Raw genomic sequence first — 288,358 nt, 5'->3', positions numbered from 1 at the left:
CATACATACATACACGGGGGAGGTGCTCATCCATGCATGGGAGGAGATTATACCCAATCTTGTATTGTACTTGATTTCCTCAATTCTCTTCTCTCCTGCAAATTGTGTCCTCTTCAATTTTGAGTTAATAATTTTGTCCTAAGGTGAAATATCTCTAAAGAATCTATTTATGATGTGCAAGTAAGTGGATCAATTAGAAGGCAAGCTATGACATATAGTTCTTTATGATTGTGGTTGGGACCATGATAAGGTGGTGGTCACAATCTTGCTTATGGAACATGAGTGCTTGACAACTTGCTACATGAAATGGACTATATTTTCATAATGCTACATGACACACCTACTTAAAGTGTAACGCAAATATGATAATAATTTGTAAGTGCTTTTGTCATTGTTGAAGTGTGAAGTCAGTGTCTACTACTTGGTTTGAAGTGTAGTTTGACTTGGATGCCACAAATAGGTTGCTAAGGGTAATGATGGGAAACTATATCTACTCATGAACATGGTGAATATGCTCATCAATATGGCATATAACCACCAATATACCAATCATTATACATGAACATGTGATTGAGACGTGATTTGTAATTGGTGCCAATGGGGGGCTTTCAAACCCTAAACATCACATTATACTGTAGTAGGAATTCTGAAAAACAAGGGAAGTTCCATAAAAGATATCACATTTTTCCAATAGACTAGCAGACCAAATAACTTCTTACCCATTCAGCGAGCACCAAATTTCATGAAACACACTCACTCGTAATCAAATTTGATCTTCTCTAATTGGTGCTTCAATATAATAACTTCAATAATGGTGTGTTTATCCTAGTCTCTCATTGTCCAGAAGCCCTACATGCAGTAAGGTTCTAAGAGAACGTTCTAATGGCTCTCCTTAGTTTCCAAAGTCACGAAGGTTAACAAAGTGATGTTGTTGGTTGTGACATAAGTAAGAGCATTTCTAGATTTCTAGGTTCTCTTTTCATACCTAAAAGCTAGGACAAATGCATAACATAGTCCATATTAGCCCAATGTATTTAAAAGACTAATAAAAACTAGTTGATAAATGCAAATAATAAACTAAATGGTTGGTTGTGACATGGCAATTAATATGTTTGGATTGCGAAGTCGTTTTAGAGTTTTTTTTTTTGTTGCAATAATCACTCAATAGGATGGATGCAAACAATTGTTATATATAGAGGGCTTAACCATTTAATAGACTTCTTTATCTTCATCTTACTCTCTAGTCACATTCATGATTTGCCATGTTTCTTCTTCTACTAATATTTGCATGTTATTTCCTATGCCCAAAATTTAGAAGTATATTGTTTAGATGACATTCCTATAATGTATTTGAAGTTCTTAGTTCTTTACTCTTTTGTGTGTGTGTGTGTGTGTGTGTTTGGGGGGGGGGGGGGGGGGGCTTAGCCATTTAATACATTTCTTTATCTTCATCTTAATCTCCCATTACATCCATGATTTGCAAATGTTAGTTTTTTCCTAATATTTGCATGTTATTTATTGTGCCCAAAATTTAGAGAGATCAAATAGATTTTGGTTATGGCCCTTCCAAATATTATGAAAGAAGGGAATAAAGAGTAGCTTAATTTCATACAAAGAAAAGCTATAATGCATGGTAAAAAGCAATGTGTAAAAATATAAGCAAAAGCAACATGAATAAATAAATCACGTTAAAGGAAAAAAGAGATGAAAGATGATATATATTACTTCAAGTGTTATGTAGATAAGCCTTATGTATGAGCGGTCTTTTTTTTGGTGAACTTTAGGACAATGTGATTCCACTTAGGAAGTTTTTAGGGAACTGGCATTAAACCATAATATGTAAAGGTGTGTTGAAAGTGCCCTACTCTACATGCAAATCTTTCTCCTAAACCCCTCTCATTAGCCTATTTAGTATCATGATTTGGAAATTGAATCGTTCAATAACCTGATCAAGCACGAGGGTAAGAAGATATATGCAATCTTCTAGGACCAGAAAAGGCTACCATGGTTGTATATATGATAGAAGGTTGCATTTGGACAATCTTACATTCAACAACAATTGCATAAATATGAATTTTTTGACCCCAAAACACAGCTCAAAAGCCCCAAACAGAATATCATAAACATGACATGGTCAAGATTCAGAATTCCCTATAGGGGACCACTTTTTAGCAATAGGGATGGTGTATGTCCCCTATCTCTAAAAATTGGCAACCCATTATGGGCCCAACTTCTCCCTTGTGGGAGACCTCTCTCCCTCTCTCTCACAAATTCAACCATTAGATCCTCAGGGAAATTTCACTTAGATTGCAAATGAGCTTTTTTGACCCCCAAAATGATCTCAAAATGCCTAATATATGTAAAAGCATGATAATTGACCTTGGGTTTTGAGGTTGTAAATGGTTTAGTATCTCAAAACTTGGCCAACCAACGGGAGGCTTAGAATCTAAAATGTGTCACGTTTATAGCAGTTTTACAAATTTTTAGCATTTCTAGCTTATTTGGGGTTCAAAAAGGTCAAATCTACACTCTACTTAAAGTTTTGTGAAGCTTTGGGGACTTAATTTATTAGAGAGAGAGAGAGAGAGAGAGAGAGAGAGAGAGAGAGAGAGAGAGAGAGAGAGAGAGAGAGAGAGAGAGAGAGAGAGAGAGAGAGAGAGAGAGAGAGAGAGAGAGAGAGAGAGAGAGAGAGAGAGAGAGAGAGAGAGAGAGAGAGAGAGAGAGAGAGAGAGAGAGAGAGAGAGAGAGAGAGAGAGAGAGAGAGAGAGAGAGAGAGGCCTCTCCATGGCACTTCAAATCTAGACATGGGTTACAAGCTTTCGGAAAAAGTAAGAGTAGAGGTACGGGCCATTTTCAAGGTGTTGGTTTCATTGCTTCTACATGCTTTAATTTCATAACTTATTGGTTTCCCACTCTTGGCTCACCTTAACCACACACAACCAAAGAATATATATATATATATATGTAGGAAATTTTAAAAACTTCTATACCAATATTGTTTTTCTAACTTTCTACGGAGAAGTGTTTGAGACATTTTTTGGGATTGATCTCCAAAATTTGATTTTGCTTGTTCTCGTGCATAGGTGAGCATATATGCCCTTGGTGGGGCAACCTCTTGTATCATGTTCTTAGGAATGGAAACATAATGGACAATTGCGGAAAGTCCTTAGGAAGGGTATATCTACTTGCTTTGGCAAGCCTAAGGCTTGAGTAGAAAGCAAGGTAGCTCATTTCCTAAAAGCTTGCTTAAAAAATTTTGAGCATGAAATATTTACTATTTCTATGCCCATTGTTGTGGGCTTTTTCAAGGTTTGTGCTTGTATAATTTCTGTACACTATCATCACCAATACTGACAAGTGGCAGCCCAAGTGGTTGGGAGTGTGTGGGAGGTCAAAGGTGGAAAACCCACGATTGGGCGGCTTTGTGATGCTTACTTTTACTGGTGCTCTACGGTTGGGCGGCTCTGTGATGCTTACTATTATGGGTGCTCTACCCTCGGGTTAAAAAGATGGGTGGTATTCCCATTAATAAGCACGACCGAAGGGCATATATAACCCCATCATTTGACAAAAAGATGATAACCCAATCAAATACTCTCAAGTAGTCGCTTAAATATGTTCAGCATTGACATCTAACTAACCAAACATTTTAAACATTCTAAGATAACATTTTTTAAAGGTGCCAAGGCCCCCCATCCAATTAACCAATCATTACCATGTAAGAGGCCAAAAAACAATATTCCTTAGTCCGATGATTCACCCATTGGAAAGGGAAGGGGAAAGCTTCTGTGAGATGATGAAGGTTGAGTGTAAAGGGATCTCTTGATCAGACCGGTTTCTCCAAAAGAGAGAAGCTCTTGAAGCTCTGTTGTACGCCATTTCTGCATCGCAGCACCGCCCCATTGATTCTATCGTAAGGTATGCCTGCGCCCTTTCTGATCGCTCTAAATTTGAGAGAGCACGAAGTCATTCAACTGCAAGAACGAGTGGTCATTCTTGTGCGTTTTTGGACCGGAATCCTGCAACACATTGAGAAAAAATTGGCAGGGGTGATCTGTTTTTCCGGACATTGATGTCATGTTGCCAGGTTCCATTGCATTTCTTGAATGTCAAAGGAATGGGAGCCTATTACACGAGAATTTTAAGACAAATTCCCACTATGGTTCCCACATTGTGAATTATGACAACATCATGAGCTTCAACGAAGGAGGTTCCACATACCTAGCTAGGTGCGGTTGCAGGCAGGGGGCTGCCGGCATCGGGTTTAGGCTGGCAGCCCCCTGCCCCCAACCGCACCTGGCCAGGTATGCAGTGCCTCTTGAGGAGAGACTCATGATGTTGAACACTATAGGGGGAAATAAGAGAAAGAGCCCCTTTTCCCACATGGGAAAATGTAGAAAACTTCTTGTGCTAGCTTCACAACCAGAGATGAGAGGAATGTGAGTCCAGCTTAGCAATGAGACTATTTGCTTATTTTTGTGACTACACATTTCAAAAATATGGAAAAAATGAACCCTTGAGGCTGAATATTACAATCATTCAGAAATATTACAGCCATAGACGTATGAAAGAGATGGAGAAAAGTTGAGGGTTGAAGATGTGCAACCTTGTGGGGAGTTTAACAATGGAAATATTTGCTTAGTTTTGTTACTAAACATTTCAAAAACATGGAAAATAATGGGCACTTGAGGCTGAATATCACAATCATTCAGAAATGGATTACAGCTATAGATGCATGAAAGAGATGGAGACAAGTTGAGGGTTGAAGATGCACAACCCTGTGGGGAGTTTGATTTACAGACTGCAGTCTTATTAACCCTGATGCCTATGATCATGAGGTCACTCAGGTTTGTATTCCATACCACATTTTGAGGCTGAGTTGTGCTTTTGATTCATTTGCAGCAACCAACCATTTCGGCCATTTTCAATTTCTAGTAAGGTCTTGTTTATGAGAAAATGGGATAATCCCAAATGGGTGTTTGTGCATGGTGCATGTGTTATTCTTTTTTTCAGTTCTCTTTGAAAGCCCGACTTTTCATTCTGTTTTTGGGAAATCTCACAGTTTTTGCTAAAATCAAAACATTCCCTGCATTTTCATGAGAGGAGTACTCCAAGGGCTGCACTTTCAGAATCCATGTTGGTCACAACTGCACACAATGTCATGTGTACTCTGTGGGATTGTGCATCCCTGTACTAGTATCAGAAGTTTTCCTCATAAGCTCACTGGGATTGCTATCCCACAAAGTTCTTGATGTATGCTTGTCTAAAAGCATTTGGATATTTGGTGGACACATAGGTTTTTGTCACTCTCTTTGCATGGAAAAGACCTTGGACTTTGTGGAAGTTTGGGGTTGACCACAACCAAGTGGCTTACACTTTTACCGATTGTTGCATCAATCCTTAGATCATTGCCATTGATGATGTGAACGAAGTGAGACATTATTATTTGAATATGTACATCCCTCTTAAGTATGATCCACTTGAAAAGAGTTTCCAAACTTAGGAATTCTCAATCCACTCTATCGTCTATTCAAATTGATGGCTTTATTTTTGATTTCTCAGGTCAAATGCAAACATTGTGCATTTGAAAATATGCCCAAACGAAACAAAGCTTGCAGATATTCTACACTTTAAGCCCAAAATAGATGTTCTTCTACTAACTTTATCATGAGGGACAGCTTTATTTAGTCATCTTTGCACTTTCAACCAAAGTCTGTGCACATTCCTGCATTACCAAAAAACAGTTGATCGTATGCTTCATAAATGCTAAATAAGCTTTAGAACATTCCTTGACGTGGATTTTGTACAAGTTCCTTGTTAGCAAGCAAAGCAAAACATGCGACCCTATTGTGATTTCTCCTCTGCAAATATAGCATCCATGTCTTTTGCCAAGGTGAATTTTTGTCAGTTTCCTTGGGTATTCTATACCTCCCCTCTTTGCTTCTTTTTCTACTTGACAAAGTTTGACTGCCTACATGCATGAATATCATGCCTTTATTTGGGAGTGATGGGGTCACAGGGACCAATCTTGTATACATCAACCTAGTCAACGTACTCTTGTTTGAGAGAAAATATGGTTCTAATAGTTTTAGTGTCAAGCAAAGCGAGAGTTCCTAGTTTGAATCCTCTTGTGTAAGAGGATATGGTTTTAATAGTTTGTGCCAAGACAAGCCATATTTCTTGATCCCCTTTATCATTGCAAGTGTTGAGCCCCTTTCCATTGATCTTGGTGGATAGTTTGAGATTCGTAGAAATAGGGGAAATTGCTAGTGGTTATGTTTGTGTCATGGTTATGAGCCCTAGATTGTATTAATGGGGGCCATTAGGAGCTTGATCCTCCAGGTCTACTCATTTGGTCACTTTGTCCTTTGTCCTTGTTTTTGGGCCTTATCCATGGATGCTGTCCTAGACATTTTTTAGGTTAGTCTTGCCAATTTACATGTCTCACTGGTCAGTTGGTCGACATCACTTCAATCATTTACTTCTTATGTTTCCCACCTTCTCTATTCCAATGCCCTCACTACAATTGCATCTAAAGCATGTGTTGTGAAGATAAGCGAGGGTTTGCACAGAGAAAACATAGATCGTATGAACACAACTAAAACACAATAACTCAGACAATAATGCAAAAGCCCTAAATGCAAAATACAAAAACACAAACACAAACACAAATAGAGGAAGAAAGAGAACTCTGAAGCGAATGAATCAATGCTGTAAATGAAGGAAAGAGTGCATAGAATGCTCAAAGGCAAACAAATGAATATAGTTGGAGTGTGACATCCACCGGATATGGATCCCAAGTGCTATAACTGTGAGAGTGTGCAACGGAAGAGAAACACACACACACACACACACACACACACACACACACACACAGAGAGAGAGAGAGAGAGAGAGAGAGAGAGAGAGTAGAAGATGAAGGAAGAATATTGCATTGGCTGAAGAAGAATGCTGATACAATGGAAATGGACTGATTAGTGTGTGCGTGCAGCCCATAGTGCTAGTGAGTGCACCAGATCAGGCTGATGATGATGGTAGCACCAAGCACGGAGTGTTAGAGTGTGCACTTGCAAATGGAGGATTGAAGACTAAAGAGTGTGTGTCTGCCAAGTGAGGGGGACTGGCTATAAATAGCCCTAAATGCCCAAAACTAGCCGACTTGCACCAGTAGGTGCCAAAAAAGCTGGCCGACCAGCATTTAATGCTGGTCACTCTAAAGAAAAGGCTAGAAAAATAGGGAAGGACCACAAAAAAATCCCGGATGATAAGGACAATGTTCAACAGGTAGAGACAGATTGTAGAAAGCAGAAACTGGACTAGGAATGCACACAGAAAGCTAACAATTGAAGGAAATGCACCTAAAATTGCTAGATCTCCTATGTCTGCATGAGACTCTGATAGGAGCTCACAACTAGGAGATGACAGATTGACATGATTAACATAGGTAGATGGTCTTTAACTTGTGAACATGCACAAGGACAGAATCTTGCAAACTCATAAAGTTAAAGGATCTGACTCTAAGAGTTGAGCCGATCCCACAAGGTTGCATGGTCCATAGAAGCCCCATTTGCTGGATCCTCCTTAGAACGGGGGATAGAATTAGAAACAAGGTTCCAAAGATCTAAGGTGTCGAGTATGCACTCCACCTTACACCACCACAACAAATAGTTCGAACCATCCAATTTGTCTTCTTTGGGTAATGAAGGTAAGGCATGCACTTGCACTAAGGGTATCAAGGACGGCATCTTCACTTTGGATGGAGCCTTCTGTGGCAGATGAATAGAAGGGGGGTGGGTGCGAATGGGAGACTCCTCTCGCTGAAGATAATCGCGATAATTGCGTCTCCACTTAGAGGATGTCCTAAGAGAAGCTCCTCCTCTAAGTCATGAAAGCCTGTAAACTAATATGACATCTTCAATCGTGCAATCACCCAAAAATCTGTGTTTTGAGGAAAGCAATACGGTAAACAGAAGGTAGTCGGCTACAATGTCTGTAGATGTGCCGCTTGCACTTAAAAAAGGTGTTGCTTGCCACGAGAAGGAGATCGCCAATAGCAAAGAATTGTTGTCACCACCTGTTTGCTTGCATTTTCAGCAAAATGCAAGGAAGGAGGGGCTGCTTGGTGCCTGTATGTTGTCGCCTTGTCCTGTATGCTACTACCGCCTCTAGGGGATGTCGCCTAGCTGCCAAGATGATCGACGGGGCATAGGACCTCTAATAGGGGCTGCGTTTGTAGCAAATGCAGGTTGGAAATCTGCGTTTTGATATTTGTGCTGCTTCTCTACAAAGATCACTTGCTCCTTTGCGAGAAATCTCCAGATTGTGTCCTCACTTAGGCAATGATACCATGTGAGAGTGCTCAATGGAAGAGAAACACAAACACAGAGAGGAGAGAGAGAGAAAGGAGAGGAAGCAGAAGATGAAGGAAGAATATTGCATTGACTGAAGAAGAATGTTGATAGAATAGGGATGGACTAATTAGTCCTTGCACATAGGCCACAACATCAATGAGGGCACCAAATTAGGTTGATGATGATGGCAACACCAAGCATAGAGTATCTGAGTGTGCACTTGCGAACGTGAAGGGAAGAGTGTGCAATGGGAGTGCGAGTTAGAAGTGGAGTAGCAGTGTTGAGTGTAAGAGAGAGTGAATGCGAGGATGTACCAAATTGTATCGATACACAAAGAATAAAGAGTGTATTCATATGTTAGGGTACAAATAAGGGTGTGTTCACACCGTCTAACTTTACATGGAGACGAAGGGACTATACACCCAACAGCCTTCCACTTAAAGGCCCGAAGTGGTACCTTTAAGCTAACCAACTCCCACTAATCGCATGCAATGCTCATGTTGAGCCTTTGCAAAACTCTTAGTGAGAACATCTGTCGGGCTATCTTGGGTTTTGATCTTAGTGAGTGTATCAAGACCATCATCCAAGTCCTGTCGAATAAAGTGGTATCGAATATCTATGTGTTTGGTACATGCATGGAACATGGCATTCTTAGCTAGACATATTGCACTCTGGCTATCACAACCAAGCACTGGGGTACGTGAAGAAAGACCAAAATTCTTGACTGGACGGCCAAGACAAATAGCTTCCTTAGAAGCTTGTGTGGCTGAAATATATTTAGTCTTTGTAGTACTTAGTGCCACAATTTTTTGCAACCTTAAACACCAAGTGATAGCCCCACCAGCCAAGGTAAATACATACCCACTGGTAGATTTCCTAGTGTCAAGATCTCCTGCCATGTCCGAATCATAGAATCCCTGCAACTCTAGTGTACCCTTTCCATAGCATATACACTTCTCTTGTGTACCTTTTAAGTATCTGAAGATACTTTTCACCGCTTCCCATTGTGGCATGCCAGGATTAGACATGAATCTACTAACAACTCCCATTGCATGAACCATAGTTACCTGGAACGGGGAACAGGAAGGGGACCCCTTGGAATGGGGGGAACGTCCAAGGTCAAGGAACAGGAACAGGGGGAACGGCACATGTCTTAAGTGCCCCAAATATGCCTTGCATGACTCAAAATGCCCCAAATTGTCTCAATAGCCCCCCAATGCTACAAGTCGCCCAAATTGCCTTAAATGCCCCAATATTTCCCCAAATTGCTCTCAATGCTTCAAAAATGCCACAGATTCCAAAATGCTCCGAATGTCCCTTTAATTGCCCCAATACCCCTCAATGCTCCAAATAGACCCAAATGTCCCAAAATTGACTTGATTGACACAAGCAAAAAGAAAACACTAGAAAAAAGGTCAATTTTTGGTTAGCAAGCTTGGAATGGCTGTTCCAAACAGGGAATGGCAGGGAACGTTGCCTAGCCATTTCACCTCCTCAGAGGGTTTGGAACTCATTAGGCCGTTCGTACAGGCCGGAACAACTGTTCCGTGTTTCTATGGCATGAGCAATGTTAGGGCGAGTTGCAACCATAGCATACATCAAAGATCCACAAGGTGATGCATAAGGTATGCCCTTCATAGCACTAACAATTGTAGTATCCTTTGGGCAATCAGATTTGCTAAACTTTGTATGTGGCAATAAAGGCACACCAAGAAGCTTAGCATCAGCCATATTAAACTTGTCAAGTACTTTGCTAATGTACTTGTCTTGTGAGAGAAACAAGTGCTGCCCTCTATCTCTTTTAATGCGCAGGTGCAAAATGTATTCAACTGCCCCCAAATCTTTCATAGAGAAGGCTAAACCTAGCTGTCTTTTAAGAGCATTCGAAGTACTCTTATGCTTTCCTACAATCAGTATGTCATCCACATATAAGACCAGCACAATAAGACTTCCATCATTAGCCTTTTGAGTGTACAAGCAGTGATCTGCATGACTGCGTTTAAATTCATGGTTGAGCTTGAAGGTATCAAACTTTTTGTACCATTGTCTAGGGGCTTGTTTCAGCCCATATAAGCTGCGTTCAACTTACAAACTAAATGCTCTTTCCTTGGAATGGCAAAACCTTTTGGCTATTTCATGTACAGCTCTTCATCTAGGTCAAAACACAGAGCATAGTCATCTTGACCATTGGTGAAAAGACCTCTTGAAAGTCTATGCTTCCCTTTTGTGTATAGCCCTTAGTAACCACCCTTGCCTTGTACTTGGGCTTCCCATCAATACATTTCACTGTGTAAACCCATTTATTAGGGATAGCTTTCCTATCCTTGGGCAAAGGTGCAAGCTCCCAAGTGTTATTTGCATACAGAGACTTGATCTCTTCCTGCATATCAAGCTCCCATTTTCTCTTGTTTTCACATGACTGTACCTCTCTAAATGTCAGAGGCTCACCCTCATCAGTCAAACAAAATGCAATCCAAAGATGGCTGAAACCTCTGTGGTTGCCTTTTGACATGTGTAGACCTTCTTACCCAATGATCTGTATTGTCGGGCAATGGGCCTACATCCTCGGATAGGTGCATATCATCACGAGGTTGCTGATATTCAGCATTTTCATGCTGCTGTAACTTGTTTCCAGCATGTTCTTCTTTCTGTCCTATTCCATTCTGTGCATTTATTTGCTGTCCATTATCTTCTGGCTATAGCACAATGGGTTGCTGCTCATTTTCAGCATCAAAAGGGACAGTATCTTCAGCTAAGGGCTGTTGCATGGTTTGCTGTTCATGCTAAAATTTGACCTTCTTTTTGTCAAGGGCACCTTGTGTAGCATGTTTCAGTAACTTTGCCTCATTAAATACTATGTCTGGACTGTGTACTATCTTCGTGCCCTGAGGAAGCCAAACTCTATAACCCATCTCTCCCTCATCTCCATATCCCATGAAGATACCCTTGATGGATTTCATGTCTAGTTTGGTCCTTTGATCTACTGGTATATGCACAAAGGCATCACAACCAAAAACACGCAAATGGTCATATGAAGCAAGTTTGCCAGACCAAATCTCTTCAGGAACGCCATTTTCCAATGCATGATTTGGAGAGCGATTGCGTACGGGAACTGCAATTTTAAGCGCCTCTCCTCAGAACTATTGTGGGAGATTAGTTGTGGATAGCATGTATGTGACTCTCTCACAAAGTGTGTGATTATATCTCTTAGCCACGCCATTCAATGTAAGATTATAAGGGGCTGTCAACTCCCTCTTAATGCCATACATCTCACAAAACTTTTTGAACTTATTAGAAACATACTTACCCCCATTATTTCTTGTTCAGTCTAGCTCAATCCTCATTTGCCATAGCTGCAGGCTTAGTTTCCAAGAGAGCCAGTCTTTGAGAAACAAAATGCCTTGTAACCTGTCCTTCCATAGATCAAAGCCAATGCTATCAAACCTCTTGATTTCAAGGAGGGATTTAGTGTCACTGCTGCTAGAAGCATTAGTGGCCATTTGTCAACAAAGTACCAAGTACCAAGTACCAATGCTGTAATTTATGACAGCAAACAACAGGCTGAATATTCAGTTAATTTCAGCCCAAAATTTCAGGAAATAAGAGTAAGATTTAGTGTCACTGTATTATAGACAGTGCCCAAATACAAGTACAGCAGTAGAGGAAATGACTTTCAACAATATAACTGAAATTTTAGCATACATGTATATAGGTGACTCCCACTTCAGCAATGTCACCAAAAATTACATTTGCAACAATCCCAGATCTGCAAATGATCTCTAAGACTACAACACCATGAATATTCAGCAATACATCAACTCAATAGGAGCTGCCTGACATGTATATTTCATACATATGTGTCCAAATCAACTTCTGATACACAAAAAATACCCAAAAATTCTCTGCAATTTCTCCAAAATCGCACAAGTGTGAGATAAAAGACTCAAATTACAGTGCTTACATCACCAAGATCGCTTCAACAATGTCCCCAAAATACATTGCATGCATCAATTTTGCAAAAATCCACAAATTTTAGCAAAAGCCCCAAGATTTCATTGACCAATCTGCCCCAATTGCATTAATACGTGTTCGTGAGAGCATAAAACGAGCAAATTTAGCAAAATTTCACAAAATTTTCCAAAAGCCACAATTTCTCAGGTTCAAATGTGCACCAATGTCAATAAATTTAGCTCAGTTGAACAAAATTTCACTGATATATGAAAAGCCCCAAAAGATTTTTCCCCCTAGAGCCAATGCGCACTATGTTTGAAATTTCCGGGTCAAATGTCACTGTTATGCATAAACTGCATTAAATCTGGAAAAGGTCAGAAGTGGTGTAACAGTGGAAGCATAAACATGTGCTGAAATAAACTGCTAAACACAAGACAAAAGAAAAGAAAGAGAGAACACAATATAGATGAGAACTCAGATGTATGCTTGGGAAATGGAATCCATATACCAAAACATGAGACAGTATAGAAGCAATGTGAGTCACCGGCTGTGGAGGCACTAACACACCTGCTTTCTCTCCCCAAAAACTGTCAAGTGATAAATAAATGTGGAGGAGGGAGATTGACAATAAATAGGCCAAAATAAATGCCTAAAATATGACTGGTCGGCCAGCATTAAATGCTGGCCAACTGGCTGCAAATAATGCCAATCCAAAATTAAAAATGGCAAATAAAATGCCTAAATAATCTATGATGCCAACCTATTGAACCACAAGTCTAGACTCAACCATGAGCTGATTAATCTGTTAACACCCTCTCTCAGATCATGGGTGATCTGATACAATACAATATACAATGATAATGTCGCATCATAGTACACACAACAATGTCCATCATAGTAGAACCATGGATACCCAAGTAGTGGGTGCACAAGCCACTATGAAGGTGCCTTAGAGAGAACTTGATGTCGATGTTGATCATACCAACTCCTGAAGATAGAGAAGATCATAGCAGTTCTCAATGTCTGTCAACAATGCCTCTGATGTAGCATACGTGACCATCCTGTCACCAATGCCGCAGTGCAGAAATGACCATGGAGTCCCCTTCTTTGGCCAGACCGCCGAAGCGTCCCCTCATGTGAGCTCTAGACGAAAGCCACCCGCTCTCTGTCAAGTAACCATCCCATCATGAACTTGGATGTCAATGCTAGCTCAGGATTTGTACTTGCCAAACTTCAGCCGATGCTTTAGGTGTCCCTTTCTATAGAAACATAGATGAGGCACGGTTGCCCCATCTCGCCACCCTCTCTCTCTCCCTCTCTGGCACTAGAGAGTCGTGCGGGATGACTGCATCACCACCACTAGAAAGCAGCTGAGGAAGGGGCTACTAAGCCCTTCCCGCAATCCGGAGAAGAGGATCCCTTCCGTGCCTTGGGCGGAGGAGCGGAATCGGAATCTGAGGTAAAGGATGACTCGTCGGAAGAGTCTGCATCCCGCTTTGCCTTCTGCTCCTTTTTCTTCTTGGAAGCCGCTAACTCTTTGCAATCCTTTTTGAAATGACCCTTTTTGCCATAGTGGTAACACTAGGCCTTCGACTTCTTCATCTTCGAACCCCTCTTTGAAGTTGTAAGAGCCTCACTTGAACCTCCATAATATGACGGAAGCCTCCCTTGTAGTCCCAAAGTAGCTTCATGCTCAAGTAGCATCAAGGACATATGAAGAAAACTGACAAGAGTCCTAGATGTCTGCACCCGTAAAGCATTCGCCACTCCAGCAAACTTCGGAGGAAGCTTGTAGAGTACCGTATCAACAAGATGTGCCTGTGATAGGGCAAATTGCATAGTGCGAAGCTGATCCTGGAGTTGGGTAACTCGAAGTAGGAATGATTGAATCGTATCTTTGGGTTCAAACTTCAGTTGCTGGTGCTGGCCATAGGGAGTAATAGCCCTCATGGTGGAAGGAGCCTTGTACATCAACTGCAACTTTAACCATACGTTTGAAGTTGACATACAGGTGACCGCCGGTAGGACATCTTTGGAAATGCACCAAAGTAAGGCCGATTAAGCACATGCATCATCCGAATTTCATGTAAGCTCTGCCTCCTCATGGTTGTCTTCATTAAAATCAGATGGAACAGGAGAAGGTTGTTAAGGACTTGCCATAGCTTCGCCAACCACGTACCATAATTGCTTTTGGATAAACCAAGCCTTCATCACTGCACTCCACGTGTAATAATCAGGCCCATGGAGCTTGTCATCAGTGGATGTGCAGGGAGGAGCCATTTGGAGAGGATTTAGAAAAAAAGTAGAGAAAAGAAGGGATTGGGAGAGGAAACACAGCCAAACCACGAGCACAGATTGCAAAAAGCAAGAGTTCACATAGAGTACAACCCAAAATCTGATCAAAATAATACAAAAGCTGCGTTAAGAAGTCAAAAAATCAGTAAAAAACTGTCAAAAACAGCAAAAAACGGCCTAATAATGCAATCCCCCAGCCAGGAGGAGATGCTGAGACACCAAAACGCAGGCTGAAACGAATGCAGAGGCTGTACGGATGTTGACGTTAGCAAAAAACACAGGCAACTCGTTGGAGCAGCAACTGTCTGATTAGTAAGAGTAAAAATAGTTCTTAAATCAGCAAGAAAACACAGCAGAAACACAAATCCTGAAATTTGGTACCATGTTAGAAGTGGTGCAGCAGTGGCAGCATAAACATGTGCTGAAATAAATTGCTGAATCCTGTCACTAATGCCGCAGTGCAAAAATGACCATGGAGTCCCCTTCTTTGGCCAAATTGCCAAAGTGTCCCCTCATGTGAGCTCCAGACGAAAGCCACCCACTCTTTATCAAGTAACCATCCCATCATGAACCTGGATGTCAATCCTAGCTCAGGATTTGTACTTGCCAGACTTCGGTGGATGCGTCAGGGATGTCCCTTTCTAGAGCTTGTGCATTCGTATAGAAATATAGATGAGGCATGGCTGCCCCATCTCACCACCCTCTCACACTCCCTCTCTGGCACTGGAGAGTCGTGAGGGATGATTGCATCACCACCACTAGAAAGCAACTGAGGAAGGGGCCACTAAGCCCTTCCCACGATCCAAAGAAGAGGATCCCTTCCGCACCTTGGCCGGAGGAGCGGAATCAGAATCTAAAGCAAAGGATGACTCGTCAGAGGAGTCCGCATCCTGCTGTGAAGGAAACTGCTAGGGTTTACATTGAAGACACACAGAGTGTACGACCACTACAGAAACTCAAAGAGAGAGACAGACATAGATGGCAAAACTCAAACCCTAAACATAAAACTCAAAAACTCAAACCCTAAACACAAAACTTAAAACTCAAACACAAAAACTCAAATATAAACAGAAGAAGGGAGAGAGAGAACACAACTCTGAAGTGAATGAATGCTGTAAATGAATGTAAGAGTGTACAGTGTGCTCAAGGGCAGAGCAATGTCGGAGTGTGACGTCCACCAAAGACGGATCCCAAGTTTGTGACTACCTATCGGAGTGTAGGAGTGCTGAATAGTGAATGGCAGCAGGCTGGTCACCAAAATGCAGCAGTCTAGAGGCTGGAAACTGGTAAGCGCAGCAGTGTACCACTGATCGGAGGTTGGAAATTGTGCACAGTTTGCTGTAAACAGCAGGCTGAAACAGTGTCTGAGAGTTTCAGGGTCTGCAATGGTGAAAACGCAGGCTGGCTGACCTTGGAGATGATGGACAGCTGGCTGAACATGAGCTTGGAGCAGTCACCAGCAGCTGAGAGCTGTGGCCTACAGCAATGGACAGGCTGAAGATAATGTGGCTGTAGTCGATGATGGCTGGACAATAGATGGAGGCGGGCTGCAGGCTGGAAACTGGGCGCCAACAGCAGCAGAGGGTGTGTGCGCTAGTGTAACTTGGAAATAAGGGTAATGGCTGAATGGGGGCAGCCTGTCTATTTATAGATGTGGAAGGGTGTCCCAAAAATTAGGGTTTCCACTGAACTCTCTCGAACCGCTCCCTGTTTTAGGGTTTCCATTGAACTCTCTTGAACCGCTCCCCGTTTTAGGATTTTACTCTAAAAGAGCATTTTTAGTGTGTTTTGGGGGTGTTTAAGAGGCTAATCAGCAAGTAATACCTATTTTAGCTCAATAACCCCTCTCAAGCCCAAAACTAAGCTAAAAGGTTAGGCCAGCCATTGTGATGTTTATGTACCCCAAGGCGTCCCACCCCAAAGCAGCCAAGGCATTGGACAAAGGGTGCACGTCGGTTGCCCAGTGGCCTACCAAGACTACAGAGGCGATGGTTCTCTTACCAAGGGAATCCAAGTAGTCACCCGATAGAGGAAAGGGCATCGGACAAAGGGTGCCCGTCGGTTGCCCAGTGGCCTACCAAGCCCTACAAAGGCGGATGGAAGTACATGGAGATATATATATATATATATATATATATATATATATATATATGTATGTATGTATGTATGTATGTATGTATGTATGTATGAAGTAAATTTGATGGGATGTGGCCGATTGAGTAAAAGTGACCCAGAAGACGAGAGTAGGGAGGGTACACCCAACACATCACAAAATAGAACAAGCTAACCCATCCACTCAAGGTGTCGATGATGAGGAAAAATAGATAATGAGGTATCCATGTGATGAAGGAGGGTGATGTGGTAACAACAGCTGCTGGTGGAAACAGCTTAGGATCTGCGCAAGTGGTGCTCTGCACAATGAGATGCAAAGTATGCTATATGTTGAAGAATGCTCATGCAGCATGTGCCACTTGGATAGTGTCCCTGGTGGGAAAATTGTTCACTTGCCCAAGCGCCCTAGTACAAGGATGATGTAATCATGCAATGCAAAGGGTAAGGTACAACAGGGGGAAAAAGCCGATGTTGAAGACAAAGTGCTGAAGCCTGTAGAATACCAAGAAGGGTAGGAACCCCCTCTCAACCTGGATGTAGATGCCAAAGAAGGAAGAGGAGCCTGATGTCGGTCTTCATATGGTGCCGAGAACCATAAGGAATGAAAGAAGATGAAGTGGATGAAGCACCCTGCTAGAAGAGCAAGGTAGAAGTCACCGCCATGATAGCATCGAGAGAGATGCTGCACGATTCGCCTCGGGAGGGGAAACCGCCATGTTGGAAGAAGAGCAAGCACTCCTAGGATGATGAAATCATGAAAGGAACGGTGCGCATCTCCACGTCTCTAGCCCAGGTAGAACCAAAGCAATCTGCAAGTTAGCCCTACATTGAAAGACAAAACCCTGCAAAAGAGATGAGAATTTGCAAACACAGAGGCTAGTGGTGAGATGCTCCAAAGCAAAACAGAACATAAAGAAAATCTAACTCAAAATAAATGCAATGAATGTGTATGTGTGTGAGTAAATGTAGTGGAAGACAAAAAAATGAAAAAACTAAGGATAATGAATCCTATGGGCTCGACTCTAAGAGTGCGAAAAATGAATGCTAGACTAACCTAGGGTATCCCAAAGGACCTAGAGGCATGTGAGTCGAAGAAGGTGGCTACCATCGCGGATGTCCAGTAGCAGGGCTTTGTCAAGGGAACGCCTGACGAGGTGGAGAGGAAGGTGAGATGGATGCATGAAGTGCAACGGGATCGGAATCTGCAGACCAATCAGCCAATTCCTCAGGGGCAGTGAAAGAGATGGGCCGCTGAGGTTATACTCGAGCCACATGTCCAACAGCAACAACAATGGGTGCTGAAGAAGCAGATGAAGCAGGAGCGGAGGGTGTAGCCCCACTGGACTGTGCAGTCGTAGCGGTCTGCTGAGGCTTTTTAGGTGAAAGACCTTGGGCCTTGGAGCGACACTCCTTGTTCACATGGCCTGCTCTCTGGTAATGTGTGTAAAACCGGTTTTTCTTAGGGAGTTGCTGCCAAATAGGTCTAGATTCTTTGGTTCCATTGGAGGAAGAGGAGTCACCCTTTGGTTGGCTTGCCTTTGCATCTAGCGAGTTCTTGCCACTAGTGGTTGTCCCTCCCGAAGAAGAGGCAACCAACCCCCTCTGCTTTGAATAAGGGTGTGATGAGGATTTTTTGTGGACTTGATCATACAGCCTCGCGTAACGCAAGAACTGGCACTCAAACTCGTAGAAAGTTGGCAATCGAGGTTGGGAGATGATGTGTTGAATGAAATTGAAGTACTTGTCGGGCAACTTATTCAAGAAGAATGTAACCTGATCGTCATTTGACTTTGGAGAGCTAGTAGTGGCGAACTCGGCAAGTAACCGCCTATATTCAGCCAGCTTGACTTTCAGGTCATCCCCTTCCTTAATAGAGAACTCTTGAAGCTCAAAGTCGAGATTGATGCGTTGAGTACAATCATGAGCCGCATAGCGGTCGAGAAGGTGACTCCAACGCTCTGACGCAAGCGGGAAGTGCTGCAACTGAGAGTGAAACTCAGGAAGCAATCCTTGCGTCAGCTCAACGTTGACTGTGGCATTGCAGGCTCACCATTGATGGATGTAATCAAGGTGAGCTAGTCGAGGGTCCGGTAGAGGCTCTAGACTAATGACGAGGTCCCAAAGACCCTGAGACTCAAGTACTTGTTGCATGAAATTAGACCAAGTGGTGAAATTTGACCCGTTAAAACGTGTCTTATCCATGAAGGTATTCTTGGCCGTTGCAACAGGAATGATAGTGTTAGAGATGGATAGTGTGAAAAAGTGTAGTGTGGGTAGGATGGGGGAGTGGAGTACACTTGGGAATGGGCCCTAGAATGCCCACTAGGCATGCGTGTAGTGTACAAGGTGGATCCATAGGTAGGGATGGGTTGACTAGGCATGGGCACGGTAGCCACATGAGGAACCCATGGAAGCGGGACGGGAACACGGTGAGCAGAAGATGGGAATCCCTACGTAGGTGTAACCCAAGGAGAGTGTGAAGACGCATCATAAGTTGAGGATGGAAACCCTTGCGTATGAGTGGTCATGGGCGATGTGAAGTTGGGGATAGTGAGGGGGATGCCCATTACAGTTGTCCCAGGAGAAATGGTAGTAAAACTGGTAGGACGGGTGTAAACATCACCATACTTGTTGCGGTAGTACTCCTTAAAGTCCTTTGTCATGTTAGTGAAATCTGGTGAAGGTGGAGTGTCGTCCTCCTCACCAAGTCCATAATGCCGTCTCAGGGCCTCCAATGATGGAGAAGCCTGATAAGACATCATAGGAACTGGAGAAGAAGGTGTCTGGGACATTGTGATTCGGTTACGAGTCGTATTATGTGCCTTACACAAAGACTGGCTCTCCACAATATCTGCAGGATACTCTTTACAAGAGCACCGGCTTTGATACCATGTGAAGGAAACTGCTAGGGTTTGCACTAAGGACACACAAAGAGTACGACCACGATAGAAACACAAAGAGACAGACACAGACACAGAAGAAAAAACTCAAACCCTAAATGCAAAACTCAAAACTCAAACACAAAAACTCAAACACAAATTAGAAAAAGGGAGAGAGAGAACACAACTCTGAAGTGAATGAATGCTGTAAATGAATGTAAGAGTGTATAGTGTGCTCAAGGGCAGAGCAATGTCGGAGTGTGACGTCCACCGAAGACGGATCCCAAGTTTGTGACCACCAGTCGGAGTGTAGGAGTGCTGAATAGTGAATGGCAGCAGGCTGGTCACCAAAACGCAACAGTCTGGAGGCTGGAAACTGGTAAACGTAGCAGTGTACCACCAATCGGAGGCTGGAAATTGTGCATAGTCTGTTCTAAACAGCTAGCTGAAACAGTGTTTGAGAGTGTCAAGGCCTGCAATGCTGAAAATGCAGGCTGGCTGACCCTAGCGATGATGGACAGCAGGCTGAACAGCAGTTTGGGACAATCGATAGCAGTTGAGAGCTGTTGCCTACAGCAATGGACAGGCTCAAGATAATGTGGCTGTAGTCGATGATGGCTGGACAGCACATGGAGGTGGGCTGCAGGCTGGAAACTGGGCGCCAACAGCAGCAGAGTGTGTGTGGGTTGGTGTAACTTGCAAACAAGGATAATGGCTGAATGGGGGCAGCCTGTCTATTTATAGCTGTGGAAGGGCGGCCCAAAAATTAGGGTTTCCACTAAACTCTCTCAAACCACTCCCCGTTTTAGGGTTTTACTCTAAAAGAGCATTTTTAGTGTGTTTTGGGGGTGTTTAAGAGGCTAATCAGCAAGTAATGCATATTTTAGCTATCACCCGCTTCGTCTTCTGCTTCTTTTTCTTCCTGGAAGCCGCTAACTCTTTGCAGTCCTTCCTGAAATGACCCTTCTTGCCACAGTGGTAACATTGGGCCTTCCCCTTGTAGTTGCAAAGTAGCCTCATGCTCAAGTAGCATGGAGGACATATGAAGAAAACTAACAGGAGTTGTATATGTCTGCACCCGTAAAGCATTCGCTACTCCATCAAACTCCCGAGGAAGCTTGTAGAGTACCGTACCAACAAGATGTGCCTTTGATAGGGTAGATTGCACAGTGCGAAGCTGATCTTGGAATTGGATAACTCGAAGTAGGAATGATTGAATTGTATCTTTGGGTTCAAACTTCAGTTGCTGGAGCTGGCCATAGAGAGTAACCGCCCTCATGGTGGAAGGAGCCTCGTACATCAACTGCAACTTTGACCAAACGTTTGAAGCAGTCGTACAGGAGGTGACCGCCGGTAGGACTTCTTTGGAAATACACCGAAGTAAGGCCGAATAAGCACGGGCATCATCCGAATCCCATGTAAGCACTGCCTCCTCATGGTTGTCTTCTTCAAAATGAGATGGAACAGGAGAAGGTTGTTGAGGACGTGCCATAGCTTCGCCAACCACGTACCATAATCGCTTTTGGATAAACCAGGCCTTCATCACCGCACTCCAAGTGTAATAATCAGGTCTATGGAGCTTGTCATCAGTGGATGTGCAGGGAGGAGCCATCTGGAGAGGATTTAGAAAAGAAGTAGATAAAAGAAGGGATTGGGAGAGGGAACACAGCCAAACCACAAGCATAGACTGCAAAAAGCAAGAGTTCACACAGAGTATAACCCAAAATTTGATTAAAATAAGACAAAAGCTGCATTAAGAAGTCAAAAAATCAGTAAAAAACTGTCAAAAACAGCAAAAAACGGCTTGATAATGCAATTCCCAGCCAGGAGGAGATGCTGAGACACCAAAACGCAGGCTGAAATGAATGCACAGGCTGTACGGATGCTGACATCAGCAAAAAATGGAGGCAAAACAGGTCGCGTGGTTGGAGCAGCAACTGCCTGATCAGTAAGAGGGAAAACAGTCCTGAAATCAACAAGAAAACACAGCAGAAACACAAATCCCGAAATCTGGTACCATGTCAGAAGTGGTGCAGCAGTGGAAGCATAAACATGTGCTGAAATAAACTGCTGAACACAAGATAAAAGAAAAGAAAGAGAGAACACAATACTGATGAGAACTCAGATGTATGCTCAGGAAATGGAATCCATATACCAAAACATGAGACGGTATAGAAGCAATGTGAGTCATCGGTTGTGGAGGCACTGGCACCTACTCCCTCTCCCCAGAAACTATCAAGTGATGAATAAATGTGGAGGAGAGAGGCTGACAATAAATAGGCCAAAATAAATGCCTAAAATATGACTGGTCGGCTAGTATTAAATGCTGGCCGATTGGCTGCAAATAATGCCAATTCACAATAAACAATGGCAAATAAAATACCTAAATAATCTCTGATGCCAGCCTATTGAAGCACAAGTCCAGACTCAACCATGAGCTAACTAATCTGCTAACACCCTCTCTCAGATCATGGGTGATCTGATACAATACAATATACAATGATAATGTCGCATCATAGTACACACAACAATGTCCATCATAGTAGAACGATGGATACCCAAGTAGCGGGTACGCAAGCCGCCGCCAAGGCTCCTCAGAGAGAACTTGATTTCGTTGTTGATCATACCAGCTCCTGAAGATAGAGAATATCATAGCAACTCTCAATGTCTGTCAACAATGCCTCTGATGTAGCATACGTGACCATCTTGTCACCAATGCCGCAGTGCAAAAATGACCATGGAGTCCCCTTCTTTGGCCAAACCGCCAAAGTGTCCCCTCATGTGAGCTCTAGACGAAAGCCACTTGCTCTCTATCAAGTAACCAGCCCATCATGAACCTGGATGTCAATCCTAGCTCAGAATTTGTACCTGCCAGACTTCGGTTGATGCGCCAGGGATGTTCCTTTATGGAGCTTGTGCATTTGTATAGAAATATAGATGAGGCACGGTTGCGATATCTCACCATCCTCTCACACTCCCTCTGTGGCACTGGAGAGTTGTGAGGGATGACCGTATCACCACCACTAGAAAGTAGCTGAGGAAGGGGCCACTAAGCCCTTCCCACGATCCAAAGAAGAGGATTCCTTCCGGGCCTTGGCCGGAGGAGCGAAATCGGAATCTGAGGCAGAGGATGACTAGTCGGAGGAGTCTGGATCCCGCTTCGTCTTCTGCTCCTTTTTCTTCCCGGAAGCCACTTACTCTTTGAAATCCTTCTTGAAATGACCCTTCTTGCCACAGTGGTAACACTTGGCCTTTGAATTCTTCATCTTCAAACCTCTCTCTGAAGCTGCAAGAGCCTCACCTGAACCTCCATAATGTGACGGAAGCCTCCTCTGTAGTCGCAAAGTAGCCTCATGCTCAAGTAGCATTGAGGACATCTGAAGAAAATTGACAGGAGTCATAGATGTTTGCACCCATAAAGCATTCGCCACTCCATCAAACTCCCAAGGAAGCTTGTAGAGTACTGTTCCAACAAGATGTGCCTCTGATAGGGCAGATTGCACAGCGCGAAGCTGATCCTAGAGTTGGGTAACTCGAAGTAGAAATGATTGAATTGAATCTTTGGGTTCAAACTTTAGTTGTTGGAGCTGGCCATAGAGAGTAAGAGCGCTCATGGTGGAAGGAGCCTCGTACATCAACTGTAACTTTGACCATACGTCTGAAGTTGTCGTACAGGAGGTGACCGCCGGTAGGACTTCTTTGGAAATACACTGAAGTAAGGCAGAATAAGCAGGGGCATCATCTGAATCCCATGTAAGCATTGCCTCCTCATGGTTGTCTTCATCAAAATCAGATGGAACAGGAGAAGGTTGTTGAGGACCTGCCATAGCTTCACCAACCACGTACCATAATCGCTTCTGGATAAACCAGGCCTTCATCACCCCACTCCAAGTGTAATAATCAGGTCCATGTAGCTTGTCATTAGTGGTTGTGCAGGGAGGAGCCATCTGGAGAGAGGATTTAGAAAAGAAGTAGAGAAAAGAAGGGATTGGGAGAGGGAACACAACCAAACCACGAGCACAGACTGCAAAAAGCAAGAGTTCACATATAGAGGATAACGCAAAATCTGATCAAAATAAGACAAAAGCTGCGTTAAGAAGTCAAAAATTCAGTAAAAAACTGTCAAAAACAGCAAAAAACGGCCTAATAATGCAATCCCTGGCCAGGAGGAGATGCCGGGACACCAAAACGCAGGCTGAAACGAATGCAGAGGCTGTACAGATGCTGACGTAAGCAAAAAACGCCGGCAAAATAGGTTGCTTGGTTGGAGCAGCAGTTGCCTGATTAGTAAGAGTGAAAACAGTCCTGAAATCATCAAGAAAACACAGCAGAAACACAAATCTTGAAATCTAGTACCATGTCAGAAGTGGTGCAGTAGTGGAAGCATAAACATGTGCTGAAATAAACTGCTAAACATGACAAAAGAAAAGAAAGAGAGAGCACAATACAGATGAGAACTCAGATGTATGCTCGAGAAATGGAATCCATATACCAAAACACGAGACAGTACAGAAGCAATGTGAGTCACCGGTTGTGGAGGCACTGGCACCTGCTCCCCCTCCCTAGAAACTGTCAAGTGATGAATAAATGTGGAGGAGGGAGGTTGACAATAAATAGGCGAAAATAAATGCCTAAAATATGACTGGTTGGCCAATATGAAATTCTGGCCGATTGGCTGCAAATAACGCCAATCCACAATAAACAATGGCAAATAAAATGCCTAAATAATCTCCGATGCCAGCTACTGAACCACAAGTCCAGACTCAACCATGAGCTGACTAATTTGCTAACAGAAAAAGCCCCAAATTTTGGACATGAAATTATCAAAAAATCTTAACTGTGCTTTTGCGTGTGAACCGAGGCTTGTATAAATGTGCCAAGTCACACAAGATTGTCAAACAAATTGTCAATTGTCTGCCGTGACCTATCATGACCGGTCGTGAGCTGTCACTTGTGTCCCATTGGTCAAAATTGACTGCCACTTGATCACGTGAGCTGTCGCTTGGTCAGAGAGTTGTTGCCTGCACTCATGTTGACTTGGGAATTGTTGCTTGTGACCTGGGAGTTGTCTCATGCACTCGCCGGGTCAAAACTGACTGAAAAGATTGTTGCTTGCACAAAGTTAGGGTTTTTGACCTGGTTCTTGTTTGTCCAATACACACACGTGCTTGAAGCTGTTGTCTATACTCAACCTGGCATGAATTGACGTTTCTTCACGTGGACAAGTCGAAGCTAACATGCACAGACTTTGGGAAGTGCACACACCTTAGCCGTAGTTCTAATACTAGTTTGAAGGGAAGAGCGTACAATGGAAGTGCGAGTCAGAAGTGGAGCAATAGTGTTGAGAGTGAGAGAAAATGAATGCTAGAATGAGTGTACTAGATTGTGTTGGTATACAAATAATAAAGAGTGTATTTATATGTTAGGGTACAAATAAGGGCGTGTTCACACCCGTATATCTTGACATAGAGACGAAGGTACTTTACACCCAACAAAACTGACTGAAGAATGAAGAGTGTGTGTCTGTCAAGCGAGGGGGACTGGCTATAAATAGCTGTAAATGCCCAAAATTGGCCGACTTGCACCAGTAGGTGCCAAAAAAGTTGGCTGACCAGCGGTTAATGCTTGCCGGTCTCTTTGAAGAAAATGCTAGAAAGATAGGGGAAGTCTACAAAAAAAATCCCGGATGGCAAGGACAATGTCCAACAAGTAGAGGCAGACACTAGAAAGTAAAAAGTGGACTAGGAATTTACACAAAAAGCTGACAATTGAAGGAAATGCACCTAAAATTGCTAGAGCTCCTATGTTTGCGCTAGACTCTGACAGGAGCTCACAACCAGGAGATGACAGCAGATTGACATGATTAACATAGGCAGATGGTCTTAAACTTGCGAACATGCACAAGGACAGAATCTTGCAAACTCATAAAGATAAAGGATTTGACTCAAGAGTTGAGGTGATCCCACAAGGCTGCATGGTCCATAGAAGTCCAATCTGTTGGATCCTCCTTAGGATGGGGGATAGAATCAGAAACAAGGTCCCAAAGATTGAAAATGTGGAGTATGCACTCCACCTTACACCACTACACCACAACAAATAGTTCGAACCATCCAATTTATCTTCTTTGGGTAATGAAGGTAAGACATGCACTTGCATTGAGGTTATCAAGGACAACATCTTCACTTCGGATGGAGCCTTTTGTGGTAGATGAATAGAAGGGGGATGGGTGCGAATGGGAGACTCCTCCCGCTGATGATAATTGTGATAATTGCGTCTCCATTGAGAGGAGTGTCCTAAGAGAAGCTCCTCCTCGGAGTCTTGAAAGCTTGTAAACTGATAAGACATCTTCGATCTTGCAATCCACCAATAGTTTGCATTTTGATGGAAACAGTGTGGTAAACAGAAGACAATTAACTACAATGTCTGTAGATGTGCCGCCTACACTAAAAAATGTACCACGTGTCGAAGGCTGAAAACTAGTCATCAGATCTATAGACAGCACGGCGACAATAGGAGATTAAAGTGATGTGTGCTGATGCAAGGCAGTGTGCAAAACAACAAAATGTAGGCCGTTGACTGACGCCTGAATGTTGATGTGGTAGAACAGATAGGCTATAGCAAAATGTAGATATCTGGGTCTTGCTGTGGATATGGCTTGTGTCATGTCTCATGTGCAAGTTGGATCCTTGGGGGACATTTCACATTGGGCCTTGCATACCATGCATTGGCTCTTGCATACCACAGGGAATTGTATCATACATGTGCAGAACAACAAAATGCAGGCCATTGACTAACGCCTGAATGTTGATGTGGTGGAATGGATGGGCTATAGCAAAATGCAGATATCTGGGTCTTGTTGTGGATATGGCTTGTGTCATGTCTCATGTGCAAGTTGGATCCTTGGGGGATTTGACATTGGGCCTTGCATACCATGCATTGGTTGTTGCATACCATAAGGAATTGTATCATACATCCCCTTATGCAGTCCTTGACCCACCATAGCATGAAAAATGATGCCATCACCAAAGTATAGGTACCATTAGCTTTTGGTCATTATCAATCATTCTTTGAAGATGACATCTTTTTGCCCTCCGCTGTCCTTTTGGGAAGAATTCAAAAATCTCTAAAAGGATCTTTGGCCAATTGAACAAAAATATCAGCTTTTGCCTTCAACTGAGCCTTGAATTGGTCATCATATTCTTCACCTCCTTGCTGGTCATTAGTATCTTATGGCTTAGAATAACCCTTCTTGGTCAACAACCACATTCTCTCCTTGCTGTCCATGCTCATTCCAAGATAAGGCATTACATTTTCCCTTTCATTATGTGCATTTTCAGAATGAGATGCATCACTAGTTGATCCCATCTCACTATAAGAAGAGAGACTTGTTGTAAATGCTTAGCTGAACATAGTTTCAGCTACTATAGAGCAAAGCTTCTGACTGTTAATTAGGTGCCTTGGGCCCACCAGAAGTCAAGGGAAATGATGGCATCTTGGCAATGGAACCATGAAACTAGCCTTCCTTCTTAGAGAGGGTGCTAATTACCTAATCAATCAACAATTACAGCAAGTATAATTCACACAAACTGAAAATGCAAATGGTACCACTTATCTTGGACAATGGACAGCCTGTTGGCCCTAAAACTAGCGACCCTTGTAGTATTCTTTTTTCTTGAATTGCAATTTGGATGGGATATAATGAGATTCCTTGAATCTCTTCACTCTCCAATTGTCTCTTTCTGTCATAAATGACCAGCAAGCCTTCAAACCAATTTGTCCCTTGGTTTAGTCAGGGATTGGCCTTTAATTGTGCTCCTTGGGTGATGAATTTACCCCCAAATGTTTGCTGGCTGAATGATCACTTGAATCTCTTAAAATTGCCCCAATTTCAATGATTGAAATTCAAGTCTCTAGGCCTTCAATTTTTGAGCATGCTTCTTAAGGTAGTTGTCAAAACCTAATTTTTGCTATAAACTAGGGTTTATAGTAGAGATTAGTCAAAATCTCCACCTCCAATGGCTAATTTTGCTGGAAATTGCAAAGGAAGGATGAGAATAGGTTGGAGGATGAGAGTGTGCTGAAGAGAGAGAAAATTCAGACTTCCAAGGTTGATCAAAGCGTGTTAATGAAGAGTTGAGGACTATGGCATGCTTGGTATGGCCACCTCAACTACAAGTACCAGCTCATGACCAACTTGTGCATGGATTTCTAGATGTTGGGGTAAGCCATCCACCATGTGTATTTTGCATCCATTGTAAACGGTGTGGAGGCGTGATCTATAGCAAGGCTTCAAGACGGGCAAAGGAGCCCTTGGAGCTTGTTTCTATAGGTTCGTGTGGACTAATGTGTACGGAGTCCCTAAAGGGGAGTCTTTACTTTATCTTGATTGTGGATGATTACAATAGGATGACATGGGCATATTTTCAGGCATTAGAATTCTCACACTTTAAGGATTGGCTCATCTTTGATGAGAACCGTTTAGGCATGAAGCTTGAGATAGTGAGATCCGACAAGGGCAAAGAGTTTGTCTCCAATAAACTAGCTTGGTTTTATACTAATCGAGGGATTCATCAGAAGTTTGCTAACACTAACACTTCTCAAGAGAATGGCATTTCGGAGCGGAAGAACGGTAGTATGATTGAGATGGCTACGAACTTTTGACCACTTTTGAGATGCAGGAGTGTCAGACCATTTTTACTCCCAAGGATCCGAATTGGAAGGCGACAGCTCATACAAATTCACAGTTGGTGGATGCTTCCCACTATAGACAATTGATTGAGTTGTCGATTTGGCTTTTGAATACTCGAATTGATTTGTGCTTTCCAGTTGGTTTGGGTGTAGGTTGTATGAGTGAATCTAAGAAGGTTCATTGGCAAGTTGCCTTAGGGATATTGTGGTTCTTGAGAAGGATCTCAGACCTTGATCTATTTTGTCCAGTAGGTGTAGATGGTTCAGCTTTGGTGTTACGAGATTGGATGGACACAAACTGGGGAGCCGGAGATGTTGATCATAGTAGATTGACTACAGGCTATTGCTTTCTTTTAGGTATAGGTGCGATTTCTTGGAGCAGTAAGAAAGCAAATGCAAAGCATATAACCGGAATGAAAGAAAGAAGTGAACACGAAGATTGACTATAGGCTATCATTTTCTTCTAGGTACAAGTGCGATTTCTTGGAGCAGCAAGAAGCAGCTTAGAGTTGCCCTTTCATCTAGAGAGGCCAAGTATGGCTTGTACTACGACTTGTGAGACCGTTTGGCTTTAGAGACCATTTGGCTTTAGAGATTATTGGAGTAGCTTGATTATTCACAGATAGGAGCTACTATACTTTTGCAACAGTGAGAATTGCGTAGCCTTGGCATGGAATCTCGTTTTCCATGATAGGATGAAGCACATAGAGATCCAATATCACTACATTTGTGAGAAGATCTTGGATGGGACCATTGATGTGGAATATTGCAAGACATCGAATAATGTGGTAGACTTGTTCACCAAAGCACTTCCTCAGGCCATTCTTCGTCAGCATTCCAAATCGCTTAGCCTTATGCCGTGTCTAGGATGTGAGAGGGGATGTTAGAGATATGGTCATCCCTAGGATGGGTACATGCATGTACATGGCCATTCAGTGCAGTCCATGCAGTCGCATCATATTCTGGAGCAGGTCAGGCAGCAATTTATGCAGTCACTAGCAGATTGAGCATGATTTCAGGCAAGACATGCAGGCCGGATTGTCCTGACTTATTTTATTCATTTTCTTAGACTATTTATGGCTGGCTTGCCTGGATGTCACATCCACTTAAGTTTTTTTGCAGGTGAGAGAGAGCTCCAACTGGTGATACTTCTACAACCCGTTGAACATATCTCCTTCAGTATTCAGCATTTGTACTCTGCAGCCTTCAGCATTCTACTCTCTCTCTCTCTCTCTCTCTCTCTCTCCCCATATTTATGTATTTCTCAGTCCGGTCATATGCTTCCACATTTGTTGCACTTTGACAAAAATTGCAATAAAAAAGAGAGGAATCTTCAAACTCATGAATCACAGCCTTTGGTGTGTTTGATGATGAGGGAAGAATAGTTGGTAGTATTGAAGAAGGTACTTGAGGCTATGATGGAACAAAGGCCAGATAGCTCCTAGGACTTAAGGTGGCCTCTTGAAATTGAGTAGAAGTGGGATGGAAGGGAGGGATAGCAAGGATCCACTTAGAAAGTGAATGAGGGCTATCACAAATGATGATCTTGATACCCTAATCAGAGCCCATATCTTTAAGCTATATAAGGGAGGGAGAATGTACAGCTCCTGTGGAGCTAGTGGTGCCGGACAACAGTCTCCGTCTCCCAATGGAGGGGATTGTGAAGTCGAAGGTGGTGGCAAACATCCACTGTCTTGCAATGGAGTAGACTAATAAGCCGAAGGAGTTGAACAACCTTGGTCTCTTAGTGGAGGGGATTGCTGAAAAGGTGGTGGTTTACAACTTTGTCTCTTAGAGGAGCAGACTTTGAAGTTGAGGGTTGTGGAAACTACTGCACTTGAAAATATTATGGGGAAACCCTTGTATCTCATTGTGGTGGTTTGTTGGCCTATCACCTCTTGAGATTTGAGATCCTCCTTTTGCTCGCAAGGGCTTAGTGCATATTATATATGTCTTACCATCTTGAGTATAAAATACCGAGAGTTGATGCATAATGATCTTGGTTGTGTAGGATGATAATCACATGGCACCATAGTAACCAAAAAACCTGTTTTGCCGTGATGAAATATAAACCCTCAAACACATTGTACATAGAATGGGGTTGAAAAACTAATTTTTTATTGAAACATGATTTTTTGAAGAGAAAAAAAAGAGAATGTGCAGGTTGTTTTTCCTTTGCATCTCATGTTTTTTCCACACCCTCATTAATGCCATCACCTTCTCCTTGCACATCTCCTCCTCCTCCTCCTCCTCCTCTTCAACACACTTCTCCTTCATCTCCTCTTCCTCTACCTTGGGCCTCCACCTCCTTGAGTGAAATATGGTTTCCCATAAGGATTCCCTACAAGGATTTCACTCATGAAGCTCAATTTTCACTTTTACTTTGTATTATATATTATACATATGTTGTGTGTTGTGATTTCTTGTTGAGAAACCTAGTCATTCAATACCTTTCTTCTCCTCCATTCCTATTTTAGTTTCCATTTACAGCCCCAAAAAGGCTTTATTTGGATCATTAGCTAGTTTTTGGGCCTTATCCTAGAGTAAGGTGCCACCCGAGAGAGCCGTTGCACCACCTAAGAGACTTTAGTGGGCACCACTTTAGAGAGTTGGGGTGCCACTCGAGAGAGCATATGCCTATAAATATGGCACTGACTCCACCCATTTGACAATTCCACACATTCATTCCTTTTGACACTTTGTCACTCTCTTCCATATTCTTCTCTCCTTTCTCCATCCTCTTCGATGTGGTTCACACCCCAAGAGGAGTTATTATGGTTCATGGCTTTTGTATCCATCTTCACTTGGTGTTATCATGAGTCTTGTGTTTGTAGCATTCTTCCATTTGGCGTTAGACTCCTAGTATCTGGTGTCACCTATTGGGCTGCATTTAGCAGTTTGGTGGCGCCTTCATCCAGCGACTTTCCTCTCCATCAAGCATCAACTGTTTGGTTGTGTTTAGTAGTTTGGCATCCTTCCCAGCATCGACGATAGCTTGGTTGGCACGTAACAATCTCTATAGGCTGTATTTTGCGGCATCTGGCTCTTCTAAGGCTGCGTTTGAGCATTTGGTAGGCTGCACTATCCTTTTTCACCCTTTGGAGTTCATGTCAGCCCAATCGATGATCTTCTTCGTTGACTCTGGCGGCCTCAGAGGACTACGTTCCGCTCCCTTGATACCTGTCCTTCATCTAACATTACCTTCTATACCCTATTGCGTGGAGGATTACGTTTCGCTCCCTCTACAATACAAATTCCCTACATGTGTTGCTGCTTGATCAAACAAGACAATGCAGTCATCTTTAGAACTTCAGCTCCACTATATCAGCTTGGTTCACTTAGCATGATTTAGTGATTCATCAGTTATCTTCTTCTTCTTCTGTGTTTTCTTTGAGCTTCTTCTTCTCTCAGTGTTTGTCGTACACCTTGTGTCTCTTCTTGCAAACTCTATAGTCTCTTTGATATGGTATGAGTGCATATTATTCAGTCACACTATTTTGACATTTATAATTGAATGCTATTTTCTAAATGAGCAAGTGGAATGGATATTTTTGTTTTAGGCTTTAAACTTTTGACTCTAGGATCTAGGTGGAAGGAAAACTTTTATTTTATGGAAAACGCAAAGATCTTTGATGCCAAGATCAGCTATCTACCAAACACAACAGTAGGAGGGCTGCAAATCATCAAGTCTACAAAGGATGATGATGCAAGCTGTCAAGGGAGTCTCTAGGCTGCAAATGCAAGTGTAGATAGGTTGTGGAAGATCTTGGTTAGCTGGAGAGTAGGGGATGATGTCATCATCTGTTGCATTCACCTAGACATCAAATGCAGGTGTAAACTTGCAAACTAGCTGAAATTGGTTGCAATTTGCTTGATGAATCCACCAATCTAGCAAAATGCAAAGTTGTTGTAGTGAGGATGTGGTGGACAGTAGGGTGGCTTGCTAGGAACCCAAATGTAGTAAGAAGACTAGGTCACCAATTGAGTGGAGATGCCACTAGGGTTTGCAAAGAGATCATCTCGGTGGGACATTAGAAGTTAGTGTAGTTTGCTCATGTAAGCCATATGGCAGCCAATTTAGAGCGAAGAGTGACCATCAAGTCCTCCAATATTTCCTGACTCAGTTTACTTTGACTCCTAAGTAGAGGAGATGGTGGCAACTTTGCAAAATTATGATTTTGATATCTCTCACACTAGGGGCAAAGATAATATAGTGGCTGATTCACTCTCACGGATGTGGACATGCAAAGTGTCTTCGATTTCAAAGTTGCATAGTGATTGGATCTAGGAACTTCAGGAAGCCTATTTGTTGGATGAGGACTTCATCCACATACTTTAGAAATTACAGCATGGATAATGGATGAAAACTCCCAATATCAGCTTAAACATGGCCTTATTTGATCCCACGGCAAGGTTGTCATCCCCCACACTTCTCCCTTCACACAGAAGATCATGGAAGAGATGAATTCTTACCCCATTGTTGGTCATTTGGGTGTTTTCAAAACATATGATAGGATTACCAAGAGTTTTCACTAGAAGGGCCTATGGAGGGATGTCAAGGTTTTTGTGGCCAGTTGTGTTCCATGCCAATAGAACAAGGACATCACGCTTAGACCCGTTGGTTTCTTATAGTCTTTACCTATTCTTGAAGGAAAACACATATCACTATGGATTTCAATAATGACCTCTCCGTTACTGAGTATATATGTGGTAGTTGACCGCCTCACCAAGGCTGCCCACTTTATCCCAACTAAGACCCAATACACTTCCTCTTAGATGGCCACTTAGTTCATGGAGCATATATTTAAGCTGTGTGGGTTACTACAAGTCATAGTGCATGATTAGGATATCAAGCTGATGAGTAACTTTTGGCAGGCAATTTTCACATCTATTGGCTCCGAGCTTGGCTTAAGACCTACTTACGGCACTTTTGCCATGTTGTACAACACAATTGGGATATGTGGCTCCACTTGGTTTAAATTGCATATAACAACTCCATCCACTCTAGTATTGGGGTTTCTCCTTGAGGCCTTATACAGGTATAAGGTTCCCCTTCCTATGGTCTTGTTCAATGATAATATCAATTCCCAGAGTAAAGAGGAGTTGGAGCACATGCAGGCCCTACTTCAGCAATGCAAAGTGAATCTTTAGACGGCACAAGACCATATGAAGCTTTACATTGATGAGAAAAGAAGGCATTTGGAATTCCAAGAGGGAGAGCTGGTTCTTTTGAAAGTGCCTAAGTCCCATTACTCCACTCTCAAGGAGGGCAGCAGTAACAAGCTGGCCCACTTTTCTATGGCCCTGAATCCTCAAGAGAGTTGATGACTTGGCTTATTGATTAGAGCTTCCCCCCACCACCAAGATTCACAATGTGTTTCATGTTAGCTAGTTGAAGTCTTTCATTGGCACCTTAGTGGATTACGTGGAAGAGCTACCTCCCATAGACGAAGAAGGCATCATTCAGTATATCCTTGAGGCAATCGTTGGGCAATGAGATAAACGCTTGAGATCTCGATCCATCAAGGAATATTTCATCAAATGGCAAGGCCTACCCTTGGAAGAAGCCTCATGGCGCCCAGCCACTATTGTGGATGAGTTTTCTAATCTCCAAGAGGCCCAACAAGGTGAAGACTAGTTGGTTATGTCCCCTTTTGACCCCACACTACTTGTAGATTGCACACTATTTTAGAATAGTTTTGTATTTGCCTCAATTACAGCCACGTGTTTCCTACATCGGTTGAAAGTGCTTGTCATAAGCTCCATCTCGACATGCGGCACGCTCCATTTGGACTAGCCCATCAAAAGTTATGGCAGATTTACCTCACCAGGCCTGTAGTGGACAGCATGTTGTCCAGTCTTCACCGAATCTTCTATAATGTGGATTAGAGTAGTACTCTGTATCCCACTCCTAGCCACTCTGTCAAGTCCCTCCAATTGTCTTTTTTTTTTTAGGGCAAAAACTTTTGGGGTCAGGATGGGGACTGTAATGAGCGGGATACACGGGATCTAGGGTTAGATTGTCAGAGTGCAGCGGTGCGGAAGCGTAGGACTGAGAGAGAGAAAACGCAGAGAGAAGAGAGAGAAAGAGACAGTGGAAGATGAAGATCTGCTGTATAAAGTGTGCTGAATACAAAGATATGCAGATATATACACGGGCGCAGTGCGCTGGACTGCGTGTCTCCACCTCGACGATGCAACTTGCTGTTCACCTCGAAGTCCGCTGCAGTCTGCACTGTCTCCTGTCTGAAATCTGCGAACAGAGACGGAATCTGCGCGTGTCACCGGTTTGTAATCTGCGAGCAGAGAAGTGTGTAAGACTGCTGGGAATGTCGGCTATTTATAGCCAGAACCAGCCAGGAAATAGGGCGCCAGAAATGCCCAGTCGGTTTAATGCAGCCGACTGCCTGCAGTGGGTCGGACTGCCACGTGGCAGTCCGACTGTGCAGTCCGACTGCACCAGGCTGTAATCTCCTGCCTGGCTGTGATCTCTAACACCCCCTCTCAGAGCCGGGGCAGGGCAGAAGCCTGAGGAATCTGGAATGTCTCCGAAGTAGAGCCTGGGGAAGTGCCTTCGTAAACAAATCCGCAAGATTGTCCTCCGTCTTGCAATACTCCACAGTGATGGTCTCATCCAGAAGCTTCTCTCGGATGAAGTGGTACTGGATCTCTATGTGCTTCGTCCGGGCATGAAAAACAGGGTTCCGTGCCAAGGCAATGCAACTCTCATTGTCACATTGCAGCAAAGTAGGACGAGTCTGGGGGCACCCAAGCTCCTCCAATAATCTCCGAAGCCACACAGCCTCACATGTGGTGGAAGACGCAGCCCGATACTCCGCCTCAGCAGACGAAAGGGCTACCGTGGGCTGCTTCTTGCTACTCCATGAGATAACACCTGCACCCAAGGTAAAACAGTAACCTGTAGTAGACCGCCTGTCGTCCACATCACCGGCCCAATCCGAGTCGCTCCAACCTGCAAGTACAAGATCTGACCCATCTGTCCCTGCGGGGTAATGAATCCCTAAAGCAGATGTCCCCCTCAAATACCGAAGTATCCTCTGAGCAGCCTGCCAATGCACCGTCTTAGGTTTACTCATGAACCCGGCCAAGAGCCCAACAGCAAAACATAGATCAACCCTAGTGTTGAGAAGCCAAATCAAGGACCCAATCAACTGACGATAGCGGGAAGCATCCACCAAAGGAGAAGCTGAATGGGAAGTGGCCTTCCAGTTCGGATCCATAGGAGTAGAAAGGGCCCGACAATCCTCCATCTCAAAAGACACCAAGAGCTCCTGTACATATCTCTGTTGAGAGATGAAGATCCCCCTCTGAGACTGATAAATCTCATGGCCCAAAAAAAAATGGAGTAGACCCAAGTCCGTCATCTCGAACGTCCGATGTAAAGCTGACTTCGTCTCTTGGACCTGCTGTGCATCATCACCTGTGACAATCAAATCATCAACATATAAGACAAAAAGCACAATCCTCGGAAGTATGAACATAAAGCTGCGGTTCGGCCTTGGAACGCCGATATCCCAACTGAGACTGAAGAAACGAATCAATCTTCTCGTTCCATGCACGCGGAGCCTGCTTGACGCCATACAAGGCCTTCTTCAACCTGTAGACTTTCCCATCTGAAGATCCAAAGCCAGGAGGCTGCTCAACATAGATCTCCTCCTTCAAATCACCATTGAGGAAGGCCGACTTCACATCCAACTGGTAAACAGGCCATTGCCTATGACAAGCCAAAGCAAGAACAGCTCTAATGGTCGCCATACGAGCTGTGGGGGCAAAAGTATCATGACAGTCAATCCCTGGGCGCTGTGCAAAACCTTTAGCAACAAGGCGAGCCTTGTGCTTATCCAAAGAACCGTCGCTAAGGTATTTGGTCTTAAAGACCCACTTGACGCCAATCACCTTCTTATTCGGGGGGCGGGGCACGAGTGACCAAGTGCCATTCCTCTCAATAGCCTCCAACTCTGCTTCCATAGCTTTCATCCATGGTGTAGACTGTAAAGCCTCCTTCACGGAGGTGGGCTCTCAATCCTGCATAACACGGGTCATCAAACAATAGTTAGAGCAAACAAGCTCCGTAGAATGTGCCTGGTGCCGTCGTGACCGCCGCGGACCATCCTGCGGTCCCCACTCCTCAGGAACCCCCTCGATCCTTGAATCACGGAGTATGTCACGGGTCCAGCGAGGAGGAGGCCGAACCTCCCCTCGTCTCTCTCCATCAGCAGAAGACTCTGGAATATCCACCGGTGGTAACTCCTCTGAGGTGACCGGTGGAACAATAGACTCTGTGTCAGAAACAGAATCATAATCAAAAGGCACGGGCTCCAATGGAACTGTAGAAGGAGCCCAACTCTCCCCTGGATCTCCAAGAATGGGATGCTCCTCACCCGCTGAGATGGCCGGAACCTCCACAAACCGTACATCGCGGCTAGTGTTACGGACAAGGTCCGCATCTGTACCTCCAAAGAAACCCGCTTCATAAGGGTCATCCGATTGTACATCTGATCAAGCTCCAGCCATATCTCCCGAGCCACCGTCAAGTGCTCGATGTGAGCGATCATGGCTGTAGTACATGATAGAAAGAGAAAGGAACGAATCCTAGCATTCAGTTTGTCCCAATGAGACTGAGCCTTGGCCAACTCCGCACGAGCATCGGAAGAGAGTTTGGACTCATCTCTTACCGAGGGCCGGTCGATCTCCTCCTGTACCAGCTCCGCCAAATCATAGGACTCGAGGATGGCCAACATCATGACGCGCCAAATGCGGTAGTTGTTGCCGTCGAGCTTCTGATCTGCAGGAAGAGCCGGTAAGACAGGCACCTTCCGGTCCATAATCGACTGGAACTCCAAGTCAATCTCTGTAGACATCTTCACCTGTAATGCCTTCACAAATGCAAAAGCAGCCCCCTCTGACTGGGTAAACTCAGCCTGCTAAGGCTCTTCCGCGTCCTGAACCTTCTTCACCCGCCGGAGGCGATGAAAAAGCAAAACCTGCACTTGTAGGCTGAAAACTCAAACTTCCTCCGCGTCAAACAGCAGTAAACAGCAGCAAATCCACCACCTGGACTCCTTTCCTGCGCGCCCACACTCGTTTCAGCCTTGTTCCAAGGCGCAGCCCTCCTGTCTGCCCTTAAACGCAAAAAACACAAATTTGTGTCGCGATGGAAACTCCTCTTCAGGTTGATTCTGCGCTCAGTCAACCCTCTAACACTGCTCTGATACCATGTCAGAGTGCAGCGGTGCGGAAGCGTAGGACTGAGAGAGAGAGAACGCAGAGAGAGAAGAGAGAGAAAGAGATAGTGGAAGATGAAGATCTGCTGTATAAAGTGTGCTGAATACAAAGATATGCAGATATATACACGGGCGCAGTGCGCTGGACTGTGTGTCTCCACCTCGACGATGGAACCTGCTGTTCACCTCGAAGTCCACTGCAGTCTGCACTGTCTCCTGTCTGAAATCTGCGAACAGAGACGGAATCTGCGTGTGTCACCGGTCTGTAATCTGCGAGCAGAGAAGTGTGTAAGACTGTTGGGAATGTCGGCTATTTATAGCCAGAACCAGCCAGGAAATAGGGCGCTAGAAATGCCCAGTCGGCTGCCTGCAGTGGGTCGGACTGCCACGTGGCAGTCCGACCGTGCAGTCCGACTGCAGGCAGTCCGACTGCATACAGTCCGACTGCACCAGGCTGTAATCTCCTGCCTGGCTGTGATCTCTAACATAGATACCCAGCCACACTGACCGGGGTATAAAAGGTATAAGAGACCTAGTTTAGAGCATCAAGACATAATTAAGAATTGACTCTTAACCTTCTCCTTCAACTTCCATGGCTTTCTTCCTTCTTCTCCCCCTTTTCCTGTCTTTCTCTCTCTTTTGCTCATTCTCCTCTCTCTTCTTAGCCTCATTCATTACAATATTCGAAAATCTCTGTTGTAAACCCTAATTTACATAAAAAATTAGGATTTGACAGCTACCTCAAGATGTGTGCTCAAAATTGAGGGCCTAGGATTTGAATTCCAACGGATAAAACTAAAGAATATAAGGGAGATTCAAGAGGCTAGTTTGGGGCTAAATTTTGTCTAACAAGGCGCAGGGTGAAGGCCAATCCCCAAACAAACCAAGGGGCAAGTTGGTTTGAAGGCTTGCCGGTCAGTTTTGACAGTAATAGACACTTGGATTAGCCGAGAAGATCAGAGAATTTGAGTTATACTTCATCCATTTGCAATAAAAGCCAAATAAATACTGCAAGGGACGCTAGTTTTGGGGCCAACAGGTTATCCATTGTTCAAGATTAAAGTGGTAAAATGTGCATTTTCAGTTGATGTGAATTTTGTGTTTGCTAACATTAGTGTTAAATCAGGTTAGTACCACCCTATCCTAGGAGGAAGGCTGGTTTCAAGGTTCCATTGTTGGGGTACCATCAATTCCCTTGAACTGGTGGGCTCGAGATACCTGATTGAAGGTTGGAAGCTTTGCTCTAGTGCCGAAATTGTATTCAGTTGAGCATTATAGCAAGAATGTCTTCAAATAGTGAGATGGGATCAAGTAGGGATGATGCATTTCAATTTGAAAATTAGCAAAGTGTTGGGGAAAATGTAATGCTTGATCTTGGACAAGGCTCGTAGCATGGTTAGCAAGCTAATAATGTTTGTTTAGACCAAAATGTGGATTCTTATAGGTCTCTTAAAGATAATGACTAGCAAGAGGAAGAGAAATTTGATGGCCAGTTTTAAACATACAGTTGAGGATAGTAGTTGAAATGTTTTTTCCATTGCCAAACAATCCTCAATTCATGCACTTTTTGAACCCTTTAAAGGAGGATAGAAAAGGCAAGAAGACAAAACTGTCTTCAAGAGCTTTGGGACAACAAGATGCATTGAAGGAAAAGCCAATACTGTAGCATAATGTTCCAAATGTGGGTAACGAGCATAAGCAAATGATGCCAGTGGGGCAATTGATGCATATGCAAGACCAGCTTTGAAGTGCCAATCCAATGCTTTTTGGACAGTAGGGCATGCATGCAATGATGGGGCAGCCAAGGTACTTAGGTAGTGGTACTAGTTTTTTGACAGTAAGAGACACTTGGATTAGTGGAGAAGATCAAAGAATTTGAGTTATACTCCATCCATTTACAATAAAAGCTAAAGAAATACCACAAGGAGTGCTGATTTTGGGACCAACCGGTTGTCCATTGTCCAAGACTAAAGCGGTAAAGTGTGCATTTTCAATTTATGTGAATTTTATGTTTATTGTAGTTAGTGTTAAATCAGGTTAGTATCACCCTATCCGAGGAGGAAGGCCAGTTTCACTTGAGTAGTGCATTGCCAAAGGTTATATAGGAGCCCTAGAGTGATTAGGAGCAAATGCACTGTTGCGAGGATGTGGATTTTTAACTTAATGCTCTTGGGACACTAAACTTGTGCACATGTGAGATTAACTTGAATGTGTCAAAGTGGCAAACAATCCTAGCAACAATGGGGGACATTGGTAGAAGTAGTTGTGGACAGGTGCTAGGAGGTACCTAGGATAGGTCCTAGTTAGGGATATTAAATTTTCCCTTGGAATTAACTTTTAGTGTCACGGGGGTTAGAGATTTAAATGATTTAATGTTCTAAACTAAGGTTTGTAGAAAGTTTCAACACTCTCAAGTTCAAAGAGGTAGGGATTTAAAGTTGAGTGTTGACACCATTTAACGTTATCTTAATGAGGGCAAAGCCAAAGAACTAGGCAGCTCTTTTGTGCATGTGGTGGCCCTAGTGAAAATGGAAATTTGCCCAATGTCAAGTTTGGATCAGTTTTTGGCTGCATGCAAGTGTATTTTCCATGTCGGTCTATTTTTCTCCCATTCTGGGTTGTTTGAGGCCAATCTGAGAGTGGAGAATTGAGTGGTGTGTTGAGAGAGAATAATTGAGCCATTGGGGACAGCAAAGAGACCTAATCTACAGCCCTTTCAGGGTTGGAATAGCAGAAGCATTTTAAGTGAGAATTTTCTTGAATTTGTTGCTCATCTCTTCTTCCTCAGCAAATCTAATATTTATTAGCTCTAATTTGCTGATATAGCTCTAAATTCTTGCAAAAATTAGGGTGTCTCAGCCACCTCAGGAAACTTGCCCATTAACTGGACGCCCAATGGTCAGGGTAGTAGTTACAATTGAAGAAATTACAGCTGATCTGAAGGGGATTGCAGATCTACATTTGTATTGACCTTCATGGAAGTGTTCTTGATTCAACTTGTTCCAAAATTGTGTCAAAATCAAGGGGCAAATTGGATCCTGATGTTGTTGGTCATTTGTGACAACCCAAAGTATTAGAATGTGTAGAGAGATCAGCCTACATCTCAGTGTACTACAGATTCAAAGCAATGCAAGTTAAAAAAATACCTCAAGAGGTGCTAGTTTTGGGGGCAATCAAATGTTGGTTGTCCCAAGATTAACGCGCTCAAGTGTTATTTTTGACTTATCTTTTGTTTTATTTATTTATGCTTGCTGTAAATCAGTGCAGGTTAGGGTTCCACCACCCTTCTATAAAAAGGAATGTGGCCTCCTGAGAAGGAAACATAGCTGTAGGAGAAGTCTGGGATGTCGAGCAGCAGCAGATCTGATGACAATGACTGTCATTGATGATGAAATCAGCCAGGGTGGCTTGAGCAACAGCAAATGCAGCTATGTTGGGTGTTGGAAATGCTGGACAGACAGCTAAAAACTGGTCACCAGCTGATAGATAATAATGTGGCAGCTGGGTGGCAATAGGGCAGTTTGCTATGCAGAAAACACGTCAACCAGCAGTTTGGGTGATGTGGCAGCAGGGGGAGCTGCTGCGAGGAGGTGGAAAAGGTGCAGGAGAAAGGTGATTGTCAGCAACTGTGTGGATGCAGAGTGGCTGGACAAATCTCCTATTTATAGACACATGAGCCACTTGGGACATTGGCGCTTGGACACTTTAGGTGCATTTAATATTTGATTTTTGGGCATGTATAATGAGATGAAAAAGGGTGATTAGTGTTAATTAACCCTGTGTTGCTTAACACTTGGGAAGCCATGGGCCACATGTGTTGCACATACCTAGGAGGCATTGGCTTTGGATTGGGCTTATTTTGGGCCCTCTAAGACATGTTATTATGTCATCTTTTGTTTTGCAAAATGTAGTCCATTTTTCAAAAATTTTGTTTTGGAACTCAGCTTGCATTTTGGTGTCTGCTTGAGCTGATCTTTGGCTGTAAAAAATGTCATTTCTTCATCGTTATATCATAATAAAAGAGACAAGTGAACTCTTAACTACAACATCAGCTGGTGCATGTTCCTAATATTTAGCTGCTGTGCTGCCTTATAGACCTGCTACAGCATGTTATCTTCATCAACACTTGAAGATATTTGGTGTTTCTATTTGTCCATTGCTGGTTTAGACATCTTGAGGAGCTGCCTGTGTTTACGACAGTTGTTTACAGCAATTTTGGCAATATTTGTGTGACCATACCCCTCAACATTAGATATTGTATCATCTATTCTTAGCAATCTACAGTTAAGCCACTGCAAGGGTTGGTCTGATTCTGTTCATATTTTACTATGTAACTTCCATCGATTGCAGTTCGCCTTTCATTAGTTTTTCTCTCTTTTAGATTCTGAATTTAATTTCTGGTTCCTATGATAGGTTGCCTTTAAATAGTGCACCAATATGTGTGTTGATAGGTTGCCTTTAAATAGTGCACCAATATGTGTGTTTTATCCTATAAAAAGACAAACGTGCAGAGTCTACTCTACTTCACTTACTGCTTATTACATTAGTCTGGTAACTTAGCATTAATTATAAAACATAGGTGGCTCTACAAATACTCTTTTGATATGGAATATGAGCCACATGAATGTAATCTGGGTTATAAAACAGAAAATATGACAAACTCACAGAGTTTTTCAACTAAGGAGCTTGGAACAATAAATATGTTGGCCTAAGATGCACTCCGACTGTATGAAGTCTTCTCATTGTTTTTTGTTCCCTTGTTTTTTTGCAGCAGACTCAGGCAGGTAAGTGAATCAACGAAACTTTTGTGGACAGTCATGAGCAGCCAAACATTTTCAGAAACTGCAGTGGACTACCTTGACACACAACTGATTCCTGGCTTGCCAGATGACTTATCGATGCTGTGTCTTGTGAGGATTCCGCGGAGGCTCCATCATATACTTCAAGGTGTTTGTAAAAAGTGGAGAGCATTTTTGAAGAGTCAGTTATTTCTCACGCTTCGCAAGAACCTTGGGCTTTCAGAGGGCTGGGTGTATGTCTTAAGCAGGGACAACACAGAATGTCTACATTGGCATGTGCTAGATCCATCCCAACGAAGGTGGATGGCACTTCCAGGCATGCCAGCTGTTTGTTCAAGAAGATATGGCATGGCATGTGAAGTGCTCGATAGTCAGCTCTACCTTATTGGTGGCTGTGGAAAATTTGAGGATCCCACAGATGAAGTACAAGTTTTTGATGCTCTTCAAAACAATTGGAAAGCAGCAGCTTGTCTGGAATCGCCCAGGTGCTATTTTGTCAGTGGCGCCCTCAATGGCAGACAAAACAATTGGAAAGCAGCAGCTTGTCTGGAATCGCCCAGGTGCTATTTTGTCAGTGGCGCCCTCAATGGCAGATTGTATGCAATAGGCGGAACGGGAACGACTTCGGGCGCCCTTACATCATGGGAGATGTATGATCCTGAGACAAATCAGTGGACTTCTTATGATGATCCTAACATTGTCCCAGACCTGGGAGAGTCATTGGTAATGGATGGAAGGATTTATGTGAGGCACGTAAGTCCCATGAATGGGCTTTCTTTCTATGCAGCAGCCTATGATCCAGTTAAAAAGTTTTGGACAATGCTGGACGATGAAATGACAAGGAGATGGTATGGACCAGCAGTAGTTGTGGGGGATGAAACCTTCATGTTGGACCAGACTTTTGGAGTCAAACTGTTGGCTTTGGACAAGGCTAATAAGTGCTGGTGCCCAATAGGAAGAATCTCTCCTTTGTCTATACGAACACCTTGCAGAATAGCTGTTGTGGGAACAACCTTGTATGTTGTTGGAAGGGGTTTGAAAGCGCTGGTACTTGATATGGTAAAGGCTCGGAAATCCACAGGATTTCTGGTGACCTCATCTATTCTGGGGTTGCCTTGTTCAGATAACGTGATTGTTAGCTGTAATACTATTTATATTTGATCTTATTGTCACACTTTGGGCATGCTTACTTGTCTTGAGGCAGAGGAAGAGGCATATAGACTGTCAAGAGGTACTTTAGCTCTATGCTGGCTTGGCTTTCCAGGATGCTGCTTTAGAATGTGGGCATCTGCTCATCGTGTTTGTACATACTCTCACAGAAGTTAACTGAATGTGTTCAACTGTAACACTTAATTCTAAAATCAAAGTCAGTTCCCCCCTGTAGTAAACGATGTGAAGCAAGCATTAGTCTGTTTTTGGTCCTGCCACTAAAGGCAATTTCACACGCCTTATTTAGCCAAAGCCATGAAAGGTTAAGCTAAATTAGCACTTTGTGGGACTAATGATTGGTAACTGTTGCTTAATAATTTGTCTAAGCAATGGGTTGTTTGATCCTTTTCTCATGTATCTAAGGTTCTATGGAGCATTTTGTAGCTTCTATATGTGCTCTTTAATGCAAGAAAGTAATATCTTCAGTCCAAGATCCAGGCAGCTAAAAGATAAAATCTATTAGGAAGCCTACCCTCACTCTCTTTCTTGGGGCTACTGTCACTCTCTTTCTTGGGTGGCTTCTACAGTCTTGATTAATGGAGTGAGAGTTGATCAGGCTAAGTGCCCCTAGCCTCATGCTGCAAGAGGCACAGTAGCTCCAGCTTGCCCACACATCTGGTGTCCTGGAGAGGTGCACAGGCTGTGCTGTTGCAGGGCAGATTGTGTATGAAGAATAGGCTATGGGAGGCCTGGCAAGTAAGCGGTGGATGCTGTGATCCTATGTATTTTCCTCTCTCTTTTGTCAAGATGGTTGAATGGTCACGTATACTAGTGGCCTTGTGGCCAGCAAACCACCCACTTAAGAGGCCACTAGGGTTCTAAGAAAAGAAACACACATTACAGAGGCGGAATAGAAGTACAACAGATAAGGAACCTTTGGAAGCATAATCTAGCAAAAACCATAGAACCAACTTGCCACAACAATAATGCCTGCACATGACCAATTTGACCATGGATGCATGCAACTGAATTAAACATAGAAGGCATTTCGTGCTCTAGATATAACAAAGGCCAGTCAAATGTTAAAAGTAAAAGAGATAGGGATGTTCTGGCTATAAGCAGGAGGTCTATGGCATTCTACCCATGATCTACAAATGGCTGGTAGTGCACTAGCTTGTAATAGAAGTCCGCACTTAGAAAATGCAGCTCCGCACTAGCTTGGCCTTTGGGCAGGAATGAAACAATGAGCAAGAGTTTCATCACGTGTAAAAATCACATTTTTGATGGGAGATCTTGTGATGTGGCTTAATCTTATAAACCCACTTACATCCAATAGCTTTCTTGCCCTTCGGCAATGATACTAGATCCCAAGTCTTATTGGCCTCTAATGCAGCCATCTCCTTGTCCATTGCTGCATCCCAATGAGTATGACCAAAAAGTGAATATAAGTCTCTTGTTAGAAAACAATCAAGTGAGGCATTCAATGTTTATCAAATTCAAGATATCCCACCATGATAGTTAAATGCATCTCCATGGGGATGCCTAACCTCAATAAAAGCCTTGGCAATATCTACCAAAGAGTGATGCTCCACATGGAGGGCCTACATTCAAGCATTCATATGGTTGTCAGATATATCTAGTAAAGTCTTGTCCATGCACTTAAGTGAATGACATGTTGCCAAGAGATCCAAACCTAGCTTGTATAGTTTCCTTGTTTCTTTTATGGCTTGTATGTAGTATTTTGTACCAATTCATACAAAGACTTCCATGTCTACATGACAAATGCGAAAAAAAGAGATTATGTTGATAATCACTTTCTAGTTGACTTTGAGATGTATATGCAAAGACCAACCTTGAGATTCCTAATACATAAATATTCTCAAACGAGGGAGGACATCTGCTCCAATGAGATACCCCAAATGTGTCACACACGTGCGCATGCATGCGCCACGCACGCCTCTTATGATTTGTAACCTTGTATTCAAGTCTTTTTGTATAATGTCATCTCAAATCCATTGTATATATTACCCTCCCTTCAAGGGGTTGTGGATCTAATTGCCATTTAATGGAAATTTATGTAGAAGTTACCAAATGTTTTGCATGCTAGTAGTTTTGATTTTGATCACACACACACACACACACCCCTATTGTGTTTTGAGGTTGAGCTTGTTGGGAACATCAATGTAGCATTTTTAAAACAAGCTTTGAGTGACAATGCAACATTCTCAAAAGGAGCTTTAAGCTTGTCTAGAACAACCTCAAATGGGCTAATCAATGCATGTTGGAATTAACACTGCAACATTCACAAAAGAAACTTTGAGTTCTTGATTGAAGAGTTTTAAAAAATTAGGGTGCATCAATGGGTAGAAGAATATCACTTCTATTACTTATATTCACCAAGTCTTGTTGTTATTCAATGTATCAAGCAAAGTTAAGAGTAGCACCCTCTTGTTAGCCTCAATGAATCGATCTCTCTTGTATATCCTAGTATGCTGGCCTTTGGGCCCTTGTCCAGCTGACGTCTTTGGGTTGTCTAAATGTATATAACTCATGCTTCACATGGCTATTCATCCTTTTGTCTTGGTGAGGAGTTTGCATAGTCCTTAATCTCTTGTGACGATCAATGAGATGGTTCATGCCTATTTGGTTTGAAGTATAATAGCTCTTGTTCTCGTAATCCTCATACTACAATTGAATTCCACATTTTGTAAGTATTGCAATTCTTGTTCTTGTGAAATCTTTTCTCTTTAGTGAGAGAGAGAAAGAAAGTTGTAGTAACATCCTCTTAGATTCCTCAAAGGCATATAGGACAAAAATATATCAATGTTTTAGCTACAACCCACTTTGGGGTGCCACTAGCACAACAAAAAACCCACTTCATGGCACCACTAGCACAAAAGAAAACCAACTATGAAAACTATAATAGTTATTAAATACATCATGATTCCAAATTAACTTAGTGCTTAGGCTTTCTAAACTCCTTTATGATGGTTTTTCCACCTCGATAAACTACCCATTTGCCATCCTTTCTAGTTGCCTCCATCTTGGCAAATTCACTTGGTCATGCTTTGAGCTTAATGCTAGTGTAAGTTCATTTGTGATCCATATATTGGTTCCCTTGAAACATTTTGATTGCTTTAATACTTCAACTTTGTCTTCCATGCTTCCAAGCTCTAAGTTTGCTTGGTTCTTTCCTTGCTTGATGACTTTCCATGGTATCACCCATTTGAACCCTTTTTATTCCCAAATTGACCTTAGTTTGACCTTAGCATGTATATTTTTGGATATCCTTGTATGTCCTCATCATCTACTTTCTCGTGTGTTTCTTTGTGCCACCCATCAAAGAAATGTAATCTCCTTTTGCAATGGAGCTTCATTAACTAGTGAAAAGATAGTGTCTATCTTGCCTTGCTTATCTACCTCCTTCCTTGTTTTGATTCACTTTTGTACTTCCTCTTGCACTTTGTTTGTTATTTCCTCAACTTTATCTTCAACCTTCTTATTAGTTGTATCTACGCCTTTGTTGCTAGCATTCCCTCTACTCTGCCATGGGTGTAAGCACTTTGGCAATTGAGTCCTTTAAAACCAAATTATTTGCTTCCAAGTTGCAAACTTGTTGACGTAAGTATTCTTCCCATGGGTTCATCTCTTAATTTGGTTTGGGAAGTAATACTAAGAACAATGAGAAATTCTTTGGGTACATCTCATTGTTCACAAAGAGAGAGAGAGAGAGAGAGAGAGAGAGAGAGAGAGAGAGAGAGAGAGAGAGAGAGAGAGAGAGAGAGAGAGAGAGAGAGAGAGAGAGAGAGAGAGAGAGAGAGAGAGAGAGAGAGAGAGAGAGAGAGAGAGAGAGAGTTAACATCTCTAAAAGGCCAATGTGGCCTATGAGACTACATGAGTACATACAAAGAATTGTATCTCTCATCTTTTAAAAGACGAAAGGTAAAAGACATGCCTATGAGACTAGATATTAGGCAATATTATGTGTAAGAATATATCAATGGTGTATATGTAAGTGACACTACCAAGGAAGAGAAGCAGAAAAAGATAGAAATACTCTTTTCCTCATTGAAGTATCTTCCTTAGGTAAAAATGCAGCTCAATCTACTGGTTGAGATGCATTGGCATCTGTCTCCTATGGTGCTCAATGATAGCTCTAATTTTTCCACAATATGGGTATCTCAGCCTCCATCGGGGTGGATGTGGGTGTCTCATTCAACCAAGTGTGACAATGCACTATCCAAGTAGATATCCCTTGAATATGAAGCTCCTCTATGACATAGCCTTGTTGGTTGTCTATCTTAGCACTTGTGGTGGCCAATCCCATGCTCAACTATGTGGTAGGGATAAAGTCAATGACAACCCTCTATCTAATTGGGTTTGGCTATGGGGGACTTCTATTCCATAGATTAGCAACTCTGCACATTTGAAGCTCCGAAAGAAAAAAATTCAAACATCTCTCATCCTCAAATTGCATTACCTATATTGTAGATCCAAAGCCCTCTCGAAACGGATAATGATATTTGTCTCAAACATCATAATATATTGTATATTGATAGATGTAGTGCTCCTTGGTCTCTAGCTCCTTGCACAAAGTTGGCACATGCCACCCTTAGTTTCCATACCCTCCAATTTGCTTGTCTCAATCCTTAAAGTGATGCAATGAGATATGACTTTTCCCAATAATTGTACCTAACCCATGTGGTAGTAGCTCAATATCCATATAGCTCAATTGTTAGGTGATGAAACAATCCTCAAAGAGCTAAAGGGAAATAGATATGATAATGTGCCATCCTTGTGTCATATGGGAAAAGGGGTCTAATCCAAGCCCACTCTTTATCTAGTCTTAATATGTTTGCTCTGATCACATGGTTTAGCTTTGATAATCTAAGCTCGAGGTTAGGGAAATCGAGTGTAGGGAAATCTAGGTTGTAATCATAGGGGGGTCATATTGTAGACCATATAAACTCATCCATGTACCCATTTGAGCATATTGGCAATGTCTATTACCCTCTACTGCTAATTGTCTAGATGAAGCCAATACTAGTTATGGGTATCTATTTTGAGGTAGTTTCCATAGTCTATCTATCTACCTATATAAGAAAGTTGCTAGTTGGAGTAGGGCCTCGACCACCATAGGTGCTAGCCCCATCTTTGTTCTAATGATCTTGTGTGGGATTCTCTTTGCTTATGTCAAATGTGATATCACCATGACCAATGGTCACTCCATATGCTCCCATCCATCATAAAACTCTCTCTCTCTCTAGTCCATCATAGTTTGTTTTTATTCTTCTTATGTGATAGATTCTTGGGCCCTAAATGGCTATCATCTAGAGGAGTGTGGGTGTAACCAATGTATCAAAGAGCCACAATTTGGTGTGTGGTTCATGTTGCTTTACATGTGTACTCTCCAATACACCCAATTTGCATGTGCTTGTGCTAGTCAAGCATCTAATGTTGGCCCTTCAAAAGTGGTTCCCAAGTATACATTCTATCTAATAGACTCCATTGACTCTCCATCAAAAGTAAATTGATGCTCAAATCTTGTCTTCACCCAAGTGGCTAAGGCATTGAATACCATAACCTTGGTTTTCTCAAGGTTCGCCTGAATATCTCTACCTTTGCAAAAAGTTGATATTGCATCAAAATGGCTTTGTAGTCCCTCAAGTGAGTTGGATATAAGAACATTGTTACCTGCATAGAGAAATATTGACACCAAGATTCTAGCTAAACTACCTCTCCTTCTCTTTCAATATAGTCTAAGACCTCATCTATATAGAGTGTAAACAAAGTGGGTGAGAGTGAGCATCCATATTTCACTTCAATAGCATTATTGAATGAATCTAACATTCCTCTTGGTGCCCGTACTCTAACTACCATTGTCACATATAGAGCATAGATACTCCATTGTATCTCCTTGGGGAGGGTAATATCGTGTAGTCTTATGAGTCTAGCACAAGCTGTCATATCAAGTGCCTTAGAAAAATCCACAGAGCATTAAAATATTTTTTCTTGCATGCTCAACCCTTCTCAATAATAGCACTTAGTGTGAAAATATGGTCGAGTGTGGTATATCCCTATCTAAAAGTAGATTGACTTGCTAGTGTCATCACATGCATCTTAGCCCAAACACTCAAGGCTTGCTCCATAATAGATCCATATATCTTAGCTAGCATGAAGCCAATCATTTGTCATGTGTATCATATGTTCTCCACTCAACTAGTTGGAAGTCCCTCGCAAACTTCTCTATTGAAAAATAAGCCAACATTGATGCAAAGACATCACAAGCATGTGCATAGTGTTCAACCACTAAGAAATCATGATTATGAGTTGTCCTATTCTTTAACTTCTATGTGGTGTTTCACTCTTTTTTTTTGCAAATTAATATATCCATCTATTACCTCTAGATTCATTTGAATCTTAATGTCTGTTGCAATGGCGTGATTTTGTTAGTGTCAGATTGTTTGATCCCATCAGACCTTGAGGTCTCAATCTCAATGTTATTACATCCATACATCCATAGGGGCGTATGCCTCTCATAATCACTGTTCTCAAGAATCGACAAGATCCTATCATTGCAATACATGTATGCCAACTTCTCAACCCTGTCTACTAACAATTTGTTCTGAATTGTATTATGCACATATTTATATGTGCTCCAATTTTGACTCTGAGCTAGAGTTTCTAACACACTACACAAGCACTCACACAGCTAGGGGTCTCATATGTGGACAAGTATCCCTTGCATTCATAGTCCACCATTTCCATGTTGATTGCTCCTTAGGCATCGCTTGCACAAATGAATTTGAAAATGCACCTTCTCTTAGCATGAATCTAGAAATCTCCTTGACACATTCTTTACGTTCTATCTTGTCTTCATCATAGAACATGTTGATCATAGTATAGAAATTTGTAGTCATTTTGCTATCGCTCCATAAATCTAGTTCCCAATACTCATGATCTAATAGGTATGTAACACTAAGTAGTGGTGCACGAGCTACAATCCATCTCCTCTAAACATATTTTAACAATGCCTTTCTATGAGATGCCTTGAATGGTTTTTTCCACGGCTTTGCGCAACAGAGCCTTTAATTGCAACACACACTCACTTACTTTAGTATTGAAAGACTGGTATGAAAAAGAGGATAAATCTTGGTTTGCTAGCATTGTTGATGATTGCAGGAGAATTGTCAAGTCAGTTCTTATGAGGGTGCTCAATTATCCTTCTATATATACACTTGTCGAATGGAGCCCACTTGAACATATCACTCAACGTGTCATTGTTAAACAAGGAGAAAGCAGCAACCCAAGAAACAATGTATTGCACAATCAATGCATTAACCTTCTACATTACATGCTCTACTTTTGGTATTGTTGTAGCTTTGTATTGTCTGAGCCCTTGTACATATTGGCACAATACATTTTATTCGAAGGGAAGTAGGTGATGCCCTCCATGGTGACCTCGACACATTTTCGAAGGCACATTAACCTATGAGCTTTGGTGCTTGAGAGCATCATATGTGATATCGATGGTTGGAGCACATGGATGGTTCTGAAGAACACACATGATTGGACTTGCCATTAATACATCGATTGCTTATCCTTGGGACTTAAGAATGAACTACCACCTATGGAGACCTTGAGACACTTGGGGAGAGAGGTTGCCCTTGATAAGTCTTTTGCATGCTTAAAGTGTGCCTCTTTCACTTTCCACTTTGCATCCCAAAGAGCCAACTTCTCCCTTAAAACTAATGCTGGTGCCACCTCCTTGAGGTCCTCCAACATCTTGGATGCATTTCCTAAAAATGTGTGGCATAAATGCAAAATCTTCTCAATGTTCCTAATATCCTCATCAACCAAGTGATTGAGGCCACACTACTGCAATAGTGAGTGCATGCTTGCATATGCCCCATTGTAGAAGTTTATAAGTGCAATCTTGTAGCTATGGATGAATACCATATGGTCATCTCTACTTGAGAAGATATCTCACACTAAGAAAATGCATAGGGCTTTTGTTAGATTCAATGCCACCTTTGTGACTCCAAACTCTTGAGTTTCTACAATAAACAAGAATAAGTATGAAAACAATGTCTTATAATTATTATCATGTTGTATAGTACGATAAAAATTTCTTACAATGTTTACAACAAAATAAAATAAGTGCATGAAACGACAAATACAAATGTATGAAATGACCTTCTATAACTTTCAATTCTATTTTCAATTGATTTTGAATAAACCACAAAAATACCACATTGAGTTTAAAAACTTATTGAGAGAGAGAGAGAGAGAGAGAGCGAGCGAGAGCAAGAAAGAAGAGCATTATTTCTTTTTTTTATCAAATTAACTCAATTATATAACATTTATAAAAACATTTAATTTTACATAATAATGAACATTGATTGCATGTATAGTTGGTGTTCACATTTAAAAAAGTTGATATTCATGTTTAAAATGCAAGAGAGAGAGAGAGAGAGAGAGAGAGAGAGAGAGAGAGAGAGAGAGAGAGAGAGAGAGAGAGAGAGAGAGAGAGAGAGAGAGAGAGAGAGAGAGAGAGAGAGAGGAGAGAGATTGCCTAGAGAGAAAGAGTAGAATGAAGCCTCCGCGTTTCTTGGGCTCTAGTTTTATAGATTTTGAAGCTTGCTAAGCTATCTCATACTTCGAGTGGACCTACTAAGAAAATTAAAAAGCAAGTTGGGGTTTTGAGTGGCTTCTAGGTTACCTTTTACTTGCCCAAGAGTAATAAAAAATCAATATAAACATGCTAACTTATTGATGATGCACCCTAATTATAGAAAATTTTAAGTAACTATGTAAATATTTAATCCGTGAGTACGAGATTCACTATGTGACTATTTGCAAGACTTAGACTTACCTCTATCGGATTGTGAGTCTCTACCACGGCAATCATTATTCCATTTACCATTATGTTTGCCTCTAACTATAACTACATGAGAAGTGTCAAACACATCAAGGTTATTTCTCTTCACTTCTCCTATAAAGCAAGGTGCTCTCTACATCTGAGCATTTTAAGTCATCTTTAGCACTCATAATATTACAAAATATATCCCAAGACTCTAGTAATCTAACAACTTGTAAGAATAAAAACTTAATGTTATCCTCAAACTAAATGCCCTATGAGATAAGTTGGGTAAAAATGGAGTGGAACTCCTTGAAATAAGTGGACGTAGGAGTGCCCTTCTTTATACGAATGCCAACAAGCTTCTTCAGCACCAATACAATTGTGAAGTAGGACCTTGCTTGTCATAAGAATTATATATCTTTTTCTATAAATCATGAGCACTACCTTCAATCGCAATAACATTGAAGTAAACTTGCTTAGACAAAGACAAGCTAATGATAGACTTGCATACCTCATCAAGCTCTTTCCAATCATCTCTATTCCAATCTTCTAGCTTTATTCCCTTGGTTTTCTATGGCCTCACTCGTTTCTTTTACACCAATACTTGCCAAATCTAATTCTTCCAATATTGCAAGCTATTACCATTTAACTTCTCTATATTAAAGATAACACTATCATTGGAAGCATTTGAAACACCTACCATTATATCTACCAACCAAAGAGAATATGAATTGTTGTAATAAGAGTAAATCAGTCCCAAAACTGAACCAGGAAATGTACAATAAGAGGAAGACTGAGCCAATACATTATTATTCATAAGTAGGAAGCATTAGAGTACACAATACAACTGTCAGCTCTCAAAGGAACTACTCAAAATCGAATTTCTATATGGCTATCTATAAAACTATAGTAAATGAGTATATAACTATAGGCAAAAGAGCAAAATACAAAGCACCCAGTACCAAGCATGGTAGCAATCAAGATATACAATGCATCTAGTAGTGCAAAAAAACAAAGCATAGAACTACCAAGGTACCAAATGTGATTACAAACCGAAAAATGTCAAATACGTAGATGTAATCCTAAACAAAATAGTCGTATGTACATAAGCCAATTGTGCATAAGAGATCTTAAAAGGTGTTAACCCCAGTGCAAAGAAAGTGAAAGAAAATCAAAAAGACATATGACAAAGCAGAAAAAGGTGTCCCAATGGAGAAACAAGAGAAAAAGGTCCAAAAGCGCAAGGATCAAATTTAAAAGTCTAGGGCAAGTGCAAAAGGGGAGAAGGCACAACTTAAATATAAAAGAGCACCCTAAATCCTTGTAAAATAGCACCAGGCTCCCTACTGTGCAATTTATAAAGGTAGACGGGCATGGACGAAGGAACAATGTAAATAGGAAGGGAATAGGGAAAGAGGACCTAGGCTAAAATGGCTGGTTATATAAAAAGGGATGGGTGCCCAAAGAGGAGTAGGGCATTTATAAAAGGCAAAAAGTGAATGAAGAAGCTTATCCTTATGTGTGGCCAAAACTAGTTCTCTTCTTCTTCTTCTTCTTACTTGTGCTTGTATAAAGAGGGAAACATAAGAAGATTCAAAAGAGTGCATGAAATTCTTCAAGATGATTTTATAAAATTAGAAATTTGGCACCTCTATGAGAGCTTGTCCTTGAGAAAGGGAGTGTGAGGGAGTGAGTGTGTGAGGGTGAGGGACTATGGTGGAGAAGCTCCCCATCTTCTCCTCTCTTCTTCTTCTTCTTCTTCTCTTGTCTCACATGCAACAATGGAGCTAGTAGCTTGAAGCTTGAGAATTAAGCTTGCCTGAGCTTGCACCTTGGATTGTGGAGCTACCAGAGAGCTCGTGCGAGGAGGAACCTCGATTGGGCATGAAGGTAAGCTCACTAGACTCACGAGTGTGAGTGCGCATGGCTATGTAAGAGGTATCCATTACACTTGGCTTGAAACGCTTGGAATAATAAGCGGTTCGTGGGTCTTGGTGGTTGAGTGAGGGCTCTCACATTTTGGTTCCATTACAAAGACCAATGGATTCAAGCTTTGAATGCTTGCATACTCCAAAGTGAGCATTAAAGAAGGGTTTGCCTCAAACCAATGCTTAAGATAGGTAGGAAGTGAGGGAGTTGGAGGGCATTTGATCTCTTTTGCAAGTAAGTTTTTTGGTTTCTAAGGTTTAGGCATGTAGGTTGCATTAGCTTAAGTGTTTGCTTGTGATTTGCATGGATTTAAGTGGGAAAAACTAAGGAAAATAAACAATAGGATTATTGTTGTAAAATAGGATAAAATAGGGAGAAAAAGGAGCTTCAATGCATTAAGAGAGGAAAGAGAGGGGGGGGGGGGGAGTGGAAGACTGAAAGAGAAGGGGTTTAGAAGGCAGAGAGAGCAAGGGAGATCTCATTTCTATCCTTAGGGCTTGAGAGAGAAAGAGCTCGATAAGTGTATTACATGGCAGTAGGGAGGCAATGAGAGCTTCCATTTGTGCGACTGAGCTCATTCGCAAGCTACAAGTGAGTTGTTTTGTTGTTGACCCCTTGTTTTTTTAATCTTGGAGCTTGCCAGAGACTAAGAAGAAGCATTGACAGGGTTACACCGGATTCTGTGTACATTTTTACCATCGCAATTGGACTATTTGATTTCTAGAATCAAACTATCTGACTGTTAAAAGTCTGAAAGGGAAGTGGAACCCAGGAGGAAGAAGCTTGGTGGTGAGAGCTATGGTGGATGGAGAGCAAGAGCCAAGAGAGAGAGAGACTCAAAAGTGGGAACTCCAACAACCACAATGTGTGGCCGAGCCTTCCTTTATTCAAACTGTCACTAAAAGAATAAAGAATAAGTGAGTGTGACGGGCGTCCGTCTCTTGCAGTGTACAGTGGCGGGTACTATCAGTGTAGTACTACATGGGCGGCTAGGCAAAGGCGCCTTTACCCCCAACAACCTCCCACTTAAAGGCACATCTGCACCAATGAGAGAGAAAATAGAAAAGACAGTACAACATGTACACATGTACAATAGGATGAGGAAAAAGACATCATCTCATCCAATGCCTATCAATCTCCTAAGGAAAGCAAAGCGCTCGGTAGTGAGGCTTTTTGTGAGCAAGTGTGCAGGATTCTGCTCGTCAGAATCTTGACAAGATCAACAGACCTGTCCTCAACGACCTCGTGAATGAAGTGATACCTCACCTCAATATGTTTCGTCTTCGCACGGAAGACCGAATTCTTGGCCAACTGAATGGCACTCATAGAATTCAAATGCAGTGTAGGCATAGCATCCGTCATACCAAGGTCAGCAATCAAACGACCTAACCAGATAGCCTCCTTGCAAGCCTTTGTGGCTGCAATATACTCGGCCTCTGTAGTAGAAAGAGCCGTACACTTTTGCGCCCTGGATATCCAAGAGATAGCCCCTCCAGCATAAGTGAAGACATAGGCAGAAGTGGACTTCCTACTATCTGTGTGTCCTGCATAATCAGCATCAGTGTATCCCACAACTCCTGTATCCTAGCTGCCATAACAAAAACACATCTTTGCTGTGCCCTTCAGGTACCCCATGATACTCTTCACGGTATCCCAATGTTTCTTGCCAGGTGTAGCCACATAATGTGCCACAACCCCAACTGCAAAAGCTATGTCTAGATGGGTGGCTATCATGGCATACATGAGACTGCCCATGGCTGATGCATAGGGAATCTTGGCCATCTCCGCCCTCTGCTCATCTATCTGTGGACAATCGGCCGGTGAAACCTTCACATGAGAAGGTAATGGACAGCTTTAAGCCATAGAGACTCTTCTTTAGCTTGCACACTAGGTGTTCCCTGCAAAGGTCTGCAAAGCCCTTAGGCTGCTCCATGTAAATCTCATCATGCAAGTCCCCATGTAGAAAAGCCGTCTTGATATCCATCTGGTACAAGTCCAGGTCAAGCTGTGCAACCAAGGCCAAGACTAAGCGTAGGGTGGTCCTCTTGACCACAGGAGAAAAGACTTCATCAAAGTCAACACCATGCTCTTGCTTAAAACCCTTAGCAACCAATCGAGCCTTGTATGCCGGTTTGGGGTGCCCAGGGATACCTTTCAGCTTGTACACCCACTTGCATGGCAAAGCCTTCTTAACCTGAGACAAGGAAACCAAATCCCAAGTCTGATTCGTATGCAATGAGTCAAGCTCAAACTGCATAGCCCTCTCCTAAGAGTGACAATCACCCCTACGCATAGCCTCATCATAAGTGAGAGGCTCTCCTGTATCTGTAACCAGTACATAATCCATAGAGGGCGCAAAACGGTCAAGAGGTCGTCTATCTCTAGTAGAACGCCTCAATCCAAGCTCTGTTGCCTGACCAATATCCTGTCTAACATCAGCATGTCTAGCATCTGGGCCATGAGCATCAAGTGATGCTGCATGCTATCTAGTTGACCGTGGAGCGGGCTGAACGGGAGCAGGTGGCTCCTCTTGAAAGATAACTCTGCGTACCTCAACCACTTTCTCAGGCTACATATGCATTTTGTCCTCATGAAAGATGAGATCTTTGTTCTTGGGAACATGGCAGAATGCTTCACATCCAAAGACACACAAATGATCATAAGAGGGGGGCTTGCCTGCCCATACCTCCTCTGCAACCTGAAAGTCAATGCCATTGCTAAGCGACTTGTTAATGAGATGCACTACAGTAGTAACTGCCTCAGCCCAAAACTGCTGCTCTAAGCAAGCCTGGCTAAGCACGCTACGGACCCTTTCATGAATGGTCATATTCATGCATTCAGCCATACCATTCTGGGGTGGGGTATAACAGGCGGTCAACTAACACTTAATACCCCGCTCATCACAAAATTGCTCAAAAGCATGTGATACATACTCACCCCCATTATCTGACCTTAGGCATTTGAGCCTTTTCCCAGACTGGTTCTCTACCAATGCAAGCCAACGCTGAAATGTGTCTAAAACATCGGATTTTCTCTTTATGGGATAAGCCCAAACCTTACGTGAATAGTAATCATCTATGAAAGTAACAAAGTACTTTGCCCCACCAAGTGACTGACAAGCCATAGGCCAACATACATCTGAGTGCACAAGAGCCAAGGGCTCACTCGTGCGTTTCTTACTAGACTTTTTATGTGTATTTCTAGTCTTCCTGCCATACAAACAATGATCACAAGAATCAAAATGCGAAGAGTCAAAAGGCGGAATATATTGCAAAGCATGGAGCATTTTCATTACTTTAAGAGACATATGCCCCAAACAAGCATGCCATAGGGATACATAGGGAATAGAACCCACAAACAAAACATGATCCAATGTAGCTCCAGACACAAGTAAGGGATAGAGGCTGCCAGACTTTGCACCTCTTGCAAGTACAAGCCTACCACGAGTAATCTTCCATGCAGAGTCTCCAAAGGACACAAAATACCCTGCATCATCAAGCTATGCAGCTGACATAAGGCTGCGAGTCAACGCAGGTACATGGTGTACATCATGCAAAACAAAAGAACTACCAGAAAGAAACTGCAACCTAACATCTCCAATGCCCACAATGTCAAGAGACCTGTCATCACCAAGGCACATAGAACCAGACATGGTACAATAGGTATGAAACCAATCGCGAGAGGGTGTCACATGAAAGGACGCATCCGAATCCAAGAGCTAGCACTGCGCATACATAGAATGTATCTCAGAAGTCTGTAAGGCATCACATAAAGAAGCTGCAAGTATGCAATCATCATTTGAATCAGTGTCCTACATGACATTAACCTCTTTTATCTTCACACTGGACTTTGCAAATACAATACTATGCTCAGAAGACTTTTCCTGCACTTTTTCTTTTCCCTTTTCCTTGCGCTTATCATCGCATATTTTATGGCACTGCGGCCTAATATCTCATGCTTTCCCACAATAATGATAGGTGAGATCAGACTTCCGTCCATGAGACTTACAATGACCACATGACTTGGACTTGGACTTCTGAGAGTCCCTGCCCTTATGATCATTATCATGCCTGCCATTTCTGCCACCTCTAATGGTCAATGCATGTGAAGAGTGGGAAGCATCATTGTTTCTCCTGTTGATTTCCTCAGTCAATAAACCACTCTCAACATCTTTGATTTTTAGCCCATCAAGCTTGTTCGTGCATATGGCAGTACGGAATACATCCCATGATTCAGGCAAGGTGCCAAGCAGAAACAATAGGTGCAAGTTGTCTTTGAACTCAATACCCTGTGACAACAGACTCTTCATGATAGCATGAACCTGACTGAAATGAGATGAAAGGGAGATCCCCTTCTTCATGCGAAGGTCAATTAACTGCTTTAGCCAATACATTTGTGACATAAGACTCTACTGCGCATAGAGCTCCTGAATCTTCTTCCATAAATCCCATGCACTCTGATTCTCATCTTCAACAACATTATGATGAACCTCTTCTAAGAGTGATAAAATAATGGTAGACTTACATAGCTCATCAACTTCCATCCAAACATTATCATCCATATCCTTAGGTTTGACACCCTTGAAACGCAAGGGTTTAATCTACAACTTCTGCACCAAAACTTGTCATATTTGGGACTTCCAATACCCATAGTTGGTACCATCCAACTTGGGAATGTTAAAGAGAGCTGTGTCTTTCAGATGACCAACCATACTATCCCAAATCAATGCAAAAAAGCAAAATTGCAGGTTGCTGTAATTTGCAGAAAATGCACTAAAACCACTGCTAAAGCTGGCTGAAAGAGTGGATTTCACCAAGAGAAGCACCTGTCCAGCAATTATGACCAAGATAACATCAAATAGTAAGCATTACCCTCATAGAAGTGCTCAAAATCTATAGATTTTAGCTTGCTGCAATAAATGACAGCAGTGTGTAAAACTGTCCCAAAAAGAAGCAATCACTAATACAACTGTCAAACCAATAACCTATCAAGCAAGAGACATCTCATAGGTCCAGAAGTCATGCATGTAATGGGTCTCGGGATAAGAGAAGAGACCAAGCACAAGCATAACTGATAGAGCAAGAAGCTCAATACATAACCATCCAAGATGCATACAAAACTGACAAACTTGACACAGAGATAGGTGTCTACCCCAACTTGCATATCAAATCAGCCCACTACAGACAAACTGCATAAGCTCTCAAGAGAGCAAATGCATGTAACTGTCCCACAAGCTCAAGCTCGTCTGTAAATAAGACTTTGTGTACATCCGAATATATTAAGAGGCTCCCACTGGAAGTGAAGTTAGATGCAAAGAGAGCAAGCAACACTCTAATACATCAAATACATAGCATTAGACATGCCAAATCCGAGTAGGGTACATCCGGAGCATAAATCCCAAGCTATCTCACCTGTAAAGCATAAGCCTGAAAGCATTCAAACAGCATGTAACTGACAACCAAATGTAATGCCCAGTAGATTCAACATGCTCAAATACATCTGAAGATAAAGCTCTAAGTAATTGTCAAGCATGGGCAAACCAAGTGGCATCCATTTCTGACCAAGGCATAAATGCAATAAGCCTAAATGTCAAGCAGTGACAATAGGCATAGACCGGTCCAAAGCATGCCAACTGAAGCCAAATGCCAGTGAAGAACAACTAAGTCGGAGATTAATACAATCTCAAAAGCATTCCGGAACCAAGAAGAAGCATTTGACAACCTCCAAGTACATCAGTATGATCATTCAAACCTGTAAGAAGCACCCCGTATCCATGAACCAATGCATACACCAAGTAAATGAGCTTCAGCCCACTCTATTACATCAAGCAATTTACTGTTATATGAAGCTCAAACGATGCTCAAATCTGCTCCAAATAAGTCCCAAAGCATAGACATAGCATCCCATAACATCCACACATCAATAGGCATCAAACGGGCAATGCCAAGAAGCATTAAACAGTAAATGTCAAGTGCTGCCTTGTTTTGACAGTCCTGGGATTGTATATAGCAAAGGGCCAAAGGGGAAAGCACTCGAATCGATCATCGGGAGTCAAGCACCAGTACCGGGGAGTCAAGTGCGGGAAGGTTGATAAGAGTGCCGAGAAGCCGAGGAAGAGCAGGGAAATGCCGGGGAGCAGGTCAGCCTAGCCCCCTAAAAATGTGCCAAAAATTGCACTAGCTATTCCTGGGGGTTGGGGGATCTTCTTCAGCCCTCGGGGGCACTTGGCGATGTCAAGCTGGCTCCAATGCAGCCCAGGAAGAAGCCGATGAAGGTTCGGAAGCTTGGGGAGGAGGCGGGAGATCAAAATGTACCTGCAAATGAAGGTGCCATGGCTGCCATTGAAGCTCGGGTTGAAGCTCTTCAAATTTGGGCTGAAGAGAATGCCAGGCAAGCTCCAATGCATTTGCTCTGATACCAGTTGAAAGGGAAGTGGAACCTAGGAGGAAGAAGCTTGGCAATGAGAGCTATGACGAATGGAGAGCAAGAGCCAAGAGAGAGAGAGACTCAAAAGTGGGAACTCCAACAACCACAATGTGTGACCGGGCCTTCCTTTATTCAAACTGTCACTAAAAGAATAAAGAATAAGTGACTGTGACGGGCACCTGCGCCACCTGCAGTGTGTAGTGGTAGGTACTGTCGGTGTAGTAATACACGGGCGGCTAGGCGGAGGGGCCTTTACCCCCAATAGTACAGATTATTGTGTGTTCAGCCTAATAATGTGATTTTAGATGCAAACTATACTAGAATGTCCATAAGTGAAAAATGTGCTACTCATCTATGTCTTGGTTGCACAGGAATTAGTGAGGAGGCCCTAGCCACAACCTTGAAAAATTATTGCATGGATCTCTCACTTCTTGACATGTACCTTATTCATTAATTTGTTGCTTATTGAAGTACTTCTAGATTTGTAGGTCCTATGTAGATATCTCTCCACACCTTGGGGTAATGGACTATTGTAGCTTCCTAGCTAGCCCGTTGGATGTGCTTGTTATTGAGATGTCAAAAGCTCTACATGAGCAAACATCCACTATATGCTTGGTGATGTAGGTGAACTTTACTCATTGGCATGTTAGGTGACTAACATGGAGGATATGCTAGTGATTCTACAACTGGACTACACCCATACAGTCACTACACCCATGTAGTCCAAGTCTTGGTCGTGACACATTCATTATGCCAGCTCATCTATGCTTACCATATTTACACCTAGTAACCGCATGTACACTTATACCTTCATAATATATATTTTCATACCTTCATATATATATAATTATATTTTTACAATATATATATTAAATAAATATATAATTTTATATGTTTAATATGTGTGTGTATGCATATATGTATATATACATACATATACATGTGTGTGTGTGTGTGTGTGCACACACACACACACACACACACACACACACACATGTATATGTGTGTGTGTGTGTGTATGTATGCATGTATGATACATATGTGTGTGTGTGTGTGTATGCATGTGAGATGGGTTATCGTCTTTAGGATCTACAGGCTCAAAAGGTTATCAATAACCATGATGCTATCTTCCATGATAAAAAGATGTATATGAGACCAGAGTAAGTGATCGAGGTACATAAGGTGATATTTTAGGAGGAGCCCCTTGTTAAAGTACAACCAATCCCAATGAGATAGTTTGCTGCAGATGCCGATGATATAGTGGTCTAGGATCCCACTTGTTGTAAAGGATCATGATCTTGGACATAGAGGACATGCTGTATAGGCTCCTCATTCAGTTTTCAGATGCTCCACTAGAGCTTCACATTCTATTGATTGGATAGCTACCCTCCTTGAGGGGAATAGTATGCATAGCCAGACTATGAGGATTACCCCTTAGCTCATCTCACACACACCCACACACACACAAAATTGGCACTCTCATTATATGATATGTTCAATTGTTGTCAATGAAAACTAATAATAGTATACAATTGATGCGTGTGTTGTAATAATGTATTTTGGAAACCTGACATTATGTATGAAGTGTTTTGGTCATAGTTAATTCTTTGTAGGATCCTTTTAGAACTTATGCCTTAAGAAACATACCACACCAAACTCATATGTAGGCGTTGCACATAGGATACATGGCTACTCAGAAAAAGGTTCCTCCTTTGACTGATTTACTTGCACATGAAAATTCCATGTTTAACTTGGATATTTTCAACCACATAATTTGCATTCTCAACCCGACTTATGATTGTGGGTCAAAAGGTAGAGTTATCGTGTCACCAAAAGCAACGATAATATTTTACCACCCGGAGCGTGAGGGCAAGGCTTATAGGCACTCTACGTGCACAGCTTGTAATTATTATCAAATTGAATATATATATATCAGTCGTACGGCATGGCCAGGAGCTTGCTATGTACTTCACTGCGATGGCTGCTCGTCTACGTGCTGTTCCCCTCCTGTCTGTCGATTGCCTGCTACCACTTGTATCGTCAAAGCTTCTTCTCGCCTCAAGGCAAGTATTCTGGCTTTTCCTTCCAGTAATTGCTCCATCGATATTCAAAAAATAAGACTTCGCGCCTGCAGTTGGTGCAGATGTGATATTCAGTCGTGGTATAATATACACTGGCGATCCTGACGTTCCCCGAGCGGAAGCTATGGCCGTCAAGAGAGGACGAATCTTAGAAATCGGGCCCTCATCAAAAGTCGAGGTACGCACAGCTTTCATGTATAGTGCTCACAAAAAAGCCATCTTTTAGAACCGAAACAATATCCTTTCCAACCTTATAAGGACGTCAAGGGCACAGTGTGAGAAAAAGCTTTGTACTTATCCAAGGTCCCATTTGCTTTGACCTTTTTGTGAAAAATCCTCTTGGTTCCTAGGACTTTCTTGTGACTATGATGATCCACCAACGGCAAGTCCCATTATGGTGAATGCTATTGAGCTCCTTTTTCCTGGCAATATGCCAATCCGGATGCTTGAGACCTTCTTGCCAATTGCCAACTGTCGGCTCACATTGTGCTACATAATCTATCGTAGAGTCAATATAAATGATGGAGTAGGCACGAGTCTAGTAGAGCATCTAGGATCATTGTGGATAGAGTGTGGTAGAAGGGCCCCTAGTCTTGGGTGAGGTGTTGGTATTGGTACTGACGAGGCAATGGGTTTGGAGGAGGTGGGCTAAGAGCAAAAGACTCTATAGGTTGGGTTAGGGGGCCAGAAACCATATTTGTCTCAGTAGATATAGTAAAGGGAGAATTGTTGAAAATACTCTCGAGATTTTGCACATCATCGAATACCAAGATCTTGTGTGTACGAGAATTGAACAAAGGGTAAGCTTGGCTTTAGAGGAGTATGTGAAGATATGCTAGGGTTTACATTGAGAAAACATAAAATGTACGAATACACCTAAAACACAATAACTCAGAAAATAATGCAAAAACACATAACACAAAATTAAAACACAAAAATGCAACACAAATAGAAAAGAAAGAGAACTTTAAAGTGAATGAATCAATGCTGTAAATGATGGAAAGATTGTACAAAATGCTTAAAAGCAAAGCAATGAGAGTAGTCAGAGAGTGATGGAGTGTATGGCAAACACCGAGAGAAGAAAACTTAATGAAGAGTGAAGAATGATGAACACTGGATCATGGTGAATAAATCATGTGGATACAATGGAGCAAAGCTTTGAGATGACTGCACTATCCTTGCTGATTAGGTGGCGGCACCTATAGGGAATTTGCATAGTGGAGAGAGCAAAATGCAGTCCCTCAAGCATCCTCAGGTGCTGTCGGAGTGAAGAAAGATGATCAGTAGCAATCCGAATTTGGACCGAATGATTGCCATATAGTAGGGCGGCTTGCTGGGATGCAAAGTGCTAATGTGGTTGATGATGAGGACTTGCTGGCAGCAAAAGTGCAAATGCTGATGATGAAAACAGCAGCTCTAGGAGCAAGGTGGCCAATCTAGACAGCAAATGCAAATGTAGATTGCAGCAGAAGGTGCAAATGTAGATGCTGATGATGTAGATGTAGGTGGCCAGCAATCTTGGATAGTGTGCTAGGTCGGGTGACAACCATCCACCAAGCGTATTATAGATGGAGAAGGATTGATTGGAAGAGTCGATCTGATGGAGAGATGATTGAAAGTGTGTGAGAGAATGCATGAGATTAAGAGAGTCTATGCCCTATTTCTAGGCACTAGCTTGTCTCGGATGGTGCCCTAGAATGTGGGCACCCAGCCCTTTTTGGAGCTATAAGTGTAAAACCAAAATGAATTAAGAAAAATACATGAACTTAATGAATGAGTTTCTCAACAGCTTACCCGAGAGGCAACTTCACCGAATCCTCTAAGATTTGAAAGGCAGCCACTTTCTTGAAAGGAAATGCATTGCAGTGGTTGTCCACGCTTCCAACATGGTTATAATTTGAGCAAATGTTTACTTCAAATTGGTTGAAAAGTACTATTGATGTGGACATTATGATAGGTTGGAATAAGCTAGAATTTGGAGCAGTATAATAAGAAGTTTTGGAATGCCTCACTGTGCATGCCTTATTACCATCCAGTTCCCCTTCACGAGCAAGTTGAGAAGTATATTTGTGGGTTGCCAAAAGGAATTCGGGATTTTTGCATAAAGTTTGCCATGTCTAGCATGTTACAACTCATAGAAACAACTAGTACAATTGATGCTTTGCTGTGTGAGGAAGATTCAGGTTTTGAAAACATTGATGAGAAGCTGAATAAGAAGTTTTCAAAGGCTGAGAAAAGGGGCAGATCTAAAAATAAGGCTGAAAAGAAGCAAAAACAGCACGGTAGACCTTTGAAAAGTTTTGCTTGGCGTAGGGAAATCATGGGTGCAAATAAGTACTTTATTTGTGTATAGGATCAATGTATGGCAAATAGTTGTCCTACTAAATAGCAAGCAACTAAGGCTGAAAATGTCAGTTGGTTTGGTGCTTGAGGCGGTCAGTAATCAGCCAATGATGATGCTACCAAGCTTTATAGAGCATGGGGGAAAATTAAGGACCCGCATGCATTGATATTCTTTGATAATGGAGAAAGAGCCAAATTTATCTCCATGGACACGACATCTCATCTAGGTATCAAGGAGGATGAGATGGGACCCATGGGAGAGATTGGAATGGCTATATGGATAGTGAAGAGTTTTTCATTGCATTGCTTGAGGGTTGTGATATATTTCTTGGTATGGCTTGGTCCCATAGAGTGCATGTAATTATTGACTCCCATGACAAATGATTACTCTACAGCATAAGGGTGAGATCCACATCAGCATAAGGGTAAGATTCACATCCTTGATGTAAACCTGATGGGGGAATCCATCTCTATTGCATCCGCCTTGACTGTTTCACAAGTAATGAAAAATCATCTTTTCATGTACTTGGCTTTTGTTAAGGATAAAGATGATAATACACATGATGGGAGCGTGACTAAGATGGATTCGCATGTCATTCCTAGAAATGTATACTGATATCATGCAATAGATTTGGTCCCAGACAATAGTCCTCCAAATAAGCCACCTTATAGAGTAAGTGCAACCCAACACAAGAGATTAGGAGTTAGGTGAATGAGTTGTTAGAAATGTCAAAAGCGGGTGTAGTGATAGAAGTGTAGAAGATTGCTCTCTAGATTTCACAACACGAGAAAAAGAGAAAACAAAAAAAAAGAGGAAAACCGTAACGAGAGAACTCAGAGATATGCTCGAGAAATGAAATCCATTTACAAAACGCGAGATAGTTGTGTACTAAAATGAGTCGCATGTATGTGGGCACTGGCACTGACTCCCTCTCTCCAATAGAACTTGCATTGAAAGTCTACAAGTGAATGTTAATTGAGGGGATCCACAAATAAATAGGTATTAAAAAATGCCTAAGATGCATTAGATCGACCAACTCATAATGGCCTAGAAATATAGTTGGCCAGCGAAGAAATGTGAGAAACCATACAAAGAAGCACAAGAAAAATGCCTAAAATAAAGAGTTGTACCCAGACCACAAATGCACATGCATAGACTCACTTGAGTTGACTAATCTGCTAACACTCTCTCTTAGATCATGGGTGATTTGATACAATACAATGATGCAATGATCATAACTTGTCATAGTCCATATAACAAAGACCACTAGGATAGGACCTTGGATACCCAAGTAGTGGTGGGTGATCAAGCTATCACCATGGTGTTGAGCTAAGAAATGCATTACATGTTGATTAGCCTCTTAAACAACCCCAAAACATGCTTATTAAATGAAAAACGCAAAAATAATGCGCAGTTCGAGAGAGTTTCTGTGATATCCTAATTTGCGAGGGTCCTGTCAGAGTGCAGTGATGCAGAAGCGTGGGACCAAGACTGAGAGAGAGAGAACGCAGAGAGAAGAGAGACAGTGGAAGATGAAGATCTGCTGTATAAAGTGTGATGTATACAAAGATGTGTAGATATGTACACGGGCGCAGTGCGCGGGACTGCGTGTCTCCACCTCGACGATGCAACCTGCTAGCAGTTCACCTCAAAGTCCGCTGCAGTCTGCATGATCTCCAACCTGAAATCTGCAAACAGAGATGAAATCGGCACGAATCTCCAGCCAGAAACTTGCGATCAGAAGTGGGAGAAGACTGCTGGAATATTGGCTATAAATAGCCATAGAATAGGCGCCTAGTAAAAGCAGGTCGACTGCATTGAATGCAGCCGACTGTCCGGAAACAAGTCGGACTGCCACGTGGCAGTCCGACTGCACTCCGACAGGGTCTGATCGCTAACATCCCCTCTCAGAGCCTGGGCGGGGCAAAAGACTGAGGGATCTGGCATGTCTCCGAAGAAGAGCCTGGGGAAGTGCCTTCGTAAACAAATCTGCAAGATTGTCCTCCGTCTTGCAGTACTCCACAGCGATGGTCTCATCCAGAAGCTTCTCTCTGATGAAGTGGTACTGGATCTCTATGTGCTTCGTCCGGGCATGGAAAACATGATTCCGTGCCAAGGCAATGCAACTCTCATTGTCGCATTGCAACAAAGTAGGACGAGTTTGGGGGCAACCAAGCTCCTCCAACAATCTCCGAAGCCACACAGCCTCACACGTGGTGGAAGACGCGGCCCAATACTCTGCCTCAGTAGACGAAAGGGCTACCCTGGGCTGCTTCTTGCTACTCCATGAGATAACACCTGCACCCAAGGTAAAACAGTAACCTGTTGTAGACCGCCTGTGGTCCACATCACCAGCCCAATCCGAGTCGCTCCAACCTGCAAGTACAAGATCTGAACCACTTGTGCCTGTTGGATAATGAATCCCTAAACCAGATGTCCCCCTCAAATACCAAAGTATCCTCTGGGCAGCCTACCAATGCACCGTTTGAGGTTCACTCATGAACCCCGCCAAGAGCCCAACAACAAAACAAAGATCAACACGAGTGTTGAGGAGCCAAATCAATGATCCAATCAACTGACGGTAGCGGGAAGCATCCGCCATGGGAGAAGCTGAATGTGAAGTGGCCTTCCAGTTCGGATCCATAGGAGTAGAAATGGTCTGAGAATCCTCCATCGCAAAAGAAACCAAGAGCTCCTGTACATATTTCTACTGAGAGATGAAAATCCCCCTTTGAGATTAATAAATCTCATGGCCCAAGAAGAAATGGAGTAGACCCAAATCCGTCATCTCGAAAGTCTGATGTAAAGCTGCCTTCGTCTCGTTGATCTTCTGTGCATGATCACCTGTGACAATCAAATCATCAACATACAACACAAAAAGCACACAACCAGCCTTGGAAGTGTGGACATAAAGCTGCGGATCGGCCTTGGAACGCCGATATCCCAACTGTGACTGAAGGAACGAATCAATCTTCTCGTTCCATGCACGCGGAGTCTGCTTGAGGCCATACAAGGCCTTCTTTAACCTGTGGACTTTCCCATCTGAAGATCCAAAGCCAGGTGGCTGCTCTACATAGATCTCCTCCTTCAAATCACCATTGAGGAAGGCCGACTTCACATCCAACTGGTAGACAGGCCATCTCCTATGGCCAGCCAAGGCAAGAACAGCTCGAATAGTCGACATACGAGTAGTGGGGGCAAAAGTGTCATGACGATCAATCCCTGGGCGCTGTCCAAAACCTTTAGCAACAAGGCGAGCCTTGTGCTTGTCCAAAGAACCATCGCTAAGGTACTTGGTCTTGAAGACCCATTTGACGCCAATCACCTTCTTATTCAGGGGGCGAGGCACGAGATACCAAGTGCTATTCCTCTCAATAGCCTCCAACTCGGCTTCCATAGCTTTCTTCCATGGTGCGGATTGTAAAGCCTCCTTCACGGAGGTGGGCTCTCGATCCTGCATAACACGGGTCATCAAGCAATAGTTCGAGTAAACAAGCTCCGTAGAATGTGCCTGGTGCCTCTGTGACCGCCGCGGACCATCCTGCGGTCCCCACTCCTCAGGGACCCCCTCGATCGTTGAATCACGGAGTGTGTCACAGGTCCAAACAGGAGGAGGCCCCTCGTCTCTCTCCATCAGCTGAAGACTCTGGGATATCCACCGGTGGTAACTCCTCGGGGGTGACCGGTGGAACAGTAGACTCTGTATCGGAAATATGATCGGAATCAAAAGGCACGGGCTCCAAAGGAACTGTCTCGGGAGCCCAACTCTCCCCTGGATCTCCAAGAACGGGATGCTCCTCACCCGCTGCTATGGCCGGAACCTCCACGAACCGCACATCTCGACTGGTGTACACATCCCGCTTGACGGGATCATACAAACGATAGCCTTGGGACTGAGAGCTGTAGTCAACAAACACCTGTCTTCGGAAAGTTGCTTCAAATTTATCACGATGAGCCTTGGGAATGTGAACATAAGCATCACACCCAAAAACCCTAAAATAAGAAACATCGGGCTTAGTCCCAAAGTAAGCCTCAAAAGGTGTCATCCCATTAACGGCCGAAGTGGGGGATCGGTTAAGGATGTGGACTGCAGTAGCCACAGCCTCGGCCCACAGAAACTAAGGTGTCTGTCAGTGCTCCATCATGGTGCGCGCCATCTTGATCACACTTCCGTTCTTCCGTTCAAGAATGCCATTTTCTTGAGGAGTGTTGGTGTTAGCAAACTCCTGGTGAATACCTTTATCTGCACAGAAACGAGCAAACTCATTAGAAACAAATTCACCACCCTTGTCGGATCGCAAGGTCTTCAATCACCGGCCCGATCGGTTCTTCTCAAAGAGAAGCCAATCCTTGAAGTGGGAGAAGGCCTCCGATTTCAACGCCAAGAAATAGGCCCAAGTCATCCTGGTGTAGTCATCTACGATCAACATGAAGTACGAGCTGCCTCTTAAGGACTCGTTCCTCATAGGGCCACAAAGATCCGTAGATACAAGCTCCATCGGTGAAGAAGACCGCCCCGAAGCTTTGTTTGGGAATGGCATCCCTATGTTGTTTCCCACGAATGCAAGAGACGCATGGCTGCTGGCTCACCACTATGTCCGGCAACCCTCGAACAAGCTATCCACGTGACGCCCTCCGAAGATAATCATAGTTGATGTGACCAAACCGAGCATGCCATAGCTCTGACTGTGTCTGAGAGGTAAGAAGAAGAGTAGGAAGGGCGGTAGAAGACGTCAATTTGTAGATGCCGTTCTCCTCATATCCTGATGAGAGAACCTTCCTTGACCCACGATCAAGGACTCGCACCGAATCACTGTCAAACTCCACTAAAAGTCCAAGGGAACAAATCTTATGAACCAAAAGTAGATGATACCCTAAACCTGGCACATGCAAGACCTCTGAGGTATGGGTACTACCACGTCCATCTGGAATAAGTTGCATCTCACCCCGTCCTGCTATAGACACCGAAGAGCTATCTCCAATGAGAATCTGCCCACGCGAAGGTTGCAATTGGGCAACACCACAACTGATGAAGGAGTCATGTGCCGGGAGGCACCAGTGTCAACGATCCACTCTCGAGCCTGGGGAGCTGTCATCGCAGCATTAGAAGCATTCGGTGTAGAGTCCTCAATAATAGCTAGATAAAGAAACGCAGCTGATGAGGGTGCAGCCACCGCTCCAGAATCCTTCGTGTCCTTCTTGTTGGTGTCCTTCTTGTCTTTGTCAGGGCAATCCTTCTTTCAATGGCCAGTCTTTCCACAAATATGGCATGTGGATTCTTTGTCCTTGTCCTTCTTTGACTTGTTGTCCTCCTTCTTCTTCTTTTGGTCCTTCCCCTTCTTCTGAGAGGCTTGACCTGTCAAGGCTTCTGACTTGGAAGCATGCTGTCCCTTCAGTTGTTCCTCTTGGTCCAAGACCATAGGAACCAGCTGGCGGCAACTGGGACAAAAGTGTGATCGCCATGTCTTCGGAGGAAATCGGCTTCCCTGCATTCTGAACCTGCATCTGAAGCTGTCTAAGCTTATTGATGTGCTCCCATAATGAAGAAGACTTGTTCATGGACAAGGTCCGCATCTGCACCTCCAAAGAAACCCGCTTCATAAGGGTCATCCGGTTATACATCTGATCAAGTCCCAGCCATATCTCCCGAGCCACCGTCAAGTGCTCGATGTGGGCTATCACGGCTGTAGTACAAGACAGAAAAAGAAAAGAACGAATCCGGGCATTTAGTTTGTTCCAGTGAGATTGTGCCTTGGCCAACTCCGCACGAGCATCGGAAGAGAGTTTGGACTCATCTCTCACCGAGGGCTGGTCGATCTCCTCCTGTACAAGCTCCGCCAAATCGTAGGACTCAAGGATGGCCAACATCATCACGTGCCAAATGCGGTAATTGTCGCCATCGAGCTTTTGATCTGCGGGAAGAGCTGGTAAGTCCATGATCGTCTGGAACTCCAACTCAATCTCTGTAGACATCTTCACCTGTAATGCCTTCACAAACGCAAAAGCAGCCCCCTCTGACTGTGAAAACGCAGCTTGCTAGGGCTGTTTCTTCCGCGTCCCGAACCTTCTTCACCCGCCGCCAGAGGCGATGAAAAAGCAAAACCTGCACTTGAAGACTGAAAACTCAGCCTTCCTCCTCTTCAAACAGCAGCAAATAGCAGCAAATCCACCAACTGGACTCCTTTCCAGCGCGCCCACGCTCGCTTTAGCCTTGTTCCGAGGCGCAGCCCTCCTGCTCACCCTCAAACGCTAGAAACGCAGCCTTGTGTCACGATGGAAACTCTTCTTCAGGTTGGTTCTTCACTCAGTCAGCCCTTCTACACTGCTCTGATACCATGTCAGAGTGCAGCGATGCGGAAGCGTGGGACCAAGACTGAGAGAGAGAGAACGCAGAGAGAAGAGAGACAGTGGAAGATGAAGATCTGCTGTATACAAAGATATGCAGATATGTACACGGGCGCAGTGCGCGGGACTGCGTGTCTCCACCTCGATGATGCAACCTGCTGTTCACCTCGAAGTCCGCTGCAGTCTGCAAGATCTCCAACCTGAAATCTGCAAAAACAAAGATGAAATCTGCACGAATCTCCAGCCAGAAATCTGCAATCAAAAGTGGGAGAAGACTGCTGGAATATCAGCTATAAATAGCCACAGAATAGGCACCCAGTAAAAGCAGGTCAGCTGCATTAAATGCAGCCGATTGTCCAGAAACAGGTCGGACTGCCACGTGGCAGTTCGACTACACTCCGACAGGGTCTGATCGCTAACAGGTCCATCCACATCTATAAATAGCTAGGCTGCCTCCAGTCAGTCTTCATCCTTTTGTGCAAGTTTCTCACTCTATTGTGCAAATTTCAGCCATCAACCACCTACCATCTACTATCCAGTCATCTTCAACTGCAGCCATCACTCTCTAGCTCTAGGTGACTTGTTTCTAGCCATCACCTTGTTGTTTCGAGGACTCCATCTGTTGCATTATCTTAGCACTTGATCGGCTTGCATTTTTAGCATCTGGTGCCAAGCAACAGGCTGCTATTATCTCTCCCACTAAGTGTTTGTTGTAGTATCTACGTTTTTGCTATCCACCAGGCTGCCTACATCAACAAACATCTCTCCTATTGTTGCTTGACAATTCTTTGCTTTGGGTGATCGGTTTTTAGTATTCTTTGCTGGTACACTGCTATGTTTACCAGATTTCAGCCTTCGACTACTGTGTTTTGGTGATCAGCTTGTTGCTCTTCATTATTAAGCACTCTCTCATCTTTGACTGGTGGTTATAGTACTTGGGATCTCTCTGGTGGACATTACTCTATGATACTATTGCTTTGTGCTTGGGCACTCTGTACGCTCTTCATTCATTCACAGTTTTCATTCACTTTAGAGCTGTGTGTTGTGCTAAGAAATGCACTTAGCCACTTAAACAACCCCAAAACATGCTTGTTTTAGGCTTATTTTAGCCAAAACCCTAAAATGGGGAGTGGATCGAGAGAGTTAAGTGGAAGAGGATCTAGAACCCTAATTTTCTATAAATAGGCAGCTAGCCCTCCACTCTTCTCTAATCTCGTTTTTGTAGATTTCAGGTGTTTCAGCTTGCTGCCCACACCCCGTTCGCTGAGGATATCTTAGCCAAAGCTGTCCATTGCTGTCTCCATCAGTTGGCGTCTGATTTCTAGCCCTTTTTACACAGTTTGGAGCTGATTCCAGCCAGGTGACTGCTGTTCCTGTGTAGACCTGTTGTCGTACAGCCTGCCACGTCATCACAGTCCTGCTGCTTGCGTTTTTAGTCTTTCGCTCACCTGTTGCCTGTGTTTTTAGTCTTTCTCTCTCACTGTTGTCTGCATCAGATCCAACTTCTCATTGCTGCGTTTGTTGGTGTTCGACATCTGGATGTTGCCTTGCTGCGATTCGAGATCCGTTTAGAGTACGACACACTCTCTAGCTCATTACCCCTGCCTTGATCCTTGAAATACATGAGTTCGAGGTACAGTATTCATTCACTGCATAGTGTGTTTGCTACATGAGCATCGTATATTCAGTAATCATATCACTTCATTCATTTAGTGTGTTCATTGTCTCTGAGTTATCCTAACCCTAACTGTGTTCTTTTATTAGTCTATGCTTTGTGGTATGGTTTTCATTTATGTTTCTGTGTTAGGGCATTTCTTTACACGGTATCAAAGCCTAGTACTCTTTGAGAAACCTAGGCCTTTAATTTGAAAGTTCTACACAAGAAGCAAGAACTACAGTAGGTTCAAATGACTTCGAATACAACAACACCGATTCAGTCTCCAAAACCAACTATGCCGAGAATCAAGTGAGAATGGGCTGATCAGCTTGCTTCACAAAGTTCCGATATGGTGGAAGACACTTCTGATTACATGGAAGAAAAGCTAGGCAAGCTGACCTCTGAAGAATATAAACTGATCATAGCTTATAGACGAAATAAGATTGAGGAACTCGATCGAAGGATTGCCCTTCAAGAAAAGCTTCTAAATGAAGGTATGCATGAATTTCTCTCTGCAGATGTTGTGTGTAGGGCCATCGAGACCTCCACTAGGGATGGGCCCCCCTCTTGGAGAATCCTTTTTTTCATTCTCTTCCGTCCACTCCAGTGCAAGGTACTTCAAATTCGTCTTTTGTTCCTTCTTTTTTTTACCTCTTTTGCTTTGTAATATTCTGGTAGAGATCGTGTGGAAGAAAGAGTTCAGTCTGTTGACTATGGAAAAGGTCCTCTGGAGGACCAATTCTTGTATGTTAACACACGTCGTGGGGATTATAAGAAAAAGCCAGGTAGCTCTTCTTCTACCCTTTCTTCTTTTCCGTCTACTTCACAAAACCAGAATGAATTTGGTGTTCCTTTTTCTTCATTGTATGGTGCTTCATCATCTTCACATTTTCATTTCCAATCATTAAATGATAAAAATGAACAAAATGCATCTGCATCTCATACACCTCATTTTCAAAACCCACCCATCCCACCACATTCATCCGTTGCTTTTCCACTTCCATTCACACCATCCACTTTTCCATTTTAGACACCTTATGTCACACCACACATTACACGGGGGATTATGGAAACATAGGCACATCCTTTAGGACCTCATCCTTACCTCTGCTGGGTGGTGTTCCACAGTTTGCCTGGGTATCCCCCCAGTCTCTCTCGAGTGTGGATCAGTTGACACCACAGTTTGCCTCCATAGCTTTACCTAGTGGATCTTTTGGTCATACTGCTGTGTCCCAACCTCACTTTGGACCGGGATTCCATGTCCCAGTGCCTTCACCTAGACCGGCACCTTATGAAAACATTCATATTCCAGTGCCTCTGCCTCAATTGGCACTCATTGGACACTCATAGCCTACTTCTGCCTACCCTTCTTTTCTCTCTCCTCCTTATCAGACACATCCACCTCCACCATCTTATCCTCCACAATCTTATCCCCCATATCCATCTTACCCTACCTATTTAACACCTCATGGTTCTATCTCATCTTTTGCCAAGCATGCATTTACTGACAAGACTCGTTTTAATGGGTCAAACTTTACTACTTGGTCGAACTTGATGAGACATGTCATTGACTCCCAGAACATATGGGATCTTGTGCAGGGATTGGAACCCCAACCCGATTCCGCACTTGTTCCATATGAGGTTGTCCGCTCATGGAAGGCTAGGAATCCCTCCGCTATTGTCGAGCTGATGTAGGGCTTACTTTTTGAGTTTCATTCTCAGCTTTAGCATTTTGACTTAGCGTCAAAGTGATGGGCACACTTGATTGACCGCTTTGCGGCTCGGGATAGGACCCATCGTATTAATCTTGACCATGAGCTTCAACTTTTCAAAATCACTGACCGGGGTGACTTGAAAGTCAAGTTGGTTGAGTATTGGCATCTTCTCGCTGAATTCCCCACTATAGGGACTCCTAAGTCCTCTGATGATCAGGTCACATTGTTCCTAAACAAACTCCCCAGGAAATACTTCAATTTTATGGAAGGCATAGTTTCAAAAGCTACCATGCCTACATTCTATGAATTTAAGTGTCAGTTGTTGCGTTACGCACGGTTGTTCGATCTGTTTCATGTGAATTCTTCTTCAGAGGGGGCTCTTGTTGCTCATTCTCAGAAAGGGCAACAAGGGAAAGGCAAACAAAACCAAACCTCCACTTAAAATCAAAATTAAACTCAAAAGCAAAATCAATTCGGGGACTCACAAGGGACATCTCCATCCCTCAAACCTGGGTGGCAGAATGTTCCTAAGAAGAATAGGTATTGTTAACATTGTCAAAAGAATGGCCATTTTGACAATGAGTGTCGATCAAAGGCAAGAGGCACAACACCAAAACCTAAGTCTCAGACCCCCACCCCTTAGTCGGACAACCCCCAGTAGAGGAGGCAGGGTGATGGTAAGGGGTAGTTTAAAGGTCAGACTTACACTGCCACCGCACAGCCATCTCAGTCGACAACGTTTTCAACGCCAGAGAGCTTGTCTGACTAGTCTACAGAGGCCCACATCGTCTCTATAGAGACATTAGATGCGAGTCTCGTCCACATCTGTGAGTTGCCTCCTGATGAGGTTACCGCAGAGGCCTACTCGTCATAGCCGAGCACTTCAACTCTTATTTGGATTGTGGACAGTTGAGCTACACATCATATGACTCCTATAGCGGACATTTTCCGTTCTCGAGCTCTTGCAGCCGGACGGGTCTACATAGGAAACAACTCCTCGATAAAGATTCAGGCTCAAGGTTGCGTTAGTTTTGCCACTGACAAGGGTTTGGATCTGACTACGCTGGACAATGTATATCATGTCCCTTAGCTTGGGGTGAACTTGTTATCTGTTCAGTAGCTTTGCCGGTTGGGGCGAGCGGTTTTCTTTACAACGACTACAGTCAAGATGCTTGACTCTCAGGCTGGTTTAATGATTGCTCGCGGTGAGGCATAACCTAATGGCCTATACCACATGACACTTTCTAACCGAGTCAACAGCAGAGGGCTTCGTGTTCCATAGCTTCCAAGCCTTAGCCACATCTTGGGAGCCTACGAACAATGAGTGTCTTTGGCATTTTCGCTTAGGGCCTCTTGGTTATGACTCTCTTTATGAGTTGTCCCGCCGTGAGCTGGTTAAGGGCCTTCCACGCTTGAAGCTAGCTCGAGATGTCTGTAAAGCATGTCAGCTTGGGAAGTAGCACCGTATCCCATTCCCTCAGCAAACCTCTCATCGTGTTGAGTCGTCTCTTAGATTGATTCATGTTAATCTTTGTGGGCCGACATCCACTGCCGCCTTGAACGGCACACTGTACTTCTTTTTGATAGTGGATGATCATTCCAAATACATGTGGGTGTACTTTCTCAAGCATAAGTTAGATGCTTTCACATATTTTTCTGCTTGGGTGCTGCTGGTTCATAACCAGATTGGTCATCGTGTCGGTTGCATGAGGAGTGATATCGATGGTGAGTTCATCTCCCACGAGTTTTTCGAGTTTCTACAAAAGCATAGCATCTCCTGCCAGCTCACCTCTACCAACTCCCCCTCTTAGAATGGAGTCGTAGAGCGTAGGAACTGGACAGTCATGGAAATGGCACATGCACATACCCATCGCTCCGTTTTTTGGTTAATTCACACTAGGCCAGATTTAGCTTACTCAGTTAGCATACTCAGTCAGTATTTCACAACATCTAGAATGTCACATTGGATTGCATGTCTTCGTGTGTTGCGTTATGTACGGTGTACTTATTCTTATGGCCTCACATATGGTTCTGGTTTATGTTTGCAGGGGTACACTAATTCTGATTGGGCAGGAGATCCTGATACCCGGCGTTCTCATGGCGGCTATCTCTTTACCTTGGGTACGGCTCCTATTTCTTGGTCTAGTCGTAAGCAGGAAATGGTGGCGGCTTCCTCAGCCGAGGCTGAGTACCGGTCTCTCTTTGATGGCACCATCGAGGCCATCTATCTGAGGAGTTTACTGGCGGCACTTCATTTTCCTTGTCTCTCCCACGGTTGTCTACTGCAACAACCAGAGTGACATTGCCCTTGCCCTTGCGAGCATTCCGATCATCACACCACGGACGCGGCATGTGGGAGTCCACTTTCACTTTTCTCGAGAGCAGGTTGAGCTAGACACTATTCGCCTAGAGTTTGTGTCTTTATCAGATAATTTTACAGACATTTTGAACAAAGCGGCGGTCAACAGGCTGGTTCTTTTGTACCTGCTACCCAGGATCGGCTTGGGTACACCCTCCTCTACTTCTTTAGCTTGACGGGGAGAGGGTGCTTCCCTGTTGCTTTCCCTTCCAGTTTGAGAGGGGGCGGCTTCTACTCTTGATCGTGAGAGTGATGATGCTTACAGTTTTTAGACATTACATTCATTCATTCTTTTATATTGTATTATGGACATTTGTAACTTCATTCGCACTATCAGGATGACTTGATTGTAAAAGGACACTTGGACAAGTGAACAATCCCCCTGCGAGGGCACTGTCCAAGTGGCACTGTTATATAGCATATTGCATGAGTATGACATCTTGATTCTCCCTTTGCATTATCCCATGCATTGGCATTCTGTTCATGTAAACATGCATCTGTGCGCATTTATCCCTCTTCGGTCTTTTGGAGTGGTCGACTCTAGAATCCACCATATTCGTGGCATAACACATGGCAGTTCTCCTAAAGACAGTTTCCCTACCCTTGCTTGCTTGCTTTGCTTGTCTTGCTAAGCCCACCATCATCCTTTTTGCCTCTCCCCATATTCACCACATGATTGGCACACGCACACAATTTTATCATCCTTAGGTACTTATCCTAGTCAGTGTGAGGGATTGGCTTGCTAGTTTTATGAATGACTTGGGTTTAAAACTCTCTTTATCTTTTTCTATCTGTCACTTAATCGGCTGCTGTCCCTATATTACTTATATATTTTCAAAATACTTTCCAAAAAAAAAAAAAAAAAAAAAAACGAGTCCATTGTTGTTTCTATCCGCCTTTGTAGGACTTGGTAGGCCCTTGGGCAGCCATCGAGCACCCTTGGTCCGATGCTCTGGCCTCTCTGGGGTGATCACTTGGGCTCCCTTGGTAAGATAACCATCGCCTTTGTAGTCTTGGTAGGCCATTGGGCCGCCGACGTGCACCCTTTGTCCAATGCCCTGGTTGCTTTGGGGTGGGACGCCTTGGGGTAAATTAAAATTAAGGTTGGCCTACTTTTCTAGCCCTATTTTGGGCCTGAGAGGGGGTGTTGTGCTAAGAAATGCACTTAGCCACTTAAACAATCCCAAAACATGCTTATTTTAGGCTTATTTCAGCCAAAATCCTAAAATGGGAAGCGGATTGAGAGAGTTAAGTGGGAGAAGATCGAGAATCCTAATTTTCTATAAATAGGCAGCCAATCTTCCACTTTTCTCTAATCTTGTTTTTGCAGATTTCAGGTGTTTCAGCTTGCTGCCCACACCCTGTTTGTGGAGGACATCTCAGTCGAAGCTATCCATTGCTGTCTCCATCAGTTGGCGCCTGATTTCCAGCCCTCTTTACACAGTTGAGCTGATTCCAGCCAGGCGACTGCTATTCTTGTACAGACCTATTGCCGTACAGCTTGCCACGTCATCACAGTCCTGCTGCCTGCGTTTTGAGTATTTCTCTCACCTCACTGCTGTCTGTATTAGATCCAGCTTCTCACTGCTGCGTTTGTTGCTGTTCGACATCCGGAGGCTACCTTGCTGCGATTCGGGATCCGTTTAGAGTACGACACACTCTCCAGCTCATTACTCCTACCCTGATTCTTGAGATATAGGAGTGCGAGGTACAGTATTCATTCACTATATAGTGTGTTTGTTGCATGAGCATCGTATATTTAGTAATTATATCACTTCATTCATTCACTGTGTTCATTGTCTCTGAGTTACCCTAACCCTAAATGTGTTCTTTTATCAGTCTGTGCTTTGTCGTACGGTTTCTGTTTATGTTTCTGTGTTAGGGCATTTCTTTACATTGTGTTCTTTCTCTTTCCTTCTGCTTGTGTTTGTTTCTGTGTTTGAGTTTTGAGTTTTACTTTTAGGGTTTGCATTTTACACATCTGTGTTTGTTTTGTTGTGTTTTTGTCGTGGTCATACACTTTGTGTTTCCTCAATTCAAACCTAGTAGCTACTCGACAATTTTCTTTACATGGTATTAGAGGTAGTGCTCTTGTAAATAGTATTTTGCAGATATTGTGGAGGCTTGGTTTTGTGCGAGCCGTGCAAATGACTCATAACCGAATCACAATGTCTTAGATACATTTTTCTCGGGACCCAATGATGTCTTATTAGGTTTCTCCATTACTCACAGCCTTGAGGAGGCATTATGGACTCACAAAATAAGATGAAACCCTACGTTCACCTTCATCTTCTTTGTTTTGTCCTCTTCTAGATTTTAGTCTCATGCCAAAGGAAGAGTTTTAAGAGAACTTGCGCATAACATATAGTTAAACTTACACCCCTTCTACCAGCTTTGCTACTCCATTCGGACCGGTTGGTGACTAGCCACCTCTCCAATCATGGAGGACATACGACATTTGGGACAACTGGTGACCCATCTTCTTCATCTCAGCCAGACCTAGTGTCAGGTTCGTATAACCCATAGAAACATGAAACGGGGAACGGTAACGAGGAACGGGGACGGGGATGGGGACACCAAACCTAGGGAACAGGGACGTAGACAAATCATTTTAAGTTTTGACTTTAAGATACTATGCATCATTCTAAAAGTACTCATTAGAAATTGAATTGCAACTGGTAAGTATTCAATTATAAAATGCATAATACATATACCATAAATGATAAAACAATGAACAATGAACTAAACTTTAAAGTCTAAGCTGAAAGAACATGCATATGGTTCCATTGCCAAAAAACTTAAAAGATTACAAATATGAAGTCTAATCTTTGAAAGAACATGCTCATTGCACAAAAAAAAACTACAAATATAAAGTCGAATCTCTAGACTGAAGCAAAATGCGGCATGCCAAAATAGCTCAAAGGGCAACTGCAAGACTGCAAGTACAAATATAATATCGGCATGGCACAACAGTCCAAGTGTCACACTGTCATCAATGATCATAATATCATATACAATGTACATGTGTAATGTATCATGAGACTCATGATAAGTAAACTAAATCAAAGATCATGATCATGATCTGAGGCTGCTCTAGCTACTCTTGAAGTGCGAGCCTCATCATCATGTGTACCATGAATTGCTGCATCTCCCTCAACATCAACATGTGTCTCCTCTTCTTGCTGCATCTTCCACTCTGTGAATGGATCGGGCTTTGTTGTCATACTGTTATATAACATCCTCAAATTAGCACTAACGAATACTAGATCGTTTGTCCTCTCTATACCAAGATGGTTCCTCTTCTTTGAAGCAATGTAAGCGTATGTACTACACAATTGCTCCAAACAAGAGGAGCTAACTAACTGACTCAAAATACTGATGGCTAGTCTCTACAACTCAAGACCATCCGAACCATAGTCCTCCCACCACAAAGCTGCCCCAATCTTACAGCGATCCTCTTGTGCATCCCCACAACCAAAAAAGCCCTGAAAGATCCTATAACATGAAAGCTGATATCTGATCTTTCGTCTAGTGCCATGATCAGGAACTAGATGAGACAATATAAGTTTCCATGCATCCATAACCTCAGTGCCATTCTCCTGACCCTTGCCTTGGAACTCAGGATCCACAACAAATGTAGCTGCATGTATGGGTGAGCTATAGGAGTTCCACCTCGTCACAACTAAATGGCGTATCTCCTCATATGCCTCATCGTTTGGTGCCAACTCTTGCAACTTTTCATTCAGCCTATCCAGAGCCTCATATACCTTGCCAATGCAAGGTTGCATAGTATCCATAACCCTCAATAAATGCACAATAGGTGATACCATAGCATCTATCTGCTTTACATCATCCCAAAAAGTGGAGTTATTTACTTTCTCCAAGGATAAGATACCTGTAGGAGTATCTGCCAATGTTGATGAGGTAAACATATCACTAAGAAATAACTGCCTCAAGGCACCATTGCATTCTTTTAATCTGCCTAGTATCAAGAAGTTAAAGGCAAATCTGATATCAAAGTATTTTAAAAGTGTATTCTTCGACCGCAAAGAGAAGTGATGGCGAAGAAACTGGTGATTCAAAACAAAGCTAACCATTTGAGCTCCTTGCTCTATGACATGTGCAATCCATGACAGGTTACCAATATTCTTTAGTAGGTTGTTCAAGCAACGAGCCATATAATATGAAATTGTGATATGCGGATAATGTCCTTGGATAATAGCACGTGCTGCCCTATTTGTGGGCTCTCCATTTGCAATAAATCCCACAATATGCTCTGGGCTAATAAGCTCAATACCTGTAACCCACTCTGTTGCAAGTACATCTATTGACTTTCCTGTTCCCGATGCATCATGTAAAGATATGAAATACATTCTCCCATGAGAATAAGCAACCATACCATGAATGGATCGCTTGTATGTATCACGCCAACCATTAGCAATCAACGAAACTCCATTTTTAGCCCACAGGCTCTTTCTAATCACTATTGCTTGCTCAACAAGGTGCATTTCCTTGTCAAGCAAAGTGGTGCGTAAGGCCTCTGATGATGGAGATACATACGAAGGGCCATACTCACCAATCTTCTTGCACATCAATTTAAAATACTCTAACCTGGCTGCACGGAATTGAATGTGGTCATGATAAAAAAACGTGCCACTGATGTATACACCTCTTTCTTCTTCTTGGAATCCCAACTAGCATCAAGTGTGCTTTGTCTACGTGCAACATGTGGCGCTGATGATGCCATGGCCGATGCAATGCTTGTAGTAGGTGTGGAGATAGCACTTTCTGATATTGGCCCTGCTCTCGATACATTTGATGGGGATGGTGTCACAAAAGTTGTAGGATCAACTGCAACACGACGTGGTCTAGATGCAAGATAAGTTTGTTGACTTGCTACATGGTCACGAAGCTCCCTTTGCTTCTCCAAGGTCACATTCGGACAAAACTGTACCTCTGAATTTGGCTCATGTAGGAGATGAACTCGGACCTAATTATGCATAAAACGGAACAAGTGGCAATTGGTATTCCATATTCTAATATTTAAGTAATTTTGAAAAATTAAAATCAATAAAAATTCAAAATACAAATGCTTGGCTCAATGGATTACCTTTTTTTCTTCACTAGTTCGCTTGTATGGGTAAAGCTTGCAAGTCCATGGTCGAGATCCTCCACCACTCAATGGGCGGTTAGCATTTACTTCTTTCCACCATGACCAATCATCGGACCTTCATTCTCGACCACCAGCGCGACGAGTGGGGCGGGAAGATGAAGCCATTTCAAGTTGAAAATTAAAATAAAAATGACTGGAGAGAAGTGAGAACTCAAGTCTTGAGAGAAGAGAGAAGGCTCAAAAGTCAAGAGTCTAGAGAGAAGGGAAAAGGAGAGAAGGGAGAAGGGAAAAGGAGAAAAGAGGAGAAGAACGGAGAACTTGGAACTTGGAGAAGAAGGAAGACTCAAGAGAAGAGGAGAAGAAGGAAGAGAAGGGAGAAGGTCCAAGGAAGAAGAAAGAAGAGAAGGGAGAAGTGAAGAGAAGGAAGAAGGAAGAAGAGAAGGTAGAAGGAAGAAGAAAGAAGAGAGGTTGGAGGCAGGAGGAGACGGGGGGACTGGTGGTTGGCACATTGACGAGGCAATAGGGAACGGGTGCTGTGCGGATTGGTCACTGGGGGTGGGAATGGGCAGACAATCGGGCGGGAGCAGTAGGCAAGAGAGAAGCGGGCGGAAACGCATAGTTGCAGATGATCGGGCGGGAGTGGCAATCGGTCGAAGGTAAGTGGGTGCCACGTGGCATTCCCTGTCTCGTTTTAGACAGGGAGTGCAGCAGAGAACACGTTCATTGCTACGTTTCGTGTCTGAAACAGGACATGGAACGTTCCACCTATTGGAACGAATAATGAATATAGAGTGCTCATGCAACAAACACAATGTGGAGTAAATATTGAACCTTGAACTCTTGTATCTTTGGGATCAAGGCAGAGGTTATGAGTTGTAGTGTGTGTTGTACTTTGAACAAATCCCGAATCGTAACAAAGGTAGCCTTTGAGTGTCGAACACCAGCAAATGCAGCCAAGGAAGGTTGGATCGTGTTTCTTTTTAAAATAAGAGGTTTTCTTCATTAATTAAGCGTGTTTTGGGGCTGTTAAAGTCAGGCTAATGCATTTTTAGCTCGACAGGGCACCCACATTTTGGGGTGCCACTTGAGACTGCATGTACCTATAAATAGGGCACTCACTTTCTTCATTCTACACACTGTCATTCCTCATCCATTCACTCTTTCTATCACATCACTACATTATATCAGTCTTCTCTCTATTCCTTAGCCTTTCCACTGCTTTTTACACCCCCTATAGGAGGACAGCTCACTTCATGGACGATCCTTTGCAGCTATCTAATGCTTGGCGATGTGTTCCACCCATTGCAAGCTGCATTTACTGGCAAGATGCTGCCGCCCAGCTGGTTTACATATTTAGGTTGATTGGCAGACCTTGGATTGCTATAGATGTCATCTTTCTTAGCTTCTAGGATTTACGTTTTGCAGCTTAGCATCTTCCTAGCATCCGCTGTCTACTACCCTAGTATGCTGCATTTTGCTGCTGGGAGACTCGCTTCTGCTATGATTCAGTCATCAGAGGCAGGCTGCCCCCTACTGTCCTTGTGACTCTAGAGTGTGGTGGTTACTAGTGACGCTCTTCCCTCCCTCTTGATGGCATCCGAGGACTCCGTTCCACTCCCTCTATACCTCCCTTCACCATTCAGCATTTATCTTCGATACCCTATCACCTGAAGGATTGTGTTTTGCTCCCTTCACTATGCAGATTCCATGCAGGTACTGCTGCCTGATCAGCCAGGATAGTGTAATCATCTTAGAGCTTTGCCCCATTGTATCAGCATGATCTATTCAGCATAATTCAATGTTCATCATTCGTCACTCCTCTTCTGAGTTTTCTTCTTTTAGTGTTTGTCGTATAGTGTGTTTCTCCCAACAAACTCTACTGTCTCTTTGATATGATATAAGTACCTACCGTCTCATCACCTCTTCATCGAAGAAGGGAAACAAAGGTTGCGGGTTCAACATTACCTTGAGATTTTCCCTATTTCTAGTGCATCATCGGGAGATACCCTTATCTTCTTCTCCCTCCCACCCTCCCTAGCACCAATAATTGTCAACATTGACCTTTGCTCCCTAGCCCACCAAAGTATATGCATTGTCCCCCAAGCACTCCTTGTGCTATTTTACACTTCTGGGACACAGAGATCATTTTGCATCAGCTATTACATTTGTTTGCTCAGGGCAATAAGATGTACAGGATGCGCACTAAGCCCTTGTGAGCAAAAGGAGGCTTTAAGACGCTGCAAGGCGATTGCAATGCACTAAAAAGGTTTCCCATACCTATTTTCGGGTCCAATGGCTTTCATAGCTCGTAGTTTTATAGTTTGCTCCACTTAGAGATTGTGGCTATTGATTAGTGTCTCCTTGATAGTCTGCTTTTTCAAGAGAGAGAGTGGCTATTTAACTTCTTTCACTCCTTTGGCTTTGCAGTCCACTCCGTTGAGAGATGGTGGTTGTGGCCCGCCTGTGGCTCCATAGGAGCTCCCTATTTTCCCTCCTCCCTTGTATGACTCCATGGACATCGATTGTGATATGAGTATTGAGGAGGTTCTATGTGATCCCCCTCCCTCCACTTTCTCTTCTACTCAGTCTCAAGAGGCCACCTCAAGTTGTTGCTACCTAGCTTCCATTCCATTGGAGCCCTAGATACCTTCTTCGGTCCCAGTGACGTAGGGTTTCATTCCATTCGCGTTTCGTACGGTACGATACTGTACAAGTTTTGTGCATTCAAAGTGTATTTTAAAAGACTAACTAGAAAAATGACTTTTTCCTTGCTATTGTAAATTCAAACTTGTAAGTTGTCTCTTCTTTCAAAGCCCATCTACTCTTTCACACTTCTTCCTCATCTCTTCTCCCTCACCTCAACCCTTATAAAAGGGAAGTCCCCCCTACCACCACCCCCACCCCCCTTTCTCATCACACAAATGAACCTCCATGTTCTTTAAACTCCCTCTCATGAGCTCAAGCCTACATTTAAGCTTCATCACCCTCCTCTCCCTCTCCCTCTCCCTCTTCCTCTTCGTTTCCCTCCCCTTCTCTTCCTCTCTTCTCCCCCTCTCCCTCTCCCTCTTCCTCTTCCTCTCCCTCTCCTTATCCCTTTTCCTCACCTTCTCTCCCTATTCCTCTTCCTCTCACTTTCAAGTTACATCTATACATATTACACCCTCTCCCTCTCCCTCTCCCTCTCCCTCTCCCTCTCCCTCTTCCTCTTCCTCTCCTCCTTTCTCCTCATTCTTCACAATGCCTAGGCTGCTTCATTTCAAGAGCTTGAGTAGAGGATGCTTCAATTAGAGAGCTCGAGTATAATGATGACGGGAATGTCATCAGTGATGGTGCCTTAGGTGAGCCATCTGAGGCCTTTGATAGTGAGGGTGGCTCTCCACCTTTTCATGTATCTAGGCCTGATAACGAGGAGTCTGCATGAGTCACAAGTCATTTTGTATTGTGTCATTTTGAGTCCTTTTATGAGCACTGAGTGATAGCATGTGCCATGGTAGATGCCCCATTCCATCTTTTTGGAGTACTCAGTAGAACATGTTACATGACTCTAGTTTCAACTTTTATATAGCCTTGTAAAATTTTTTTAGATTCTTATTCATGAAACTTTGTGCTTTCTATGATCTATCTTTAAGTTGCACACTTTATATGTGCGTATGCTGATTTTATATATAATTTTAAACCTATTTTTTTAGTTGAGCATACGAAACAAGGTATTTTATTCTTAAATTTTTTGTGTATGCTCCATACCATACATATTCACGTATTTTCTTCATCATCAAATGTTTTGGAGGTTGTGATCCATGAGTTTTTAGATTCCGTCTCTCTCTCAGAGGGGGATACGGAGGGGGCTCATATTTCTTCTACTTCAGAAGGGGATCCCATTCCTCCAGTCCAGATGGGGTCCCTACTCATCTTGTGGTTCTTTACACACGGTGTTGACATTTACCTTCTTGGGGTGGTTGACATTTCTTTCTAGTTTGGGGCCTTGGATGTTTTCATTAATTCATTAAGTTTCACTCTTACAGTCCCAAAAAGGGCTAGGCGCCCACATTTTGGGGTGCCACTCAAGACTGTAAGTCCCTATAAATAGGGCAATAACTCCCTTCATTCCTCACATTGTCATTGATTCATCCATTCACTCTTTTTATCAGATCACTCCATTCTATCAGTCTTCTATCGTATTTCTTAGCCTCTCCACTGCTGTTTATACCCCTATCAGGAGGGAAACTCAGCTCCTGGACAATTCTTCGCAGGTGTTTGATGCTTGGCAACTTGTTCCACCCATTGCAGGGTGCGTTTACCAGCAAGGTGCTGTTGCCAAGCTGGTTTACACCTTCAGATTGGCTGGTGGACACTGGATTGTTGTAGACGTCATCTTTCTCAGCATTTAGGATTTGTGTTCTACAGCTTGGCATCTTCCTAACATTTGCATTGGCTCCTACAGGTTGTCTGCTGCCCTAGTATGCTGTGTTTTGCTGTTGGGAGGCTCTCTTTTGTTACAATTCAGTCAGATGCAGGTCATCCAGCTGTCCTTGTGACTCCAGAGTGTGGTGATTGCTGTGATCTTCTTCCCTTTCTCTAATGGCATCCGAGGACTGTGTTTTGGTCCCTCTATAGCTGTCCTTCACCATTTAGTATTTATCTTTGACACCCTACTGTCCAAGGGACTGCGTTTCTCTCCCTTCACTGCGCAGATTTCCTCTTGATACTGCTGCTTGATCAGCCAGGACAGTGCAGTCATGTTAGAGCTTTGCTCCATTGTATTGGCATGATTCCACTCTATTCAAGATGAATCAATCCAAGTGCTCTCTTAGTTGAATGGCTTGAATGTTGTGAATATAGGGTTTGGTGTTGCTTCCCCACATAGTTGCATTCGTACTACGTACGGACTAATTCGTTCCGTACAGTTCGTACTTTACCGTACGGTACGTATCGGTACCATTTTGTACAAAAAAACAGGGTATTTTTGGCCTTTGAAGACTAGACCTTACAATATCTTCCAACTCCTAAGCCTTATGTTTATTATCATAATTCCAAGTCACTGTCACTCACTCTCTCTCTCTCTCTCCCAACTTCCAAGACGAGTATGCAATCCTAGTTGCAATAAAAAATATAGCTCTCCTCAGTAGGAAAAGCTCATAGAAAGATAGGAGATTAACCCCTAGTTGGGGCATATAGTAAACATTGGGCATTGACTGAGAAACAGGCCACTCTGCACAGAAAACACTGAAAATACAAAAAATGCAGAGGCAGCCCTAAGTGATGTTGCTCAGTGTGGTGTTGTGTGGATAGATGCTTCTCTTCAGTCACCTCTGGCTCCCACCAAGGTGAATGATATCATGTGAGAGCACAAAAGAAAGGAAAGTGAACACGGAGCAAATAGAGAAGGAGATTGAAAGAAATACATGAGAAAGAAGGAAAAAAGTGACAAAAGACTGAATGATACAAGGCTGTAATAGTCAGCCCCAACACGCAGCTTGGAGTGTTAATGTGGGCGCTAGGTGGAGTAGAGTGAAGGGGCTTGCCTATAATAGGCAAAGTTCAAACTAATGCTACAACTGGCACATTAACTGAACCTGCCCAAAATATGGATGCCCAGATCAGCCCGCCCATTGAAAAATTGTCCACCATGCCAAAAATGAAATGCACTAGCGTCACCTCTACCTAAAGTGTCTACGACTGATAAAATGATAGACCAAACATATTGTTAGAGCTCCAAATGTCTTCATGTGACTAAGTTTAATGTGCTGATAGGCAGGAGATCATTAGACATGACACACATGACCACTAACAATAATATTGTACACCTCCCATCTCTTTACCGAACACTATTACACATTAGGATTTATGCTACTATATTAAAGCTAGGGTTTATATATAGATAGAGTGCAAAATCATAGTTCGCCATCACTGAAGCTTGTAACAAAATACCTCTTTATTGTAGCTTGAGTTTGAAGAGCACATGGAAGACATTTTAGTAGAGGTTTTGAGGCTTCGGAGACTTGATACTAGCAAGTCCAATAGCACTTAAGGGTAGTTTCTTTTTGACTAAGGACATAATTAAATATCTCAAACAATAGCTGGGCCTGGAAATACTTAAGAAGCATTAAGAAGCTTTGAAGGATGATGTAGGTAGCACGTTGGCCTGTTTAACTTTTCAGGTGCACATACTGTAAATGCTAGAAATGTCAGATGTAATGATGTGAATTATAACATGTATGCAATACTTCTACTGATCTATAGTTTAGTATGGTTTTCAAGTTAGATCTTTGTTATGTGGCGTTTATCTTCAATTGAATACTGACCCTTTCTTTTGGTAGGCAATGGCTGGACCAAAAACAGAGCTTGTGGATTTGCAAGGGAAAGTTTTAGTACCTGGGTTTATTGACTCACATCTTCACTTGATATCAGGTGGGCTGCAGGTGCGCAATCATGCTAGAAAATACTTGCCAGTTTATGTTGTGTGAAATCATTTCTTGCTTATGGCTTTCTGTGGAGCTGCTAATGTAAAATGGTAATAATTACCAAAGAGATGTGTGCCAATATAGTAATGGTGTTGGCAACGAAAGACATGAATCGTTAGAAGATAGAAATTTTGCAATTTCTCATATCTTTGGAACATGGAATCAGTCAAAGGACAAAAACAAGGTGTTCATCAATAAAAACTTTGGAGGGCAAGGCTTGTAGTTGCAGCATCTCGAGGTTTAATTTTATATTACTGCTGACTTTCATGGATATATTTTTGTTTCCAGTTGTTTATGTTTGATGGTGGCCTTGGGAATAATGGAAAGTAGATTGTACTTGTTTGATTATGCTTGTGACTGAACACAAAGTTTGCTTTGTTACAGATGGCACAGATTGAACTTCATGACATTGGCACCCAAGCTGAGTTTATAAGCAGGATACGACAGTTTGTACAAGGTGAACTCAAATACCGTGGTGAAAAAAGGTTGAAATGATTTTTTTGTGTGTGCTTTGGCAAGATTTCTTCTTTTAGTTACTGACTTTGATATCTGCTTTGTGGGCTAGTGGAAAGCTTTGCGGCGGCAAGCTTGTTCCATCAATACTTTCAATCAATATGTTTCAGCTGTTCAGTAAAATGTCAAGGCTTGTAGCTATAGACTAAGCATGAACGACACAAAATGGAAAAAACAACCATGAATGCTTTGTGTTTAGGGGTAAGTGATGCAATGAAGAAAGAATGGTATCGTGTAAAAGAGGTCTGCTCTCTCAACTTGAGGAAAAACATAGCATATGGGATAAACATGACAAAACTAGAGTGAACTGAATATGAACATTGAGGATATGAGCTCTAGTGCTGCAACTGAGAACTCTAGGCCAAAGAGTGCATAAAAATGTATGGACATGACTAACAAATGTATGTTGAGATAGATGAATGAAATGGTACAATAAATGAACAAGAAAGGGAATAAATACAAAATAAGGGGCTGTCTACAATGTAACTAAGTGGAGGCATATGTTTTTTTCTTTCTGAGAAAAGAAATTTCTATTTATGACACCTTGGAAGAAACTCCCAGCAATTAATGACACCTTCGATTATAGATGAACAAACTTTTTCGGAAACTCCTAGGATAATTGCATAGTTTCAGTTCTGCTTCGGATTCGTGCAGCTAATTAGATGTAATCAAAGTCGATGGGTTTCTTGATTTTATTACCAAATGCTGGTTGTGATCATCTTGTCTAGGAAGCTATGGATTTATTCATATTGAAAACCGCAAAGTGCGTACAAATGCCAGCTCATTGTTTTGATCTAAAGACACTGAAAAATTAAAAGGCAATGCAATTCAAACATTTAGAGTTATTGGCTTTGGCATTGCAATTAATTTTTAGAACTAGAGGATGTCCCCACTGTATAGACTTTTAGGAGGATTTGGACAAAGATTGTTTGCTCTCTTTGTAGGAGATAGGAGAGGCTTTAGAGTGGCTTTGAGAGGATGAGGAGGGATGCCAACCTACAGACCTAGGAATCCGGCGCTTCTTTTCATCTAGCCCCTCAGATGGTCTGGCATTATAACCCATCAGATTGGTTGCTCACAAAACCATTGTATTTAAGGTCTGTTAGCTACTCTCTACAATGTTCTTTGTACTTTGTATTTTACTTTGGGGGTTTTTCACTGAGGGGTTATTGGTAGAGAAAGAAAGATATATTAATGTCTACATAAGGCCAATGTGGCCTATGAGACAAAATCCAAAGTACATCCATGTCTAATGTCCTCTCATCAGTAAGGTTAAGATAGCATTAAAATAAGTACCTGGCCTATGATACAATGTTAAGAAATAACTTCATGATGGGACTATGCTAGAGTAAAACCATTTCTAGTATTGTCCCATCCGTAGAAAGAAAAAGAAACCCACATCTGATAGAACTATGTATAGAAAAATGTTGTGGGGACTGTAGGCTGTAGTTGATCTCAAGGTTTGCACACAATCTCAGGTCTGATGTAATCCCTAATTGCTCCACTGATATGCCTAGTAGTGAGTGTATGGTGTCTTGTGATGATGGCTCAGATTGGATTGTGATGTGGCTGCCGCAGACGTGAACATGGTAGACAGGACAGGATCAACGTGCTTGACGAAGTGAAATGATTCTATCCAATGTGATTCCACGGCGCGGAATGGAAGGTGTCTGGTGGAGTGGCTCTGTCTCTGCAAGGCTAGTAGTGTTAGTAGGGTTGGATTTGTGAAAAGAGTTTGCCATTGCTCTCTGTGTGGATCCCTCTGGGTGACCTCTTGTCTCGCAGTAGTGTTGTGTGGGACCTTTGGAGCTCTAAGAGGAAAAGACCTAGGCATCTCTAATCCTCGTATTTCATGACAGTACGAAGATGTTCAAAACCGTAATGGAAGAGGCAGTGGTACTGTATGTCATAGTATATTATATATTCCATGACACGACGAAGATGTTCAAAACCATAATGGAAGAGGCAGTGGTACTGTCCTTGTATGTCATAGTATATTATATATCTGCATATGTAATGTTTGTTTGTTTCAGGCTCTCGGCTACAAAGTGGGTGTCATGAGGACATGTATTTTTGAAACCTCACTTAACATGTGGATTAATTTTTAATCACATGATTAAGTAAATGTTACACATGTGAGATGCAATTGGGGTTAAAGTAAATTTACGAGCTCGGGACTTGAAGAAAACACGGGATGTCAAAGGCAAAAGTTGCTATAAGTTTTGCAGCACAGGTACTTGGTGGTATTAGGTGCCATTTGTTGGCCTAGGTCATCCATTTGGCCATAAGTGTCAGCTGTGGTGAAACTAGAGAAGTGGCATTTAATGATACCTAACGCCAATTTGATGGTCAAAGATGGCGTAGAGACACTTGGGAATGGAAGTTTCCTAGCCAATTTAATTATTGGCCAGTCAGATTATTTTTCAAGGCATTGAAATAATTATTAGATTAATTTTCAGTATTTAAAGACTGAAAATTAATATGCAATTATGAAAAATGCTTGAAAAACCATTTGGGAATGCTGCTACTTGTCAAAAATGCCCATCCAAGACTGAAAAATGTTTTTAGAGGCTGGAGAGAGGCATTTTTATAAATTCAGCCTGCAAGAGAGAGAGAGGAGAGGCTGTTGATATGATTTGCAGCCATTGGAGGATCTTCTGAGGTTGCCAAGGGTAGGAGACGACCAATCAATAGCAGGAGACAACATCTACAAGCTGTTGTGACAGGGGAGCAATAGTAAATGACTGATTTTCTTCAGTTTTTTGCATCTACGAGCTGTTGTGGCAAGACAGTAGCTTTATTTGACTGATTTTCAGTTATTCTTCGCGACAAAACTCTGAATTTTCTCTCTCTACAGCTTTCCCTTCCATCTCCTAGCCATTTCTCAGCCTTGCTTCGAAGATCTCTGCATTTGGTCTCCTGAGGCTGAGTAATTTCAGATTTCTTTGCTGTAAACCCTAATCTGTAGTAGAAATTAGGGTTTAGCAGAAGCCTCGGGAAGTGTGCCAGAAATTGGAAGCTCCAAGACTTGGATACAACAGTGTTGAAGCTGTTTTAGCCTATTCAAGTGGAGGGACCAGCAAATAATTGAATTTGGGGCATTTTCCATCTCCATCAAAGCGGGTGAAGGCCAATTGATTGCCCGAATCAAGGGACAAATCAGATTAAAGACTTGCTGGTGATTTTGAACAGTAAGGGGAGTTGGAATACCGAAAGGGATTGGGAGAATCCCATTGTAAATCAACTTCTTTTTCAATAAAGCTAAAGAAATATCGAAAGGGGCGCCAATTTTGGGGCCAATCGGGTGTGCCTTGTCCAAGATCAATAGGTAAATTTGTATTTTCAGATTTGCATTAACTGTTTGCTACTGTAATTAAGTTCTGTTCAGGGATTACCACCTATCCACGGAAGGAAGGTTGGTTGCATGGTTACATTGCCGGGATATTACTCAATCCCTTAATTTGGTGGGTGCAAGGCACCTGATTGCAAGCCAAAGCTTTGTGCTGTGCTAGTGCTTATTTTTACTCTCAACTGAGAAGTTACAAGCAATATGTCTTCATACAGTGAGATGGACTCATGCAATGATGATGCCTCTCAGTATGAACGTTCACATGGGAATGAAGGAAATGCAATGCTTGACCTTGAACAAGGCTCAGATTATGGACAACAAGCTGAACATGTTGCTCTTGGGCAAGATGCACGGTCTTCAGGGTATAAGGAGGCTGATGCCTAGCAAAGTGAAGAGGAATTTGATGACCAATTCAAGAATCGGATGAGGACAGCAGCAAATCTCTTTGCTGAATTGGCAAAGGATCCTCAATTTACCCGATTTTTGAACGCTCCAAAGAAGGACAACAAAGGCAAGAAGAAGAAGACGTCTTCTACACCTTTGGGACAACAAGATGCAGCGAAGATAATGCGAAACCCTTCATTTGAATCTCCCAAAGATGCTAATGAAATAAAACATTGATACCTACGGGGCAAGGAATGTAAATGCAAGTGCCAAGGCCATTACAGAAGTGCCAATCCAATGGATTTTAGATAGCCAGGCGTGCATGCTATGATGGGGCAGCCAAGATATTTTGGTGGAAGCATGATTTTTCATGCTATGGTTGGATAAGGACCGCATACGAGAATGCATGGCACAATTCCCTATGGTATGCAGCAACCAATGCATGGAGTGTAAGGCCCAATGTATTCAAGTATGGCTGGACATATGCAAAACCCTATGTATGGTAGCATTGGCTTGATGCCTGGGGCACAAAGTAGCATGTTTGGTATTGCATTTGCATCCCCGAATGCTTATGGGCCTCAAGAAATGAATGTTGGTCATGCAAATGCTCCGTTTGGTGTTGGTTTTGATGTAAATTCAGCAAATGCACTCTTTTTGCAGTAGCTAGTGTATGACAACTTGACACCCAAAGGGGCAGCAAAAGACTATGATGAGTGTGGAAAAGGAGTGGAGTTTGAGTCCTTCAGCGGTGTACAAGATAGGCTGAAAGCTTTGACTTTCATTCAGTAGTTTGATGCAGCCTATTCAGGGAGGAACTTCATGGAGTCATCAAAGATTCAAAAGGAAGCCACTTTCTTGAAAGGGAATGTATTACAGTGGTGGTCCACTCTTTTGATGCAAGGTGGAGCACCGTCAACGTGGATACAATTCAAGCAATTGTTTGCATCGAATTGGTTGACAAGTACCTTTGAGGTGGACATCATGACAACTTGGAATAAGTTGGATGCTAAGGAATGTAAAAATCTGGAGCAATATAATAAGAAGTTTTGGGATGCATTGCTGCCTATTACTTCTTATCGCCCTGTATCCCTTCATGAGCAAGTGGAAAAATATGTTTGTGGGCTGCCCAAAGGAATCAGGGATTTTTGCATTAAATCCACCGTGTCTAGCATGTCTCAACTTATAGAGATTGTTGCTACAGCCGATGCTTTGCTGTGTGGAAAGGATTCGGGCTTCCTAGAGAGTGGGGAGAAGTCGAATAAAAAGGTGTTTAAGGTTGAGAAAAGGGGTAGATCCGAAAATCGGCTTGAAAAGAGGCCAAAACAACAAAGAAAGGGCTAAAAAACATTGGCACAACGTAGGGAATTGATGTCTGCAAATAAATGTTTTAATTGTAAACAGGAGGGTAACATTGCTAGAGACTGTCCCAATAGGTTGCAAGCTGGAAAATCAGAAAATCAAGGAGATTCTAAAGGAAAGAAGCCTAGAACATCAGTGGGATTGGTGCCTGATGTTGTTAGTGATGATTAGCCCAATGATGATGCTACTGAGTTATGCAGAGCATGGGGCAAAATTAGAGATCAACATGCAGTGATTTTCTTTGATAATGGTGCATGAGCCAACTTTATCTCTGTTGACATTACCGCCTGTCTAGGGCATCAGAGAGGATGAGATGGGACCCATGGGGGAAGTTGGAATGGCGTATCAAGGCCATGCAAAGCTAGTCACACCGCTCATTGGAAAGCTTTGGTTGCACATACAAGGATATGTGGACAGTGAAGAGTTCTTCATTGCTCCACTTGAGGGTTGTGATGTATTGTTTGGTATGCCATGGTGTCACCGTATGCATGCAGTGATTGATTCTCGTGTAAAAAGATCACTATTCACCATAAGGGAAAGGTACTCACACTTGATTATGCCAAAGCCTCTGGCTAGTAGGTCATTATGATCCAGTTAGATATTGAAAAGGCTTTTGATCATGTCAGTTGGTCCTTCATGTGGCAATTGATGTCTACCATGGGCTTCGGTCCCCGCTTGAGTTCTTGTTGGGAATAATTTAATATGCTCGGGTGTGAACACACCCTTAGCACTTGTACTTTCATATATATATCTATCTAAAAACCTAAAGTGGTATACTTGTCATTGTACCCACACAAAACGTGCTCACTCTCTACTCTCTGACTCTCCCCGTGCTAACAACCACTAATTGTCTCGATCTTCGTGCTCCCAGTCACTACAAATTGGTATCAGAGTGGGCGAGGAGTGCACCTTCTCGAGATGTTAGAAGTGAGCCAGCTGACAGGCGAGCTCTTAGCGAGTAGTTGATCGATACTCGATGGGAGGGTTGACTGTGAGACATAGACCAGGTGGCGTGTGATAGGATACGTTTCATGTAGGCGACGGTGGTTGGTGCGCGACAGACGGGACCGGCAGGATGTGCCAAGGACGGGATGGGGCAACCACTGTGCAAATGTGACCAACGCGACTAGGCCAACACAACCATCGTACGCGACGGATGGGACCAGTGGGACATGCCAAGGACGGGACCAGCGGGGCTCATGGGCGCCAACTAACGGGTCAACAGATCCGTCACCCGTCATCCATTTTTTTTTCTTCAAAACTTTTTTTGAAATTCCTCTTCTCCTACCGAGGGTCACGTGTGGAGGCATAGCTTCAAATTTTCGTGCAATATAAGCCCATAAATTTGGGGCTTCCCTAGACTGAGCACTATTCATGCAAAATTGAGGCATCTGTGTCAGAAATTGCAAACATTGTGCGCATTTCAATTGGGGATTTCACCAAAATTATTGAAATTTTTCTCATCTGAGTGAAATTTCTCAACATTGGACCCATAAAATTTGGGGCTTTTACTGTATTGGTGAAATTCTGTTCAATTGAGTTAGATTGACTGAAATTGGTGCATAACTTGACTCGAAAGTTTTTGGGGCTTTTTCAAAATTTTGTGAAATTTTACTAAGTTTGCCCGTTTTACACTTTCAGAAACATGTATTAATGCAATTCGGATAGAGTGGTCAGTGAAATTTGGGGGTTTTGCTGAAATTGCTCTATTTTGGAAAAATTGGCCTATTCTATGCATGTTAGAGACAGCTTAGATGTATGGTTAATGCTTTGAGCACAAAATTTTGGGGTTTTTGACCGTGCGTGTCAAATTTTATGCCCATGGGTACATGTACAAAAAAAATTGCAGCTAACATTTGGGACTTCTCATGTAATGTGATGCATCTGCCCTTGGAACAGTTGTGTAATCAGTTGTGGAATGCTGTAGCACATGGTTTGATGCTTCTGAAAATTTACTTACAGATCTGAAATTTCTACTTCTACGTGGTCATTTATTGCTGGTTGGTACTTGTTTGTACCTTGGTCACTTGTGTGACAGTTTGGGCCTGCATTTGCTGAATTTTTGGTCACATTTGGGCTGGAAATCATGGCTGGCATCAGTGATAGCAGTAATCTCATGCACATAAAGAAGCTTGAAGGAGCACATAACTTTGCAGTTTGGCAAAAACAGTGCTACAATATCGTGTTGCAAAAGAAGAGGCAAAGCTGATTAAGACAAAAAGGGAAAAACCCGTAGATATGGAACAAGACGATTGGGATGAGTTAAATGAGCTTGCACGCTCAACCATCGAGCTATCGATTTCTGATGCCTTGTTGTTTAACATTGAAGGTTTGGATTCTGCATATGCTATTTGGACTCGATAAAAAAAACTGTATGCATAGAAAAGTGCCGCAAGCAAAGTGTAGTGGCTGAAAAAGCTTATGGATTTGTGTATGAAAGAGGGTACAACAATGTCTACTCACTTGAGTGAGTTTAACTCCATTTTCAGCTAGCTAATTGCCTTGAAGTTCTTGATTGATGAAGAATTTAAGGCTATGCTTTTGCTTTGCACTCTTCCAGAGAGTTGGGATACATTCAGGACTACTATGAGCAATTCTAATGCGATTCCTTTGTATGGTGATGTAGAGAGTGGTCTACTCATGGAAGAAATGAATTGCCAGAACAATGCATCTAGTAAGTCTTCCAATGCTTTGCATACTAGGAGCAGATCATAGCAGAGAGGCAAATCTAATAGCAAGGGACGCAGTAAATCACGTAGCAAAGATGTTGCATGCCATCATTGTGGCTAGAAGGGTCACTTTAAATGTGATTGTTACAAATGGAAGAAAGAGAAAGGAAATGGCAAGAAGATAGATGATAGCAAGGAAGAGAAGAAAGAGGGTCAACCTAAGAAGAGCAATGTCAAAATTGAAGAGGTGAATGTAGTCACTCATGACAGTGATAGTGGGAATGACGTACTCTTTGTCTCTTCACACTTTGGTGCACATGCTTTACTTGCAAATACAGATGATGACATGCATACCTGGATTCTCGATTTAGGTGCTTCCTTTCATGTCGCCCCTCATCGTGAGTGGTTCTTTGCCTATACAAGGGGTCGACATGGTGTTGTCCATCTTGGGGACAACTATACATGTGACATTGCAGGCATTGGCAATGTGTAGTTGCAGTTTGAGCATGGCTCTGTCTTCACACTTCAGCATGTACGATATGTACCTCAACTTAAGAAGAGCTTGATTAGTACAAGGTAGCTAGATGATGATGGATTTCATATCACCTTTGGTGATGGGAAATGGAAGATGTGTAAGGGATCTAAAGTGATTGCTAGAGGTTGTAAAAGTGATACCTTGTATCCTCTCCATGTATCTAGTGTGAGTGATTATGTTGTTGCCGTGACCAAGCAGCCAAGTGTTTCTTTGTGGCATGGCCGGTTGGGACACATGAGTGAAACTGGAATCAAAGTGCTCTCTCATTTGGGTTACTTGCCTTATCTTTGTTATGCTGATTTTGAGCATATTGTTCATTGTGTTTATGGTAAACATGCACAGACGTCTCATAAAAAGTCTCTTTTGTTGAAATCTTCTCCTCTAGAGTTAGTACATTTAGATGTATGTCAGATGCTAGGATTATCTTTAGGGGGAAAGAAATATTGTCACCTTTGTCGATGATACTACACGAAAGGTATGGGTTTACCCTATTCGTAGCAAGGATGAAGTGCTTGACAAGTTTAAAAAATTCTTGGCATTGGTTGAAAATCAGATTGATAAGACACTCAAGTATCTTTGCTCTGACAATTTGTGGGGAATATGTGTCCAAGGCCTTTCAGGCATTTTGTAACAGCAAAGGGATAAAGAGGGAGCTCATTGCCCCTCATAATCCACCTTAAAATGGCGTTGTAGAGTGAATGAATTGGACCATACAAGGTAAGGTCCGTAACATGCTATTTCATGTCGCATTACCCCATTGTTTTTGGGCAGAGGTTGTTATGACAGTCGTACACTTGATTAATCGGTCACCAAACAAGTCTTTGGGGGGAGGGGGGAGTTCCCCAAGAAGCGTGGTCGGGCAAGCCACCTTCATATGCTCACTTGAAAGTGTTTGGTTGCGAGGCTTTTATGCACATTCGTAAAGAAAAACACAACAAACTTGAGCCAAAGTCTTGTAAATGCATTTTCCTAGGATATGGTGACGAGGGTGAAGTGGGGTATAGATTATGGGGTCCCGAGAAAAGGAAAGTAGTACGCAGCAATGATGTTATCTTTCGGGAAGATTGCATGCATACATAGCCCGAAAAGACTGAGGAGGTCCGTAGGGTTGTATTCCGGGAAGATATAGCTTTTGGACAGCAAAATGTGCCTGCTGTACAGCAGCAAATACCTGCTGTAAATGAACCTGTAAATGCAGAAAATAATGTTGGAAATGATCAGCCAGCTATTGCCCATGATAATGAGCTACTATGTGTGCAGGAACATCCAGGACATCAAGCTGTTAATGCTGATTTGCAGGCTGAAATGCCAAGACAGTAAGCTGAAAATGCCCAACAGCCAGCAAACAGTGATCATTGGGTTAGGAGATCGTCTAGGGCTACTAGACAACGTGATAGATTCAATCGTGGTGCAATTAATGTGGCTGATTATGTCATGTTGACAGACTGTGGTGAACCGTCTTGCTTCAAAGAAGCAATGGACAGATAGGACAGCAAGAAATGGTATAAAGCCATGCTGTAAAAAATGGAATCCCTTGAAAAAAATGGCACTTGGGACTCAGTGTAGTTGCCTAAAGAGCAAAAAACAATTCCATGCAAATGGGTTTATAAGATGAAGGTCACTTCTGGTTCCTCACCAAAGTACAAAGTAAGATTGGTTGCGAAGGGTTACAAGCAGGAATATGGAATTAACTTTGATGAGATCTTCTCTCTTGTAGTCAAGATGACTACATTGAGAACCATTTTGGACTTGGTTGTGGCTGAAGATATGGAGCTCATATAGATGGATGTAAAGACTGCATTCTTACATGGTGATCTGTATGAAGACATATATATACAATAGCCTGAAGAGTTTGTTAAAAAAGGGAAAGAAAAGATGGTATGCAAACTCAAAAGGAGTTTGTATGGACTGAAACAAGCACCAAGAGAATGGTATCATAAGTTTGATACATTTATGCAATCTCAAGGTTTCTATCGAAGCTAAGTGGATCGTTGCTTGTACACCAAGGATGCAGCAGATGGTAGCTTGATTATCTTGGTTCTATATGTTGATGACATGCTAATTGCTGGCAGGGACACTGATGCCTTGGACTCACTGAAGCAAAGTCTTCATGGCATCTTTGACATGAAGGATCTTGGTGATGCAAATCACATTCCTGGCATGCGAATACTCAGAGATAGGTCGAAAGGATTTCTCTATCTATCTCAGGAGGAGTATATCTCTAAGGTTTTACAATGTTTCAATATGGAGGGGGGGAAAACAATCGGGGTTCCATTGCCTCCATATGTGAAACTTAGTGCAGAGGACAACCCTACATCTGATAATGAGACGGCTGAAATGGCCAAGATACCATATGCTTCAATTGTTGGTAGTTTGATGTATGTTATGGCTGCTACACGTCTTGACATTGCCTTTGTAGTGGGAGTGGTTAGCAGACACATGGCAAATCCTGGTAAAAAGCATTGGGAAGCAGTGAAAGGCATTATGAGATACCTCAAAGGCACAAAGGAGTTGTGTATCTGCTTTGGAAAGCAGAAGGCATCTGCTATTGGCTTTATGGATGCAGAGTATGGTGGTCATGTGGATTGTAGAAGGTCCACTTCTAGGTATGTGTTTACCTTCAAAGGAGGAGCAGTCTCTTGGATCTCCAGGCTACAAAAGTGTGTTGCATTGTCTACTACAGAGACAGATTATGTGGTTGCCAGTGAGGCATGCAAGGAGGCTTTATGGCTTTCACGTCTGATGGGAGAGCTTGGCATTACAGAGTTATGTGTTTTCCATTGTGACAGTCAGAGTGGTATCATGCTAGCACGGAATCTTGTCTTTCATGCAAAGACAAAGCACATATAGGTGAAGTATCACTTCGTTAGAGATGTACTTGATAGCAAGAGCATTGAGCTTGTCAAAGTGCATATAGGTGATAATCTTGCAAACCTTCTCACGAAGGGTCTTCTACCAGAGCAGTTTGCTCATTGCTGATAGATGATGGGAGTTGGATAGATATATGTATTTCAGCTTTGTAGATACCTAGACTTAGTTGATTCTTTTCTCCTCTTAAGGCACATTGCCTTTAGGTGGTAGGTTGTTGGGAATAAAGGCCCCCGTGCCTTTTAATGTGCTCGGGTGTGAACACACCCTTAGCACTTATACTTTCACACACACACACACACACACACACACACACACACACACACACACATATATATATATATATATATATATATATATATATATATAAACCTAAAGTGATACACTCGTCATTGTAGCCACACAAAACGTGCTCACTCTCTACTCTCTGACTCTCCCCTTGCTAACAGCCACCATCGACTATCTCGATCTTTGTGCTCCCAGTCACTACAGTTCTCTTATTGATGCTATTAGTTGGGATGGGGTGGCACGTGACACTTAATGGGGAAGTTAGAGAAGGGATTGCTATATCTTGTTCTCTTCGTCAAGGATGTCTTCTCAGCCCTTTATTGTTTGCATTGGTCACTCACCCCATGATTTCTTTGTTGGATTGGTTGGCTGAGGATGGGGAGATTGTTGGTTTATCTCTTCCTAGTGGTTCTCAACTTTTGGGTCAATCTTTGGTAGATGATTCCTTTATCTTTCTCAAGGTCGATTGAACTAATGTTAGTCACGTAATGGCAGTTTGGAGTCTGTTTGGTCTGGCCTTGGGCCTTCATATTAATACTCAAAAATCAAATTTCATCTCTTGTATGGAGATAGATTTGCAAGAATTTGTATAGTAGGGAGCTGTAGTCTGTAAAGGTGACATTACTTGGCACTTGGGATATCCCATTAGTGTGGATGTGCCTCCTCGAGTAGTGCTTGGTTGGAGGTTCTTCCGTATTCACAATAGGTTTATGTATTGGAAATCTTAGGGCTGGCCTCTTCATGTGCTGCTCAAAGTGGCTCAATCTATCATGCTTAGTATGGTTTCTTATTCTTTACTCTTGCTTTCTTGGACTAAGGAGTCTCTCTTGGAATTGGTATAGTCCATCCCCTTTATGTTGTAGAAAAAGAGAGGCAATCATTTGCATCAGGCATGGATATCATGGCAGCATGTTACTACTCCAAAACAGTTGGTTAAATTGGCCTTCCTCTGTGACATAGTTGCCAAGGGTTTCTAAAACAGATGGTATGAAATGGGTTTCATTCGAGATAGAAGAAAATATGAAAGTTTATATATATATGTGTGTGTATGTGTGTGTGTGTGTGTGTGTATAGATATATGTATATATATGTGTAAATGTACACACACACACACACACACACACACACACACACACACACACACACACACACATACATACATACATACATACATATATATATGAATGATATTACACACACACACACACACACACACACACACACACACACACACATATATATATATATATATATATATATATATATATATATATGAATGATATTACACACACACACACACACACACACACACACACACACACCCTTTATGTTGTAGAAAAAGACAGGCAATCATTTGCATCACGCGTGGATATCATGGCAGCATGTTACTACTCCAAAACAGTTGGTGAAATTGGCCTCCCTTTGTGACATAGTTGCCAAGGGTTTCTAAAACAGATGGTATGAAATGGGTTTCATTCGAGATATAAGAAAATATGAAAGTTTATATATATATGTGTGTGTGTGTGTAGATATATGTATATATATGTGCACACACACACACACACACACACACACACACACACACACACACATACATACATACATACATACATACATACATACATACATACATACATATATATATATATATATATATATATATATATATATATATATATATATATATATATATGATATTACACACACACACACATACACACGCACGTGTGTGTGTGTGTGTGTGACTTGTGCCGTAGAAAACATAGATTGGCATTAGTCATTGTTCTATACAATGCAAATGAACATTCAACATAGCTTCAATATTTGCATGCATCATGGTCCACTATCCATGCCCAACACCAACTTTAGTTGTAAAAGGAGCCATCCATATATGCAATCATCATGGATAACAACTCAATACAAAAATCTAGCAATTAATGTCAAAATCCATATCAACTTGTTAAGTAAATGCATGATAAACAATGATTACAAAAGTCCGAAGACATTTGGGACATGGCATTTGTGGAAGTTTAAAATAGGTGTTTCATACATTTATGAAACGCCTAGGTATGAAACGAGAGTTTTCTAACCTTATGAAATAGCCTGTTACATTTGGCGTACGCGTAATGCCTTTATTTTTGACTGAGCCTTGGGTATTAATGGTCATCTGGCCTATGTTTGTAGATTAATCTTATGGCAGTTTTCTTCCATGATTTCAGCAGATGTGGTACTCTCTAATGTTGCTGCTTCTTGGTTGGATATCGTTTGCTGTACTCTAGTTTTGTAGCCAGCATGATATTTGTGTATTATTTTATAGTTGCCTTTAGGCTTTGACTTGTGCTTGAGAGTATTTTCATAGTTGGCCAGTAGGCCTGATGTGACACTTGTATACCTTCTATCTGGATGACCTGAAGGCCGGATGTACATATTCCAACATTAATATACACTTATTCATGGAGAGAGAGAGAGAGAGAGAGAGAGAGAGAGAGGGAGGGAGGGAGGGAGGGAGGGAGGGAGGGAGGGAGGGAGGGAGGATAATATCACACAGACCTTTCAATGCAAGGGTAACGGATTCTACTCAACCTCAACCTCAATCATCTCATATGCCTGCTATTGGAGTGGTTAGTATAGGGGCCTTGGAATCTACTTTGAGGTTTGATGTATGTGGCAGGCTATTGCCTTCTCGAGATGCATTCTATGTTTAGCAGCATTTATTCATCACACAGACCTTTCAACGCAAGGGTAAAGGATTCTACTCAACCTCAACCTCAATCATCTCACATGCCTGCTATTGCAGTGGTTAGTATAGGTGCCTTGGATTCTTCTTTGAGGTTTGATGCACGTGATAGGCTATTGCCTTCTCGAGATGCATTCTGTGTTTAGCAGCATCTGTTCCCTCATGTTTCAAGTGCTAGATTGCAAAGGGTAGATCTTGTGGACGTGATTTGTAGTGAAATGTAGAGATTTTAGGCCACTAAATCTGCGGATTTTAAGGGAAAAGTGGTGATCCAGTAGTTCTTCCCATCTTTGTTTATCATGAATCTCGCTTTATGGAATTGTAAAGGGGTTTTGTCGTGTAGTAAGTAGTAAAGGTTGTGGAGGACTATTTTTGCGAGTGATTGGGATATTCTTTAGCATAGTGGAATACAAGCAACACTCATTCACCGGTTCCATCGATGTTTATAAGGGCATTATGTTATTTGTTAGTGGCTGGGTTCCTTAGAAATCTAGAGTTATGTTGAATGTTTGATCTTCGTTGTTGTCTTGATTGGTTAGGTAGGATGTTTGGGTTCGATTCTTGGTAGTGGAGATTATATATGAGGGGGAGGTTCTATGGTGTTGAGTAACCCTTCACCCGTAGTTTGTGTTTTGCATTTAGGGTTTGCAGCCCCAAAAAGGGGCGCCATCCTAGATTGACTATACCTATTTATAGGCCACTCTCTCATTCATTCCTTATAGTTGATTCATTCAGTCTGTCACCTCTTCTTTCTAGCCTCTCCACTACCCTCACACCCCTTTAGGAGGACATTGCGGTTGGTGGTTCGTGGCTGTCTTCATCATCTTCCTTGTGCTATGGCACCCTTATTCCCTTGTATCACATCCACTCCATGATTCAGATCTTCATCATTCCATTCATCAGAGTTTCTCCTCTCTTCTCTTCTCTTCTCTATGTTTGCCAAGTTCACTCCATGTTCCTCCCCGCAAACCCTACTGTCTTGCTGGTGTGTCATCTTTTGACATATGGGTGGTGGGTGTGTATGCCCGAAATACAACTCAAGACCCTCGTCAACTTTGGGAAGATCTACAGTCTCTTTCCATGGCCTTGTTATGGGTGACTTTAATGTTTGTGTGTCTATGGATCCGACGACTTCGCCTCACTTTGTTATGGATGGTTTGGAGCATCAAGCATGGGATGCTATGGCAGCCTTGGCTTTGAAACATGACGTGTGGTCATGGTTGCATCCTTACGAGTCTAGATTCACATATTGATCTCTTAAACATTTGGACCATTGGGCTAGGCTAGATAGGATGTACATTTTCCAGAGTGATTCCTTTCTTCCTATAGTAATTGACATGTGGGGGAGAGGCAGCACGTCCTTTTCGATCATTACCTCTTGGTTTTGGAAATGACTCATTGACCAGTACATGCCTTCAAGGCTTTGCTTGCCCACTTGCCTTTACGTTCTAATCAGTCGTTCCTATGGAATGATCAACTTTTCAAGGGCATGCAACAGTTGATTGTTGTGTCCTCCACATAGGTTCTGTTTGGGAGCATCGATGCATGGCATGTTTTTAGGGATGATAGATGTGCGTTGTTGTGACAATATGGTATTCAACATGCATATCCTTTTCATGCTGAATTGCAGTATTTGCGCTCTTTATTGGAACATTCAGTCACTATGCAAGAGGCTGGGGATACCTTTGATGATTTGATTGCATGCTTTGAATGATTGAAATGTGGAGTCCAAGCTCTCCCCAAGAGGAGGAATATGCAAAATTTAAATTGCTGGCTTGTTTGGATGCTTTACACAACAATAACTGTTAGACTCATCACTTCTTTGCTCGTCTATGTTAGAAATATGCCAAGGAGAATATTGTGCGATTGATAAATGATAGGGTAATATTGTTGTGGAGTCGACATCTATTATTTGGATGTTCCTTGAATAGTATAGATCTTTGTTGGGCCCATAGGAAGTTCTTTCTGATGTTGTTCATTCTGCTCGTTGATACATTTGTGATGTGGTTCAAAATCCGGTTAAGCCTGAAATGGTGGACTTGATGGAAGTGGATATTACTGAGGAAGAAGTGAAGGAAGTGCTATCCCATTTACCACGTAGGAAAAGCCCAAGTTGGGATGGCCTCCCCAATGAGCTATTTTCTGTCAATGTGGAGCAGCTTAAAGACCCACTAACTCACCTTCTCCGGCATTTATGGAAATCTGGATCGATGCCTTTGGATTGGAAGATTGCAATTATTCTTTTGCTGGCCTTGCCGAAGGTTCCTTCCTGATGTATTTTGAACAATGGAGACCCATTTTAGTTATGGTTTCCTTGTATAAATCTTTTCCAAAGTCATTGCCAATAGATTGTAGAAAGCGTTTCCACAGTTGATTTACCCACGTTAGTATGGTTTCATCAAGGGACGGAACATTATGCATAATATTTTGGATTTTCTTATGGGGATGGATTATGCCAAGGTCTTTGGCCAGCAGGTTGTTATGATCTAGGTATATATTGAAAAGGCTTTTGATGATGTCAGTTGGTCTTTCGTGCGACAATTGATGACTACCATGGGCTTTGGTCTTTGCATGAGTTCTCTTATTGACACTATTAGCTGGGACGCAGTGGCACATGTTGCGCTTAATGGGGGAGTCACATATGAGATTGCCTTATCTCGTTCTCTTCGTCAAGCATGTCCTCCCGGTCCTCTATTGTTTGCATTGGTCACTCGCTTGATGCTCTCTTTGCTAGATAGGATGGCTAATGATGGGGTGATTGTTGGTTTATCTCTTGCGAGTGGTCCTCAACTTCTAGGTCATTCGTTAGTAGATGACTCCTTTATGTTTTTTAAGGTTGACTGGGACCAATGTGAATTGGGCTATGACTATTTGGTGTCTATTTGGTTTAGTCTTGGGCCTTCATATAAATGCTCAAAAATATGCATTGATTTCTTATATGGATACTGATTGGCAAGTATCACGCAGGTAGGAAGCTGTTGTTTCTAAAGGTGATATTACCCAGCACTTGGGATATCCCATTGGTGTGGATATGCCTCCTAGAGCATTGCTTGATTGGATGTCCTTCCGTATTCATGATAGGTTTATGTATTGGAAATCTTAGGGCTGGCCTCTTCATGTGCGGCTTGAAGTGGCTCAATCTATCATGATTAGTATGGCCTTATTGTTTATCCTTGCTCTCTTGGACCAAGAAGTCTCTCTTGGAATTGGTGCAAGCCATTTGCTTTTTGTTATGGAAAAAGAAAGGCAATCGTTTGGGTCAGGTGTGGATATCTCGGTAGCATGTTACTACTCTAGTTGGGGGGAGCTGCTTTGTTGGATGTCAAGCTTCATATGACAGCTTTGAGAATGGCACTTTTGCAAGCTTTATGTGTGCAGAGTCATCCGTGGAGGGATGTTGCGAAATTTTTCATCGAGGAGATTGGTAGCACCCATGGTTGCACAGTTATTTGAGCATCTTGGTGGCATGTGCTGAATTCAACATGGCCTTTTAAAACTTTAGTCATTCATGTTTACTCATTTGATTGCCTCATGGCAAGAGATTCTTCATTTTACAAGCGTCCTCTTGATCTTTGATATGAGGCTAATTTGTTACAAGCAGAAGTGTTGGCGACTTCCAAGTTGCTTGGTTGGCCATATAAGGATTTATAGTGAGATAAATTCAACCGGATGGCTCACTTGGGGCTATTGATAGTAAGAGCTACTGTCATTCGTGGGTAGTCCTGTATTTATTCCTTTCGTCGCATATGCCAGTACTTTTGGGTGCCAAGAGGCTGTAGCCACACTTGGTTGACCTTGTAGGAACAACTCTAGCAATATAATCCAGTGTCTGCTTTTCAGCGTACTTCCCCTTGACAGGAGTGGATGTTTGTGAAACTAGATGACTTTTAGAAAAGGTCGGCTAATTAGATCTACCATAAGATGTTAGAGGCATAGAAACAGGGAACGGCCGTTCCCGCCTGTAGGAACGGCCTAACGCGTTCCAAACCCTCCAAGGAGGTGAAACGGCCAGGGAACGTTCCTTGCCGTTCCCAAGGCTGTTCCCTACCGTTCCCTGTCGTTCCCCTTGCTGTTCCTTGTTTGGAATGACCGTTCCGGGCCTGTTGGCTGAAAATTGACGTTTTTTCCCCTTTTTTTTTGCTTGGGTCACAATCCTTCTACCACATATTCACCCATCTCCATTGCCTAATGTGCACACACTAATCTCTCTCTCTCTCTCGGGTTGAAGATTCAAAGTGTCAAGACAACCCACAAGCTAATTAGGAGTCCATGCAAATTGCAAATTTGATGCATTATCAACTCTTGCAAATCAGAATCAAATTTCAGCCGATCCTCAATTCCAAGGTATTCATCCATTTATATTGTCTAATTTCAAGGGAAATTGGGATAATTGGGGCAACTCAAGGCAATTTGGAGCTCTGGGGGTAATTGAGTCAATTTTGGGACATTTGGGTCAATTTCAAGCATTGACGGGTATTGGGGCAATTAGAGGGACATTCTTTGGGGAAATTTCGGTCATGTAGGGCATATTTGGGGCACTTAAGACATGTGCCGTTCCCCCCGTTCCCGTTCTCCGACCTTGGACATTCCCCCCGTTTCAGGGGGCCCCGTTCCCGTTCCTCGTTCCAGGCAACTATGGTTAGAGGATATGTGATGGGTTATTGAGAAAGCCAATAAAATTTGGCATGCTCGGGATAGCAGAGTGAAGTGGCGGGAGAGGTTTATTCAATTATGGAGGTCCAACATTCCTTATCAAGGGAAAGTTTTTATGTGGAGATTGCTTATCGGAGATCTTCCGGTTAGCGATGTGCTACATCCCTGCAAGATCTCATGTGGTAGATGTATCTTTTGTACTACATGTGATGAGACTTGGCATCATCCTTCATCTCCTGCCCTCTAGTGAGACGAATTTGGAGCATTGTTTCCCATGTGTGGACCTCCATGACTTGGCAGCCGATGCCTATTCAATCTTGGGTCATGGCCAATAACCCTTCTTCCTCCATTTTGCAATGAGATCATCTGTGCCTCTTCCATTTTCTCAGATCGACAGCTCTTTGGCACATTTGGTGCACGTGTAATGCCTTCATTTTTTATTTGGCCTCCAACATTCATGGTCATGTGACCCGTGTTTGAGGATTAGTGTTATGGCGGATCTCTTCCATGGTTTTAGTGGACCTAGTCCTCTCTGATGTGGCTGCTCCTTGGCTGGATATTGTTTGCTCTACTTCTATTTTATTGCCAACATGATGTTTGTATGCTACATTTTGGTTGTCTCTTGGCTTGACATGTGAATTGTTAGGATTTTCCGGTTGGCTAGAAGGCGCGCTTCATGTGAGTTGTTACCATTTTGTTTGATTGGCTTGAAGACTTGATATAAATATTCCCATGCATTAATATACACTTATTCATATATATATATATATATATATATATATATATATATATATATATATATATATATATATATATATATAGAGAGAGAGAGAGAGAGAGAGAGAGAGAGAGAGAGAGAGAGAGAGAGAGAGAGAGAGAGAGATTGGCTGATCAAGGGGAGATAGTTGGTCTGACTCTTCCTAGTGGGGCCCAATTTTTGGGGCAATCTTTGGCAGATGATTCCTTCATGTTTCTTAAGGCCGATTGCTTGAATGTGAATCAAGCAATGGTTGCATGGAATATTTTTGCTCTCGCATCAGGACTTCATATTAACACTTAGAAATCTACACTGCTTTCGTGCACGGAGAATGATTTGCAAGCCCAGGGCTAGCATGGAATTGTGATCTCCAGGGGAAACATAACCAGACATTTGGGGGGTGATGTGTTGCGAGCCCGCATGATCTCTGCCGGTCATTGTGTGTTTTGTACTACATGCGATGAAACAATGCTTCATCTTTTTGTCTCCTACCCTATTGCTAGACAAATTTGGATTTTTGTTTCTTGTGTGTGGTCCGCGGCAACTCAGCACCGGATATCAATTCGCTCATGGATTATGGAAAACATGATTTCCTCGTCTTCTTTGCATGCAGATTATTCTTGCCTTTTCCATTTCCTTAGATGGACAGCCCTGTGGCATATTTGGTGTACTCGGAATGCCTTCATTTTTGATTCAGTATGGGTCATCCATGGTCATGTGGCCCGTGTTCGTGGTATAGTATTATGGCAGATCTCCTCTATGGTCTCAACTGATCTGGTTCTTCCTGACATTGCTGCTCCCTGGCTGGATATTTTTTGCTCTACTCCAGCTTTCTGAGTGACATTCTAGATTTAGAGTTGTGATAGACTTTTAGTTGTATCCGTGTGTTCTTTTCTATGCTAACTTGATGGTCTGATGCAAAAATGTGAGACTTGTCTCCTTGCTGTTTTGGTTGTCTTGAAGGCCAGATGCAAATATTCCAATATTAATGTACACTCATTCACGAAAAAAAGAGATCTTCGTTGGCAGCTAGACTTGATTCAGTTAATAGATATTCTTCCTAGACAAGATCTACTTGCTTGGCACACTGTAGTTTCTTCAACCCCCCTTTAGTCACTCTGCTTCCTTTGTACCTTCAATGTGATGTGTTAGATTTATGATGGCACTATACTGTATCTTATAACCTTGTAATCTTGTCCTTTTTTTGTAATTAATACAATTACCTTTTACGGGAAAAAAAGGGGGGGGGGGGTGGGCAGTTTGTACAGGCTGCACTGCCCTGCATAGACTGTTTGCAGGCTGTGCAGGCCTATCTTCAAGGGTCTTTTACATTTGGCAGTTAGATCTTATTCAGCATGCTGATCTTCTCCCTAGGGATGATCTAGTTCCTTGGCATATGGAAATCTCTTCTACTTCTTTGCCGCGATTTTGTATTTCTTCTATGATCTGACTTTTGTACTCATTCTGTGACTTGATATAATATAACTAGTCATTACATGAGAGAGAGAGAGAGAGAGAGAGAGAGAGAGAGAGAGAGAGAGAGAGAGCTCCATGCTTTGGCTGGATCCTCTTATGTTTATAAGGATTACGTTGTGTTCTTCAGTGGTCGAGCTTCGTATAAATCTGGTGTTATGTTGGCCGTCAAATCCTACTTGCAACCATAGCTGGTTTCTTAAGACCCTCAAGGCCGATTTGTGATTCTGGAGATTCTTTATGAGGGAGAGGTTTTGTGGTTAGTGGGTGTGTATGCTCCTTCTATGGCAAGGGAACATTGTCAACTTTGGGATTACCTGCACTGCTTTTCCATGGCTCGTCAAGGTTTTGTCATGGGCGACTTTAATGCATGTCTATCTGGGGATCAGGCTACTTCTCTGCATTCAGTTATGGATGGTCCTGAGCCACAGGCTTGGGATGCCCTTGCAGCTGGATCTTTGAAGCAAGACATGTGGTCCTAGATGTATCCATCACAATTTGGTTATACCTATCGATATTTGCAGCATCCTAACACCTGGGTCAGAGTGGATTGGATATATATTTGTCAGAGTGATTCCTTTTTTCCGGCAATTATTGACATGTGGGTGGAACGATAGCATGTCTTATTAGATCACTACCCTTTGGTCTTGGAAATGACCCATAAACCTGTTCATGTATTTCAGGCCCTTCTTGCTACAACAAAATCAGTTTTTGGAGTATATTCAGCAATTGATCACTTCTTTTAGCTTGAAGGTCCTATTTGGAGGAAGGGGCGCATGGGCCGTTTTTAGGGATAATGCCAGACAGTTATCTCATCAGTATGATATTCAACAAGCTTCCTCCTTACGTACTGAATTGCAGAATGCCCATGCCCAATCTTTATTGGTCCACTCCTTGTCTCTAAGTCAATCAGGGGATTCTAATGATGACTTGCTCACATGCATTGAATGGTTGAAAGGCATGGTTCATTTTCATCAGGAACAGGAATATGCAAAATACAAACTGCTGGCCAGAGCCGAAGCTTTATACGATAATAATTGTCAATCCCATTAATTCTTTGCTCTCCTGCATCAGAAATATGCCCGGGAGAATATTGTGCGCTTAATGGATGAACATGGTGTTATGGTGACTGACCCGGCCTCCATCATTCGTATGTGTGTCAACTTTTTTAAGTCCTTGCTGGGTCTGCAAGAGAATTTTTCTGATGCTGTACTCGCTGCTCGCGGATATATTTGCGAGTTGGTAAGCAACCAGGTCAAACCAGAATGGGTGGACTTACTGGAGGAAGATGAAGTGGAAGAAGTGCTATCTCACCTACCCGGAAGGAAAAGCCTTGGTTGGGATGGGCTTCCTAATGAGCTCTTTTCAGCTAATGTGCAACAGCTTAAAGACCCATTGACTCGCCTGTGTTAGCAAGTGTGGAATTCTGGTATTATGCCATTAGATTGGAAGATTGATGCCATTCGGTTGTTGCCCAAGGTTCCCTCTCCTCTTGCCTGCATGGTATTTGTGTGCTATTTTTTGGTAGCCTTTTTGAGTTTGACTTGTGATTGACAAGATTTGCATGGCTGGCCAGAAGGCATGATGTAAATACTTTTACTTAATTTGAATGCCATCGAGAGAGAGAGAGAGAGAGAGAGAGAGAGAGAGAGTTAGAGAGAGAGAGTTGTATGTATTTCTTTTATATTTCAGGTTTGGGGGGACAGGCTGGAAAATGGGTCTTGGGTGGAGGCTGGAATAATGAAAAGTGGGGTGGAGAACTGCCACAAACTTCTTGGATTGATCCTTTTACCGAAGAGTTTCCTGTAAGTTCATAGATTGAACTTCACTTTGAGAGGAATAAACTTTTGCATCTTTAAGATCTGTTTGAACTGTTGTTGTGATGAGTTAGGTATGGCTTTATCGAGTTGACGGTCACATGGGCTTTGCAAACTCATTGGCTATGAGGTTATCAGGTGTTGATGGAACTGTAGCAGATCCTGAAGGGGGAAGCATCATCAAGGATGAGTATGGTGGTAAGTATTTTTAAATCTGTTTCAGGACAGGTTTGATAAAGTTTATGGTAGAACAAAGACAGCCTCACATGATGATTACTTTCGTCTTTTGGAAGCCCTTTTCCCTTTTATCATCATTATGCAGGCTGAGATTTCTTTTAAGCATAATCTTTTCACTTGTCTGGTTGGTGCTGTACAACAAAGGATAATATTATACTGAAGAACTGATCCACGCTGAAGAATGAGCTTAGTGCAGTATAGAGTGGCAAATCTGCACTAGTAGAGCACTGGAACAAATATGCTAATGCATTGTGCAACCTAAATGTCCTGATACAGAATGCACTGGCCAACCTAGATTTTCCTGATACAGAAGTGGTAAAAACAATTTTATGTGAAAAAGTTTCTTGAGTAATCAACTTTGTATGAGTATAACATTTTTGAAGTTTGTGGTGATGCATTGGTCAAGCTAAAGCTCCGTACAACTTAATCCTTTTTTCTTGTGTTTGTGATATATGCCATTAGAACAGTTATTATTTTTGGCAATCTTTCCTGCAGTACCTACAGGGGTTTTAGCTGACTCAGCTATGAAACTGGTTGCCATGAACATACCTGGACCGTCTTTAGAAGAAAGGAGAGAAGCTCTAAGTAGAGCAAGTAGACATGCATTATCACAGGGAGTCACTGCTGTTGTAGATCTGGGAAGGTATTTCCCAGGATCTGAAGCAACAATGGTTTGGGATGATTTTCATGGTACTTTATTGCGTCCTACATGAGTTTGTTTTTAAAGTGCTTTTACTGGCCTGCCCAACATGATTTGAAGGCTAGTTCTTAATGCATTTTTTATGCACACCAGAAGTCTATAAATGGGTGGATCAACTGGGAGAATTAATTCTAAGAGTATCTGTTTTCTTTCCACTTGAATCGTGGCCTCGTGTCCTGGTAAGAAGTTCCCATCTTGCTGAACATACCATTTTGGATGATTGAGTTTGTGATGTGAGGCTCTTAAGTTTGTACATTGTTAACATCATCTGTCAAAGATGTTGAAGCTTGGAGGACTGTCATGAATCTTCTGGCTTCTAGCTCTTGATTTTTAGGGTATGTTGCAAAAAGAATGTATCAAGTTGCAAACTTTACACATTTTCCATGCGTTAGTCTGCTTTAGACATGGTTGGTGCAAGGCTTTGATTTTGAGCACCCAATCAGTATTGGGGTTACCCATTACAAACCTAGGACTGGCTGGTTATCTAGAAAGATATTCTTGCCAAGAGCAATTTCCTTGGTCTCATGGCATGCCTTTGCATACAAGAGTAACCGCACACAGCCAAATGCAATGTCTAATGATAGAGAATAGCTATTTCACCTCTAGATTCTAGGCTGATGGGGATGGAACAGTGGATGTTAATGTTCTCTTTTTTTTCTTTTTCAAGAAAAGAAAATTCTATTAACACCTCTGAGAAAAACCTGGGCCAAAATACAAAGGGCAAGGAACTCTATAAAGAGCAACTGAGTACATCCCAAATACAATGACTGTGTGAACAACCAATCTGGTGGGCTATAATGCCAAACAATCTGGGGGCTGGTATGGAAGAAAGTGCGGGAGTCCCATGTCTGCAAGAAGGCGTCTCTTCTCTTCCTCATCCTCTCAAAACTGTGGATGCATTGTGAAGGTAAAAAACATGACTGCATGTTGTGGTCCAGTTGCACCAGGCTATGATACTGGTTATCAGGTCCCGTCTGTGATAGTGTCCTTGGCTCCACTGCACCTGAGAGTAATTTGGAGTGGGGATCCTGCTTAGATGCTGTCTAGTGATGGAGAAAAGAAAAACTCCCTTGAACATCCTCATAGCCACATGCTGGGCCTCTTACTTGTGATCCTAGTACAATCTTTGTAGAGGCTTCCTTTGATAAGCCCAGTATCTCTATCCATCTACAACACAAGTGGTTGGGTTTGGATCAATACACCACTTCCTCTCGAAATGTACCACTACTCTTATCCTTTGTCTAGAGCATCTAGTGAATTCTGTCTTGTCAAAGTCCTCTCACTGGAGGCAACCATCCTCCTCAACCATAAAAGTGAATGTCCTATCTTTGCTAGTCGCAATGATGGCTAGAAGAATATCTCCTATTGAGAAGGGACAATCCAAGTCTTAGAAGTTCCTATATCTGTTTGCTAGTCTAGTAGTCCATCATGGCCTCAATTATAGCTTTGGCTCCCTTGAGACCCTGTAGTCTCTATCTTTGAGCCTCCTGTAGTAGCTCTTGGAGAGCAAACTAGTCTCCCACTAATGCAATGACTTATAGAGAGAATCTCCTCCATGATAAGTATGTGGTCTGTCCAAGAGTGTGACCCGACTTTGATCTCAAATAGTGATTAAAAAGAAAAGGTTGCCTCCTCTTCTCTTCGGCTTTGGTTGGGGGTAGTTAGTGAACCCCCCATGATATAGATCTCCATGCTCTGATAATGGAGTTGTGAATCTAACCTCAAAGCGCCTCCCTAATTCTCTAGTCTTGATCTCCTAAAAATCTACCGGATGCTAGGATGCCATGTTCCTCCATGTGAAGGTGTCATACCTTGAAGCCTCCCTATCAGAAGTTTCTTCTAGGGATGAACCATACGTGGCCCTAATTTTATCTTTAAAAACCTAAAAGATACAAGGTCATACACATTTTTAATCTTCAAAACTTGTGACTTCAAACTAGCATAGAAGACTAAACTTCCAAGTTGTAATAACAAATTACAATGTCACACAATTACACACTCATTGTTCACATATTTCATGAATACGTAAAGTCTCAACATTCAAAAGGTAATAACAAATTTTATGGGGGGGAAAAAGTCTAACTATGATATCCTCAGAATTTCCCACTCCCGTTTTTTCCATATCCCATGTGTGTTAATGAAATCAGCCTTTCTTCTCGGAGACGGTGGTAATTCCCTGAACAAGCACTTAATTACAGCAATCAGTAACTAAACATAAACTGAAATGTGCACTTTACCTTGATAATCTTGGACAGTAAACACCCTCTTGCAAAACTAATGGCCCTTTCAATATTTCTTTAACTTCATTGACTAATGGATTGGGTACAAGCCAAGGTTTAACAATCACCTCGGCTGATCTAAAAGTCCTTGTTTTAGATATAATCAGCATACAAATTGGGCCAATTGCCTCTTCAATTTCACCAAGGACTTGCTCTAATTGGGCCCCAACTAGCCAAATCTTGCCCCAAATTGACAATGAATGGGTTGGCCTGTGAATTCCCTGATAATTCCAAAAATTTCACCGTACTGAATTTAGTGTACAATGCCTTCTACTGATAGCACGGGTCCCAAGCCGACTACTAAACCCTGAGTACTGCTGTAAATTAGGGTTTACAGCAGAAATCCTCTGCTATCCACCAAATTTGACTGAAATGCGCTCCAAATGGTTGAGATAAGCTGAGATATTTTGAGAATGGGCTGGAAAAGGTGAGAGAATGCTAGAGAGAAAAAATTCGGAGATTCTCTGTGGGAAAATGGCTGAATTCTGTGTGCAACCTATCAAATTTGCCCCAAAGCTTCGTCTACTACCAACAAGGCCAAAAACTGCGGTTGCCAGCCTACTATGTTAGTCCATAGTGTCACCAGTAACAGTTAATGGTCAGAAGACTATCCTAAGGTCTAAACTGACACTAACTGACTACCAAAGGTGAGCTGGCATAACTTATCACAACTTTTGCCTTTGACACCCACTGCATCCTTAGGTTGTTTTCCTATTACCATCAAATAACTGCCATGTGCATCAGATGTGCTAAACAACCTTGCACATTTGATTAATAACCTAATCAAATGTTAGTAGCAAAATTAAAAGGCACCACCAAGACGGTAACAAGCCGGATTCCTATCCTCACCAAGATCTGCTCCTACTGACCTGTGTGCTCCTGCTCCACCCCCCTATCGTACGTGTTTTCTCCCGCTTTCTACTGTGCCTACTCCCCTACCTATCCCCCGCCTTCTGCTCCGCCTCCCTCTCGCCTTGTCCCTGGCACAACTTCTCTCCCCCCACCAGGGTTGACCTCGCCTCCTTCCGCACTATGTCCGCCCAGTGCTGTGTCCGCCCAGTGACCTCCCCCTAGCGTAACGCCCGTCGACTATTTCCTCTCCCCCCGCCTGAACTCGGCCTGGTCCCCCCTTAGTTGAGGGCTTGAACCCCCGCCTCCTCCGCCCTGACCTCCCCGCCTCCTTCGCCCTGGTCCTCTGCCTCTTTTGTACTGCAGCCTAGCTCCGTCCGACAGGCCCAACACCTGAAATGTGGCCATTGCGAGCCGGCTTACTTGGGTGCCCAATCTCCCCCCCCCCTCTCCCAGTTGCTCCCTTCTTCTGCAACAACTTTCCCTCCCTCTCCGGCAGCGCAACAACGTGTTTGGTAGGTTCTCAGTAGGGACGTGCAATGGAAACCTCAGATGCTGGTGCATTCTGCGAGTTTCCCCCCCAGTCAAACACCTTGCGCGTCGTCCTCTCTAAGGAACAGCTCTTAGCCATCCGTGCCACAAAGCTGGAGCTTAAAGAAACAACGATCTTTGGTTAGGTAGTAGGTCACTCTCCAACCAGGGCCCAGCTTCGGGATTCGCTTCACTCCACGTTGTGCATCGGCATAGTGCAGGTAGTGGAGGGGGTTCTAATGGGGCAAGGGATCTTCATGATTCGACTCACCTCGGTTGACGCAGCCCATGAGTTACTGGCCAGTTCACCCTATGCTTCCATGAAGGGGGTCATCCACATGGTCCCTTGGTACAGTGGCTTCATAGTGGAGGCATTTGTGCTCCACAACAAGTTCCTTAGACACTTGGTTACCCTTCTCTTGCTTGGATTGGCGATATAGTATCGCCAATTTGTGGGAGACTTTGGATGGCTCTTCGGCAATGTCCTTTCCACCTATTTTGCGGAGGCAGTGATAGCCGCAGGAATCCCAAAGGTACAAGTGGCAGTGAAAGAGACCAAGAATATTCCACAGTTCCTAGAGATTGAGGTAGGTCATTGTAACTGGGCAGCTAGGGCAGTGCCTGCGATGCCATGACTTTGGGCACCAGGCAGCAGAGTGCATGCGCTTCGGAGCTAGAGCGGCTTCGCCAATAGGCCCACAAGTGGATGCGGAAGGTTTCACATGAGTACAGAGACAATAGAGAGGGAGACGGCAGGGCAGACACAGCCATGGCAGGGAGCAAGAGGGCGAGCGTCACCCCCCCCGATAGAGCACCATGCGGCCCCCCCTCCTCGCGCTACCTCACAGGTCTACAGGTCTATACATCCACCCCCCATATAGGCGTCACAGGCCATATCACGCGAGGGGCCATAGCCCCCACCCCGGCCCCCCTCCTCCATACGGCTGCCTCCTCGACCCTAATCCACACTCCCCTTCACCTAGAGCTTTTGGCCCCCCTCCACACTCGTCGGGTCCCTCCGACCACCCTACTGTCCCTCGATCCTTCCTCTCCCCACCATCACCCCCGCTGACTAGCCAACCCCCCCGCTGACCAGCAAGATCCATCTACTAGCACCATCGGATGGACCAAACTGCACCTTCTTCCTTCAGACCTCTCACACAGGAGATTGGACAACGACTCAGATAGAGAAGGAGGTGAAGAGCCATGTGGCAAATCACATCTCCCAGTGGATGGGAGAAGGTGGAATGGCACTTTTCTCCCAGCAGTGGCCGGGTTGTATGATGGACATCAATTGGTGGGCTTGGGCCGAGGTCCCTCATCTGAGCATTATCTTTCGAGCCCCTCCGCAGAGTGGAGACTGCCGATGGATGTGATCGAGTGGTCCCTGGCACAGGCGGCACGTTTCTACTAGTGTATGGAGTCTCGCCTCTCAGCCTGGTTGATAGATGCCTTGGTGGTACCACTAGGCGTATCCATCACCCCCATGGTCCGCTAGAGGGCTACCATGGGGGAATGGAGTTCATCATCTAGGCCGGCAACAAAGCGTATACGTATGCCTCATAGTTCCTCTTCTTAATCAGCAGCTTTCACACCAAACAGATGCTTGTTCGGTCAGTCACAGGTCTCCCTATGAGTTTACACCTTGCATCTTGGAATGTGAATAGCCTCCACTATAAGTGGGGCAGGTGGTTTCAAGAAGTTGATTGTTCGCTAGGAGCTGAAGCGTGCCCTTGCCGGATGGATCGACATCTTACTTCTATAGGAGCACAAGCTTATTCCCACCTAGGCCCAGCGGGTAGGAAAGGTACTTTCGGGCAGCTCACACACTTATTGGGAGCACGCCATCGGTGCCCACGGCAGGAGTGGAGGCGTATGCACCTCTATTGGCTCGAGTCTCACTGCCTGTGTATGAGACCACATTACGATAGTGGCAGGGAGGGTTCTATGGATTAGATTGGATATTGGGGACTCATGCCTTGGAGTCCTCAATGTCTATTCCCCTACAGAGATTAGGGCATGCAACAGGTTTTGGGTGGAGATCACGGATGGACTCTCAGAGGTGGACTCTTGGATTGTTGGACGAGACTTCAACCACCTGGAGATTTTAGAGGACCAACAAGGCAAAGGCAGAAACTACTTGGAGATTTTAGAGGACTAGCATGGCTGGGGAGGAGCAAGAGGCATGGGAGGTCTTTCTACTGGCAGTAGGAGCACGCAATGCTTGGAGAGACCTTGCCTTCCAAAGGAGGGAGAGGTCACTGGACTTCTCTTGAGGATACAGGCAGCTAGGTGGAGTCTTGCTATAGTGGTTGGATAGGTTCTATGTGGGAGAGTGGGAAGGCTTTCGTGGAGGCCAGATTGGGCAGTTGGCGGGCACCACACTGTCCGATCATTGCTCGGTTTTCCTGGCACTTGATCCCCCAGCATCTGCCCTAGACACACGATCCTGTCGGATCCCTGACTCGATGTGTAGGAGGGAGAAGTTGAAGAGAGAGATTGAGTAGATTTGGACAAGGGAGTGGGGCAGGAGGGACCGGATCGCAGAGGCGGTTGTAGAGGTCCTAGCCGAGTTGACCAGTATCTGCCAAGAGGCAGCCATATAGGCCAGGCAGCAGAGCTGGGAGGAGGAGAGAGTACTCCGGCGGGACCTTGCAGCCACGCAAAGATTATTACAAGAGACACCAGGGGATCCCACCCTCCACGCACAAAAGGTGCGCGCGCGAGCAACCATCGCTGGCCTAGAGGACAGACGCTCGGAGTTCTCTTTCCACACCTCAACAACCTTCTGGGCGCGGAAGGGAGACGAGATGTGTAGGGAGTTTTTCTAGGTGCACCAGCCTTGCATCTTAGGAGAGCAGATACGTAGCCTTCAAGATTAGTGTGGGAGGATTCGTTCTAGCCCAGACGAGGTGATGGAGATTGCCACCGATTACTACAGACGCCTTTTGCAGCTAGAGATAGCCTTAACTAGAGGACAACGATATAGATAGCAGGTCTGGGATCACATCTCATCCCTCGTCACAGAGGAGATGGGACGCTCCCTTCTAGCCCCCTTCACAAAGAAGGAACTAGAGGAGGCTCTCCATACACAGGACGGGCATAAATGCTCGGGAGAGGATGGCCTCTCTTAGGCCTTCTTCACTATCTACTGGGAGGTGGTGAAGAAACCCCTACTGATGGCCTTCTAGGAGATTTTCACTTCAGGACATGCCACGGAGTCTTTCGGCAAGCCATATCAGTCTTCTCTCCTAAGGGAGAGACCGGTTGGAGCTTTCCCTTTGGAGACCGATCACCTTATTGTTAGTGGTCTTTAAGGCACTAGCAAAGATGATTGGTAGGTGACTACGCCATGTGCTTCCAGACATCGGTCATGACACATAGACATGCTTTGTCTAGGATAGGAGCATCCTAGACAATGTATTCACCTTCTTTGAGGGGACAGTGGGCTCAGCATAGTGGGTAGAGACTGACCGTACTACTCTTGGATTTCGAGAAAGCTTATGATAGGTGGACTGGGATTTCCTAGAGGGCACCATGGTGAGGTTGGGTTTCCCCCAGACGTGGATTCGCGGGATCTCCACACTTTATAGATTGGCCACCAATAGGATTCTCATAGGTGGTATGCGAGGGGAGGAGTTTTGACTAGAGAGATCGGTCTGGTAGGGCTGCCCCTTGGCCCCATACTTGTTTCTACTCTTTGCAAAGGCAATGCCTCACTTCCTCAGGTCACGTGTGAGTGGATTACGCGGCCTCCGACTTCCAGTGAGAGAGGAGACTGAGTTGTTAGACTCAGAGTATGTAGATGATACAACACTCTATATAGAGGACGATGAGTTCATGCTGGAGAGAGTGAGGCTAGCTCTTGAGGTACCCTGTTCTGCAGCGGGAGTGAAAATCAACTAGCGAAAGTCGGTTGGTTTCCTCACAGATCTGGACTCTAGCACGGAGTGGGGCGTCCACTTGGGATTTAGATGGGTGAGCAGAGAACAGATTGCATCCGTTACCTAGGGTTCCAAGTGGCACTCGACATCACTCTTGCCCAGGAGTTTCTTCCAGTCCTCGATTCTATTTGGAGAAAGCTGCCCACTAGAGCAGGGCTCGTCTCTTACTAGCAGGCCGAGCCTTGGTGGTTAACCAGACCCTCCTAGCGACGGCCTGGTATATCACCTCGTGTTGGTGCTTCTCCTCATCCTGCATTGTGCAGCTTTGTCGCCTAGTGCGGAATTTCCTTTGATCCGGGTCAGACGGCTCTAGGGATTCTAGGGCCAAGGTGGCGTGGGCGACCATCATACGGCATCGGTCAGAGGGAGGGCTTGGGATCATACACCAGGAGTATCAGAGTATGGCCCTCTTGGGTAAAGCTAGTTGTTCGCGGCCTTACACCAGGAGGGTAGACTTGGAGGTCCTATTGCAGGAGGGTCTTCAGGACTGTAGACCGAGGCTTAGTGGTGGGTGGAGGTCGTTCCTGAGATGGATCTTCACTTCAGCCCAGATCACCCCCCCAGATCGCGTTTCCTACGCAGCTTGCTCCGTGTGTGGTAGGGGCTCTGTAAGGCCCTAATCCAGAGCCCCCTAGGTTGGGAGGAGGAGATAGACCGTCAGCCAGTGATTTGGAACCCCTAAGTCAAAGATCGGGAAGGGGCACAGATTGGCAATCGCCCCCATATCTAGTGGGCTCTGGTTGGGAGGCCGGCCTGGCTCTTACCATCAGGACATGGCGGGAAGTATACAGGATGGTGGATGAGGAGATGCTGCAGCAAGTATTAGGCTGCCAAAGAGGAGTGGAGTTGAGGAGAAGGAAGATAGACGCAGCAATACCTCAGGAGTGGCTTGCTCCCCCGATACGAGAGCTGATAGAGCCCGGGAGATATGGGCCGCTAGGTTTTCGCTAGTAGGCATCCCCCTACAGGTAGCAGGTAAAGTGGGCGGCGCTCCACCTAGGACCTTCTCCACCATACAAGAGGGGGGCATTTGGCTCTTGACAGAGGGCAGCAGGATGAGGGGATAGCTGTCCTTTCATGGAGGAGGATCTGGGTGATTGGCCTTTAGGGGAAGACATGGTGGATGGACCCTTTTGTCTTTTGGGAAGAGCTCAAGGAGTGGCGCCTCTAGATCTGGGAGGGCAGGCCACTTGATGAGCTGGAGTGGGATCCAAGAGAGTGGCTATGGTCGGCCACTAAGGTTGCTAAGAAACCACCGAGGTTCCTGGAGTAGACGGCCAGGATTGGTAGACACATATTGATGCAGGAGGATATGGATTGGACGCCGTCACGTAGCAGGCACTGGGCGGAGGATAGCATTAGGGAGCCTTTCTGACGGACCTTCTGGCGTTGCCTATGGGATAGTTGGAGGGCGAGGAGGGTATCGTATTTCTTATGGCTTGTGGCACATGGAGGCTTGGTGATGCGAAGTTGGGTTGCCCAGATATAGAAGGAGGGAGGTTGTAAGCGTTGCACATAGTAGCCTCTGGAAACCCCAAAGCATTGCCTTTGGTCGTGTGAGGCAGTGTAGCTCGTGTGGATAGAAGTATGCTGCATCCTTCACCATATAGTACCCAACATTGGATGTATCTCATGGGGAGCTTTCTGCTGGCAGGCAGTCAACTAGGGCCGTCATCTTCTGTATGAGGCCCGGATGCAGGACATGATATTCATTATTGAGCTAGGGTCGTGCGCAGTGATCGGTTTGGAGGCTCTACCCATCCGCCAGGTATTGGAGCCCTTAGCGGACCTCTCTGAGGTATGGGAGATCATAGGGAGTTTTATTGGATGGCATATTTAGCAGGCGGGGTGTCAGGAGGCTTTTGGCAGAGAGAGACTTTCAGTACAAGCGAGCTCAGTAGAGCTATGGACCTCCATCATCCACTCCCTCCGCGGCTGATGGGATCAGGTGTAGGGCGAGTTGAGGGCTCGTGAGGAGCTCCGTTGTCATTTCATGCGCACTTGGGGCTGCCAAGACCTGTTTTTGATGATGTAGGCAGGTAGCTCCAGATGGTGATACACCCCCCTCCATGGCTTCTTGGTCCCATCCATTGAGTGATATAATCGGCCACGTTTTACTTGCCAAAAAAAAAAAAACTAGCAAGATTAAAGCATCTCAAAATTTGACGTTCCCGTGACAGACGTCCCCCTTGAAATCCTTGCAATCGTCCTCGATTGTGCTACATTGTGTCAAAGCAAAAGCATATTGCAATGGAATTTCCATTGCCACTACTGGAAATACATGTTGGCATCGTAGTCAAACAACATGTGCACCCATTGCTTAACCATGCTTGTGCCCTTTGTATGTGAAGTTTCAGTCACTAAAACCAGTTACAATGCATATAGATGAATCATAACTACTATTAGAACCATAAGGGATGCATCCACATGCCAAAATCCAACATTGTTCTGACCATCAAGGCATTGTAATGCATAAAGTGAGCATAAACAACACCTCGTAGCAATGATGTACCACACGATACTTTCGTAAAGCATGCATCAACTACAAACCACATGTAACTTACACAATTCTACTTGTTTTGCATGACTGGTAAATGTATATTGCATGCCATCCACGTGAAACCATCCTTCCTTCTTGGAGAATGTGGTAATTCGCTGATTAAGCACTTAATGACAGCAATCAATAAATAAACATAAATTGAAATGCACAATTTACCTTAAAAATTTTGGATAGTAGACACCCGGTCGGCTCCAAAACTAGTGTCCTTTTTGGTATTTCTTTAACTTTAATTGCTAATGGATTGAGTACAAGTTGAGATTCCACAATATCCTTTGCTGATCCAAAAGCCCCTTTCTGTACATGCAATTAGCGAGCAATTTGGACCAATTGCCCCTTGATTTTCCCCAAGGAATTGCACAAATGGAACCACAAACAACTAGCCAAATGTTACCCCAATTCACAATGGATGGCTTGACATCTGAAATCCTTGTTAATTTTATGAATTTGAGGTGCTGATTTCAATGTACAATGCCTTTTCTTGTTAGTACACGTCCCAAGGTGGCTGCTAAATCCTAATTTCTACAAAAATTTGGGTTTACACTTTGCTGTCCACCAAATTTGGTCGAGATCTACTCAAAATGGCTGAGATCTCTTGAGAATGGGCTGGAGAAGGTGAGAGAAAGCCAAGATGAGAGAGAAATTTGATTTTCTTTGTGAGAAACCCTAAATTATGCATGTTGCCTACTCCAGCTTGCAGTTAATGCAGTTACCTACTGCTAGACATAATGCTGTCACCTGATCAACAATGCTGTTGCTAGCCCTTGGAAGGTGATTCCCTATGGTCCCTTGCCTATTGAGGCCCCTAGATGGCTGTCTTCTACAGCAAATTGTTGTTCTCGAATCAGAAAATGGACCAACAACTCCCTCTCTCTCTCCCCCAAGCTGTAAACTAATTGAATGGTTGAGACCTAGCTCCCAAAAACGTTTTCTTAGTTTGCATGGGCATGTTTGCCAAGTGGCAGCCTTCTAAACACATTTTTCAGTATTACGAGATATTTAATTAATTTTTAGAATTAAGTAATATTGAAAATTAATTTCAACCCTTTTGATTGCCCATCCATAATTAAATTGGCTAGGCCAATTGTAACTTGGAGTAGTCCCCAACCTCTATTGATTTTTAGAGTGGCATTAATTAATTAATTAATGCTAGTCCCTAGTATTACTACTGACACTTATCGGCTAAATTATTGTCCTAGGGTCAAAATTGGCTTGTCATTTTGACTTAATTGACTTGCACGTTCTTGTGACACATTGCTAAATAGTGAGAGTCTCGCTGAGCTCCACTAAAGAAGTTTCTGTCTTATGGTCAAGAGGAGAGGTGCTAGCTATTGCTTTGAGGTAAGGTCAATCCCCACATGGCATCCAAGATATCTCACTATGGTGGCATGGGGAACCCATGTGAAATCCTCATGTGGTCACCACTTCAAATGCCTAAAGTCACATACCCCAAATCCAAAGGACTTGTGCCAATTAATTAAGGCACTTGCTACTCTACAAAATATCTCCATGGCCATTACAAAGGCCCTAACGCTACTCTTCTCCCTATCTAGATAGACTGCTGTGTCATCTACAAACTCCACATCAAGAAGGCCCTCAAACTCAAGGATGGGTAACCTATTGCCTCTGATGCCTTAGATCTGTATCTCAAGAAGGAGCTCATAGTCTCTGCTTCAAATGAGAAGAAGGGGGTAGTGAACAGCCCTATTCAATTGATATTTGAATGTTGAATGTGTCTCCTTGTGCCCCATTGGTCATAACTTGGCTATGTGCTGAGAAGTAAAGAGCGGTTATTCCCTTGACCTATTGGTGAGGATATCCTAGCCTATAAGCATCGTGCCCTCGAAGGACTCCCTATTGACGTGATCATATGCCTTTTCATAGTGAAGAAGGAGCACAATAAGGTCTTGGCTCCTAGATTGAGCCAATGTTGTCCTGGGAGGTTTTTCCCTTGTTCATTTGATGAGGAGTTTGTTGCGAGTTGGTGCTCGAAAGGGTGGGTAAGAGAGTGAGTTGAAACACCATGAGCTCGAAGAATACTATGTGAGTCGAGGCTAGTGCAAAGCTCAATTGAAGAAGCAGCTTTTTCATGTTTTTCAACGTCTTCACCACCTAAAAGGATTGCTGGTCTGATTTCCTTTTACCTTGAAAGAGGCCTTTGTTAGAGGCCTACGCAAGCTATTGGTGGAAATGCATTCTCTCTATCTGTGAGCAGCTTTGAGAGCTTCGCACTAATGTTTTTTGAAGTGGGGGGATGATGAGTAAAAGGCTAATCTTACATTTGATTAGCATACAGTAATGGATGGGAAAAAGGATGGGTCTAGTCCCGCAAGAGCTCAACACAACAAACCGCTACCCCAACACCCACCGCACACTCACACACACACAAACAACATAAAAGAAAAAGAAAAAAAATCACAAACCAGAAACAAAAAGCCAACAGTTGTCACTAATTTAGCTACTTGCAAAGACCTCCTTGCCATTGCTTTTGGCATAATGATAGGCTGGAAATTGTCCTTTTAGTCTAGTTTTTTGCAAAACCAGCAGAACATGGAAAGAAGCACTCTGTTTCTAGGGTGCATCTCCTCTACCATCATGCCTCACAAAGGTTTGGTCATAACCACCTTGGTCGACTTTTACATTCTCCATGGGTAGGAAATGAGAGGGAATAATGTAGAACCAAACATCCTCAAAACACAACTAGCTTAACCACGGCGCATGAGTAATGGATACGTGAAAAGTTCATTATGCTCACCACTTGCTTGCATGTGCTCCCTATGTCTACTTCTCCCACTATTAACATCCCATACATCCTATCGTGATTGGAGTAGATCTGTGGAGCATGGACCATCATGGTCCCATGAGCTTCCAATGAGTTAATACACATCGGCATGGCACTTGGTAGAGAGTATGGTGTGGCTTTGATATCAATTTAATGCCCACTTAGATCTCCAACTTGCAGACATGACATGGCATAAGCCATATAAGCATTGAAAGAAACATGATGAGATGGACATTAGACATGCACCTCCTAGTAGAGAGACTATTAGGCTAGCCCTCAAGCTTGGGGGCTTATATCAAATGGAACAAGCCTCTACTACTAGAGTTGGTGTCAGATACCATGAAACCATACCAATACACGTGCGGATAGAGCCACCTAGGGTCTTTAGTCCAAGTGTGGTGATTCTACAATAAAGTGTGTGAGTGGGCCCTAGGCTCTTACAAGGCCGTTTAGTCAAGTCTTTCTTGTTGTCTATGAGGACATCACATGGCTTGGGACCACCACACCTTGCAGGCCAATCGGGCATTGACCTTTGCATCTGCAATTTTCTCTATGGTTCCTTTGGTAGTCAGAAATTGTGTAACAATCGAACATTGTCATTCTTGACCAAGTTACTAGTATTTCTATTCTTGATAGTAAGGACGATTCACTGTTGACTAGTAAGGACGATTCACTGTTGACTATGGCAAATCTTCTTTCTAATTTCTATTCTTCTTTTTCTTCTTGCATACATGAAACCAAAAGAGGTATAAAAAGCATTTTCGAGAAATTTGATGATTTACTAGTGTGTTGACACTACATCGTTATGTTTAGTGAAGGTCTACCATAGCGATAGAATAGCAGCTCCTCTTGGTTTTGTTTCATAGATACAACTTGAGGAGATTGCATGCATCATTCTCTCTTTCACTAGTATTTTTCAGTGAGGACCAAATGTTTCGAGCATGAGCAAAGAATATCTCTCACTATCCACCACCTGTTTGCATGTGCTCCCTTGTCCACTTCTATCTCTAGTAGCATCTCATATTCTCCTAAGCGAGAGGAAGGTGGACATAAGAGGTGTGGACCAGCTTGGTCCCTTTTTCTTCTAGTGCTTTTGTACATGTCATTGTGTATATGTGTAAAAGAGAAATCTATTGTTTTGACATCATGAAATGCCCTCCTTTCACAAAATATAGTGTGGCTAATTATATTACTCAAATGAAAATACAACAAATTACAACTGTGCAATAGTCTAGCTAGAGCTGAATGCAGCCCAAAATAAATATAGAAAAAGCCTCTGTGGGTGGTTTGGGAGAATGGAGGAAAGAAACCATGGTGGGAGGTTATGACATCACTTGAAATAAGCATTCCTCAGATTTGAAAACAAGCTATGGTAACTCTAGGTTTGAAGAAACAATCCTAAATGGGTTGCCCTCAAGTTGCTCCCATTGGCCTTGGAGGTAGCAGGTAATATATAGAAGGGATCTCTCCATTGAATGTTAGGTGGTCGCGGGCCTTCTAAATGTGCCACCTTGTGAGGCTTCCAATAAGGTCCCACATCTCCGAAGTCTCTAAGACCTATCAGTTGGGCAATGCCTCTAGGGCCACCACTCCACACAAACCAATCTCAATGATCCGATCGTGTCATGCTTGTTTGCCTTATAAAGTAAATGGCATTCCTAGTTGACAGACTCACTAGAAAGCTCTCAAGCTAATGCATCGAGGCTATGCTCTACTCGACAGAGGATTCTACAAGCTCCTTCCCACACCCATGTCCTGCCCCACATGTCTACAAATAGTTTTTTGGGGTCTATAGACATTGCTGTGGGCAATGCAGACAAACTGGATCATGCTGCATCTAACCAACTAGCTACCTACTACTAGATGCTATAGGTCACTAACTAAAGAGAATACAGGACCCTCCTCAATCACTAGGTATCCCATAGGTGTCTCTAGAAGGTGTGTCTGAAGAGGTCCTTGATGTTTTTTCTATCGAGAGTCGAGTGTTGATGGTGGCATAATCACTGCCATCTTACAATAGTAGAAGTGGACCTATGCCATGTATGCAAAGAAACTCATGGCTGTTTGGGAGACTAAAGAAGCAGGCCAACTCCACTCCCTTGGGTCCCAATCCAGCTCTGGCCTTCCCAAATGCACAGTTATCAGTCCAAGAATGATAACCTAGGCCAAACAAGGTATGGGTGAAGGGTCCATGACTTCCCCTACAGCTCTATGAATCAAATTTTCGTCCAAGTCTTCAAGTAAGGTCAGGAGAGGCTAGGCCTGCTGATCTCTATCTAAGGCTAGATATTGTGTGATCTACATACCTTGCATCTAATACTTGTGTCTCTTTCCTCACAGGTAGCCTAAGACCCGCCAACCCACTCTGAGAAAATAAGACATTGCCTCCATGAAGAGTAGAGAGATATGGAACCAGTGGGCACACTTGTCCAATTGACTCTCTGGGAGAAACTCCTCTCTTCTCCATCCTGCTATGGTCACCTTGCTGCTGGTTGTCTTGTTATGTGTTGAGCACCCTGGATCTTCTGTTGCAGAAAGCCTAGCTAGTCCAATCTGGGAAGTCCCAATCAACCCTATCATAGGCTTTCTCAAAGTCCAGAAGAAGAGTGGCAATTTCCTACCAATTGTAATATGCCCACTCTGGGGCCTGAAAGAAGTGAAGACATCTAGCATGCTCTGATTGTGAATGAAACCTGTCTGAGTGTCATGAAGGATTACTGGTAAGAGGGGGAAGAGTCTGCTGCTAATCATCTTTACCAGGGTCTTATAGGTCAGTGGCCACTAATAATAGAGCGATGGGGTGCCATTAGGTGAGCTCTGATTTGGCCAGCTCATGAACTATCCTACATCCACATAGCATATGTCAGGGTGCTTCAAGAGTTTGCCTCCTCTCACCTATAGCCTTGAGAAAATTTCAGTGATCCATCTCTCCTGTGGAAGGTTAGATCTCCACATATCTGGCACCAACTATTAAAATAAAGACCTCTCAGGTCTCTTGCACTCCATCTGCAATGTGCTGGAACTCTGCACCTGTGCCTTAGTGATCCGCTAGAGTCTATAGCTTGTTAACATCTTCTCCAACAATCCCAGAATCAACCTTGGGTGAGCATGCCGCCACCTCAAAAGAGAATGTGGCCTGTGCTCTGACCTGTGTCCTGCAACAATGGTCCCATGATCTCTCACACAGACAACGTAATTGGGCCTATGAAAGTATGTACTCCTCCACTCTAGTCTCTGCCTATGGACTCTGATTGCCTACTCCGAATAGATGAATGATCCTCCTGGCAGTACTTTCCTGATCTGGCTAGCTTGGGTTGACGAGAGCTTATACTCCTGAAATAACAAAATGTCAAAGTGTCCAGCAAGGGTTGGCTGCAACTCCTGCTGAAAAATCCGCTTCCTGGGGCTCCATGCTTACTGAAGTGATGACTATTCATATTCTAGGATGCAAGCTGAATGCTCATGGTGAACTCTAGACTGTGGTAAATAGCTTCCTGTTTGGCGTAGTCGAAGATGAGGAAGAGGGAGAACTCTATGCCATGCAGGGACTCTGTAATGCTGGTTTCAAGAGCAACATACACTCCCCCATACTAGCCCATGGACATAGTACAGGTCTGATGTTTGCCCTTTGAACTGCAGAGTCTGCTTTCATTAGCCAAGGTGGATGATGCACCCATATTCTGAACGGGATTTACTTGCTCACCCGCTTTTGGCTGTTTGATTTGGTATTCCTTCAATTGTTGTAGAAAATAGTTGTCACAAAGAAAAAAACTAGTTTTCTGATTGTAGTCAAACTGCTGGTGGGAATTATTAGAGGAAAACCCATGATTTAACCCAAAAATAAAACATTCTTGTTAATTTGTTGGCCCGAAATGAGCTATTTTGTGACCCTTTGACTGTTGACAAAGTTGGAATTTGATAATGGCTAATCCTGTCAGAAATCCTAGGCATGCACAAGCAAACTTTTCTGGAGCCTTGTCATTGAGCTCATAATGAAGATTCCCTAGATTTAATGATAAGGTATTGGAAATTTTTGTGTGGATTGATCTAAATCTTGTAATGCACTGTGGAGAGTACTGATTGGATGAGGTTATACAGGATACTTTTAGTGAAACAGGATATAAACTCAGTGAGCATCTTCAAGTGGGTGGACTAAAGGCATTCGCTGATGGATCGCTTGGTTCAAGCACTGCCCTTTTCAATGAAGTAAGATGTTCTATTGTTGTTGCTTCGTAAGAGTAATCTTGAGCTTGCTTGTATGTGTCAACTTGATTACATTTTCTACCATGCTCTCTGTTTCTCGAAAGTAAGTAGTAGCTTTGTTCTCCTTGAAACAATGTTCATTTTGACTTTGTCAGTTTCATCATCATTATTGCTTTGTCTTGCTTGCACATTGGCACTGCTTGTTTCATTCTATTGTGAAGATGATGCATAGTTTCCTTGCTGCAATTTACCACTGCGAATATCATCCTTCTTAGCATAACAATGGGCCGCAATATGACCTGTTTTGCCACAATAATGGCAGACAATAGCAGAATTTCTAGAATCTCTGTTTTGCCATCCACCTCTTTCTCTAGAGCTCCCCTTGCCTCTAAAATTTCATTGGCTTCTTGAAACCTGCATTTCACCAAATTGCTGATTGAACTTGTTTTGTTGGTTATCACCAGCACATCCCATACCATGGCTTCTCGAAGTGGATCTACTACGTCCCCTTTTTGAACTTAAGTAAAATGCTTGGACTTGTTCACCATTTCTTTCAGACGAGTCACCCTGCATACATGTAATTGTATTAATTACAAAAGCTACAAGATTACATGATTACAAGATGCAAGATGGCTCTAGGGCTTTGTAGCTACGATGAAGGTCTTTTGTAGAGCCTCAGGAGCTCTTATTAATTGGCACAAATCTTATGGATTTCGGGTTTGCAATACTCAGCAGACAGAGTGGAAACCACATGAGAGTTTCACTTGGGTCTCTCGTGGCACTTCTATGAGATACGTGGGCTTCCATGTAGGCATTGATATTTTTTCAGAGTAGTGGTTAGCACCCTTATTACTTAGCATAAGACAAAAGCTACTACATTGGAGCATATAAAGACTATCACTAGCAGGAAGGGTGGTAGTTGCAAATCACGTTTTGTTAGCCACACTGTGGTACAATACTTCTTGTTGGGCCTTCTCTAGGTCATACATTCTCCAAGTGAAGCGACCCATTAGGAATTTCATTTGGTCAGGTGGAGATGGTAGTCTTGCTAGGGCCAAGGTAGCTTGGGATGCTATCATCTATAGTAGATTCAGGGGTGATTTGGGGGTTATTGACTCAGATAGTCAGAGTAGAGTATTGATGGAAAAGTTCGTTGTGAGGGGTCTTCTTCCGGGTGAGGAGCCATGGAAGAAGCTACTATTATGGAGATTAGAGACCAATGTTCCCACTTGTGGAGGGTGGTGGCAGCCTAGCACACACTAGCTATTTCAGTATATCCAAACTATAGGGCTTGGAAAGAGTCTCGAGGTTAGATTTGTTGCATCTATTGTGTGGGTGCGGAGATCAGTATCTATAGAACTTCATCAGATTGATCTAGAGAGTATTGCAGAGAAGGTGAGGTAGCCACTTCTTTTTAATCAGCTACTTGAGATAGAGAGGCTACACCATTAGAGAGGACCCTTCTATCTTGGGGGAGGTTCTCTGCACAAGTAGCTTCTACACTGGGGGAGTGGTTTGCCTTTCAGGAGTTGCTGGCCCATATACAAAGACAGAGACTTCGAGGTATTAGGGGGGTTAAATTCATAATGGAGAGCATTAGGGAGGTGGTACCCCTTGAATGGAGAAATGACATAGTGATAGATCAGATATGGATAGGGCTCTTTAATAGAGGAGAGATCCTTCTTGTTGCAATGGTAGCCACCAGTGGACAAAGTGTGTTTACTTTTTCAGTAGGGATAGATTGCAAACTTAGGCGAGAGGATTTGGATCAACTAGAGTTCACATGATGCTCTCAACAAAGGATTAGAGTTGTGACTCATTATGATAGGAGTTGATACTTAGACCAAAACCCTCAAACTTGTATGGAAGATGGATGGAGACATTGGGCATATAGGAGGAGGCCGCTATAGAGGCTTTAGTGGGATCTTGGGAAGTGGGTATGGAGAGATCCATTTGTAGAGACACCTTAGGATGTCTCCTTCTTTGGCTATACCACTAGGTTGGGGAGGAGAATACAGATGAGCAGGACTAGAGTGGTGCCAATTGTAGTTGAGCGCTGGACTATCCAGGGTATATCACAATCTTTCCTAGCAAACTTGTGGAGGAGATTAGAGGACAGCTTTAGAAAAAGAAAGATTTCACTCTTTCTTTGGTTACTAGTATACAAGAGTTTAGGAGTTGGTACATGGCTTGGCTATGGTAGAGACCTATTGCTTGCACTGGATGTGGGGAACATGAGAACTCAAGAGACTTAGAGGCATTGGTTATGGGATTGCCCACAGGCTCAGGAGGTTTGGAAGAGAGTCCTTAGGATGGTATTTGATGGTACTATAGATTCTATGATTGCTATGTGGGGGGTAGCTGCATGGGTCATTGATAGAGACCTAGCTTGTGGGTATGAGGATGTACAAGGGTGTTAGCCTTAACTCATCTTGGGGCAGCTTGTGAGTAGGACTTTCATGCAAGAATTCTCACAAATAATATGGACTTAGGGGCATTGTCATAGACAGGAACTCATAGCTAGCATTATTGCTTGGTACATATGGACAGCTAGATATATCTAGGCTATTGATTTTGTTGGACATATCTATTGCAAAGACTCTCTCTAGGATCTGACAGAGACTATGCATACTCTTCATGGGAGATGGGAGAGAATAAAGGGCAGCTTAGAGACTATGAGGAAGAGGAGAGATGCTTTTCTTAGGACTTGGAATTCTGACACCATTTTTCTCTTCCATACCCACATGGTTTGGTATTATAGACCTCCACTGACTAGCTATTCACTCTAGCATTGTAATAGACTTTCCCTTGTTATATAATTCTTGATATGGAAGTCCCTTACTGAGCTGGTTTGTACTTGTTTTTTGCCTTGGTATACTTTGTTCTGAGGTGTATTGGTAGAATTTTTACTTTTCTTTGAAAAAAAGAGAGAGTATAAAAGTCATGGCAAAGAAGCAACAGAGATTGCCATATGCCAAGAGGCCAAGTCCTCCTTGGAAAGGAGATCAGTGTGCTGAATAAAGTCAAGTTACCAATGTAGAAGACCTTTTAACTTGATGAGGTGAGTTTGTACCTTAGATGCAGAATAGAAAACAAAGCCATTTTGAATTGTACAATTATGCCCGTAACCCTAGAAACGGAGGAATGGAAACATGATCTTTATATGTGGTTGTGTCTGAGAAGGGTATTTGGGCCGTCAAAGGAGCGTAGTGACATGCCAACCACATCTTGCCAAAGCAAATGATAGAAACAAGATTTTCTGTGTCAAAGGACATGAAAGAAAACGGTGGTGAGAAGTTTCCACACTGGTGAGGTAGAACAAATGAGTACCATTGGAGATGCAGTGTTTTGCAAATGCCGTGGCGAGAGGCAGCCCACCAACCATGACATGCCAAAGGAAGACTTTACTTTTGTATGGTGTCTTATTGAACCAACCATCCATGATAGTCATTTTTCACCAATGCCGAGATTTGTGCACACCCCAGAAGGCCTTAGTGACCAGCCGATGGTGGTCCTTAATCATAAGATGGTATACTTGATTAGTTGAAGCCTTCTCTCGGAGTCAACTTGCAACATCCCAATCGTGCTAGGGTGGTTTAGGAATGATGACAAGGAAGGGCTCTCTAGTTGTAGCTCATCGAGAGGTGGTCCCACAAGTTCCTTAAACATGGAGGGATGTGAAAAAGCCTCCTAGCAGTGTGGAAAGACATCAACCCTTGGTGAGTCACTAGACTGGCATAAAAAATTGAAGATAAGTCTAGTTATGGCATGGGATTCAATTTAGGGTGAGCGTCTTGTTTCCCATCCCACAAAATCAACTTGGACACTCGCAGCTATTCCATCTAAAAAGAGTTAGTAGCCAAATGATCCTTTGCAAGTTGGGCCTTTTGAAGGACCAACTTCCATGAGTAGATGAGCTAGGTGTAACATCCCCCCCCCCCCCCCCCCCCCCCCCCCCCCCTTTAGAAATTTTTTTGCCCCTCTCCCTCTCCCCGCCGGGGAGAGGGAGGGGGAGTGAGGTGTCCAATGGAGGGGCATGCAGCCCCTTGAGATGGCGGGAGGCGCCGTCCTCCCCCCACCTTATAAGGGGCACAGCAGCAAGCCCTCCCGCCGGCCCCCAGCAGCAAGAGTGCCCCCCTCCTTCCTCAGACGGACAGCTTTCTTTCCCCCCCGGTTCGCCAATCAGCTACGGGCCCCATGAGGAGGAGAGAAGAAGAAGGAGAGGGAGAGAGAAGAGAAGAAGAGAAGAAGAGGGAGAGAAGGAGAAGGAGAGAAGAGGAAGGAGAGAAGGAGAAAAGGGAAAGAAGGAGAGGAAGAAGAGAGGGAGAGAAGAAGATAAGGAGAGGGAGAGAAAGAAGGGGAAGGAGAGAAGAAGAAGGAGAGGGAGTGAGAAGAGAAGGAGAAGAAAAGAAGGAGAAGAGAAAACGGAAGAGGAGAGGGAGAGAAGAAGAGAAGGAGAGGGAGAAGAAGAGAAGGAGAGAGCAAAGAGAGAATGAGGAGTAGAAGAAGAAGAAGAGGAAGGGAGAGAAGAAGGAGAGAAGAAGAAGGAGAGGGAGAGGGAGAGAGAAGAGAAGAAGAGAAGAAGAGGGAGAGAAGGAGAAGGAGAGAAGAGGAAGGAGGGAGAGAGAGGGAAGAAGAGGAGAGAAAGAGAGAAGGAGAGAAAGAGGGAGAGAGAGGGAAGAAGAAGAAGAAGAAGAAGAAGAAGAAGAGGAGGTAGTAAGAGGAGGAGAGAGTAGGAGAAAAAGAGAAAAGAAGAAGAAGAGGAAGAGGAGAGGGAGAGAAGAAGAGAAGGAGAGAGAGAGAGAGTAGGTGAAGAGGGAGAGAAGAAGAAGAAAAAGAAGAGAGAGAGTGGGAGAAGAAGAGAAGAAAAGAAGAAGAAGAGGGAGAGAGAGAGAGAGAGAGGGAGAGAGAGTTGATGAGAGGTGAAGGTTCGAGAAACCGCACTTAAACCACCCCCCCTCGGCGAAGGACCCCCATCTAACGATCTTCCCTACCCAAGCCTATCGTCCTGAAGGCCGTTAAGGTCCGGTCTACCCAAACTCTGCGTGGAAATGACTCCCGAAAAGAAAGTCACGGGAAGCGTAGGTGCCAAGGCTACCATTGGTACCGGTAACGCGGGAGAGATAAGCGGAGCGACCAACGTAACGAATGCCCCTACGATCACGAATCAAACCCAGGTTTTTAAAGCTTTATAATTAATTACATATTATTTCTCATGGAAGAAATGAAGGGGTTAGCTACGTGCATGGAATAAGGATGAGTCTTAGGATTTTTGCTTACTCTAAGCATTAGGTTGCATGCATGAAATGAAAGAGTACATTAAAGTAACAGTTAGATCATGCACATGTAACTTGTACACACAATGGGATTGCACGATAAACATTGTTAGAACAGTAGTTCTAAAAGAAATTCCGTTTAGAGATCCTTGTCGCCGAACTCTAGCCGATAGATGAAGATTGGATAACCTATGGCTAATTAGGTTGGAATCTCGTTAATGTACTCTTGGTGATGTACTAGCAATATGGATTAGCACTTGGTGATCTGTGATATTAGATAGCTACTTTAGGAATTGGGTTTATCTTCTACCCTAAATAGGTAGCCAAGATTAATGAAGGTCAAGATGAAATCACTTAGATTATTTAAAGGATCTAGAAGGGATCGGTTAAATTGTCCTTACGAAGCCCTAGCCCAAGGGGTAGAGCAGACTTTATGATAGTTGATTTATGCTAAGCATGTTGCTTGGAACTGTTGAAATGGTTTTAGCGAAGGCCTTTCTTGTTAAAGACGGATTGTTAATCCAAGTTATGCTTGGTTGTTTGAAAAGGTTGTAAAAGTGTTTTGATACATCCAAGTTAAATTCTGGTTGTGCATGCAATGGGATTGCGATGCCTTGAAGCAAGAGGTTGTGCATTCAACTGTTTGTTGATGTGGTTTTGGATGCTAATCCAAGTTGTTTGTGATTTGATGATTTCATGGCCGGGTCTGTGATGTCTGATTGCCATGGGAACAAAAGGGACGTTTTCCTTAGTAAATGTTACTAAGTTGGTTGCTTCAGCTGTGGTTGATTTCCTAAAGGGATAATTAAGAAAAGGTGGTGCTAGCTACCCCTTGCGAACCACCAAACCCTAACCAAGGGGGTTATGAATCCGTGTCGGGAATGTGGACCGAACTCACCGCGAGAGGTCTCTCTGTGGAAATTACTTGGCGTAGGAGGACGCTTGGGTGCCAGTGGGGGCTCTGGCCGTAAATCCCAATGCCTCCGGACCCTACACAAGAGTTCTACGTGACTCGAGATGGGATCTCAAGGCCTTGATACTAGTTACAAGGCGGAATCTTGGGAGGATAAACCTTCGGGTTTTGTTGCCGGGAGATGGAAGGATTTTTCTACGGAGGCAGAAAGGAACACTTAATCCTCTTGTATGAGCGGGAGACAAACATTAATTTGAAGATAGATTAAGGAAGTGTTTGATCTTGTTTTATCTTGTCTTAGTGTTTGTGCCCTAAATTACGTAAAGGAACCTGTGATTAACGGGTCAATTAAGGAAGCTGCTTTTATGTGTCAAACATAATGTGGTAGGTAATTAGATAAATAAAACAACCCCGAGGGAAGGGTGGTGGATGTGATTGTTGGGTCCATCCTATGGCAGGGTGGTCTCGGTTAGCCGAGAGCTTTCCTCAAAGGAAATGTTAACGAGGAATATTAGGAACAGTCCAGCGATGACCTTGGAGAATGTTGGTTAGAACCCTGGTTCATACCGTTTTAGGGGACCGGAATGGGACTATGCCAATGGGCAGAGAGGTCGAGCGATGCCTCCCTCTCGTTTCCCATTCTCTTTGAACCAAGTGCAGTATGAGTCTGCTTGGGTCTAGTTGTATCTACGCAAAGTGGAGCAGCTGTCGGCCGATGCTAGAAGGCTGTTAGAAAGACTTGACTGCTAGGAACCCGGACTTCAGGTCGATCCTAGTGGGAACGGCCGGATAAGTTCCTTTGCGTGGCAGACTCGAGAGACCCTAATTGGCAAACCTCGTGTCATTCCTTGGGAGTCCTGGGCGGCATCTTCTAGATTGATCTCTTGATGGGTTGCTAAGACGTGTCCCACAATTTGAGGGGCGGGCATGTTACACTAGGCGAGTAAGAAGGAAGAGGATAAGGAAAAGGGGGCGTCAACATTGAGAACTTGCTACCATGAATTGCAAATGGTCGTGTTACTATGAACCTCACCCCACTCTTCCAAAAAGAATTGACCAAGAAAGACCCAAGGGTGTCGATTAGTGCACATGGCACGAAAGAGAGACCATTGAAGAGCAACCATATGAGTGTGTGCATCCAAAATAGTCCCACTACCCATACTTTTAGGAGTGCAAGCATGGCTCCAAGAGATCCATGAGGTACATGCATGTAAACTGTTCTTTTTCCATAGCATAAAGTGAATATACCCGGTAAGAACCCTCAAGGTGGAGGCAATCTTAGCAAAAAGTGGCAAAAAATATGTGAGCGTGGGAAGCAGAATGGATTGTGCCACTTTAAGGCGATCATGGAAAGGCTAGGCCAGGGATTTCCAGTACAAAACTTTGTCTGCAATTTTAGAGAAATTTGAAGCAAAAATTGCTTGAGTTGAACATCAATGCCCAGGGGGTAACCTTGATGTTGCTGCATGACAATTCCATGGGGGAGCACCATTCCTTGCCATTGCAAAGATTGCAAATCTAGTTTACTACAATTGACGAGGGAGTATTTGGCTGCATTAATATGAAGAACAAAGGCTCGGCCAGAAAGTTTCCATATATCAAATGCCTTGTGGAGGTTCTCTCGTTGCACTTTGAGAATCATGAATGTGTCATCTGCTAGCAATTGGCCCACATGTTCTCCAAAGGGAAGAGAGAGAGAGAGACCAGCTAGTTGTCCTGTAGTTACCAAGTGAGAAAGCATGGAAAGGACGGGATGGGCCACCTAAACAAAGAACAAGGGTCTCAAAGGGCAAACCTGTCTGGCTAAGCGAGCAAGACTGAATGGCTCAGTGACCCCACCATTTAGCATGACTCCGGAAGAGGCATTTGTGCTGATTGTGTGTATTAAACGGGACATGCGTAAATTGAAACCCATAACATGCATGAGCTTTGCTAGAAAGGAGCAATTCAAATAGTCAAAAGCCTTTTCAAGATCTAATTGACTCAGCATGACTTCTTACTTGGAGTGCTTTGCATAGTCAATGTGAAACCGGTCTATGACTCACATAAAGTGATAGTTCCTTCAATTAACACTTGGTCTTTTCACACACACACACACACACACACACACACACACACACACACACACACAAAAATAGAGACCTCACTTCCTTGCTCAACACCACATTGGCCCTGAGGACTGGCGCCCCTCTCGGTATTTCTTTATCAATTAAAAGATGGAAAGTTACAAAAATGAAATGTTCCAAAATACATAACCTCTGAACAGTTGGCTTTCATCTTTTCTGAGTAATCCGAGCTGCAAAAGAACAATATAGCATGACCACAACAACATCCCTTTTAGGAAAGCATTTTGTGTGACCATAACTCAATGATTCATGTGTAGAATTGCAGTCTGCAGAACTCTGTATTTATTGTTCTTACTGTCTAGCATATCCAAAACAACATCCCTTTTAGGAAAGCATTTTCTATGACCATAACTCAATGATTTGTGTGCAGAATTGCAGTCTGCAGAACTCTGTATTTACTGTTCTTACTGTCCCGCATATCCAGAACAAAATTCCTTTTACCTTGGCATCATTCCAGTAGTAAAACAATCCCACAAACAATACTAAATCGGAGCTGAAAAACCGTGTTCCAGTGTGGCATGGTCATCACTTTCTTTAGTTCTTGCATTAGAGAAGCCAACAGTTGTTGTTGAACCTGGATAGTGGGGCTCTTGCCTCAGCAGAATTGCAAAGAAAACACAGAGCTGTATCTTCGATGGAATCAACCCATCATGCAGAGCATTTTCTCCGAGAATAGAGATAGAGAAAAATAAAATCCAAGCTTAATCCAACTTAATCCAAGAGAACTCTAGGGGGTAAAAATCAACAACCAAAGAAAATAAAAATAAAATATTTATATAAGTAAATAAGGAAAGCAATTGCAAAAAGTATCACCACCTGGTGACATACCCCCCTTTTGAAAGAAACAAGCGACCTCGATTGCATGCCATACATTCTAACGGATGACACAGGATGATAGCAAGATTCTCCATATTATTAGTGCCATCGCATGTATCACTTGCTAACAGAGGACACGGGGCAATGGTAGGAGTTTCCCCACTACCATTTGTGCCATTGCAAGTTCAAGTCTCACATAGTTAGAGGATCACATCTTGTATCCAACTATGATTACTAGGAGCCTTTCTAATATACATGTTTCGAGATGCAACAGAGGGCGATAGCACGTATTCCCAAACTATTAGTGTCACAACATGTATAATCATTCAACTGAAGTGTAGCAAATAGAACTTCAAAGCACTGAGATTTTATTCAATGATACACATGTTAATGCTAAGTGTAAACCATACATTGTGCATTATTCAATGAGATGCAGTATTCAACTGTACAATAGAGAATGTACATTGCTTCAAAAAGCATTCTAAGTCACTGTAGATTCCAATAAGAAAGCTTCTCTGTAAAGTTGCAATAATTGAGGCGAATCCACCTATTCAACCTCTTCCATCCATTTGGCATCCATTGGTGAATAGATCTTGAACTTCACCAAAAATCTTCTTATAACTCTACCTTTCACTTTCCTATCCCTATGTGCCAGGATGTGCTCAGGAACTAGAATCTCATCTAATTCATCTACTTTAAGCTGTTTCTCTTGAACCATATCTTCTGGCACTTCACCAATAAAAGGCCTCAATAGGCTCACATGAAATGCATTATGAATTTTCGAATTCTTTTGCAGTTTCAGCCTATATGCCACGTCATTGATCTTCTCTGAGATTTGAAAAGGGCCATAGTAACACATACTCAGCTTTGGAAACAAACGTTCCTTGCCCTTTTGTTTTCTCAAACGTGCCTTTTCAAAACGCAACAAGACCGAATCATCCTTTTTGAACAAGAGTTCCCAACTATGACTATCAACAACTCTTTTCTGTTTAGCTTGTGACTTTTCTAAGCCATACTTGACCCTTTTATATGCTTCTCCCAATCTTTTACATAACGATCTGCTTCAAAAATGTTATATTTTGTTTGCAAAATGGGAGATAGTTTCTTTCCATCTCTCACAATCTCAAAAGGTGCTTTGCTAGTAGATGAGTGCACTGTATTATTGTATGCATACTCAACCAATGGCAAGTAGCGTTCCCAAGAAGTCTTATGATCTGAAGCATAACACTTCAGTAGATCTAAAATAGTCGAATTTGCTTCTTCAGATTGTCCATCGGTTTGTGGATGGAAAGAAGATGAAAATTTCAGCGTAGTGCCCATGTTTTCAAACAATGCGTTCCAAAATAAGCTAGTCATTCTTGGGTCTCTATCACTCACAATTGACTGTGGCATTCCATGGTACTTGAAGATATTTTGCATAAATGTCTTTACCATGTGTTCTGACTTAACCTTTTTTCTTACAGGAATGAAATGTACCTGTTTGTTGAATCTGCAAATGATAGTCCAAATTCCATCATTTTCTGAAGAAGTTCTTGGAAGATAAAAAATGAAATCCATGGCAATACTTTCCGATGGCCTTTCTAGAATAGGCAGTGGTTGCAATAACCTTGGTGGCTTTTGTCTATCAAGTTTGACCTTTTGGCATACAAGGCAAGATTTGACATAAGCATCAATATTAGATCTCAAGGCTGGCCAATAGAAGAAAGTCTCTACTGCTTTGACTGTAGCATCAATACCACGATGTTTTGCATAGGGTGGAGCATGACTTTCTAATAAAACTTTTGGCCTTAGCTGTTTTGTAACGCATAGTCTTCCATGCATCATGAATATAACAAGTCATGGATCATACAAAAATAAGACGAAATCTACAAAAAAATAAGTAAAGAAAAAACATATTATTTTTATAGCGAGTTCAAATAAGATACCATAGCACCATTATTCATGTAGATATTGAAAGCATTTTATCATGGTTTGAGAGAAGTACTACCACTATAAGCATTGAACCTATCTTGTAAGGGTCTAGCCATTGCCACCAATAAAAGGTCTTTGGGAATTTGTGCCACATGGTATACATGTAATAATTTTCCCGTTTAAACCTTCCGGTCTGAAATTCTCCATGATCGGTGCAAAATTTGACCTTGGTACAGAACAAAGAATTAATCCTGCTGCAAAAATAAAGATAACGACGTGAACAAATTCTGGGATCCAAAAATAGTAACTCCCTAAATTTTAGGGATGGTAACCCCTGCATTCCTCAAGTTGTTTTGAGCAACTTTTATCACTGCAATCACATCAAAAAGTGTAATGTGGCTTAGTTACGGTGACTTTTATTCCGTGAGCATTCTCACATGCGCATCTTCTGTCTTGGCCAGGCTCATTGTCTTGCACCATCTCCAGTGGCTAAGCACACAGTCCCAGACCACTGGCATTCTATTCTTCAATGCCTATTCAATCTGGTCCCAAGGCTCAGACAAACCATTAGTCTAATTTGTCTGAGTGGCTACCTCTTCTGGCCATGCAAAGATCCTGGTTTAATCCGAGAGAACTCTAGGGGTAAAAAGCAACAACTAAAGAATTTTTTTTAAATATAAGTAAATAAGGAAAGCAATTGCAAAAAGTATCACCACCTGGTGACATAATGGGCCAATTGAACATTAAGTACATTATGCAAAATATTCTAGCGCTCGATAAATTCATATTGATTAGGGTGCACAAGGGAAGGGAGGTGCTTGTGGAGATGATTAGCCATGACTTTAGTGCAAATTTTGTGCACAGAATCTATTGAAGAAATTGGCTGCTAGTATCTTAGCATTGAGGGAGATGGCACTTTCGGAATTAGCTTAATAATCTCCATCTTCCACAAGGCAAGCATAATTCTAGTCTCCCAGATCTGCTGGCACATGGTTACCAAAGGTTTGGCAAGAGTGGTAGCATAGACTTCAAAGAACTCATTAGTCAAGCCATTCCATCGTGGACTTTTGTCCTTGGGTAGATGTAATAAAACATCTATGATCTCTCGCTCTGAAATATATCTCTTGTAATCATTATGCATTTCTAGCACTTGATCCATGACCAGTGCATAGAAAGCTGAATGAGCTTGGGTGGTCTGCTGAGTAGGAGAGGAAGTACCAAGAAGGTTAATATTCTATATACATTTGCACAATAGACTGTGGGTTTGTAAACCATCAAGTTGTGTGTATGCTAGAGCTGCACCTTATTTTCTTGAGCAAGAGAGGCACGAAAGCGTGGAAAAAATTTATGCAAATGACACGCAACATCTTGTAGATTCTCAATCAAGCTTTGTAACTTGGATTGCTAATAAGATCTCCATTGGAATTAGTGAATGAGATTTGCTAGCCTTGTGGCTAGTGGTAGCAGGAACAGATCATTTGGGGAATCAATTAGCAGGGAGCGGACCAATGCTAGCATTTCTTTAGAAACGTTCCAATGCTAGTTGCAAAGAGAAGCATGATGAATACCACAATGCATGGCAATCCTTTGCATGTTAGAGCAGTTGCTCAAAAGAATCATTGCCTCTTGCGGGGAAATCAAGTAGAAACCTGTCAACCACCTGCTCCATATAACCATTAAATATTGGGTGCTTTAGATAAGATAAATAAAAATGCATGGGAGCCTTCCCAAGAATTGTGCAAAAGGGGTGACAGGGTGGGCAAGCATGTTGAAGTGCAAAGGAAATGATTGGACAAAACATATTGTTGTAGCACCTGGATATCCAAAATCTCAAGTAGGAAAGTATCATTGTGCATAACATACATGTGGTCCAAGCGGGACCATGGGGCATAGTATTGTGCTTATTGAAAAGTAAAAGCCGAATTGGATGGGTGGAGCCAAGACCAAATACCCTACTTCAAAACGACCATCTCAAAATCATGCCATGCACAACTCTCACGTGCATCCATCACTCGGTGGTCGGAGGTAGGTTGTGAATGATGAATGCACATATTGAAATCTCGCATTAATACTCCTAGTCTACTAAGAGACAACCAAGCTACTAGCTGATCCCGCATATCCTATCAAGATGAAGAGTCATTTGGTGCATAGAGGCCTACCTCCCCTTCAAATAGAATTTCAACAGCTAGAAAGTGGCCATGGATGTCATTCTTGACAAGGACTGGCTGAAAATTTCCATTCACAACTATAAGCACACTTGAATAGCATTGAGCCAAGCCCCCTGCATAGAACAATAAGAATCCATGGCAATCCATGATTTTGTTGGCATTACTATAATTTATATGCTTAATAGCACATAACACATCCCATTGATTGTCATGCAGAAAGTGCCTCATATCATGTCGCTTGTTGTGCAAACAAATACCACATGCATTCTAAGTGGTGAGCCTGATGAGTCATATGTTACGACTAAAGGGTTTCAATGTTGAGGCTAATTCTGCCTCTCTTGGAGTTTCATAGCCAAAATATCAAGAGTGCCCTTGTTCGAAAATGTCAGTCAATATTGCAAATGACTTTAAGTCCCTACCCTCTGCTTTGGAAGTGGAGGGATTATATCCTTGTTTTGGAGCTGCCCTTGGGTATCGGTGATCCCAAGGGGTGATCACTTTACCATGGGGATCAAAAGCAAGTGACTTAGGAGGATCACGTAAACAATCGCCAGAGGGCTTTAGAGTAGAGGATTTTTTAGGGCCCATCGAGACTGTGGCATTAGCTATAGATGTTGGCGATGTCTTATATTTACGATGCACATGAGTGCGTAAGAGGTCTTGTGGATTGCTTGGTATAGATGGTGCCAAGCACACATGAGACTTTTTTCCTCTTTTGGCAGGGGCATCAACACAGTTGTGATAGGGGAATCCAAAGGCTACATAGGTTGTTTTCCTTTATCCAGGGATGTGAAATTTTGAGATGCTTTAATCTTATTGATAGCATTTGATTAAGTTATTTATCAAATGTGCAAGGTTGTTTAGCACATGATGCACACGGTAGTTATTTCATGGTAATAGGCTTAGCACCCTAAGGGTGCAATGGATATCCAAGGCAAAAGTTGTGATAAGTTATGCCAGTTGGGCTTTCAGGGTGACTCGGTGTTAGTTTTGACCCTAGGAGAGTTGTTTGGCTAATAATGTCAGTGGTGACACTAGGAACTAGTGTAAATTAATTAATTAATGTCTATTTAAGGGTCAACAGAGGTTGGGGACCACTCTAGGTTGCAAATGGCCTAGCCAATTTAATTATGGATGGGCACATTGAATTTTGGGTAGGGTCAGAAGGGTTGAAATTAATTTTTAGGATTACTTAAATTTGAAAATTAAGTAAATGGATGGATAATGTTGAAAAATGGATTTAGAAGGCTGCTACTTGGCAAAAATGTCCATGCGAATTGAGAAAACGTTTTTGGGGGCTGGGTCTCATCCATTTAGTCAGTTTATAGCGTGGGAGAGAGAGAGAGGGAGTTGCTAGTCCATTTTTTGATAAGAAAATAGTAATTCACTGTAGAAGACAGCCATCTAGGGGCCTTAACAAGCAGGGGAAAGTAGAGAGACACCTTCAAGGGGCTGGCAACGGCATTGCTGATAAGGTGATAACATTTTGGAGGTGGTTGGTAGTAGATGACTACATTAAATCAGATTTCTCTCTCATTTTGGCTTTCTCTGACCTTCTCCAACCCATTCTTAGGAAATCTTAGCATTTCTCAGTCATTTTGAGCAGATCTTAGTCAAATTTGGTGGACAATAGATGGATCTCTATTGTAAACCCTAAATTCCTCCAAAAATTAGGGTTTACTAGTCACCTTGGGACTTGTGCCAACAGATTAAGGCATCGTACATTGAAATCAATACCTGCAATTTGTTGTATTAACAAGGATTTTAGATGCCAGGTCATCTATTGTGAATTGGAGCAACATAAGGCTAGTTGGTGTTTCCATTTGTGTAAGTCGTGGGTAAAAATGAAGGGCAATTAGTCCAAAATACTCGGTGATTGTTTGTATAACAAGGGGCTTTTGGATTAGCCAAGGAGATCGTAGAATCTTAGTTTATAATTGATCCATCGTGTGAGGTGTCTCCTCCAACAGACATGGAGGAGTCCTCTTAGTAGTCGACTGAAATTCATATCCATGCACATCACCATCCCGTCTCCCCATGGGAAACCTTGGACTTAGTTGAACATGGGAATCTCAGTTCTTCTTTACAAGGAAAGTGTGGACAAGTGACTCCTAACAGCAATCTAATGCCTACCTAAGAAAGACCACTTTGTAATCAATCAAAGGTAGAAGTGAGATTAATATTGCACTTGGTTCAAAGAGAGTGAGAGATGGGGGAGAGTGTAACTCGATCCCCCTACCCATAAGGTAAAATCTCAGCTCCAGCCCCTTAAAACGGTGTTAAATCTGGTAACTAATCCTACTGATATTGGGAGGGTCACGATTTAATCAGCTCTATCTAATGCTGGAAAGTTACCCGACTTATTGGGTCCACCCAGCCATAGTGTTCGGTCGTCAGGATAGAAGCCTTCTACTTTCCTCAATAGGGTTTGCTTAGTTTTCTAATTAGCAAAGCATACTATCACAGTGTTTGGATATATAAAATCAGCTTTCTTTTATTACTCCGTTAAAGTGGGTTCGTTAAACTTAATCTTTAGCACATAACAAACAATTCGGAAAATTAGATGCTTTATTTCATAGTAACATCCAGAATTATCATTCCGCAAAGTGGTACAAAACCGTCTTTCCGCAAAAAGACACCGTCCAGCCTAGGATAAGGACCTTTCAATCCCTCGGGATTGGGCTGTATGTGATCGCACTCCGTTCGCGGTCAATAGGGAATTTACTGGCTCAGAGCCCCTCTAAGCTTCTCTGAGCCTCAGGAGCCGTCCTATATTATAGGAGCACTTACCACTTGGCTCTCTGCCCTCTTATGTGCTTGAGTGATCAAAAATAAAAAACACCTATCTCCCTTGGGAGCATAGGGCCCCCATCCGTCGCAGGTGAGTTTTTCCACACTCCGCAAAGTGATAAGGAGCATTTGGTTAGGGACCCCAACGTCCCAAACCACCGTAATCCATAACTTTCGTCTGTGCAAGTACTGAATCATAAGAGCCATAATTCATCATTCACAAATCCAAAAGTAGTCATAACCATAAGACATTTTTAACATACTTGTCAATGTATGCGATGCATGGAATCTATCCCCTCCATCAATTCCCGTGTTTCTTCCTAAATAGCAATTGATAATACTAACATGTTTTTATAAGTTTAAGTACACTCAAACCGATCACAATCTATGTAACGGACCAGCTTATCCCTTACTAGGAAATTGTAGAGTTAATAGCTTAAAAAGTAATCGTTTTCTTATGTACTAAACCTAATTATCTTCGTTCGGCCATCCATCGTGATTACGTGTTATCGTTGCAACCTCGATTTGTTGTGGGATGGTTGGTTCTTCAGTTTGAATGAATTCGGGGTTAACTTTCGTTTGCGCTTCAGTATTGTGTTGAGTTCCCTCAGTAGCGGCCACCTCCTCGTGTTGGGAAGCTCTCTGAGTGTGACCTCGCTCAGCATCTCGACATCTCTTGGGAGCCATGAAAGAAGCTAATGGATTCGAGCAGGGCTTTTGCGTAGGTGTGGAGAGAGATAGAGAGATCCGACTGATTGAAGCAGAGCTTCATCAACAGCAGAGAGACTTCTGCACGGGTCGCTATTGTGTCTGGCGTGATGCTCTACCCCTGTTTATATGGTAATGGGGAGGGAGGGTGGTGGGTAAAGAGAGAACACTTTCTTTTTAGAGTTTTGGATGACATCATAGATGATAAAGAAAAAACGTTTTTTTTAGCGTCTTTGATGACATCATCGATAACGTCAAAGAGGAACTTCATCTTTGTAGCGCGAAGATAAAAAAATTTATGAATATATGGGCAAGCACTACGCGTCTTGTTGTCGGGCAGGTGTCACTCAAAGGCTCACGACTAAGGCGGTGACTAAGGCATAGACCTTGGCATCTTGGCCTTGGCATACTTGGCAACAGGCTACGAAGGCTTCGTTGGTGGTGTTGGCTGCGCATGAGAAACTCCCACTAGCTTGTAGGAAAATCTTCCGGGGAGGTCACCCATTCCGGCAGTGTCGTTACCCAAGTGCACTTAACTACCAAGTGACTATCCACTAGGCTAGTTCTTTTTGTTGTTCTATACTACAAACATAGTTTTAATAAGCTAGTTTTGGGAGGGTTTCCCAAGTCTTTCTTCCATGAATTGGCATATAATACCTCATTAATAATAACGATTATCTTCATAATTAGAGCCAATTTCATAATTAGAACTAGTTTTTAAAAATGTGCAACATAAATCTTTTTTTAAAAATTTGGGAATGTATACGCACATTGTTTATTAAAATAAATTGAGTAATGGGGACATTACACATTGGCAATTGAAGTTAAAGAAATACCTAAAGGGACGCCAATTTTGGGGCCAACAGGGTGTCTATTGTACAAGATTATTAAGATAATGTATGCATTTTAGTTTATTCTCAATTATTAATTGCTGTAATTAAGTGTTTGATTAGGTTTTACCACCCTATTGGAAAAGGAAGACTGGTTTCATGGTTCCATTGCCAACATACCACTCAATCCCTTGATTTGGTGGGCCTGAGGCGCTTGATCACAAGCCAAAGGTTTGTGCTAGTGCTGATTTTTGCTCTTAGCTAAGAAATTATAGCAATATGTCTTCATACAGTGAGATGAAATCAAGCAGTGATGATGCCTCTCAATATGGACACTCACATGGGAAAGAAGGAAATGCAGTGCTTGATCCTCGACAAGGCTCAGACCAAGGACGGCAAGCTGAAAATGTTGTTGTTGGGCAAGATGTAGGGCCTTCTAGGCATAATGAGGCTGATGACCAGCAAAGTGCAGGAATCGGAAAACCATTTCAAGAATCAGATGAGAATAATAGCAAATCTCTTTACTGAATTGGCAAAGGATTCTCAGTCCACTCGATTTTTGAAGGCTTCGAAGAAGGACAGCAAGGGCAAGAAAAATAAGTTATCTTTTACACCTTCAAGATAGCAAGGTGCACAGAAGGTAATGCCAAAGTCTTCAATTGAAGTGTCCAAAGAGACCCATGAAGCAAAACAATTGGTACCTATGTGGCAAGGAATGCAAATGCAAGGCCATCATGGAAGTGCTAATCTAATGGATTTTAGACAGTCCGGCATGCATGCTATGATGGGGCAGCCAAGATACTTTGATGGTAGTACGATTTTTCATGCTATGGTTGGAGAGGGACCGCATATAGGAATGTATGGCACAAATCCCTATAGTATGTAGTGGCCAATGCATGGTGTGCAAGGCCCAATGGATTCAGGTATGGCTGGAAATATGCAAAACCCTATGTATGGTAGCATTGGCTTGATGATTGGGGCACAAAGTATCATGTTTGGTATTGCATCTGCACCATTGAATATTTATGGGACTCAAGGAATGAGTGTGGGTCATGCAAATGCTCTGTCAAATATACCCTTTTTGCAAGAGCCAGTATATGCAAGCTGACAACAAAGGGGTAGCCAAAGACTATGATGAGGGTGGAAAAGTAGTGAAGTTTGAGTCCTTTAGTGGTGCATATGATAGGCTAAAAGCTCATTCAATAGTTTGATGCATAGCAGCAAAGAAATGCGTTTCTTTGCTTTTGAAACTTATGAAATGTTTTCTAAAGTATGAAACGTTTCCTTGCATAAAAAACGTGGGAAGGGTGGACTCCAAAAAAGGAACGCGAGTTAGACAGGAAGGAAAACAAAGGTTAATGTTAGTCTATTGTGGAGGGGCAAAAAGAAAGCAAAAAAAATCAAGAGAAACGTACCTCTTTCGTGACCTGTTGTGTGCACAGCTTGTCCTGCCTCCTGTCTTGCTTGTTAGTCCCTCTCCGTTTGCGCCATCAACAGCTATCTTGCCCTGTCCGTCCTACACGAGGTCCTAGACTTGCTGTCCGCTCCTACTATATTGTTTCTGCAACCCCTACCTCTTGCTATCCAATCGACAATTGCCTTCTCAGCCGCCATCTTCCCTTTCCTCTTTCTTCTCTTCTACTCTCCTCTTCGCAGGAACCACAATGGGACGTCCTAATTTGCAGGATGGGCAAAGGTGGAGGTTATCATGGATGAAAGCAAAAATTGGGCCTCCGGTGGAACAAAGGTATAGAGGTGCAAGCATTGCAGCAATGTTTACAAAGGAAGTTCTCCATGGTTGAAGGCCCATCTCTTGAATATTCTGGGGCAAGGGTTTGCTGCTGGTATTGGTGACATCCTAGACGATGTGATTGTTGCGGTGGGTGGAGAGTTAGAGGCCTTCCATCGGGCAAAAAGATCTCGGTTGGGAATTCAAACAGAAGAGGAAAATGTTAATATGAGGCAGTCCCCCTTCTACTACAGATTCATATTTGAATATTGGGTCATCTAGAGCTACAACAACTCAGCTACATCCTACCTGCTGCACACAAGAGAGTTGAAGGCTGAAGTGTTAGATATTGAGAGGGAGTTGGAGCCTTTCAAAGTTGCATGGGTGAAGTATGGATGTACCATACTCTTTGATGGATGGTCTGATACCAAAGGACACTCTTATTAATATCTTGGTTTCTTGTTGTCTTGGCACTACCTTCTTGACGAGCATAGATGGCTTGGTGGAGGCTCACATGGCACAATATATCTATGAGCAGTTGAGAGCTGCAATTGTGGAGGCTGGCCTTGGAAATGTGGTGTCAGTGATAACAGATAATGCAGCCAATTGCAAACTAGCAGGGTCTTATGTAGAGAGGGACTTTGCACACATTTGTTGGGTACCATGTGCATCACACTCTCTTGATCTTCTTATTGAGGACATAGGGAAGCTTGGATGGGTGGCTGATGTGATAAAGAAGGTTAAATTTTTAGTGAATTTTGTATACCGCAAGCAACGTGCCCTTGGTATTTTTAGGGCCAATTGTGATATAGAGTTGGCAAAGCCTTGTAGTACAAGATTTGCCTATCTTTTCATTGTTCTATAGAAATTGGTGGTCAAATGTCGGATTGGATTTAGACGCATGATTGTTGATTCTAGGTGGCTTGCATGGCCTAAAAGGGAGACTCCCAAGGGAGTCTTGTTTGAGGATCTCATCCATGAGGCCAGCTTCTAGCATGGTGCAGAGGCGATTGTCGGGTTCATGGAGCCTCTCATTGTTGCCTTATGGCTTTATTTACACCCTAGGTGGAAATCTTTATTCGCAAGCTCTTCGTCCATTTTGTATATTAATTTCTGAGTGTCACTAATTCAAATTTAATTCAAATTTCAATGGGCTTTGTCGATAGCTTATTGCTTGGAGCTAATCTTTCTATCCACTAGTAGGATGGATGAAATCAAGGAGATATGGTAGGATAGATGGGATTGGCTTCATCACCCAATCCATGTTGTTGCTCACATCTTGCACCCTCATTGGAGGAGTGAGGGCAAAAGCATGATGCTGAGGTGGACTTCTTATCTTTGCAAAGTGGAGCAAAATCCTATGTTGCAAAACATAATTGAGGGGAACCTTGTGGCATATAGAGATTCTCTTGACCCTCATTTTGGGAGTGCACAGGCTAGCATTCAAGATTCACAACTGAAGCCCGTTACTAGGTGTGAGAAGAATGGTAACTCATGCCGCCAAATTAAGCATACTACCTTGAGGGTTCTCTCACAAGATTGTCCATTAGGATCTTGTGAGAGAAATTGGAGTTCATTTGCAGCCATACACACAAAGAAAAGAAATCGTTTATCTCCTAAGCAACCCAAGCGTGTAGTTTATGTTTAAAGCTTCTCCACAAGCGCCAAAATTGTAGGGGATCAAATGAGATTAACCCCAACTCCTTCAAGGTGGAAATTCTCCTAGAAGAATTGGTGCATCCTACACGAGGAGATGAGGTATGGGCCTTGCTTGCAGAAGAGAAAGCACAGCTTTGTCATTATACAAGATCTAGGACCAAGGGTGTTGATGCATCAATTCCAACAGAAGGTTCTAGTAGGATGGTAGCAGTTAGTGCTTGAGCTAGTGTCACAGATGACATAGAAGATGATTGGAGTGTGAGTGAGGAGGATGAGCATTGGGATGGTGATGGTGATAATGGTGATGATGATGAGTCTGAGTAGTGACTCATGAGGGTTCATGATTTTGGATTAGACTCTAGAGTCTTACCTTTTTGGGATTTTGTCACTCACTCAATGTAGTGTCCATGGAGCATTATTGTTTGGACAATTCATTATATGACTCTAGTTTCATTTATGAGTTATTCGTGATGTATCATGATTCATTTTGGATTTTGACATTTTGTCATTTTGTTTTGAAATGAGAATCATGATATTGCCACTTCACCCATTTTACATTGCTGTTTGCACAAGGGCTATGTAAAATGTCTATTCCAATTTTCTTCATATGGTGTACATGAATCGATGATCATGATATTTAAGGTTTGATTATAGTATAGCTTATTTAAAGATTAATCTTTGATAATAGTCCACAATGGATTATAGATCATGGATGTGTAAGGTGTTATTTTGAATTGATTGCAGTGTTTTATGTTTTATCACTTCTGCTCAATTCACTTGTTTTTGTTTAAGAGAAATTTCCATAGAGGTTTAAAACCTCTTTCCCTAGTTTAAGACTGTTAAAAAACCCTTTATAAAAAAATCTACCACCTCTTGAAAGAAACTTACGAAACACATTTCTAATATTTTGTTTCAAAACATTTGAGCCTTGGAAGATTCAAAAGGCAACCTTTGAGGTGGACATCATGATAGAGTGGAATAAGATAGATATGAAGAAATGTATGAATGTGGAGTAATATAATAAGAAGGTTTGGAATGCATTGCTGCCCGTTACTTCTTATTGCCCCATGTCTCTTTATGAGCAAGTGGAAAAATATGTTTGTGGCCTTCCTAAATGAATTAGGAATTTAGCATTAAATCCACCATCTCTAGTATGTCTCAGCTCATAGAGACTGCTCCTACAGTAGATGCTTTGTTGCATGGGAAGGATTCAGACTTCCTAGAGAGATAAAAAGTTCTTTAAGGTTGAGAAAAGGGATAGATCTGAAAATCAGCCTGAAAAGAGGCCAAAACAACAAAGAAAGGACTCGAAACATTGACGCAATGTAGGGAATTGATGGCTGTAAAGAAATGTTTTATTTGTGAACAGAAGGGTCATATTGCAAGGGATTGTCCCAATAGGTAGCAAGCTGGAAAATCGGAAAATCAGGGAGATACTAAGGGAAAGAAGCCTAAAACATTAGTGCGATTGGTGCCCAATGTTGTTAATGATCAACCCAATAATGATTGTATTGAGTTGTGCAAAGCATGGAGCAAAATTAGGGATGAACATGCATTGTTTTTTTATTATAATGGTGTACGAGCTAACTTCATCTCTATTGACATGGTAGCCAGTCTAGACATTTGAGAGGACGAGATGGGAGTCATGGGGGAAGTTGGAATGACACGTAAAGGCCATGCAAAGCTTGTCGCACTGCTCGTTCGAAAGATCCCATTGCAGATACAGGGATACGTGGACAATGAAGAGTTCTTCTGTGCTCCATTTGAGGATTGTAATGTATTTCTTAATATGCTTAGGTGTCACCATATGCATGCAGTGATTGATTCTCATGCAAAAGAGATCACTATTTAACATAAGGGATAGACATTTACACTTGATATAAAGTTTAAAGGGGAATTTATCCCTGTTGTATCTACACCTACTATTTCTAAAGTAATGAAAAATCATATTTCGTTGATCTTTGTTTTTCTTAAGGATAAAGATGATAGTGAGAATGATGGGAACATGTTTAAATTAGAGAAGGATCTCATATCATTTTTGAAAATGTATGCGGATTGCTTCTCTCAGTCACTTCTAGGATAGCAACCGCTTGAAAGGCTTGAAGATCATGTCATAATCTTATTCCTGGAAGTGGCTAACCTAATAAGCCACCCTATAGAGTCAATGTAGCCAAGCAAGAGGAGATTATGAGTGAGGTGGATGAGCTTTAGAAAAAGGGCTGATTTAGCCCATCACATCTCCTTTTTGTTCTCCAGTGCTTTTGGTGCAAATAAGGAATGGTTCATGGCGTAAATGCATTGAAAATCATGCTCTTAAGAAGATCACAATAACGAATCAATTTCCGATCCCTTGGATTGATAATATTATGGATAGATTGTAGGGGGCAGCCATATTCAGCCGTATAACTTGAAAAGTGGATATCATCAGATATGCATTAGATTGGAGGATGTGCCTAAGACAACTTTTAGGACATCCTTTGGGTTATATGAGTTTCTTTTTATGCCATTTGGGCTTAGGAATGCTCCTATCACTTTTAATTGAATAATAAATCACGTTTTCAAGCAACATAGAGGATTTGTGGTACTTTCTTTGATGACATGATTGTCTATTCAAAGAATGAGGAAGAGTATATAAAGCACTTGGACACTGTGCTCAATGAACTGCATAAGCGTAGGTTGGTTATCAATGACAAGAAGAGTGAATTATTTTTTCTTAAAATTCACTTTTTGGGGCATATTGTATGGGCTGATGGTATTCGCATGGAGTTGTTTGTCCATTTTCTAATCAAAGAACAACAATTTGCTGCAAAAGACAGCTATCTAGGTGCCTCACTAGGTAGAGGATAGCAGGGAGACACCTTCTAGGGACTGGCAACAACATTGTTGATCAGGTGACAACATTTTGGAGGTGCGTGATAGTAGGGCGACTCCATTAAATGTAGCTTGGAGATGGCAAGAAACAAATTTTAGGGTTTTCTCAAGAAGAAATTCAGACTTCTCTCTCATCTTGGCTTTCTCTCACCTTCTCCAATCGATTCTTAGGAGATCTTAGCATTTCTCAGCCATTTTGAGCAGATCTCAGCCAAATTTGATAGATAGTAGAGGGATCTCTGTTGTAAACCCTAACGAAATTAGGGTTTAGTAGCCATCTCTGGACTCGTGCCAATAGGATAAGGCATCGTATACTGAAATCAACACTTGCAATTTGTTGTATTGACAGGGATTTTGGATGCTAGGCCATCCATTGTGAATTGGGGTAGCATTTGGTTAGTTGGTGGTTCTATTTGTGCACATTCAGGGTAAAAATGAAGGGGCAATTGGCCCAAATTGCTTGCTACTTATTTGTATAGCAAGGGTCTTTTGGATTAGCCAAGGAGATAAGAGATTCTCAGCTTGTAATTGGTCCATTGGCAATTGAAGTTAAAGAAATACCAAAAGGGGCATCAGTTTTGGGGGAAACAGGGTGTCTATTGTCTAAGATTGTTGAGGTAATGTGTGCATTTTAGTTCATGCTCGATTATTAGTTGTTGTAATTAAGTGCTTAATCAGGTTTTACTGCTGTATTCGAGAAGGAAGGATGGTTTCATTTGCTTGACGGCTATCGACCATAGGAGCTTCATGGACTAGTAAAGCCAAACTTCTGTCCATGCCATGAAATGCCCTAGTTGTCCACATGAAAACCAATGCCATGCTAAGGTTCCTCACTTCAAACAATAGTGCAGCAAAGGCATTCTAGGATAATTCTAGGGCAACCAAGTGGGCAATTTACGCGTGGTATCCCACAATATGCACAGGCGGTTGCGATTGGCTGCCTGCAAGCTAGGGGGAACCGATATTGTACCAAATGCTTGCATAGCATTCTTAAGCAACGGCCAGTAGACTCGTGACAGCGTTCAACTGTTGTAACAACCATTGGAAGTTCGCCAATGGTCTCCAAGCCACTACATATACCAGGGATTTGTCAAAGAACAGTGGGACTATTGCAAGAAGATCATGCCAAGCACTTGTCGATTTGAGCAATATCTCATAGATGCTTCGTGGACCAACAGAAATTTCCTCTACACAATCGCCCTAAAAAATGGAGTTTAACCATTGGCGGATCTAGAGAGCGTGGGAATCTTGCTGGTGAAAAAGGGGATGACCCCTCTTTCATAGAAGGCTGAAAAAGAGGGCACTACAGTCTTAGTATCCATCGTAGCATCCAAAACATCCTCTTTATCTTGGACTAGAAAGGATTTGTGGTTGTGTTGAACGTACTCACCCAACAGCATATTTGCAAATTCTAATAGATGCTCCCAATCTAAGTCCTAGGACTCCTCAACCACGGAAGTAACTTGTGTGTAGGAACGAGTACCATGGTTGGATTGTGGAGGGGCTTGAGAATCAGTGATAATATCATCAGGGGTATGCTCACTGCATTCCATCACTGTATTGGAGACATGTTTACTGCATTTAACAGGGGGTTGCACATCAGAGCCGGGCTGGACATCGGAACAGTGGACAGCCATTTCCGTACAAGGAATCATTTTTTCCCGATCTTCATCGTCCGAATCAAGGCCCAAGGCATCGACCACCTGATGCTCGTTTTCTATATTTTGGCCTTCTCTTTTCTTTCTGCTATTACACCGGTTACCTATCTTCTGCCTTGTTGAACAGCTCTGCAATTATTGCATGTACTGAATCACATAGATAAGTGGATTTGTTTCTGATGGCTATCTATATTTTTGAGGGAATTGACTAAAAGTAATAATGCCACACAATCTCTTGAAAGAGAACATGAATAAGCTGATCATGTATACGATGTGCGAGAGATGGGAAAGGTTGCAGGGTGGTTCTGAGTGGATGAGGAAGAGCAGAGGTCCTTTTTGGTACCTTTCACCTAGCCCCTCACACGGTCTAACACTAAGCTGAACAAATTGGTTGTTAACACATTTATGTACTCTGTTGCTCTTTATAATGCCTTCTTTGTATTATGTATTTTTATGTCAGCAGGATTTTTGTCGGGTGCAACCCTTGATTTTCAGTCCATAAAGTGGGGGATGTATACACATAGGGGGAACAGATTTGCAGTGGAATACATAAACTTGAAGCTGTAAGGTATGCGCTTTGCTTATGCTCTATATGCCTTGTTTGTAGAAACGGGTGAGGGTGGATACTCTTTACCTTCTTCCTATGACAGGATGGGCTTGGAACACTGCCTCACTATGTCATTGGTTCATAGTACTGGTTTGACATATGAAGTTTTAGCAGACTTGGTCAGAGCTGTCATAGGCCCCTCAGTTCCATGCACAAGTATAGCCATGGACTTTATACGGTGTCAATTTACCATCTGAATGCAAATATGATAAGAGAGTAATGCAAATGATATTGGGATAGTGCTAGAATACAAATACAACAAGTTACATATCAGTTGGCAATGAGCAAGATGTTTTCCAGTATATAAGCTCAACTGATCAAGCTAATGCTCAATGTGTTAAGCAACATGGATTCTGACAAGGTTGTGAGGTACGAAAGGTACGATAAAACATGATACTAATTGGTACCTTAAGATTTTATAAGGTACCGTACGCTACTGGTACGAAATAAAAATTTGCCTTAGTTATTTTGGACTACTAATGATAGAGCACATGTTTAGAGCTAAAATAGCAATGTCACTTAAGTTAATAAGATGAATGCACAAGGGTAACAAGGCAAAACCTGATGTGCAACATGCGCAACGCGCTACAAGTAGACAGATGGGAGTGTATACATGATACATCATACATCATACAAAAAAGCAAAATGTAGGATGGATGGATAGAGAGGCTCTTTATGAGAGAGAGAGAGAGAGAGAGAGAGAGAGAGAGAGAGAGAGAGGATTGGCAGTTTGGGGGGGAAGGGGGGAGAGAAAGACAAAGAGAGGGAGAGAGAGAGGCTTGGAATTGTGTATTCATCTTGGAAGTTGGGAGATAGAGTGTCAGAGAGGCTTGAAATTATGATAATAAACACAAGTCTTGGAAGTTGGAAGATATTGTGTGGTCCACTCTTCATGGGCAAAAGGTAGTCTATTTTACTGGTATGAATTGGTATGGATACATACTGTACGGTATGGTACGAACTGTATGGAGTGAACCAGTCCGTACATAGTATGAATGCAACTATGGATTCTAAATAGAACATTGAACAATGAGACCCTTGAGCTTCACCACATTGCAAGCATGGTAGAAACTCTGCCAAAGCTACATCAATGGCCCACTACAAGACTTTTATATATGCCATGAGCCAAACGAATTGTGTAATCTTTCTTGGACTACATTCTCTGTAGCATCTCCTAAAATTTTTCCAAGAAAGGTTGAGCGATACCTTTTATGTAGGAGGATTCCTAACTGATGTACAAAGAGTGTCCCCATGCTAGAACAATCCTGCCAAAGTCGTGAAGTTTCCAAATCTCTCCTCTAGTCCTCAGGAATTTCTTCAAAAGAGGATTGCATTATTAGGGGTTTAAGGGGATGTGGACAGGTAGTACTGATGGGAGAAAATCAGGGATGTAGGCAGGCGGGAAGAGGGGAGATTGAGAAGAAGAGGATGGAATGAAAGGAAGAGGCAAATGGGCTAGGACAGGAAGAGGAGGTGGTGGCTGGTTTCTCAGGTGCAAGAAGAGTGGAGGGTTGAGAAGATGAGAGGATGAGTTGAGGAGGATTGATGGCTGACTGTAGGAGGCTGAAGCGGATGCTAGAAAGAAAAGAAGAGGCAAAGAGGCTAGTGAAGGGAAAAAAGGAGATGGTGGCTGCTTTCTCAGGTGCACGAAGAGTGGAATTTGAGAATATGAGAGGGAGGAGTATTGCAGGCGACTGCAGGAGGCCAAAGAAGAGGATGGTGAAGAATGCAAGAGGCAAAGAAACTTCTCAGCCTTGGGAAGTTCAATTACGATGACCAAGCATAGTTGTCAGGTATGAAAGGTACGATGCTCTACGGTATGATAAAATACGGTATTCAATGGTACCTTAAGATTTTATAAGGTACGGTATGATATTAGTATGATTAAAAAAATCATCTTGGGTATTTTGGACAAAAGATGATAGAATAAGTGTGTAAAGTAAAAATATGGCGAAGTATTTTGGCTACTTATATTCCTTGGAAGAAAAATATGGCGAAGTAAAAATGCTTAACACTCTAGCCAGAGCTTTCTACAAATAAAAAGCCACTCATTTATACAGGCCACTTAGGGAGGTCTAGGGGGGATGGGGGTAGAATCTATGGTGGAGTATAGCACCATTGAGGGTGGCCATCCTCTAGGTGAAGAAAAGGCTATGGCTGCCCCATGTGTGAAGATACTGTTGCCAAAGTTCCCACTGGTGTCGAGAGTCTCCCTGCAGTTGTTTCTTGCAACCATAGAGGATGTGGATGATGGATGATGAGAGCTTTGCCAAGGTTGTATTCATCGAGGGGTTTCACTCTCATCATTGTGTCATTTGGTAGCGTGCATGATAGATGTGCCACCTTGTGAAGTCTAATTGTGAGATGTATAAAGATGCCTTGGACAAGAATATGATTTCGTTTAAGGATGCGAAAATTCATCTATGTGAGATAGGATTACCACTCAATCAAAATTTTGGAAAGGCTGGAATGCAGGAGTTGGTAGATGAGATGGCTGTTGAAAACACATATGCTGCAGTTGAAGCTGCAACTGTATGACCATAGGTGACGCTTTGGAGTCTCTAGCTGCTGTAGTGGGTAGCACTTGTTTTTGTTTCATCAGGGCCAATCAGCTGCCAATTGCCAGATCCTCATGCGCCACAAGCCATAGGGAATAGGAGACTATCCTTGGCCATCGACTTTCCCAGAGGCATCACCAGAAGGTTTGGTGGAAAGCATCGGTAATGCTGTGCACTATCCAGTGTCTAGTACTGCATGATGTCCAATCCCTGTCATACTTCATCAAGTTGTGTCTACCAGTCTGGGCTGTGTAAGAAGAGAAGCTCATTGACTTCTCTTTGATTGCCGGTGTAGGCCAAAATCACACTTTTGGATTCATTATACCTTAGCAAGGGCCTGATCTCTTAGATGCAAGGTCTATGGTTATGGATGTCTGTGACCGGATCCAACTGCCATGACTTCCTTTGGAGGCGTATGACTTTGATCCTCCACCAAGGGATGTGGCGAAAGGCAAGTTCTTTCTGACCTTATCCATAGCAAACTGGTCACCCACCTGCAAGGAAAAGAAAGTGTCCAAGGAGACACTTGTGACTTTGCCTTCAACTTACATTGGGATGCCCATAGGTGAAAACTGTGCTGGATATGATGTCCTGGTTGCATAGGCTCTCAATGAGGATGGGCTAGCCAATTATGGGAAATTGGCGCATCAGTCTCCCACCTCCTTGCCTCTATCCCCCTTCACCAACCTGCTACATGTTGAAGTAACTCCAGATTCGTGCCCCTATAGATTTCTCTCTACACCTTGATGGACTGGGTAGGGTTCTCCTCTTGGGACATTGGGGTCCTCTGCTTTGGATCTGCTGCAAACTGCCAGACTTGTAGTGGGCTTTGAAGAAAGAATGATCTGTGCGTGTGATCAGTCCTGTGCTTAAGATCCACCTCAGAGATGGTTTGCACTTTTGTAGGTAGGTTGTCATTCTTGTAAATCTTCTAGAGGAGGGATTTCCAGGTTTGGCCACCTGGAGTGAGCTCTCAGACCATGAGCTTACCGAATAGGGCCTAGCTGTGGAACTATGGATCAATGATGCCCAAGTCCCCTTTTGAGTGGTGTCGGATGATGGTCTGCGAGGTGTCCCGTCTGAGTCAGAACACATGAAATTCTAGACTAAGCAGTGCAATCAAGAAACACATGATGGCGAGAAGCGCTAGCACCAGCAAGAGGCCATATGCTTGGGCTTGCCAATAGGACCTGGTTGACCACAAGAGCTTTGCCCACAAGAGAAAGGTGGGTCTGCTCCAGTAGGTCAACTTTCATCGGATGGAAGTCCAACACTGTATGAACTGCAGGGCTGCTGTGATGTCAAGTCCCTTCTGGAACCCAAGGTATCTGACTGTTTGTCCCTTGCTCACCCACTTTAAGTCCAATTGGCAATTATACTCCCAATGCAGTGCAGAAGTTAAGGTCTGTAAGAGAACCAAGCGACTTACTCAAGCTGTTTTTTGCACCTGCTACAGTACAAAATCCCTCTGATGCCAATCTCACTCTATCCAGTATCAACTTATCATCCTCAACGTAAAGGGCCATGCCATTAGCATACTCTGATCCAACATTTTTTGACTTTTTTCGCATTGGTGATATGAGGCCCTCAGGCCATTGACCATTTCCTGGAGAAAGTAGACATTGTTTCTGTGAAGAAAAAGAAGAGGTAGGTTGCAAGGGGCAAGCCTTGTATGAACGATTGCTCTAGGCAGAACTTAGCACCTTTCCTCCCCCCATAATCACTTTGACTAAAAGTGCTGAGACTGCATTGAATCAGTGCTGATGAAAGCCTAGCTGGGCCATGTGCCCTCCAAGAGTTGCAGTCCACTCTGTCATAGGCCTTCTCAAAGTCCAAAGAGCAATATGGCCAAGCAAACAATCATGACAGCTTTAGGAACGCAAAGAGATTCTGGATATACATGTGGTGCCGAACATAGGAAGCCGCTAGAATTTTGCATTTTTGGAGAAAGTCTATATGCTTCCCATCTCCATACATGTTCGCCTTGTGAGTAGGAGGAATATGGTCAAACAAACAGTGATGTTTGCACATGTAGCTGATAGAACCATTGTTCACCATCCAATCGTCCTTTGGAATAAGACAATATGTAGATGTGATGCAACATGCTATTTCCACTGGAGAGTAATGAAAGTTTGTTTTTTGTATCAAGCTCAACGATGTCAAGGATATGAGGAAATGAACACTAGAAGTGGAACTCATAGTAGTGTGGGTGAAACCCTGGTTAATTGAGTGCAGTGAATGTATGAAACATCATGACTAACCAAAGAATGCTTAGAGAATGCCAAAAAAATGATAATACACTAAATAAATGACAGAATAAACTCAGTGAACAAACTGAGTATATAAGGGGTGATACAACAGATGATCCTGAAGGTAGCAAACCAAAATCCATGTCGACACAGCTGATGTAGAAGGCCTGGTTGCAAAGATCACTACTACTTTTGTCAATGCAGCAGTTCAGGGGCAACAATAACCACTGATGGTGAGGAGGGCAATATATACCAAAATACAGTTGTCCGATGTTTGGAGTGTGCCAAGGCTGGGAATGCAGCAGCAGATGATAGCACAAGTGGCATGGCAGGGGCATAGAATAATATAGCTATCTGGGACACCTCTGGCAGCTGTGGAGTGTGATACCAAGCCTCGGGCACAAAAAACAGGTGCAATGATGATGACTGACAGCAAGGTGGCCTGATCTGTTGCGACAGTCAGTGAAATGATGGGGAATAGTGACAACAGTAGTAGCAGCCGCCCCTGATGGCGTACATAGAGATGAGCGATGATAGCCAATAGCAAGGCACAAATTTTTTCTGAACCCAAGGATGCTGATGGGATGGCAAATATGATGGCAAACAAGCTATGGAAGTGGTAGGAAAAGGGATTGATTCATGATGAAGAAATGGCCATCTGATGAACCCCTCTTATAGAAATTGAGTAGATAGTCCTAGGAGAATGAAGAGGAAACAGATACTTGGTGGCTAACAAGCAAATATGATGTTTTGAGGTACTTCAAATTTACTTGTTCTATTCAATCATATGGAGAGCTACACCTGACAAAAGCCATACATCAGTTTGGATGGAGATCTCCAATTAGCTGGAAGATCCACCTTTTTGAGCTAGTTTTCCTATGGAATCTTTTAGAATCTCGTTTTTAATCATTTTAAACGATCCATATTTTTCATTTAGGGATATACAAGGTTTGAGAGAAAACTAGGCCAAGTTTTGAAGGGAAAAATTTATTGGAGCTTAACACCCCCTCTTAGGCCCGAAACAGAAATCCAGAGTAACTAACAAGTTAAAACTCTACCTGTTTTTTTGTTTTTCTCATTTGTTTATTACCCAAAAGGTTTCATCCCAAGAGACCAAGGCACTGGACAAAGGGTGTTAGAACAAATTACTTTGAGTCGTATGGCTATGCTGATTTGTCTTGGGTAAGGAAGGAATGTGTGGTGGGGTTTTGTGTTGGTGGCTGAGGTATTTGTTGGTGGTTAAGGATAGGGGGAGAGGGAGGGACTTGATTAGGATATTGGCATGTGTGATCTTCCTTGCCTACTTTCAGGCATTTGTTTATTGCAGCTGTGTAAATATGAAGTACATAGTATAGCTGTATAAAAACCATGAGTAGTATTTAGATAGGACATTCTGTTATGAAATGTTTGGCAAGGGTTGTGAGGGAGGTAATTTTTGGACTTGGTTAGCAATTGTCATCCGTGAAGGTTGCTGCTAGATTGATGGATTATTTGTTTTTTACAGCCATATGAAAATGATCCCACTAACTATGGGCTGGAAGTATCTTCTCCGGATTCTATATTGGAGCATTCGGTAGAGGCTGATAAAAGGAAACTTCAAGTATAATATACATGGATTTCTCACCAATATTTTCAATCTTTCTGTATTACTGAAGTGCTTGGCTTCTAGTAACTTTTGACATACATCTCCCTTGATTTCATGTAGGTTGCTATTCATGCTATTGGGGATGCTGCGAATGATAAGGTCTTGAATACCTTCCAAAATCTCATTGTCATGAATGGAGAACGACCAAGAAGATTACGAGTATTACACTAACCTGTACCATTTCAAGACAGCCTTTCTTTAAATTGTTTTGTGCACACATTTATGGGACCTTGGGCATGTGCATGTGTGTGCACACGTCTTTTTGTTTTTTTGTAAATGTAAGTCATGGCTATGGTTCAACCAACTATGTATGCACATGCATGGGCTTGTTCATGTTCAGTGTCAAGTTTCGGTCACTCGTCCTTCCAGGTGGTAATCTGTGTCTTTTTCTTGAAAAAGGGCTTTCATGTGGGCTGAGATTCAGAAATATGTTTGGCTGTATAATGCCTTTGTTTTTGGAGATTTCAGTAATGCCCTGATGTCCTCTCTGATAACATATCTGAGCACTCCCATATGCTAGCTTTGGAAAGACATAAATGGGCTGAAATAGTTGCTCTGCTGAATGCATGTGAATTTTGCTCAACCAGGCTTTAATTTTTCATCATAATACTGGTAATCACATTTGTACACGCTGGATCAGATTGTTGGTATTTGCTTCATGTAAACAAATATATCGCTTGTGGCTGTAAAATACGGGTTAATTGTGCTGACTTACTATCTTATCGTGCTCCTTTATTCTTTTTCCTCTTCTTTGTCATGAAAATGGATGAGGCACCATTAATGTCATAGATGCCTTTTGTTAATAGATAATGGCTACATTGAGATGCTTCATGTAAACAAATATATCGCTTGTGGCTGTAAAATACGGGTTAATTGTGCTGACTTACTATCTTATCGTGCTCCTTTATTCTTTTTCCTCTTCTTTGTCATGAAAATGGATGAGGCACCATTAATGTCATAGATGCCTTTTGTTAATAGATAATGGCTACATTGAGATGCTTCATGTAAACAAATATATCGCTTGTGGCTGTAAAATACGGGTTAATTGTGCTGACTTACTATCTTATCGTGCTCCTTTATTCTTTTTCCTCTTCTTTGTCATGAAAATGGATGAGGCATCATTAATGTCATAGATGCCTTTTGTTAATAGATAATGGCTACATTGAGCATAATGCTTTTCATGCTATGTTTCAAGAAGTAGTGATTCCATTCTATTGGAGGTGGACATTGCTTGTTCTCATTCAGTGGTATGAAAATGCTCACTCCGGGCCAGCCTTCTTATTGTGCCCCTTGTGACCTCTTCTGGTCAATGTGGACCTCTTGTTATGGCGACAACACTAGTTTTCTAAGCAAATATTTGTTTTCCTGTCACTCCTTTGTCAGCCCTACTTTGAAATTGGAGGCTTGTATCTCTTTTGCATCCCCCATCAACAATGCACAACTGGCCCCTGAGGCAACTATAACTATATCTGGGGATTTGCCAACCAAGTCCCATTCAAATGGAATGCTAGACCTCCTTTCAGTCATAACTAAAATGAGGGAAATATTGTTGCTATGGATGCATTTGGATTCTTGTCGTCAACTTGCCAGATTCAAGCAGTCCCCACTCACACACTAGTGATGAACATTTTTGCCTGGTTCCCCTTGGAGAAAGGGTTCCTATTTTGCAACTTGGTATCTTTTTCGGAGACATACTCTTTGGCTTATAGAATTGTTGGAGATTGACAACCTCTGACTGAAACCGTGTAGGCAACTCTTGCAGATGGTGAACTTGAGTTTCTTCAAGGAAAGAAGATTATTAGAATCTAGTAGGATGATTCTCAGTGGATGTAGGAGGTCCTCAAAACAAGCCAGAAGGAGCTTTGTACTACAGTCTATTATAGCTTTTTCTAACAGTTGGACATAGGGAAGGAGAACACTAGCCTTGGAAATGGAGTGGAAATTGCCCTTTTTCCTCAGTCTTAACAAGTATTTTCTCTCTCTTGGATATAGGTAGTGTCTTGGGACGAGTAGTTAAAGAGAGTGATAGCATGTGGATGTTGTAGAGAAGGGAGTTTCTTTCTACCTTTTGATGAGGGTGACAATACCTTCATGCATGTCCCTTTGTCCATATTCTTTCCTTTTATTCATGAAGGGGAGATTGATGCAAGCTGCAGCCTTTTCAGTAGTTAGGCTTTTTCGATTAAGTTCTTGCTATTGCAGCCCAAGCAGTTGTGATGGATTTCTATGGAATTGGAGGTGAAGTTTCTATATTGGAAATCCTAGTCCTAGCCTTTTCATGTTCGCTTTAAAGTGGCATAGTCCATTATGCTTCCTACACACACATATTTTTCATTGCTTTTGCCTTGGATTGCCTCTAGCTTGAGGGCTCTTATTGGGCACATTTGCTTCATGCTATGGAAAAAGGACACTTTACATGCAGGTATCTCATGGATCTCTTGGAGCCATGCTTGCACTCGTAAAAGTATGGGTAGTGGGGCTATTTTGGACATGCACACCCACATGGTTGCTCTTTAGTGGTCTCTCTTTTGTGCAATGTGCATTGATCGACACCTCTGGGTCTTTGTTGCCCAGTTCTTTTTGAAAGAGCGGGTCATGGTTCATAATAACATGACCATTTGCGGTTCATGGTGGCAAGTTCTTAATACAAACTTCTTTTTTTTAATCCTTTTTCTTCTTGGTCACTGAACTCATTTGCTCGTGGAAGTTGGTCCTTCAAAAGGCCGAGTGGCACGTTGTAGAGGATCATTTGGCTGCTAACTCTTTTTAGATGGAATTCTAGTAGTGTCCAAGTTGATATTGTGGGATAGGAAATAAGAGGCTTGCCCTAAATTTTATTGCATGGCACGACTAGGCTTATCTTTGTTTCTAATGCCACTCTAGTGACTCGGCTGGGGTTGATGTCTTTTCACACCACGAGGAGGCTTTTTTGCATCCCTTGAGGTTATAGGGATTTGTGAGACCACATTTTGATGACATTGCAGCCTAGAGAGCGATTCCCTGCCCTCGTTCTTGATCGACCCTAGTAGGATTGGGACTTTGGAGATTGTTGACTCTAGCTAGGAAAGGCTTTGGCTAATCAAGATTATTATCTTATGATTAAGGACCACCATTGGCTGGTCACTAAGGCCAATACTATTGGAGTGTTCACAAATCTCGGCATTGGTGGAAAATGACTATCATGGAGAGTTGGTTCAATAAGACACAGTACAAAAGTTAGGTCTTCCTTTGGGGTGTCATGGTTGGTGGGGTGCCTCTTGCCGCATCACTTGCAAAACGCTGCATCTCAAATGGTGCTTGTTTCTTTTGCATCACCATTGCATAAACGTCTTGTGATTGTTTTTTTTCATGCTCTTTGGCATGGAAAATCCGAACCTTGTAATTTGCTATTTGGCAAGATATGGTCAGCACGCCGTTGCACCCCTTTGATTGGGTCTATCCTCGGCCCAAATACCCTTCTTCGGCACAACCACATATGAAGATTGTGTTTCTATTCCTTTGTTTTTAGGGTTGTTGGCATAATTGGACAACTTGGAATGCTCTTGTTTTTGATTCAACATTTGGGGTCCAAACTCACCTTGTCAAGTTGGAAGGTCTTCTACATTGGCATCTTGATCTTATTCAGCACATTGATCTCCTTTCTAGGGAGGAGTCGGTCCCTTGGCATATGACAATCTATGTTGCTTCTTTGCAGTGACTTTTGTACTCTTTTAGTTATTTGATCTTTTGTAAAGCAAGTTTATGCACTATGATCTAGAGCCGTCCTGCATCTTGTAATCATATAATCTTGTACTTTTCTCATATTTAATACAAATAACTATTGTGAGAGAGAGAGAGAGAGAGAGAGAGAGAGAGAGAGAGAGAGAGAGAGAGAGGGAGGGAGGGAGGGAGGGAGGGAGGGAGGGAGGGAGGGAGAGAGAGAGAGGCTTGGATTCTTTTAAAAAGATAGATTCTTAATGTGCAAAAGTGTCAAGGCAATATGAGATTTACCATGCTTCACTTACTAGGTAGCATTTGCATGCTGCGGAGGACATGCTAGCCTTGGTTTGTTTGCCATTGCTTGATTCTCTTTAGGATGTTTTTAGGTCTTATTATCCACAAAGCTGAGCGAAGAAATTCAAGGCTTTCAGTTGCAGTCTTATTAATAAGCTAAGCTCTGGGATCTGATGGTTTGCTAGACAATTCTTGTCAGACTTATAAAAATTTTTCAAGTTTTGCATGCACCCCCTATGCGGAAGAATGTGATGAGGTTGCAAAATGTAGATGGTCACATGATCATGGACCCTTGATCTATTGTTTGTGTTGGGATTGTTTTGCAAATCTTTTAGGTTTGCAGCAAGCATGTTCTCCTTAGGTTGCTCAAGCTTGTGCAACCTTTTGCACCTTGGTCAGACACTAGGCTCCCTAGGACATGCAAGAATTTGTGGATGTTGATATCCGAGGGTGAAGCTATGGATGTCTTGTTGCATTTTCCTTATGATAAAAGCCTTGGTTGGAATGGTATTACAAATGAATTCTTTGAAGCCTACACCTCTCTTTTAGCAAAATCTCTCATGCCCATGTGCTAGTTAGGTTTAGGTTTTGGGCACCATGTCTTTATTGTGCAAAGAAGGGGTGATTAGGTCAATTCTTGAAGTTTCCTTCTCCCCTTCCAAACTTATACAATGGAGATCGATTCCATTAATGAGGACTATGTATAAGATCTTTACGAAGGTGTTGGCAAATCACTCTACATAAACACCTAACTGGTAGTGTGCATTCATACCAATATTGGTTTATTAAGGGTAGAAACATTCTCTATAATATCTTGAATGCGTAGATGGCTATAGATTATGCATGACACACATAAGAGGAGGTTGTTCTAGCGCAATTGGATTTGGAGAAGGCATTCAATTTCTTAGAATGGTCTTTTCTTGCAGATCTCATGCAAGCCATGGGCTTTATGCCTCATATGTCCAGGGTAATCTACACCATCAATATGGGTGCTACTTCTCGTGTTATGCTAAATAGTCGAGTCACTGAGCCCTTTTCCCTTGTGTGCTCGGGTCGATAGGGCTGTTCCCTGAGCCCTCTCTTTTTTCGCTCACTACTCACCCCATTCTTTCAACGTTATCGTATCTTGTTGATACAGGTTAGCTAGCTGATTTATCTCTCCCTTGGCAATAACAACATTTTGATTGTCAAGGGTTGATTGATGATACGTTTATGGTTCTTTAAGCGATGCCTCTAATCTTCGCAAAGCTTTTGACATTTGGGAATTGTTTGGATGTTAGGTCTCTGTATCAATCTTGCCAAATCCTCCCTTATTGCTTGAACTGGCTAGAATTTGCTTAAATTGGGGTGGCAAGGTATTGTTGTTTAGTAGGGAGACATTGTTAGACATCTTGGTTATCCCTTGGGTGTTGATGTGTAGCCAAGACTCTTGTTGAAATGGATATCACAAAAATTGGAAACCAAGATTCTTAATTGGAAATCTCAAGTTTGGCCATTTCATGTGTCCTTGAAAGTGGTGCAGATAATTATGGTTCCCATGCCCACTTACTTTTTGCCATTGTTGCCTTGAACTAATGTTGCCTTGCAGGATCTCACCTAGCACTCCCGTTTCATGCTGTGGAAGATAGTTTCTGTGCATGCTAGCATATCATGGATATCTTGAACGCATGTTTGCACCTTGAAATGAATGGGCGGTGGGGCTGTTTTGGATTTTGAGACCCATATGGCAGCCCTTTGTTGGTCTCTTTTGCAGGCGATGCTAGCAACCTTGAACTATTATTGCTTGCACTTGTCTTGAGGTTCCGGGCCTTAGGCATGGTAATACGAAGATTCAAGGTTTGTGGTGGCATGTGCTTAATGTTGAGGTTCCATTCTCTGCACCTTCTTCAGTTCTTCTCAACTATTTGGTGTGCCTATGGAAAATGGTGATTTACAAAGTCTAATTGCATCCAACAGAGGATAGATTGATTGCCAATTCGTTGCAGATGGAAATTCTAGTGGTGTCTTGCCTGCTTTCTTAGGAGGAGAAATCGAAAGACAGACCTAAGTTTAGTTGTATAGCTCGTCTTGGTTATATTTTATTATATCATAGACAAAATAGAGAAGAAAACAAAAGTTAGGGCAGGGTCATTGAAGCATATTTGCGAAGGGTTTCTGAAATGGGAGAAATGAAATGGGTTTCATATGAGTTTCCTACAACATTAGAAAGGAGTTTCATTCAAGATGGAAGAAAACTATAATGAAACTTTATACGTGTAGAGTATGACTCATATGCTGTAATTTATCATAATTCATTATTCTATACAATACAAATGAAGATTTAACATAGCATCAACATATATATGCATCATGGTCCATTGTCCATGACAATATTAGCTTTAATCATAGAAGAAGCCATCAATATATACATGCATTATAGGCAACATCACATTTTTACAAACAATGTCAATGTCCATGTCAGTGTGTCAAATGAATTTGTGACAAATACTGATTATGAAAGTTCAAATGCATTTTTTAGGGTAGGGCTTTTTTCGAAATTTAAAATGGGTGTTTCATAGGTCTCTAAAATGTTTGGGTATGAAACGAGTCTCTTGGTAACTTTGCATTGAAGAGACTGCCCAATGCCAAGAAACTAAGTCATTTGTGACCAAGATATCAACATTCTATATACAATCAAGCTGTCATTGGAGAAATCCCTTAAGCTTCACAACATGATGTTGAATGTTTGAGGTGCCTTAAAAAATGAAGGCATTGCGAGTGACCCAAATGTGCTAGCAACCCCAAAATCTGGAAGAGTTAAAGACAATCTTCATATGAGGTTGCACCGACATGATGTTTAGCTTTACCAAATATCCTATTAAGAGGACACATTCTAGTCCCCATCACAACATGCGAAATGTTTGAGAGGGGGGCCCAAATCTTCCGAGAAAAAGGGTAGGGGATAAATCTGTGATGGAAAGACTCGACCATAGTGGTATAGAAGAATCAATCTCATTAGAAATTCCCTTGAGGTGAAGAGCTGACGCAAGGGGAAGGCCCCCCACAAACATTTTCCAAATAAAAATGATACATTTGAATGGCGTCTTGTTGACCCATCGCTCCCTTATTGTCAATTTCCACCAAGCTTTAGATTTGTGCAATCTTTAAAGTGCATTTGTTTTGATGGTCAACCATGTGTAATCTTGGATCATGAAATGATAAATCTGAGTAAGTGAAGAAGATTGAGGGTCGAACGCCTTGCAAGATCCCAGTCCTACCAAGGATAATTAGAATCTAGGATAGGAAACGGTTGCCGGGCATGTAAAAGATTGGAAACTTTGCCCCAAAGATCATCGTAGCCACCAAGCACGTGAAAGATCCGTGATAGTGTGAAAGGATATCATTGTGCCTCACAACAAGAGATTGGCATTAGTCACTAAGGTCAATCCAAGATGAGCCATGCAATTGGACATAGGTTTCCCTTTCGATTTACCCTCCTAAAAAAGAAGATGAGACAGTACTAGAATTTCCATTTGCAATGAATTGGCCGTCTGTTTGTCCTTTGTCGGATGCCATTGAGCCTTAGAAAGCACCATTTTCCATGAGCACACCAAATGATTAAGAAGAACCAAGGCAAATGTAGAAAAGTAAACCTTAGCATTGAACACATGCCACCATGAACCCTTAATCTTTTTATTAAGATGGCACGGAAGGAAAGCACGGGCAATAAAAGTCCAGGGTTGTTGACCAATGCATAGCACCTGAAATAGGGACCAATGAAGGGCTGTCATATGAGTCTCCACATCCCAAACAACCCTACCTCCCATGGATTTCGGGGTGCAAACATGTCTCGAGGATATCCAAGATATACCTGCTTGCACAGAATCTTACTTCCATAGCATGAAATGGAAGTGTCGATTGAGATCCATCGAGACAACATTGGTGCAAGGCAAGAGTGGCAAGATGTAGTTGAGCATGGGGAGCATAATAATTTGCAGCACTTTAAGACTTACATAGAATGGCCAAGCTTGAGATTTCCAATAAACAAACTTGGCTTCCAATTTTTGTGATATCAATTTCAGCGAAGGTCTTGGTTGCACATCAAGATCCAAGGAATAATCAAAGTGCCTTACAATGTCTCCTTGCTGAGCACGCACACCCTGTGACCTCGAAATCTGGTGAGTTTGAGCTCATGCAAGCAATAACGGAAGATTTGATAGCATTAATTTAGAGGCTTGATGCATGCCTAAATAATTCCTAAACACGTAATGCTTTTCGAAGATTAGAAGCATCTGCTTTTAGAACCATAAAAGAATCATTGACCAATGCTTGACTAGCAAAATGTTGCTGCAAAGGGAGAGAGAGACCAACTAGTTGTTTCATATTAACAAGGTGCGATAGCATTGAAAGAATGGGGTGAGTAGCAAGTGCAAAAAAGAGTGGGCTGAGAGGGCAGCCCTATTGAACTGAGTGCACAAGGGAAAAGCGCTCTATGACTCTTACCATTTAAGAAAACATGGGAAGTGACACCCATGCTGAAAGTGTAGATCAATCTAGACATATGAAGCCCAAAATCCATGACGTGCATGAGATATGTGAGAAAAGACCATTCCAAGAAGTCAAAGGCCTTTTCTAAATCCAAATGTGCCAAAACCACCCATGCTGCGTGTGTCACACTTAGTCTATGGCCATCTGTGCATTCAGGATATTATGAAGAATGTTTTTGCCCTTAATAAACCCATAATGGTGATGATGGACAAGATTAGGTGAGTGTTTATGGAGACAGTTTGCCAATACCTTCGCAAAGGTTCTTGGAAAAAAAGAACCTTCTCAACGATCTTATACATAGAGCCCATCAACAAGATTGGTCTCCACTACGTAAGTTTCAAAGCAGAGGGAACTTTAGAAATCAACTTAATCACCCCCTCTTTCCACGATAAAGGCATGTTGTTGGAAGCCCAAACCTGGTGGCAAAAGACAGCCAAAGGTTTTGCCAAAAGAGATGCATAGGTGCCAAAGAATTCATTGGTGATACCATCCTAGCGAGCGCTTTTATCATTAGGCAAGTGCAATAAGATCCTCACAGATATCAACGTCCAAGAAGTCTTGCATATCATGGGGAACGTAACCTCTGACCAAAGCTTAAAAAGGTGCACGGGCTTCAGCAACCCTAGAAGAACATACTTGCCTTGAACCCAAAAGATTTCTGAAATAGTCCTAGCACATACATACAATAGATCAGGGATTCATGCCCATGTAACCATCTGCATTTTCTAGTCTCATGACATTCTGCTGCATCAGGGATGCATGCAAGGCTCTAAAGGATTTATGAGTCTGACAAGAACTATCTCAAAGACCACGAATCTGATTCTTGAGCTTAGCTTGTAGTAAGACCACAGCTGAAAACCTTGAAGACCATAAATTTGATTCTTGAGCTTAGCTTGTTAGTAAGACCACAACTGAAAACCTTGAATAAGTTCACTTGGCCATGATGATAATGAGATCAGAACTTCATCATGCAGCAAATCAAGCAACAGTAGATGGACCAAGGCCATTATGTCTTCCGCAACATGCAAATGATGCTTAGTGAGTGAAGCATGATAAATCTCTTATTGTCATGACCCCTTTTGCACATTTGTAATCAATCTTTGAAAAGAGTCTAAACCATCTAGTTGGGTCATGAAGTCCTTGAAAACAACATGACTCAAAAAGAAAAGGTTGAATCTCAAAGGGCAGCCTATCCAAGAGAGTGGTAAAAGCGTCCACTGGTTGCGTAATCATGTCAAGCTGTCCAGGAACGTGATGAGATAAGACATATTGCTGCAAAATCCATATTTCTAAAATGTTTGGTAAAAAGGAGTCCTCATGCATGTCATAAATACAATCCAATGGAGACCGTGTGGCTTACTTAGTTGAGTGAAAGGTTAAATCCAAAGCTGATGGAGAAAGCCGAGACGAATGATATTGTTTAAGAACATCCATCACAAAAGCTTACCAAGGTTTGCTCTCAAGGAAATCCCTTAGAGAGTGCCTTGAAGTAGATTGGGGCATGCCAACATATCTATTATAATTGCTCATAAGTAAACTGAGCCCAGGGTCAAAGAATCCTAAAAATGGTGTTAGGATTGTTCGAGAAAACGACCATAAACCCCAACCTAAAGGTAAGGGGAGAACATCTAACAAGTAAGAGCAAGCTTTCCATAGCTAGGTTCTCTTTTCTTGCAAGGTTTTTTCATGACTTAGCTAGGACTAGGAATAATCTGCTTCTCGGATTTCTCTTATTTTAAGATGTGTGGTTAAGTAGTTTGGTTTAGGGAAATGGTTTTGCAGCAGCTAGAAGAAGTATTGAACTTGGAATAATTGGGTTTATTGAAACTAGCCTTCCTTCTATGGTGGGTGGTAATTTCCTCATTACAACCTAGTTACAATAGCAATATTTATTACAAAATTGAGAAATATAAATTAACTTACAATCTTGGACAATGGACACCCTGTTGGCCCCAAAATTGATGCCTCTTTCAGTATTTTTTAAAACTTAATTGAAGAAGAAGTTGATGTACAATGGAATTTTCCCAATCCCTTTTGGTATTCCAACTCCCCTTGCTATCCCAAATGATAAGAAAGTCTTGAATCTGATTTGCCCCTTGATTCGGGTAGTCAATTGGCCTTTACCTGCTTTGATGGAGATGGAAAATGTCCCGAATTCATTGATTTGCTGGTTCCTCCACGTGAATTTGAATGAAAATAGCTTCAGCCCCGTTGAATCTAAGTCTTGGATCTTGCAATTTTTGCCACGCTTCTCAAAGCTACTACTAAATCCTAATTTCTACTGCAGATTAGGGTTTATAGTAGAGAAATCTGAAATTTCTCAGTCTTTGGTGATCTCAATGCTGTAATCTTCGGAGCAAGGCTGTAGAAAGGCTGGGAGATGAGAGAGAATGCTTAAGAGAGAGAAAATTCAAGCTTTCTTCGTTAAAAATTGAAGAAAATAAGTTATTTAGTACTGTTGTCCTATCTCAACAGCCTATAGATGTTTTCACCTGTTGTTGATTGGTCTTCTCTTGGCCCTAGCTTCCTCAAAAGGTTCTCTAATGACTCTAGACCAAACCAACAGTATCTCCTCCCTCTCTCTTGTAGGCTAAATGCACTAAAAAATGCTTCTCCGTACGTTTTTCAGTCTTGCATGGGTATTTTTGACAAGTGGCAATCTTCCCAATGGTTTTTCCAGCATTATCCATTATTAAAGATTAATTTTCAGTCTTTAAATATAAAAAATTAATCTAATATTTTTTAAGTGTCCAAAAGAATAATTTGACAGACCAATAATTAAATTGGCTAGGTAACTTCCATTCCCGAGTGTCTGTGTGTCATCTTTGACCATCAGATTGGTGTTAGGTACCATTAGATACCACTTCTATGGTGTCAACTGACATTTATGGCCAAATGAATAACCTAGGCCAATAATTGGCACTAGATACCATCAAGTATTTGTGTGGCATAATTTATAGCAACTTTTGTCTTTGACATCCCGCGACTTCCTAGGGTCGCGGGCTCGTAAATTTACTCTAATCCCAGTTATACCTCGCATGTGCAACATCGATGTCCTCATGATAGCCCTCCCCCTCAAAATCCTTGCAATCGTCCTTGATTGCACTGCTAGATGCATCAAAAGAAAAATAGTGGGCTGGAATTTCCACAAGGTATCATAGTTAATACAACATTGCCCATTGCTTCTCAACCATTCCATATGCCCAATATATGCTGAAAATTACTAGTCAATCATAACATAACATAAGACTCATAAAGAATCTTAAAAACATTGCCAGATTATCATGTGGCATATCTATTTCTCATGAGCTCAACTCATTTAGCAAAATCAAATCATAGCATAGCATAACCAAGCATAAACTATGGCTAAAACATCAATGGCATCATAACATATACTGTTGTCTATGGAACTAGATGTAAACCATTGAAAACTAAGTATAATTTGATCATAATTTGATCACTTGCTGATCTGAGAACTGATCACAAACTACTGCAAATGTGACCTAAAGTGATCACAAACTCATTGTAAACATTGACCAGCTATCAATGCAAAAACTGATTCCAAAAGTGACCATAAATGGTTCTCAAGCTGATAAAAAATTGAATTGAAACTGATCATAGTTTTTGTCTCAAAATTGAGGCAAAATTCATATCAAATTGATCATAAACTGACGCAAAAGTATAGTTCTAGTGCTTGGGTGAAACTCATACTCATTTGCATACATCTCACAGTGACTAGTACTCTAAGTAGTGACCTCATGGCAAACATACTGTCAGCACACTATCTTGGATGCATGCTGAATACATCTGAGATCCACCACATATGAGAGCTATCCATAACTGGAGGAGTGGAAGTGCTACTTCCCCCTTGATCATTAGGCAATACTACAGACCCTTGCTTTACTGAACCTAATGGAGCTTGAACTAAAGTTGGCTCTAATTGAAAGGCATCTAGGTAAAGTTGCAACAACTAAGAATGGTGTGCCAAGTTATGCGCTTTGATCCATTTGGCATCCATTGATGAATGATTCTAAAATTTCATCAAGTATCTACTGGACATTTTATCTTTGACATTTCTTTCCTTATGTGCTGAAATCTGCTCGCGTACCGAAATCTCATGTAACTCCTCAACCTTAGGCTGAATTTCAGCAAACAAATCCTCTGGCACATCACCATGAAAAGGCCTCAACAAGTTGACATGAAAGGCATTGTGTATTTGCCAATGTGGAGGTAATTTTAGCGAATATGCTAGATCATTGATCTTCTCCAACACCTTGAAGGGCCCATAGTATCTCATATTCAACTTCAGATACAATCTTTCTCTTTCTTTTATCTTTTTAGCCTTGCGTTTTCAAAACGCAGCAATATATAATTGCCCTCTGGAAACTGCAAAGTACGTCTATGATGATCAACTGCCTTCATTTGCTTTTCCTGTGATCTCTGAAGTGCATACTTTATCTTTGCATGGGATGCATCCAAGTTTTCCACATAACGATCAGCCTCAAAGATCTTATCCTTAGTTTGCAGAATAGGTGGTACCTTCTTGTCACTCTCAATCACCTCAAATGGAGCTTTGCCCATGGAACTATGCACTGTGTTGTAGTAAGCAAACTCAACGAAGGGAAAATATTGCTTCCATTGTGTCTTCTGGTCTGAAACATAGCACCTTAAAAGATCTAACATTGTGGAATTTTCTTTCTTAGACTGACCATTTGTCTTGGGATGGAAGGATGATAAGAATTTCAGTGTGGTACCCATATTCTCAAATAACCCCTTCTTAAATAAATTGGTCATCTTGAGTCTTGATCACTAATGATCGATTGTGGCATACCGTGATACTTAAAGATATATTGCAAAAACAATCCTGCCATATAATCAGCCTTTGTTTTCTTCCTCACCATTGGAATAAAATGGGCTTGTTTGCTAAACCTGCAAATGATAGTTTATATCCCATCATTCTATGTAGGTGTCCTAGGAAGCTAAAAAATAAAGTCCATTGCAATGCTTTGCCAAGGCCTCTTTGGAATAGGTAAGGGCTGCAACAAACCCCGCATCTTTTGCCTATCATGCTTTACCTTTTAACCTATAAATCATGTCTTGATAAACTGTTTAACATCATGCCTTAAAGTTTGCCAATAAAAGAAATGCTCCACTGCCTTGACCGTAACATCAATACCTTTGTTTCTTAGATATGCAGGAGCATGACTTTCAATGATGACTTTGAGCCTTAATTGCTTTGTGACGCACTGTCGTCCATGTATAATCAGAAATCCATCTCTTAGTACTAAGTGTTCATGCCCTTGGCCATTGTAAAGTTGATCATAAACATTAGCAAAGGCTGAATCAATAACATATTGCTCTTTCATGGTATCCAACTCAATGTGATAAACTATGCCGATGGCTGAAATTTGTGGCTTACGTGATAGTGCATCAGCCACAACATTCTTTTTACCATCAATCTTAAGGTGAAACATAGAGAGAAAATTTTCCCATCTCATATGCTTCTTTGACAACTTTTTCTACTTCAGAATGTACCTCAAAGTTTGACGGTTTGTCTGCATTGTAAAATCAGCCCCCAACAAATAATGTTTCCATGTATAGGCAGTGCATGAATTACAGCCAAGTGTGCGTTCTCATGGACCTGCAAATTCTTTTCTACACCTTGGAGAATTCAGCTCTCATAACCCACAACTCGACCGTCTTGCATAAGAACAACCCCAATGCTATTACCACATGCATCACATTGAACTACGAATGGCTTCATTAGATCAGGCAACACAAGCACAGGATCCGAAGTCATCTTTTTATTCAACTTTTCAAATGCTGAAATTTCCATTGCTATCCATCTAAATGGCAGATCCTTCTTTTGCAAAGCATGTAATGGAGATGCAATTTCAATAAGCCCCTGTACATATTTCTTGTTGTAAGAACATAAACCCAAGTAGCTGCGGATCTCATGCACATTTCTCAAAGGTAGCCATGATCGTATTGCCTTAACCTTTGTAGGGTTCGTGCGAATATCAATAGCCGATACAATATGCTCTAAAAATTGGATTTCATGCAAGAAGAATTTACTTTTCTTGTCATTGATAATTAGCCTATGCTTACGCAATTCATGGAACACAATGTCCAAGTGTCTTGTATGTTGTGCCTCGTTCTTTGAATAGACAATCATGTCATCAAAGAAAGTGCCCACAAATTCTCTATGTGGCCTGAAGATGTGATCCGTCATCCGATTACAAGTGATAGGAGCATTTGTAAGTCCAAAAGGCATAACAAGAAACTTGTACAATCCAAAAGATGACTTGAAAGCTGTCTTAGGCACATCTTCTGGTCTAATGCATATTTGATGATACCTACTTTTCAAATCTATACGGCCCCTTACAATCTATCCATAACATCATTGATCCGAGGAATCGAGAAGCGATTCTTTATCATGATCTTGTTTAAAGCACGATAATCAATGCATATATGCCATGAACCATCCTTTTTCTACACCAAAAGCTTTGGAGAACAAAAATGAGATAAGGTGAGCTAAATCAGCCCTTTTTCTAGCAGCCCATTCAGTTGACTCATAATCTCCTCTCGTTGGGCTACATTGACTTTGTATGGTGGCTTATTAGGTGGGCTACTTCCAGGGATAAGATCTATACCATGACCTTTTGGCCTTTCAGGCAGTATAGTTGCCCTGGGGATAACTAAGAGAATGAATCAACATACATTTTCAGAAATGACATGCGATCCTTCTCTAACTTAAACATGTGCCCAACATTCTCACTATCATTTTTATCCTTAATAAAAACCAAGTATGTTGAAATATGATTTTTCATTACTTTAGAAATGGCAGATGCAAATATAAAAAGGAGAGATTTACCTTTTAACTTTACATCAAGTGTGAGTATCTTTCCCTTATGTTGAATAGTGATATTTTTTACAAGAGAATCAATCATCGCATGCATATAGTGACACCGTGGTATACCAAGCAATACATCACAACCCTCAAGCGGAGCAATGAAGAACTCTTTGTTGTCTACATATCCGTGTATATGCAACTAAATCTTTCCAATGAGCGGTGTGACGAGCTCTGTATGGCCTTTACATGCCATTCCAACTTTCCCCATGGATCTCATCTTATCCTCTCTCATGCCTAGATGTGCTGCCATATCAACAGAGACGAAGTTGGCTTTTGCATCGTTATCAAAGAAAATTAGTGCATGTTGATCCCTAATTTTGCCCCATGCTGTGCACAACTTAGTAGCATCATCATTGGGATAATCATTAAGAATATTGGGTACCAATCCCACTGATGTTTTGGGCTTCTTTCCTTTAGAATCTCCGTATTTTCTGATTTTACAGCTTGCTGTCTATTGGGATAGTCCCTTGCAATGTGGTCCTCTTGTTCACAAAGAAAACATTTATTTGCAGCCATCAATTCCCTATATTGTGCCAATGTTTTCGAGCCCTTTCTTTGGTGTTTTGGCCTCTTTTCAGGCTGCTTTTCAGATCTTCCCCTTTTCTTAGCCTAAAACAACTTTTTATTTGACTTCTCGCTTTTCTTTAGGAAGCGTGATTCCTTCCCATGCAGCAAAGCATCAGCTCTAGCAGTAGTCTCTATGAGCTAAGATATGCTAGATACGGTGGATTTAATGCAAAAATCCTTGATTCCTTTGGGTAGCCCACAAATATATTTTTCCACTTGCTCATGAAGGGGTACAAGGCAATAAGGAGTAATAGGTAGCAATGCATCCCAAAACTTCTTATTATATTGCTCCAAATTTTTACATTCCTTAGTATTTAGCTTATTTCAAGGTATCATGATGTGCACCTCAAAGGTACTCCTCAACCAATTCGATGCAAACATTTGCTTGAATTGTATCTACATTAACGGTGCTCTATCTTGCATCAAAAGAGTGGACCACCATTGTAATGCATTCCCTTTCAAGAAAGTGGTTGCCTTTTGAATCTTCAAGGACTCGATGAAGTTCCCTCTTGAATAGGCTGCATCAAATTGCTAAATGAAAGTTAAAAGGTTTCAGTCTATCTTGTGTACCACTAAAAGACTCAAACTTCAATGCTTTTCCACCCTCATCATAGTCTTTCGTTGCCCCTTTGGATGTCAAGTTGTCATACACTGGCTACTGCAAAAAGGATGCATTTGCTAAATTTACATAAAAACCAATGCCAAACGGAGCATTTGCATGACACTGCTACTGCTACATGTTCACCTATCTCCATTGCCTAATGTGCACACACTAATCTCTTTTTTTTTTCCGTAAAAGGCAATTGTATTAATTACGAGAAAAAAGTACAAGTTTTCATGATTACAAGATACACGAGGGCTCTACGCGGACGTGTAAGATCCCAGTACTAAGCCACACAAAAGTTACACAAGTGATGGCAAAGACCCAGAGGAAATTGCCATATGCCAAGTAAACAAGTCCTCCCGAGAGAGCAAGTCCGAGTGTCGAATGAGATCTATCTGCCAATGCAAGAGACCTTTAAGCCGGGCAATGTGTTTCGGTACATTAGAGGCGGAATCAAAAAGAAAGGCATTCCGAGTGGTCCAATTGTGCTAGCATCCCCAGAATCTGAAGAAGTGAAACAAGATCTTCATATGCAACCATGGCGGTGCGGGGTATTTTGGTCGCACAAAAACCCAATTGAACGGGGTGAGCGGGGACCCCACCACTGTACGCCAAACCTGTGACAAGAGCGACAAGATTCTCTTGGCCAGCGGGCAAGAAATAAATCGATGCCGGGCTGATTCCACAGTAATGGTACAGAAGAAACAATTGCCATTCGAGATTCGACGCTTGGAGAGGGCCGAGGCAAGAGGAAGACCACCAATCATCACCCGCCAAAGAAAGACCTTGCATTTGAACGGTGTCTTATTCAACCAACCCTCCATCACCGTTGCCTTCCACCATGACTGAGATTTCCGCAAACCCCATACAAAATTAGCTTTAACAGCCAGCCATTGATGATCTTTCATCAGAAGATGATACACCTGATTAGCAAAGGCCTTTTCCAGACTCAACCGGCTTGCAAGGTCCTAGTCCTGCCAAGGACGATCCACCGCAAGGGCAGGAAAAAGTTGCTTGGCCCGAAGTACCAGCAAAAGCTGCTCCCATAAGTCATGGTAGCCACGCAGGATTCTGAAAAGTCTCCTGGCCGTACGAAACGAGGCGAAGACATTACGACTGGCAAGGGTGGCGTCCGCAACTGAAGTCACCCCCAGACGGGCCATGCGGTTAAATTTTGGTCGAAGCTCATGTTTGTCTTCCCACGAAAGTAATCTTGAGACTGCCAACAATTTCAATTGAAAGGAGTTAGCATGCAAGCGGTCCTTCGCTGGATGCCAACTCGCCTTTTGAAGCACCGCTTTCCAGGAGCCGACCAAATGCAATAATAGAGAGGAGGCGGGGCTGGAAAACCGAGAGTTTGCATTAAGGACATGCCATCAGGAGGCCCGAATTTGTGTATTGCCATGTCGAAGCCCGTTGTCCTCCAGAAAATAACGGGCTATAATGGTCCACGGGTGATGATCCACGCACATAGCGCGAAAAAGTGACCAACGAAGGGCCAGCATATGAGTTTCAGCATCCAAAATTGCCCCACCATCCAAGTGTTTGGGGGTACATGTATGTGACCACGAAATCCACGAAATACCTGCGTGCAATGAATCCTTCTTCCATAACATGAAACGAATAGGGCGCGTGAGAGCCTTCAAAGTAGTAGGAGTCCAGGGCAGCAATGGCAAGAAATATGTGAGCATTGGCAGTTTAATTGTTTGCGCCACTTTGAGGCGGACATGAAAGGGCCACGCTTGCGACTTCCAATACATAAACTTAGCTGCCAGTTTCTGTGAAATCCACTCCGGTAGCTGCTTTGGCCGAACATCAACACCCAACGGGTACCCAAGATGCTTGACAATGGAGCCACGGGAAACAACTTGACCCTGCCAACCCAATGACTGTAAATCCGACTCCATGCAGCTGAGAATGGCTGATTTGAAGGCATTGATGCGAAGACCCGAAGCCTGACCAAAGAGTGTCCAAACATCTAATGCCTTGCGAATGTTGCCCTTGTTTGCACGCAAAATCATAAAGCTATCATCAGCCAAAGATTGGCTAATGAAGTGCTGTCCCAAAGGAAGAGACAAACCGGCCAGCTGATCAGAAGCTGCCATTGAAGATAACATTGAAAGAACCGGGTGAGTCGCTAGGGCAAAGAAGAGAGGACTCAAAGGGCAACCCTGTCTCACCGCGCGTGCAAGGACAAATGGCTCTGTAACCCCACCATTGAGCATAACACGCGAAGAAGCCTCAGCACTAATGGTGTAGATCAATCGGGACATCCGCGCACCAAAACCCATAGCGGATATAAGTTCAGCAATGAAAGACCAATCTAAATAGTCAAAGGCCTTTTCCAGATCCAACTGAATCATTACCACTTCCTGGCTAGAGTGCCTTGCATAGTCAATGGCCATTTGCACATTTAAGATATTATCCAGAATGTTGCATCCCTTAATGAAACCATATTGAAGAGGATGCACAATAGCTGGAAGGTGCTTGTGGAGCCTATTCGCCAGGGCTTTGGAAAAGATTTTATACATCGAGCCCATCAATGAAATTGGTCTCCATTGTTGCAACATTGACGGCGAAGGAACCTTTGGAAGCAATTTGATAAGGCCTTCTTTCCATGAGGAAGGCATGACTCCTGTTTCCCAAACCTGCTGAAACATAGCCACCAATGGCTTCACCAGTTGCGTAGCCGAGCACTCAAAGAATTCATTGGTGAGGCCATCCCATCCAGGGCTTTTATCCTTGGGCAGATGTAACAAAACATCCATAACCTCCTCCTCACAAATATCTGCCTCCAAGGTAGCTCGCATATCAAGTGGAACCTGATGGCGGACCAGATCATAGAAAACTGAACGTGCATACGTAACCTGGTTAGAAGGCGACGAAGATGAACCAAGAAGATCCCGAAAATAATTCTTGCACATATCGACAATGGTGTGCGGATCAGTAACCATGCGACCTTCTAAATCCTGAAGTCTGGTCATATTTTCTCGAGCAGGAGAAGCATGCAAGGCGCGAAAGAACTTATGAGTCTGGCAAGCATTATCTTGCAAATTGTCAGTCAAATTGTGTAATTTGGCCTGCTGATAGGATTTCAACTGAAATTCTTTAATAAGATTGGCCAATTGCTATGCCAATGATAATAGAAAATCATCATCTGGGGTATCCACCAGAAGCGAACGAACCAAAGCCAGTAAGCCTTCCGCTGCATGGCGACGCCGCCGACAAAGAGAGGCATGATGTATCCCATATTGGCGAGCGACCCGTTGCACATTAGAGACCAGTCGTTCAAAAGAAATTGTGCCCTCAGAGGCAAAGTCCAATAAAAATCTCTCAATCAATTGCTGCATATAGCCTTGAAAGATTGAATGCTTCAAATAAGAAGAGTTGAAACGTAAAGGGAGTCTATCCAACAATTGCATAAAAGGTGCAATGGGTTGTGCTAGTATCTCAAGTTGGAGAGGGAAATGGTCGGACAAGGCATATTGCTGCAATACTTTCATTTCCAGCATCTCAGGAAGAAAGTCATCATCCTGCATGATGTACATTCGGTCCAACCGCGACCATGTAGATGCATACTGTGCTGAATGAAAAGTAAACCCTGGAGAGGATGGTTGTAACCAAGACCATAGATCTTGCTTAAGAGCCGCAAGAGCAAAGGCATTCCACGCCCGACTTTCCGGAGCATCCATCACGGAATGCCCTGAAGTGGACTTGGAAGAGTCAACACACATATTAAAATCTCCCATCAAGAAACCCCTTCTGCCAAGTGACATGGAGCTCTGCAAAGTCTTCCAAAGATCCCGGCAAGATAAAGGGTCATTCGGAGCATAGAGGCCCAACAACCATAAGATCTCTCCTTTAAATAAAATTTCGATTACCACAAAGCGGCCTTGCACATCATTTTTAATAAGAATAGGCTGATATTTCTCATGGACAATCATAAGCACTCCAGAATAATGCACAGCATGTGTCCCTGCATAAAATAAGCGGAAACCATGGAAATCCACCACTTTTCCTGTATCATCGTGACTCTTGTGCTCCACCGCACACAAGGCATCCCACTGATTCTCATGCAAGACAGTCCACATGGCATATTGCTTATGGCGAGAACAAATGCCTCGCACATTCCACGTGGCTATCTTCATCTATCTGAAAAAAGAACAATCAGGAAGGAGGCACCGCTTGCCTCGATTTCACCTTGTCTGCTAGAATGTCAAGGACACTATCATCCAGAAAATCAGCTAAGACTGCAAAAGAATTTGGCCGGCCAGCTTTAGAAGTAGATGGGATATCCACAATCTTAGGGGTGGCGCGGGGATAACGACGATCCCAGGGTGTAATCACATTGCCTTTAGAATCAAATGCCAACTTAGTTGGCGGGCCCTTGGGCCCATCTGTATATGCTTTCCTCGTAGACTGATTACGGGGAGCAGAAGGAGCCATAGTACGCGCAACATGCTGTGAAGAGGACATTTCTTTCCTGCGCATATACGTGCGCATTGTATCCTATGACACAGCAGACCCAGAATCCGGCAAAGCAGCATCCAGCTTCTTTCTTTTTTTGGGACGTGCCTCTATCCATTCAGTGTTACGAGAATCCAAACCCAAAACCTGTTGTTTACCTTTATCCAAAACACTGGATGGTTGGGTTTCCTCCTGTGAGGGAGCATCAAGCACCATGTCATCCTTGGACGGCACAACATGCACATTATCTGAAGACGGTTGCCTCTCTGGGCATTCGGCCATAAAGTGTCCCAATTTACCACACGAAAAGCAGTGTCCCGCAAAGTTACCCCATTTCAAACGAAAATGTAAAGGATGCATACCCGAGCAATTAAGGCGCAGCCAGGCAGGCCTCTTCCTGGTAGTGTCCCATAACATACACAAATGGTTTCTATTCATTGCCCTTAGGCTTGGGGGGACCAGGACCGTTCCCACTACGGCCATGGCATCCTTTAACAATGGCCAATAAACAGCCGGGCAATTTTCCTCCTCAACCCACACCGGGCATTTACGTTGAAGCAGGCGCTGAAAGTCTGCCATAGGGCGCCATGGCATGACATGGACCAAGCGGCGATCAAAGAATAATGGTAGTTTGGACAGGAGCTCAGTCCGATGCTTGTTCGAGTTCAGCAGTACCTCATAGAAGCCTTGAGGGCCAACAAAAATCTCCTCAACACACTCCCCTTGCAGTAAATGGTGCAACCATTGGCGAATATGGGAAAGCACTGGGATCCTGCTAGCGAAGAAGAGTATAACTGCACGGTCATAAAACACTGAAAAAGAGCGCAAGACAGTTTTCGGATCCACGGTTGCCTCCAGGACCTCTTTAGTTCCCGCGTTAGAAAAAGCTTCATGATTATGCTGGACATAGTCGCCAAGCAACGTATTGGCAAACTCCAGCAAATGCTCCCAGTCAATCTCCTGGGAATCCATAGAATCAGAGGTCACCTGAGCATACAAACGATCCTGATGACCGATTATTTCTTCGGGCGTATGCTTGGAGCGTTTACCCACAGGCTGAAAGTCAGGAGCAGGCGGCATCTCCTCTGTACACGGCACCATATCCTCCGGTTCGTCTACATCAGAATACGGACCAAGAGCGGCTACCGTTTGTTCAATAAAAGCCATATCCAGGCCAGCCGTGCTTCTCTCTGATCAGAGGCGGGACTGCAAAATCAGTGCACCACCCGGATGTAGCAACCGGACTGCAACGGAGAACCAGACCGACACGCGTAGATGAACCGGGGTGCCGGGCAAGGGGTCAACCATAGGTGAGGCTTACACGCGGCTGCGGTAGGCCTACACTTTGACATAGAGCAGTCAACGGGGCAGGCGCCAAGGGATCAGGCACAGGCGGTGCAGAGTGTTAGGGGACTGCAGGTACCTGCGACCGTCTCTCTCTCTCGCTCTGTGCAGAATCCGCTGACCTGCAAAATCAGGGCACCGCAGGGCTGCAGCCACAGGGCCGCTACCGGGCACCGGTACAGAAGAGGACGGACTTGAGCCAGTGAGCCCTAGATCAACAGGGCGGGCGAAAGCCGTGGGAGTCCGTTGCGAGGCTCAGCTAAGCGAGTGGCTGACGTCGCGACGGGATGGTCCAGCAGTAGGCACAGGAGGCGAAGGCGGTTGTCTTGCGCAGGAAACGGGGCACCAGTGGACGGCGGGTCACGTTCAGCAAGCAGCAGGGGGTGACGGGGTATTGATGGGTAGGCAGAAGCGGGGCGCAGTGAGATGCCGGGGCAGAATGGACCCAGCACGAATCAGCGGGACGATGTCAGGCCGGGCGCAGGGCAGGAAAACACGTCTGCGCGTCAGAAGGCAGCTCTCTCTCTCTCTCTCTCTCTCTCTTGCCACACACACTAATCTCCCTCTCTCGGATTGAAGATTCAAAGTGACAAGACACATCATAAGCCAATCAAGAGTCCATGCAAAGTTCAAATTTGATACATTCTCAACTCTTTCAAATCACAATCAAATTTCAGCCTATCCTTAATTCCAAGGTAATCATCCATTTATATTGTCTAATTTCAAGGGAAATTGGGAGCCGGCATTCATTCCTTGAGCCCCATAAGCATTTGGGGATGCAGATACAGTACCGAACATGCGTCTTTGTGCCCTTGGCATAAAACCAATGCTGCTATACATAGGGTTTTGCATATTTCCAGCCATACTTGAATGCATTGGGCCTTGCACACCATGCATTGATTGCTACATACCATAGGGATTAATGCCATACATTCTTGTAGGCGGTCCCTGTCCAACCATAGCATGAAAAATCGTGCTTCCACCAAAATATCTTGGCTGCCCTATCATAGCATGCATGCCCGATTGCCCAAAATCCATTGGATTGGTACATGCGTGATGGCCTTGCATTTGCATTACTTGTTGTGTAGGTACCAACTCTTTCATTTCATTAGCATCTTTGGGAGTTTCAAATGAAGGGTTTGGCATTGTCTTTGGTGCACCTTGTTATTGTGAAGGTATAGAACACGTCTTCTTCTTCTTGCCTTTGCTATTGTGAGTCCATCGCACTGTATGAAGACATATTGTTGTTATTTGTCAATTGAGAGTAAAAATCAGCACTAGCACAAAGCTTTGGCTTGTAATCAGGTGCCTTGGGCCCATGAAATCAAGGGATTCAGTGGTATCGGAGCAATGGAACTATGAAACTAGCCTTCCTTCCATGGATGTGTGGCAATTCCCTGATTACAACCTATTTACAATCTTGGACGTTCATCACTAATGTGACTGAAACTTGGTGTTCAATAGTTTGTTTCTCAAATTGAAAACGTTCTTATGCTCTTAAGTAAAGGGTTGATTGTTGATTTGATCTATATGATATTTTTTGATCACATAAGCACAAGATTTTGAGGAATCACATAGATGTTTCTTTGTTCTTTTGGGTGGATGTTTTTCTATCATTTGAAAGTTGTAAGATTGGAGATTGAGATTTGTAAGTGAGATTGTAACATTGAAAGTCATGTATATGTGGAGAAGTTTTATGTGAGAAAGATGGGACAAATAACTACTAAGCTATCAAAGGTACAATAATTTTAACATTTTGAGAAGTTTTTCCGTTTGATTGCACCTTATTTGAACCCTTAACTATTCACTAGCCCTCCTTGCTCTCTCTATTGGGTCTTGGGTGTTGCGTTTCTCTCTAGTCCAAAACTTGACATTGCAATGACTGATTAGGCACATGAAGGCCAACTATGCCCCTTCAAACACAATTCCAATCGCTGGGAAGCATCTAAGAATATCATTCTTAATATGTACATGTTGGAATTTTTTATGTATAACCATAAGGATGCTCAAATTGTTGTGTCTTGCAGCCAACATAAAAAAGCAGAATCCATCATACAAAATACGAATAGCATAGGGTAGTTAGGTAGGATTAGTTTGATCCATCCAGTCCGTGGAATTAATACGGTACCGAACATACATAAAAAACTGCTAGATAAAATTTGCGGTTCGTACAATCATTGAAAAATATATAGAAAATTAATGGATAGTCTAGTAAAAATTACTTATTTTAACATGAGTCTTGGTTTTAACTTTTAAAAATCACAACTACACATGAGAGTTAAGTTTCAAGTTTCAATAATACTTCATGAACATAACAAGTGAATGAGACAAAATGTATTTTTAATTTCATTTATAACATGTGCAATAAATCAAAAAAGAGTCTTGGGTAAGTTACAAGTATCTTATGCAAGACTCAAGTATAAAAAAGTAGAAGATACAAATATCAATAAGCATCTAGAGGATGCAAAGGGTACTACTCAAATAAGTTCTTAGACTTGCTACTTAAATGAGATACATGGTTATCACTAGATGAGTTTGATATGTGTGAAAAAAAATCCCTATTGCTAATGAGATTGCCATGCTCATCATACTTTGGCTCTTTAGCAGGAGCATTCTTTGAAGTAGGAGCAATTTGAGCAGAAGAGCACACTTAAATTTTAATTACCTAAGCTAACACTCTTAAAGTCACCTTTTGCATGTTGGATAACTAATACCCAAATGACTCTCACTAAAATAGTAGCTTGACCAAAGAGTTCCTTTTCTAGCACACAGTGGTAGCAAAGCCCATTCTCCTTTGGTCTCCATAGTTTATTAACTCCTGTAGAAATTTACCATGCAAAGCGTTCGAGAGAAGCATCTCTATCTGAGGCTAGCTCCTGCCTGTAAAGAGGGAGTAACTATTGTAAGCAAGATGCAAGAGAGTTGCTAGATCTCTTCATCAATTTCCATCTCTTTTCAAAGAGAGAAAGGATATCATCTTGTTGTGGGTATCTTCCAAAACACCAACAACGCCACGATTATGAAAAAAACCTAGAGGCATAGAATTAGTTTAGCTTCCTTATTTAACAAAGATTGAATTTGCATTTTAAAAAATCCTAATTACAAATTATTACCGTAAAAAGCCTTATAGTGGCTCTCTCCATATTCATCATGCGAAGAATCCTATACAAGATGTGATCTCAATGACTAAGGCTCGCATGCCCGCTTAAAATGATTCTTTTAGGCAAAGTTGTTGAGTGGCTTTGCCCTCCTTTATGCTTGTTATAGGCTGCTCGCCCATCCATATTTTGAATACCTCGAATACCATACACTTTTGTAACTTTGCACATCATAGAGTCACTCAAGGACTAACCATGTGATGGCGAAGCGGGTATTTGATGGCATTTCAAATTCTAGATCACTATAAAATGCTAAAAGTGGTAAGCACTTTTACATTTTTTGTGATGAAATTGATGATTGCATTTTCATTCGTTGCTATTTTCTTCACCCACTCAAAGTTGCCTATATCCTCCATGCGAAGGGCAAGACAATGTGGCATAAGGTGTCCACACTATAGGGGGGAATCCCTCTTCAAGCAATCGTTCCATCCCTTCAACAATTTGAAGCAATATGACGACTTGGACAACATTGCTTGGTCCCACCTACATACACATAGAATATTGTATGGCTTAAAGATAGAGGTGGGTAATCAGGAAATATGTAGAGATAATGTCTCTACTAATGGAGGTGGAGATAGATGTAGAGAGAGAGATGAAGATATTTAAGATTCAAGAAGTATAAAAGTTTAAAACATAAAACATAAAGCATTAAAAATTATATCCAAGAAGAATAAAAAATGAAAGATAAATCATGATTTGTAAAACATAAAATGTTCAAGAATTTGGACTCACGTCTATAATGGTTGCCAGATGTACTTGTAGATGAATTGATTGATCGTCCTATTCCTCTTTACGCTTGTATGCATGGCAGGCAAGAAGTAAGTACGAAGAGGGCAAGAGACCAGTATATTAATAATATCTCTCTTCTTTCGATCGCTCCATCCATCAGAGAGGATGAAGTATCCATACTTTACTCAATTTGTTCAATCGGGCTCGATGGACTTATTGATTGCCTCCATCTTCTCATTTAGCTTCCTTGTGCACATGTCATTGTAGGTAACTCCATGCCACTCCTCACGTGGATCCATGATGGTGATAGCCTTCGCCATTCTTTTCCACCTATCTACTCTTGGAATGTGGAAAGAGAGATCGCACTTGATGATGGTTCATGCAATCTTGATTTCCGCATTTCTTTGTCTCTCTCGAATGAATGAAAGTGGACCTGAAACACATCTCATTGCTTTAATAAGCATATGGGTGGCCATGGTGACGGAGGCAGCTGAAACCTAAGGGAAATCTAAGGGATCTATGAATCCCTGTATAGTAGCCGTAAGTGTAGTTGAAGGGATGGTCGTGGGTATGCATGTGTTGGGGGAGAGTATCCTTGTCAAGCGGAGGCATCCTTGTGTCCACCACCACAAGCCAATGTCCGAGAGAAGGGCCCAAATCTTTCGAGTAAAAGGATAGGAAATGAATATATGACGAGAAGACTTTACCGCAGTGGTACAAACGAACAATTCCAATTACATATACCTCTACGGTGGAGGGTCGGCGCAAAAGGGAGGCGTCCGATCAACATTCTTCAAATGAATAAATTCCATTTAAATGAATACATTCCATTTGAATCACGTCTCATTAATTTATCCCTCCATTATTGTCAATTTCCACCAAGCTTTAGATTTATGCGATCCTCAAAGAGAATTGGCTTTGGTGGTGATCCATGTGCGATCTCAACCAATCCTTTTTTTGTCACCCTACCCACCATGTTTGTAGCTAGCCTTATTCTCTTCTCTCTCTCTCTCTCTCTCTCATACCATCTTGTGCCACCTTGCAAATTCCCCTCTCCCATTGGACAACATTGGACCTCCATCTTGTGAACTTACACGTCTGAAGCATTGCCTTCTTGTCCTTCTACACTACAAACAACTTCTACATGCATGCCAAGACCAACAATAGAACTGCAGCCCGTAGTTCACTCATATCACCATCACTAGTTTGGCTAGCCGTAACTTCTGCTCGTAGCTTTCACTCTTCCCTTTTGGATTGGCCGCACCTTTCTTGTTTGAGAGAGAGAGAAATGAAATGATATATATAACGTCTACAAAAGGCCAAAATGACCTATGAGACCATGAGTTACAATCATGTGTCTGATGGTACAACTGTCTGGGAAAAATATGTAGCACAAAGCAAAATAAGAAAGGAAACTAACTATGGCTATGTGTAAACATAGAGCTCTATCTAGTAACAATGAGCTCCAAATGGTACAATCTCATGTGGGTATGGAGGGCCTAGCTCTAACCCGAGCAATAATCCCCTGTATCCGCCTATGAAGGTGTTGTCGGTGTCTATGTCGAGGCCTAGGACGTCTGGATCGGCTAAGCTGAATGGCTCAATCAATCAATACTCCTTGTCTATGTGTGGACTGTGGTGATGGGAGAGGCTGTCGTGTGGACTGTGGCTGTAACTGTATTGAAGTCTTCTGAATCTCCTTTGCAAAGAAGTCAGTGAGCTGCCTCTGCGAACGGCCTCGGTGTCCTGGAGCAGCTATACTCCTAAGGCGCATGTCACGAAGCCATCGTATCTCAAGAAGAAAGAGGCCAAGGCATCACTGATCGGTAAAATCCATGACTCTGGATAGTGGTCCAAATCTGTCTCTAAAGAGACAGTGGAAACGACCACTATGCTGGGCAGCGGCATATATAATGCTCCTCTGTCTCTGGCTCTAATTCGCATATCTAGCATATGCACTCCTCTGGTGGGATGAATCTATATTTGCCAGTCTCAATCTCTAGCTGTTGTTAGGAGGTGCACAACTAGCCAATAGTACATTTGATCCCATGGAAAAGGTGGGTGTCCATGTATCTCGGGCGAACTATAAATCCATCGTCAGTAGTGTGAAGGAAATGCTCGCGGTAGAAAGCCATCTTTGTCCCTAGCTCCTGCCTTGGCATCAACCATGTCTGCCTGATATCCAACTGGGTAAGATCCATCCTGATGATGTTGCGAATCTCTAACCTGCTCGAATCAAGAGATGGTGCATCAAGGGAGTACTGGAAGGGGGGTAACTTGTCCATGCTAAAGCCATGCAGCTCAAACCAGTCTGACATCTATGCATACCAACATGAAGTATCACCCTCTCTAGCAAGTTTCTTGGAGGACTTAAGGGCCAACTGTGCATATCTGTGTCTGGTAAAGTCCCATAGGCTATGTATGTATGTGACCGATCGGGTGAGGGCTTCTACCACAATTGGTGTAGCTGCTAGCCCGGTTCTGATGATCTCATGTGGCACTGAGGCCTTACATCTGATTATCCTGGATATCATGGACACTAGGGGTTTCTCCATTGACCTCCATCCGTCATAAGTGCGCCTTGATTTGCTACGGTGGTCAAGACTGGGCCCCCATATTTGTACTCCATAAAGTAGTGTGGATGTGACCAGTGTATCGAAGAGCCATAGCTTGGTGCGGGGTTCTTGGAATTGCACCTATGAGCACATCCTCTCCAAACCACCTAGTGCCGTGTATTCGCGAGTTAGTCTAGTGTCTGCTACCTCTCGCATAGAAAAGGTGGGCCCTGTGAATAAGACTCCTAGGTATGTATAAGAATCCACATTCTCTAGTTCCTCAGATCCATATGTCCAAGAGAGAGAGAGAGAGAGAGAGAGACAGAGAGAGAGAGAGAGAGAGAGAGGGAGAGAAAGAGAGAGAGAGATTAATGTTAGGCAGATAGACATTTTACAAGGACAGATATGTGCCGAGGAGGCAGCAGATTATTGAAGAGCAGAGACTGTAGACAGTGCATCCTGCTGCTGCAGTGAGGGAGCGAGCGAAAGAGAGAAGACAGCGGTATGGCTGGCCTGGATATGGATTTTCTCGACCGGACGGTGGCAGCCCTTGGCCCTGATTCCGATACCGAGGAGCCGGAGGATATGGTGCCATGCACGGAGGAGCCGCCTCCGGGTTCTGAACTGCCGCCGGCAGGCAAACGCTCTAAGCACACTTCAGACGAGCCAATGGGTCCTCAGGACCGTTCCTATGCGCAGGTTGCCTCCGAACCTGTGGATTCGCAGGAAATAGACTGGGAGCATTTGCTGGACTTTGCCAATACTCTGCTTGGCGATTATGTCCAGCATAATAATGAAACTTTCTCTGCTGCGGCTGCGGATGATGTGCTGGAAGCGACAGTGGACCCAAAATCAGTCTTGCGGTCCTTCTCGGTGTTCTATGACCGTGCAGTTATACTTTTTTTCACCGGCAGGATCCCAGTGCTCTCACATATTCGCCAGTGGATGCACCACTTATTGCAAGGGGAGTATGTTGAGGAGATCTTCCTTGGCCCTCGCGGCTTTTATGAGGTGCTGTTGAAATCTGAATCGCATCGAGCTGAGCTACTGTCCAAGTTGCCACTATTCTTTGACCGCCGCTTGGTCCATGTGGTACCATGGCGCCCTATGGCTGACTTCCAGCGTCTGCTTCAACGCGAATGCCCGGTGTGGGTGGAAGTGGAAAATTGTCCAGCGGTATATTGGCCATTGTTGAAAGACGCGATGGCGGTTGTGGGCACAGTGCTGGTTCCCCCCAGCCTCAGGGCTATGAACCGAAACCGTCTATGCATGTTATGGGATACGGCCAGGAAAAGGCCTGCGTGGCTTCGCCTCAATTGCGCTGGCATGCATCCTTTGCATTTTCACCTGAAATGGGGCAATTTTGCCGGACACTGCTTTTCATGTGGTAAATTAGGGCATTTTGTAGCTGAATGCCCGGAACGGCAACTGTCTTCTGAGGAGGCGCAGGTTGTGCAGCCCAAGGATGACATGGTGCTTGATGCCCAGACACAGGAGACCCTTCAGCCCCCTACTGTCATGGAAAAAGGTAAACAATAGGTTCGAGCTTTGGATTCTCCTAGCTCTGATTGGATTGAGGCACGACAAAAAAAAGGTAAAAAGTTGGACGCAGGCCTGGCAGATCCTGGGCCTCATGTTTCCCCGGATTCCGTGCGCACGTACACGCGCAGGAAAGACATGGTCACCCCACAGCAGGTTGTGCGTACCATGGCCCCGTCAGCCCCCCGCAATCCGTCTTCAAGGAAAGTCTATTCCGAGGGCCCCAAGGGCCCACCTGCTAAGCTGGCGTTTGATGCGAAAGGCAATGTGATTACTCCTTGGGATAGGCATTATCCCCGCCCTGCTCCCAAGGTAGTGGATTTCCCTTCTACCTCTAAAGCAGGTCGCCCGAATTCATTTGCAGTATTGGCTGATTTTCTGGATGAGGGTGTCCTGGATGCCCTCGCGGAAAAGATGCAATCGAGGCAACAGGCGCCTCGTTCCTGACTTCCTTTGTTTGAAAATATATGAAGATTGCCACGTGGAACGTGCGAGGCATTTGCTCTCGCCATAAGCAGCATACCATGTGGTCTGTCTTGCATGAAAATCAGTGGGATGTATTATGTGCAGTGGAGCACAAAAGTCATGGTGAGGCAGGAAAGGTTGTGGATTGTCGTGGATTTCGTCTGTTTTATGCAGGGACACATGCTAAGCATTATTCGGGCGTGCTGATGATTGTTCATGAGAAATACCAGCCTGTTCTTGTTAAAAATGATGTGCACGGCCGCTTTCTGGTAATCGAAGTCCTATTTGAAGGTGAGATTTTATGGCTGCTGGGACTTTATGCTCCCAATGATCCCACATCCCGACGGGATCTATGGTTGACTTTGCAGGGCTCCATGGCACTTGGCCGCAGAGGGTTTTTGATGGGAGATTTCAATATGTGTGTTGACTCTTCGCAGTCCACCTCAGGGCATTCGGTAATGGATACGCCAGAAAGCCGGGTGTGGAACTCCTTTGCTTTGCACATACTTAAGCAAGATCTTTGGTCGTGGCTTCACCCTTCTGTTTCAGGTTTTACTTTTCATTCTGCGCAATATGCAACCACTTGGTCGCGATTGGACAGAATGTATATCATGCAGGGGGATGATTTTCTTCCCGAGATGCTGGAGATGAAGGTCTTGCAGCAATATGCGTTGTCGGATCATTTTCCCCTCCAGCTTGAGATGCGGGCACAATCTGTTGCACCTTTTATGCAGTTCCTGGATAAGCTCCCTTTACGCTTCAACTCCTCTTATTTGAAGCATTCAATTTTTCAGGATTATATCCAGCAACTGATTGAGAGGTTCTTATTGGACTTCGCCTCTGAGGGCTTGGCTTCGTTTGCACGCCTGCTCTCTAATGTGCAGCGGGTTGCTCGGCAGTATGGGATTCACACTGCCTCTCTTTGTCGCCGCCGTCGACTTGCAGCAGAGGACTTATTGGCCTTGGTCCGTTCCTTGCTTCTGGATTCCCCAGATGATGATTTTCTGCTGTCACTGGAGCGGCGTTTGGCCCATCTTATTCAAGTCTTTAGCTTGAAATCTTATCAGCAGGCCAAGCTGCATAACTTGACTGACACATTGCAAGATAATGCCTGCCAGTCTCATAAGTTCTTTCGCGCCTTGCATGCTTCTCCGGCTCGCGAAAATATGACTCGACTTCAGGACTCGGAAGGTCGCATGGTCACTGATCCGCAGACCATTATCAATATGTGCAGAAATTATTTTATGGATCTTTTTGGTTCTTCATCCTTGCCGTCTAGCCAGGTTACGCATGCCCGCTCGGTCTTCTATCAGCTGGTCCACCAGCAGGTTCCGCTTGATATGCAAGCTTCTTTGGAGGCGGATATTTGCGAAGAGGAGGTTATGGATGTGTTGTTGCACCTGCCTAAGGATAAAAGTCCTGGTTGGGATGGTCTCACTAATGAATTTTTTGAGCACTCAGCCACGCAGTTGGTAAAGCCTTTGGTGGTCATGTTCCAGCAGGTTTGGGAAACAGGGGTCATGCCTTCTTCATGGAAAGAAGGCCTCATCAAACTGATCCCCAAGGTCCCTTCGCCGTCAAAGCTGCAACACTGGAGACCAATTTCGTTGATGGGCGTGATGTATAAAATCTTTTCCTAAGTGCTGGCAAATCGGCTTCACAAGCACCTTCCAGCTCTTGTGCACCCCCTCCAATATGGTTTCATTAAGGGACGCAACATTTTGCACAATATCTTGAATGTGCAAATGGCTATTGATTATGCGAGGCACTCCAATCAGCAAGTGGTCTTGATTCAACTGGACCTGGAAAAGGCGTTTGACTGTGTGGACTGGTCTTTCCTTGCAGAGCTTATGTCTGCTATGGGCTTTGGGATCCGCATGTCCCGATTGATCTACACCATTAGTACTGAGGCTTCTTCAAGAGTTATGCTTAATGGTGGGGTCACAGAGCCATTTCTCCTTGCACGCTCGCTCAGACAAGGCTGCCCTTTGAGTCCTCTCTTCTTTGCCTTGGCGACTCACCCGGTCCTTTCAATGTTATCCTCCATGGCGGCTTCTGCCCAGCTGGCAGGGTTATCTCTTTCTTTGGGGCAGCACTTCATTAGCCAATCCTTGGCTGATGACTCCTTTATGATTTTGCAGGCGGACAGGGATAACATTCGCAAGGCATTAGATGTTTGGACGCTCTTTGGTCAAGCTTCTGGTCTTCGCATCAATGCCTTCAAGTCAGCCATTCTCAGTTGCACGGAGCCTGATTTAGAGTCATTAGGCTGGCAGGGCCAGGTGGTTTCTCGTGGCGCGATTGTCAGGCATCTTGGATACCCATTGGGGGTGGATGTACGGCCAAAGGCCCTGCTGGAGTGGATTTCACACAAACTGGCCGTGAAGTTTATGTATTGGAAGTCGCAAGCCTGGCCGTTCCATATCCGCCTCAAAGTGGCTCAGACAATTATGCTACCAATGCTGACGTATTTCCTGCCATTACTGCCATGGACGCCCAGTACTCTGAAGGCTCTTACTCATCCCATTCGTTTCATGCTATGGAAGAAAGATTCACTGCAGGCAGGCATTTCCTGGATTTCATGGTCACATGCATGTACCCCTAAGCGCATGGGTGGTGGAGCTATTTTGGATGCAGAAACTCATATGCTAGCTCTTCGTTGGTCTCTGTTTCGTGCCATGTGTGTGGATCATCACCCGTGGACCATCATAGCCCGTTATTTTCTTGAGGACAGCGGCCTCCGCCAGGGTAACACACGGCTTCGAGCCTCATGGTGGCATGTCCTTAATGCTGACGCTCGTTTCTCCAGTCCCTCTTCCTCTTTGTTAGTGCATTTGGTCGGCTCTTGGAAAGTGGTGCTCCAAAAGGCCCGTTGGCATCTTGTAGGGGACCGCGTGCAGACAAATTCTTTTCAGCTGGAATTGTTGGCGGTATCCACATTACTTTCATGGGAAGATAAACATCAGCTCAGACCAAGATTTAACCGCATGGCCCGTTTGGGTGTGACTTCGATTGCAGATGCTACCCTTGCCACTCGCAATGTCCTTGCATCATTTCGGACTGCTAGGAGACTTTTCAGGATCCCGCGCGGATACCGTGATTTGTGGGGGAAGCTTTCCTCGGAACTTCAGGGTAGGCAACCCTTTCCTGCCCTGGCTATGGATCGCCCTTGGCAGGACTGGGACCTTGCAGGCCGGTTGAGTCTGGAAAATGCCTCTACTAATCAGGTGTATCATCTTCTCATTAAAGATCACCAATGGTTGGGCGTGAAAGTTAATGCTGTTTGGGGCCTGCGGAAATCACTGTCATGGTGGCAGGCAACGCTGATGGAGGGATGGCAGAACAAGACACCTTTCAAATGCAAGGTCTTTCTGTGGCGGGTAATGATTGGTGGTCTTCCTCTTGCCTCGGCCCTTTCCAAGCGTCGAATCTCGAATGGCACTTGCTTCTTCTGCACCACTTCGGCGGAATCGGCCCGACATCGTTTTCTTTCTTGCCCGCTCGCCAAGAATATCTGGTCACTCTTGTCACGAATCTGGCACGCGGTGGTGGGGTCTTCACTGACTCCCTTCGATTGGGTTTTTGTGCGCCCGAAGTATCCCACACCACCACCGTTACATATGAAGATCTTATTCCATTTTTTCAGATACTGGGGATGCTGGCACATTTGGACCACCCGAAATGCTTTTCTCTTTGATTCGGCTTCTAATGTACCGCGACATATTGCAAGGCTTAAAGGGCTCTTGCATTGGCAGCTAGATCTCATCAGGCACTCTGACTTGCTCCCTCGGGAGGATTTGTATTCCTGGCATTTGGCAATTGCCTCTGGGTCCTTGCCATGATTGGTGTAACTTTTTAGTACCCTAGTCCGGGGATTTCCCGCACGTTGGCCTATGGCCCTCGTGCCTCTTGTACTCGTGTAATCATGTAATCTTGTACTTTCTTCGTAATTAATACAATTACCTTTTACGAAAAAAAAAAAAAAAGAGAGAGATTAATGTCTACAAAAGGCCAAATCGGCTTATGAGACCAAAATGTTACATCTAAGAAGTCTGAGAATTTCCCATGTCTCAAAAAAGTTGTCATCCAATGGTATGACCAACTAAATGGAGAAAAAACACAAAACAATACATAGCTGATGAGTACAAAATGTTGTTTATGACAAAGACGATGCAGTTATATCACCTTTGTTTGTGGCATTACTACAATGAGAGGCCACGCAATCTTAGACTCAGTAACCAATTGAGTGTTTGTGGAAGCCATAGGAGGGTGAGGTGGTGCCATGCAAGGTAAGGGCCCTAGGCTCATGACTACTCTCCACCATCCCTTCATTCTCTAGAGCTTTGGGCCTCTATTTCTTGTTTGCAGGCTCTCTCTTTGTTGGTATTGTCTCCTCCTTTGTCTAGTAGTACTCCATTTGTAGCACTCACCCTCACTCCTTCACAGCCTAGGTCTTTTGTCTCCCTCATTGCTGAAGAAGGCTTGCTACTGTCATGTCTTAGGGCATTTTGCTTCAAGATGTCCTATTGTCTTGAAAGTGAGGCATTGACCAAGTAGTCTTTTGTGTGTGACCGGTTGGATGAGAAAGCTTGCGTGGATAGAGCGAATCGTGATGGTATGGGGAAGTGTGTATGAGGAATCTGCGGCGGACATGATCACTTGGACACATGGATATCTTTGTGGGCCTTTTGAGACCACCTCGGCAAAAGTCCTCTCTCTATATATAACGTGGCCAAAGGTACTACCAATCTTGGAAATATATCAACCAAGAAGCTATATCCTCTACAACAACTACGTACACCATCTCTCTTTGACAACCAACTCCCCCCTTCTTCCCGCCACTACCACATACACATACACACCCAACCCACCCATCTACACACACCCACACATCCTCACCCCCAAAAGAAAAAACAAAAAGAAACAAGAAAAAAAGAGTTATGGAGTTGCTACTTTTTTGAACATATGCACATTGTAGTTTATGGAGAACATAATAAGCTTGCCTTTTTCAATGCAATGATATGCAAGCTTACATGGTAGAGTCATTTTTAATTATTCAATGGTTGTGCTCAATTCTATTGTCTTTTTGGATTGTAGATTGAACATGCACAACATCTATCACAAGAAGCGTTACCACGTTTTAGCTCCTTGGGTGTCATAGCATCAATGCAAGTAAGTTTTCCTTATAGAAAGATGCAACTTCTCCTTTGATTTTATAAATTTAAACAAATAGTTTATTTTGATGGTGATTATAAACTAGATATTGGTTATTTAAAAATGTTAACTTTACCAAAGTAAGATTTTTTAAAATGAAATTCATTTGAAACCCCGAATTTCCTCACCACATTTTAACTCGTTCTGTGTCATAGTGTGAATGCAAGGAAGTTTTGTTTGTGGGGAGATGCAACTTCTCAACTACTTTTATCAATTCAAAGATACATTGTTTTGGTGAAGATTTATAAAATTAATAATTGCTTATTTAGAAATGGGAAATTTACCAAAGCAACAAAAAAATATTAACTTGTAAATATATGCTTGTCACTTTGATAGTTTTTGCATTCAAGACTCAAGAGAGGGTTTGGATTTCTTCAAGTTGACAATGTGCTCTTAGTAGAGGATTACTCGGTGGCTTATTGCAATAGGAGTCAATATTTAGACCCGGACTGTGACATGCATGATGGATTGTTGGAGGTATTGGGTATGTAGTAGGAGACCTCTCTAGAGATTGTGATTTTTTTTTTTGCAAGTAAAATGTGGCTGATTATATTACTCAAAAAAACTGATTACAATGGACTACTCATGCTCAACAGACAAGCTGAGCTGATGAAAAGTCACTGATACATCATATATACAAGCCTCTCAAGGCGGTCTGTGGGGGATGGGGGCAAGAAGCAATGGAGGGGGGGTGTATCACCATCTGGGGCTGCCTGCCTGCATCACGAAGAACAGGTCCTGGCCGCCCCAAGTGTGCATGAAATGACATCGGAGCTTATCACGAGCCTTGGACTCGCCCTTCACCTGATCCCATCGGCCTCGAAAGGAGTGGATGATGGAGGTCCAGAGCTTTGCTAAGGTCGCCTGTTTGAAAGTCTCTCTCCGCTGAAAGCCTTCTGGAGAGATCCATTTGTAGAGACACTCAAGGATGTTTCCTTTTGTGGATGCACCACTAGATTGGGAAGGAAGGTTCAAAATGAGCAAGATTAGTGTGATGCCAGTGTCAACTCTACATTGAATTGCAAAGGTATCTCACTACGTTTTTTGACAACTTCAAAAGGAGATTGGAGGATAGTGTTAGATTTAGAAAAACTTCACTCTTTTTGTATTAACTAGTGCATGGGCGCCTAGAAGTTGGCACTTGACTAGATCTAGTTGCTTGTGTCAGATGTGGAAAGCTAGATGGGACATAGAGATGTTGTATATGGGATTGTTCAAGGGTTTAGGAGGTTTGGGGGAGAGCCCTTAGAATGTTGTTCCATGGCATAGGAAAATCTATGATTGTGACATGGCAGATGGTTGCTTGGATCACAGACGTCCTATGAATATAAAGATGTATGGGGGACTCATACCTTTCTCATTTGTAATTAGCTCTTGACTAGAATTGCCATGCCAAATTCACAGTTAGAGTGGACTTAGGGACATTGTCACAAATGGGAGCTGAAAGCTTGCACCATTGCTTGGTATATTTGGACCACTAGATGTAGTCATGCCATGGATTTATGGGACATATCCACCACAAAGACTCTGTCGGTAGGATCTATTGAACATATCCATCGTAGACACACACTCTCTAGGATTTCGGTATAGTCTGCCCAAAAACTCCATGGGAGATGGGAGAGGATACAGGGCAGCTTAAATACTATGAGGAGGAGGAGAGACTTTTCTCAAGACCTAGAATTCTGACACTTTCTTTCATTATCAACCATGTGTGGTTTGGCAATATAGACCTCCTAACTGGTTATTTTCTGTGTCCTTGTAAGGGACTTCCCTTTTCTATTTTGAAAGTCCCTTTCAAGGGCATTGTAGCCAGTAGCCAACTCCCATTGGCACAAAGAGGGGATATCAAATGAGTTCTTATATGACATTTGGAGGAAGCTACATGACAACTTTAGGCTAGGAAGAACTCTCTCTTCCTATGGCTTGTAGCTCATAGGAGCTTAGCAGTTGGAACTTGGCTTGGATACAGTCGGGCCCAGTGGCATGCGGGAGATGTAGCAAGCAAGAGGAGAGATAGAGACACTACTCATGGGACTTCCCTAAAGCCTAGGAGGTATGAAGGAGAGCTCTCAAGATAATAATCCATGGCACAACAGAGACCATGGTGGTGACCTCAGGGGTTAGAGCTTGGGTCACAAATAGAGGCCCAACATGTGGCTATGAAGATGCTTTGAGGATCCTTTTTCTTCTATCATCATTAGACAGTATCTGAGCATGATCTCCACTCTAGATTACTCTTAGGCTCAGTGGACCCAAGGACACTATCACATAGATGGGAGCTGATTGCCAATATTGTAGCCTGGTACATCTGGACCGTGATATGCAGTTATGTTATTGACCTTCAGGATGTATCCACTGCAAAGACTTTTGGAGGATTCAAATAGAGATCATCCACATTCTCTGTGGGAGATGGGAGAGGATGCAGGGCAGCTCTGAGAGGATGAGGAAGAGAAGAGAGGCCTTCTTGCAGACATGGGACTTGCACTTTCTTCCATACTACCCCCTCAGATGGTTTGCCATTATAGCCCCCCAGATTGGTTGTTCACTCAACCATTGTGTTTGAGATGTACTTAGTTACTCTTTAGAGAGTTCCTTCCACTTTTTATTCTGCCTTAGGTTTTTCTCCGAGGTGTTATTAATAGAATTTTCTTTTCTGAAAAAGAAAAAGAACCCCCAACATCTAATGCCACAACTGTGTGCCTACCAAAGTAAAACCATCAATTGAATGTGGATCATCTACATGTTCAGCATCATCCAACTCTCTCTCAAAGGTATCCAGTCTATAAGGACTCATGAATAGTGTTCCAATCAAGAAAATGGTGCAGGCATATCTGATAATATTTGCAACACTTCTATAACCATCAAACACAACCTTGAATTCAGAATAGCTATGGCTGAGATGGGTATCAAGTTATTACTGCCTAGAATGCTAAGAATGTCTTGTAGAGTATTTGAACCACCTAAGGCTGATGTAAATTTTGCTTGACTAATTCTTTTCATGGCATATGAGGCATTGTTAGCACATGAGCTTGTTCCCCCTTTAGTGCATTTGCTATTGACTGAAATAACTTCCTGTAGAAAGTGATGTTATTTCAAGCACCATTGTCAAGGTACCATGAGTCAAATGCATCTGATGATACTGTCATATAAGCATTACAAATAGAATAATTGCATGGAAAAGTGACAAGAAAAGCCCAATCTTGATTTTGTGTAAAGTTGGCAGACATTTTTATCCCTGCAGTGGAGCAGCTGGTATTGCAAGTCTAGACTCTTTTTTCCTGATATCATGACCAAGTTTCCTGTAGTAATTGCAATCTGCTCCTTTTTCTTCCTGTATGCTGATTATTGCATATCTAAGGTATTTCTACCGGTTTTGGGTGTGCCAATAGTTTTTTTTTTTTTGGTTTTGCTGATGGAGTGTAGGAAAGGCCTGCTGTGGATTTAAAGAGGCATTTGGATTCCCACACACTGCTTTTCTTGCCACAATGATGAAACTAGTTGATCAAAGCTTTAGTAGTTGGGATTGCCAACAATTTATAATTTCAATGTTGTAGCAAGTCATTGATATGACTTAGGAAGCCTATCAAGGGTTATTGGGACTAGTTATGCATTTGGAACAGATTCACCCACATTTATGAGCTGCTCACAAAATTCCTTTACCTTAGCATGATAAGCACTGATGTTATCACTGTTTTGCACGCGCACATTATCTATCTGCTTGCACAAGAAGGCAACTCTAGCCCAATTACAAATGCTTCCTTGGCTGTCTTGCAAGATCTGACAAGACAGATGATAAATCCGTTGCATGAGTAATGCAATCAAAGTATGTGCCCCAGCACACCAGAACCGAGTGCCTTCAGTAACACTATCTGAAGAAGAGGGGGCAGAGTGCACCAGTGAGGCAAGTCTCATGCTGGGTTCCTGCAACACTGCTCCAATTGTTATCGATTGCATTGTCATTGATGCATTGGTAGTTCAGCTGCATAGAAGGATTGGGACACTCGAGATGCCCAACCATTGTCACTGATTGCATTGGCAGTTCAGCAGTCCATAATCCCGCATATAGGGTCTGCTACTTCATGAGTAGCATGGCTCACACTTGAGCAGATGTTTATTGGAAAAAATGGGACATGCATTTTTTTCTTAAAAAAAGAGCTTGAGAATGTGAAGATGGATGAAGTTGATGCCATGCAGAATCATCTTAACAAAATTCAGGACTTGCGTGAGCAGTTAATGAATGTAGATGAGTACTATTTTGATGCACAGATAATCTCTACTACTTTGAATTCCTTGCTTCCTCTTATTTGGCCTTTCACATAGCCTTGAATCTCACCATGAGAATTTCTCCACAATTACTTACCTTTCTTCACTTGGTTAGTTTATTCCTAGAAGAAGAGCAAACAAGAAAGAACAGTGGGGTGAATGTTGAAGCCTCTAAACAAGCTTTTATGGTGAGATAGGCAAGGGCAGGCAATCTAGAAATGCTATACAGAGTTCTAGAAGTTCAAGTACTTCACAGAGCAACAAGAAGCAGGGGGCACACAAGCCAAGAAGGGCAAGTGCCATTATTGTAAAGAGCCAAGGCACTACATCACAGAAGTAAGAAGCACATTGCCAAGGAGGAGTCAAGGATATCTGTTTCTAATGTATCTTCTATTGCTAGAGAGTCCGCGTCTTTTGTTGTTGACTGCGACTACTGGTTTTGTACTTGCAGTTATGATTCTTCTTAGGCAGATAGAGCATTCAACTCTACAAAGGATGCTAGCACTTGCTTCTTTGACAATGGTGCTTCTAAGCACATTACATTCCACATGATTTATTTACCTTTGTTATTACAATTCCTTTTGGCAAATCTGTGCGATGTGCTAACAATGCATCTTATCCTATTAGAGGTGTTGGGGAGATTGTCTTGAAAGCCATTGATGGCTCTACTCTCTGTTTGCAGGATGCATTATATACTCCAGGGATAAACAATAATTTGTTATCCATTTTCTCTTTAGTAATGTATGGTGTGTAGGTCACATTTGATGATGACAAATGCATGGTCAGGGATAAGGAATTCTTCTTGACTTTGGTATCGAGACTGGAACATTATGTCATGGACTCTATGAGTTAGATGCTTATTCGATTGATCAGTTAGTCTATTTGGTATCTACTATTACTCCTACTATGTCACAAACAGAGTTATGGCATGCTTGCATGCAAATGTTAACTATGGCAGTTTGATGCTTATGTAGCACACTCAAATGTTAGATGGTTTACCTCTCTTGGAGAGACCTCCAAAGCATATTTGTGAGGGATGCATGTTAACTATGACAGCTTGATGCTTATGCAACGAACTCAAATGTTAGATGGTTTACCTCTCTTGGAGAGGCCTCCAAAGCATATTTGTGAGGGATGCATTTTGGGAAAAATGTATCAGTTCTCTTTTCCTCGTGATGTTGCTTTTAAAGAAACAACCAAGCTATAGATTGTGCATCTGGATGTATGTGGATCTATGCAGACAAAGTCATTGGGTGGATGTTGTTATTTCGTCACCTTCATTGATGACTTTACTCGCTTTTGTTGGGTCTACTCATTGGTGAAAAAGTCAAAGGTGTATGATGCATTTTTGGCTTTTATTACACTTGTGGAAAATCAATCTGGCTATTGGATTAAGACTCTCCATTCGGACTGAGGGGGGGAATATATGTTCTCTTTGCTAATAATTTGTTGAAGCAAAAAGGCATTGCGCATCAGTATAGTAGTGCATATACTTCATAGCAGAATGGGGTTGCAATAAGGAAGAATTGGTCACTTATGGATAGGAAAGCTAAGAATCTGTCACATGATTTTTGGATGGAAGCAGTTATGTATGCTTGTCACGTTTTGAATAGGTGCCCTACCAAGGCATATAAAAATGTCACGCCTTTTGAGACTTGGAATACCCATAAACCTTCAATTGGCCACTTTTGTAGTTTTGGGTGTCTTGCATGTGCTCATATTCCCAAAGTATTGAGAAAGAAGTTGGACATCAAGGCTGTCAAGTGCATATTTGTGGGGTACAGTAGTGAGAGCAAAGGGTATATAGATTGTATGATCCTATTTCCAAGAAAGTCTTTGTCAGTATGGATGTGATTTTTGATGAAAAAACAGAATTATCTATTGCTAGTTTTGACACATATCAAGCTGCAAATGATGTGTTTGAAGGGCTGTTGCCCATTTCTTTTGGTGATAGAGCTAGAGTTTGAGTAAATGAACAAAATTTTTAGCCAGCTGCTCCATTAACCAATGCAGAAATTAAGCCTATGGCTGATCTGAATATTCAGCAAGATGTTGAATTTGAGATTCATTAGAAGCATGTACATAATCAGGAGGCTAGGCAAATGCCTAGATGGTACTTGCAGTCTATAAAAGATAGTCATGTGGATGCTCCTCTTGGTTGTCGTACTAGAAGACAAGCACGTCTGTATGATCATGCTAATACAATGGAGTTTGTTATGGCAGCATACACACTTGATGATGAGGAGCCTGATTTTTTTGAGGATGCACAACAAAGTGTGCATTGGATGGCAGCAATGCAAGTTGAATTTGATTCTGTCATGAAGAATCAAACATGGGATTTAGTAACATTGCCTGTTGGAACGAAAGTCGTTGGTACTAAATGGGTCTATAAGCTTAAAAGAAAAGTAGATGGATCCATGGATAAGTATAAAGCCAGGCTTGTGGCAAAAGGCTATGCACAAAAGAAGGGCATTGATCATGAGGAGACATTTGCTCCTACATCTTGTTTGACCACCATTCGTATATGGTTACTTTGGCTGCCCATTATGGTTGGATTGTGCGCTAGCTCTATATTAAAACTGCATTTTTGCATGGGAAACTTCAAGAAGCAGTGTATGTACTTCAGCCCATTGGAGTTGAAGGATCCAAACACTTCGTATAGAAGCTAAAAAATGCCTTGTATGGTTTTAAGCAAGCTCCACGAGCTTGGTATGCAAAAATTAATGCCTTTTTACGTAGCCAAGGGTTCATTAATAGCCCATTAGAGTCTACTCTTTATGTATGTAAAGAGGGCGGATGCTTGTTGATCATTTATCTTTATGTAGATTATCTTTTTCTTACAAGAACACATGCTCATCAAATTTTGGCATTCAAGAAAAATTTGTAGTAAACTTTTGAAATGTTAGATTTGGGGCCTTTGCATTACTATTTGGGCATTCAGTTTATTCATGATGCTAGAGGCATTGGATTGTCACAGCCTACATATATTGGTAAACTCCTCGAGAGATTTGGCTTCTAGGATTGCAAGCCAGTTAGCACACCGATGGAGACTAGACTCAAGCTTTCTTTACATGATGATAGTGATCTGTTTGACATTCATACATATGCTCCAGTAGTTGGATGCCTCATTTATTTATGCAACACAAGGCTAGATATTCAGTTCGCAATTTTAGCCCTAAGTAGATATATGCATAGCCCACATATGTCACATTGGCAAGCTATGAAGCATGTTTTTCGTTATTTGCAGAATACTAGAACTCTTGGATTGCTTTATGCCAAGGGGGGACCGTTGCAATTCCATGCTTACATTGATTTAGATTGGGCTAGTAGTTTTGATTCATGTCATTTTATGAGTGGAAACTCTTTCTTTCTTGGCTCATCATGCATTTCTTGGCTTAGCAAGAAACAATCCACTGTTGCCACATCGTTTTGTGAAGTTGAGTACAAGGCAACTTTCACTACTATAGTTGAATGTGTATGGCTAAGATGTTTGTTGGTTGATCTTGATATATCTGTCACAGAGCCTATAGAGACTCACTATCACTTTGTCAAAGAGAGGCTACATGGAGGAGATATCAGCCTTGTCTACTATTCTACCACCAACAATGTGGCAAACATCTTCACCAAAGCTGTTCCTCACAAAAAATTTGAAGCATTCTGCAATGCTTTAAATTTGATCTCCTTTGGTGGATGATGCTTGTATGCTGATCTCTTTTCACTCCAGGGGGGTTTACTTGGTTTGACTTAAACCTACGCTCATAGAGGAGTGTCGATGATCCGCAGTAGTACACAAGGGCACTGTTTACTCTCCATACAAGAGGTTTTCCCCCTCAGCTATATTATTCTCTATTTTGCGTATTTTTGTCACTCAGTTTGGTCACTTATCGTACTTAAAGCTTTTAGGTGTGAGCGCATCTTAACAACTCTAAGGTACAAGGGTTGTACTTTGTACTTTCACCTACACATTTGGGAATTGTATTGTGTGTCGAGCTCTCTCTTCACTCTCACTCTCTCTACTGTCTACTGTGTACTTTCAGCTGAGAGTTGTCATCTTCTTTCTCACAAAATGCTCTCCCTAAGTGACAAAATTCTTGTAGAGTTTACAGTGAGCTTGCATCTGACAGGACACTCACAAAGTAAAATATACTCATTAGTGAATGCAAAAGTGCACACATTGAGACAAAATCTACTGTAGAAAACATGGGTGAACCAACATCTCCAAGAAAATAGGGTGTTACCTGGAATGAAGTACAACCCTTCCAAACCCCCCCAAAACTTTACCAAAGACGCATACACAATGCACCCACACCAACAAGCATTAAAAGATGCTCAAAGGTTGCAAAGTTATTGAAAACAAGAGGCATGGGAAGCATGGAAGACACGAAATCCTTCATACAGGCTGAAATTAAAGAGATGTGTGCATCAATGCATGACAGAATACAGCGAGAAATGAAAACACATATGCAAACATGCATTAGTGAGTGGAAATAGGGTAAATACAATGAAATAAAGGCAGAACTACAGGCTGAAATGACGGACAATTTTATAAAACTGGATACAACTTGGAGAATGGAAATGGAAAGCTGAAAGAAATATACTAATGCTTGCATAATCATCAAAGGTGAAGAAATCACTCAACTTTAATCAGAGTTAGATGCATATTAGAAAGACCTAACAGCATATAAAGAGAAGCTTGATGCACAAAGGCCATCACAGGATGCACCAAAACTAGAAAAAGAGATGGACTGCCTTAAGAAAGACATGCACACATTGGCAGATGTAGTTGAAGGACCAAGGAAGAAACAATGGAACATGTCATTGAGGAAAATGCTGAATGGATTGAGTTAGCAACAAAGAACAAAGGGAGATATGCAAACAAAATAGAATTGACGAATGCAACCATAGAATAAGCAAGACGAAAGAGTTGGGCACTGTGAATACGTGTGATGGGATGGGCTGAGAAAGGAACCCGACAGAAGAGGCAATTGCTCTAGGTGACAAAATGGGAGTAAAGGAAACACCCATCTTAGATGCATGGCATGTGGGACACCCAAGAGACAAGAGAAGGTATATCCTCATGCTGAAATTTGAGAGTTTGGATAAGAAGAGAGCTTTCCTCACAAAATGTGGGGCTCTAAAAGGGGAAAAGATATAGCTCGATGAGGATTTGACACCTATCCAACTGGAACATAGAAATGCAAGCATGCCTGGGATTTTGGAGGCACGAAAGAAAGGAAAATATGTAGTGTATAGGGACAGTAGGGTGATTATTGCAGAAGGTTGGCCACAATGATGGTGTTGGAGCTCAGTTGAAAGGGGGTGAGCAACAGTTCGTGGAGTAAGAGTGACAATGAGGGAGAGAGAGAGTAAAAGAACGATTAGATTTGAGTGTACCAAGAATGTGTTGGTACACAAAGAATAAAATGTATTTATACGTAGGGCATATAAGGATGCATTCACATGTACAACTGAACAATGTGTGTATACTATACTCGGAGGTGAAAACTGGCCTTCATTCCAACAACCTCCCACTTAAAGGTCCGAAGTGAACCTCTAACCAACTCCCACTAGTCATATGCAATGCTCATGCTAAGCTTTGCTTAGAATTTTAGTGAGAACATCAACAAGGTTGTCCTCTGTTTTTATCTTGGTCAATGTGATTAGACCATCTTCTAGAATCTATCTGATAAAGTGATATCGCACATCTATATGCTTTGTGCATGAATGATACATGGCATTTTTAGCCAGATACATAGTACTCTGGCTATCACATCCCAATGCTGCACTACCTATAGACATGCCGAGATCCTTTGCAAGTCTACTCAACCATATAGCTTCCTTAGAAGCTTCAATAGCTGATGTGTATTCAGCTTCAGTAGTACTCAGTGCGACGATGTTCTGCAACTTGGAGCACCAAGAAACGGCCCCACCAGCAACTGTAAAGATATACCCTCTGGTGGACCTACAAGTGTCCAAGTCACCTGCCATATCTACATCATAATAACTGTGCAAACTAAGTGCACTCTGCCCATAGCAAATACACTTTCTTTGTGCACTCTTTAGGTATCGAAGAATACACTTGACAGCCTTCCAATGTGTTTTGCCAGGATTTGACATAAACCTGCTTACAACTCCTACTGCATGAGCAATGTCTGGACGAGCAACCACAGCATACATAAGAAAGCCACAAGCTGATGCATGAGGAACTCCATAGCATTTGCTTCCACTTCATCTTTTGGGCTGTTGGCTTTAGTAAGCTTAAGATAAAGAGGTAAGGGTACCCCAAAGGCTTAGCTTCAGCCATGTTAAATCATTCCAATACCTTTTCAATGTACTTTTCTTGAGATAAAAACAACATTCTGCATTCTATCTCTGCGAGTTCTCATGTCCAAAATATGCTCTGCATTCCCCAAATCTTTCATGGAGAAGGCTGATTTCAGCTGATTTTTGAGAGCATCCAAGCTAGTCTTTCTTTTCCTAGCTAGCAACATATCATCCACATATAAAACAAGTATGATGGGGCTACCATCTGTATCTTTTTCATGTACAAACAATGATCTGCATGGTTGCGTGTAAACCCATGAGATAGCATAAAACTTTTTGTACCACTGTCATGGTGCTTGCTTCAGCCCATATACGCTGCGTTTTAGTTTACACACCATTTGCTCTTTTCCAAGAACTACAAAGTCCTCGGGCTGTTTCATATAAATTTCCTCATCAATGTCACCATGCAGGAAAGTTGTTTTTACATGCATTTGGTACAGCTCTAGTCCAATATAGCAGTGAGAGCAAAGAGCACACATAGTGTGGTCATCTTCACAATTGGTGAAAAGACCTCTTGGAAGTCAATCTCTTCCTTTTGTGCATACCCTTCAGCAATCAATCTTGCCTTGTACTTGGGTTTCCCATCAACTGTCTTTACTTTGTAAAAACATTTGTTTGGAAGAGGCTTCCTTCCTTTGGGCAACGACACAAGATCCCAATTATCATTAGCATACAGAGATTTAATCTCTTCTTGCATAGCTAGCTCCCTCTTACTACTGAATTGGCATGACTTGGTCTCTTTCTATGTAAGAGGCTCACCCTCATCTGTAAGCATAACATAATGCAAGGAGGGGTCAAACCTGTGCGGTTGCCTTCTTATGTGTGTAGACCTACGTACCCAATGATCAACATTTGCAGGAATTGGATCTACATTTGGAGGTATGTTATTTTCAGCATTTATTGGCTGCTGTAAGCCATTTTTTGCATGTTGTTCTCGCTATAAAGCACCTTCATTTTCATTACTAGCACCTATATTTTCATAATTAGCAAGTCTATCTTGTCCATGACCTCCTTCTGCTCCTATTTGTTGTCCATCATCATCTGGCTCAAAAATAACCGGCTTATCATCAATTTCAGCCTATGGTACAGCACCATGAGGCTCATCATCTGAAGTAATAGGTGGCTGCAAATTCAAAAATTTGACCTTTTTTATATCTTCATTAGAGGCTAAAGTACATTTTAGCAAATTTTCCTCATTAAACACAACATTACGACTGCGAATAATTTTCTTGGACTGAGGTAACCACACTCTGTAGCCAAATTCACCCTCATCACCATAGCCCATGAAAATGCCTTTGGAGGATTTTGGGTTAAGTTTGTTCCTTAGCTCATCTCTAACATGCACAAAAGCATCATAACCAAATATGTGTAAATGGTCATATGAGGCCGATTTGCCAGACCAAACCTCCTCAGGGATGCCATTATTTGAGGACCTGTTTGGAGAGCGGTTGCAAATGTGAACCGCGGTTTTGAGTGTCTCTCCCCAAAATTCATGAGGGAGATTAGCAGTGGACATCATGCACCTCACTCTTATCTTTCAGCCATCCCATTGAAGAAGGGTTGTAAGGAGCTATAAGCTCCCTCTTAATTACATGCAAGTCACAAAAGGACTTGAATTCAATAGATGTGAACTCACCCTCATTATCAGTTCTCAAGCATTTCAGCTTTCTACTTGTCTAAGTGGTCACAAATGCATGAAAAGTTTTAAAAACAACACTTCACTTTTCGTTTTCAACAGGACCACAGGTATACCCAAATCTTTTTGAAACAATCATCAATAAAGAAGGCAAAATATGCAGCACCACCCAACGATTTCACGGGCCTACTACATACATCAGAATGCACTAAGTTCAAGACACCAATCAATCAAGTTAAAAGCTGAGTAAAAAAATGGCTCCCCACCATCACGTCGCGAAGCTGCTACCCCCCCTCCCCCCCGGTCGCAAAGCGCCAGTGGCCCCCCCCCCCCCCCCCCAACCGCCGCCCTACTCCCTCTTGAGGGTCTCCCCCCCCTGGCCGTGTGGTCGCCTTGTGCCTACGGCTGCTTGCCTATCGTCTACCTATGGCGCGCTCTCCCTCCCCCCCCCCCCCCCCCCCCCCCCGGGCCTTGTGCCTGCCTTCCCCCCTTGCACCTATCCCTTCTGCTCCCCACTCCGCCTTTCCCCCTGGCCACCCGCTGACACCACCTCCCCCCCCTAAACGCCTGTTCCCTTACAACCCCCCGCCCGTTATCCCCTCTGCGTACTGCTCCACCTCCCCTGCCTTGAGTCTTGGCTAGGCAGTCACACCACTGATTTGAAGACAACAATTCCCCCTCTCCCTCCAGTTGCTCCCTCCCCCTGCAGCAACTCCCCCCCCCCGGTAGCACAGCAGCGTGATAGGTAGGTTCCCATCAGGGACACTCAATGGAAACCTCTGGTCAGATGCTGACGCATTCGGCAAGTGTCCCCCAGTCAAACACCTTGTGTATCATCCTCTCTAAGGAACAACTCTTAGCCATCCGTGCCACAGAGCTGGAGTTGAAAGAAATAGCGATCTTTGGTCAGGTCGTTGGACACTGCCCATCGAGGGCCCAGCTGCGGGATTGGCTCCACTCCATGTTGCGCATTGGCACAACGCAGATCATGGAGGTAGTCCTCATGGTTCGAGGGATCTTCATGGTTCAGCTCACCTCTGCGGGACGCAGCTTGTGAGTTAGTGGAGAGCTGGCCCTATGTCTCCATAAAGGGGATCATTTACATGGTTCCCTGGTATAGCGGCTTCACAGTGGAAACATTTGCGCTCCACAACAGATTTCTCAAACACCCAGTCACCTTACTTTTCCCCGGATTGGCGGTAGAGTATCGCTAGTTAGTGGAGGACTTTGAATGGCTCTTCAGTACAGTTCTTCCTGCCTCCTTCGCGGATGTAGTGACAGCTGCAGGAGTCCCAAAGGTATGAGTGGCCATGAAAGACAAAGAGTATACCAAACTTCCTGGAGATCGATGCACTAGGTCACTTCTTTAGGCAGCAGGTCATTGTGACTGGGCAACAAGGGCAGTGCCTGCGTTGCCACGACTTTGGGCATCAGGCAGCAAATTGTACATGTTTCGGAGCCAAGGCGGCTTCACCGATAGGCCCACAGGGAGACGCTGACGGCTTCACATGGGTCTAGAAACGACACAGAGGAAGACGGTAGGGGTGGCCACAGCCAGCTCCTGAGATGCAGCCTTGATAGCAGGGAGCAGAAAGGCGAGTGGCGCCCCCTCGGCAGAGCACTCCGTAGCCCCCCCCTGCCCGTCTCACTTGATAGGATAGCACTTCTCCACATGCACCACCCGTGCCATAGACTACCTCACCTCAAATCCCACAACCCCCATACCACCCCCCCTCCCCCGAGCTCCCATACCCCCCCCATTGACCGTGGCCCATAGTTCCCCCTCCCCCCCCACCCCCACCCGCCACGTATCTCCATCAAAAGATGGCGTACCAGCGAGACAGTAGGGTTGGCGGGGAGGAACTTGGAGAAGAGAAGAAAAGAGAGAAGGAACTCTGATGAATGGAATTATAAAGTTCTGAATCATGGAGTGAATGTGATACAAGTAAACAAGGGTGCCATAGCACAAGGAAGATGATGATGACAGCCACGAACCACGAACCGCAATGTCCTCCTGAAGGGGTGTGAGGGTAGTGGAGAGGTTGGAGAGAAGAAGAGGTGATGGACTGAATGAATCAGCCATAGGAATGAATGAGAGAGTGGCCTATAAATAGGCACAATCAGTCTAGGATGGCGCCTCTTTTTGGGGATGGAAACCCTAAACGCAAAACTGTAAAAACGCAAAAACGCAAATTGCGGGTAAAGGGTTTTTTAACACCCTCTCTCAAGCCCAAAAAGGGGAATAAGAGAAGAGTGAGGTGAAGATGCAATGCTACATGCTGAAGAATGCTCATGTAGCAAGTGCCACTTGGACAGTGTCCCTCGTGGGAAAATTGTTCACTTGCCCAAGCGCCCTAGTACATAGATGATGAAATCATGCAATGCATAGGAGGAATGTCGGACTTTGTGTGGTGCCAAGAACCATAAGGATATGCCCGTACTCAATCACGGGAGGTGCCTCCATACTGACCAAGTGACCAAGGCAAGAAGAAAAGAGGAGGAAGAAGATGTAGAGGATTTCTCAGATCCAAGAGTTCCACTTGAAAGGGAATCTGCAGTCAAGAACAATAGACAGAGTGAACTGGAGAACCCGAAACTCAACCTCGGGAGAGAAGCCACTAGCTCCGTGCGTCCATGCTGGAAAGAATACGAAGGTCTCGTCACCAAGTCGCGGCTGAACCTCCGAGGTCCCGATCTAGGTGGTACCTAAAGATCCTGGGTATTTGTAGAAGAGATGACTGGTCGAAGACAGCCACCCCAAGAAAGTAGAGGATGGGTGAAGAACATCATGTGGAGTAGGTTCCCCCTCTAAGGTGTGAGGTGGAAGGGGCCCCGTTGAAGTCCAAGAAAAAGTAGATGCTCCCTTTGAGGGCAAACTAATAACATTCCCCTCTGAATCCCCCTCTGAAGTAGATAGGGAATCCAAAATGTCATGGATCACGGGCTCCGAAATGTCTGATGACGAAGGAAGTGCCGTTGCTTGGGCCGAAGAAGGTATCTAGGGTGCCAAAGAGCTCCCAGAGGTAGCCTCTCGAACCTGAGTAGTCGAGGGTAGGGAAGGGTGGGGCTCAGAATAAAGAAGAGGTGTGCAACAATGACTGTTTCTCAGTGGAGCGGACTGGGTAGCCGAAGAAGAGGAAGGAGTCGAGCAACCACTGTCTCTTGAAAGAGCGGACTGGTGAGGAGACGGTATCAAACAATCACTGTCTCTTGATGGAGCGGACTATAAAACCGCGGGCCGTGGTAGCCACTATACCAGAAAATAAGTGGGAGCAGACTACCACTGGCATTGCGACGATCTCCAGGAGATCATAGTGCCAATCGATCCTCCATGTGCTCAAAAGGACTTGGTGCGCATCGGATGCGTCTTATTGCCTTGAGCATAGTACTTTGATAGCCGATGCAGAACGATCTTTGTGGCCTAGAAAGGTGAGGTGGCACAAGGAGTGCCTGGTGGAAGACGCATACACTCCGGGGGGGGGGGGGTGGGGAGCAAAGGTTGAAGTCGGCAAGCATCGGTGGTGTGTCCCGTGAGGCCACAGTAGGAGCACCTAGTAGTCTGGTCATTTGTTGGTAAAGAAGCCATGGATACCAGTATGCCTTGTTGAAGAAGCAAGAGGCCGGCCACCATGAACCACGAAGAACCGCAATGTCCGTCTCAAGGGGTGTGAGGGTAGTGTGAAGCATGAACTGTAATGGAAGTGAGCTGTCTGTGGAAGAAGGATGCGACCAACAGTAAGGGGTTGCAACCAGTAGAAAAACGCAGGTGAGGAGAGAGACAAACTAAAAACGCGGGTGAGGCAAGCCAATAGGAGAGAGAGACTAAAAACGTAGGCAACACACGAGAGAAAGACTAAAAACGCAACACAGCCTACAGGAGAGAGAAATATTAAAAACGCAGGGAGTAGGTGAGAGAAAGACTAAAAACGTATGTAGGACAGCTTGCAGGAGAGAGAAAGACTAAAAATGCAGGCAACAAGACTGTGATGACGTGGCAGGCTGTACGGAACAGGAACAGCAGCAAGACTGCACAGGAACAGCAGTCGCCTGGCTGGAATCAACTCCAAACTGTATGAAGAGGGCTGGAAATCAGGCACTAACTAATGGAGACAGCAATGGACAGCTTCAGCTGAGATGTCATCCGCGAATGGGGTGTTGGCAACAAGCTGAAACACTTGAAATCTGCAAAAACGAGATGTTGATGCAGCAGAAGAAGAAGAGAAGGTAGTGCCGAACCCGCCACCACTCTTTGCCTTCACTGGAATGGAGGATCTTCGCTGCTAGGTGAGCAGATCCAGCTCTGATGCCATGTCAAAAGATGTACCAGTGAGACAATAGGGTTGGCTAGGAGGAACACGAAGTGAACTCGACAAACATGGAGAAGAGAAGAGAAGAGAGAATAAACTCTGATGAATGGAATGATGAAGTTCTGAATCATGGAGTGAATGTGATACAAGGGAACAAGGGTGCCGTAGCACAAGGAAGATGATGATGACAGCACGAACCACGAACCGCAATGTCCTTCTAAAGGGGTGTGAGGGTAGTGGAGAGGTTGGAGAGGAGGTGACGGACTGAATGAATCAGCCGTAGGAATGAATGAGAGAGTGGCCTATAAATAGGCATAGTCAGTCTAGGATGGCGCTCCTTTTTGGGGTTTCAAACCCTAAAGGCAAACCCTAAACGCAAAATGCAAAAACGTAAAAACGTAAACTGCGGGTGAAGGGTTTATCAACACCTTCGACCATCCCACCATTCCTCGATCCTCTTTCCCCCCACCAACTCCCCTGCTGAGCATCCCCCTTGATCCGCAGCCGATTCAAGTGATCCCTCCTAGACCCACCCCCCCTCCTCCCAAAGGAGGTGATGAGCCACACACGCCTACATCCTCCTTGCACCAGTAGTTTTCCCCCTCCCACACAGCCACCAGCTCATTTGCTTCTGCCACCTATCACACTTTCCCGAGACAGGCAGAGGTATTGCCATAAGAGTTCTTCTGCCATGGCCCATGGTCCTACCTGAGAGTTGCGGAGTGCAGAGAATTCCCACTATCTCTAGAGGTGGGGATCTTTGTGGTTCATAGGTCAAGGAGGAGCAAGGTCCATCTACTAAGACCACCGGATAGAGCAAACTACACTTTTTTCCTTCAGTCCTCTCACTCAAAGGATAAGACGACGATACAAATAGAGGAGTTGAAGAGTTAGGTGGCCGACCACATCTCCCAATGGATGGCAGAAGAAGGACTAGCACTGTTTACATAGTGGTGGCCTGGTTGCATGATGGACATTAACTAGTGGGTTGGTCCCGAGGTCACCACTGTTTGCATAGTGGTGGCCTAGTTGCATGATGGACATTAACTGGTGGGCTGGTGCCGAGGTCCCACAATTGAGCATTATCTTTCGAGCCCCTCCACAGTGGAGAGCTCCGAAGGATGCGATTGAGTGGCCCATGGCACAGGCGGCCCGTTTCTACCATTGTACAGAGTCACGACTCTCAACATGGTTGATAGATGCATTGATAGTACCACTTGAAGCATCTATCACCCCTATGGTCCGGCCACCATGGGGGGCTAGAGTTCGCCGTCTAGACCTGCGCCAAAGTGTACTTACATGCCCCATAGTTTTTCCTCCTCATTCACAGCCTCCACACCGAGCAGATGAATGTGAATAGTCTCAACTACAGTGGGGCACATGGTTTCAGGAAGTTCATTGTTCGGCAAGAGCTGCAGCTTGCCCTTTTCGGACAGATTGACATCTTACTTCTACAGGATCAAAAGCCCACTCCCAACCAGGCCCAACGGGTAGGGAAGGTACTCCCGGGCAGCTTGCACACTTACTAGGAGCACGCCATAGGTGCCCACGGCAGGAGTGGAGGTGCATGCACCTCTATTGGCCCGAGTCTCACTGCCTCCGTACAAGACCACGGGACGATAGCGACAGGGAGGGTTCTGTGGATCAGATTGGATATTGGGGACTCGTGCCTTAGAGTCCTCAATGTCTATGTCCCTACGGAGGCTAGGGCACGCAACAGGTTCGAGTGGAGATCGCGGATGGATTCCTAGAGGTGGACTCTTGGATCGTTGGAGGAGACTTCAAAAACCTGGAGGCTTTAGAGGACCAGCAAGGTAGAGGCCTTGCCTTCCAGATGAGGGAGAGGTCGTTGGACTTCTCTTGGGGATATAGGCGGCTAGGTGGAGTCCTGCTGGAGCGGTTGGACAGGTTTTATGTGGGCGAGTCGGGAGGCTTGATCCCCCAGCGTCTGCCCTAGACACAATCTTGTCGGATCCTTGACTCAATCTATAGGATGGAGGGGGTGACGAGACAGATAGAGTAGATTTGGACCAGGGAGTGGGGCAGTACGGACCGGATTGCAGAGGAGGTTGCAGAGGTCCTAGCCTAGTCAAGCAGAATCTGCCAAGAGGTAGCCATACAGGCTAGCACCAGAGCCAGGAGGAGGAGAGACCACTCCCGCGGGACCAAGCAGCCACACAAAGATTATTATAGGAGGCACCAGGGGATCCCACCCTCCACACTTAGGTGTGCACATGAGCAGCCATTGCTGGCCTAGAGGACAAGCGCTTTGAGTTCTCATTCCGCAGGTCAACAGCTTTCTGGGCGCGGAAGAGGGACACGATGTGCAGGGAGTTTTTCCAGGTGCACCAGCCTCTCGCACCTCAAGAGAGCAAATAGGCAGCCTTCAAGATCAGTATGGGAGGACTCGTTCTAGCCTAGAGAAGGTGATGGAGATTGCCACCAACTACTACAGACACCTTTTTCTAGCAGGAGACAGCCTGAGCTAGAGAAGAGCGATGTAGACAACAAGTCCGGGATCACATCGTGTCCCTCATCACAGAGGAGATGGGACGCTCCCTCCTAGCCCCCTTCATAGAGAAGAAACTAGAGGAGGCTTTTCATACACAGGACGGGCAAAAATGCCTGGGCAGGATGGCCTCTCTAAGGCCTTCTTCACTACCTACTAGAAAGTGGTGAAGGACCTCCTATTGATGGCCTTCCAGGAGATTTTCACTTCAGGATAGATGCCAGGGAGTGTTTCGGCAGGCCTTATCAATCTTCTCCCAAAAGGGGGAGACCGGTTGGACCTTTCGCTGTGGAGACAGATCACCTTATTGTCAGTGGCCTATAAGGCACTAGCAAAGATGATTGGTAGGCGACTACGCCTCGTGCACCTAGACATCATCCATGACACATAGACAGGCTTTGTCCAGGATAGGAGCATCCTAGACAATGTATTCACCTTATTTGAGGCGATAGAGTGGGCTCAGCAGGGGGCATAGACTTATTGTACTACTCTTGGATTTCGAGAAAGCTTATGACAGGGTGGACTGGGATTTCCTAGAGGGCACCATGGTGAGGTTGGGTTTCCCCCAGGCTTGGATTTGCGGGGTCTTCGCACTTTACAGATCGGCTACCAACAGGGTTTTCATAGGTGGTAGGTGAGGGGAGGACGTTCGGTTGGAGAGATGCGTCCGGCAGGGCTGCTCGTGGCCCCGTACCTTTTCCTACTCTTTGCAGAGGGGATGTCTCACTTCCTCGTTCACATGTGAGCGGATTACGCGGCCTCCGACTTCGAGTGAGAGAGGAAACTCAGTTGTTAGACTCAAAGTATGCAGATGATACAGCACTCTACATAGAGGATAATGAGTTGATGTTGGAGAGAGTGAAGTTGGCTCTTAAGGTGTTGTGTTCTATAGCGGGAGCGAAAATCAACTGGTGAAAGTCGGTTTGTTTTCTCACTGCGCCGAACTCTAGCACGGAGTGGGACGTCCACGTGGAATTTAGATGGGTGAACAGAGGGTAGACCGTCTAGTACCTAGGGTTCTAGGTGGGACTCGTCATCACTCTCACCGAGCAGTTTCTTCCAGCCCTCGATTCTATTCGGAGGAAGCTAACCTAGTGGAGCACGGCTCGCCTCTCACTAGCCGGCCGAGCCTTAGTGGTTAACCAAGTCCTCCTAGCAACAGCCTAGTACATCGCCTCTAAGTGCTTCTCATCCTGCATAGTGCAGCTTCGCCACCTAGTGTGGAATTTCCTTTGGTTCGGGTTAGATGGCTCCAAGGATTCCAAGGCCAAGGTGGTGTGAGCGACCATCATACTGCATCGGTCATAGGGAGGGCTTGGGATCATAGACCCAGAGTATCAGAGTATGGCCCTTTTGGGCAAGCTAGTAGTCTGCGGCCTCACACCGGGAGGGCAGACCAGGAAGGTCCTATGAGGCAGTCCCTGAGATGGATCTTCACGTCAGCCCAAATTACCTCCCCCAGATCACCTTTCCTACGCAGCTTGTTGTGCATGTGGCAAGGCCTCCGAAAGGTCCTAATCCAAAGCCCCGCAGGCTGGCAAGAGGAGATAGACCATTAGCTGGTGATCTAGAACCCCCAGGTGAGAGATTGGGAAGTGGCATAGATTGGCGAGCGCCCCCACATCCATTAGACATGGCAGGAGGTGTACAGAATGGCAGACGAGGAGGTGTTGAAACGAGTATCAGGTTGCCAGAGAGGAGTGGAGTAGAGGAGAAGGAAGATAGAGGCAACAATACCTCAAGAGTGGCTTGCTCCCCTGATACGAGAGGCAATAGAGCCTGGGGAGGTATGGGCCGCTAGGTTTTCACTAGCAGGCATCCCCCTACAGGGGGCAGGTAGAGTCAGCGACGCTCCACCTGAGACCTTCTTCACTGTACAAGAGAGCGGACGTCTAGCTCTTGACAGAGGGCAACAGGTTGAGGGGATAGTGGTCCTTTCATGGAAGAGGATCCGGGTGATTGGCCTTCAGGGGAAGACACGATTATTGGACTTGTTTGTCTTTTGGCAGGAGCTCAGGGAGTCGTGCCTCTGGATCTAGGAGGACAGGCCATTTGATGAGCTATAGTGGAATCCGGGAGTGGCTATGGCCGGCCACTGCGGTCGCCAAGAAGCCACCGAGGTTCCTGGAGTACACCACCAGGATTGGTAGACACTTACTAATGGAGGAGGATATGGATTGGGCGTCGTCACATAGCAGGCACTGGGCGGAGCACAGCATCATGGAGCCTTTTCGATGAACGTTCTAGTGTCGCCTATGGGATAGTTGGAGGCCGAGGAGGGTATTGTATTTTTTATGGCTAGTGGCTCATGGAGGCTTGGCAATGAGAAGCTGGCTTGCCCAAATGCAAGAGAGAGGTTGTAAGCGCTACACACAGGAGCCTTTGAAAACCCCAAAGCACTGCCTTTGGTCGTGTAAGGCAACGCATCTCTTGTGGAGAGAAGCATCTCACATCCTTCGCCATATATCACCCAACCTTGGATCTATCTCATGGGGAGCTTTTTGCTGGCAAGTGGTCAGACAGGGTCGTCACCTTCTGTATTAGGTTATGATGCAAGATATGATATTCATTATCGAGGCAAGGTCATGTGCAATGTTCGGTTTAGAGGCTCTACCCATCCGCCAGGTACTGTAGCCCACAACAGAGCGCTCTTAAGGTATAGGAGACCATAGGGAGTCTTACTGGTTGGCATATTTGGAAGGCGCGTCGTCAAAAGGCTTTCGGCGGAGGGAGACTTTTAGTACATGCGACCTTAGCAGAGCTTTGGACCTCCATCATTCACTCCCTCTCTAGCCAATGGGATCAGGTGTAGAGTGAGTCCAGGGCTCGTCAAGAGCTCTGATGTCATTTTATGCGCACTTGGGGCGGCTGGGATCTGTTTTTCACGATACAAGCAAGCAATCCTAGACGGTGACACACCCCCCCTCCATGGCTTCTTGCCCCCATCCCCCCTGGACCGTCTTGAGAGGCTTGTATACACGATGTATTTGTGACTTTCATCAACTCCAGCTAGTCTGTCAAGCATGAGCACTCCATTGTAATCAGTTTTTTTTGTAGTAATATAATCAGCCATATTTTACTTGCAAAAAAGGAATGAGAGACATCAGAGTAAAAGGAAAATTTTATTTGCTTTCCAAACTGACACTCATTACAAAAGTCAAGTTTAGAGCCTTTTCCGATCGACCCTCGACAAAGAGGTAAGGACATCAAGTCCTTTCTGGCTCAGATGGCCTAATCTCTTATGCCATAACTCCAAATGACAGCCAATTTCAGCAACTGCAAGAAACTTGCCATTCAAAGCTTTACAGTGCAAGCAATACAAAGTGCCCTTCTTGGTTCCTTTTGCAATCAGCATGGAATCCTTTTTCACTTTCCACAAATCACCACCAAACAGTGTAGTGTAACCATGCAAGTCAAGCTGACCAACAGATAGTAAACTCTTTTTAATGCCAAGCACATATCTGACATTTTACAACACAAGCTTTTGCCCATTGTCTTATACAGTGCCAACCCCATCAATGCTGCAAGCATGGTTATTTCCAAGATATACCTTTCCATAACTACCTGCGTTGAACATAACAAAAGACTCCAAGCAAGGAGTTACATGGAAAGAGCCACCAGAGTCTACAATCCAAGTCTGAGTGACACCGTCATCAACTCACAAAAGTGCATTAATTATATCAGCCTTAGTAATTTGCATATCCTACATGTGACATACAAGGGCATCATAATCAACTGCACATAATACATCAGCCTCTGTATCCGAAAGCCCCTCTATGACTACACTGGAGGCCACATTGGCCTTTTTCTTGTCTTTGGTTGCCTCAAATACATGTCTTATCCTCCTTTTTCTTTTTGTCTCCTACATTGTTATTTCTCTTTTGTTCCTTCTTGTAATATCTGCAATCATGTTTCTTGTGGCCCTTCCGACCACAGTGATAGCAAGTAATGTCACTCTTTTCCTTTCCTTTGCTTTTGCTTCTATTTCTCTGTCTTGCATTTGCATTTTTCTTGTCAGCACTAACTCTTACATTTTAAGTTGAGTTGTTGCCTTCTCCATTAGACATACGTCTAATTTCTTCATTCAAGATTGAACCTCTGACCCCATCATATGAGAGATTGGGGTTATTACTGAGAGAAACCACCAAGGTCTCCCAAGAATCAAGCAGTGTCATGATAAAAAAGATCGCCCTCAATTTATCATCAAAATCCAATTTGCATCCTTGAGCTGATTTAAAATTCCTATAAATGCACTCAAGTGCTCAGGTTTGACTCATCCAGTCGCATATTCACCAACTTGCGCATTAAATGCACCTGATTAACAGGTATGGTGATCTCATAGGTAGTTTTCAGCTTCTCCCATATTGCATAACCTATATTTAAACCTTTAATGTCTGTCAAAATGTCATCAGTGACATCATCTTAATGTAAGCCACAACCTTTTTGTTGACTCTAGCCTAATCTGCGTCAGACTTTTTCGTGGGTTTATCTTCTTGCAAAGCATCCTCACAATTCTTTAGGAACAAAATGCCCTACATATGGTCTTTCCAAAGGTCAAAGCGATGTCCATCAAACCATTTAATTTCCATCAAACTCTTGATGTCTAAACTGGAAGAAGTTGCAGCTATTTTATCACGAACACAAGAGTAAATGACTTGGACTGCAGAAGCACACACCGAACCAGCAAATGCCCTGCTGTTCTTTTTCAAACAGTAGCAAATCTCTACTGTTTGTACATAAACTAGCCACCACACGGGCAAAAACTGCAGAAATTTATCAAATTCTGCAAAAAGCCGCAAAATTCCAAGTCCAATAGTGCATAGATGTCAGCCAATCTAACCCAGTTGAGAAAAATTTTACCAATGCATAAAAAGCCCCAATTTTCTGGGGTTCAATGTCAAGAAATTTTACTCAAAAGAGCGAAATTTTGACAAATTTTGCAAAATCCCCAATTTGATTGAGGTCACCACGCACAATGTTTGCAAATTCTAACCTAAATGTCATTATCAAGCATGGATGAGATCAAATCCGAGAAAAGCCCCAAATTTTCGGGCTCAAAAGCAAGTCCGTTGACTCGCCAGCCTGTCGCGACACAGCCTGCCTTTGCCCCGTCATGCGCCTAGAGCCCGCTCTGTCCACCAATCTTTGCATGTCACGTCGTTGCAGCCCATCGTGCGCCTACAGCTCGCTCTGTCCGCTGGTCTTTTCCCGTCACGTCATCACAGCAGTTAGCCGTGCACTGGCTTGGAGCCCATCGACTGCGACCTGAGTGTCGACTGCCTACCCTGTCACTTGTTGCTGCACGCTCAGTCGCCTGCACCTCACACCCCTGCTAGTCACCACGAGTAGTCTTCTGCTCATCTTCTACTTAGTTGCCACAACCCGACGACTAGTGCTAATCGCGAGCAATTTGTTTGACCTGTCAGTTTCAATGACGAGTAACTGTCGACTTGTATCTTATAACTCTGATACCAGTTGTTGGAGCTCACTTGGAAGGGGTTGAGCAATAGTTCTTGGAGTGAGTGAAACAGTGAAGGAGAGAGAGAGTGAAAGTACGATTAGATTTGAGTGTACCAACAATGTGTTGGTACATAAAGAATAAAATGTATTCATACTTAGGGCATATAAGGGTGCATTCACATGTACAAATGAACAATGTGTGTGTACTATACACAAAGGTGAAAACGGGCCTTTATCCCAACATGACGGTGCGCAGCCTATGAGGCGCTTAGGATGTCAGTATGAAACTGCAATGGAGCATTATGCCTAGATGTTGGATATTTTGAGGATAGTTTTCGAAATATGCTGTGAAAAAGGTCCCAGGTGGAGCTCCGCCCACTCTTCTTGCCACTTGTAGGGGGATACCTGCTGGAGAAAACCTAGTGGCCCATATCTCCTGAGACTCTATCGGCTCTCGGATCGGGGGAGCAAGCCACTCCTGAGGTGTCATTGTGTATATCTCCCTTCTCCTCAGCTCCACTTCTCGTTGGCAACTTGATACTTGCTGCAGCACCTCCTCATCTGCCATCCTGTACACCTCCCGCCATGTCCTGATGGTATGAGCTGGGCCAGCCTCCCAACCAGCCCACTAAATGTGGGGGCACTCGCCAATCTGTGCCCCTTCTCCGTCCCTAACCTGGGGGTTCCAAATCACTGGCTGACGGTCTATCTCCTGCTGCTGGCAGCTTGGGGGGCTCTAGATTAGGGCCTTACGGAGGCCCTGCCACACACGAAGCAAGTTGCGTAGGAAGGGTGATCTAGGGGGGGTGATCTTGGCTAACGTGAAGATCCATCTTAGGGACGGCCTCCACTCACCACCAAGCCTCGGTCTACAAGCCTGAATACCCTCCTGCAATAGGACCTTCCAGTTTTGCCCTCCAAGTGTGAGGCCGCGGACAACTAGCTTGCCCAGGAGAGCCATACTAGGGTTGAGCTCGAGGGGGAGTATTGAGATATTGAGCTCCACTCATGATATACCAGGGTGACCGTTGTGCATTTATGTCATCGACTTGTTAGCTGCAGATGCGGTTGGTACACTACCCATGAATAATAGATAAATGACAGCTATCCTTATCTACTCTAGTTCGTGGCTCAGTTAGTATGCCACCTTAGTTAGTTGAGTTTGGTTTGAGACCTATATATAGGGTTCTCCTATTTCTTTGTACAATAGTTCTTTTGGCTTACACAACTAAGAAGAGGAAAACTGTTTTCAGCCTCCACCTGTGTGTGTATTCCCCCATTGTCCAAGCAAGAAAGCTACAAGTGAGACTCCTTTCTTCTCTCCCACAATCTTGACATGGTATCAGAGCCTTGTTCGTGGTAAGGAGCTCAAGAAAGCAAACCAAGTTCGCGGTGTTCTGGTAAGAGGACCAGTGTTACTTTCATTTTTCTGTTTTGGGAGCAAGTCTCTACAGGTAGCACAGCCGGAAAGTGCAAGAGTGCATTGTCTCAGATTGAGAGACCCTTCGTGGTGTAGCAAGAGAGCAGTATATGCTGCGGGTAAGGGCTTTAGCCCTTGGTTGCCTTGTTTTTTTTATTTGAGGCCATTTCAGTGCCTGTTTTGGAGACGGAAGTTTTCCGCACACACTCAGGAAAAGGCTCTGTTTTTGCTGTGCAATCATTGTTCTACAGGTCGGTGAAAAGTTACTGTAGAAATTGCATCGTATGCCTATACGCAGAGACATTGGGAGTTACAGAATCATCCTTGTTGCCTGTTGATGCAAAATCGTCACTAGGAAGTGACTGCGTGGTCAAATATCACTTTTGTCAGTTTTGCAGATTTGTCCTTGTGAGGCTAAAGCTGTGTTTTTTGCAGTGACAGAATTCTTTGTAGTGTTCTATAATGGCGTCTGATTCTCTTTCACAGATTGTCACTGAAAAGCTTGACAAGAACAACTTCCAAGCATGGAAGTTTAGAATGAGGAATTTCCTTATGGGAAAAGGATATTGGGAATTCGTTGTAGGAAACGAAGAAGAACAAGTTCTTCCTGATGTTCCCAATCAACAACAAATGCAGGTATTTAAAGGATGGCATGAGAGAGCCAGAAAAGTTATGTACTGGCTGTCTATCAGTATTTCAAACTCTATGATTGTGTATATTCAGGATGCAAGTACGCCAAAGGAGGCATGGGATACTTTGTCAAAAATGTATAGCACAAATACACAAGCCAGGAAAATGCAGCTCAAGCAAGAGCTACACAATGTGCAAAGAGACAGTATGAGCATCAATGACTACCACATAAAGGTGAAGAAGATTGCAGATGTACTTGCTTCCATTGGATCGCCAGTGGAAGATGATGATTTAGTTTCTGTGACCTTGAATGGTCTAGGAAAGGATTATGCACAGTTCCAAACATCCATTTCCGTCCGTGAAAGATTTCCTGATTTTGAGGAATTGATTGCTCTTCTAATTTCTGAGGAGCAGAGAAATGGTGGTGCATCTTCTTCAGGCGGAACTTCAAAAGAAGCTGTCTTCTACTCAAATGCTAGAAGAGATAGAGGCAGAGGTAGAGGAGGCCAATCTGGAGGCCGTGGTAGAAATCAGAATATGCAGCAAACTCAAGAAAACTAGTCCTATGTAGGAGGATGTGGTAACTCTAGAGGCAGGGGGAGCCAAAGAGGTCGCGGTAAATGGCAAAGAGGCCAAAATGCAAACAACAATGTTGAATGCTACTACTGTGGTAAAATGGATCATATGGCTAAAGACTGCTATAAAAAGCAGAATAACATCATGAATGGAAAATTGCAACAAGGGAATTATGCATCTTCTAGTAGACAGGGTGATGACAGAAATGAGCATTTGTTTATGGTGCAGCACATGACCAATTCTGTGACAAGTGCAGAAGAAAGCAACGATGTGTGGTATGTTGACTAAGATACATCAAACCACATGACAGGTCATGCAGAATGGATGCAGGATGTAAGGAAAATGGAAAAACGAGGATTTGTAGAGACTGGTGATGATGCTGCACATCCTATTGTGCAGATTGAAAAAATTCCTTTGTCTATGCAGGATGGGAAAAAGAAATACCTGTCAGATGTATTTCATGTCCCGAATATCACCAAGAACCTGGTTTCTGTTGGTCAAATGGTTGAGCAGGGCTTGCAGGTCAGATTTAATTCTCATGGATGCTTTGTTGAGAATATGAAAAATAAAGGTCGCTTGATAGCAAAAGGAAAGAAGAAGGACAGAATGTTTACGTTGGATGGAGACATGCTTGAATTGAATGCAGCAATGTTTGCACATGGGACCGGTGTAGTTGCAGATATTGATATCTGGCATAAACGCATTGGTCATGTTAATGTACAGCGACTTAAAGCAATGCAAGCCCAAAATATTGTTGCAGGATTGCCTAAATTCAAGGTTGCAGAAATGCATAAGGTATGTGAAGCCTGTCAATTTGGAAAACAAGCAAGGAAACCGTTTCCTAGACATGTTCAAGAAAGTAAGAAGCCATTGGAATTAATCCACTCTGATGTGTGGACTACTAAAGCTGCATCTATTAGAGGTTGTCATTATTTTGTCACTTTTATTGATGACTATAGCAGAAAAGTTTGGATGTATTTTATGAAAAAGAAAAGTGAAGTTTTTGGGCATTTCAAAACTCTTAAAGCTATGGTTGAAAAAGAAACAGGCCTGCAAATAAAATGCCTAAGGTCAGATAGAGGGGAAGAGTACCTCTCAAATGAGTTTGCAAGGTTCTTGCAAGAGCATAGCATAAAGCAGCAATATTCATGTAGTCATACCCCACAGCAAAATGAAATTGCAGAAAGAAAAAACAGGTATATTGGAGAGGTATCTCATGCCATGCTCAATGAAAAAGACCTGTCTGATTTTTACTGGGTTGAGGCAGTTGCTACAACAATCTACATAATAAAAAGGACTCCCACTGCAGCAATACATGACATGACTCCAGAGGAGAGGTATACTGATAGGAAACCAGATATTTCTTATTTGAAAATTTTTTGTTGCATTGCCTATGTTTATGTGCGAGATAAGTTGAGATCCAAGTTGGATCCAAAAGCTGAAAAGTGCATCTTTATTGGTTACTCTCTGCAGTAAAAAGGGTATAGATACTATAACCCTTCTACTCGTAAATTTACAGTGAGCAGAGATGTTGTTTTCGATAAGATGAGTAGCTGGTATAAACCAGTAAATGTGATTGATAATGTAGATGCACAAAATGGTAATGCTACACAGAATTCACAACAGTCACAAGATATTAGTGGACCTAGAGTGTCCTCTAGCAGTGGTTCACATTCTTTGCCATGGACAAGCAGATTGAGATCAGGAGAATCTCCTCAAAACAATGCAGATAGTGGTATGCAGGTATCACGAAAAGGAAAAAAGAAGATAGATCAGCCCATGTTTGATGTGAATGCAGGTCACTCTTATGTGGATGGTGAATCCAGTGGCTCAGAACAGAGCATTGATGATGAGTTGGGTATACCTTCTATTGTTACACCTGGAGTAAGGAAAACCAGGGATGTTTTGAGAGCACCTGGGAGTGAACCTACTTTGCGCAGGTCTACTAGATAGGTATCCTGTGGATAGGCTGAAATATGATGGATTTACAGCCATTTACTATGCATATATGGTCAAAGTGATACAGGAACTAGAACCCACTTCTTTTGAGCAAGCCATAGAAAAAGAAAAATGGGAGAAAGCCATGGATGAAGAAATGGATGCCTTGGAAGCAAATGCTACATGGGAATTGGTACCTTTGCCTAAAGATAAGAATGCAATTGATTGTAAGTGGGTTTATAAGGTGAAACACAATGCAGATGGTTTTGTGAATAGATACAAGGCAAGATTAGTAGTCAAGGGGTATACACAAGCATATGGCATTGATTATGAAGAAACATTCAGTCTGGTTCCAAGGATGGAAACCGTAAGAGCAGTCATTGCTATGGCTGCATCAAAGGGACGGTCTTTACATCAGATGGATGTAAAGAATGCCTTCTTGCATGGTGATTTGCAAGAAGAGGTCTATATGGAGTAGCCACCAGGTTATGTGCATGTTGTTCATCCTGAGTTTGTTTGCAGGTTGAATAAAGCCTTGTATGGCTTGAAGCAAGCACCTAGAGCATGGTCTGACAAGATAGTTCAGTATCTTGTCACTATTGGCTTTCAGATTTCCAAGGCAGATTTCTCACTTTATGTGAGAAAAACAGAGAAATGTATTATGCTACTTGTCATTTATATTGATGATTTGATTATGAGAGGTGATAGTGATGAAGATATCCTTCATGTGAAAATGCTATTGAAGGAGAAGTTTGAGATGAAGGATTTGGGAGAGCTGCGTTATTTCTTGGGCATTGAGATGATTAGATCACCAAGTGGGATATGGCTCTTGCAAAGACAGTATGGATTGGACATGTTGTCCAAATATGGGATGACAGGCTATAAGCCTATCTCAGTTCCTTTGGAGCAGAATGTGAAGCTGAGCGCAGATGCAGGTAAGCTTCTCGAAGACCCTACTATGTACAGACGCATAGTAGAAAGTTTGATTTATATGACTATTACCAGGCCAGATTTGAGCTATGTTGTTGGATTGGTAAGTCAGTTTATGCAAGCTCCAAGGAAAACTGCATTTGGATGCGGCTAGACGCATACTCAGGTATGTGAAGTCCACATTGCAGTATGGACTATTTTATGAGACTAGGATTTAGATACAGTTGCATGGATACACTGATGCTGATTGGGCTGGTAGTATTTCTGATAGACGATCTACCAGTGGATATGTGTTCTCTTTTGGGAGTGCTGCAATCACTTGGAGCAGCAAAAAACAACCTACAGTTGCCTTTTCGAGCACAAAGGCTGAGTACAAGGGTGCAACAATGGCTGCATGTGAGGTAGCTTGGTTGCATAAGCTACTTTATGATATGCATCAGCCTACAGATGGACCAGTTGTCATTTATTGTGACAACATGAGCAGTATACACTTGGCAAAATAACCCAGTCTATCATGCTAGAACAAAGCACATTGAGGTGCATTATCACTATGTGCGAGAGAGGGTTTTACTAGGTCTTATTGATCTAGTTTATGTTAGCACAAAGGCAGGTAGCTTACATATTCACGAAGGCATTGGGCGCAGAGAAGCTGCGCAAGTTCAGAGACCTGCTTGGTGTGCAGGAATTGGGGTTGAGCTCGAGGGGGAGTGTTGAGATATCGAGCTCCACTCGTGATATGCCAGGGTGACTGTTGTGCATTTATGTCACCGACTTGTTAGCTGAAGATGCGGTTGGTACACCGCCCATGAATAATAGATAGATGACAGCTATCCTTATCTACTCTAGTTCGTGGCTCAGTTAGTATGCCACCTTAGTTAGTTAAGTTTGGTTTGAGACCCATATATAGGGTTCTCCTATTTCTTTGTACAAGAGTTCTTTTGGCTTACACAACTAAGAAGAAGAAAACTGTTTTCAGCCTCCACCTGTGTGTGTATTCCCCCATTGTGCAAGCAAGAAAGCTACAAGTGAGGCTCCGGTCAAGATTGTGGGAGAGAAGGAAGGAGTCTCACTTGTAGCTTTCTTGTTTGCACAATGGGGGAATACACACACAGGTGGAGGCTGAAAACAGTTTTCCTCTTCTTAGTTGTGTAAGCCAAAAGAACTCTTGTACAAAGAAATAGGAGAACCCTATATATGGGTCTCAAACCAAACTCAACTAACTAAGGTGGCATACTAACTAAGCCACGAACTAGAGTAGATAAGGATAGCTGTCATCTATCTATTATTAATGGGCGGTGTACCAACCGCATCTGCAGCTAACAAGTCGATGACATAAATGCACAACGGTCACCCTGGCATATCACGAGTGGAGCTCGATATCTCAACACTAGCTTGCCAGGAGAGCCATACTCTGGGTCTATGATCCCAAGCCCTCCCTCTGACTGATGTCGTATAATGGTTGCCCACGCCACCTTGGCCTTGGAATCCCTGGAGCCGCCTTGCCCTGGACTGTCACTATATTGAATGATCTTACTAGGAACGTCCATTTTATGTTATGGAGAAAGGACTCCTTGCACCAACTAGAAAGAGAATACCTCTACACCGACTACCCCTATCTTGAAGAATGCCAACTTGAAGGAGTCCAAGAAGAGGAAGAAATGATGGAGTATTATGTGAAGGGAGAAGGATGGAGAATGGATGTGTTTTCAAAGGTAAAAGGTATTATGATGGAGTTAGGATACAAGAAAGAAGACAAAGATATGTGGATATGTCAGAAGGATGAACCCATGCATTGCAGGTTGCAGCTCAAGAAATGGAGTTTAAGAAGGGAAAGAATGAGCTTGATTCTTTTGATCTTGAAACACCTCCATCCATTGAGATTGAGGGTGACGTCAGGTGAATGCCCTCTTGTAAGGCATGAGATGCCTTTGATGAAGGGCACCTTATCTTCTGCTTCATCTTCCTTTCCTTTAAAAATTTCTTGTTCGTCACTCCTTTTTGAAAATACCTTCAAGGCTAACTTTTTTATTGGAACAAGCGATCTTCTTTCATCTCCTGTGGTGACACCCCACAGGTCCTTCATCATCAGCAAGTTCCTCATCTTAAACTTTCAAATTTGGTAAATTTTTACCATCGAGTTTGCTACTCTCAGGAATCACTGGTGTCTTTAACTTCTCCCCCACTTTCAATAAGTAGGTTAATTATGAAGAGGGCTAAAGAATAAAATTTAATAGCAATATATCAAAGGATGCCAACTGTTTCTTCCCACTCTTTGCCAATGAGAAATAAACACAAATAAATTAATCATTAAATTGATTTGGGCTTGCTCTTCAAGTATTCTTTTGAATGCTATATTTTGCTCCAATTATGTTGTTTAATATATCATTCAGTAGTGTGAGAGGTGCTCTGCATGGTCATCCTGTTAAATTTTTTATCGAAATCTCTAAAAGCATTTTAAATCTTGCTTGAAAATACCAAATTAATGAGAATATCCCTTTGTTTTTTTTAAAATGGAACTTCAGGACACTTTACATACATTGACTAGTCTTTTGTTTTAGAATGTCCACTCTTCAAGGATCCTGTGGCCACTACTCAACACTTCAAATTTTGCACTAAGGAATATTTTCTTCTTTTACTAAATTTAATCAACAGTTCAAACATGACAAACTGTTCTTTGGTTGCACATGTGGGTTCATCATGATGACCTGCCCAAAATCTTGTTGGATACCTGTATGTGGGCCTATTTTGACTTCAGGGGAGTCTCCTACATTGCATTGCTTGCTTTATGGCTATTAATCCATATCCTTGACTTGGACTAATTAAGTTGCTTGTGTGGAGACTCTTGCAAACTGCTACAAGAGAAGTCAAAAGGTTGTCAGCCTGTTATAACTTGCCTTTGCCTTGCATCCTTATAACTTTTCTCAAACATGAGTTGTGACAAATACTGCATGATTTGCCCCATACCATTCCTCCATCAAAGTGTGAATGTGCCCTTGGGTTCCAACTTGCACACAAAACATAGCACAAGCCATACTTACATAGAAAGGACATAAGGAAATGAACACTAGACTCACTTCCCAGCTGTAGAATCACACAAGCTAACTTGAGCTTTGGGATCAACAGCATAATGGGCTTAAGTTGTGTCACAGCGGCTAGTGTCCATATGACAAACGCACACCATCCCTATAGGGTATGTGCATATGTGATGCCCATTGGGCCTAGAGTCCAAGTGTGGTGATCACACTCAATGTAGCAGAAATGAATCATCAAGTCCTTTTTGTAGGACTCGTAACAGCCCTTGCCTTTATGTGGAAATTTTAGGCCGTCTCGAAACCAAGAAGCAAGAAGATAAGGTGCTCAGCTTTTGCCAGGGCCAGTCTTCCCAAAAGTAAAATAGTATCCATGATGTTGCACTCCCAGAAAAATTCTGTCTGAGTCAGACTGCAGCCATTATTTTTATGCTGGATCTCATGTATACTGGTGGCCTTGCTCATGAATACAGCATTTCTTTGTAAAACAAGATCCTGTCATCTAGATGAATCTTGTGAAGGGAAATTAGCTTTTGGAGAGTGGCTCTTAAGTATGCTATGGATGACCTGAAAGCAGTACAGGAGATATGCATGGCCAGTATATTGAATTGCAAACAGTGCAACATGTGGCTTACGGGAATGATTTAATCAAATGGGTTATATTCTTAAATGTTGCCAATTATTAACACCTTAAATCATAAGTGGTTTATTTTGTCGTTTTGGTTAAAGGCTTCACACTGTAAGTCATTAAGTATAATCTTGTTACCTTCATGGTACTAGAAAAAGCTGCCTTTCATTGTAACAATATTTTCAAGCTAGATTGAATGCAATTGTCAACTGTTTTATATGTGCAGCCGGAGCACTTGCTTGATGATGCAGATTACGCCGACAAAAAACTTGGAGTAGAAAGGTCCCTGAGAGAGTCTTACTTGTTGAAATCTTTGCTGGCAAATGGAACCATACTTGCGCTTGGATCAGATTGGCCTGTGAGTGACTTGCGCTCTGATTGTGTTCATACTTCCTGATTACAGTTGTAATGCCATATCCTTTGTGCACAGGTGGCAAGTCTGAATCCTTTGAAGGGAATGCAAGCAGCTGTTACACGGTTGCCAGATGGTTGGACTGCTCCATGGATACCTTCAGAATGTATAGACATTGAAGATGCTTTCAGAGGGTGTGTAAAGTTCACTCTGCTTGCTCGTTCCAGTTTCAATTTTCAAGAAAATTCAAATAGGTCAATGAAAGTATGCAAGGATGCCTGTACAAAAGATTGTGTTCAAAGATGAGATATTTTACTGTATATTGCAGGTATACATACTCAGCAGCATATGCAAGCTTTAGGGAGGATGATATAGGGTCCTTGTTGGTGGGGAAGTTTGCTGATTTTGCTGTACTTTCTGGTGATCTTTTTAAAGATCTTGATCAAATTGAGGTTTTGGAAACATATGTTGGAGGGGTGAAAGTATTCTCTAAGACTCAAGCATAAAGCGAACTTCTATATTAACTAAGCTCTCTCATTATAAGACTATGAGAAGCAGCTTATGAAGTCTCATATTAATGGGCAATGTCTTTTTGGAGTCTGAGTCCTTCATTAATGGATTTCTCCTCAGCCGTTGTTAGTTTTGATCATTATTGAATTCTCATATTCTTCTAAAACTTTCGGACTGCATGCACCTATGGAATACTTGAAATAATGGAATTCCTTTGGAGTGTTGATCATCTACAGATTGTTTGCACAGTGCATGGAACAAAGAGCATCATATTTGTACTTCGCATGGTGCAAGATAAACTATTTGCAGCAGTTGTATCTCTTGGTTTGTGTATGGAAAGGTGGAAAGGTGGTGGTTACAAACCGGGATCTCTTGGCTTGTGTATACGGAATAGTAAGCAAGTTGGAAAGATGGTAATTTAGGGCTTGTGGAACGTTAGATATGGTGTTTACCTTAAGATGGCTGGAATCCTTTCTTGGAATCCATGATGGTGTATCAAGATGGCTTTCTTGTGATGTATTGGACCAGGAGATTCAGGATGTGCATGGTGAGGATTTGATCTCCTCTTAGTTAGAAAGCTCTCAATGTTTGTGATGTTGATTCTTGACATATATTTGTGATTATGAATGCAAAACTTTTTTAAGTTATGAACGTTCATTGAAGGGCAGAGTGGTGTGTTTGAACATGTTAAGGATCTGATCTTCACTTAGCAAGAAGGAAGCTCAGTTTGTATGATATGGATTCTTGGCACATGTTATGCAAAAATATTGATGCTTATGTTATGCAAAATATTGATGCTTGTGAACCTTCACTTGAGTGTAGGGTGGTGTGTTCAAACCTATTGACTATGTTCTTACAAGGAAGGCATTTTTTCAACCGGTGAGCACCCATGATTGTTTGGTTGTGAAGGATAGACCGTGCATGAAAAGGAGTTTCAATCTCATGGACCATAAGAATGTGGAAGCTCGGTAATTGCATGGAGAGTTAGTGATAAGAGTAATTGGACTCCAAGAGTATAATCGTTGGTTGTAATTTTCAAGGGACTCTTTATTTGTCTTGTGCACTTTTGTATAAACGGCTCATCTAATATTGGTTCAAATGATGTCTCTTAGGGTACACATCTATTGTAGGCTTTGAGAGGAAGATCCTAAAGGGTGTATAACAAGGTCACATGTGGCAATGGTCCTACCCAATATAAAGTTAGGTTCAATTCGTTATCCCAACTAGAGTCCCACCAGCATACTGAGCTTTCACAAATACATCTACCAACTTCATTTCTTTATGTTGCAATGTGGCACACAGTTATACAACCTACAAATTGCCTTGTTAAGGACATAGATCAAAGGACAATAGCTCTAATGGTACATACAAAAGCATTAGTTCTAGGGTATTCTACTAACAATGTATACTAGGTTAGCAAAATTTCCTAAATGTAAGGAGCATTTTTTATACATGCTTTTGATAGTGATTGCCAATGGCCTAATGGAAACTTTAGTGTTAGCAAAGGATGTGAGGACCTTAATCTCAAAATTCAATGTGGTGAATATTGATTTGTTCCAAAACATGATAAGCTTTTGATTTTGTTTCACATCTAAAATATATTTAAGGGATCACCTTAACACAACTTCTCCATCGTTGTGGTCTTGTTGTGGTGCAAGACAATTGTCTCATCAAAGGCTTTTGTTAAATAGAATTTCACTTTGGCACCTTTTTGGAGTTCTTATGGCTGTAAGGCCTTGGGGCTGCCATATTCATCAAGAATCTCTTTGTGCATTTCAAGAATAATCTTTCCTTACATACCTTCAAATTATTTCCTCCGATGAAATGATACATGATAAAGTCAATATATACACATCACATAGTTAAAAAGTAATACTAAGGCAAACATTTACTATGCTTGGTCAATGATGTAAAGACTTGTTGATAATAACAATGTGGAGTTAAGCACATCTACCAATTATGAAAGGAGATGATGAAGTTGGAGGTGGTAGTGGTTAGGTGGCAATGTGAGAATTACGCATTCAATAGATATGTATAGAGTATGCATGGTGAAGTTGAGAAAGAGTTCTTGGGTGTAACTAGGGATGTGATAAGTAAGTTGCTCTATATGAGAGGGACATCAAAAGTAAGTAGTTGTGTTTGACTCATGCCTATGCTCACAAAGAAGTGTCGATGATCCTCTGTAGGACATTGGGATACTTTTTACTCTCCTTATGATAGGTTTTTTCCCCTAGTTTTAATCTCCTTTATTTTATGTACTTATGTTACACAATTCGGATCCTTGTCATGTTTTACACCTTTCAAGTGTGAACACACATTAACAACCCTAAGGTTTAAGAGTTGTACTTTGTACTTGCACATTATACTCTTGATTATTGCATTGTGAGTTATGTCTTCACTCTCACACTTTTCACTGTCAAAATTGTGTATTCTTAATTGAGTTTTGATTTTTCCTCTCTCGCATTTGGTATCAGAGTTGAGTTTAGCTTATTCTCTTCTTGGAGCTTACAACCACCTGCCAAGCTCTAGCTTCATCTTAGTGAGTTGTTGCCTCTGTCTGTAGCAATTGTCTGCATTATCACCAGTGCCACCACTAGGTTCACTAGTGGTTACTAGTGTTGTTGCTCCTCATCTAACTTATCTCAGCAGGCAGTACTTGACACAGCCATCAGTGTTGCCATAGCTCCTTGCACTTGCGTTCTAGTTCTGACACTGCTCCAACCATCCCTCGTCAGCCTACGCCTCCTAGTAGCCTATTTGCCAACACTAACGCCTCCTACTCTAGCTACTTGTGTGGCCCGCCTAAGCCACCTATTCCATCACATGCGTCTACATCCTAATCCTGTAGTTGTGCTGCCACCTTACAAGTTCGTCTCCAGTACCGTCTCTTCTAGTCTAGAGCCACCCACCAAAGGTTAGCCCACCAAAGTTTGCTTGCAGCTCTAGTCAATCAGCATCGAAGGTAAAAGGAGAAAATTATTAATCTTTTATTCGAATTGGAATTTTAGACAAGGGCTAGCTATTGTACTATTATGGGTTCAACTAGATTGTGGAATGACACTGCATTGGATATCATTAGCATAGGTAATGTTAGACTATACTTTGATACTAGTACTTCATAATGTATGGCATGTCTTGGCTTTGATAATAAGTCTTATTTCAACTACACAATTGAATGGTGATAGATACCATGTATCCTTTGGTGATTTCTCATGGAAGATTACCCATGGTAGTCTTATTTTAACTTAAGGTGCCAAGGCTGGCTGTCTCAACCCTTTCCTTGTTTCTAGGTTTATTGGCCATGTGTTGGCTCTATGACAGACCTTTCACATGTATCTTTATAGCATTGCTACATTGGGAACACGTCTTTGAAAGAAATGAAAGTATTGATCCGTTTGCAGTATCTCTCGCCCATAGATTACTCTTGTTTTAATTCATGTGAGCATTATCTTTATGGCAAGCAGACTCATAATTCATATAAGAAGTCTACTTATATGTGTGCGGGTGAGCATTTGGTTCTTGTGCATTCAAAAGTTCATAGCCATCTTAGGTGGCACAAAGTATTTTATTACATTTATATGTGATCTTTTGCATAAGGTTTGAGTCTATCCCATTAAGCAAGAATCAGATTTGAGAAGGTGGAGAGAAGCTTCAATACCAAGGCGTGATTGTGATGAGCAGGATCTTAAAGGAGCTTGGTGGCTGCTTGAAGAGGGGCAGTATCAGTAGGAGCAAGCCTGAAGGATCGTGAGAAGAAACTGGGGTGGTCATCTCTTCCCATTCCAGCAGCGCCACAATCATAAGTTTCTGCCGCTGTAATCCATGGAGGGTGCTGACCTCTGACTGCAGATTGTGAATACAAGCTATGAAGTTAGGCGATGGCTCTGTCTACATTGTAGATGACGGTCGTTGAATGCCAATGGATTGCATCCTGAAAACAACAAACAGATATTTGCTCTCATGATTACCCTTGCAATTCTCCATGTTGTGGTCATATAATGCGCTGAGGTGACAAATGCCTCTGCATGCAACGAAGCAGGTTGATGTTGTCTTGACCAAATATGCTTTCACGCTGCCTCTCGACATCACTTGCAGCAGAGGTCAATGGCCTTGCTTTGCTGCAGTATATGGAAGAACGAACGGGAAAGACATACAACAAGATTAGAAGAAGAGGACTCGAGGCACAGCTGGTGAAGAGCAAAACTAGCAATTATGTCAAGAAGACCATCTGCAGCAACTTGGCTGCCATCAACCAATGATTAGTAAAGCAAAAAGGGTGTTTGCATAAAGCTTAAGTTATTGAGAGAGTTAGGTTATGCTTATCATGGTTCATTCATCTTACCTTTACCTTCTTGCCCAAAGTGTGTCTAGCTTCGAGCTCCTTGCAATCCTTAACTCAACACACTTCGAAGATGAGAAGAGTTTGTGCTTCAACCTTCTTTCCATTGTGTGTTCCTGTACTTCCAAAGTCTTTCACCATGCTAAATCATCCTACTTGGAGTTATTGTTACCTTAGAGTCAATTGGTCAACTCCATACCTGATATTCTAAGTTTGTGAATTGAGCTCAAGTGCTTGTCAATGGAGTAGGGGCAAAAGCTCACATACATGAACTGAATATTAGTATGACTCCCTGTGACATAAGAAGAAGGCTATGAAATTAATTGGATTACATTGTATTGTTAGGTTCCTTACTAGTTGAGTTGAGGTGTGTTTGACCAAAGTCAAAGCCTCCTTGAGGGCTAATTACTGGGAGAGAAATCGAGCTAAAGGCTAATTGCCTAGAGTATTTCATATGAGTATTAAGTTATTTGCTTACAAGATCTTTAAACAAGGCATATACACCAGAGTTTCTCTAGCTTTTCCTCTTACATTATACATGTATTAGCTCCTACCTTGATGTACTTACTTCATGGGATCCCACGTCCTTTTGGCCATCACGCACACTTCTTTTCTATAGCACTTTCTTGCGATGGTTGAAAATTGGTCTAGGTATCAACAATTGAAATGCTTATGGTCTGAGAATGGGGGTGAATATGTCTCTTAAGGCTTTTGAGCAACTATGTGATGAGAGGGGTATTAAGTGTCATTTAATTGTCCCTTATATCCAATCCCAAAAATGGTATTGTAGAGTGCATGAACATGACTATTCAAGAAAGAGTCCACAGTATGCTTAGTCAAGCAAGTGTACCGTAACACTTTTGGGATTAGGTAGTTACTATTGTCAAGTATCTCATTAATAGATCACCATACACCACTCTTGATAGTATAGTTTTAGAGGAGGTATGGTTTCATAGACCTCCCTTGTATGCACACTTGAGAGTCTTTGGATATCATTAGGAGAAATATGGACTCTCTTTTTTGCCCCTTAAGGAGTGAATAAACAAAAATATGCCTAATCAATGAGAGTGATGGGATTCTAGATTCATGTAGCATTAATTTTTTAGCTATATCTTAGCCCAAATCTTCTCTCAACAATAAAATAAGGGAAAATGTGGAGAATACAATGTTGTTACTTCTTGAAGTTTAGTGACTCGAATTTTCATTTTCTAAAATTTTTATGTTTGACTTTTCATATCTCCCCTTTTCAGTTTCCCCCTCTTTCTTAGAAAAAACTCAAATTTATCATTTTTCTTTCCCCGCTTCTTCTTTCATGATGAAATTTTATAGTCTCATTGTTGCTTGCCGTATTTATAGCCCTGTGAAATTTCATTACCTCTACACCAACACAGAGTGAGTTTCTCATGTTTTATGAGAGCAGAGCTTCTTCTACAAAAGCCCTGAGATTTTCTTAACAAAAATTTACAAGTATAGTGTTCTCTTCATGAATGTTCTATGGTAAAGTTTCATCTCGTTTGGAAAAAACCTATGTAAGTTATGTGTATGCTTTGACATGAACTTTCTTTTCTTTTGGTACTCTAGGAGTCTCTTATAGTCAAGAAGAATGATCTTTTAAATACTCAACTTCTTCTTCAACATCTTTAGATTTCTCTGTAAACAAACTTACAAGTATGTTGTCTTATTTTTATGTTGCTCCATAGTTAAATTTCGTCTCGTTTGGATAAAATATATACAAGTTATATGCATATTAAACTTTCATTTGCTTTTGTACTCCAAGAATCTCCCACAGTGTGAAGAACAATGATTTTCTAAAAAATCAACTTCTTCAATATCATCCACTTATATATTGTCATTTTTTCTATTGCTGCATGGTTAAATTTCAACTCATTTGGAGAAAGCATATCTAAGTTATATGCATACTTTGACATGAGATTTCTTTTATTTTTGTACTCCAAGAATCTCACTGTAAAGGAACAATGATCTTGTAATAACTCAACTTCTTGTTCAACATCTTTGGGCTTCTTTGTGAAAAGAATTACAGGTACAATGTTCTTTTTTTTAAACTGCTTCATGGTTAGATATCATTCCATTTGAAGAAAACATTTGCAAATTATACATATTCTGAGTTAAACTACCTTTTGCTATTGTATCCTAGGTCTCCATCTCAACATGATACACCTATTGTCCAAAAATTAGCTTCTTTTTTAACAACCTTAGGATTGAGAGCTACAAAGTCTCTCAAGCACGTTGCTCTCTATAGTGATTAAATGTAAAACTTTGTTGCAGCTATAAATATTTTTAATGAATTATTATTTTTGGTATCTAGTTAGAATCCATGGGAACAAATGTTTAGTATAGATTTGAACATTAAGTGTACAACGATAATAATTTTTATATTTAGAAAACCATGGAATAGCATAAGATAGCATTAGTGTTGTAGTCTCATAGCATTGCATAATATTAGAATTGTATATGTGAAATGACAAAGGGATGCTTGTGTATGAAAATATTATTATACTAGTTATTCTATATATGAAAAAATTCACTTACATGTAATAATAAAAGCACATAAAAATTTACTAATACGTAACGTTTGTATTTGGTTAATATAGATGTCTTCACAGAGAAAAAACATCAATAACATACTTGCAATTGGAGGTCTTCAATAGGAAAGATAGTAGTGGTAACTGGATTTGTGATGATAAATACTATAAGTTGGATTGGACTTTGATGCATCCAAGTGCTCAAGGAAGTTTCAAGGTCAAGCGTAAGGATATTGTAGACTCGAGCAAACATTGGAAAGATAAAATTTTAGAGTTTATAAAAGTGTTTAATGGGACAAGTATAGTAACAACAGTGTTGATCCAACATGTTTGTACGCATAAACAAATATATATACATGACGAGAACTACATTGCAAGATATAAATAAAATAGTAAGTTACTAAATTTTATTATTTTACATCAAAGTTATTTTTCATAATCTTTGTTGTATTCTAATTCAAATGTTTTTTATTGATAGCTCTATATCCATCAACTCTGCATGATTACAGAATATGAAATGTTTGAGCGGTAAGATACATGTTTGGCATAAAGACATAGGTTCTTTAATCTATGATAATAACTATGCAAGTCAACTTTCAACTCAAAATATCTTTTTTTATAATTCATTGTATGTAGTAGCAAGTCAGAGATTGCAATATGTCCCATTGCCGCCATTATCTAGAATGGTTGATTGGTAGCTTGGAGTTGTCAAGAGTATGTAAGTCGAGTATAAAATCTAACATCAATAGTGCTATGAAATCTAACATCAAATGTGCATCTTAATTGCTTTGTTCCATTTTCATTGTTTACGTATTTATTTGGTTCATGTGAGGTTGTGAGAAAAAACAAAGATTACTTATCAATGCAAGTATCTATCTGAGAAATGGATGAGTCAGCTATTAAGTGAGTCATGGCAGATCAAAAGAACATATTTTGATGAGACAATTAAGTGCAATATCAATCAATTAGATCTTACATTCAGGTAAATCTTTGTTATTGAATTGTATGTCACCTTGATATAATTGATATAGGTATTGCTTAGATGAATTGTTATGTTAGTCACTTTCACTTACCATATTTTTTGTTTTAACTACAAGTATTTCATCACTAGATAAACTCTATGTATTCACTTTCAATATAACGACTTTTGTAAGGGGAGTGGATCAATTTGGATCAAGATACCTGAGATGAGACATATACAACTCTCATAGATATGGTTATCTTGTGCAATGGTCATAATCCTTTTGCAGTCAGCCCAGAGAGTCATTGGCCCATTTCTTTTTTGAGACTAGAAATCCAATTAATATCCAATGAGCCCCTATGCGATTTCTACTTCAAGTTAGATAATAGAAAGGTCAGGACCTCTAGTGAACAATTCTTGACATGTATGGAATGTGTAGCTCCACATATCCTTGAGATAGTGGAATCCTTGTGAAAATTCTTATAAGGAGCGAATACAAACTTTTTTAAAACTTTTGTGTACTTTTAATCTTGATCAATTTGGTTTACTGTGATCCAAGCATATGAGTATATATATTGTAATTAGTCAATCACGTTGGTTAAAATCACGATTAAATTATAGGCTGCGATTTTGTAGTCTTTGGAATATTGTCTTTGTATAACGATATATTACATCTCATCTCTTCTAGTTATTTTTTGAGCACTCGCTCTGTTGTTGGAAGAAATTAAAATAAGTGTTGGAAGTATTTAGATTTTCAGTTGTTGTGTTTGAAGGTCTTTTAGATTTTCTTCTTTAAAAAATCCAATATTTTCTCTAGCTAGACTTGAACATACTCAGCAATCCAAATGTATTTGAGGATATAATGAAGTGCAATAAAGTGTTTTTCTATTTGAGTAATTTTGAATGTGGCTTTCAATTATTGAAATACAATATCTATGGTTAGGATTTCAATTTGAAACTTTAAGGTTAAAATTTTTATAAGAACATTTATTTAAACCCTTGATACATAAAAGTTAGATCTACAAACTCATTTTCACTTTCATTCTCTACTTCTCTATACTTGTGCTCTCCTTCCTTCTCTCTCTTTGTGCATGGCTACTACTCCCGCCTTTGCCACATGGATTAGCTCCACATGCTACGTGCCTACAAGAGACCAAAATTACCTAAGGTTTTGCATGACCTTGAATCTAGAGAGCTCACTTTCCATGGTAGATCCTAGCTCTAGTATATTGGCATTATTTTGTGATGAGGCGAAGCCTCTCACTTGCTTCATCTAGAACTCTAATCTTAGTTGGATTCTAATAGATTTTTTGTATAGTCTAAGTGTCAAATTGAGCCATGCAAAGGTAATAAACTAAGCTCAGATGCATGTGGGGCAACAACTCCGCACTAGAGCTATACCCACCTCATCCCAGGACCACATCACAATGGATCTCATCAAGCATGATGTAGCCTTTTCCATCTATGTTTTATGCATTGATGTGTAAGAGGACAATGCGGAAGATATCGAGGCACACCTACTCAAACTACTCAATGAAGCTATAAGGATCTGGCTTCTAGCATTTGTAGTGATTCTCAGCCCAGCTTCAATGAAGTTACTAGGGATGCTCCCCTTTGCTCTATGGTAGCGTCGTCTAACAATCGCTTCGTGAGAAGCTCACTCAATGTAAGATCAAACTCTAACACTCCCTCCTCTGAGCATGTTGCTCTTGGTTATACTTGGCTAAGCATTGCAGGAGGGCAACTCTTCCTAGCCTCCTCTCCTCCTCAAGATCAGCTATGATTTCTTTTGCAGATCTCTTGTGGTGTGTTATTTTCCTTTGACGGTCGTAGTGTGATATGAGTTGCTCTATGTCGACTAGAAAATTTCCTAGGTCGAGATCTTGGATGCCTATGTCCATGCTAGCACCTACCATGTTGGTTGTCTCTTGAACCACTCAGGTGTCAATGAGGGTGAAAAGGTCGGCTAAGGACACATCTCTAATTGTGATCCATTCCTTTCTTCACTCGGTTATCAGGTGGTTTAAGACTGTTCACTTCTTAGTGTTGGGTTTCTTAGTTTGTCCCTGTGGTCCTAGGGATGTTGCAAGTCCATCCTACTAGTAGTGGGTTCATTTCTTACCTTACTTCCCCTTTAGTGTATTCCTTGTTAATGAAATCACTTCATACATTTACGCTTGCTTACATACTTGGATGGTGCAATGCAAGGTGAGCTCTGTACACAATCAGGCTTTCAACTTTTCTTAAGCACCTAAGTGCCTAGAATGCAATGTGCAATCTTCAATGAAATCATTCATACACACACACGAGGCAGTCAAATAGTGCCTCTACCGGGAAGTAAGCTGCAAGTGATTGGCTGATTTGGTCAATTCTTGGCATATCAAGGTAAATTTTGGTGATGGTTAGCTCTGTGGTCACACTTGCAGGTATGGGATCTAGCTAGGGTCACTCAGTATTTAGCTCACAACCTTTAGTATGTTTAGGGGTCTAGATGGTCCCTAAGAACATGTTCCGGTTCAAGTAGTCTTCCAATTCCGATGTCAAAGTTGTAGGTCTTTGACTCATCTGAGTCCCAGACTTGGCCGTCCAAGTGGTGGATTTGGCATGTTTGAATGGTCGGGTCGTCCGACTGAGATAGAAGTCTGAGAAGGTGTGTCCGAGTGGATCTAGGTGTGTCCGAGAATGTGTGTCCAAGTGGGATTGTCGGGGTAGACTTTTTTAAGTGTCCAAGTGGACCAACTTGGCCCTCCGAGTGTGGATTATTCGAGTTTGAGAAGGGCATGTTCAAATGGACTTAGATGACTCGATCGTTCAAGGGCCAATTTTATGGCTTAGCCATCTAAGACCTAGGGCGCTATCTGAGTAGCAGAAAAACATGTTGAATGATAAAAAATCGATAACAAATGCATCAATTAATCACATGCACTTCTGCTATGATCCTATCCTTATTCTTCAATCACCAAGGAGGGTTCTGAGCATACTTGGAACCACTGAGAGTGATGACACAACCAATTTATGTTGCTCTCTTGGCCTGCTACTCTCTCCTAACCTGTTGCTCTCTCTCTCAATCTCTCACAAGATCAAATGAGATCTCCCCATTTTCTCTCCTTTTTAGTGCTATCTCTTTCTTCCCTTACTCTCTATTTTCCTTCTAAGTTATTCAAAATCTATTTTCTTTTCTTTCCATGCTCCCTTGTTTCCTGGTTGTTATAGAAACTTTTTTTTTCTTTTTTCTTATTTCCTCAACCATGATGCATCTGGAGGGGAGCTTCAAGCTCTACCCCAAGACCTATGGACCACTTATTGCTCAAGTGTTTCGAACCGAGCGGCCATGGTGACCTCTCACATAGCTGACACACAATGCCTACCTTACGGGTGTAGTGAGCTTACCTTGATGCTCGATCGAGTACCCTCCTCTTTCTTGCACATCGGTAGCTCCACGATCCTTGAGGCAAGCTCAAGCAACCTCAATCCCTCTCCCATGAGCTTCATCCTCCATAGCCATGCGCGAGACAAGAGAAGAGAAGAGAGGAGGAGAAGATGAAGAGAAAAGATGGAGAGCTTCTTCTCCAAGATCCCTCACTCTCACACAATCACTCCCTCACACTCTCTCAATCCCTCTCTCAAGCACAAGCAAGAAGGCAAGAAACAAGAGAAGAAGAAGAAGAAGCTTTTGCCACACACAAGAATGAGCTTCCCATTCACTTTTTAACTTTATATACATGCCCTAATTTCCATGGGCATTCATGCCCCTTTTTTACATGGCCGGCCATTAGCTTAGGCCCATTTCCTCATTTCCCACCGTTCTAGTCTATCCTATCCCCACCTAATGCATATAATTTGCACACGAGTGAGCCTGGCGCTCTTTTACAAGGTTTTGGAAGTGTTTTCGCACTTAATGGTGTGCTTTTTATTCTTTTACTCTCATTGGGCGACTCCAAGACTTCTTGAGGATCGTGCCCGTGCATTTAATTTTTTCCTGGGTCTAGTTGCCATTTAAGGTGCCTTTTCTTTTTCTCTTTTTCCATTTCCCGCTCCTCTGTGCTGCGGTAAACATTACCCCCCTCTTAGCCAAGTGCTAGTCCCATGGCACTGTGGTGGGAAGTAGTGGGATAGATGGTGCTATTGCTAGGTGGAACTGGTGGGGAGATGACACTGATGCTTGTGAATGAGAGGTGATAGAGTTTCATGACGATGACCAGTAGAGATTCCGGCATGCTTTAGGCTTCATGAAGATTCTCGGCATCCTTCACACTGTTCTGGCGCCCCTATGGAGCCGGTCGTCTTTTGAGTATCTGAAACGCTTGAAGCAATAAGCAATCCCTTAGGAGGATGGTATTGGAGGGATTTATTCTGGAGAAACCCCCCAAACGCTGTTTGCCTTGAAAAGCCGTGGCCTGGGCTGAAAACCCCTGGCGGTGAGTAGAGGATCTTCAGTTTTGAGTTGAAAGTCTTCAGGCTTGTGGTATCAATAAGCGATTGGTAGATCTTGAGGCGGTGGGCATGGACCATCGGACGATGAGGTTCCAAGATCTATGCCAATGGCAGCTCCATCACTGGGTTTTCCTTCTGCTTTATTTGTTTCAGTCATGGCAGCCACCATCAGTAGGCGGATGATTGGCAACATGAAATCTGTTGAGCCATTTAAACCTTCATAGTGAAGCTCCTGAAGTTGCAGTAATGGGGTCATGTCCAGCTCCTGGAAAAATTCCTTGTCATTGGAGGATGTAGTAGATGATCTCCTTCAACCAAGCAGCCCATTGTTGAAACACGAACATAACCTGCAAGAAAAGTGGTGCACTTCCTAGGGGGGTGTGTCTGTCTCACTGTGTAGTGCATGGTGCCCGTGCCAGTGGAACTGGGAGATGGGTCTAACCTTGGGCAAGCCCTTGGTAATGTCCCACACTTGAGGACCCAGTTCATGCGGCGTTGGAGGTGCGGTGCAAAACTTAGGGTGACAGGTCTGAAAGTCCTGCCCTTGATGTGCCCTAAGTGTGAAGTGGGGGAGGGGCTAGAGAGGACTCTAGATGCAGTGAGTGTGGTGCACCATAATAGTGAAGGAAGACTGCAAACACTTTTTTTTTTTGTTTTTTTTGAATGGGAGAGAGTACATTGGGCAAGGCATGTAGCACCTATTTAGTCACGGGGCGGTCGCAGGCATTGTGATAAAAATGTGCGACTTTGTAGGTATTCTTTAATACTGGCTTTAGCTCTCAGAGGAGTGGTGGACAAGAAGGGGTGATTACACCTTGCAAAACGGGTGTCACTCATATTTTCTAAGAGCTCTAAGCAGAAGGCAGGGAGGAGAGTAGCGCACATCATCAACCGAGTCATGGCTCTACTATCTATTCCTAGGTTAATATAAAAAAAGAGTGGGGGGAGATGGGCTTCATCTGCTGCAGGTTTCTAGAGTAGCAAGAATTTGAGAAGCCGGAGGTAATTACAAGTGGTTAAGAATGCTGGATCGGGGCAGGAAGAGAAGTCTACAAGAAAACGATTTATGGAGGGAAGTATATCTTTTACCCTAAATACTAAGCACTCCTCCGGGCTTCTAGCATTTACATTATAGATTTTCGAGAAGTCATAATCCCCGTGTAAATCTCTATCGTAGTCTACTCGATGCCTACGGGGGTAGGGCATGTAGATGGGATCGTTACGCTCTTCGGGGAGGGAACTACAAAATGCGGTCCAGGCATCAAAATTGGCGTCCCAAATCCTCCTTCGCCATTTCGGCTGTGCCTCGTAGCCTTGGATAGATTTGGGAACTAGATTGACCTTGTCTTCCCAGTACTCTTGTGGCTCTTGTCTCCACCTAGATTATCATGCTTCTTTCTTCCATCCATCTGTTTGTGAGTTCGTTAGCCAGATCTTTGATCTTGGCTATGACTCCTAGAGGTAGGGCCCGGTTCAGGGAGCGTGGAAAAGCGAATGAAAGCTCGAACAGCCTCTTATGTAGCTCTCGCTGGCACCAAATGACCAACTCCTGGGGCCAGTCTACAGGATGTGTATCATTCCTTAGTGGCGTGGGCTCCTCAGGGAGTTGTCATGGAAGTGTGCGTACTCGGCGTTGGGCCTCCTCAGCTAACTCTTGTCTCCTTATCCTTGTTGCAACTATGTGTTCAGGTAGCTCGGCATCGGTAGGTTCCTCTTGTGGGATCTCGGGTTGAGGCGGACTCCGGCATCCTTTGTGGCTCTTCGTCATCATCTCACTCGAAGTCCAGGCCCTCTTCGACATTTCGCTCAACCACAGGAGGAATGACTGGTGGTGGTGGCGGTGGTTGCTCTTGCTCCTGAAAACCTAACTCCTTGAGCTCAGCAGTGGAAAGGCCCATACAGCGCAGGTAGTAGAATTGTTGCTCTTTAGTTATTCCTGTACTTGTTGGAAGCTCCCGCTCTTGAAGACCGTATCTTAGAGCCCAGGCGGTTAGCTCCAACTTTCTTTTTACCTTTTCCATTGTATCATCGCCCTCAGCTTGCGTCACGTGGAGCACCGTGTTGAGAAAGGCCTATCGCTGGGTCTTAGTGGTTATCTCTGCAGCCTCAACCCTAGCTTCAACAAGCATTCTTTCGCATTCTGCCACCGCCAGGCGTTCAGTTAAGTCCCTTACCCTGTCAAAGTTTTTCCTTTCCCACTCCATGGCTCTCTCCTCCATCCTTTGCCTTTGTTCCTCCAGCTGGCTCGCCAGGGTGGTTACTACCTGTTGCTGCTCATTTGATAAAAACCATAACTAGTTTCTTTCTCTTAATTTCTGAGCGAGCTGTTCTTCAGCGATCCCTCTTGCTTGATCGACAATGCTGAGCCTGTGGTGTGCCTCGGCCAGAATTTCTGATTTCTCCTGCACCAACTGCTCTTGGCTTTGGATTTCAGCAAGGAATAGCCTTTTTTGATTAAAGGTCATGGCCATGAGGGCTTCTACGTCTTCTTCGTAGGTCTCCAGCGCATCTTGCAATCTTTGTACTTCATCCTGTAGCTGTTTTGCTTCAGCTCTGCTGCTGAGACTCCTGGCCCTTCATTTTTCAGGAATTCGATTTCCCTTATTAGCCTGTTCTGTTCTTCCAGCTCCTGCCATGACTGGGGCTCCATGGCATGTTCTTGTGGAACAGTGGCTTCGCCTTCCTGAACCTCCCGGTAGAGCATTTCCACTTGGGCAACCCTTTGTTGTAGATCACTGTATTGCTGCATCAATAGTTTTAGGTTCCTTTGTTCTACCACCAGGCTCTGCTCCTCATCCTCCAGCCTTTGCCTAAGGCGGCTTTCATTGTTTTGGGCTTCCTTCGTTTTTTCTGCTAGCTGGTCATGCAGGGCCTTTATTTCTCTCCGTCTGTCGGCTTCCTGCCTTGAGACCTCTAGCCTAAGGGCCGCTGACATCTCCTTCTCTTTCTCTAGTTCCAGATGGGCCACCTTCTTCTCTTCTTTTGCCTTATCCAATTGTGTCAGTAACTCGGCCACATATGCGTCATAGTCAGTATCGGCAAGGATGGTAGGATTGGGCGTGGTGGTCGATGCCTCCAGCCTTTGGCGTTTAGGGTCTTGCCGTGACTCAGCATCTGCGCGGGCGGTGGGCCTTTTCAATCTAGTTTCAAGGACGATTTTGGCCACCTTGCTCATGAGCATCTGCACCATGGTCATGAGCTGTGCCGTGTCGAGGGGAGGCGTGGGTTGTGCAGTGGTTGTAGTCGTAGTTTCAGCCATTGTCGGCACAAAGGAGGGAGGAAGTGGATGTAGGAGGGACTTGCCCTTGCCTACGACCACTGGAGCTGCTTCCACACTTGCGCTGGCTTCGGCTTTATGGCCAGGGCTTGCGGGTTCGAGTTCTCCGCCCCCATGGGTCTCTTCCACCGATCCTCGTGTAGCTTCCGCCAGTTCGGCCAGCTCCTTGAGTCGCTGCTCCTCGTCTTCTTCCTCCGCCCTTCTTTTCATGTCCTCTTCTGCCTTCTTCGACTCCTCTCTTATCCTGACAAGCTCCTCCTCCTCTTTCCTCCTCCTTTCTTCTTCAGCCCTTCAAGACTCTTTTTGAGCCCTTTTGATGTCAGCATGTTCCTCCTTACTTAATTTCTCTTTCTTCTCCTTCTGTCCCCTATCACTTTTGCTTTGTTCTTCGGGTTTGCTCGCTCGTGGAGGCAGCACCTCCTGCTCTCCCTTGTCACTTATTGTTCTTTCGCTTGATTCCCCTTCTTCGTGGTGAGGTGGGCTTTGATGCGCAGCTTTCTCATCCATGACACCCTCATCCTTTATTGCTTCATCTATGATGGCTGTCAGGATACCCCCGTATCTGATTGTAGCTGCCTTTGACGCAGGTTTCTTCCTTGCGGAGGGCGCAGTGGAGGCAGGGGATTCTCCTCCTGCTGGTGCTTCCGCCGGAGTGAGGAGGGCAGCTGAACTTTGAATGGTCTTCTGTATGAATCCATTCCAATCTATCTCTTCAGGAACTCTGGCTGCTATGCTTTCCAATAGTGGGACCCCGATCCTGTTCATAAGCGCATTGTACCGTTGGCCCGAGAAGAGGGTATGGATCATCTTTGCTTGTAATTTCACTACTGGCTTCGGGATGTCAGCCAAGCTCATTCCATCCACGGTGTGCACCGCTTCTTTCTTGACCCCCAGCATGGTGTAAACATCTCCTCTCGGCCGTCTCTCTTTCTTGGGCACAAGCCCCAGGGCCTTTTCTATGATTGTTGCATTCAGGGGCACTTCAATTCTTCTTTCCTGCTCCCCTGTCCTTACTGTGACGGTGCCATAGTTCCTGCTTTTGTCGAAGTTCCTCAGGAAATCTGCACACATGCTGTAATCCATAGCCTGCCCCACCTTTTCCACGTACTTGTGGAGGTGGCATCTGTCCACCAAGTCTTTGATCGCGGGTTCCTCTAGGATGGCCTCGTCCAGATTTAGTGTGTGCTTGAAAGTGAACTGACTGAATCCTCGCGTCTCGATGTTGATGCCGAATTTGGTCATTTCCTCTTCAGAGAATGGGAGTTTGCCCCCTTTGTCATGTCTTGCCATGGTGGTGACCTGTCAACACACCATGCCAACATTAATGCCTAACAATCGGCTTATTTCTAATCAAAACTCAGTTTGAGAGAAAAATATATGTGCCCAAGATGGGTACACTTGCTTAGAGGCTTGACCATAGCTATTGTTTTACTTTGCATTAGTCTTCCATAGAAACTTACTTAATTATAACAATTTGCTAGCTAGATAGCATAACTTTTCATTTTTGCTCTGCTCTTGCTCACATTCCCCCCTCCGTCGGGGATCTTTCAAAGAATCCTTCCTTGGATTAGCACATGAAGGACGAGGTAAGCACTGTTTCGCGTGGATTGACTTACCTAGTTAATAGCCAATTATAGAAGCTTGGATTGTATTCGAGTTGGGCATGACAATCAAGAGTAGATGGTTGGATGGAGACTTGGGAAATGTAGGTCAAAATGTCGTGGAAGAGATCTCCAGTATTGAGGCGACTGGCAACATGTAATTCCTCTTCGGTGAGGAATTGGTCAATGTAGGGGTGGGCAAGCACATGGTCATCCAAATGCTGATTACGGGTGATGGCCAAGACCATAAACAAGATAGGTGCCATATAAGTGGGGTCATATTTGATAGTTTTAACTGCCCTGCGTTGCTCACCATTGGTCTTTATTCGACAACCTTTTTTCTCCCATTGGATCCTTAGCGTAAACCACTGCTGCAAGAATGTGGAAGGTGAGCTTGCCATTTGCGTGAGCTCGTGCAACTCCCATTTAGGAGCAGAACGAGGAGGCTTACGATACGAAGTGATAAGTCTTCTGAGGATAGCTTGATCCTTCGAGATTTCATCATTTGCTATCAGTTTGGCAGCAATTTTGGGTACTTTAGTGGTCATAAGTTCGTATTCTTCCCAAGTGCATGGTAATGCATGAACATCCAAAGCAAGCGTTTCGTCAAGAAGGCCTAGGTCTAGCCTCTCATAGCTTCTAGCAAATGTAGTGAAAGTTTCGTCTAACATTCTAATGTAGGTTATTAAGTCATCCCCAGAAGTTGCGGCAAGGTCCTTAGCCAAGGAGAGGAAAGGTCGTATCATGTATGAAGGTTTAAGCCCCACTGGCGGGGGTGGTGCAACTGGACTAGATAGTTGTGACTCCCTCATCGGTGTCACAGGTTGGGCCTTGCACTCTGAAGCACTTTGAGATGATGTAGGAGGCTCCGGGGGCATGGGGGTTGTGCTAGGTTCTGAGTGAGTAGTCATAGTGGTTTGTAAGTTCTCTGGATTAGGTAGGTTTAAGGCCTGTGGCATTGGCTTTGGTCGATAGATGAGCTGAGGCTTGCTAGCCACAGCTGGCCAGGGCCTGCTGACTATGTGTTGGGCGCCCCTTGTGCAAGCCTCTCTCATTAGGGTGCGATTGCTTGTAGATGGGCTTCATAGCTGGCCATTTTTAGGCACCCAAATCCAGGGGTTGCCCTCGTAGTATCCTTGTGCCCGCAAGAGATCTTGGGGAATCCAGCGCGGCGTGGTTGTGTGTCTACGGTGATAGCGCCTAGACTGCCTCTTGGGTCGGGACGGTTGATAAATTTGACGTTTAGGATCATACTTGGGTGGTCTACCCGGATGTGGTTTCTGCCATTTTGGCACCCATAGAAACTTGGACTCTTTGGCCTTGTGAGCGCTCTTGGTGGGTTTGGGCCTGGGGTCGGGAGCCCGGCACGAGGCCGTAGTTTTCGTCTGTTCAGACTCGGTCTAAAGCGTGGTCGTAGGAGTTCCTACCGGTGGCTTCGTAAAGGTGGGGGAATTAAGACAGCCCTTGCTGAAGTTTGTCACTATGCGCACATTGCCGATAGCAAGATGTATGCGGTTTAGGTTGTAATCCACATTGCAGTTGGTTTGCTTCTTGAAAGTGCGACCCAATAGTGACACATTACCAGCTCATTTAGTGTCAGGTAGCACATGGAAGAAGGCTAGTAAACTTTCAGAATCGATGGAAATGACCACCTTGCACTTCCCTAGGAGTGGGTAAGCAGTACCCCCAAATGAGGTGAGTTTAGCGTTAGTGGGCTATAGTTTCGATTGACCAATGTGTGTCCAATGGTCATGCGTCAAGATGTTGTAGTCGGTGCCTTCATCAATCATGGCTTCGAAAGAATACACCGCTCCTGCTGCGACTGTGATCCGCAGGTATGCCGGTACCACTGGTTCTTCGTCCTGATCTATAAGGTCAGTTACAGTAGCCATGCAGACGTTCAGTGGGGGTTCTAGCATGGGTGGCTCATGTAATGGATGTGAAGGAGGATAGTACTTCTTAATGTGGCTGCCGTTAAAAAAGCCTATTCCTTCACCGTCAAGTGTCTCCAACTCGACATTCCCGGTCCTACCGATCATGCGGACTCTGAAAGGCCCTAGCCCCCCGAAACTTCATTTTCTGTTTATGTCCTTTTACCGAGTACAGCAGAACAAGGTCCCCTTGTTCGAAGTCTCGCTGCTTGACATGCTTGTCAAACCACATTTATCGTCGAGATTTTTCACAAATCAGAGAGTGAGTGGCGAGGAGTCGGGTCTCCGTTAAGCGCTCGAGTTTCACCAAGTGGTTGGTCCAAGCCTCTCTTCCCTCCCAACGCTCCTGGACTGCTAGCCTCAAACTAGGGATGAAGAATTCTAAGGGAAAAATGGCTTCAGTTCCGTATGTCAGCCTAAAGGGCGTCTGTCCTACAGCCATTTTATAAGCTCTGCGATAGGCCCACAAGGCCGCCATTAGCTTGTTGTCCCAGTCTCTTCTCGAAGTAGACATGACTTTTGTAAGCACATTGACTAGTATTTTATTTGTGGATTCGTCTTGGCCATTAGCTTGAGGGTAATAGGGAGAGGACTTCCGATGAATTATTAGGAAGGTAGAGAGCAAGTGGGCAATCACTTCATTAATGAAGTGTGTGCCTTGGTCGCTTACAAGTTCGATTGGGCAACCAAACCGTGAAATGACTTGCTCCCACAAGAACTTCGCGGTGGTCCTAGCGTCGTTCTTCCTCGTGGCTCGTGCCTCTACCCACTTCGTTAGATAGTCGGTCGCCACTATGATGTATAGAGCTTGGGAATATTGTGCTGTAGGACTGATAGGTCGAATAAAATCAATGCCCCATTTTTCGAAGGGTTGTCGGCCTATAACATGGGTCAACTCCATCTTGTCCTTTCGCACAGGCACTTTGGTCCTTTGGCACTGATCGCAGTGCTTTACAAATTTAGCTGCATCGTGGAATAGGGTGGGCCACCATAGCTGGGATTGTAGCACCTTTCGGGGTGTTGTGTCCCCACTAAAGTGTCCTCCAGCGATTTCGCCATGTGCTTCGTTTAATGCGTCGTGCATCTCGTGCTCACATATGCATCTCCACAATAAACCATCTTGTCCCAACCTGTAGAGTTGGCCAGCTATCAGTTGGTATGGCTGAATTTTCAAGATAAGTTTCTTCAGCCTGGCCTTCTCAATGGGTCACTCTGGTAGTCCATTTTCTAGCACTTGCACTATGTCATCGGCCCAATACGGCGTCAGATTCACTCTAAATAATTCTCGTTCCACTAGATAAGTTAAAAAGATGGGCGTCTGGCAAATCGTTAGGCACACCTTGCCCAGCGGCTTCTCCTATGGGTATGCGGGACATGTGGTCAGCCATGTAGTGCTGCTTTTCTTTGCATATAACCATAGAGAAGTCAAACTCCAGTAAAAGGAGTAACCATCTAGCTATGCGCCCCGTAGCACAAGGCTTGTTCACAAGATACAGTAGGGCTTGATGGTCAACAAAGAAGACAAAGGGAGTGGCCAACAGGTAATGCCTAAATTTCTTTACCGCAAATACCATGGCCAACCCCTCCCTTTCCGTCGTGGAATAGTTCATCTCGGTCTCTGTGAGCTGCCTGCTGGCAAAACTCACCGGGTAATCCAAATTATGCTCACCAGGCTAGCATAGCACGGCTCCAATAGCGAACTTAGAGGCGTCTATGTGCACATGGAACATTACGTTCCAGTCTGGGGCTCGCAAGATTGGTGCAGTAGTAAGAGCCTTTTTCAACTCCTCATATGCACGCTGGCATTCCTCCATCCACTCAAACACTATCAATAGCTTGTACAATGGTCTAGCTATTAGTGCATAATTGAGCACAAATCGTCGGTAATATCCAATGTGTCCCAAGATGCATCCGTGTTTTACCCAGAATTGGCACTTTAAGGGGTTCAACGAGAGGTGGTACAACCTACACCTTTCAAAGACAGCTCTCAATTTCTCCAAGTGTTCGGCCCAACTAGAGTGTAAACATAGGTCGTCTACGAACACTTACAGTTTGCGCCTAAGCATGTCCTTAAAGATAGTGCACATTAGGCGTTGGAAAGTTGCAGGTGCGTTCATTAGCCCAAAAGGCGTTGGAAAGTTGCAGGTGCGAACACGCCCCATTGTCATGCCTTTTGGGCGCAACAAGTTTGGTCTCTTCCTCCTCCCCCAAGTCATCTGCAATGAACACCAGTCTTGGTTTTTCACCTTTCCCAGCCAAGTTAACCTCTTTGACTTTGGCAGGTCCCTCGATCGGTTCACTAGTCTGACCTTGTCCTTTTGCACCTAATAGGACCACCACTCTGTCACCCTTTTTAAATTTTGTAAACCGTTTGGGTAGATCCTGTGGTTTCCTCTGCCTTTCCGCTTCTGAGCTCCTTGCTTGCTTCCTGGCCTCCTCTTTTAGTCTCCTGCATCTCAAGTGGACTGGCAAGTCTTCCTTGGTGCATTTGACCTTAGAGGGTTGCGGTATCTTGGGATCACTCTCAGTGCTAACTTCCGACCCTGAGTTGAACTCGCATCCCTCACTTGAGGAAGGTGTTTCCCCAGGGGGTCGTAGTTCCGAAGGTAAATCTGTCTTGAGCACTGGGATTACCCATGGTTGTGCTACTCTAGCTTTCTCGTAATCCACGGCTCCTATTCGTTCTAGCCAGGATCTGTCACACTCCATTAGCATGACTCTTTTTTCGTTCCGACTGATCCCTTCTTTCCTAGGCCTTAAGTCTGCCCTGATTTGCTCTACCGCTTTTCCCTCTGTGTCGTACTCTATCGTGTCTACCTCTTCTTCACTCTCTTCTCTCGTAGAGTGACAGTCCTCATACTCCTCATCATCCGGGTCCTGTCCTTCTGACTGCTCATCATCCCCTAAGCTTCCCTCTTCAATCTCCTTGTCGTCAGTAACTAAAGCCCAGCTATATAACAAGTTCAGGTCATGGACCTTGGTCCATTTCCATTTTGGTTTAGCTAAAAGGTCACATAGAGGTTTTAAGTTAGCAGCCAAATTGCCGTTCAATTTATCGTCAAATACTCTACGATTTCCTGAATCTCTAATTTGTTGTTGGGGATGCGGGACGAGGCCGGTTTGCCTGGGTTGAGTGAGCTTCCTGCCATCATGCAAAGCGGCACAATTGGCTCCTCAGTTGGCATGGTAGCGGTTTTAATAGCCTGCTGATGTGGTCCTTCCTCATCCGAGAATGGTAGGTCAATGGTTGCCAACACGTGCATCCAATCCCTCTCATCCTCAGGGCAAGGAATATATTTAGCGAGCGATCCATAGGGCTTGGTCGTTTGAGTATCGCCTTTTAGCATGGCTGAGATGGCAGCCAGGTCAACAGGCGTCGTCGTCCAAGTGTCCATCTCTACCCTCACTACACTAGTTCTGTTCCCTAGGAAAATCAATTCATTGCCCCAGTCCTCTATGACTCTTGCATTCCTCATCCAAGGTCGGCCTAATAGTATGTCGTAATCCACTCCCTTCATGACAATGAAGTTTACCGAAAATTACACACCGGCAATCTTTACCGGCCAATTCTTTAAGACCCCAAATGGTCTTACCTTCATTCCATTTGCTAGCGTGACATTGAATCTAGCAGTCTCTACATGAGGGTTTCCCCATGCCTCTAGGACCGCATGGTTTAGCACACTAACACCGGCGCCTGTGTCTACAATTCCTTTTCAAGTCATGTCTCCTAAGGCTAGGACGGGCAAAACTATGTGCATTTCAATGCCTTCCCAAAAAGCATTGATGTGCAAAGACTTAGGATCTGAGTGTAGAGTTAGACTTGGGATCCGTGTAACCGCATCATGATCTTGCGGATCAGCACCCGCAAGTCCTGTGTGTCCCTCGATCAAGTCTTTTAACTCCTACCACAAGGAGTGATTTTGCCTAAGCAGATCCTCTAAGTTTAGAGTTACTGGAGTGGACAGCAAGGTTGTGAGGAGGCTACTGGACCCTTGTCTTCCTCTGAGGCTAGCAGTTCTAGGCCATGCATTCTGTCTGCCCTGCTAAGCTTCCTCCCGGCCTTCCTGTCTACTGAGTCGCTCCTAGTGGTGCAGGTATGCTCCCAGCCTGTGGTTTTGAGGGTGAGATTGGTGTGCTAACACTGGAGAAGTCGTCCATAGGGTCTTCCAATATGGGTTTAGCATCCTCGAGGTGCTTTTGGGCGTCCTTGACCCACTCCTTGACCTTGGCTATAGCCTCGAGTTGCCGTTTGGGGTGGGAATATTCCCCTACCTTGGCACTCCCTAGCTCTGCCGTCTTAGGAGCCGAGGTCTCTGCCTCTGCATTTGTGACCTTCTTTTCCGTTACCAACGTAGTCGTTTCCTTGGTTTTAAGGGTTATCTTCGCATCGGTTCTAATGCCTGCTACACTCAATCACCATAGATTTCCCATATCTGATTAGAGCATTATTGGAACACACCGAACTCACCTGAAGGAGCACGAATCGAATGCGCCTAGAATCGGGGTCGCGTTTCCTCGTCCTGTGAACCAGAAGCTCTCTCTCTCTCTCTCTCTCTCTCTCTCTCTCTCTCGGCCAACTAAAGAAATGAGGTCTCTCCTGGCCTCCCAGGCCTCTTAAGGTCCTTTCCCAGCACTGCAAAACCTTACAGTCAGTTCCCTGTCCCTGTTCCATCCAGAAACTTGAATTTGGTCCCCTGTTTTCCTGTTTCCAGCAGCAGCCAGAACCTCTGTTTTCTCTTTTCTTACCCTAATCTAACCTTAATCTAGTGCAGCCAATATGAAAAACAGAAATGCAGAACTGTAGTCCTAATCTAATGCTTCCAACAAACCAAATACTTACCTGTTCCACGAATTAAAACCTCCTAAATCTCCTAGTTATCTCGAGCACTGGTTCAGGCTGCAAACCCTACTTTCATGCTCGATCTGAAGCGCGGGGCGCTCAAGGCTCGATTCCGTCGGTCCCGGCAACGGAACCAAAATGGAGGGGAGCTTCAAGCTCTACCCCGAGACCTACGGACCACTTATTGCTCAAGTGTTTTGAACCAAGTGGCCATGGCTACCTCTCACATAGCCAACGTGCAATGCCTACCTTACGGGTGTAGTGAGCTTACCTTGATGCTTGATTGAGTACCCTCCTCTTTCTTGCACACCGGTAGCTCCACAGTCCTTGAGGCAAGCTCAAGCAACCTCAATCCCTCTCCCATGAGCTTCATCCTCCATAGCCACGCACGAGACAAGAGAAGAGAAGAGAGGAGGAGAAGATGAAGAGAGAAGATGGAGAGCTTCTTCTCCAAGATCCCTCACTCTCACACAATCACTCCCTCACACTCTCTCAATCCCTCTCTCAAGCACAAGCAAGAAGGCAAGAAACAAGAGAAGAAGAAGAAGAAGCTTTTGCCACACACAAGAATGAGCTTCCCATTCACTTTTCAACTTTATATACATGCCCTAATTTCCATGGGCGGTCATCCCCCTTTTTTACATGGCCGGCCATTAGCCTAGGCCCATTTCCTCATTTCCCACCGTTCTAGTCTATCCTATCCCCAACTAATGCATACGATTTGCACAGGAGTGAGCCTGGCGCTCTTTTACAAGGTTTTGGAAGTGTTTTTGCACTTAATGGTGTGCTTTTTATTCTTTTACTCTCCTTGGGCGACTCCAAGACTTCTTGGGGATCGTGCCCGTGTATTTAAATTTTTCTCGGGTCTAGTTGCCATTTAAGGCGCCTTTTCTTTTTCTCTTTTTCCATTTCCCGCTCCTCTGTGTTGCGGTAAATAGGATCCTACTAATGGAAAACATCCTACCACTGATCTAACTAACATTCTCAAATCTTCCAAATCCTAAACTATCTAGCAAAGGAGATCGAACATCTTCTGACTACCTTGCTTCTTACCTAAACCAACCACTGTTTCAAAGACAAAATCCTACTCCATCGCTCGATTTGGAGTGTGGAAGCACTCAACCCTAAATCAATTGATCATGGAAATGGAACCAAAATATCATTGCTATCACTAAAAACTATCAAGACTCTACTGACCGCTTATATCAAGTCAAGCATTTCAAGCGAGTGGTAATGGCTACCTCTCACATAGCCATGTACGCTCTCGTACAATGATGTAGTGAGATTACTGTTGAATCTGATCATTATATTCCTCTTCCTCAAATCCTTCGATGGCTCCATGATTCAAGGTGCTAGCTCAAGCAAGCTCCATCTTCATGCTTTAATCTCCAACCTCCATAGTCGTGCATGTGAGAAAAGAGAAGAGAAGAAGGAGAAGAAGAAGAGAGGAGAAGAAGAGCTTCTCCGTGGTCCCTCACTCTTACACACTCACACTCTTCCTCTCACATGCACACACACACTCTCTCTCATGCACAAGAAAGAAGCAAGAGTAAGAACAAGAAGAGAGCTAGTTTTCACACACACCAAGAAGCAGGTTATCCATTCACTTTTTGAATTTTATACATGCCCTTCTCTCCTTGGGCACCAACCCATTTCTATGACCGGCCGTTTGGACATGGTCCTATATTCCACTCTCTTTCCTATTCTCATGGCTCCTTTATGTGCACCTTTTCATTTACAACTTGCACCAGAGGGAGCCTGACTCTCTTTTACAAATGGCTAAAATGCGCTTTATTTCTTGTGTGCTTTGTTCTTGATTTTTTTTAAAAATTCCCACACTTCTTGGTCTTCTTTTTCCAATGGCTTGTCTTTTTATGCTCCTTCTTAAGCCTTCTTTACGCCTTGTGTCATTTTGTGCCTTGTATCATTCCAAGGGTTTACACAAAGGCTATAGACTCAGTATCACCTTCAGATTTTCCCTATTTCCATTGCATCATAGGAGATACCCTTATATTTTTCTCCCTCCCACCCTCCCTTTATAGGTTTTCCACACAAGTGCTATGGTCTTTACATAGCTAGAAGGACCAACCATTGGGTGTATCTCCTATGGAAACAATGGCCATACCATTGAAGATTATCATCATTGACCTTTGCTCTCTACCTCCTCAGAGTATATGCATCCTTCCAATGGCATTCCTTGTGCCACATCATCCTTTTGGGCCGTAGAGATCATTCTATATTAGCTATTTTATTTTTATACTCATAGCAATAAGATGCATTTAATGTGCACTAAGTCCTTAAGAGGAAAAGGATGATCTAAGATCTCATTAGGTGCTACCACCTCTTAGAGACTATTGCAATGTGCTATGAGGTTTTCTCACCCATTTTTGGGTGTATTGGCTTTCCCAACCACTGGTTCTCTAGTCCCCTCTATCAAGAGACAATGGCTATTGGGTGTTTTCTCATTAGTGCGCTTGGTTCTTGAGAGAGAGTGGCTATTAAACTTCTGCCTCTCCTTTGGCTCCACAATTTTCTCCATTGAGAGACAATGGCTATTGCTCACCCATGGCTTCACATGACCTATATGTTTCCTCACCTCCCTTATCTTGCTTCACAGACATCACCTCCAATGTGACCATCAAGGAGACTCTATGTGATACCCCTCCCTACACTTCTTCCTCTACTCAGGTTCACGAGGCCACCTCTAGGAGTTGTCTAGCCTACTGCTCCATTAGAAACCTGGGTACCCTCTTTAGCACTGCCAACATCACTTCCTTCATCATCAAACACTCTGGAGGCTGTGATCCTTGAGTTTCTTGCCTCCCTATCTCTCTGTAAGGGCTTATTAGAAGGGCTAGGGTTATATTTTGAGTTAACATTATAATTATTGAGATTAGGGTTGTGCTTGGTAGAATGTGGTCTCATTAACCACTTTCTTTAGGGCAAAAAAGAAGACTTGCGTATCCAAAAGTTGCATTAAAAATAGAAAAAAAGTAAGTACCCTCTTTTTGGGTGAAAATTTTCATTTTTGACATAAATACCAAGAACAACTCTATTATTAAATGCCTTTTTTGGAGACTTTTTAAAGCCGCATCTTGCAATCATCAACCATTTTTAAGGATATCAACAAGTAGCAGTGTTAAATGCAAGATGACAAGCAATGTATTGATGAACAAACGGATGCAACAATAGTTATGACCATTGGCATGGCATTTGGTTGGAGAGAATATTGCAGCTAATAGCAAGCTATAAAAGGAAGAGGCTTGCCAATGGTTCAGTTGGTTCATGTATTATCTTTTGTGTAGTTTGGACAGTCAAATGGTTTGACAATTAACATGTTTCTTGAATGGCACCCTAGGTGTTAGGACAACCACATAGCTATTCCCCTTGATGTATGTCTTAAGTCATGATCATTAGTAGTAGTACTACTTCCCTTTGTATTTTTTATTATCTTTGAGTTTATGAAGTTATGCTACTTCTCCAATGTTAGCCTTTGTGTATTTGGATACTGCCATTTTTATCTCTGATGAGACTATTGTAATAGATATGGATATCAATACACTTGGATTTTTGTTTGAGTATATTGTCTTTTTCTATGTTATTTTGAGTATAGCCATACTCTGCACTGTGGTGGTGATACTCGAACTTGATTACACATGAAGACCACAATGATCATTCCTCCATACGCTAGGCTAAATGCATATGTGTTCCCAAGGTCTGGTTGATGTAGTTCCAGCCAAACGTAGTGCTCCAGGACTGATTAGCACTAAAGGGCACCATCTCCTAAGGCTTCTTCTATCTTCAGTGATGATGTGTCATGACCACTACAAAAGTGTTGATCACACTCTACTCCTAGGAATGGCAATGAATCCGCACTCCCACCAATTACCCCCATTTCTCCATTGAAACTAGCAGGTCATTTCTTAACTTCTACTCATCTGATTGTTATCCCACCTATACCCCCTCCTGGATTTTGAATTTATAATAGAATGGCCCACCAAGCCAAAATCCCATTCCCAAAGTCCTTTGGATCTTTCCATGAGGATTTTGATGCATTCATGTGCTAGTTTGATATTGCTTAGATAGTCAAAATATTAGGTTAGGTCAATGAGCTGCACAAAGTTCCCATATTTGAAGCTTTGATGCAAAAAAAGGCTACAACATGGCTAGTGGCGGAACATGGATGGCCGACTCGGAATGACACATTAACCACCTTCCAACTTAGATTTCAACCCAACCCAACAGATGCACAGAAGCTTGAAAGGCTCCGCAACTTAAAGTAGATAGATAAATTAGTCTAGGCTTACATAACCAAGTTCATGGTCCTAAAAAGTAGAATTGATCCAAATGTCCCCCAACCTTGGGATGAAATATTAAGCACCTTTTATATCCAAGGCTTCAATAAGTTAATCCAAAAATCTTTTGCCTCTAATGATTTGTTTGGCAATAGTATTGATACGTTTTACAAGAAAGCTCTTAGATTGTAACAATTCCTATCAAAGGAAAAATCTAGAAAAGGAACAAAATCTACCAAGTTGGCCCAAAAGAGCGAAGATGATGATACCAATGATTTGGACTCTGATTCGAATCTAGAGGTAGAAACTAATAGTAAGGAAGATGAATCTAAGGATGAGGAGGATAAAAATCCCAACAAGCCCAGAAGGAAAAGGGTAATACATCCTCAAAGAACACTTGAAAAAATGAGGTCAAGACTCTGTGGTGTACAATATGCAATAATCTAGGCCATTTACAGGTTGAATGCAGCCTGAATCAATAGTGGTGTAGCATTTGTAATACGGCCAATCACAGCACGAACTACAATTGATACAAGAGCAAATATCAGATGGCCCACCCTGGAGGATGGCAAGGTCCTAGAGCATCCTAGTTTGGGCAATGGAATACCATGCAAGCCAATCGATCTCAGACATCTATAGTATCCTACTTTAATCAAAGTATTAGCATATTGGCAATGACTATGGCATATGTGGCAAAGGAGAAAGAAGCCAAGGAAATTTTGCACTTTTCTAAATATTGTTTCTTTTGTATGCAGGAAGGGCAATGGAGATCAAAGTGTCCTGAAGCCCTTGTATATGATGCCCAAAAAAGGTAAGGGAAAGATTCCACACCGACTATGATAAAATATTCCCCACCATCGAGTTCTTTTGGTTAGGATGTTCAACCTAGAAAATGGTCTGGTAATTCATGGGTGGCGAAGAATTCTCCGCAACTAAATGATGGTCATGATGATACAACCCTAAGTGGAGTGAATGGAAGCCACACTCCGATGAATTATCTGTAGTATAGATAGTAGTGGGATGGACAAACCTTGTCAATTGAGGGACTAAAACCAGGTGTAAAGTTCAATCCATAGTGAAGTTTAGGATGGAATCAGCAAACCCAAAGAATGGCCATGGGCACGAAGAATGAGAAGTCTTAGCTGCAACAGGAGGATGTGCGAGAAGTGCCAACCCAAAGGAAGATAAGCCAAGCAGGTTACAAGGGATGATCTACAATCCTATGGTATCACCAAAGTTTTATCCCCAAAGGTAGGAACCTCACACATTGCAAGGCATTAAGAGAAATATGGACTCTCTTTTTTGCCCCTTACGGGGTTTCTCTTACCTCTCTCTCTCTAAAAAGAGATTCCAAAATAATATTAGAATAAGAGATCTTCTACAATCAAGCAAATCTCGTATTTGTATTTTCAATAGATTTCACCTATTATTTTGTTCTCAAACTGTAGGATAAGGTCAATTTTTCTCAAAATCCTCATAACTAAAAAAATACAATTCTATTTTCTCTAAAAACAAAGCCAATCATTAATATACGACTCTTTAATGCCCTCATGACTTTTCAACATGAAAATATATTAGAATCATTCTCATTCTTGCTTCTTAAAAGGGTGGAAGTTAAAAAACAATACAAAATGACGTACACATCATATTTTAAGATTAGTTTTTATGCAAAGACACCTTTTTGACTTGAGAGTTTCCTTGTAAAATTTTATCATTTTTGGACAAGTATATGTCTATTCTGGGCATTTCTTCATTCCCTCTTAAAGCTCTAGTTTTATCTGAATTTTGTGTACTCTTCTTTTTCCCTCCAGATTATGGTTTCTTGCATACTAATTTGTCTGAAACAACACTCAGTCTTATCTACAACACTATCTACCCTGCTACAAGCAATCTTAGGAGTGGTTTTGGTAGTATTTGCTGAAATCAAATAATCTCTATCTAAAACACTCTCTATCTTGCTACAAGCAATCTCCCTCTTCAGTACTATGCTATAAGATATCTTCCTCTTCAACACTCTATACTACAAGCAATCAAGTGATAATTTTTTAAATCTCTGTGATGCTATTATTGTGCATAGTTGTTGTTTAATCCTTGAGTGTCAATTCATGGAGAGAGAGAGAGAGAGAGAGAGAGAGAGAGAGAGAGAGAGAGAGAGAGAGAGAGAGAGAGAGAGAGAGAGATAGAGAGAGAGAGAGAGAGAGAGGGGGAAGAGAGAGGACTGTGTAAGATGAACTAAGAAAATAAGTGATAGAGTGACAAAGAGTAAATTAGGGTAGAAGATAAGATGATGTTATTGTTCTCCACTAGCCAAGCTTCTGTATGAATGTGTTTAAATATCTTTGATCAATTCTTCTTGAGAGAGAGAGAGAGAGTATTTTGGATAGAATAGAAGATAAGATTGGATGTTGATTAGAGGTAGATTAAAAGCTAAGATTACATGCAAATTAGGGGTTGATTAGGGTCTATCATGATTGAAATCAAGAGAAAGAGACAAGATCCAACTTGGTAAGAAAGAACATAGATATAGTGAATCAAAGGGGTGTAATTGTGTGATTCGAGCTTGTGCATGCTGCTAGATTGATACTAACCTGCAGCTCCTAGATATTTAGATGTTCTTTCTATTGATTAGAAAATTGGCATTGACTCCTTAGCTTACTATTAATCAAAGGGGTGTAATTTTGTAATGTTAAAATTGGCATATATTTTTCTTTACAGGATGCAGGTGTAGGACGTACGAAGAGAAAGAGAGACATTCACTTTCAACTGGAGGATGAATACGCACCAGTGTTCAAAAGAACTGTAGAAAGGGATGATGCAATAAGATACAGGATGCAACAAGAAAGAAATGCAGGAAAAAAAAACGTGGACCTTTGGGTTGATGGGTGCATTTATCCACCCGATCCAGTCACTCAAAGGCCACCACAATTTGAAGGGCTTACATCATTTGTAAAGTTCGTTTGTGAAGGCAATGAAGGATTGTATGGATATACATGCAGACTTGTCACACAAAGATTAGCAGGGGTTCATCAAGCCTTGACAAATATGCGGACAAGATTACAAGGGAATATACAGTCTTTGATGGAAAAGGATAGATTATTGGCTGAGAAGGATAGGGAGAATGAGAGTCTACAACAAGCAATGTTTGTCATTGAAGATGCTATGCAGGCTACACAAGTGCAAAATATGGACTTACAATCTAAAGTTATGGACTTGGAGAAGGAGAATCGAAACATAAAGAGGAAGCTCACAAAAACTTTGGAGATTGGTCCCACTTTAAAAACCAAAGAAGCATGTCAACACATCCGATTAGTTAAATCAATTCACTAATTAACCAAAGAAAGTGGACAATATCATAGATGGATATATGCTCGGATATATGCTCAATCTGCTACAATGAGAAATACATTCCCTCATGTAGAGAATAATACTATTGCCAAAGCCCTAAGCAAGGATATGGTAAAAAATGCGTTAGAAAATCGTAAATTTAGGGACATTGTAGATGGTGTTGCAAGTGAATATCTTAGGGATGTAAGCAACTTGTTTACTACTACAAATGGTTAGGGATTATGTGACAAGGTGGGAATGAGTTATGAGTCATATAGTATGCTCTATAAATACATGATTTAAGCAAGTCATCAAAACAACGAGTAATGCCTCTTCCAAAACCATTTCATGTGAAGAAGGCTAAAAAAAACTAAATGAGAAAGTTTTAGAACTAATTGGTGAGCCAATGCATCTGGAAAATACATACATATTGAAGTATGGTTCCAAAGAAGTTACATTTGTATTGAATGCATCCAATAACTTTGTATTGGATATATGTAGGGTTGAGATTGCTATGGTCAAGTTCTAAAATATGTCTATGGAAGAATGTAGAGGCTTGTCCTCAAACTTTATGAGAGTGAGATTATTAAGAGGCAAAAACTTGAACGTGTGAGTATAATACTTATGAATCGAGCATTGGATCCCAACATCGATGAAAACCATCCTTTATACTTTAGTGTACAGTCAGAGAATGAAATATGGTGGCTTGCAGCATTTGAAGTACTAAAGGAGGACCATGAAGTACTTAAAGTTTTTTTAAACCTCACGAATATACCCAATGTTATTCAACAACAAAATAATAGAGCAATTTTACACATTGAGGGGTTTGGGGACTATCAAGTTGAATGGCATCTCTTTGTAGGGGATTTAAAAAAATTGAAGTGTATGTTTGGTTTATCAAATGCAGCAAATGCAAAAATTTTGTGCATATACTGCATGCAAACTAGGAAGAAAGGGAAAGATGGAAAGAAAGAATGGCTTGCCAAGGTAGGACAATAAGGTGATCCAACACATGATAAAAAAGCCATGAGAAATGAAATGCTAGTTCCAGTGGATCCAAACTGACTCCCTATTTTGGAAATACCACTAACAATGGTTCAATTTTTCACATTGCATTTTTTAGTTAGAATAATTGAGAAGCTAGTATATGAATATATATGCTTTGCATAAAAGATGCAGCTTGTGTCAGAAATTGATGCTACATACAAGAATGTAGAACAAATTCTCTTTGAAGTTGGATTGCACGACGGCCAAGTAGAAATAAAAAAGGACGAGAAAAAAACAGAAAAGAGTGGAAATATCCCTTGTAAACCATGCTTTGGCAGACCCAAGGCTAGGAAGTTTATATCTCCACCTCAAGATGAGGAAGGCAACATACTTGTAAAACAACAAGAGAAATATGAAGCATGGAAAAAGTTGCACATTACTATTTCGAATTGGAGTAATGGGGGACAAACGAGGATTGCAAAGGCAGAAGTGTGGATATACCTAGATAGATTAGCAACTCTCTTACAAAAGTTGAGCTTTAGAGATGGTGATGTCAATACATTTAAAGAGACAGTTGCTAAGTTTCATAAGTCCATGATGGAGGCATGGACTACAAATAGTATAACACATTGCATGGTCAGTATTGTTACCATTACAAAAGAAAATCATCATTTTGAATTAGTTTGTGCTTCTAATCTCTCTTTTTGTGCAGCATATACTTGAAGCACATGGTCCATACTTTACAGATCAAGGAAGTTTGGCAATATGGTCAACTCAAGGCATGGAATGATCTCATTGGCAAGGTCACTGTGGTTTTCAAAAGACAACTGATCATGGAGGTGGCATCAATGATTCCAATTCTATGAGGCAATTATTAAAATGGTGGTTTAAGAGATTAGAGATACGATACGAGGAAAAAGAAAAGAAGTCCAAAACCTCTCAAGCAGAATTTATAAGTAGGGCAATATATGAAGTGAGAAAAGCAAGATATGAAAACATCACGGCTAGACAAACGCCACACAGAATAGTTGGAAACCCAAGAGAGAGATAACAAGAAATGGAGACCTAGATAAAGATAGTAATTTTGATGCATTTGGAGTCCACGAGAGAGCATACGTACCCAAGATATGACACATCAATACTCTTATCTTTAATATGAGATGTCTTGTAAATTTTGTTTAAAATTTCGAAGGTTTGTCACTATGTTTTTCAAAGTTTATTTTAAACTATGTTTTTTAATTTTAAAGTTCATTTACACCACAATAAGTTTAAAAATTTCGTACTTAAGTCAAGTCTCTCCTTTCATTTTTTTCCATTAGTCTTCACTCTACCCTCCACCTTTCTATCCTTCATCATCACAACCATGGCACATTCCAAGCTTCCTATCACGAAGGCGCCTAGAAGAGCAAGAGCTCAACACTCTTCCGAATCTAGTGAGCATACTATGAGTGACAAAGGTCCCTTGGTGGGCCGACAACGGTGGCCCTACTACAACTAATAATGGTGGTGCTACTGTGTCCAACAATGGTGGCCCTAGTGTGGTCAATAATGATGGTTCGCCATTGTCTAGAAATTGTCGTCCACATGCTCTAGTTGCTCCACCTCCCACTACTGCTCTAGCTAGTAATACACATCCTCCAACACATAAGAAGCAAAGATGGAGACCAAGCACAGCTGCGCTACGTGAGATAGGGAAATTCTAGAAGAGTGCCAACTTAATTATTCCTAAGGCACCATTCTCTAGGTTAGTGTGAGAAATATTGCAAGATCTGCAATCAGGGCATCATCACAAGTTCTTTTCAAGGAACCAGGCAAGGAATGTGGGGCGATGGTCAAGCCAAGCCTTCCTTGTTCTCCAAGAGGTAGCTAAAAGTTACTTGATTAATCTAATGGATGATTCTCTAATTCTAGCCATTCATGCCCAACATATCACTATTAAGCCCATAGATATGGTTCTTGTTCGTAGGATTCGCAACAACAAGGATGCATTTAATCTTAATGTCAAGAATATGCTTTTAGAAGCTACCTTGTAATTCGATCTATGTTTTTAGCTCAGGTTTGGTTGTAGATTGTAAGGAGCTTAGTTTTGGTTTATCTTTCCAGTAGACCTTCAAGTATTTGATAGCAATGGTCTACAAAATGGAGCTAAATTTTACCTAGCTTTGGTTGTACTTGGTGCAATGCACTATCTACCGTGTATTTCATGGTTTCGTAATGCCAAATCTGATATTTGATATTCTATTTTGCCATGATTTTCATTGTGCATATTTCCAAGTTTCTAATTTTGAAAGCAGTTTTATTGAGGATAAATTCAATGCGCAATCACGCACACATCAATGATCAGTTGTACATGGGCCGATGCACTATATCTTTACTCTATTTAGCAGTTTGGCAACACTATATCCGATATGCGATATTCCATTCGACCCATGACTTATTTTTTGTGAATTTTTAAGTTTTCAATATTTCACGTAGTTTGGTTGGCAACACATTTAATATGTAGTTGTGCACACTCGGTGTGGTGGTGAGTTTTTTTGCTATTAGTGAGTTAATGCATTTTCAAAAAATGATTGAGAACCGTCAATTTTATCAATCAAAATCTGATGAAACTTCACCCACATGTCAGGTATCATAAAAAATCATGGATATTAAAAAATAGACCCCATTAGAGGTCTCCCGGACACTTGTCCGGAGGCTAGCGTCTAGGGTCTTGAATCTGGGGATTTATGGCCCTAGACGTAAGCCTTCAGATAGGTGTCCCAAAGATTTCTGGTGATGCCAAAATTTTTTTGGGTAGTTGATGTATCCTAGAGGAGTCCGCAAGCAAAATTTAATGTCAATCGAATCACTGGTCATATTTTTCCAAAGCATGGATATATTAATTCAAGTTTAAGGGTTTTTTGAAAGTTTTGCTATAAGTTTAAAGTTTCATCTCATTTTACACATTTCACTTTTGAGTTTTGAGTTTTCTCACCTAGTAGAAGACATGGCACGCATCAAGCAAGCGGCCCAAAGACACCCCCTAGAAATCCTATGCTCAGGCCACCTCCCCTAGCTCCACCACCACCACCACCACGCTAGCGTTGCAAGCATTGATGGAAGCCAAGCGCAGTGGCTCTTTGTGAGATCCACCATTACTAGAAGACCAGGCACCTCCTGATACCAAAGGCTCCATTCTAGAAGCTAGTGCATGAGATTATGGATGGCATACTCATTAAGAACAACAGGAGGCACTTCCCAATGGAACATGCTTACAATAACCCGATCGCTAGACTTCCCAAGCCCTCCTTGCACTACAGGAATCTGTCGAAGCTTACCTTATCGACTTGTTCGGAGATTCAATCTATGTAACAATGCATGCAAGAAGGACAGTAACTGTCACTGATAGGGATTTACAGATAGTGAGGTCCTTTCGGTGATGGAAGGATAGTCCTCGCGGAGATCAACAATGATAGGGGTGTACTACCAAAACATATACGAAATGTAGCTTCCAAGGAGATTTTGTAAAACCATGGTTGTAATGGATCCCATGTAATATGCTATGAATATGAATACAAAAATTTTGGCACATCTTATTTTTGTTTATTTGCTTGTTATTTGTTTTATTTATGTATTTGAGTTATCCTTACATGCGTTCGAATGAATACATGTTGCGCATAAACTTGATAAAGCACTACGTATTAAATTTAGTGTACGAATTGTGTTGCGTATAAACCCGATAAATAAACATAACATTCAAGTAAATAATAATAATAAATGATGTGTATGACAAACTACATTGCACACAAGTCCAACAAATATCATTTTTCATTACTTCAAGAGAATATTACAAATTACATTATATTGGTGATGAGATATCATTTAGCATAAGTACATCTACTCTCTCCTAGGCTTCTTTGAGCTACACTCCCCATGGTCAGAGCTATTCTTGATCATAGGCAACAACACATTTTGTCCTAGTAGTTCCTGCCTAATGACATTGGGGTCTTCAACACCAGTAACCATGCCCACCATGGAAAAAAGTGACCCAGACCTAGTACTAGAGAATACGTAGAGGAGCTTCGAACGTCAAAGAAACACTACTTTCTCCAAGCTAGAGTTCGTTGGGATGGTCTTGAAGGGCCCAGCCTTCGTTAGTGCCCTCAACTTCAAGAAGTTCTTAGCAAAAGCTAGAGAGCATGTATTATGGAATACAATAATGTCGCTCACAAGTTGGCCGATATACTCCTTCAATGCCGAGTCATGCACCCTTTCTTGACTACCAGATTAGACACATTGTCTAGATGAAAATTCATCTATATAGACAATGTCCTGCATCACACAAGTTTAGTGTCAGACTCACTATGCATGGAGTGTACTAAAGATATATACATCGGATTCATGCAAAAATTTACAACTAAAGATATGCATCACATAAGTTCAGTGTTAGACTCACTATGCATGGAGTGTACTAAAGATATATACATCGGATTCGTGCAAAAATTTACAACTAGAACCTTTTGCTGGGAGGATCGGGCTCTCAAAGAAGCCCTGGCTGGAGGCGCACATTTGGGAGACCTGAATTTGGTGCAGAGCATATTCAGGTCCCCCAGACGTGAGCCTTTGACTAGGGCTGCTTTGGGGGCTGGGATCCAAATTCAAGTTCCCTAGACACGAGCTTCCAGCCAGGGCTACTCTGGGGGATCCAATCCTGACAGCTGGAGCATATGATAATATTAATATGATAACATTGCATTCTTTACATCATCTATCTACTGCTGTAATGGAGTATCCAGGTCAGCTCGTGCAATTGGGCCACCCTCGTCTCTCTCTTGGGAAGGTACTATGTAGTCGAGTTGAGGTCCAAAAATGCTTTCTTACAACCGCTTGAACTCCTCATCTGAGATCTCATACTATGGTATCACATTCTCAATCTACTCTTGGATGCTCACAATGTCAGAGATGTCATTGATACTCGTGCCATCATATCGAGCCACCTCATCAGCATGTGCTAGTGCATTTTTTATATCAAAATCCTTCAAAATCCCTTGGATCCAATTTAATATTTAATTTTAAGAAATAAGTAGAAGAGATGAGCTATAGTATATCATTATGCAAAGATAATATTGCATATATTATAGAACTCCAACTTGCAATTTAATTATGATTTTAACCAGTACAATTGACTAATTACAATATGTATTATCACACGCTTAGATCATAGTAAGCTAAGATTATCTAAATTGAAAGTACTCGAAAGTTTGAAAAAAAATTATATTTGTTCTTTATAATAAAAAAATTACAAGGATTCCACTATCTCAAGGATATGTGGAGAAGCACATTGTTTACATGTCATGGATTGCTCACTACAAACCTTGACTTTTTTATAATCTAACTTGAAATAGAAGTTGTAGAGGGGCTCATTGGACATTAATTGGATTTTTTGTCTCAAAAAAGAAATGGACAAATGGATCTCTGCGCTGAGCACAAAAGGATTATGACCATTCCACAATATAACCACATCTATGAGAGCTGTATGTATCTCACCTCGGGTATTTTGATCCAAGCTGATCCACTCCCCTCGCAAACGTGCCATCTTCTATATCGAAAGCGAATGCACAAAGTTTGTCTAGTGATGAAATACATGTAATAAAAACAAAAATAATGATAAGTAAATTCGAATAACACAACAATTCATCTAAGCAAGACCTATGTCAATTACATCAAGGCATTCAAAGTAGTAAAAAAGATTGACCTGAATGTGAGATCAAATTGGTTGACCCTGCACTCAATCGTCTCATCAAAATGTGTTCTTTTGACTTGCCAAGACTCACCAAATACCTGACTCATCCATTCCTCAGATGGACACTTGTATTGATAAGTAATCTTTGTTTTCTTCAGAACATCACGTGAACCAAACAAATGTGCAAACAATGAGAATGAGAAAAATCAACTAAGATGCACAACTTTGGAGCCTGTGGTGAGTTTCATAGCACTATTGATGTCATATTTTATCTTGGACTTGCTCCTAATGACTCCAAGCTACCAATCAACCATTCACCACTAGATATGGCGACAATGGGACATGCTGCAATCTCTAGCTTTCTACTACATACAATGAATTATAAAAAAAGATATTTTGAGTTTCAAGTTGACTTGCAGATTTATTATCATAGATCAAAGAGCGTGTGTCTTCATACCAAACATGTATCTTGCCACTCAAACATTCCACATTCTGCCATTCATGCAAAGTTGATGGATATAGAGTTGTCAGTAAAACAAGATTGAATTAGAACACTGCAAAGATTTTTGAAAACAACTCTGATGCAAAAGAATAAACAATGATAAAATTTAAAAACTTACTATTTTGTTTATAATTTGCAATGTAGTTCTTGTCGTGTACATAGATTTGTTTGTGCGTATAAAGATGTTGGATCAACACTTTTGTTACTGTACTTGTTCCATTAAACACTTTTCTGAACTCTAAAATTCTACCTTTCCAATGTTTGCTAGGGTTTGCAATATCCTTACACCTGACCTTGAAACTCCCTCAAGTACTTGGGTGCATCAAAATCCAATCCAACTTATAGTACTTATCACAAATCCAATTATTGCCACTATCTTTCCTATTGAAGACCTCCATTGCAAGTATGTTACTGATGTTTTTCCTCCATGAAGACATCTATGATAACCAAATAGAAAAGTTACCTATCAACATGTGTATAATTTCCAAATATTCTCTCCAAATGAAATGTAATTTAGCTGGAGAAATTTCAAAAAAACATTGTACCTGTAATTCTTTTCACAAAGAAGCCTATAGATGTTGAATAAGAAGTTGACTTATAACAAGACCATTGTTCCTTCACTAACAAATTCCTAGAGTACCAAAAAAAAAAAGAAATATCGAGTCAAAAGCATACATGTAACTTACATAGGCTTTGTCCAAATGAGTTGAAACTTAACCATGGAGCAACAAAAAAAAGTGGCTAAATACGTGTGGCTCTCTTTGCAAAGAAGCCTAAAGATGTTGAAGAAGTTGAGTTTTTGAAAAATCATTTTTCTCCACCGTCGAAGACTCTGGGAGTAAAAAAACAAATGAAAACTCAATATGCATATAGCTTGCATACATTTTATCCAAACGATATAAAATTGAACTATGGAGCAATAAAAAAACAAGACAACATACTTATAACTTTGTTTATAAAGAAACAGTAAGATGTTGAAGAAGAAGTTGAGTGTTCAAAAGATCATTGTTCTTGATTGTAAGAGACTCCTAGAGTACCAAAACAAAAGAAATTACATGTCAAAGAATGCACATAACTTGCACAGGTTTTTTCCAAACGAGATAAAACTTTACCGTAAAATATCCATGGAAGAGAACAATAAACCTATAAAATATTGTGAAGAAAATCTTAGGGCTTTGGTAGAACAAGCTATGCTCTCTTAAAACATGTGAAACTCACTCTGTGTTTGTGTAGAGGAAATGAAATTTCATAGGGTTATAGATAGGGCAAGCAACAATGAGGCTGTAAGATTTCATCAAGAAAAGAGAAGCAGGGAAAGAGATATGATAAATTTGAGTTCCTCCTAAGAAAGAGGGGAAACTGAAAAGGGGAGAAATGAAAAGTCAAACATTAAAAAAATAAGAAAATGAAAATTTGAGTCACAAACTTCCAAGAAGTGTTAGCATTGTATTCCCCACATTTTCCCTTATTTTATTGTTGAGGGAAGATTTGGGCCAAGATATGGCTAGAAGATTCATATTACATGAATCTGGAATCCTAGCTCTCTCATTAGGTAGGCCTATATTTGTTTATTCACTCCTTAAGGGGCAAAAAAGAGAGTCCATATTTCTCCTAATGATTAATCCACAATTCAAAAATCTAGAAGTCTATTCCAGAATATCACTAAACAAGCATCCAAGCATTCATCTTAGATTTGAGAAAGGGAAGCATCTAGAGGTTTATTATGGTAAATAGAATAGTAATACACCGAAAGTTCATCCTGATAAGGAGTACAAAAAGAATCTAGAAGATCATCCTAGACAGAAGTATGGTAAGACCCCAAAAGCTAATCTCGGAGGCATTAAGCACTAGAAGACTGATTCTAACCCTACAACAATGGAAGGGGATAGGCTAAGAGTTGCGCATGTTTCGGAGTTACTTGAACAATTAGCTGAATGGAGCCTAGCTAATATCGCTATTCCATTAGGAGACTTTTTAAATCTTGTACCAACTTTTAAGGACCACCTATTAAAGCTTATCTAGCTAGAATGGTTAGTGTCACCAAAGCCCCAAGTAGCAGCTATGATTGCAACTGCTCTAAATGAGACAATTCAGAGGGTCTAGCAGGAGCTAGTACCACCAAGGCGGCCTAGTGTCTGATCAAACAACTCTAGTACTCCTTATTTGGTGTAAGAATAGAATCATCCAAAACATCTTGCTTGACAATAGTGGATCCAATGTCAACATCATCACCTTGGAAACCTATCAAGAATTTGGATTAATGGATTGGGAACCGATCCCATTTTTGGTAAGAATGGAAAATCAACAAAGGGTGAGACCACTTGGTATTATCCACTTTGTGTTGTTGGAAATTGCTACCATTCCCTTCCTAAATTCTTTAGTTTTTTTTAATATGGAGCATGTGTGTTTGTACCAGTCATATACAGAATATGTGGAGAGAAAGATAAGATGAATAAGCAAGCAAGAAAAGCAAAGCCAACATGCAAGCATAAGGAAAGAGTGCCTTTGGAGACTACCATATGCAATGCCACGATTATGGTGGATCTAGAGTCACGATTGCTCCAAGAAGGATGATCAAAAAGAGAGAAATTCACACAAATGCATGTTTACATGAACATAATGCCAATGCATGCGGTAATGCAAATGGGAATGCAAATATTCATGCTCACGCAAAATTCGATGCAACAATACCACTTGGACAATGCCCTCGCAAGGGAATTTTTCACTTGCCCAAGCGCCCTTTTACAATCATGTCATCCTGAAAGTGTGAATGAAGTTACAAATGTTCATAATAGACAATACATAATAAATAAAATTTTGAAAGTAAAAAGCTATAAACATCATCATTGTCACTATCAAGAGAAGGAAACTGCCTCCTCTCAAACTAAAAGGAGAAGTAAGAGGGAAGTGCCATCTCCCCATCAATTTGAAGAAATAGAGGAGGGAGTTTCCTGATCCACAGTAGAAGACTGCCTTGGTCAAAATATTTACAAAATTGTCACTAGATGGCACAGACTCTAGGCAAATGGTGCCTACCTCAACTTTCTCTCTGGTAAATTGGTAGTGAACCGCCACATGCCATGTCCAAGGGGAGGTGATAGGATTGCCCACAAGGGCAATGGCACTCTAGTTCTCATAGTAGAGAACTGTAAATAACTCATGAGAAAACTGAAGCACAGCTAGCAAGTTCCTCAGATAGATGGTCTGCATAGTGCCATCAAAGAGAGCTCGATACTCTGCCTCAATCGTGAAGCAGCTACCGTCTCTTGTTTATGAACAGCCCAAGAGTGGCTGCTATGCCCAAGGTGTAGAGGTAGTTGCCATGAGAATGCCGCGAGTGTTAGGGTTTTCTGTCAAGTTAGAATCAATGTACTTCTACAAGCATAAACCATGACCATAGGTTAGTCCAAAGTTATAAGTACACCTTAAATATCTTAACACACTGAGGCAAGTAGTCCAATGAGACATTCTAAGTGCATTAAAATATTGACTAAGAAAACTAATCAAGAATGCAATATATGTTCTTGTATGAATCAACCAAAGTAATTTTCATACAACAAAATGATAGGTATGAGTATCAAAGGGCTGACTTGAGGTATCCTTGTGTAGATGGACAATGGGATCTAGAGGATAACCCACAAAAATCAAGAGATCGGCTCAAGGGGGGGTGAGCTTTCCTTTCTTGTCATCAGGAGTGTGGGCATAAGCATGACTATCGAAATATCTGAAGTGAGAAATAATAGGCCAAGAGACAAAGAATACCTTGTATGAAGCCTTTCTAGGGACCGCCGCAGTAGGATGTACATTGAAGTGTTAATAGTCTTGACTTAAAGGCACTCAAGGAGCTCTGCTGCTACAAATAGCATAGAGTGTGCCATATTTAGGAAAATCTAGGTTCTATGCTCTATGGCTCCAATTTGTGCAGGGAACTTGGTAGAGTTGAGCTGGCATGCAATGCCTTGCTCCTATAGAAACTCAATAAAATTGTGGGAGGTAAACTTGCCACTAGAATCACTCCTCATAGTACCCACACAACAATCACTTTGGTTATGAACTAGAAACACCCAAGTACCACTGAAATAAGTAAAGGCATTAGAGTTGTGCTTGAGGAACTATATCCACATGTATCTAGAGAAATCTTCTACTATAAAAAAGAAATACATTGCACCATTTAAGGTGGCAGTGGATGTGGAACCACAAAGATCTACATGAATGAGCCTAAGGAATTCCACAGCTCAAGTGATAGACTGTTGAGGAAAGGGTGTACGATGCCACTTACCTAGCTGACATGCTTTACAGACCTCTTAAGGTAGTTTTTAGGTATGGAAGGCCCTAAACCCTCCCCTGACGTGACAACTCATGAAGGTAGTTTTTATGTTGAGATGGCAAGCTCAACATGTGTGGACATTGATGATGGACCACCTGGCTAGATGGGTTCGCATGTCTACGCTTAACACGTTGGTGGTCATTATGATACTCACATGGTCACTGACTTATCACTTATTATATTTAGTTTGTTACACCTACCTACAGCTGGTAAAGACATAGCACCAGTCGATTAGTGTAGTCGGTTATGCATTGTTTAACTAAGTAGGCAACTTTTATTTATGTTGTATCTTATCTATACTTTGTGTACATTGTATAGTGTGTGGAAGAAGAAGAAGAAAACATCAAGAAAACGTTTTGGCCTCCATCTCTCTCCTTGTGTTCTTGAGTGAGCTTCCTCTTGTGTATACAGTGTGTGTTTGGCGCAGCACCTCAAGCAAGTCCCCCCATCACGCGATTCTTGACATGGTATCAGAGCCGCACCACTGAGAGAGGCTGATTTTGAAGGCTGAAGTGAAGGAGAAGAAGCAATGTTTGAGCAAGCAAGCAACGGGTAAGAAGCTCTCCCATTCTTCCACTCTCTCTCTTGGATAGTGCATGTGGAGGCATCAGAAGCAGGGTCGAGCAAAAATCTCAGATTGCTGTGAGATTTGGTGTGCAAGCAGATCACTGTATATTCTGCAGATTTGCCCTTTAGGGCTCTACAGCAGTTCTTTTGGGCATTTGAGGCCATTTCAGACCCCGTTTTAGAGCCGTAAGATTTCGGACAGCAGTTTCAGGGTACATTGTGATTTCGGCTATATTGACCAAAAGTGGGTGCACAGGTTATAAATTGCGAAACTCTACTTTTTGAGGAGTTTGCAGGAAGCAAACATAAGGTTTATCTGCAAACAGGTTGTAGATTACATGTACTATTGAGCAATCAGTGAAAAAGGTTGCTTGGTGTATTGCTGTGCACATGTTGTAAAAGATTGCAAAAGACTAGCTTGTTGTGTTATATCCTTGTTTTTGTGATAATGGCAAAGAACAGTGAAAATCCCATTATTGAGAAGCTTGACAAGAACAACTACCCTTCATGGAAGTTCCGTGTGACGAACTTCCTCATTGGAAATGGCTTTTATGAATTTGTTTCAAGTGAAGAAAAGGAGCGAGAGCTGGGTATCCCTCAAACTGCAGATGAGTTAAAAGTATGGAAAGAGTGGAATGTGAAAGACAAAAAGGTGATGTACTGGCTATCTGCAGTCATTGATAATACTATGCTGGGACATATCAGGAATGCAAAAAATTCACATATAGCTTGGACAATTTTTGAGAGCATGTTTTCAGTAAATACAAAGGCACGAAAGATTCAACTCAAGCAAGAGTTAAATCCCTTGAAGAAAGGGAAAATGTCTGTCAATGAGTATGCGTTGAAGGTGAGGAGCATTGCAGATGCTTTAGTAGCGATTGATGCAATGCCAGATGATGATGATTTGGTTTCATCCACTTTGAGTGGCCTTAACAATGAGAAGGTATGGAAATCATTTGTTACTTCAGTATATGTACGGAAGCCATTTTCAGATTTTGATGAGTTGATCTCTCTCATGATTACTGAAGAGATCAATATGCAGGGTGATTCGTCTGAAAGAAATGGTGAACAGGTCCAAGCATTTTACTCGAGTTCAAGAAGGGGACGTGGTAGATCCTCTTTGAGAGGCCGTGGTATGGGACGTACTGGCGATAACCAGCAAAACAGGTTCAATCAACAGTTTGGTGAAATGCAGGTTTCTGGAGGCAAAGGAAACTTTAGAGACAGGGGGAGCTCTAGAGGAAGAGGTGGATGGCAGAACAGAGGCTCTGGAAATTTTGCTATTGTTTGCTATTATTGTGGCAAAACAGGACATATTGCAGCCAATTGTTATGCTAAGAAGGATGATGTTCGCAGTGGTAAATTGCAGCAAGGAAACTATGCATTGTCTTCACAATAGAATGAAGACAAAAATGAGTGTTTGTTTGTTATGCAATATATGATGAATGCAGTTACAGGAAAGGGGACACATGATGATGTATGGTATGTCGATTCAGGTGCATCTAATCATATGACCAGTCATGTTGAATGGTTTGGAGAAATGCAGGACTTACAAAATCTAGGTATGTGCAAATGGGTGATGATTCATGCCACCCAAATTCACACATTGGAAAGGTTCCCTTGTCCTTGTATGATGGCCAGACAAAGAATCTGATAGATGTACTACATGTGCCTTCAATTACAAAGAATCTAGTGTCTGTTGGCCAAATGGTAGAGCAAGGGTTACAGGTCCAATTCAATGCAAAAGGCTATTTTGTAGAAGTCTTTAATGATAAGTGTTGGTTGGTCGCAAAAGAAAGTAGAGTTGGCCGAATGTTCACTTTAGATGCTGGAATTCCTGCAATGGATGTTGCTATGTATGGTAAAAAGGAAAAGGAGTAGTTGTAGATATTGAAATATGGCATAAACGTATTGGACATGCAAATGTGAAAAGACTGAAATTAATGCAATCCAAAGGATTGGTTACAGGGTTGCCTTCATTTAGAATTGCAGAATTGCATAAAGTCTGTGAAGCATGCCAATTTGGTAAGCAAGCAAGACAACCCTTCTCGCATGATAGAGAAGTTAGTAGAAAAATACTTGATGATGTTTGGGGACCTATACAAAATGTATCTCGTAGTGGCAGCAAATACTTTGTTACATTTATTGAAGACTATTCAAGGAAGTTATGGGTATACTTCGTGAAGGAAAAAAATGATGTGTTTGAGCACTTCAAATCTTTTAAGTCAGCTGTTGAAACAGAAACACGCTTAAAAGTAAAGTGCTTGAGATCAGATGGAGGGGAAGAGTAGCTCTCTAATGAGTTCAGTGGCTTCTTGAGGACTCATGGTATAAAGAGGCAATTTGTAGAAATACCCCACAACAAAATGGTCTTGCAGAAAGAAAAAACAGGCACATTGCAGAAGTTGCATGGGCATTAATGGTTAAAAAGAATATGCCCAAATATTTTTGGTCTGAGGCTGTCCATACTGTTGTTTACATTATGAACAGAACTCCCACAGCTGCAGTTCATGGGATGACTCTTGAAGAATGCTTTATTGGCAAGAAGCCTGATGTATCACACTTGAAGATATTTGGTTGTGTTGCATACGTTCATGTGCCAGATGAGCTACGGAAGAACCTTGATCCAAAGGCAAAAAAATGTATTTTTATTGGATATTCTTTAGAGCAGAAAGGGTATCACTGTTATAACCCTATCACAGGTGAGTTCAGAGTGAGTAGGGATGTTATCTTTGATGAGATGGGAAGTTGGTATACACCTGCTAGTGATGTTTTGGATGATGATAATGATCAAGACAGCTATGTGCAAAAAGAGAAACAAGATCACAGAGTCTTAGTGGACCAGAAACGCCCCACACCTTTAGGTGGATCTATAAGTGTTGCAGAGAAGGACAAAGAAAAGAAGAAAGTGTTGGATGGTAATGATGCATCTACCAATCATTTGGGATTTGATGGAGATTCTAGTGGTTCGAAGAGTTTGGATGATGAGAGCTTGGCATTCCTTCAGTTAGGACGCCAAGCATATAGAGAGCTCATAGTAATGTAAAGGCTCCATTGAGTGATCCGGTGGTATGCAGATCTAGCAGGATCAGATACCTTGTTAAAAGATTTGGTTTTGAAGGTTATGCAGCTTACCATTATGCTTATATGGTGAAACTATTTGAGGATGTTGAGCCCATTTGTTTTGAGGATGCTGTTGGTCATGCTCATTGGGATGCAGCAATGGATGAGGAGATGGCTGCATTAGAAGCCAATAAGACTTGGGATTTGGTACCCTTACCTAAGGGTAATAAAGTTATTGGCTCTAAGTGGGTTTACAAAGTCAAGCATAATACAGATGGTTCAGTTAGCTGTTGAGATTCAGCAATCACACTCATTGACAGCCTCTTTGTATGGAGCTTCAGGGCCAAGGACATACAGGCTAACCTATCCCATATGCATAGTGGTGCCTACTGCAGTTTCACAGCACATACCCTACTTTGAACACTTATTTCTCCTCATAGAGACCATATCTCTTCACGATTCCTTCTGGGGGAATCTTCCCCAACACAAGGTCCTCCTCCTTGGCACCTCACACCTAAGCATTATACACCCTGGAGTTCAGCATTGTCAATCTTCTCTGCTTCTGCTTTGGGTGTCCTCCATAGCCAACAGGACCCAGCTCACTTGGAGCTTATTGATCTCCCTCCACACGCAGACTTTCAACACGATTTCTTCTGGAGAAATGTTCCTTGGCTTAGGGCGCTCCCTCCTGTCACTTTAAACACCAACATTGGTGATGTATAGCTCCAGCATTGCAGAAATTCGCCGTCGCTGTCCAGATCTGCGCCGTGTCTGTTCGAGCTCCCTGCGTGCGCCGTGCTGTCCGCGATCGGGACGATTTCCATGGGGCTTTGATAGCCCTTGATATAAGCTTCCTAGACAAATAATTTTTTTTGAAAATGATCAACTACAAGTCCTGCAATCTGAAAAAAACCAGGCCCCTGTCCTAGAAACCCTAATTCCACCATAGCCAAAATCTCTCAAGCTTTTTTTTCTCTCATTTTCTTACTCCTGACACTTTACCAAGCTAAAGCTTACTCTAATCCATTGTCCCAGCATCAAATCAAGGAGGAAGGACCTGAGAAGATTGAAGAATGACCGAACGATCCTGAAAAAGAAGAATCAAGCTCAACATCAACACTGACGTAGTGTGTTTTCAAACTGTCACTACCTGTGTCTCTTGATACATTGTAATCTGCTCTTCCACTGATAAAATATCAGAATTTTGGAGTTGATTTGCTGCTAATCTTGCAACCTCAACATGGGAAAAGACTCTCCAAATGCTCGATTCAAAGGAGTCGGGTTTCACACTTGGCAAACCCGTATCAAGCTCATTCTGATGAAGAAAGGTCTTTGGGCCATCACAAATGGCAAAGAGAAGAAACCTCAAGATGCAGACCTTGCAGTTACTTGGCAGAAGAATGATGACAAGGCACAAGCCATCATCAAACTCAAATTGGACGACAACTACATCCATCATGTGGATGCCTGTGACACGTCCCATGACACTTGGGATAAATTGGATACCTTATTTGGTGCACAGTCAAAGTCGTCTAAGTATGGTCTATTAATTGAAATTTTCCGACTTGATATGAAGCCTCATAATCCCTGGCATCCCATCTGAACTACATGGAAAGCTTGCTTACTCAACTTGCAGGAATAAAGCTAAAAATGGATGAAGATGTTTGTATTGGTGTCTTGTTAAAAAGTCTGCCTCCTGCTTATGATAATGTATCAACCACTCTAACCAATATGCCTGATCCTCAACTTGTTGATATTAAAGTCTCTCTGCTAGAGGAAGAAAAGAAACTCAAAAGCAAAGAAGAGCCTAGCACTTCAAAGGATGAACAAATGTTATATGTAAACAACAGATACAAAGGTAAAAGGGAACCGCTCTTCTGTGACTTCTACAAAAGGACCGGACACACTGAGAAGTTCTGTCATGCTAGAAAGAGGTCCCAAAAGGCCTATCTTGCAACTGTGAAAGAAGAAGAAGAAGACCATGGACCAAAAGATGAAGAAGAAGATGAAGATGAAGACCACCAGGATCGGAAGGACAAGACTCATCAGTCCTTCTACTCTCATTACTCTGATAGACTGTTTTAAAAGCATTGTATCTCCTTGCCCTAATGCTTCTTGCCATAAGCTTTGTAAACTCCTCATGTAACTTGGCATTACAGTCCCTGTCACTTTGTGAGGCCCTTGTTACAGCCTCTGGATGTCCATCATGTTTTGGTGCCCACACTTAGTCTTTTCTACGATAGTCTCTAGTGTCTACCATGTTTGTGGTGTGCCCACACTTTGCAGGTGGTTCTCATTACAGCCTCTACACACTTTGTGCCTTTCTAGTTGTGATTGAGGAGGGATGTTGAGATTCAGCAATCACACTCATGGACAGCCTCTTTGTATGGAGCTTCAGGGCCAAGGACATACAGGCTAACCTATCCCATATGCACAGTGGTGCCTACTGCAGTTTCCTACTTTCCTATAAAGCATTGTACTTGCTTCCTTTTCTTAATGCAATGATAGTACTCTTTTCTTTTCAGTGAAGTGTGAATGTCATTGTCCACAGACACAAGATTGTGTTTATAAGTCCAAGTCTCAATCTTGGAAGCTTATTCACTTGTGTAACAAACAGTGTCTTTGTCTTCTCCATCATGAGTCCACACTTCTCCTTCCATCCACCATAACTCACTGCCATGTCCTAGATCCCGCATCTTTCACATGGTATCAGAGCACAGACGGGCATGGCACTACTCCTCCAACTCCAGTTCACTCTCATCTAGCTCAGTTTGAGCTCAGTCCAACTTAGGCCAAGTCTAGGACCTCATCTCCTACTCTTTCTTCTCACTGCCCTGCTTGGCAGCCATAGCTACACAGCACATACCCTGCTTTGAACGCTTATATCTCCTCATAGAGACCATATCTCTTCACGATTCCTTCTGGGGGAATCTTCCCCAACACAAGGTCCTCCTCCCTGGCACCTCACACCTAAGCATTATACACCCTGGAGTTCAGCATTGTCAATCTTCTCTGCTTCTGCTTTGGGTGTCCTCCATAGCCAATAGGACCCAGCTCACTTGGAGCTTATTGATCTCCCTCCACAGGTAGACTTTCAACACAATTTCTTCTGGAGAAATGTTCCTTGGCTTAGGGAGCTCCTTCCTGTCACTTAAAACACCAACATTGGTGATCTACAGCTCCAGCATTGCAGAAATTTGCCGTCGCTGTCCAGATCTGCGCTGTGTCTGTTCGAGCTCCCTGCATGCGCCGTGCTGTCCGCAATTTGGACGATTTCCATGGGGCTTTGATAGCCCTTGACATAAGCTTCCTAGACATATAAATTTTTTTGAAAATGATCAACTACAAGTCCTGCAATCTGAAAAAAACCAGGCCCCTGTCCCAGAAACCCTAATTCCACCATAGCCAAAATCTCTCAAGCTTTTTTTTCTCTCATTTTCTCACTCCTGACACTTTACCAAGCTAAAGCTTACTCTAATCCATTGTCCCAGCATCAAATCAAGAAGGAAGGACCTGAGAAGATTGAAGAATGACCGAACGATCCCGAAAAAGAAGAATCAAGCTCAACATCAACACTGACATAGTGTGTTTTCAAACTGTCACTACCTGTGTCTCTTGATACATTGTAATCTGCTCTTCCACTGATAAAATATCAGAATTTTGGAGTTGATTTGCTGCTAATCTTGCAACCTCAACATGGGAAAAGACTCTCCAAATGCTCGATTCAAAGGAGTCGGGTTTCACACTTGGCAAACCCGTATCAAGCTCATTCTGATGAAGAAAGGTCTTTGGGCCATCACAAATGGCAAAGAGAAGAAACCTCGAGATGCAGACCTTGCAGTTACTTGGCAGAAGAATGATGACAAGGCACAAGCCATCATCAAACTCAAATTGGACGACAACTACATCCATCATGTGGATGCCTGTGACACGTCCCATGACACTTGGGATAAATTGGATACCTTATTTGGTGCACAGTCAAAGTCGTCTAAGTATGGTCTATTAATTGAAATTTTCCGACTTGATATGAAGCATCATACATCCTTGGCATCCCATCTGAACTACATGGAAAGCCTGCTTACTCAACTTGCAGGAATAAAGCTAAAAATGGATGAAGATGTTTGTATTGGTGTCTTGTTAAAAAGTCTACCTCCTGCTTATGATAATGTATCAACCACTCTAACCAATATGCCTGATCCTCAACTTGTTGATATTAAAGCCTCTTTGCTAGAGGAAGAAAAGAAACTCAAAAGCAAAGAAGAGCCTAGCACTTCAAAGGATGAACAAATGTTATATGTAAACAACAGATACAAAGGTAAAAGGGAACCGCTCTTCTGTGACTTCTACAAAAGGACCGGACACACTGAGAAGTTCTGTCATGCTAGAAAGAGGTTCCAAAAGGCCTATCTTGCAACTATGAAAGAAGAAGAAGACCATGGACCAAAAGATGAAGAAGAAGATGAAGATGAAGACCACTAGGATTGGAAGGACAAGACTCATCAATCCTTCTACTCTCATTACTCTGATAGACTGTTTTAAAAGCCTTGTATCTCCTTGCCCTAATGCTTCCTGCCATAAGCTTTGTAATCTCCTCATGTAACTTGGTATTACAGTCCCTGTCACTTTGTGAGGCCCTTGTTACAGCCTCTGGATGTCCATGATGTTTTGGTGCCCACACTTAGTCTTTTCTGCGACAGTCTCTGGTGTCTACCATGTTTGTGGTGTGCCCACACTTTGCAGGTGGTTCTCATTACAGCCTCTACACACTTTGTGCCTTTCTAGTTGTGATTGAGGAGGGGTGTTGAGATTCAGCAATCACACTCATGGACAGCCTCTTTGTATGGAGCTTCAGGGCCAAGGAAATACATGCTAACCTATCCCATATGCACAGTGGTGCCTACTGCAGTTTCCTACTTTCCTATAAAGCATTGTACTTGCTTCCTTTTCTTAATGCAATGATAGTACTCTTTTCTTTTCAGTGAAGTGTGAATGTCATTGTCCACATACACAAGATTGTGTTTATGAGTCCAAGTCTCAATCTTGGAACCTAATTCACTTGTGTAACAAATAGTGTCTTTGGCTTCTCCATCATGAGTCCACACTTCTCCTTCCATCCACCATAACTCACTGCCATGTCCTAGATCCCGCATCTTTCACATTAGCAAGCATAAGGCTAGGCTGGTTGCAAAAGGCTATGCTCAAACATATGGCATAGAATAGCAACTGTTAGAATAGCAAGCATAAGGCTAGGCTGGTTGCAAAAGGCTATGAAGAGACATTCACTCCAATTGCTAGAATAGCAACTGTTAGGTGTGTGATTGCCTTGGCAGTAGCCAAATGTTGGAGTTTGCAGCAAATGGATGTTAAGAATGCCTTCTTGCATGGTGAATTGCAAGAAGAAGTGTATATGGAGCAGCCAGCAGGTTATGAGGATTTAGAGCATCCCACATATATGTGCAGATTAAAGAAGGCACTCTATGGGCTGAAGTAAGCACCTAGAGCATGGTCTGACAAGATTGGAGAGTATCTTATCAATATTGGGTTTTGTATTTATGATGCTGATCACTCACTTTATGTGAGAAAGGGAGATCCAGGTTTGGTCATCATAGTTATCTATGTGGATGACTTGATTATTACAGGTGACAGCGACACTGGGATTGCTAAAGTTAAGGACTTCTTGAAGAAGAAGTTTGAGATGCAAGATTTGGGTGAGCTGAGATACTTTCTTGGTATTGAGGTTATCAGATGTGATGATGGTATATGGCTATCCCAAAGGAAGTATGGCTTGGATATGTTATCCAAGTATGGTATGACATCATGTAAGCCTCTTTTAGTACCATTGAAGCAAAATGTGAAGTTGAGTGCTAACGTTGGGGATGAGATAGAAGACCCTACTATGTTCACTGGAGGATAGTAGGGAGTTTGATCTACATGACTATCACAAGGCCAGACTTGAGCTATGCTGATGGCCTTGTCAGTCAGTTTATGCAGATGCTTAGAAAGCCTCATTTGGATGCAGTTAGATGTATATTGAGGTATGTGAAGTCCACTTTACATTATGGACTTTTTTATAAGGCAGGTAAGGACATACAAGTCTTTGGATACACAGATGAAGATTGGGCTGGTAGCATGTCAGATAGAAGATCTATGAGTGGATTCATATTTTTCCTTGGTAGTGCAGCAGTTACATAGAGCAGCAAAAAGCAACCTACAGTTGCTTTATCAAGTATAGAGGCTGAGTATAGAGGTGATGCTATGGCAACATGTAAGGTGGTATGACTGAAAAATTTATTAGGTGATTTGGATGTGCGGGGAGATGGTCCAGTTGTCATTCATTATGACAACATGAGCAGCATAAACCTAGCTAGGAATCCAGTGTTCCTTTCTAGGACAAAATACATTGAGGTGCACTACCACTTTGTGAGAGAGAAGGTACTTGTAGGAGAGATTGACTTAATATATGTCAGCACACAGGATTAGATAGCTAACATTTTCACAAAGCCATTGGGTGCAGAGAAGCTTCGAAAGTTTTGAAGCTTACTTGGAGTTGCAGAGATAGAGTTGAGCTTGAGGGGGAGTGTTGAGATGGCAAGCTCAACAAGTGCGGACATTGATGATGGACCACCTAGCTAGATGGGTCTGCACGTCTACACTTAGCATGTTGGTGGTCATTATGATACTCACATGGCCATTGACTTATCACTTATTATATTTAGTTTGTTACACCTACCTACAGCTGGCAAAGATAGCACCAGTCGATTAGTGTAGTCAGTTATGCACTGTTTGACTAAGTACGCCACTTTCCTTTATGTTGTATCTTATCTATACTTTGTGTACATTGTATAGTGTGTGGAAGAAGAAGAAGAAACTAGCAAGAAAACGTTTTGGCCTCCATCTCTCTTCTTGTGTTCTTGAGTGAGCTTCCTCTTGTGTATACAGTGTGTGTTTGGTGCAGCACCTCAAGCAAGTCCCCCCACCATGCTATTCTTGACATTTTAGGCATGGAAGTCTAGATGTCCTAAGCAAAAATGCCAAAGACACTGAGAATTTGTAGGCTCTCTGTAACGTGCCCACCTATTGGTTGTCCAAGCACATCTTTAGTGGTCCATCGAGAGACGAGTCCAAGCAATGCTGCCCGGCACTCCCATGGAATGTCATGGGGTTTGTCGCCTAGGGTTTTTCAAGTCCGCCTCACAACAAAATGTTTGCGGCTGAACCCACCAGGATCGACCTGAAACTTAAGTCCCTAGAGGTTGAGGTCTTCTGATAGCAGTCTAGCATCGGGTTTTGGACATCCTACTTTACGCAAATATACCCAAGCCGAAGCAGACCCATGTTGCACTTGGTTCAAAGAGAATGGGAAACAAGAGGAATGTAGCGCTCCACCTCTCTACCCATAGGGCATAACCCCATTCCAGTCCCCTAAAACGACATGAATCGGAGTTTTAACCTAACGATTTCTAAGCATCTTTTGTTAGTAAAATGTAGCCTTGTCACATTTCTCCTAGTTCTCTAGGACCACCATGCCGTAGGATAGACCCATCGGGGGTTCCCTCCTCCCACTTCCCTCACTTGGCGTATTTTAGTTGTCTACTTAGCACTATCACTTTTATGTGTGACATGTAAAAATAGCTTCCTTAATTAGTCTTTTAAAAGGACAGGGTTTGTTCACATAATCTTATGACACTAACACGAAAACAAATTCAAACAGGATCCCTGGAAGTACCTAATATTAGCAATTTATCAAAGATACAAATCTTGTTCAAAGGGGACAATATCTGCAATCCTTAAGGATGCACTTTTATTTCCACCAAGTTTCTGCCTTGCACTAGTAACAAGGGCCTCTCGAAAATCTATTCCGAGTCACGCTAATCATTTGAGTAGGACCCGAAGGCAGGGAATTTATGGCCAAAGTCCATGTTTCCATCATGGCTATTTAGAACCCCCTTGGCTAGGGTTGGTGGCCAGTTGGGGGTGGTTTGATGCGCCCTCCAAAATTTCAACCTGACTCACTATGCTCATTTATGAGTTTGGGGTTACACAATCTCTCTTTTCCTCCTTTTTTCTTTTTAGTTGAAGTAGTGTTCCTAATTTTTCAAGCACAAACAAAGGTGCCTGTGAGTGCTCGAGACATCTCCTAAGGTGGGGTCCCTCTCTTGACCCTAGCGTTTGTCCTTCTTACCTTAGCTTAATTTCCAATATCCTTCGAAGGATAGGGAATTTCTTCATTCCGTCCCCCTATGAAGAAACAATATATTAGCTTAATTTCTTCAAAACCCTAAATAAGTTGAGTTGAGC

The 288,358-nt window shown here is 42.7% G+C and overlaps 2 protein-coding genes and 1 pseudogene across 12 annotated transcripts; all 3 read left to right on the top strand.

The window, feature by feature from the left end:
* Positions 1-3,732: 3,732 nt before the first annotated feature.
* SKIP4 (SKP1 interacting partner 4) lies at positions 3,733-43,841 on the top strand. Of its 7 annotated transcripts, none has more exons than XM_087673053.1 (4): positions 3,733-3,918; positions 40,789-41,230; positions 42,293-42,805; positions 42,881-43,841. In XM_087673053.1, exons 3-4 carry the CDS (start codon positions 42,339-42,341, stop codon positions 43,479-43,481), a joined length of 1,068 nt encoding a protein of 355 aa, XP_087529179.1. In that variant the 5' UTR covers positions 3,733-3,918; positions 40,789-41,230; positions 42,293-42,338; the 3' UTR covers positions 43,482-43,841. The 7 variants fall into 7 exon arrangements, with proteins under 7 accessions (XP_087529179.1, XP_087529180.1, XP_087529176.1 ...); XM_087673054.1 differs by having other exon boundaries at positions 40,784-41,230; XM_087673050.1 differs by lacking the exon at positions 40,789-41,230 and adding an exon at positions 4,726-4,847 and having other exon boundaries at positions 42,296-42,805.
* Positions 43,842-62,523: 18,682 nt separating this feature from the next.
* On the top strand, positions 62,524-233,927 carry LAF3 (Amidohydrolase family). Of its 5 annotated transcripts, none has more exons than XM_087672307.1 (15): positions 62,526-62,750; positions 62,831-62,946; positions 88,619-88,720; positions 89,147-89,219; positions 112,040-112,152; positions 112,239-112,362; positions 112,897-113,091; positions 113,195-113,280; positions 130,142-130,249; positions 162,620-162,715; positions 162,821-162,919; positions 198,719-198,793; positions 232,712-232,843; positions 232,916-233,031; positions 233,166-233,927. In XM_087672307.1, the coding sequence occupies exons 1-15, from the start codon at positions 62,633-62,635 to the stop codon at positions 233,341-233,343; spliced, it is 1,731 nt and encodes a 576-aa protein (XP_087528433.1). In that variant the 5' UTR covers positions 62,526-62,632; the 3' UTR covers positions 233,344-233,927. The 5 variants fall into 5 exon arrangements, with proteins under 5 accessions (XP_087528435.1, XP_087528433.1, XP_087528436.1 ...); XM_087672306.1 differs by having other exon boundaries at positions 62,529-62,750; positions 62,822-62,946; positions 233,166-233,926; XM_087672309.1 differs by lacking the exon at positions 198,719-198,793 and having other exon boundaries at positions 62,524-62,750; positions 62,822-62,946.
* Positions 149,493-161,455, top strand: LOC148009703 (uncharacterized; annotated as a pseudogene).
* Positions 233,928-288,358: the final 54,431 nt, after the last annotated feature.

Source organism: Lygodium microphyllum, chromosome 30 (genome assembly GCF_053477565.2).
Source record: "Lygodium microphyllum isolate KBCC chromosome 30, Lygodium_microphyllum_v1.1.10, whole genome shotgun sequence".
NCBI classification, from domain to species: Eukaryota; Viridiplantae; Streptophyta; class Polypodiopsida; order Schizaeales; family Lygodiaceae; genus Lygodium; species Lygodium microphyllum.
Note: the sequence above shows the minus strand (reverse complement) of the source record. Positions and strands in the feature narration are given on the sequence as shown.

Bases quoted from the DNA above. Each gene is read 5' to 3' on its own strand.
- LAF3 (XM_087672306.1), top strand. From the start codon at position 62,633: ATGGCCAGGAGCTTGCTATGTACTTCACTGCGATGGCTGCTCGTCTAC. The intron at 62,947-88,618 runs GTACGCACAGCT...TTCTTTTGGTAG, and splicing joins GGCCCTCATCAAAAGTCGAG to GCAATGGCTGGACCAAAAAC. The intron at 112,363-112,896 runs GTAAGTATTTTT...TCTTTCCTGCAG, and splicing joins CATCAAGGATGAGTATGGTG to TACCTACAGGGGTTTTAGCT.
- SKIP4 (XM_087673048.1), top strand. From the start codon at position 4,732: ATGCATGAAAGAGATGGAGACAAGTTGAGGGTTGAAGATGCACAACCC. The intron at 4,848-42,292 runs GTTTGTATTCCA...GTTTTTTTGCAG, and splicing joins ATGATCATGAGGTCACTCAG to CAGACTCAGGCAGGTAAGTG. The intron at 42,806-42,880 runs GTGCTATTTTGT...GGAATCGCCCAG, and splicing joins GCTTGTCTGGAATCGCCCAG to GTGCTATTTTGTCAGTGGCG.